The sequence below is a fragment of the Leptodactylus fuscus genome, chromosome 1, assembly GCF_031893055.1.
Source record: "Leptodactylus fuscus isolate aLepFus1 chromosome 1, aLepFus1.hap2, whole genome shotgun sequence".
NCBI classification, from domain to species: domain Eukaryota; kingdom Metazoa; phylum Chordata; class Amphibia; order Anura; family Leptodactylidae; genus Leptodactylus; species Leptodactylus fuscus.
In genome coordinates, this window is record NC_134265.1 from 4,681,557 (window position 1) to 4,969,914 (window position 288,358).

Genomic DNA, 288,358 nt, shown 5'->3' on the forward strand with positions numbered 1-288,358 from the left:
TAAATGGACATTAAATATGGCAGAAAAAATAGTCAATATAAGATCTAGAGAGTCCCTATTGGCCAAACAACACGTGACTAATAATAGCAGTAAGAAAAAGGACAAAATGATATTTACAACAGCTTATAGTCTCCAATACAGAGAAATCACTAAAATTATAAAAAAATAATCTTTCCATCTTGGAGACAGACCCACTTACAAAAAATCTACTAACAACAGGAATACAATGTGTACCTAAAAGAGGAAAGACGTTAGGGGATATTCTTTCTCCCAGTCTTCTTCTAGTTAAATCAGCAGGAATAAAACAGGTTACAGGGTTTGCAAAATGTGGATCTGATAGGTGCAATGTATGCAAATACACAAATAGAGTCTCGTCTGTTGCCAGCTATCAGTCGTATACCTCAGTGACATTGAAGTCGTTTATGAATTGCAACACGCATCATGTTATATATAATATCAAATGCACAACCTGCAAGATGGATTATATAGGATGTACTATAAGACCATTGAAAACTAGAATAGCAGAACATATTAATGACAGCAATACATTTCCTTCAGAACAAATGTCAGGTATATCAAGACATTTTTCACTAATTCACAAATCAGACCTGTCTACTATGGAATTTTATGCAATTGAAAAGGTAGAAAGACCCGTAAGAGGAGGAAATTGGCAAAAACTTCTCCTCCAACGGGAAGCCTTTTGGATTCTGCAATTTAATTGCAGAATCCCGAATAGCATGCACATAAAAGCAAACCTTACAGGGGCGCATGGTGGCTCAGTGGTTAGCACTGCAGCCTTGTAGCGCTGGAGTCCTGGTGCTCAAATCCCACGAAGGGCAAAAAAACCATCTGCCTGTAGTTTGTATGTTCTCCCCGTGTTTGCATGGATTTCCATCCCATATTCCAAAAAAGACATACTGATAGGGAAAATGTACATTGTGAGCTCTATGTATGTATGTATGTATATATATCTGTATGTGGGGCTGACAATCTACTTTTAAAAAAAAAGCAGACCTTACTTACATATATTAAATAATATTGATTACCGTCGTTTTGCTGGCTAATTTGAACTATGTAATCCACGGGGTTGAGTTAAATAGATTTCAACTCCTGCATGAATGACATAATGGTTAGCCGTGACTATCCATTGGCTAATTTAGGTCATGTGACCCGAATGCCCGAGTTAATAAAGTCTTGACATTTTTATGAATGGCCGTACGCACATTCTAGTAGGAGAAGGTTTTTATGTAGGTGTCGGCCAGAGGAGGTGTGTCCTAATGCTTATTGGCTATTTAACATCACCTGACTTGATACTCCTACGGACAAGCGCTCAGGTTTTATGAATGATCACACATACATCCTAGTAAGAAAGGGTTGCAATATGGGTGTTGGTCAGAGGAGGTGTGTCCTAATGTCTATTGGCCATTTAACATCATGTGACCCGACATTTTCATGGACTATCCTCTCTTTCCACATAATGAAATGTCACATTTATAATGTTGTTTAGAATTTGGAATTAGACAGTTAATATGTGGCCATTTTTGAACATGTGACAACCCTAAATAGATAGAAGTTTAGAATTAGCTGTTCTATTAGTGAAATTAGCGATATTATATATATATATATATATATATATATATATATATATATGGAAGAAGGAAAGAAAGGAAAGGGGAAAAAGAAAGAAAGAAAGAAAGAAAGAAAGAAAGAAAGAAAGAAAGAAAGAAAGAAAGAAAGAAAGAAAGAAAGAAAGAAAAAGAAAAAAAAATAATTATTTTTATTTTTTTTTATAGTAGGAGATTGAGAGGAAAGTAATATTGGCGGCAGTATCTTATGCTGCCGATAGGGATAGCTGTGGGTTTAACTGTTGATCATGGAGACTATGTTGTAAGAAATCTTACTAAAAACGTATGGAGAAACGCAATATGTAGTGTGAATTAATCCATACTTACCCTTTGGTTAAAGATCATGGACACCTTTGGTTAAGTCTAAGCATTTATTTTTTTTTTTTTTTTGTGATATCGATATAAGGTTGAACATTTCTATATCTCTCTACACCTTATAACAAGATTGTATAACATGTTTTAGAATTGTATAGTGGGAGAAGGTTTCTATTGACTTCTTTGAACAAGTATGCGAGCTGAAGTCCAGGTGTTTCATTAGTGACTAGGGTGGTTCCAAATCACTCTAAGAACCGGAAACCTTGACGTGTCAGTAACCTATATAGACTCAAGTCATTTCTATTCAGAATACGCACTGAGGAAGGAACGATGGTTCCGCAACGCGTCTGCGGTTTTTAGGGGGTTTATCTTTCTTTTTCTTGCATTGACATCAATTTTTATGATGTTTTTTTGATTAAAAGTTATATTTTATATTATCGGAGAGCTGCCGGAGATATCGATTTTGTTTATTGTGGACACATTACACCCTTGGAATAGAGTGTGCTGCCGTGCACCCCGAGCAATTATCAACGTGAAGCCGATGTTTGAAATCAACTAGTGGGTGAGCTGAACGTTTTTTCTTATCTTTTTTCATACATTGGGTTAATGCCTGGACAACCCCTTTAAGAGGTTAATGATTTATTTATTTATTTTACCAGCTTCCCAGTACTTCGAATGAAATTTTAGATAGGAACCAATAGGAAGTTCATCTTGTCCCAAAAAGGATTCACATGACTCTGTGAATGGAAAAATAAAAAAGTTTTGAAAAGTGGAGCGTAAAAACCAAATCTAAGTGGAGCAGAGATGCCTGTAAGGCCGGGGCTCAGTGGTTAGTCTTGATGCTTTGGAGTCCTGGGTTCGAGCCCACTTAAGGACATCTGTAAGGAGTTTGTACATTCTCCCGGCATTTCCTGTGGTTTTCTCTCGCACTCTAAAGACATCCTGAATGTAGATTGAGTCCTATATGTGACAACGTGTGTACAGCGCTGCAGAATATGATGGCGATATACAAGTAAGCTAAATAATGATAAATAACATGGCCATGTGATTGATTAAAGGTCCTTTATCTCACTAGGATTTACCGTGTCCTGAGTAGGTGAAGCTATAACAGCAGCATCTCATCATGTGACCCTTTGGCTCCTCCCATACATGATGGTGATGTCACCACAGGTCCTGTACGCACAGAACAGCCACACGGCCTCCGCATTGCTCTGCTGGACAAGGTTTGTGCATATTTATATTCATTGTCGCATCATAAAACTGAATTCTTCATGACCACGGTGGTGCGAGATGCTTGGAAAGGAGAATCCTTTATATCAGGATTGTAGCTCCGAAGCTTCCACGTAGGTCACATCCACACAGTGCGATCCGGACTAGAAAATCCAATCCATATGTCCATTAGCAGCTTCTGACAACCACAGGCGAGTCAGGAGACGGGACTTCTCCCATGACCGTGATCTATAAGGCTGGAAGTCGCTGCCTCCTTGTCACTCCACCGTCTGCACTATGTACATTATGGGACAGTGGATCCGGGAGGAGGCAGGGAGCCCCACCATCATAGATCGCCATCGTATAAGGAGTCCTAACTGTGTACAAAATGGATTTTATTGTCTGGATTGCCCAGTGTGCATGGGGCCTAATGGAGAACAACAGTGATGAGGACTAAACTGTCAGCTTGTATGCAGGTGAGCCAGAGAGAGGGCAGAAGATGGAGACAGTATGAACTGGTGTAGAGGGATGCTACCGTATTATGGTGCACTCTTGCATGGAATATGCGCTACAACCCCCATTGTGCATCTCGCTCACCAGAATGTGCTAATGTGCGCAGAACGGGTTGGGGATGTTTCAGCCGGACATATTTATTATATCTCTTGTCAGTTTCCTCTCCAAACGGCGACCGATGCAGATGTGAATGTAGCGTCAGCCTGTCAAAGTGGCTCAGAAATGTTAGCTACAAGACTTTAAGAGTTTTCTGGCCCCTGGTGGTTTTTGAAACCCATGATCTATCCAAAGGATTGATCATAACTTTCCAAGCAGTGGAGGTGGGACAACCAGAACCCGCATAGATCAGATTATCTGGCCACGTCCTGATGCCAGGACATACTGCACAGGACAGCGAAGTGTGCACCTGTCTGAGGGCGTACAAGTACTAGCAGTGTTGTCGTGAGGTTTTTTTTACTGAGCACTTGAAAGTCCTGCCTATACCTGTCTCATAATAAATTGGACACCCTACCTACTCCCCCTTTCCAATTTTTAATTTTGCCACATGACTCGCATAATCATGTCATAAATACATAGTCAGCGACTACCTGTAGCCAATCCATACAAAAACTGAGACAATAAATTATCTACACTGCAATGTCTCCAGTTATTGTATTATTCTATTTATTCCATGGGATTCCATGTAGTGATTACATTGTCTCATCTTCTCTCCATTCAGGTTCCTACAATATAGAATCCTCTCAGTATCTTCTATATAACAGAATATTCCTGATTGATCCATCAAGGATGGAAAGAGACAGAAACAAGATGGCGGAAAGTCTATTAAATCTCACCCTAGAGATCATCTACCAGCTTACTGGAGAGGTGAGAGATTCTGATGATGTCATCATGACATCATTCTTATCTATAGTAATAACAGATGATATGACTGGAGAGGTGATGGACTCTGGACATGTATGTAGTGAGATTTATTAATGTGTCTCCCCATAACCAGGATTACACAGTAGTGAAGAAGACCTGTAGTGGGCGCTGTCAGGCTCCTGTGTATGATGGATATGGAGGAACCCTGAGCCCATTCCCAGGGCCTCCACCTCACCCCCTGATACAGGAGGAGATCAATGGACAGAAGATCCTAGAACTCACCTACAAGATGCTGGAGCTGCTGACTGGAGAGGTGACACTGCTGGGAATGCTGGGACATTATACAGTAACTGGAGGGGTCGGGGTGATGACTGTATCATTGTGTTGTCAGGTTCCTATGAGGTGTCAGGATGTCGCTGTCTATTTCTCCATGGAGGAGTGGGAGTATTTAGAAGGACACAAGGATCTGTACAAGGAGGTGATGATGGAGGACCAGCAGCCCCTCACATCAGCAGGTAATAGACATGACTATATACACATGGACTTCCATTATTTGTATGTACAGAATGAATTCAGTCCCTGTCTGTGTTTCCTACAGGTAGATCCAATGAGAGGACAACACCGGAGAGATGTCCCAGTCCTCTTCTTCCACAGGATGATGATCAGGTAGATGGAGATATTCCCTATGATGTGTAGACGGCTGTGAAGTCCTTGTGGTCAGTCTTGTTGTATCCAGCAGTATTATATGGTTATATACATGGGCGGTGTCATTGAGCCGCCATCTAATATATTTATCCGGCTTCTCACAGACCTGCATCTATTTCTCACTTCTGCGATCAGGTCTGACTTTCCCATTTGTTGGTGACTTTTACAATATTTTTTTTTTCCAGATTTTCCATCAGCACAAAGATCTGGATGGTATTAATGTTATCACTGTAACAATAAAGGAAGAGCCCTATGTGAGTGGTGATGAGGAGTGTGAGGAGGACATTCCTACAGGGAACCGCCCAGGTGAGGAGTCACAAATTATTACAATGTGCTACCCATTTATGATATATTTATTGGTATCAGAGAAAAATGCTTCTTTCTCCATATATCAGGATTCTTTTCATTTCTACCCCTTCCTAAACTCTGAATTCTCAGCTAAATCCATCTTGGTTGAAACACATTAAACACTGATACTCGCTGTCCTTCACCACTCCTGAACTCTTTTCTGGGCTTCTTTGGTCATCTTCCAGTCTCCTGGATGATGTCTCAGACCCAGATGGACACTGAGAACTGTGATTGGGCTTCAGGGATCACACGAAATGTGCTAACGTCATGATGTTCGTGTTAAAGGATCGTGACATCACCACATCCCACTTGACGACTGAGGCCCAAACACAGGCCTCAGCAGTTCCCCGGGGCCTGTGGTGTCAATCAGAAGGCCAGTAGATGAACAAAGCATATTCTGAGGGAGCAGAGGAGGAGGCAAGTTGAGCATCAGTGTTTATTATGTTTCTGCACCATCCCGGGCCTCCAATTACATACTCAGAAGAGACCCCAGACCTTAATTACAGCACTTCCAGTTCGAAACAAAACCGGCATCTATACCTTGTGAATATTTGCTAAATGAATCTTATGAGTCTAATACAAACAACAGTAGAGCACTAGGACCCTGAGACCAGAATAGAATAGACCAGAATCAGATTCTACCAATAGCCTAGAAAAATACAGAGAAATGTCTTAGTTATTAATTGACTTACAATATGCATGAAAACATAGAATTTTATGGTTGGTATTTTAAGGTTATGTTATTTTAAAAAAAATAATTTCTTCTTGTCAGATGACTGTATCGGGAGCTCAGAAAGACATCTGATATCTAGAGATATTAAAACAGAAGATCCATATGAAGAACATGTCATTACCACAAATACAGCCTCATACCTGCAGAAGACACAGTTATCATGTGATTCTATCAAACAGACATTTGCTTGTTCAGAATGTGGGAAATGTTTTGCCCAGAGATCAAGTCTTTTGGACCATCAAAAAACTCACACAGGAGAGAAGCCATACTCATGTCCAGAATGCGGAAAATGTTTCACTCAGAAGTCACATATTGTGAGACATTGGAGAATTCACACAGGGGAGAAGCCATTTACATGTTCCGATTGTGGGAAGTGCTTTGCTTTAAAATCGAATCTCACAAAGCATCAAAGACATCACACAGGAGAGAAGCCATTTTCATGTTCGGAATGTGGAAAAAGTTTTAGCCAAAAATCACATCTTGTGAGACATCAGCAAATTCACACAGGGGAGAAGCCATATTCATGTAAAGAATGTGGGAAATGCTTTACCTTGAAATCACATCTTGTTAAACATCAAAGCCATAATGTGGAGGGGAAGCCATGTTCATGTTCAGAATGTGGGAAATGTTCTGGTCAGAGATCAGATGTTATTGATCCTCAAGAAAATCACTCAGGGGAGAAGCCATTTTCATGTCCAGAATGTGATAAATGTTTTAACCAGAGAGCACATCTCATTGAACATATAAGACGTCACACCGGGGAGAAACCATTTATGTGTTTAGAATGTGGCAAATGTTTTACCGTGAAATCAGATCTTGTAAAACATCAGAGAATTCACACGGGAGAGAAGCCATATTCATGTTCAGAATGTGGAAAAAGTTTCTTAAGAAAAGCACATCTTGTTCAACATCAGAATATTCACTCTGGGGAGAAGCCATATTCATGCCCAGAATGTGGGAAATCTTTCTTAAGAAAGGTAAATCTCGTAGAACATCAGAACATTCACTCCGGGGAGAAGCCATTCTCATGTAGTGAATGTGGAAAGTGTTTTAAACAAAAGTCTTCTCTAACGACACATAAAAGAACTCACCTGGGAAAAACCTTTTCATGTACAGAATGCGGGGAAAGTTTTATCATGAAGTCAGATCTTGTTAAACATCACAGAGTTCACACAGGAGAGAAGCCATTTTCATGTTCGGAATGTGGGAAATGTTTCTCAAGGAAAGCTCATCTTATTGACCATCAAAGAATTCACACAGGAGAGAAGCCATATTCATGTCAGGAATGTGGGAAGTGCTTCAAGAAGAAGTCGTCTCTCACCACCCACCAAAGAACTCACATGCAAATATTTTTTTCATGTCTAGAATGTGGGGAAAGATTTTATGTTTATTCGCATCTTCTTGAACATCAAAAAACCCACACTGAGATTGACAGCAGTAAAAGCTGAACGTAATAAACTCTACAATTGGCAAAAACCATGTTATCGAAAAACACAAAATCCAGATGCTGCACCGATATGGAGCACGGAGGAGTCACAGATACTAAGACACCTGTAGAACTAATAGTGGGATCTACAGCAAGCCAAGAATTTAAAGGCGTAGAGTTGTTAAGGACAGAGGGCTTTAATGTAGTATTCTACCTGTGCACCATATAGCCTTTCTTTAAGCATGTATATACCTGTAATCTGAAGTCTAGTCCCTTATGCACTTCCTTTGTCAATTCCTTGGCGAGCTGGGACACAGCAGAGAAATTTTTGGCCTTTTGTGTTATTTTGCTGTCTAATTTTTATATTATCCTGGATCAGAACATCCTGTAGATCAGGTCACAACAGGGATGTGTAATCTGATTAAAGGGAAAGTGTCTCCATTTGCATAAATCATGTTTCTATATTAAACCTATTTTTAAAGAATTTTGGGTGATGTCTCTCATTTTGCATGTTATTATCTATGTTTTAAAAAAAATCCAATAGCCCTGACAGTGTCATACACTATGTATTATAGATATATAGTCCTAGGAGTCCTGACAGTGTCATACACTATGTATTATAGATATATATAGTCCTAGGAGTCCTGACAGTGTCATACACTATGTATTATAGATATATAGTCCTAGGAGTCCTGACAGTGTCATACACTATGTATTATAGATATATATAGTCCTAGGAGCCCTGACAGTGTCATACACTATGTATTATAGATATATATAGTCCTAGGAGTCCTGACAGTGTCATACACTATGTATTTTTTATATATATATATATATATATATATATATATATATATATATACAGTCCTATGAAAAAGTTTGGGCACCCCTATTAATCTTAATCATTTTTAGTTCTAAATATTTTGGTGTTTGCAACAGCCATTTCAGTTTGATATATCTAATAACTGATGGACACAGTAATATTTCAGGATTGAAATGAGGTTTATTGTACTAACAGAAAATGCGCAATATGCATTAAACCTAAATTTGACCGGTGCAAAAGTATGGGCACCTCAACAGAAAAGTGACATTAATATTTAGTAGATCCTCCTTTTGCAAAGATAACAGCCTCTAGTCGCTTCCTGTAGCTTTTAATCAGTTCCTGGATCCTGGATAAAGGTATTTTGGACAAACAATTCAAGTTCAGTTAAGTTTGATGGTCGCCGAGCATGGACAGCCCGCTTCAAATCATCCCACAGATGTTCAATGATATTTAGGTCTGGGGACTGGGATGGCCATTCCAGAACATTGTAATTGTTCCTCTGCATGAATGCCTGAGGATTTGGAGCGGTGTTTTGGATCATTGTCTTGCTGAAATATCCATCCCCGGCGTAACTTCAACTTCGTCACTGATTCTTGTACAGTATTCTCAAGAATCTGCTGATACTGAGTGGAATCCATGCGACCCTCAACTTTAACAAGATTCCCGATGCCGGCATTGGCCACACAGCCCCAAAGCATGATGGAACCTCCACCAAATTTTACAGTGGGTAGCAAGTGTTTTTCTTGGAATGCTGTTTTTTTGGACGCCATGCATAACGCCTTTTTGTATGACCAAACAACTCAATCTTTGTTTCATCAGTCCACAGGACCTTCTTCCAAAATGAAGCTGCCTTGTCCAAATGTGCTTTTTCATACCTCAGGCAACTCTATTTGTGGCGTACGTGCAGAAACGGCTTCTTTCTCATCACTCTCCCATACAGCTTCTATTTGTGCAAAGTGCGCTGTATTGTTGACCGATGCACAGTGACACCATCTGCAGCAAGATGATGCTGCAGCTCTTTGGAGGTGGTCTGTGGATTGTCCTTGACTCTTCTCACCATTCTTCTTCTCTGCCTTTCTGATATTTTTCTTGGCCTGCCACTTCTGGGCTTAACAAGAACTGTCCCTGTGGTCTTCCATTTCCTTACTATGTTCCTCACAGTGGAAACTGACAGGTTAAATCTCTGAGACAACGGTTTGTATCCTTCCCCTGAACAACTATGTTGAACAATCTTTGTTTTCAGATCATTTGAGAGCGGGCTGTCCATGCTCGGCGACCATCAAACTTAACTGAATTTGAATTGTTTTGTAAAGAGGAATAGTCCAAAATACCTTCATCCAGGATCCAGGAACTGATTAAAAGCTACAGGAAGCGACTAGAGGCTGTTATCTTTGCAAAAGGAGGATCTACTAAATATTAATGTCACTTTTCTGTTGAGGTGCCCATACATTTGCACTGGTCAAATTTTGGTTTATTGCATATTGCACATTCTCTGTTAGTACAATAAACCTCATTTCAATCCTGAAATATTACTGTGTCCATCAGTTATTAGATATATCAAACTGAAATGGCTGCTGCAAACACCTAAATATTTAGAACTAAAAATGATTAAAATTAATAGGGGTGCCCAAACTTTTTCATAGGACTGTATATAGTCCTAGGAGCCCTGACAGTGTCATACACTATGTATTATAGATATATATAGTCCTAGGTGCCCTGACAGTGTCATACACTATGTATTATAGATATATATAGTCCTAGGAGCCCTGACAGTGTCATACACTATGTATTATAGATATATATAGTCCTAGGAGCCCTGACAGTGACATACACTATGTATTATAGATATATATAGTCCTAGGAGCCCTGACAGTGACATACACTATGTATTATAGATATATATAGTCCTAGGAGCCCTGACAGTGTCACACACTATGTATTATAGATATATACAGTGTTGGCCAAAGGTATTGGCCCCCCTGCATTTCTGTCAGATAATCCTCGTGTTCTTCCAGATTATGATTGCAAGCACAAATTCTTTGGTATTATCTTCATTTAATTTGTCTTCAATGGAAAACCACAAAAAGAATTGTCAAAAAGCCAAATTGGATATAATTCCACAGCAAACATAAAAAAGGGGGTGGACAAAAGTATTGGCACTGTTTGAAAAATCATGTGATGCTTCTCTAATTTGTGTCAATAACAGCACCTGTTACTTACCTGAGGCACCTAACAGGTGGTGGCAATAACTAAATCACACTTGCAGCCAGTTGAAATGGATTAAAGTTGACTCCACCTCTGTCCTGTGTCCTTGTGTGACCACATTGAGCATGGAGAAAAGAAAGAAGACCAAAGAACTGTCTGAGGACTTGAGAAGCAAAATTGTGAGGAAGCCTGAGCAATCTCAAGGCTACAAGTCCATCTCCAAAGCCCTGAATGTTCCTGTGTCTACCGTGCGCAGTGTCATCAAGAAGTGCAAAGCCCATGGCACTGTGGCTAACCTCCCTAGATGTGGACGGAGAAGAAACATTGATGAGAGATTTCACCGCAAGATTGTGCGGATGGCGGATAAAGAACCTCGACTAACATCCAAACAAGTCCAAGCTGCCCTGCAGTCCGAGGGTACAACAGTGTCACCCCGTACTATCCAGCGTCAGCGTCTGAATGAGAAGGGACTGTATGGTAGGAGACCCAGGAAGACCCCACTTCTTACCCAGAGACAGAAGCCAGGCTGGAGTTTGCCAAAACTTACCTGAGAAATCCAAAACCGTTCTGGAAGAATGTTCTCTGGTCAGATGAGACAAAAGTAGGAGAAGGCCTCAACATAGAGTTTACAGGACGGTGGCTCAGTGGTTAGCACTGCAGCCTTGCAGCGCTGGAGTCCTGGGTTCAAATCCCGCCCAGGACATCTGCAAGGAGTTTGTATGTTCTCCCCGTGTTTGCGTGGGTTTCCTCTGGGTACTCCGGTTTCCTCCCACACATCAAAGACATACTGATAGGGAATTTAGATTGTGAGCCCTATATGGGACAGTAACTGTCAATGTCTGTAAAGCGCTGCAGAATATGATGGCTCTATATAAGTAAGCATAATAAATACAGGAAAAAAAAGAGGCCTTCAAAGAGAAGAAGACGCCCCCTACAGTCAGACATGGCGGAGGTCCCTGATGGTTTGGGGTGGCTTTGCTGCCTCTGGCACTGGACTGCTTGACCGTGTGCATGGCATTATGAAGTCTGAAGACGACCAACACATTGTGCAGCATCATGTAGGGCCCAGTGTGAGAAAGCGGGGTCTCCCTCAGAGGTCAGGGCTCTTCCAGCAGGACAAGGACCCAAAACACACTTCAGGTCAGCACTAGAAAATGGTGGTGAGAGAAAGCCCTGGAGACTTGTAAAGTGGCAGCAATGAGTCCAGCCCTGAATCCCATAGAACACCTGTGGGGGAGGGGGAGAGGTCTCTTGGTGGCAGTTTGGAGAAGGCCCCCTTCACATCTCAGGGGGGACCGCGAGCAGTTTGCCAAAGAAGAAGGGTCTAAGATTCCAGCAGAGCCTTGTAAGAAACTCATTGCTGGTTAGCGGAAGCGGTTGTGCGCAGTTATTGTGTCTAAAGGTTGTGCGACCAAGTATTAGGCTGAGGGCGCCAATACTTCTGTCCGCACCAGTTTTGGAGTTTTGTGTAAAATGATCAATGATGTGACTTTTTTTTCATTCTCTTTTGTGTTTTTTCATTGCAAGGAAAATAAATGAAGATATTACCAAAGAGTTTGTGCATGTAATCATTATCTGGGGGACACCGAGGATTATCTGACAGAATTGCAGGGGGCCAATACTTTTGGCCAACACTGTATAGTCCTAGGAGCCCTGACAGTGTGGCACAAATGCAATTCAAATTCAACCCCATTCTAAATGTTTCCAGCTTCCCAGGACATCATATAGAGTATTATAAGGTAACATTACACAGTATCTCTAGGTTCACACCTGCGTTCAGGGTCTCCGTTCTGTGATTTCCATCTTCTGCATGCCAGAAGACGGAAACCACAGACTGGGTCCGGCGGTGAGCGTTTTATGCTCTCCGCCGCGAAACCGTTTTTTTTAATCCGGACACAGAGTACTGCATGTCCGACTCTGTGTCCGGATTATAAAACCCAGTTTCGCGGCGGACAGCTTTCTCACCCATTCAAATGAATGGGTGAGAAAGACTCCTGCAGGTTTCCGTCTCCTGCTCTGTTTTATGCAGGAAACGGAAACCTGCAGTACAGAGAGCACAACGCAGATGTGAACGAGCCCTATAATATATTCCAGACACAATAAGCCCTCAGGCTTCTCTGTAAATGGGAACATAAAACGGATACGGATAGATAGGGAGTAAAAATTTTAAAAAATGGTCCATGTATCGGTTGTATGCCTGGAGGTAAAACTCAGGGCAGGTCCTAACTCTGTCAGTTGTACATGTATACTACACGCAGATACAAGCACTTACATACACACGCACCCTAATCAATATACACCCCCGACACAAACCGTCAGCACATACAGCACTGAACACAACAGTGCAGCCTAATCATGTGACTTGTTGACTCCTCCCACACAGGTGACATCATCACAGGTCCTGTAACCACGGTTGCAGTACAGGAGGAGGTATATATATATATATGGTGGTCGCTCACAGTCCGGGCAGGATTATACAGTGCACTGAGCAAGTTCGGGGCGACCATCAGAGAACAACACAGAAGATTCCGGATGCCGATTCCCGGAGGATCCTCTGGATTTCTTCTCTGCTCTCGGTGACTACTGACCGGATCTATAAACCGTCGTCTCCCCTCCAAGTCATCGAATTCAGCAGAGAATCGTCTCTATGATATCTGACCGATCACCTGACAACTTGTCTGACACCTTGTGATCTCCAGGAATAGACGACCCCCGATCACATACAGACGTCCGTAACATATGGCGAACAACTAAAGGTATTTTCTGAGGAAAACAGACAAAAAATATAAATGATCATATTCTCGCCTCTGTCCTCCCGGATCCAATTCAGGAGCTGCCCGAATCCTTACCGAACTTTATTTCCTGGTTTCTCTTGACAGACAAGAAATGCCTGGAGGAGCCAAAAACTGACTGCGGCCGATCATCGATACTCCATCAATATAGTCCTCATCAAGGATGGAAAGAGACAGGAACAAGATGGCGGAAAGTCTATTAAATCTCACCCTAGAGATCATCTACCAGCTTACTGGAGAGGTGAGAGATTCTGATGATGTCATCATGACATCATTCTTATCTATAGGAATAACAGATGATATGACTGGAGAGGTGATGGACTCTGGACATGTATGTAGTGAGATTTATTAATGTGTCTCCCCATAACCAGGATTACACAGTAGTGAAGAAGACCTCTAGTGGGCGCTGTCAGGCTCCTGTGTATGATGGATATGGAGGAACCCTGAGCCCAATCCTGGGGCCTCCACCTCATCCCCTGATACAGGAGGAGATCAATGGACAGAAGATCCTAGAACTCACCCACAAGATGCTGGAGCTGCTGACTGGAGAGGTGACAGTGCTGGGAATGCTGGGACATTATACAGTAACTGGAGGGGTCGGGGTGATGACTGTATCATTGTGTTGTCAGGTTCCTATAAGGTGTCAGGATGTCGCTGTCTATTTCTCCATGGAGGAGTGGGAGTATTTAGAAGGACACAAGGATCTGTACAAGGAGGTGATGATGGAGGACCAGCAGCCCCTCACATCAGCAGGTAATAGACATGACTATATACACATGGACTTCCATTATTTGTATGTACAGAATGAATTCAGTCCCTGTCTGTGTTTCCTACAGGTAGATCCAGTAAGAGGACAACACCGGAGAGATGTCCCAGTCCTCTTCTTCCACAGGATGATGATCAGGTAGATGGAGATATTCCCTATGATGTGTAGACAGGCTGTGAAGTCCTTGTGGTCAGTCTTGGGTTCTCCAGCAGTATTAGATGTTTTATACTTGTGTAATGAGAGGTGGAAATGGAGGATAAAGCTGACCATAGACATTACATGGTGTCTGGATCTTCTCACAATCTTCTGGCTATGGAGAGTGCAGGTTGGAATAAGGAACCATCATGTTGGATTTCTACCAATCTGATCCTTAATTTCTCCTGAGACAAACAACCCCGGATGTATCTGGTAGAATCTGATCTCCTCCACTGAAATATCCTGAAGCAGGTCTAGCCAGGCCGAGTATACATGTGTATGAGGGTTGTCTTGGGGTTGCCATTCACCTGCCATCTAATATCTACGTCTAGCTTCTAAGACATCAGCATCTATTTGGCTCAGATAACTTTTGTTCGATCATTTTCTTCATACATTCTCTGTGACTTCTTTATCCTTCTGCTGATTTTTACATTATTTGCTTCCCAGATTTTCCATCAGGATCACGATCTGGATGATATAAATGCTATATCTATAACGATAAAGGAAGAGCCCTATGTGAGTGGTGATGAGGAGTGTGAGGAGGACATTCCTACAGGGACCCGCCCAGGTGAGGAGTCACCACTATATAAAGCACAGAAGGGTCACTGATTCTCCTCATTCACTGACTGCTACAAGTTTGTGTCGAATCTATTAAAGGGATTCTACCATTAAAAACTTTTTTTTTCTCCCTAACTCGTCGGAATAGCCTTAAGAAAGGCTATTCGTCTCCTACCTTTAGATGTCTTCTCCGCCCCGCCGTTCGGTTAAAGTCCTGTTTTCTACCGGTATGCAAATGAGTTCTCTCGCAGCACTGGGGGCGGGCCCCAGCGCTCAAACAGCACTGGGTGGCGTCCCAAATGCTGTGAGAGAACTTTCCAGCGCCGCCTCCATCTTGTTCTGGAACGGGGTCTTCACCGCGTCTTCTTTCGGGGGTTGGCTTCAAACTTCTAGGCCTAGGGCAAAGCCGACTAGGGCAAAGCCGACAATACTGTGTAAGCGACCATTTTCTTGTGGCTGGTGAGCATGCACAGTTGGCTTTGCCCTAGGCCTAGAATTTTGAAGCCAACCCCGGAAGAAGACACAGTGAAGACCCCGTTCCAGAAGAAGATGGAGGCGGCGCTAGAGAGTTCTCTCGCAGCATTGGGGACGCCCCCAGTGCTGCAAGAGAACTCATTTGCATACCGGAGGAAAACGGGATTTTAACCGAACGGCGAGGCGGAGTAGACATCTAAAGGTAAGAGAAGAATAGCCTTTCTTAAGGTTATTCCAACGTGTTAGGGAGAAAAAATTTTTTTTAATGGTAGAATCCCTTTAAGTGTTCACAAATCTTTCAGTAAACGTTTCATAACTCAATAGTACAAGCAAATATAAGAGACCTTGTGTTATATCTTATCACCGAGAGATCAGATCACAATTGCCCATAGGAGTCTATGAAGAGGGAAGGAGAAGAGCAATGAGAAAGACTACAAGAGAATCATGATCTACTGGTCCGCGCTCCGAGGTCTACTGTTAAATTCTCATCTATTTTACCACAAATGTCTTAGCACTGTGTTGGACGCACCGATCAGTGTATGTTCTATCCCAGCCTATTACACAGGCCAATGCAGAGGGAATACAGGTGGAATGATCGCTAAAGCAATCCCTTCCCCATCATGTACTTTCTCTCTTCGCCGATAGCACAGCACAGGTCACTCATTCGTCATATAACTGGTGGCCATATTAGACAGAGCCATATTCAGGAACAAGTCTTCCGAGGAGCGCTCGCTACCAACAATTGTACCAAATATCTGTCTGTCTAATAAGGGCTTTAGATAAGTAGAAATGTTGTTATAAAATATAGAAAAATACTAAAATCAGCTTTCTTCTTGTCAGATGACTGTGCCAGGAGCTTAGAGGGACATCTGATATCTACAGATTATAAAGCAGAGGATCATGGTATCACGCAAGATCCATATGAAGAACACGTCATTACCCCAGATATACCCTCAGCCCTTCAGAAGAAAGATCTATCATCTGATCCTATTATAAACGTCCTTTCTTCTGAGTCATCACAGACTGTGAAGCAAAGTGAAAGATACATAAGGGATGCTGCACTTCAGAGAACTCACACAAGAGAGAAGCCATTTTTCTGTTCAGATTGTGGGAAATCCTTTAACCAGAAATCATATCTTCTTAGACATCAAAGGCATGACATAAAGGGGAAGTCATGTTCATGTCCAGAATGTGAGAAGTGTTTTACTTACAGACCAGGTCTTGTTACACATCACAGAACTCACATAGGAGAGAAGCCATATTCATGCTCAGAATGTGGGAAAGGTTTTACTTACAAATCAGATCTTATTACACATCAGAGAATTCACACAGGGGAGAAGCCATTCTCATGTTCAGAATGTGACAAATGTTTTAACCAGAAATCGCATCTCTTTGAACATCAAAGACGTCACGCTGGAGAGAAGCCATATTCATGTTCCGAATGTGGGAAATGTTTTACCGTGAAGTCAGATCTTGCGAAACATCTGAGAATTCACACTGGGGTGAAGCCGTATTCCTGCTCGGAATGTGGGAAATGTTTCTCAAGGAAAGCTCATCTTGTTGAACATCACAAAATTCACACTGGGGAGAAGCCATATTCATGTTCGGAATGTGGAAAGTGTTTCAAGAAGAAGTCGTCTGTAACCGCACATCAGAGAACGCACATGGGAAAAATATTTTCATGTCTAGAATGTGGAGAAAGTTTTACCCACAATTCATATCTTACTCAGCATCAAAAAACTCACAAAGTGAAATAGACATTTCTTAGTAACTTGTAGTATTGAGAGATTGAAAAGGAAAATGTAGCCGTTACATCAAAGTAAAGTCACAAGTTGTAGAAGAGAAAGGGAAAGTAATGTAGAGAAGTAAATGACGAATATGAAATGTGTATAAATAACAAAAACATCTGTTATCCATAAAAATAAAACCCATGTACGAGGCCTACATATCAACCGCTAGCGTAAGACACTGCACACATGACTTTGGATGCAACTGTACAAATAGATTCACATGCTGGATTTTGTAGAGAATCTTTCTGCCCGCTACAGAAAGATTTCCTATGATCGGACAGGAAGCCCCAAGCAGGACGCCTGTCTGTACTTTTGTGCTAGCGGAAAATGACGCCTGACTCCCATTGAAATTAATGGGAGGTTGAACTTTTGCAGCAGATTCTATTGTAAAATTCATGTATGTGAATCTAGCCTGAAAAGGAAATATACTTTGTATTCTTTTTTACACATCTTTGCTACATTCTGCCCCCACTCATCACGACATCCACCAAAATGGCTGTGTACAAATACATAATCACAGTTCTGAAATATTACAGGTTAATGCCTAGCGCAACGACATTCAAAGCTTAAGAAATACAGGTTTCTGAATAATAAATACCTATGAATCGGGTTGAGACGATCTTGAGATTTCAGGATCGATTTTAAAATCCGATTTCTGATCATTTTTCAGCTGATCCCGATCATGAAATTTGCTCGATCTCCGATCGTGATCCGATATTTCCTGATCGCTCAACCCTAGTCAATGCTTCTCTACGGGAAAAGTCACTTTTGGGGTTGAGCCGATCTTGAGATTTCAAAATCCGATTTCAGATCATTTTTCCAGTGAAATTTGCTCGATCGCCAATCGGGATCCGATCTTTTCCGATCCCAAACGTTCAACCCTACCTATGAACAGAAGGGTAACAATGTACTTGTGACTTTCAGGCTCCAGATCTCACCATCCACTACAGTTTGGAATGTGAGACTCCCATCATTTTATAGACAATCATATTGGCTATTTCATTCATAAATTTGACTTGCACCTATTTAGCATATTATTAGTTATGCAGATTTGTGTCATGTGATTGCATTGTTACTGTTTTGCTCCTAAAGATCAAAATTTAAATTTTTATGATTTTGTAAATCCACCTTTGGCTTTCACCATCGCCTCAATCCTTCTGGGCATGTTCTCCATCAGATCCAAGCATGTCTAGACCAAAATCTGATCCCAGGTTTCTTCTACACACTCCCAATGTTGGGGCAGACTGGTCGAATCACTTGGGTAACCAATACAGCTTTTTCTTCAACTCTACCCACAAATGTTCGAATGAGTTGAGGTCTGGGAAGGGGCGACCAATCCAGCACCTTTACGTCAATGTCATTGAACCAGGTCATTGCTAATCTGGATGTATGCTTCAGGTCGTTGTTGTGATGGAACACTACGTCGTCCTTTTCATACCCATAGTACGCGAGTGTATGAAGTAACTCATCTTTTATGATGCTCACATATACTCACCGGCCACTTTATTAGGTACACCTGTCCAACTGCTCGTTAACACTTAATTCCTAATCAGCCAATCACATGGCGGCAACTCAGTGCATTTAGGCATGTAGACATGGTCAAGACAATCTCCTGCAGTTCAAACCGAGCATCAGTATGGGGGGGAAGAAAGGTGATTTGAGTGCCTTTGAACGTGGCATGGTTGTTGGTGCCAGAAGGGCTGGTCTGAGTATTTCAGAAACTGCTGATCTACTGGGATTTTCACGCACAACCATCTCTAGGGTTTACAGAGAATGGTCCGAAAAAGAAAAAACATCCAGTGAGCGGCAGTTCTGTGGGGGGCGGAAATGCGTTGTTGATGTCAGAGGTCAGAGGAGAATGGCCAGACTGGTTCGAGCTGATAGAAAGGCAACAGTGACTCAAATAGCCACCCGTTACAACCAAGGTAGCCAGAAGAGCATCTCTGAACGCCGCACAGTACGTCCAACTTTGAGGCTACAGATGGGCTACAGCAGCAGAAGACCACACCGGGTGCCACTCCTTTCAGCTAAGAACAGGAAACTGAGGCTACAATTTGCACAAGCTCATCGAAATTGGACAATTGAAGATTGGAAAAACGTTGCCTGGTCTGATGAGTCTCGATTTCTGCTGCGACATTCGGACGGTAGGGTCAGAATTTGGCGTCAACAACATGAAAGCATGGATCCATCCTGCCTTGTATCGGTAACGGTTCAGGCTGGTGGTGGTGGTGTCATGGTGTGGGGAATATTTTCTTGGCACTCTTTGGGCCCCTTGGTACCAATTGAGCATCGTTGCAAAGCCTACCTGAGTATTGTTGCTGACCATGTCCATCCCTTTATGACCACAATGTACCCAACATCTGATGGCTACTTTCAGCAGGATAATGCAATGCCATGTCATAAAGCTGGAATCATCTCAGACTGGTTTCTTGAACATGACAATGAGTTCACTGTACTCCAATGGCCTCCACAGTCACCAGATCTCAATCCAATAGAGGAGCATCTTTGGGATGTGGTGGAACGGGAGATTGGCATCATGGATGTGCAGCCGACAAATCTGCGACTGCAACTGTGTGATGCCATCATGTCAATATGGAGCAAAATCTCTGAGGAATGCTTCCAGCACCTTGTTGTATCTATGCCACGAAGAATTGAGGCAGTTCTGAAGGCAAAAGGGGGTCCAACCCGTTACTAGCATGGTGTACCTAATAAAGTGGCCGGTGAGTGTAGCTCAGCATTGAGACAACCGGGTCAAGTATCCAACACCTTAAGATGTGAAACAACCCAATATCATCTGCGATTTCACGATCATAAAACATACGAGCCACCTCCACTGCCGTGTTTGTCGCTCCAGAACAGATAGACCTTGTGATGAGCCGACTCCACTTCTTGGCTTTTGAATGGATTTAATTTTGGATTCTTCCAATTGTCAGGGCACATGATGCAGTTTTGCATTTTTCTTGGCCGAGATACCACTATCGATGAGCTGGACGATCTGGTTTCTCTTTTCTTGGGGAATCTTCATCATGACTGATCCTCGATCTGACCACGTCAGTGTAAGGGTGCATTCACACTGAGTAAACGCTAGCTTATTTTGTAGAGTAAAATTACACTTGTAAATTTTGCTATCCCATTGACTTCAATGACATTTTACAGGCGTATTTTTACAGGCGTATTTTTTACAGGCGTATTTTTTACAGGCGTATTTTTACACTTGTAAAAAAATATCATTGAAGTCAATGGGATAGCAAAATTTACAAGTGTAATTTTACTCTACAAAATAAGCTAGCGTTTACTCAGTGTGAATGCACCCTAAGGCTGCATTCACACGGAGTAAACGCTGGCGTTTTTTGTGTGTTTTTTGCACATAGCGTCGCGTTAACGCCGCGTATACGCCGCGTTAACGCCGGGCAACGCCACCGCTAAATAGCGCGGCGTATACGCGGCGTTAACGCTACGCTACGCGGCGCTATGTGCAAAAAACACACAAAAAACGCCAGCGTTTACTCCGTGTGAATGCAGCCTCATACTGTATGTTATATTGTACATCTTATATACGTGACACATGCCGCAATGTCTCATCAGTGTTCGTTATCCCCCCATCAGTCCCATCATTCAATATCTAATGAGAATGTGAAAACAAAATTTTTGCAAATTTATTAAAAAAGAAAACTATTTTTTTTTTTTTAATGGACTTAAGTATTCAGACCCTTTGCTATGACATGTGACGTTGAGCTCTGGGGACTTCCATTTCTTTTGATCATCTTTGAAATGTTTCAATGCCTTCATCAGAATGGAGATGATTGGACATAATTTGGAAACCTGTCCCCATGTCTAGGTAAGGTCTCAGCTGACAAGCTATATCAGAGAAAAAACCAGGAGGAAAGAACTGCCCATAGAGCTGAGACGGGACTGTGTGCTGGTGAAGATCTGGAGAACGGGACAAATACACTTTTCCTAGAGTTGGCCACCCCACCAGACTTAGTCGGGGGAAGAAGGGACTTGGTAAGAGAGATTCCAAGAACCCGATGGTCACTGTGGTCAGACTCCATACACATCACACACAGACGGCTCCGCTACATACACGTCACACGCAGACGGCTCCGTTACACACACGTCACACGCAGGCGGCTCCGCTACACACACGTCACACGCAGACGGCTCCGCTACACACACGTCACACGCAGACGGCTCCGCTACACACACGTCACACGCAGGCGGCTCCGCTACACACACGTCACACGCAGACGGCTCCGCTACACACACGTCACACTCAGACGGCTCCGCTACACACACGTCACACACAGACGGCTCCGCTACACACACGTCACACACAGACGGCTCCGCTACATACACGTCACACACAGACGGCTCCGCTACATACACGTCACACACAGACGGCTCCGCTACTTACACGTCACACACAGACGGCTCCGCTACTTACATGTCACACACAGACGGCTCCGCTACATAAACATCACACACAGACGGCTCTGCTACATACATGTCACAAACAGACGGCTCCCCTACATACACGTCACACACAGACGACTCCGTTACATACACCACACAGACGGCTCCACTACATACATGTCACACACAGACGGCTCCACTACATACACCACACAGACGGCTCCACTACATACACGTCACACACAGATGGCTGCACTACATACACGTCACACACAGACGACTCCGCTACATACACCACACAGACGGCTCCACTACATACACGTCACACACAGACGGCTCCGCTACATACACATCACACACAGACGGCTCCACTACATACACATCACACACAGACGGCTCCGCTACATACACATCACACACAGACATCCCTGCTACATACACCACACAGATGGCTCCACTACATACAGGTCACACACAGACAGCTCCGCTACATACACGTCACACACAGACAGCCCTGCCACATACACATCACACACAGACGGCTCCACTACATACACGTCACACCCAGACAGCTCTGCTACATACACCACACAGACGGCTCCACTACATACACGTCACACACACATGGCTCCGCTACATACACCACACAGACAGCTCCATTACATACACGTCACACACAGACAGCTCCGCTACATACACATCACACACAGACGGCTCCACTACATACACGTCACACACAGATGGCTCCACTACATACAGGTCATACACAGACAGCTCCGCTACATACACGTCACGCACAGACAGCCCTGCCACATACACATCACACACAGACGGCTCCACTACATACACGTCACACACAGACAGCTCTGCTACATACACCACACAGACGGCTCCGCTACATACACGTCACAGACAGACAGCTCCGCTATATACACGTCACACACAGACAGCCCTGCTACATACACCACACAGACGGCTCCACTACATATACATCACACACAGACGGCTCCACTACATACACGTCACACACAGACAGCTCCGCTACATACACGTCACACACAGACAGCTCTGCTACATACACGTCACACACAGACAGCTCCGCTACATACACGTCACACACAGACGGCTCCGCTACATACACGTCACACACAGACAGCTCCGCTACATACACGTCACGCACAGACAGCCCTTCTACATACACTACACAGACGGCTCCACTACATGCACGTCACACACAGATGGCTCCAGTACATACATGTCACACACAGACAGCTCTGCTACATACACCACATAGACGGTTCCACTACATACACGTCACACACAGACGGCTCCACTACATACATGTCACACACAGACGACTCCACTACTTACACAAAAGAAGAAGGAAGAGAGGCACCGAGCCGATCCTAGTGTATTAACTTTGATAATACGGAGATATATTATAGAAAGGTGACTGCTCACCTGGTGTGGTTGTGTTTGTCACAACAACCACTGAACATCAATTGTGTGTAGAGTGCAGCTGCAGGTCACCGTCACCAGGATGTCAAATCATGGAAGAAAAGGACCAGCCTCCAAAGGAAAAGCCAAAGACCAGCGCTCGCCCATATACAATAAAAGACTTTATTAAACATGATGCGTTCCGGGCCAGGATGCCATTTCTCAAGTGCAGATGAATCTTAAAACAACCACATACATTTACTTCATTAACACAAAACTCAAGGTACATACAAATATTCCAAATTAAAACATGAAGAAACTCTTTCATAGTTATTCTATTTCATTGTAAATTGATAATTATAGTCACTGAAGTAAAATGGGGGATACAAAAGGTCCATTCAGTTCCAAAGAAACTAGTAAAGTCATATGTCCAATCCACCCACTATACCGGTTAGCTTTAGAACACTCAATGGGATTTGCATGGCAGCACAACCAGGCAGGAAAGAGATTTATAAACCAAAAAAAAAACTGACCAATAGCATAAGAGCATAGCATTTTGCTGATATAAAGCCTTTTGCTGATATGAAACACTTACCTAGCTGCGGTGTATAAATAGGGCCCATATGCTAATTCAAAAGGCCGGAATCGACGTCAGGCGCCAAAAAGCTGCCTGCACGCCGCTCCGGACCTCGTGGCCGCAGCGTCCGGATGGTGAGAGTGCGTATGCGTGGAACAAACTGTACAGGCATTCGCACTAAGGGATCGCGGCTTGCCGGCGGCTGTCACAGTTTTAAATACAGCTAGGCGCCGCGAGTACGCGGAGAGTAAGGACGATGTGTCTGCAAGGCTCTAGTTAAAGGTGCAGGCACAAGGAATGATAAGGACCAACATATTGCGTGGCAACTAGAGTGGGTCAACCACTATATACAGATCTTATAATGAAAGAACCCCCATTTGATAAGGAGTGCACAATAGTTTAACCAAATAGATGAACAAGTATATAAATACATAAATATAAATTAATAGTTAAATAAATAAACACATTTGTAAAACATATATATCAAAAGTTTGTGAGTTTGTGTGTTTGTGTTTGGATGTTTGTTCCTCAATCACGCAAAACCCGCTCCACCAATTTGGCTGAAAGTTTCCACAAACATAGTTAATACACCCGATTGCGCAATAGGCTACTTTTCGTCACAATAGCGCACATACGTTTGTGCCAGGACCCCCACAAAACCCAAACTCACACCACCATCTCTGCAATCTCACACAGTTCGGACCATAGCAAGCCACAAAATTCCTATTGCCCTCTACAGCCTCGCCCCTAACCCCACACAATCATATATACATAGACTTTACCACTTTGCCCCTCACCTTAATGATACTCCAGGAGGCTCTCTTTAACGCTCTGGAGCAGCCATGTTTGCCGACCCCCACCGCTCTGACAATCCGCGACACCGCCCACCCATGTCAATACCACTAGGCGGTCTAATAAATGCAAAAACCAAAACAAAAAAAAGGAAAAAAAAAAATACAAAATAAAAAGTATTACAAATTCAAATCCCCCCCCTTTCCCTAGAACACATATAAAAGTAGTTAAATACTGTGACACACATACATGTTAGGTATCCCTGTGTCCGAAATCGCCCGCTCTACAAAGCTAGACAAATATTTTGCCTGGACGCTTAACGCCATAGCCGCAAACATACTGAAAAGTCCAAAACCGCTGTTTTTTCACTATTTTCATTATCATACAAATATCAATCAAAAGTGATCAAACCAATAGCATTTCCCGAAAATGCAACAACTAAAAACTACACCCGGACCGGCAAAAAAAGACATCCCCCGACACAGACAAATAAAAAAGTGACTGCTGTCAGAATATGGCAACTAACAAAAAAATGTCAGCACACTACTGGCAGAAAATAACAAAGCATACAATGTCGTATATTGAGGTCTATTAACTTCAAATCCCTCTGTCCCAAAGACACTATGTACAGTTTATACCAACACCGTATATATACCAGCTGAAATACAAATTAACTGCAACACAAAAGTCTCACGTATTCTCAGAATTACAGCAAAAACAAGATACAAAGTTACATTTCATATCCCATACCTTATACACAGTACGAAAACCTGTATTTACCCACTTCTACAATCACCGCAGACGAAGTCGCGGGTACCAGCTAATATATATATATATCAATGCACACTTCCTGGGTTACATGTATCATGAACTACATAGGTTACATAATAATAATAATTCATCATAATTGTGAGATAGGAAAACAATCTTAAATATGAAAAATACATAAAAGTTCATTTGAATAATTATAATGATTCATTATAACAGTTAATTAGAGGGGCAACTAAATACAGGACATTATTACTACTGGATGACCTAAAGAATTTGAGGGGTCACTGAGTAATATCTTCTAGAGCCTCATTTAGACCTTTAGGGGACAATCAGATGTATAAATCCAGTAGATTTCCCTACGCCTTAGGGCTCCAAATCTATCGGGATTTAATGGGGAAATAAAATCAATTGGGGTGATGCGAAAACCCGAAAAGTCACTGTTATGTTTCTTTGCGGCATGTCTGGAGACACTGTGTTTAAAGGGATTCTACCACTAAAACACATTCTTTTCTAGTTAACACGTCAGAATAGCCTTTAAAAAGGCTATTCGTCTCTTACCTTTGGAAGTGCTCTCCGCCGCGCCGTTCGTTCAAAATACCGGTTTGTACCGGTATGCTAATTAGTTCTCTTGCAGTGATGGGGGCGTCCCCATCACAGGAGCAGCGATGGGGGCGTCCCCATTGCAGCTCGAAAACCTACCGCAGCGCCGCCTCTCTGGTCTTCTGTATCCTCCCCTTGCTTCTTCAGCGTCTCTGTCGGACGCCTGCGCAGTACGCTCTGTTCGGCGAAGATTGCCGAACGTACTGCGCATGCGCGAAATTGCAGCGCTCGCACTATGGCTGGGACCGCAATTTCGCGCATGCGCAGTACGTTCGGCAATCTTCGCCGAACAGAGCGTACTGCGCAGGCGTCCGACAGAGACGCTGAAGAAGCAAGGGGAGGATACAGAAGACCATAGAGGCGGTGCTGCGGTCGGTTTTCGAGCTGCAATGAGGACGCCCCCATCGCTGCTCCTGCGATGGGGACGCCCCCATCGCTGCGAGAGAACTAATTAGCATACCGGTACAAACCAGTATTTTGAACGAATGGCGCGGCAGAGAGCACTTCTACAGGTAAGAGACGAATAGCCTTTTTAAAGGCTATTCTGACGTGTTAACTAGAAAAAAATGTGTTTTAGTGGTAGAATCCCTTTAAGGTAACTGTTCACCACATTAGATCTGTGCTTATTCAATCTGATACGTAAAGGCATTGTGGTCCTGCCCACATACTGAAGACCACATGGACATTCCAGTAAGTAAATCACATATGATGAAGAGCAATCCAGATGAGTAGTAATGGAAAATGTTTCCTTGGTGACATTACTTGTGACTTTATGAATATCATTTGAGATGCAGGAACAGCACTTACATCTTTTTTTTTATGACAACGGAAGCTGCCCCTTTTTTTTGTTGTTTGATGGTAGTGGAAGTTGGATGATTAGTATGTCTCAGCCTACTGGGCGCAACCAGACTTTTCAGAGTTCTTGCTCTCCTGAATGTGAAACCCGGATTCTTAGGCAAAATATCCCTCAAATGAGGGTCGTTCAGTAGTATGTTCCAGTGTCTCCTGAAAACTCCCCGTATGGATTGGTGTGCCCTGTTATAAGTGATCAAGAGATTACACTTATATTCAAAATCGGTATCCCAGGGGCGAGGTAATAAACAAGCTTGTTGTGATAACGAAGCCGCTTTCTGTTTTGCCGCCGCCACAATGGCTTTTGGGTATGGTTTATCATGAAACCTTTGTGCCAATAACTGACTTTGTTGTTCATAGTCCCTGGCATGTGTACAGTTGCGCCTGATCCTTTTAACCCCTTAGCGACCCTTGACGTAACTGTACGTCATGGGTCGCATGGGGATGTATAGAGCGAGCTCACACGCTGAGCTCGCTCCATACAGGGCAGATGCCGGCTGTATAATACAGCCAGGACCTGCCAATAACAGCAGCGGTCGGTGCCCGAGCCGATCGCTGCTGTTAACCCTTTACACACTGCGGTCAAACGTGACCGCAGTGTGTAAACGGCGCCGGCGGCATGGGCGCCGCCATGTTTTGCCGATCGCCGCCCTCCTGAACGTCACATGAGGGCGGTGATCGGTTGCTATGACAGCCGGAAGCCTATTGAAGGCTTCCAGGCTTGTCCCTGCACTAGTTCTATTAGACGATGCCAGAGGCCGCCTCTAATAGAAGTGCTGCGATTTTCCTATTCACTGCAATACTGTAGTATTGTATGAGCGATCAGACTCCCTAGGTTTCAAGGTACCTAAGGGGTCTGATCATAAATGTAACAGAAGAAAAAAAAAAGTTTTTAAAAGTATTAAAAAAATTAAAAAAATATAAAAGTTCAAATCACCCCCCTTTCCCTAGATTAGCTATAAAAGTAATTAAAGAACATTAAACATAAACATATTAGGTATCCCCGCGCTCCAAAATGCCTGAACTATTAGAATATTAAAACATTTATCCCGTACTGCAAACAACATAGCGGCAAAAAAAATAAAAACAGCCAAAAAGCGTTTTTTTCAACACTTTGCCTCCTATAAAAAATTGAATAAAAAGTGATCAAACCATCGGATCTTTCCCCAAATGGTATCAATAGAAACGTCATCTTGTCCCGCATAAAAAGACACCACAACCAGCTCCATACATGGAAATATGAAAAAGTTACAGGTGTTAGAACATGATGACACAAATTTTTTTTTCTATTTTGCAAAGTTTATCATTTTTTTTAAAAAGTATCAAAAAATTTCAAATACTATATAAATTTGGTATCACCGCATTCGTACTGACACGTAGAACACAGGTAACATGTCATTTGTACCAAACAGTGAATGCTGTAAAAATTAAACCCATAAGAAAATGGCGCAAATGCATTTTTTCTCCAATTGCGCCTCATTCTGAATTTTTTTCAGTACCCTGATGAATTCTTCATACTCCTCCACTGGGCCATCCCAAATAAACAAGAGATCGTCTATATATCTCCTATAATAGACGATACGGGAGGCCCACGGGTTTGAGCCATAGATAAAGGATTTCTCAAACTGGCCCATATATAAATTCGCGTAGCTGGGCGCAAATTTTGAACCCATGGCGGTTCCGCATTTCTGGAGATAAATCCTGCCCTGAAATTCGAAGGAGTTATGTTCAAGAATAAATTGAATGGCATTAACAATAAAATCTTGTTGTGTTTGAGGCAGGTTGGAGTCCTCCATAAGACTAGTTTCAATAGCCTCCAATCCCTTGGCGTGCGGTATGTTGGTGTACAGTGCTGTTACGTCAAGCGTAGCCCACAGATAAGTATTTTTCCAAGGTCTCCCTACCAAGTCGGATATCAGATGAGTGGAATCTTTTAGATGTGAAGGCAGCCGGATGACTAAGGGTTGAAGTTGTGTGTCCACGTATTGCGATAAATTCCTTGTAAGCGACTTGATCCCCGAAATGATTGGTCGACCAGGGGGCTCAACTAAGCTTTTATGGATCTTGGGGATGTGATAGAATAAAGAGAGTGCTGGATTGGGAATAGTGAGAAATACACCACAGAGACGGCTCCACTACATACACGTCACACACAGATGGCTCCGCTACATACACGTCACACACAGACGGCTCCGCTACATACATGTCACACACAGACAGCTCCGCTACATACACGTCACACACAGACAGCCCTGCTACATACACCACACAGACGGCTCCACTACATACACGTCACACACAGACAGCTCTGCTACATACACGTCACACACAGACAGCTCTGCTACATACACGTCACACACAGACAGCTCCGCTACATACACGTCACACACAGACGGCTCCGCTACATACACATCACACACAGACAGCTCCGCTACATACACCACACAGACAGCTCCACTACATAAACGTCACACACAGACGGCTCCACTACATAGACGTCACACACAGACGGCTCCACTACATACACGTCACACACAGATGGCTCCGCTACATACATGTCACACACAGACGGCTCCGCTACATACACGTCACACACAGACGGCTCTGCTACATACACGTCACACACAGACAGCTCTGCTACATACACGTCATACACAGACAGCTCCGCTACATACACGTCACACACAGACTGCTCCGCTACATACACATCACACACAGACAGCTCCGCTACATACACCACACAGACAGCTCCACTACATAAACGTCACACACAGACGGCTCCACTACATAGACGTCACACACAGACGGCTCCACTACATACACGTCACACACAGATGGCTCCGCTACATACATGTCACACACAGACGGCTCCGCTACATACACGTCACACACAGACAGCTCTGCTACATACACGTCACACACAGACAGCCCTGCTACATACACCACACATACGGCTTCACTACATACAAGTCACAAACAGACAAATCCACTACATACACGTCACAGACAGCTCCACTATATACAAATCACACACAGACGTCTCCGCTAAATACACGTCACACACAGCTCTGCTACATACATGTCACACACATACGGTTCCATTACATACACATCACACACAGACTGCTCCACTACATACACGTCACACAAAGACAGCTCCACTACATACACCACACAGACGGATCCACTATATACACGTCACACACAGACGGCTCTGCTACATACATGTCACAAACAGACGGCTCCCCTACATACACGTCACACACAGACGACTCCGTTACATACACCACACAGACGGCTCCACTACATACATGTCACACACAGACAGCTCCGCTACATACACCACACAGACGGCTCCACTACATACACGTCACACACAGATGGCTCCGCTACATACACCACACAGACGGCTCCACTACATACACGTCACACACAGATGGCTCCACTACATACATGTCACACACAGACGGCTCCGCTACATACACGTCACACACAGACAGCTCTGCTACATACACGTCACACACAGACAGCTCTGCTACATACACGTCACACACAGACGGCTCCACTACATACACGTCACACACAGATGGCTCCACTACATACATGTCACACACAGACGGCTCCGCTACATACACGTCACACACAGACAGCTCTGCTACATACACGTCACACACAGACAGCTCTGCTACATACACGTCACACACAGACGGCTCCACTACATACACGTCACACACAGATGGCTCCACTACATACATGTCACACACAGACGGCTCCGCTACATACACGTCACACACAGACAGCTCTGCTACATACACGTCACACACAGACAGCTCTGCTACATACACGTCACACACAGACGGCTCCACTACATACACGTCACACACAGACGGCTCCACTACATACACGTCACACACAGATGGCTCCACTACATACACGTCACACACAGACGGCTCCGCTACATACACGTCACACACAGACAGCTCTGCTACATACACGTCACACACAGACGGCTCCGCTACATACACGTCACACACAGACAGCTCTGCTACATACACGTCACACACAGACAGCTCTGCTACATACACGTCACACACAGACGGCTCCACTACATACACGTCACACACAGACGGCTCCACTACATACATGTCACACACAGACGGCTCCGCTACATACACGTCACACACAGACAGCTCCGCTACATACACGTCACACACAGACGGCTCCACTACATACACGTCACACACAGACAGCTCCGCTACATACACGTCACACACAGACGGCTCCACTACATACATGTCACACACAGACAGCTCCGCTACATACACGTCACACACAGACGGCTCCACTACATACACGTCACACACAGACGGCTCCACTACATACACGTCACACACAGACGGCTCCACTACATACACGTCACACACAGATGGCTCCACTACATACACGTCACACACAGACGGCTCCGCTACATACACGTCACACACAGACAGCTCTGCTACATACACGTCACACACAGACAGCTCTGCTACATACACGTCACACACAGACGGCTCCACTACATACACGTCACACACAGACGGCTCCACTACATACATGTCACACACAGACGGCTCCGCTACATACACGTCACACACAGACAGCTCCGCTACATACACGTCACACACAGACGGCTCCACTACATACACGTCACACACAGACAGCTCCGCTACATACACGTCACACACAGACGGCTCCACTACATACACGTCACACACAGACGGCTCCACTACATACACGTCACACACAGACGGCTCCACTACATACATGTCACACACAGACAGCTCCGCTACATACACGTCACACACAGACGGCTCCACTACATACACGTCACACACAGACAGCCCTGCTACATACACCACACATACGGCTTCACTACATACAAGTCACAAACAGACAAATCCACTACATACACGTCACAGACAGCTCCACTATATACAAATCACACACAGACGTCTCCGCTAAATACACGTCACACACAGCTCTGCTACATACATGTCACACACATACGGTTCCATTACATACACATCACACACAGACCGCTCCACTACATACACGTCACACACAGACCGCTCCACTACATACACGTCACACACAGACCGCTCCACTACATACACGTCACACAAAGACAGCTCCACTACATACACCACACAGACGGCTCCACTACATACACGTCACACACAGACAGCTCTGCTACATACACTTCACACACAGACGGCTCCGCTACATACACCACACAGATGGCTCCGCTACATACACGTCACACACAGATGGCTCCGTTACATACACGTCACACACAGACGGCTCCGCTACATACACCACAGAGATGGCTCCGCTACATACACCACACAGATGGCTCCACTACATACACGTCACACACAGACGGCTCCACTACATACACGTCACACACAGACGGCTCCACTACATACACGTCACACACAGACGGCTCCACTACATACACGTCATACATAGACGGCTCCGCTACATACATGTCACACACATAGACGGCGCGGCTACATACACGTCACACACAGATGGCTCCGCTACATACACGTCACACACAGATGGCTCCGCTACATACACGTCACACACAGATGGCTCCGCTACATACACGTCACACACAGATGGCTCCGCTACATACACGTCACACACAGATGGCTCCGCTACATACACGTCACACACAGATGGCTCCACTACATACACGTCATACATAGACGGCTCCGCTACATACACGTCACACACAGGGGGCTCCGCTACATACATATCACATACAGACGGTTCCACTACATACACATCACACACAGACAGCTTCACTACATACACGTCACACACAGCTCTGCTACATACATGTCACACACATACGGTTCCACTACATACACGTCACACACAGACCGCTCCACTAAATCCTGGTCCGGATACAGAACTTCTTATAACACCTAATCATGTGACTCACTGACCCCTCCCACACATGCCAATGATCACAAGACTATGACATCATCACAGGTCCTTTAGTCCACAAGGATTTCAAATCTTTCAAGCAGATGAAGATATCAGCAGGAACTGATCATGGGACTCGCTGACTCCTCCTACACATGAGACATTATCAGAGGTCCTGTTACCACGGTTGCAGTACAGGAGGAGGTATATATATATATATATGTATATATATATGTATGTATATATGTATATATATGTATATGTATATACACTGCTATATATACACACACACACATATGGTCGCAGTCTTGGCAAGATTATACAGACCGGTGAGGGGAACATTTCCTGGCGCCATCTTCAGGCAGAGATACCAGGGGATCAGAGCGAGGGGCGACTATCTGGTCAGTTATATCTTATTCATGTCTTAAGGATACAATTATACTCACTGGGAATCTGATTAACCCCTTACGGGCCTGTTCACACAGCATCAGATTCTGCTTTGTATTTAGTCGGAGGCAGAGCTCAGACCAGGGCGGTGAATAAATGAACGTGTGATGCAGTGGATAAATAGAAAAGGTGCCTATATATCCGCTCTGACTGCAGGGGGCGCTAATGGAAGACAATTCTAGTAAGTGTTATCCATAATACAAAAAGATTAACCGCGAAGGCAACGGCGCCTGTCAGAAGAGCAAAGTCATTACGTTGTGATGTCGGTGGGAGTGAAAGGCGCTAAAGATGGCCGTACACGACCAGGATGATTGAAAATCTCCATGTACGTTTAGCGGACATTCTACGTTCATGTCTGCGCCGGACTCCATTACAATGTCCACCAGAAAATTAGCAGAGGACGTTAGACCCCATTATAGTCAGGGGGCCCCTCCAGCTACATGTGTTGCTGCTTTTAACAGTCACTGCTCTATTGTTCTGGTCCTCTGTCACCAGTTCTTTGGTATCGGTCTCTTCACGTGGTCCTACGGCCTTACTCTCGTCACTGGTCGACCCTTACATTTTACCTGACGTTCTCTCTCCTGGTTGGAATAATTTCTTCTCTAACACAAGTAAATTGTATCCAACTCTAGATCAGTTCTGACTGAGGCCATTGTATGTAAGGTTGTTCTTACTGTTAGTAAATCCCCCCCATTGACTATAATGATGTGTCAGGTCTCCTTGTGATATATGATAGTCATATGTCATATATACTGGGGTGTGATTATCCGCAGTCGTCATGTAAAGGTGCCACATATGAATTTAACATATGTTTAATCCATACAAAGATAGACAATACATCATCTACACTGTAATATCTGCCGAGATGTCTCCAGTAATTGTATTATGTCTACATTGTCTCATCTTCTCTCCATTCAGGTTCCTACAATATAGAATCCTCTCAGTATCTTCTATATAAGAGAATATTCCTGATTGATCCATCAAGGATGGAAAGAGACAGGAACAAGATGGCGGAAAGTCTATTAAATCTCACCCTAGAGCTCATCTACCAGCTTACTGGAGAGGTGAGAGGTTCTGATGATGTCATCATGACATCATTCTTATCTATAGTAATAACAGATGATATGACTGGAGAGGTGATGGACTCTGGACATGTATATAGTGAGATTTATTAATGTGTCTCCCCATAACCAGGATTACACAGTAGTGAAGAAGACCTCTAGTGGGCGCTGTCAGGCTCCTGTGTATGATGGATATGGAGGAACCCTGAGCCCAATCCCGGGGCCTCCACCTCACCCCCTGATACAAGAGGAGATCAATGGACAGAAGATCCTAGAACTCACCCACAAGATGCTGGAGCTGCTGACTGGAGAGGTGACAGTGCTGGGAATGCTGGGACATTATACAGTAACTGGAGGGGTCGGGGTGATGACTGTATCATTGTGTTGTCAGGCTCCTATAAGGTGTCAGGATGTCGCTGTCTATTTCTCCATGGAGGAGTGGGAGTATTTAGAAGGACACAAGGATCTGTACAAGGAGGTGATGATGGAGGACCAGCAGCCCCTCACATCAGCAGGTAATAGACATGACTATATACACATGGACTTCCATTATTTGTATGTACAGAATGAATTCAGTCCCTGTCTGTGTTTCCTACAGGTAGATCCAGTAAGAGGACAACACCGGAGAGATGTCCCAGTCCTCTTCTTCCACAGGATGATGATCAGGTAGATGGAGATATTCCCTATGATGTGTAGACGGGCTGTGAAGTCCTTGTGGTCAGTCTTGTTGTATCCAGCAGTATTATATGGTTATATACATGGGCGGTGTCATTGAGCCGCCATCTAATATGTTTATCCGGCTTCTCACAGACCTGCAGCTACTGTCAGGACATCTTTCATCTTCATGCGGATTAATGATCTAGAACATTCTCTGTGACTTCCCCATTTTTCCGGTGACTTTTACATTATTTGTTTCACAGATTTTCCACCAGAACAAAGATCTGTATGATATAAATGCAATAACTATAACAATAAAGGAAGAGCCCTATGTGAGTGGTGAGGAGGAGTGTGAGGAGGACATTCCTACAGGTGAGTAGTCACCACTATATAAACCTGAAATTTCTTTTATATAAATATGAATTTCTTCAGATTCCATAGTGCAGGCAGAAGTGTCAGAAACGGAGACATGGGCCTGAATATCCGTTCTGAAAGAAGTTTCAGAACAAAGAATATTCAGACATTGGCAAAGCATCGAATAAGATACTAGACAAAGACCAGGATAGATAAGTATCGTTGTACATAGAACTCAAGTCAACCAACTCCAGATTATGAGTGAGTAACCGAGGAAGCCCCAAAATAACTTCAGGTAAAATTTCAAGAACATGGAAGAAAATAAACGATTTTCAAAATCCTTGCTCGGAAAGTAAACTGGACCCAGAGACAGAGAAGTGTCATCAACTGCGATCACATTGACTGAAGCCATATGACTAATGTCAGCTATAACCACATGGTCAAACTTATCATATGAGAGGCCTGTCAAAAAAGAGGAAAAGTTCAGAGGCAATGGTGCCCAAATATAAGCCTCAGTCTTGTGGACCCCTCTGCAAGAGGAAAATGATGAGACCTGCATGCTGCTCCAATTGAGGTGTCCGACAGAAATCCAATGAGCAATTTTCACTGAAATTACTAATAGGTTACCAATCTCCAAAAACTCACTAGGGCAGATTTATCTCTGGTTCAGTTGATGCAGTGGTTGTGATAATATCTTGGAGCTACGGCCTTATGATGTTGAACCCATTCCGTTACGTTATGAACCCACCCAGTGGCGTAACTACCGTGGTAGCAGCAGTAGCAGCTGCCACAGGGCCCGGGACATTAGGGGCCCGGTGGCAGCCGCTACCGCTGCATTTTTTTTTTTTTTTTAATAGGCCTTTACCGGCTGGAGTTACTCCAGCCGCTAACGGGCCCTATATACTTACCGATCCTGGCAGGGGCCGGGATCGGTAAGTGACACTGCGGGCCCCACAAGCACTATTATACTCGGGGGTCTTTTCGGACCCCCGAGTATAATGATCGGAAGTGCAGGAGAGGTAACTGAACATAAAAAACTGTGTTACTTACCTCTCCAGGCTCCACGCAGGCTTCGGCCTACTTGTGTGACGTCTCAGACGTCACATGATCGGGGCCTGCGTCCTTATGCGTTGCGACACAGGCTCCCGGTCACATGACGTCCCTGACGTCATTGAAGATGGCCGCCAGCAGGGAGTCAGGAGACAGGTAAGTTACAGTGTTTTTTTTTTTTTTATGTTGTTCTTTCCCCGGGTCTCCGATTATTATACTCTGGGGTCTGAAAAGACCCCAGAGTATAATAATTGTTAATGGGTGTCCACAACGGGGCATAATAGTGGGTGCAGGGGCCACAATGGGGGATAATACTGTGTGCAGGGCCACTATGGGGGATAATACTGTGTGCAGGGCCACTATGGGGGATAATACTGTGTGCAGGGGCCACTATGGGACATAATACTGTGTGCAGGGGCCACTATGGGGGATAATACTGTGTGCAGGGGCCACTATGGGACATAATACTGTGTGCAGGGGCCACTATGGGACATAATACTGTGTGCCGGGGTCACTATGGGACATAATACTGTGTGCAGGGGCCACTATGGGGGATAATACTGTGTGCAGGGGCCACTATGGTGCATAATAGTGTGTGCAGGGGCCACTATGGGGTATAATAGTGTGTTTAGGGGCCGCTATGGGGTATAATAATGTGTGCAGGGGCCGCTATGGGGTATAATAATGTGTGCAGGGGCCACTATGGGGTATAATAATGTGTGCAGGGGCCACTATGGGAGATAATACTGTGTGCAGGGGTCACTATGGGACATAATACTGTGTGCAGGGTACACTATGGGGGATAATACTGTGTGCAGGGGCCACTATGGGGTATAATAATGTGTGCAGGGGCCACTATGGGGTATAATAATGTGTGCAGGACCACTATGGGGGATAATACTGTGTGCAGGGGCCACTATGGGACATAATACTGTGTGCAGGGGCCACTATGGGACATAATACTGTGTGCAGGGGCCACTATGGGACATAATACTGTGTGCAGGGCCACTATGGGGGATAATACTGTGTGCAGGGGTCACTATGGGACATAATACTGTGTGCAGGGCCACTATGGGGGATAATACTGTATGCACTGTACCCACCAAAGTGTGCATTTGATCCACAAGGTTCTGCAACTGCTCCCTGTTGGAAAAGATCTTTCTAGGCCAGCGTTTCTGGAAGGGATTACTGCTTAAATTGTGGAATTGATATTTATTCAGTTCTCCAGTTTGCAGCCGGTAACCAATAGGATAAAAACAACGTAGGCAAATGAAGCTATGTCTAATCCTACACCGTTCTGGTTAGAAGAGTCTAAGGTTCCCCAATGTTTTCACCACAACCCGCCACAAGGTAGGACGAACTTGGCTGCTTGTCACCCAGGTTTCGTCTACGGAACATTGAGTCAGGAAATAGGTGCTACTGTAGGCGAAGGACTAGGAAATCAGCAGTTAAACAAGATGTAGCACTGGAAGTGAGTTCAGAGAGCCTAGATAGAAGAGGAAATCACAGGCAAGAAACAGTGTCAGTGTCAGGTTTTTTTGTTTTGTTTTGTTTTTTTGCAATTCAAAGTCTATTGATTTTCAAAAAGATGTATAAAAAAACTGAAATGTACTGGAGACATACAACACAGGGACAATGAGGGCTGCGGGAAGATGAAGAAGGAAGGTGGGGAAGGGGACTAGGAAGAGGGCGAGGCGAAAAAAGAAGAGGAGAGAAAAATTGGGGAATGTAGGGTTCAAATAAATGAATGTGGTCTTTGATGGGAGCACAATCATCCGCATGAACCGGGCATCCCGGTAATGGGGACAACCATCCAAGGCGCACTACATAGCAGAGGCTTGCCATGGGGGGAATAGAAAACAGGTGACGCTGGCTTCACACCAGCGTTCGGCAGTCCGTTCTCAGATTTCCGTCTTCTGCATGCAGAAGACGGAAACCTGTCATGCCGAGTCCGGCCGTGAGCACCGGTGAGCGTTTTATGCTCTCCGCATCAAAACCGTTTTTTTAAACCGGACACAGAGTACTGCATGTCCGACTCTGTGTCCGTTTACAAAAAAAAAAAAAAAAAAAAACGGTTTCGCCGCGGAGAGCATAAAACGCTCACGGGTGCTCACGGCCTGACACCTTTCAAACCCATTCAAATGCATGAGTTTGAAAGAGTCCTGCAGCTTTCCGTCTCCTGCTCTGTTTTGTGCAGGAAACGGATACCTGCAAAACGGACTCCCAGGCGCAGATGTGAACGAGCCCTGACAGATTTACAACCAGAGGGATCATGACACATTATCCTGATCCCGCAGAGGAGCTACAGAACCAAGAAGCAACCGGTACTCTCCAGATCGTTGGAACTTCAACCAATACAACCACGTTTTATTGAATGCTTTGGTTGTGTAGTACAGGAAAGTTCTGAGGTTCTCCAGGTGCATCAGTTCATTAACCTTGGGACTCCAGAGAGAGAAGAAGAGGATCAGAATTGTGGAATGCAGGCGTGGGCCTCGAGAACCAGAAAACATAGCAAGGACCATTTGTATGCATGCACCAACGACTCAAAATAATGTAGGAGGAATGAGGGGAATCACATGATGGCCAGTGTTAATAACCTGGGAATTGATTCTCTTAACTCCATCCCAGAGCAAGGAAAGGGCAAGGCAGGACCAGAAAACATGCAGCATAGATCTTTCCTCCACTCCAAATCTCCAACATACTGGAGCAACTTGAGGGATCAAGCATACAATTTCATGGGAACTCGGTTCCAACAGGACAAAAGTTTGAAGCTATTTTCTTGCCGTGCAGAATCTCCACCAGCAGTGCTGAACAGAAGGGGCAATGACTACTGGGTGAAGAAGAAAGAGTATTGATGTTCCGATTCCAAACAGTCCCCTTTATGATTCTGCACTGAGCATTTCACTACACAAGAGTCATGACCAGCACACCGCAACATGAACTGATGAAGATGCTGGCCTCACCACAGAAGTAAGAAACTGGAGGAGAACAGCCTGGTGGTCAATCATCATGATCTACTAGTCCATGTCCTGAGGTCCACTGCTAGATTGTCATCTGTTTTACCACCAATGTGTAACATTAAGTTTATATTCAGTGAGTGTATTTATATAGAAATGTTTCAATTATGTCAAATTAGTAAAACCCTTTTCTTCTTGTCAGATAACTGTACCAGGAGCTCAGAGGGACATCTGATATCTACAGATTATAAAGCAGAGGATCATGGTATCACACAAGATGCATATGAAGAGCATGTTATTAGCCCAGATATACCCTCAGCCCTAGATCTGTTATCTGATCCAGTTAAATTAGTCCTGTCCTCTTATTCATCACAAACTGTGACGCAAAATAAAAGATACAGAAGGGGTGAACATCAAAGAGCTCCCACCGGGGCGAAGAGATTCTCTTGTTCAGAATGTGGCAAATGTTTTACTCGGAAATCAAGTCTATATGACCATCAAAAAACTCACACAGGAGAGAAGCCATATTCATGTGCAGAATGTGGGAAGTGTTTTAGTCAGAAACCAAATCTCATAAAACATCAAAGACATCACACGGGGGAGAAGCCATTTTCATGTTCAGAATGTGGGAAATGCTTTAACCAAAAAGCACATCTGGTGAGACATCAGCAAATTCACACGGGAGAGAAGCCATATTCATGTCCAGAATGTGGAAGGTGTTTTTTAAGGAAGGTGAACTTTGTTGAACATTTGTACATTCACACGGGGGAGAAGCCATTTATATGTCCTGTATGTAGAAAGTGCTTTAACCACAAAACATCCCTAATAACACATCGAAGAATTCACACAGGGAAAGCATATTCATGTCCAGAATGTGGGAAGTGTCTAACTCGCAAATCTTATCTTCTAAAACATCAGAGAACTCACACCGAGAAGTAGACATCTGATATGGACTTGGTTTATTAACAAATATTAAAAGAAAAAATACAACAGTTACAGTGACATCATACAAGAGAACGAGAACGCAACATTGGGCAGTAAATGATGGGTAAGAAATAGATACAAGTACCAATAAATGTCCATTCTCCACAAAGCAACTCGACTCCAGATAAATTACCAAAACCATTCTTCAAAGTTATATGATGTATAATATGTAAATGCTTCAACAGTGGTCATGTGTCATGTATAAAATGAGATTTATAATACTATGAAGCATTAGGGTCAGACCCAGGTAAGTGTCAGGTTGGAAAACTCTGAAAGCAAATCTCAAGAAACACTTCATCCAGTTGTAGTTGGTTAGCAAAGATGGACAGATCTCTATAGATTCATTTCAGGATCGAGTGGTTTGGTCCAAAGAGTCATTTCAGGTCGAGAGTTTAAATTGCATTTTAACATAGTGTATGACACTGTCACTGGCTCCTAGGACTATATATATCTATAATACATAGTGTATGACACTGTCAGGGCTCCTAGGACTATATATATCTATAATACATAGTGTATGACACTGTCAGGGCTACTAGGACTATATATATCTATAATGCATAGTGTATGACACTGTCAGGGCTCCTAGGACTATATATATCTATAATACATAGTGTATGACACTGTCAGGGCTCCTAGGACTATATATATCTATAATACATAGTGTATGACACTGTCAGGGCTCCTAGGACTATATATATCTATAATACATAGTGTATGACACTGTCAGGGCTCCTAGGACTATATATATCTATAATGCATAGTGTATGACACTGTCAGGGCTCCTAGGACTATATATATATATCTATAATACATAGTGTATTATACACAGCCTCGCCCCTAACCCCACACAATCACATATACATATGAAGAGCTCAACGGAAAAATGGCCTAAGTCCACATTTTGTCATATTTCAAATTATTACCTAGAAAGCTTCTTTGTACCTCGTTCTATGCATTGGGTTTACAAGGTACCTAGGATTAATGACCTAAGTCCATATATTTCAATGCAGAAGAATTTACACTTAATGGAATAATGGCCTAAGTCCAATACAAACTTACTTACTTCACTCTCGTTGGTCATTTTTTCATTGAAATCGTGACTTCCGGTCTGTTGTTTATATTAGTGTAAAAACTTTGTCTTATTGTTTAAAAGGCTCTAAATCGACTTTTGCACATATTTAGCGCCGAAAAGGGAGGCAGGTAATTATTATTCTTCATCGTTTAATAATAGTAGTAATTAATTAATAATATTAAATAAATAATATTTATACATGAAGCTGCAATTTTTTTTAATAAATAATACAATTTATGATTAGGATTAACGGTGTTCATTAGCTGATTACATTGGATAGATATATTCCACAATAATGCCCGTTTGCTTTAGGCTAAAACTTTAAATTTCGTTTTTCTCACAATATTGATTTTTGGACTTAGGCCATTTTTCCGTTGAGCTCTTCATATACTTTACCACTTTGCCCCTCACCTTAATGATACTCCAAGAGGCGCTCTTTAACGCTCCGGAGCAGCCATGTTTGCCGACCCCAACGCTCTGACAATCCGCGACACCGCCCACCCATGTCAATACCCCTAGGAGGTCTAATAAATGCAAAAAAAAAAAGTTTAAAAAAAGTAAAAAAAATATATATATATATATATAAAAAAAAAAAAGGATTACAAATTCAAATCACCCCCCTTTCCCTAGAACACATATAAAAGTCGTTAAAAACTGTGAAACACATACATGTTAGGTATCCCCACGTCCAAAATCGCCCGCTCTACAAAGCTATACAAATATTTTTCCTGTTCGGTAAACGCCGTAGCGGGAAAAATGGTCAAAAGTGCCTAACTGCCATTTTTTCACTGTTTTAATTCTGATAACAATTTGAATAAAAAGTGATCAAAGCAATAACATTTCCCGAAAATGGTAGAACTACAAAGTACACCCGGTCCCGCAAAAAAAGACGCCCTATGCATCCCCGTACACGCACGTATAAAAAAGTTACGGCTGTCGGAATATGGCGACTTTTCAAAAAGTAATATTTTAACACAGTTTTGGATTTTTTTTAAGGGGTCTAAATGTAAATAAAACCATATAAATTTGGTATCCCGGTATCATAACGAAACACAGAATATAGGGGACAGGTCATTTTGGTTGCACAGTGAGCGCCGTAAAACCAAAGCCCGTAAGAAAGTCGCAGAAATGCATTTTTTCTTCAAATCCACCCCATTCTGAATTTTTTCCCTGCTTCCCAGTACATTATATAGAATAAATAATGGCGGCATCAGGAAGAAAAATTTGTCCCAGGAAAAATTAAGACCTCATATGGCTCTGGGAGCGGAGAAATAAAAAAGTTATGGGGTTTAGAAGGAGGGGAGTCAAAAACGAAAAACAAAAAATGCCATCGGCGGGAAAGGGTTAACTTCAAATACCTCTGTCCCAAAGACACTATGTAAAGTTTATACCAACACCGTATATATAGCAGCTCAAATACAAAGTAACTGCAACACAAAAGTCTCACGGATTCTCTGAATTACAGCAACAACAAGATACAAACTTACATTTCATATCCCATACCTCATACACAGTACGAAAACCTTACCCGCGCCTGTATATACCCACTGCTACAATCACCGCAGACCAAGTCGCGGGTACCAGCTAGTATATCTATAATACATAGTTTATGACACTGTCAGGGCTCCTAGGACTATATACACTCACCGGCCACTTTATTAGGTACACCTGTCCAACTGCTCGTTAACACTTAATTTCTAATCAGCCAATCACATGGCGGCAACTCAGTGCATTTAGGCATGTAGACATGGTCAAGACAATCTCCTGCAGTTCAAACCGAGCATCAGTATGGGGAAGAAAGGTGATTTGAGTGCCTTTGAACGTGGCATGGTTGTGGGTGCCAGAAAGGCTGGTCTGAGTATTTCAGAAACTGCTGATCTACTGGGATTTTCACGCACAACCATCTCTAGGGTTTACAGAGAATGGTCCGAAAAAGAAAAAACATCCAGTGAGCGGCAGTTCTGTGGGCGGAAATGCGTTGTTGATGTCAGAGGTCAGAGGAGAATGGCCAGACTGGTTCGAGCTGATAGAAAGGCAACAGTGACTCAAATAGCCACCCGTTACAACCAAGGTAGCCAGAAGAGCATCTCTGAACGCCGCACAGTACGTCCAACTTTGAGGCTACAGATGGGCTACAGCAGCAGAAGACCACACCGGGTGCCACTCCTTTCAGCTAAGAACAGGAAACTGAGGCTACAATTTGCACAAGCTCATCGAAATTGGACAATTGAAGATTGGAAAAACGTTGCCTGGTCTGATGAGTCTCGATTTCTGCTGCGACATTCGGATGGTAGGGTCAGAATTTGGCGTCAACAACATGAAAGCATGGATCCATCCTGCCTTGTATCAACGGTTCAGGCTGGTGGTGGTGGTGTCATGGTGTGGGGAATATTTTCTTGGCACTCTTTGGATGTGCAGCCGACAAATCTGCGGCAACTGTGTGATGCCATCATGTCAATATGGACCAAAATCTCTGAGGAATGCTTCCAGCACCTTGTTGTATCTATGCCACGAAGAATTGAGGCAGTTCTGAAGGCAAAAGGGGGTCCAACCCGTTACTAGCATGGTGTACCTAATAAAGTGGCCGGTGAGTATATATCTATAATACATGGTGTATGACACTGTCAGGGCTCCTAGGACTATATATATCTATAATACATAGTGTATGACACTGTCAGGGCTCCTAGGACTATATATATCTATAATACATAGTGTATGACACTGTCAGGACTCCTAGGACTATATATCTATAATACATAGTGTATGACACTGTCAGGGCTCCTAGGACTATATATATCTATAATACATAGTGTATGACACTGTCAGGGCTCCTAGGACTATATATATCTATAATACATAGTGTATGACACTGTCAGGGCTCCTAGGACTATATATATCTATAATACATAGTGTATGACACTGTCAGGGCTCCTAGGACTATATATATCTATAATACATAGTGTATGACACTGTCAGGGCTCCTAGGACTATATATATCTATAATACATAGTGTATGACACTGTCAGGGCTCCTAGGACTATATATATCTATAATACATAGTGTATGTCACTGTCAGGGCTCCTAGGACTATATATATATATCTATAATACATAGTGTATGACACTGTCAGGGCTCCTAGGACTATATATATCTATAATACATAGTGTATGACACTGTCAGGGCTCCTAGGACTATATATATCTATAATACATAGTGTATGACACTGTCAGGGCTCCTAGGACTATATAGATCTGAATGAATGAAATGTTCTGTACAGAGTTGAATGTGATGACAACAAAATCTCACAAAAATTATCAATGGAAAACAAATTTATTAACCAATGGAGGGCTGGATTTGGAGTCCCCCCCCCTCCCCCCCCAAAAAAAAAAAAAAAAAATCAAAGTGGAAAAATACACTACAGGCTGATCCAACTTTGATGTGATGTCCTTAAAACATCTCAAAATAAGGCTGAGTAGTGTGTGCGGCCTCCACGTGTCTGTATGACCTCCCTACAACACCTGGGCATGCTACTGATGAGGTTGTGGATGGTCTCCTGAGGGTTCTCCTCCCAGACCTGGACTAAAGCATCTGCCAACTCCTGGACAGTCTGTGGTGCAACGTGACATTGGTGGATGGAGCGAGACATGATGTCCCAGATGTGCTCAATCGGAGTCAGGTCTGGGGAACGGCCAGGCCAGTGCATAGCTTCAATGCCTTCATCTTGCAGGAACTGCTGACACACTCCAGCCACATGAGGTCTGGCATTGTCCTGCATTAGGAGGATTCCAGGGCCAACCGCACCAGCATATGGACTCACAAGGGGTCTGAGGATCTCATCTCGGTACCTAATGGCAGTCTGGCGAGCACATGGAGAGCTGTGCGGCCCCCAGCACCGCACCTCCCATGAGGCCACCGGAAGCGACCGCTTCAGGCGGTGCTATGCCAGGGCCCCGGGGAGGGCGGCATTTTTGCTTACCTAAGCCAGTCCAGGACAAGCTGTCCTGGACTGGCTTAGCGTCACCGAGTGGTGGATTGGGGAGGCCGCTGGAGCAGTCCTCTCTGTGCCTGTTCTCTGCCTGCTAACGCCGCTCTGCCGGCGGTGAAAAAAGCAGGTTCACCCCTGGCGGCCTCACAACATTACTGATCGGTCATGCTGAAGGATATTGCAGGCAGCAGATCACTCTCCACGGCGTCTCCAGACGTGACAGAGTAGTACAGCTGTACTCCACAAGATTTACACACACAGCTCTGCTACATGTACATAATACACTGAGCCCTGATATAAAGGCATTAAATACCATACACTGGTACAAATACAATTATATTACATGGATATCTCACATACACAGCTCTGCAGCATTCACAATGCACATATATAGTTATCCATCTGCAGATTACACAAATCCGCTCTGTACATATCACACACAGATGACTCCGCTACATAAATGTCACACCCAGACGGCTCTGCTACATAAACGGCACACACAGATGGCTCCGCTACATACATGTCACATACAGACGTTCCGCTACATACATGTCACACACAGACAGCTCCACTACATAAATGTCACACACAGACGGCTCCGCTATATACACGTCACACATATGGCTCCGCTACAAAAATGTCACACCCAGATGGCTCCGCTACATAAACGGCACACACAGACGTTCTGCTACATACATGTCACAAACAGACATTCCGCTACATACACGTCACACACAGACGTTCCGCTACATACACGTCACACATAGACGGCTCCGCTACAGAAACGTCACACACAGACAGCTCCACTACATACACGTCACACATAGACGGCTCCGCTACATACACGTCACACATAGATGTTCTGCTACATACACATCACACACAGACGTCTCCGCTACATACACGTCACGCAGACGGCTCCGCTACATAAACGTCACACATAGACGGCTCTGCTACATACATGTCACACACAGGCGGCTCCCCTATATACACGTCACACACAGACAGCTCCGCTACATAAACGTCACACACAGACGGCTCCACTACATACACGTCACACACAGACGGCTCCCCTATATACACGTCACATACAGACAGCTCCGCTCCATAAACGTCACACACAGACAGCTCCGCTACATACACGTCACACACAGACGGCTCCGCTATATACACGTCACACAGATGGCTCCGCTACATAAACGGCACACACAGATGTTCTGCTACATAAACGTCACACACAGACGTTCTGCTACATACATGTCACAAACAGACATTCCGCTACATACACGTCACACACAGACGTTCCGCTACATAAACGTCACACACAGACTGCTCCACTACATACACGTCACACACAGACAGCTCCGCTACATACACGTCACACATAGATGTTCTGCTACATACAAATCACACACAGACTGCTCCGCTACATACACGTCACACAAAGACAGCTCCGCTACATACACGTCACACACAGACGGCTCCACTACATACACATTACACACAGACGGTTCCACTACATACACATCACACACAGATGTTCTGCTACATACACGTCACACACAGATGTCTCCGCTACATACACGTCACACACACAGACTGCTCCACTACATAAATTTCACACACAGACAGCTCTGCTACATACACATCAGACACAGACGGCACCTCTGCATACACGTCACACACAGACGTCTCCACTACATACACGTCACACACAGACAGCTCCGCTACATACACGTCACACACAGACAGCTCCGCTACATACACGTCACAAACAGACAGCTCCGCTACATACAATACATGTCTGTCACCAGACCCAGCATATCACCCCAGTCCTGCAGATAGGTTACTGTCACCAGATGCAGCATATCACCCCAGCCCTGCAGATAGATAGGTTACTGTCACCAGAACCAGCATATCATCCCAGCCCTGCAGATAGATAGGTTACTGTCACCAGACCCAGCATATCACCCCAACCCTGCAGATAGATAGGTTACTGTCACCAGAACCAGTATATCACCCCAGCCCTGCAGATAGATAGGTTAGTGTCACCAGACCCAGCATATCACCCCAGCCCTGCAGATAGATAGGTTACTGTCACCAGAACCAGCATATCACCCCAGCCCTGCAGATAGATAGGTTACTGTCACCATAACCAGCATATCACCCCAGCCCTGCAGATAGATAGGTTACTGTCACCATAACCAGCATATCATCCCAGCCCTGCAGATAGATAGGTTACTGTCACCATAACCAGCATATCACCCCAGCCCTGCAGATAGATAGGTTACTGTCACCAGAACCAGCATATCACCCCAGCCCTGCAGATAGATAGGTTACTGTCACCAGAACCAGCATATCACCCCAACCCTGCAGATAGATAGGTTACTGTCACCAGACCCGGTATATCACCCCAGTCCTGCAGATAGATAGGTTACTGTCACCAGACCCGGTATATCACCCCAGTCCTGCAGATAGATAGGTTACTGTCACCAGACCCAGCATATCACCCCAGCCCTGCAGATAGATAGGTTACTGTCACCAGAACCAGCATATCACCCCAGCCCTGCAGATAGATAGGTTACTGTCACCAGAACCAGCATATCACCCCAGTCCTGCAGATAGATAGGTTACTGTCACCAGAACCCGCATATCACCCCAGCCCTGCAGATAGATAGGTTACTGTCACCAGAACCAGCATATCACCCCAGCCCTGCAGATAGATAGGTTACTGTCACCAGACCCAGCATATCACCCCAGCCCTGCAGATAGATAGGTTACTGTCACTAGAACCAGCATATCACCCCAGCCCTGCAGATAGATAGGTTACTGTCACCAGACTCAGCATATCACCACAGCCCTGCAGATAGATAGGTTACTGTCACCAGATCCAGCATATCACCACAGCCCTGCAGATAGATAGGTTACCGTCACCAGAACCAGCATATCACCCCAGCCCTGCAGATAGATAGGTTACTGTCACCAGATCCAGCATATCACCCCAGCCCTGCAGATAGATAGGTTACTGTCACCAGAACCAGCTCTGCTACATCCTGATCATGTGACTTGTTGGCTCCTCCCACACAGGTGACATCATCACAGGTCCTGTAACCACGGTTGCAGTACAGGAGGAGGTATATATATATATATGGTGGTCGCTCACAGTCCGGGCAGGATTATACAGTGCACTGAGCAAGTTCGGGGCGACCATCAGAGAACAACACAGAAGATTCCGGATGCCGATTCCCGGAGGATTCTCTGGATTTCTTCTCTGCTCTCGGTGACTACTGACCGGATCTATAAACCGTCGTCTCCCCTCCAAGTCATCGAATTCAGCAGAGAATCGTCTCTATGACATCTGACCGATCACCTGACAACTTGTCTGACACCTTGTGATCTCCAGGAATAGACGACCCCCGATCACATACAGACGTCCGTAACATATGGCGACCCTTTAACCCTTTCCTGCCGCAGCCATTTGTCATTTATGTTTTTCACTCCCCACCTTAAGGAGATTCTATCACTAGGATACGCTTTGTAAAGTAAATACACGTAAGATTTAAGAAAGACTATTCTTCTCTGACCTTTATTATTCGGATCTGTGCTGCTGTTCCTTAGATATATCTTCTCTTTTCCTTCTGTAAATGATTTCTCTCGCAGCAGTGGGGGCGTCCCCTGTACTGTCCGAAAACTCTCCAGCGACGGCCTCTGTCTTCTTCTTCTCGCGCGCCCCTGTTCTCTTCGTTCCAAAGTGCCAACTGCACATGTCCATCAGCCATTTCCGTGTGGCCGATCGGGAGAGGCAAAGACACAATAAAAGTTTCATATCTGAAAGTCAGTTGTGTGAAAACAGCCAAAATGTTATTGTCTCCATTAATTGTATTTATTACATGACATTATCTCATCTTCTTTATCTGCAGGTTCCTACAATATAGAATCCGCTCAGTTGATGTCTCCTATAGAAGAGAATGGAAAGAGACAGGAACAAGATGGCGGAAAGTCTATTAAACCTCACCCTAGAGATCATCTACCAGCTTACTGGAGAGGTGAGAGATTCTGATGATGTCATCATGACATCATTCTTATCTATAGTAATAACAGATGATATGACTGGAGAGGTGATGGACTCGGGACATGTATGTAGTGAGATTTATTAATGTGTCTCCCCATAACCAGGATTACACAGTAGTGAAGAAGACCTCTAGTGGGCGCTGTCAGGCTCCTGTGTATGATGGATATGGAGGAACCCTGAGCCTAATCCCGGGGCCTTCACCTCACCCCCTGATACAGGAGGAGATCAATGGACAGAAGATCCTAGAACTCACCAACAAGATGCTGGAGCTGCTGACTGGAGAGGTGACACTGCTGGGAATGCTGGGACATTATACAGTAACTGGAGGGGTCGGGGTGATGACTGTATCATTGTGTTGTCAGGTTCCTATAAGGTGTCAGGATGTCGCTGTCTATTTCTCCATGGAGGAGTGAGAGTATTTAGAAGGACATGAGGATCTGTACAAGGAGGTGATGATGGAGGACCAGCAGCCCCTCACATCAGCAGGTAATAGACATGACTATATACACATGGACTTCCATTATTTGTATGTACAGAATGAATTCAGTCCCTGTCTGTGTTTCCTACAGGTAGATCCAGTAAGAGGACAACACCGGAGAGATGTCCCAGTCCTCTTCTTCCACAGGATGATCAGGTAGATGGAGATATTCCCTATGATGTGTAGACGGGCTGTGAAGTCCTTGTGGTCAGTCTTGTTGTATCCAGCAGTATTATATGGTTATATACATGGGCGGTGTCATTGAGCCGCCATCTAATATGTTTATCCGGCTTCTCACAGACCTGCAGCTACTGTCAGGACATCTTTCATCTTCATGCAGATTAATGATCTAGAACATTCTCTGTGACTTCCCCATTCGTCCGGTGACTTTTACATTATTTGTTTCCCAGATTTTCCATAAGGATAAAGATGTGAGCGACATGAATGCTATATCTATGAGAATAAAGGAAGAGCCCTATGTGAGTGGTGATGAGGAGTGTGAGGAGGACATTCCTACAGGGACCCGCCCAGGTGAGGAGTCACCACTATATAAAGCACAGAAGGGTCACTGATTCTCCTCATTCACCCGGGGCCGCCATCAGGAATTTTGGGGCCCCATACAGCCTAAGTGTCCAGTCAGAATCAGCTGTCAACTTATCCCTGCACGAAGAACTGGCCATTAAAAAAAGGGGGGCCTGCAGTTCTCCGTGCAGGGATAAGTGGGGAGCTGATTGTGACTGGTTACCAACGTATCCCGGCAAGGGAGGCCAAAAACGCAACGTGAACACTCCTTTAAAGTGAAAGTCCCACCCCCAAACAGGCTGCTATGCTAGTAACATAGCCTACATCATTATTAATACAAAGCACACATACCTTTAGAGGTATTGTGTGCTTTGTAGTTCTCCAGCTAAAAACTTATATATTATTGCCCCAGTTCCCTCTCCGCAGTGCCGCACACCCGATGCCCCAACAATCCCCCCCCCCCCCCCCCCGTCCACCTTCTAACATCTTTCCTCTGCCCCCTGTACCCATACCTCCCAACTTTTGAAGAACCGAAAGAGGGACAAAATGTGCGGCGCGCTGCGGCAAATTTAGCCCCACCCTTTTTTTATGTTGACTCCGCCCATTCTCATTAATTTTTCATGTGCCCGCACACAGTATAATCCCCCTACAGTCACCCGTAAATTATATGTCCCCCCTCTATCTCTCCCCCTGCTTCATATACACTCACCGGCCACTTTATTAGGTACACCTGTCCAACTGCTCGTTAACACTTAATTTCTAATCAGCCAATCACATGGCGGTAACTCAGTGCATTTAGGCATGTAGACATGGTCAAGACAATCTCCTGCAGTTCAAACCGAGCATCAGTATGGGGAAGAAAGGTGATTTGAGTGCCTTTGAACGTGGCATGGTTGTTGGTGCCAGAAGGGCTGGTCTGAGTATTTCAGAAACTGCTGATCTACTGGGATTTTCACGCACAACCATCTCTAGGGTTTACAGAGAATGGTCCGAAAAAGAAAAAACATCCAGTGAGCGGCAGTTCTGTGGGCGGAAATGCGTTGTTGATGCCAGAGGTCAGAGGAGAATGGCCAGACTGGTTCCAGCTGATAGAAAGGCAACAGTGACTCAAATAGCCACCCGTTACAACCAAGGTAGCCAGAAGAGCATCTCTGAACGCCGCACAGTACGTCCAACTTTGAGGCTACAGATGGGCTACAGCAGCAGAAGACCACACCGGGTGCCACTCCTTTCAGCTAAGAACAGGAAACTGAGGCTACAATTTGCACAAGCTCATCGAAATTGGACAATTGAAGATTGGAAAAACGTTGCCTGGTCTGATGAGTCTCGATTTCTGCTGCGACATTCGGATGGTAGGGTCAGAATTTGGCGTCAACAACATGAAAGCATGGATCCATCCTGCCTTGTATCGGTAACGGTTCAGGCTGGTGGTGGTGGTGTCATGGTGTGGGGAATATTTTCTTGGCACTCTTTGGGCCCCTTGGTACCAATTGAGCATCGTTGCAACGCCAAAGCCTACCTGAGTATTGTTGCTGACCATGTCCATCCCTTTATGACCACAATGTACCCAACATCTGATGGCTACTTTCAGCAGGATAATGCAATGCCATGTCATAAAGCTGGAATCATCTCAGACTGGTTTCTTGAACATGACAATGAGTTCACTGTACTCCAATGGCCTCCACAGTCACCAGATCTCAATCCAATAGAGGAGCATCTTTGGGATGTGGTGGAACGGGAGATTCGCATCATGGATGTGCAGCCGACAAATCTGCGACTGCAACTGTGTGATGCCATCATGTCAATATGGACCAAAATCTCTGAGGAATGCTTCCAGCACCTTGTTGTATCTATGCCACGAAGAATTGAGGCAGTTCTGAAGGCAAAAGGGGGTCCAACCCGTTACTAGCATGGTGTACCTAATAAAGTGGCTGGTGAGTGTACACCCTTCATCTGCCCCAGTTTCATGTCTCCCCCTCCATCTCTGACCCCAGATTCATGTCTTCCCATCTCTGCCCCCAGATTCATGTCCCTTCAATCTCTGCCCCCAGATTCATGTCCTCTCCATCTCTGCCCTCAGATTCATGTACCCCCCATCTCTTCCCCCAGATTCATGTCCCCTCCATCTCTGCCCCCAGATTCATGTCCCCTCCATCTCTGCCCCCAGTGTCATGCCGTCCTCTCCATCTCTGCCCCCAGTGTCATGCCGTCCTCTCCTTCATCTGCCCCCAGTTTCACGTTCTTACCTTCTCCTCCGCTCCCTCGCCGCTCTCTGCGCACTTCTCTCGCTGACACATATATGGCTGAAGCGAGGAGCTGACCTGTGTCAGCTCCTCACTTCGCCGCTGCCGCCGGCTACTGGCTTGTAGACACGATCATCGCGTCTACAAGCCAGTAGCCGGCGGCAGCGGCGAAGCAAGGAGCTGACACAGGTCAGCGAAGCGAAGCTGTGTCAGCTCCTTGCTGTAGCCGCGTATGTGTCCAACTCAGATCTGCATCCTCTGGACGCAGATCTGAGTTGAAATCGGACACACGACTGCTGCGGGCGCCAGGGGGCCGGCACACGGCCATTTTTCAGTTTGGCCGGGCCCCTGACGCCAGTAGCAGTAATAATGGCCCTGCATTCACCGACTGCTATAAGTTTTTGCTTTATCTATTAAGTCTTCACAAACCTTTCAGTAAATGTTTTATAACTCAATAGTAGAAGGAAATATAAGACACCTCCTATTACATCCTATCACTGAGAGATCAGATTATAGTGGCCCTTAGGAGTCTATGAGGAGGGGAGGAGGAGAACAGTGAGAAAGAGTCAGGTCCATTGTTATAGACGTCCATTCCTGTTTTTTAATAGAATAGTGTGAACCTAGCCAGAGATTCTCATCTGTTTTGCCTCCAATGTCTTGCTGACAAATCGAATGGTGTTACATGCCTTATAATATCTATGGAAATATTTGTATAGAAATATTATAAATAGTATCATTTCTCAAAAATATTTTATTTCTTTACAGACTACTATAGCAGGAGCTCAGAGGGACATCTGATATCTACAGATTATAAAGCAGAAGATCATGGTATCACACAAGATCCATATGAAGAACATGTCATTACCCCAGATATACCCTCAGCCCTTCAGGAGAAAGATCTATCATCTGATCCCGTTATACCCGTCCAATCTTCGGATTCATCACTGACTGTGAAAGAAAGCAAAAAATACAGAAAAGGTGTTGAACATGGAAGATCTTACACCGGGGAGAAGAGATTTTTATGTTCAGAATGTGGGAAATGTTTTAACCAAAAAGCACATCTTTGGGGACATCACAAAACTCACACAGGAGAGAAGCCATATTCATGTCCAGAGTGTGGCAAATGTTTTAACCAAAAAGCACATCTTTGGGGACATCAAAAAACTCACACAGGAGAGAAGCCATATTCATGTTTGGAATGTGGGAAATGCTTTAAGCAAAAAGCACATCTTAATGCTCATCAGCAAATTCACACAGGAAAGAAGCCATACTCATGTCCAGAATGTGGGAGGTGTTTTTCAAGAAAGGGCAACTTTATTGAACATCAGAACATTCACACGGGGGTGAAGCCATTTATATGTCCTGTATGTACAAAATGTTTTACACGCAAATCATCCCTGGATGACCATCAGAGAATTCACACAGGAAATCTGTATTCATGTCCAGAATGTGGGAAATGTTTAACTCGCAAATCAAATCTTATTCAACATCTAAGAACTCACATAAGGGAGTAGACATTTTATAGTGACTGTTTTTATTGACACATATTAAATTGAAAAATATATTTTTGTATATAACATATAATTTGTCTATGGCAGAATTGATGTCCTACTATTACTCTAGCGATGCTCTAACTAATCATTGTTAGGGAGATCCGTTCTGTATTTGCCCTGTGTTGCCAATATATACAGACTAGCCTCTGCCCGCGAGTTCATCTGCATGTTGTTGAAGTGGATGATCTACCTATATTCAACAAATTGCTGCTGCGATGGTTTGCCTGCTCCGGCATTTCAGGAACTCTCAAGCTGTCCTGTTGCTGAAGTTGTTCCTCACGCCGAGCATCTCAGGAGCTCACTGGGACGCCGTATAATGAGCATGTTCTTGGCAGTGATGATCCCTGTCAGCTCCGCTTGAAGAGAACTCTGTGACTTCTGGATCCTTCATAGTTCTCGTTGTTTTAGAATTTTGCAACAAATTAGATTTTCTTTTTCCCGGCATGTTTAAAAGTAGCAAATTGCCAATTTGGATTAAAGATGTTTTCCCTTCCAGTGTGTCAGAACTGCCTGGAGCAGATCAGATAATATGCAAATGCATGTACACAATCCACTGAGGGTTATCTCAGTGTTTACATAGAGAGATAACAGACCTGGGACCTGAGATAAGGCTGCTGCAAGAGCAGTGTAACATAGTATGTGAACATAAATTCATATCAGTCGTGAAGCCATTTACCGGGATAAAAAAGTAGCCGATGTGTTACTCCAGGTTACAAACTATCTATACGTCAAATTTCATACAACTCCGTTCATCCGTTTTTGCGTGATTGATACAAACATCCAAACTGTTACATTTTTAATATTAGTAGGATAGGATATGGCTATTACCAAAAGGCAGGAGTAATTTTTATACCACCTTGTATAACCAGACTCCTAATTATGTATTTTACTAGTGATTTCTTCACTTCTGTGACAGGTGGAGCTGCAAGTGACACCCAAAGCACTTTTCTAGGCGGTATAAAAGTGGTGATAGGGTAACGACGCGACCCCTACCCTATTAGCAATAGCTATATCTGTACCTATTGGCAATACAAAACTTTAGAAGCTACAAAAAGAAAGTTCAATAGGTTAATATTCCAAAAATGTTCAGAAAAAAAAAGCCAAACCAAAATCAAAGGAAATGACAATTATACTTTAAGGGATTAAACATTTGTAATCCAAAAAGCAAATAAACTCCAGATAACACATCTATATATCAGCCCTGGACAGTGTATTCCAGATTTGTATTCAGATATGTTACAAACCACAGACGCACTGCCGTTCACTGCACTCGTGACCTTGGATGTGACTATAAATAGGTAATCCACTGTCAGTATAGACATCTACAAGAAATGTTTTACTCTTCAGGTTTGGGTATGCTAGAGCAGCAAGGACAAATTTATTAATTTTCAGATTGATTTTACAATATGACAGTGCTTACAAAAAGATTATGTGATGGAATAACAAAACTATACTTAGGATGCATTCACACTAAGTATACGCTGAGCTGGTTTTGAACGTAAAACACATTCAGAATCAGCGCGTACAAAGCAGATCCCATTCATTTCAATGGGAGCTGGCATACGAGCGCTCCCCATTGAAATGATTGGGCTGCTTTTTTCCCTATTGGTTTCAATGTGATACGCGTGTATGCCGGCTCCCATTGAAATGAATATACTTAGTGTGAATGCACCCTTAGAAGGCAAAACAGTTATAGAAGTAAAAGGTGGTAAAATAAAGAATAACAAACCTCTGAGAGAGACTCAGGTTGGGAGATACAGCTCGAAGTTGGCCAGCGCTATTATCCTGGCTGTATCTCTGTGTGTCTGACAAACCAGAACCATCTCTATGATATACTAATCTTATATAGTAACATAATAGAGGTTAGATGAAGAAACCAGACCGTCAAGTTCGACCTATAACCCTAGAGTGTTGATCCAGAGGAAGGCAAAAACCTCCATAAAGCTGACGCCAATTGAGGCATGAGAGGGGATAAAATTCCTTCCTGACTCCAAATCCGGCAATCAGTATAAAACCCTGGATAAACTTTGCTAAAAATCCAAAACCTGTAATATTTTTTCTGCTGCAGAAAGGTATCCAGGACTTTCTAGATCTTGCACAATGAATCCTCAATCATCACATCCTGTGGCAGAAAGTTCCATAGTAACCGGTCTAGGTGTAGAGGACGTCCCCTTGTCATTGTCACTAGTCTAGGTGTAGAGGACGTCCCCTTGTCATTGTCACTGGTCTAGGTGTAGAGGACGTCCTCTTGTCACTGTCACTGGTCTAGGTGTAGAGGACGTCTCCTTGTCACTGGTCTAGGTGTAGAGGACGTCTCCTTGTCACTGGTCTAGGTTTAGAGGACGTCCCCTTCTCACTGTCACTGGTTTAGGTGTAGAGGACATCCCCTTGTCACTGGTCTAGGTGTAGAGGACGTCTCCTTGTCACTGGTCTAGGTGTAGAGGACGTCTCCTTGTCACTGTCACTGGTCTAGCTGTAGAGGACGTCCACTTGTCACTGACCTAGGTGTAGAGGACGTCTCCTTGTCACTGTCACCGGCCTAGGTGTAGAGGACGTCTCCTTGTCACTGTCACCGGCCTAGGTGTAGAGGACGTCTCCTTGTCACTGTCACCGGCCTAGGTGTAGAGGACGTCCCCTTGTCACTGTCACCAGTCTAGGTGTAGAGGACGTCCCCTTGTCACTGTCACTGGTCTAGGTGTAGAGGACGTCCCCTTGTCACTGTCACCGGCCTAGGTGTAGAGGACGTCCCCTTGTCACTGGCTTAGGTGTAGAGGACGTCTCCTTGTCACTGTCACTGGTCTAGGTGTAGAGGACGTCCCCTTGTCACTGTCACTGTCTTAGGTGTAGAGGACGTCTCCTTGTCACTGTCACTGGTCTAGGTTTAGAGGACATCCCCTTGTCACTGTCACTGGTCTAGGTGTAGAGGACGTCCCCTTGTCACTGTCACCGGCCTAGGTGTAGAGGACGTCCCCTTGTCACTGTCACTGGCTTAGGTGTAGAGGACGTCTCCTTGTCACTGTCACTGGTCTAGGTGTAGAGGACGTCTCCTTGTCACTGTCACTGGCTTAGGTGTAGAGGACGTCTCCTTGTCACTGTCACTGGTCTAGGTGTAGAGGACGTCCCCTTGTCACTGTCACTGGTCTTGGTGTAGAGGACGTCTCCTTGTCACTGTCACCGGCCTAGGTGTAGAGGACGTCCCCTTGTCACTGTCACTGGTCTAGGTTTAGAGGACGTCCCCTTGTCACTGTCACTGGTCTTGGTGTAGAGGACGTCTCCTTGTCACTGTCACCGGCCTAGGTGTAGAGGACGTCTCCTTGTCACTGGCACCGGCCTAGGTGTAGAGGACGTCTCCTTGTCACTGTCACTGGCCTAGGTGTAGAGGACGTCCCCTTGTCACTGTCACCGGTCTAGGTGTAGAGGACGTTTCCTTGTCACTGTCACCGGCCTAGGTGTAGAGGACGTCTCCTTGTCACTGGCACCGGCCTAGGTGTAGAGGACGTCTCCTTGTCACTGTCACTGGCCTAGGTGTAGAGGATGTCTCCTTGTCACTGGCACTGGCCTAGGTGTAGAGGACGTCTCCTTGTCACTGGCACTGGCCTAGGTGTAGAGGACGTCTCCTTGTCACTGTCACCGGCCTAGGTGTAGAGGACGTCTCCTTGTCACTGTCACCGGTCTAGGTGTAGAGGACGTCTCCTTGTCATTGCCACTGGCCTAGGTGTAGAGGATTTTCCCTTGTCACTGTCACCGGTCTAGGAGTAAAAAGATCAATAGAAAGTTCTTTGTGCTGTCCCTTCATGCAGTTTTACATTGTTATTAGGCCTCCCCATTACTTTGTCCTCTGATCCTCTAATAATCTCGGTCGCCTTCTCTTCCCTCTCTTCAGTACATACACGTCACATACAGACGGCTCCGCTACATACACGTCACACACTGTTAAATATCATAATTTGCTGAACTTAACCCCTTCCCGCCGATGCCACTTTTTGACTTCCTGACCAAGCGACAATAACTTTGGAACGCTTTAACTTACCAAAGTGATTTTGAAATTGTTTTTTTCGTAACACATTGTACTTCATGTCAGTGGTAAATTTTGGTTCATATGTTTTGTGTTTAATTATGAAAAATAGGAAATTTGGTGGAAATTTTGAAAAATATGCATTTTATAAAGTTTGAAATGATGTGCATTACATACAGATAGTCGTACCGCCAAAATTATATCCTAAATCTCATGTCCCAGATCTCTGCTTTATGTCGGCATCAAACTTTAGTCGCCCTTTTATTTTCTACGGACATTATAAGGTTTACAAGTGAAACAACAATATTCAAAATTTTCAAGAAATTTCCAAAACCCATTTTTACGGGACTAATCCAATTATGAAGGGGTTTTGAAAGACCCCTGTATTAGAAACCACCATAAGTCACCCCATTTTCAAAACTGCACCCCTTAAATAAGCCAAAACAACATCTATCAAGTATTTCAACCCTATAAGTGCTTAACAGGAATTAATACAAAATGGAGGTGAAAATTTCAAATTTGATTTTATTTTACTAATATTTTCGTTTAGCCCTAGAATTTGCACATTCACAAGGGGTGAAAGGAGAAAACGCCCCCCACAATTTGTTATGCAACTTCTCCCGACGACCACAGTACCCCACTTGTGGGTGTAAACTAATATATGGACACACAGCGAGACGCAGAAGGGAAGGAGCGCCAAGGAGCTTTTAGAGGGCAGATCTGGCTGTGATCAGTTTCATGTCGCATTTACAAAGCCCTTGAGGAGTCAAAACAGCGGAAACCTCTAGAAAGTGACCCCATTGTGAAAACCGCACCCCTCAGAGAATTTATTAAGTGATGTAGTGAGCATTAGTAACCCTGAAGTGAATATGTAAGCTGTGCGGAGTAAATTGGGTACACCATATCCCATTCTATTTTCCCACTAGCTCCTATGACACGAACGGGGAAGAGGGGCATTCTGGGGGATCAGCGCTGGTGTATTCTCTCTCATAAGCTCTAAATATGGGGGGTCCCCTGAAAACGCTCGCACCGCTTACACATTTCCTTCTAGTCGCAGCCACTTATGTCCTAATGAATTGGTGACTTTTGGGGTTTTTGTCTTCACATTGTACAAGCTAGATTTTTATTTTGTGGCAATGTGGCCATATGAGGGCTTGGTGTTTGCGGTATTAGATTTACTTTTCAATGCCACCATTTTGGGGCCGATAACTTATTTACTACATTTTATTACATTTTATTAACTCTTTCTGGGTGGGATGTAAAAGGAAACATCAATTCTGACATTGCTTTTTAGCATTTTTTTTTTTCCTGTGCAGTGTACAGTATAAGTAACATGTGACCTTTATTCTGCGGGTCAGTAAGGTTACGGCGTGCAGTGTACAGCATAAGTAACACATTACCTTTATTCTCCGGGTCGGTACGGTTACGGCGTGCAGTGTACAGTATAAGTAACATGTGACCTTTATTCTGCGGGTCGGTACGGTTACGGCGTGCAGTGTACAGCATAAGTAACACATTACCTTTATTCTCCGGGTCGGTACGGTTACGGCGTGCAGTGTACAGTATAAGTAACATGTGACCTTTATTCTGCGGGTCGGTACGGTTATGGCAAACCTTGTTTGCTGTTTAATGCGTTGCTATTTGTGCAGAATAAAATGCAATTTAGGGAAACAAATCAATTATTTTTGCATCGCCATCTTCTGAAAGGCATAACATTTTTATTTTTCGCTAGACAGAGCTGGTTGAGGTCTTATTTTTTGCGGGAAGACCTCTTCTTTTTATTGGTACCATTTTGGTTTTCATCTGACCATTTGATTACTTTTTATTGAACATTTTGTAAGGGAAAGGTGGTGAATAATCATTATTTCGTGCGGTTTTCTACGGGGTTTTTTTTTACGCCGTTTGCCGTTCGGGTTAAATAATGTTTTCATTTTATTGTTCAGGTTATTACGGACGCGGTGATACCTAATATGTAATGTTTTTTTTCTCTTTTTCTTTATTTTACATAATAAAACATTTTACATGGGCAAAAATGGATTTTTGGGGCTTTATTTTTTTCTAATTTATTTTAAACTTATTTAAACTTTTTTATTTTTACTTTTTTATCACTTTTTTTTCTGTCCCCATGGGGGATTGAAGCAGTGATTGGCACCGTACTATTACGGTGGATGTCGGGAAGGGGTTAAAGAGTGTAAATGGAGAAGGTCATGGAGTAGCATTTGTGTCCAGCATGTCATCCTTGACAGATGAAGGGGTTAGTGGAATGTTGGGTGGAGGTAAAAAAAAAGTCTCGTTACCAACAACAACATGTCATTGTAGCCAAACTTAGGGCTATGGTCAAACAAGGAACGATCCGGAGTACATGGAAGGATCGTACCTACACTTCCTTATGGGGAAAAACCCTGGATGAGGGTAAAGCGTCCTCAGCCTTTATAAGCAGGCTCTGGTAACATGAGGGGAGAGCACTAACTCCACCTTCACACCTGCTCTCACTCTCTTCATTTTAACACTTGACATCTGTCATGCATATTCTATGTTATTTTAACTTTTGGACTGTAACCTGTTTGTTTGAATTAAACTTTTTTTGCTGTTTCAACTACAAATTGGATTGGACTCCAGCTGCTTCTTGGCGTCACTGAAGTACACCTCTTGTCTCATCAGTCAAGTGGTGTGAGACTATATTTACCACACACACACAGCTCCGCTACATACACGTCACACACAGACGGCTCCGCTACATAGACGTCACACACAGACGGCTCCGCTACATACACGTCACACAAAGACGGCTCTGCTACATACACGTCACAAACAGACGGCTCCACTACATACACGTCACACACAGACGTCTCTGCTACATGCACGTCACACACAGACAACTCTGCTACATACACGTCACACACAGACGTCTCTGCTACATACACGTCACACACAGACGGCTCCGCTACATACACGTCACACGGAGATGGCTCCACTACATACACGTCACACACAGACGGCTACGCTACATACATGTCACACACAGACAGCTCCGCTACATACACGTCACACACAGACAGCTCCGCTACATACACTCACCGGCCACTTTATTAGGTACACCTGTCCAACTGCTCGTTAACACTTAATTTCTAATCAGCCAATCACATGGCGGCAACTCAGTGCATTTCGGCATGTAGACATGGTCAAGACAATCTCCTGCAGTTCAAACCGAGCATCAGTATGGGGAAGAAAGGTGATTTGAGTGCCTTTGAACGTTGGCATGGTTGTTGGTGCCAGAAGGGCTGGTCTGAGTATTTCAGAAACTGCTGATCTACTGGGATTTTCACGCACAACCATCTCTAGGGTTTACAGAGAATGGTCCGAAAAAGAAAAAACATCCAGTGAGCGGCAGTTCTGTGGGCGGAAATGCGTTGTTGATGCCAGAGGTCAGAGGAGAATGGCCAGACTGGTTCGAGCTGATAGAAAGGCAACAGTGACTCAAATAGCCACCCGCTACAACCAAGGTAGCCAGAAGAGCATCTCTGAACGCACAGTACGTCGAACTTTGAGGCAGATGGGCTACAGCAGCAGAAGACCACACCGGGTGCCACTCCTTTCAGCTAAGAACAGGAAACTGAGGCTACAATTTGCACAAGCTCATCGAAATTGGACAATTGAGGATTGGAAAAACGTTGCCTGGTCTGATGAGTCTCGATTTCTGCTGCGACATTCGGACGGTAGGGTCAGAATTTGGCGTCAACAACATGAAAGCATGGATCCATCCTGCCTTGTATCGGTAACGGTTCAGGCTGGTGGTGGTGGTGTCATGGTGTGGGGAATATTTTCTTGGCACTCTTTGGGCTCCTTGGTACCAATTGAGCATCGTTGCAACGCCAAAGCCTACCTGAGTATTGTTGCTGACCATGTCCATCCCTTTATGACCACAATGTACCCAACATCTGATGGCTACTTTCAGCAGGATAATGCAATGCCATGTCATAAAGCTGGAATCATCTCAGACTGGTTTCTTGAACATGACAATGAGTTCACTGTACTCCAATGGCCTCCACAGTCACCAGATCTCAATCCAATAGAGGAGCATCTTTGGGATGTGGTGGAATGGGAGATTCGCATCATGGATGTGCAGCCGACAAATCTGCGGAAACTGTGTGATGTCATCATGTCAATATGGACCAAAATCTCTGAGGAATGCTTCCAGCACCTTGTTGTATCTATGCCACGAAGAATTGAGGCAGTTCTGAAGGCAAAAGGGGGTCCAACCCGTTACTAGCATGGTGTACCTAATAAAGTGGCCGGTGAGTGTACACGTCACACACAGACGGCTCCGCTACATACACATTACACGCAGACGGCTCCACTACATACACGTCACACACAGACGGCTCCTCTACATACACATCATAGATATATTTTCCTTTATCCAGTATAGAAACCTGTACTACCTGGTCATGTGACTCTTTGATTGATCATGTGACATCATCACAGGTCCTAGATAGCCCTAGACTGTGTAAGGAAAGGGCTGTGGACTCATTGGCTAGATTATTAAAGATATTTGGTAAATATTGGTGACGTTTTGGTCTTAGTCCATAAAAAAGAGAGCACGTAGGCGGGTACTCACCTTCTACCACGGACGTTTTGGTGAGAGGAACAGTACCTGCAGATGGCAGACTCTTTGGAGCGTTTGATTCAGGAGAGGGTGGCCAGCCAGGGCCCTGGCTGGTTGCTCAGCATCCTGCAGCAATCCTGCGACTCCGGTGTCGGCGGCTCCTCTTCCAGGAGTTCGGGCAGACCGCAGCGGGTATCTCGCCCGCCGGCGCGGTTGAGCCCCAGCCCGCCACAGCGTGGAGGTGCCGGCGCTGCCAAGCAGCGTAAGGAGTCTCGGGCTCGCGGAGGACCGGCGGCTTCTGACTGCGTCGGGACAGGTGAGCAGTCCGGCGGGGTCGCGCAGCGGTCCAGTGGGGGTGCGGGGGGGTCCCTTGCTCCCGTGGCGGCCGGCTCGCATAGGCCCAACATGGCCGCCGCCACGAGGTCCTGTGCTGGGGCTGCTGCGGTCTCGGGGGGGGGGGAGGAGCCTCTCCTCTCCTCTTCGATGACGTGCCTCGGGGCGGGTCTTCCCCCTCCAGAGCTGGTGGGACGGCCGGAAATGAAGGGGCGGAAGGGGCGGGGCCTAGCTCCGTGCTTGCCGGAGCTGAACAAGACTTAACCCCCGAAGGCCTGGTCTGCAGCGCGGCAGCAGCAGCTTTTCCTGGAGGCGGTGAGAAACCTCAGCCCCCTGCAGGGCTCTGCATTGGGGACCGAGTGCATGCGGGTGCCTCGGGCATAGTGACGTCGGGGGGGCGTGGCCTCGGGCATAGTGGTGTCGGGGGCGTGGCCTCGGGCATAGTGACGTCGGGGGGCGTGGCCTCGGGCATAGTGCCGTCGGGGGGCGTGGCTTCGGGTGTTGTCATGGGTACGGGCTCCGCTGATTTTGCGGCCGTGCGCATGGGTGGGTCGGCGCGTTCCGCCCCTTTGGGGGATTTTTCTTCGGGGGGTGGGGGGGCCAGAGGGGTCCGCCGGGTTGCTTCGGCTAGCGCTTCGCGTGGCGGCGTTCCGCGCGATACCAGGGTCAGGGAAGGGGGCCGCCGGTTTTCGCGTCATCATTCTAACGTGTCTCCTTTTTCTGAGTCCTCCTCATCAGAGGACGACAGGTACCGCCGTGGCAGTGGGCGTCACCTGGATTTTTCTGGACGGCACGGCAGCAGGAGGAGCTATCGCAGTCGCACAAGCCATACTGGACGTCGCACCCCGAGCAGTCGTTCGTCCTCCAGGTCACGTCGGAGCTATAGCCGCTCAGACCGAAGGCTGCGGGACCGGTCGCGACATTCTTCATCACGCAGAGGGAGTCGTCGGGGATCTCCAGCCGAGGCTTGTCCGGAGAGGGCTACGTCTTCTGCATCCGGTCCTAGTCGTCAAGAATCACAGCCTCTACCGACCGCTCCAGTGCCGGCTGCTCCTCTTCCGGTCCCTACAGGGCCGCAACCCGGTGAGTACGCCCGTGCCTGGGCACCTCACACTGCACCTACACTAGCTCCCGGTCAGGACCTCTCTTCTTTCCTTAGGCAGTTACTTGCAGTCTCGGAGGGATCGCAAGCTAGACAGGACGTGGTTTCCGCTACTGCACCCGGGGGGGTTGCTCCCTCACCGGCCGTAGAGTTGGTTTCCAATTGCATGCTCCGAGACACCATGTTCTGTGGGGTTGCTCCGTTAGGGACTCATGTCCCGGCGGAGCTTAGAGACAAGATAGGGAAAGGGGAATTTATAGACATTTGGTCCTTGCTGTCGGCAGACCATATTGCCGTCGACAAGGAGCGAACTTTTGAGAAGGGTTCTGAGCGTAAGCAGAAAGTGGCCAAGACCTTCGGCAACTGGCTGCAGGCTTTCGCCACTATGGCTTACATTATTTGCCAGACTTCTCCGTCAAAGGGCCCGGAGCTCTTTGTTTACCTGGACACGGTGTATAGTGCGTATAAGTTGCACGGGGGTTCGGCCTGGTGGCGGTACGACGAGGAGTATCGTCGCCGCCTGGCGCTTACCCCCTCCGTCGGTTGGGCCTCTAAGGCCACCGACGTTTGGATACAGTTGATCCTTTCCCAGCGTCCCCAGCGGCCATTTCCCTCCGGTGCCGCCGGTGCGGGGCAGCAGCCCGCAGCGGCGGCACAGCGGCAGAGTGGCACGTGTTGGCTCTACAATGAGGGCCACTGCCGTTTCCACTCTGCCTGTCGATTCAAGCACGAGTGTTCAATCTGTGGTGGGTCGCACTCGGCTTTGCGCTGCTTCCGACGCAACAGGCAGGGCGGAAAGCTGGGTGCTGCCGGCAGCGCAGAGAACACCAGTGAACGTGCGGCTGCTGGAGCAGTGGCTCGCCCTCTACCCCAGGAGGCGGGAAGCAAGCCTGCTTCTTGAGGGTTTCTCTAGTGGTTTCTATATTCCCCATGCTTCTTCTTCAGTTATGTTTCTTTCACCTAATCTGAAGTCGGTCAGGGAGAACGAGGAGATGGCTTGGGAGAAGGTAATGAAAGAGGTGATGTTGGACCGGATGGCCGGTCCTTTTGCCGATCCCCCGTTGTCGAATTTGAGAGTTTCTCCGTTGGGTTTAGTGCCCAAAAAGGAGGCTGGCAAGTTTCGGCTCATACATCACCTCTCTTACCCTCCCGGGTCGTCGGTTAATGACGGCATTTCGAAGGAGGATGCGGCGGTGTCGTACACCTCCTTCGACAGGGCCGTTTTTCTGGTTGGTAAGGCTGGTCGGGGTGCTCTGTTGGCAAAATCCGACATTGAGTCGGCGTTTCGTTTGCTGCCGGTGCACCCCGACTGTTTCCATTTGTTAGGCTGTAGGATTAGGGATAGTTTTTTCGTCGACATGTGCCTGCCTATGGGATGTTCCATTTCCTGCTACTATTTTGAGTTATTTAGCTCCTTCTTGGAGTGGTCTTTGCGCTATGAATCGGGCATCCCGTCGGTTTTGCACTATCTCGACGATTTCTTGTTTGTTGGTCCAGGGGATTCACCAGTTTGTGCTTATTTATTGGCTACCTTTCGGTCTCTGATGTCCCGGCTTGGGGTTCCCCTTTCGGCTGAGAAGACGGAGGGCCCATCTACACGGCTGTCGTTTCTCGGTATAGAGATCGATTCAGCCGAGATGGTTTTCAGGCTTCCGCCGGATAAGCTCGACCGTCTCCTCGGCATGGTCGGGGATTTCCTTTTGGCTAAAAAGGTCACGTTACACCAGATGCAGTGTCTCCTCGGCCTCTTGACATTCGCTTGCCGGGTTCTGCCCATGGGGCGCGCCTTTTGTCGCCGGCTGTCGCTGGCCACAAAGGGCGTGCTGCAGCCCGACCATTTTATTCGCATTACGCGTCCTTTAAAAGAGGATCTGCGTGTTTGGTGCGCTTTTCTCTCTCAGTTCAATGGTCGGGCGGTTTGTCAGCAGGCTGAGGTTGCCAATGCCGAGCTTTCTTTATTTACGGATGCGGCTGGTGGTGACGGTTTCGCGGCCGTTTTCGGGGATGAGTGGTGCAGGGGGTCTTGGCCACTACTGTGGTTCGAGACGGGCCTGGTTAAGAACTTGGCTTTATTGGAATTTTTCCCGATTGTGGCCGCGGTAGAGCTTTGGGGAGATAGGATGGCCAATCGTAGGATAGTGTTCTGGTGTGATAACCTTTCTGTAGTGCAGGTCATTAATAGTCAGTCTTCCTCCTCACCTCCGGTGCTGGCGCTGCTTCGGCATTTAGTTTTGCTTTGTTTACAGCGTAATATTTGGTTTAAAGCGCGCCATGTGCCTGGGGTGCGGAATGAGATTGCTGATGCCTTGTCTCGCTCACGTTTTCAGGTCTTCCGTGCCCTGCATCCGTCGGCGAGACCGGAGGGTTGGTACTGCCCCGATTCCTTGTGGAGCCTGGTAGGGAACAACTGCTAGAGCTTATTCGAGATTCGGCATCTGCGACTACTTGGAGGAGTCACTACAGTGCTTGGGTCCTTTGGTTGTCTGTGTCTGGCGGTTCTGTACCCGCGGACGCTCCGAAGCTGCTAGATGTATCTTTGGAATTTTTAGTCAAGTTGAGAGATCAGGGGCTGTCTTACTGCGCTGTAGTTAAAAAATTGGCTGGGGTGGCGTTTATGCTCAAGCTTTTTGGTAGAGTTGATGTTACAAAGCAGTTTGCTGTTAGACAAGTTTTGAAGGGTTGGCGGAAGGAGAAGCGTGGGGGGGATCGGCGCAGACCGGTTTCTTTTAGTTTGTTACGTCGTTTGTTCGGGGTTCTAGAGGTAGTGTGTCGGGATGGGTACGAAGTGGTGTTGTTGCGGGCCGCTTTCGCTTTAGCCTTTTTGCGGCCCTCCGTATTGGGGAACTGGTCAGTCCCAGTAAGTCTAGGCCCGGGGGTTTGGGGGCGGGTGATGTTGTGGCTTCTGAAGCAGAGATTAGGATCTGTCTTCGTCGCTCGAAAACGGATGTTTTCGGGCGGGGAACATGGATCACGATTGGGCGCACGGGATCGGTGTTTTGCCCCGTGTTGTTGGTGAGTGATTACATGTCTCGGCGCCCCCAAGGGGAAGCCTTTTTGTTGCATGAGGCTGGTGCTCCGCTTACTCGTTTCCAGTTTTTGTCAGTTTTTCGTGCCTGTATAGTTGCTGTAGGGCTGGAGCCTCGGGACTTTGGCACCCATTCGTTCCGTATCGGTGCCGCTACAACGGCCGATGCTTGCGGTTTGGGCGACGAGGCTGTGAAGCGCTTGGGGCGCTGGAGGTCCGACTGCTTCCGGTCCTACATTCGGCCTGACCTGATGACTCCCTGAGCCTCGGCGTCCGCTGAGCGTGATGGGGTGCTGATTTGGGCCTTTCCGTCCCCTTTTTTGTGCATGCTATCCGTTTTTTCTCTTTCCTCTCTTTGCAGATAATGGCCCGGTAATGGTGTGGCTCATCGGCCACTCTTTTTTGTTTTGGGCGGAGAAGAGAGCTGCAGTTCGGCCTGGCGGTCTCCACTTTGGGCTGACTGGAGTTGATGTTCGTTGGCGGGGTCGACGGGGATTGCAGTGGAGGCAAGTGCTACCGGAGATAGTGGCTGCGGGTCGTGTGACAGCTGGTCCTGCGGTAGTTGTTGTGCACGCCGGAGGTAATGACTTAGGCCATGTAAAATTGGCCGAACTTATTACTATGATAAAAGAAGACCTCCGCCGCGTTTATGATTTTTTCGATCGCGTGGTCCTCGTCTGGTCGGAGGTCGTGCAACGCCTTTGCTGGAGAGGGGCGCGTGATGTTGCCGCAATTGATAGGGCGCGGCGGGTTTTGAACATTAGGGTCTCCAAGTTTGTTCGATCCTTGGGGGGGGTTGCTGTTCGGCATGTGGAGTTAGAGGGTAATAATGAGAGGCTGTTGATGAAGGACGGGGTGCACCTCGGTCCCATCGGGTCTGATATTTTCCTTTCAGGGTTACAAGATGGCTTGGAACGGGCTTTGGTTCTTTTGGATGGGGGGGCCAACAGGCAGGTGTAGAGGGTGGGCGGTACACTGCCTGTTTGGGTGGCGGGGGGTCCATGCCCAAGTCTGAAGTGGTATTAGCCTACATGCTCGCTGGATCGCAGCGGAGCGTTCAGGAGAAGATGAGAAGGAAAACCGGAAGTGGGGCATGGACGGTTTACCCGTTTATTCGTTATTGGTTTTTTCTAAATAAAGCTGTGGCCTACCCCACTTATACCACACTTTAGTTTACTGTGGTTATTTACTTGCATATGCACATTTAGTAGGGATAGTCACCAAGGGGTAAAGTTATTCCTATAAAGGTATGGGTCCAATGAGTCTAGATAGCCCTAGACTGTGTAAGGAAAGGGCTGTGGACTCATTGGCTAGATTATTAAAGATATTTGGTAAATATTGGTGACGTTTTGGTCTTAGTCCATAAAAAAGAGAGCACGTAGGCGGGTACTCACCTTCTACCACGGACGTTTTGGTGAGAGGAACACCCGCCCACCCTGCCCTTCTGGTTTTGGTATCTGTGGACTGGTTTTTTCTCTTTGTTTGTTCGTTTTTTTCTTTCTTTCAGATTCGTTGTCACAGCTGGCGGGGGGTCCATGCCCAAGTCTGAAGTGGTATTAGCCTACATGCTCGCTGGATCGCAGCGGAGCGTTCAGGAGAAGATGAGAAGGAAAACCGGAAGTGGGGCATGGACGGTTTACCCGTTTATTCGTTATTGGTTTTTTCTAAATAAAGCTGTGGCCTACCCCACTTATACCACACTTTAGTTTACTGTGGTTATTTACTTGCATATGCACATTTAGTAGGGATAGTCACCAAGGGGTAAAGTTATTCCTATAAAGGTATGGGTCCAATGAGTCTTTATCCCACAGGGATATGTGAAGCTATAATGATAGCCCCTGATCATGTGACTCATTGACTCCTCCCACACCAGTGACATTTTCACAGGTCCTGTAACCACGGTTGCAGTACAGGAGGAGGTATATATATATATATATATGGTGGTCGCTCACAGTCCGGGCAGGATTATACAGTGCACTGAGCAGGTTCGGGGCGACCATCAGAGAACAACACAGAAGATTCCGGATGCCGATTCCTGGAAGATTCTCTGGATTTCTTCTCTGCTCTCGGTGACTACTGACCGGATCTATAAACCGTCGTCTCCCCTCCAAGTCATCGAATTCAGCAGAGAATCGTCTCTATGATATCTGACCGATCACCTGACAACTTGTCTGACACCTTGTGATCTCCAGGAATAGACGACCCCCGATCACATACAGACGTCTGTAACATATGGCGACCCTTTAACCCTTTCCTGCCGCAGCCATTTTTCATTTACAATTTTAAATCTCTGCCTTAAAAAATCTTGGACATTTTTATTTTTCTGCTCACAGATCTGAGGGATTATTTTTTGTTGAAAAAAAATAACAGTTTCTAATGACGATATTTAATATTCTGTGTAATGTGCTGGGAAGATGGAAAAAAATCTTTATACACTGAGCAGCTAAGAAGACGTTACCGAGAATCTGCGGTTTGGTGCAATTCTGGTAATAACAAAGTCTAATATTTTATAACATATCTCTAACTCCATTTAGGGTGCTTTGTAAGACGTGCAATATCCTAAATATCATCTACAGTAATCCTATTTATTCCATGGGATTCCATGTAGTGATTACATTGTCTCATCTTCTCCCCATTCAGGTTCCTACAATATAGAATCCTCTCAGTATCTTCTATATAAGAGAATATTCCTGATTGATCCATCAAGGATGGAAAGAGACAGGAACAAGATGGCGGAAAGTCTATTAAATCTCACCCTAGAGATCATCTACCAGCTTACTGGAGAGGTGAGAGATTCTGATGATGTCATCATGACATCATTCTTATCTATAGTAATAACAGATGATATGACTGGAGAGGTGATGGACTCTGGACATGTATGTAGTGAGATTTATTAATGTGTCTCCCCATAACCAGGATTACACAGTAGTGAAGAAGACCTCTAGTGGGCGCTGTCAGGCTCCTGTGTATGATGGATATGGAGGAACCCTGAGCCCAATCCCGGGGCCTCCACCTCACCCCCTGATACAGGAGGAGATCAATGGACAGAAGATCCTAGAACTCACCAACAAGATGCTGGAGCTGCTGACTGGAGAGGTGACACTGCTGGGAATGCTGGGACATTATACAGTAACTGGAGGGGTCGGGGTGATGACTGTATCATTGTGTTGTCAGGTTCCTATAAGGTGTCAGGATGTCGCTGTCTATTTCTCCATGGAGGAGTGGGAGTATTTAGAAGGACACAAGGATCTGTACAAGGAGGTGATGATGGAGGACCAGCAGCCCCTCACATCAGCAGGTAATAGACATGACTATATACACATGGACTTCCATTATTTGTATGTACAGAATGAATTCAGTCCCTGTCTGTGTTTCCTACAGGTAGATCCAGTAAGAGGACAACACCGGAGAGATGTCCCAGTCCTCTTCTTCCACAGGATGATGATCAGGTAGATGGAGATATTCCCTATGATGTGTAGACGGGCTGTGAAGTCCTTGTGGTCAGTCTTGTTGTATCCAGCAGTATTATATGGTTATATACATGGGCGGTGTCATTGAGCCGCCATCTAATATGTTTATCCGGCTTCTCACAGACCTGCAGCTACTGTCAGGACATCTTTCATCTTCATGCGGATTAATGATCTAGAACATTCTCTGTGACTTCCCCATTCGTCCGGTGACTTTTACATTATTTGTTTCCCAGATTTTCCATCAGGATAAAGATGTGAGCGACATTAATGCTATATCTGTCACAATAAAGGAAGAGCCCTATGTGAGTGGTGATGAGGAGTGTGAGGAGGACATTCCTACAGGGACCCGCCCAGGTGAGGAGTCACCACTATATAAAGCACAGAACGGTCACTGATGCTAAGTCTGTGCTATCTTGTGTAAATGGTCATTGACTCTGCATAAATCAATAATACAGATGAATTTATCTGATATTGTAATAAATCTTATATGATGGAAATATGTCAGGGTTGTGTATAGGTAACTCTTTTTTCCTCTTTCAGTGAATATTGTAACTCACGATATTTAATACTCTTGAGGATGAGATAATTCTATTGGAATCTTCAAGTAAACAAAGTATCATTAGACAATATTCAGTAGGAAAATCGGATCATGAGCACTGCCCTTGGAATTAATCTAAGTGTGCAGCTTTCTTCCACACTGTCTACCAATAAGTATTTGGACACCTGCGGTAGAATAGAAAAACACAATTTCTTCCTCTCCAATAGATGGTAGACCCCAGCAGATGCTTCCTTACAGATGGGATTGATGGATACAATCCTCCCGATGCCTGTTGAAACTCCTGGTGCATGTGAGCCATCGGTTGGGTGCGGTTTCTCTGGCCAGCACCCGTCGGTCTCTATCTCCCAGTTTCAGGGTCTGCTGACTCGGGGCACATTAATTCCGACAATCACCGTTCACCTTCCACTTTGTAATCACACAGGCCACTGTCAATTTTGGGAAATTCAGTTCCCTTGCTATGTCCCTTAAGGATCGAGTATTTCTGTGGTACCCCACATTACCCCTTTCTCGAAATCGGACAACTCTGCACTTCGTGGCATCTTGCATGTGACTAATGCCAATGCTTTTTCCTATTTAACGGCGGAAGGCACAACGTACATCATGACCGCAGATATCTTCATTTGCATGGGTGTCCAAATACTTATTGGTAGACAGTGTATAGTCAAGTAGTTTCCTCGAGACTTCGGTTCATTCTCTCTCACTGCTTGAGTATGTAGATATCAAAGTCTTTATCGTCACGTTGGACTTGATTAAACTCTTTTTCTTCCTTATTTCTCTTATTTTCTGATTTCTCCCACCATGTACCATATTATTATTATTATTCATTTTGTTATAATACTTATTGTGATGTATTAAATATTGATACAATATTATTACATAATTCAAAATTATTACATAATAATATTAATGGAACAATTAGTAATTTTGTAACATATTGTGACTTCATTAACTAACTTTACACTTGGCTATCTCTGGAGCTCCCATTGAGATGAGCAGCACTACACTTCTTGTAGATTTTGTCATCTTTGTTTCTAGAAGTTTATGAACCTTCACTCTGATTGACCAGGTTCCTTTTCTATGAGTTTGTACAACCCTTTGGGGATGTCTTTGCTTAGATCGGTCAGATACTTGTATAGTTTTACCTTTGCGTTGGTTTCTTTAGTTTGCAGTGTCTTTCCTTGTGATGCCCCTTTGGGGTTTGTGGACACAGGGTCACCTCCAGCTGATATTCCAGATTCCATTTGCTTTCCATCATCCTGCTGGAATTTCTCCTCCAACTTTCTAACATTATCTACAAGTAGTAATGACCTCCGCACAGACCCTGGACCTGTCTTAGGCTCTTACTCATGTGACATATGGAGTATATCAGGAGGAGTAAAAGGACTGTAGCCAAGTGTAACCTGACTTTTATTTTATTTTAAATATGATTTTTATTGAAAAGAAGAAAACTTTTACAATATAATAAAAAAGCTTTTACAAACATAAGAAGAATCGGCATAGGTCCAATCAGTAGAACAGGAATTGCAAGTTGGAACTTCGGGCTGCAACCCAAATATATGGATGACACAAACATGACCAAACAAACAAAGACCAAAGGACCAGATATACAAACGCTACAAAGACACCAATTCTACGAGAAGACAGGAAAAGAATGAAGAGGGGAACACAACCAGAAGGGAACAGGAAGGGAAAAGGAAAAAGAAAGAATAGGGGAGACGGAATAGGGACAGAAATGAACGGGAAAACCAAACAATAACATAAACAACATAACCACATACCTGAATACAATACTGAGGAAACACAAAATACATCCAAAAAAGAAAAGAAAATAAAGCCACCTGGGATAACAACATAGTAGGCAGATAGTGATCAAGGGGTCCCCATGGGAGCAGCCTGAGGCCGAGGAGAAAGAACACCCTTATTAGACTCCACATACGAAATCCAAAGAGACCACTGGGATTGAAACTTGGCGTAAGTATGGTTTTTGTTGGACAACAGACGTTCCAAGGTACATGCCAAGTTCACATGGTGAAATAATTCAGCTAAGGTCTAACAAAGAGCAGACTTCCACTGACGAGCAATCATGGCCCAAGCTGCGAGCACGATCTGACCCAGAACGACCTGCATCTCCGAGGGAAAACTACCAACATCTAAGAAACAAAGGGCGAGACCAGGAGAAGGACTGATATCAAAACCGGCTATGGTGGACATGAAATAAAATACCGCTATCCAGAAGGCACGAACCGGTGGGCAGTCCCACCACAAATGCAAGAAGGAACCTACTTGACCGCACCCCCTCCAGCAGAGTCTGGAACAAGAAGAATCAATGTGCGCCATTTGGGTCGGGGTCCTATACCACCTCAGCATAATTTTCAAGGCCGTTTCCCAATGTGCCGCCCCCTTAGATACGCGCTTAACAAATCCAGCTGCCGTATACCAGTCCGACAGAGGGATGGTTCTGGCAAGATCCGCTTCCCAACGGAGCAGGTGAAGAGGCTTGACCCTTTCCGGGGGGACAGAGAAAAAGCCGTAAAACACAGATAACCCACCTCTAACAGGCATGAACCTATTCCACAGTTTTAAGGCTAACCTGGGAAAGGTCAATCTAGAGGGCTCATAGGATTGAAAAAAATGACGCAACTGCAGATATTTAAAGAAGTCTGTTTTAGGGAGCTGGAACTCTTCCTGCAACATGGAGAACGACTTAAATCCGTCATCAGAGTATAGATGGGCCACTTTATAGAGACCCCTAGAGACCCATCCACGAAGTCGCAGCTGGGGGAGAAAAGAGGTCAAATATAATATGGGTAGCTTCGACAAAGGGACCAGGTCTTCCCTAGAGGTATATGACAAAAAGTAACGCCAAGCAGAAACTGAGGCCCTAATACTCAGCAAGGGAGAGGAAGCGATGGGTGGGCTCAAATCCTTAGGACGTAAAATACTCATAAGCGGGGCATCTAGAAGGCATTCCTCAATTTCGGCCCAACGCCATTTAGAAGTCTCATCCCACCCGGCCTTAAGTTGATCTAGGATAGACGCCATATAATATTTTCTAACATCTGGGACACCCGCACCCCCATGGGACCAAGGGCGCGTCATCACCTTAAGTCGGACCCTGGATCTCTTACCCTCCCAAATGTAGTTGGAAAGGATAGACTGAAGCTTAGTAAAATATGAGTCAGGGAGGGGGATGGCAACTGTACGGAACATATACAAAATTAGAGGTAACACCATCATTTTGACAATGGCGATTCTGCTAGCCCAAGACAACATCGGTTGTGAGAAGGAGGCAAGGAGAGAAGTGATTTTGGTCAGAAGGGGGATATAATTAGCAGAGAACAGATCAGAACTAGGGGCCGTCAGGGAGATGCCAAGGTAAGCTATACGGGAGTCATTCCATTGGTAGGGGAATTGAGAACTGAGATCCCGTCTCAACGAGGGAGAGATGATAACAGGCAATATCTGTGATTTGGAGGAATTTACCTTATAATAAGAAACTTTACCAAATCTCTTTAGAACCTCCGTAACCACGTAACCAGTTTCTAATTTGACTTTTTCCCATTGCTTTCAATGTCTTAACTTGTTATAAGTTCTCATGGTTCAGTAAGTTATCAGGTTAAAGTTGGCTAGATATGTATGTATGAAAATATTTATAAAGAAATATTATAAATATTAATACAATGAAAAAATTGTAACTTTAAATTTTTTTATTTTTTTTTTATACAGATAACACAAGAGAGAAGCCATTTTCATGTCCAGAATGTGACAAATGTTTTACTCGAAAATCAAGTCTTTATTACCATCAAAAAATTCACACAGGAGAGGCGCCATATTCATGTTCAGAATGTGGGAAAAATTTTATCATTAAATTTCAACTTGATAGACATCTGAGAACTCACACGGGAGAGAAGCCATATTCATGTCCAGAATGTGGGAAATGCTTTATATACAAATCAGATCTTGTTAAACATCAGAAAATTCACACGGGAGAGAAGCCGTATTCATGTCCAGAATGTCGGAAATGTTTTACACAAAAAACACATCTGGTTGCACATCAGCAAGTTCATACGGGTGAGAAGCCATATTCATGTCCAGAATGTGGGAAGTGTTTTACAAGGAAGGTGAACTTTATAGAACATCAGAACATTCACACGGGGGAGAAGCCATTTATATGTCCTGTATGTATGAAGTGTTTTAACCACAAATCATCTCTAATCACACATCGGAGAATTCACACAGGAACAGTATATACATGTGCGGAATGTGGGAAATGCTTAAGTCGCAGATCGAATCTTCTGAAACATCAGAGAACTCACACAGAGAAGTATACAGTAGTACAAGATACCATCATGTCGTAGAAGAGACAATGGGAGCAATGGGGATCAATAACCAATGAGTAAGAAATGGATCCAGGTACCATTAACCCCTTGAGGACACAGCGATTTCTCAATTTTTTGGTTTTCTCCGCCTTCCAAAAGCTGTATCTGTTTTTCCACTCACAATGTCGTATAAGAACTTATTTTTTGCAGGACAAACTGTACGTCATAAAGATATTTGATATTCCGTACAGGCCAGATATGAAATTAAAAAATAGGACAGAGTTGCAATAAAACAATGGGATTGCGCAACTTTCTTACAGAATTGAATTTTCACTGTATAGTAAAAATAACATGTTACCTCTATTCTGTGGGTCAGAACAAACATGGTGATATCGACTTTATATAATTTTTTTCAGGTTTTAATGCCTTTACAATAACTCAATGCTTTGAAAAATAGACTAAAATTTAGTCCGTATGCAGCGCAATTACACAATTACAAAGGGGTTTTAGGTCCCTAGTTACAACCAGAGAGGCAGGTTAGCTAGCCATTGTAAACAATCAATTAACCTATCATATAAAACTAAGGAAATAGGCAGGACACATTGTATTTTTGATGCAGCAATAGAAGTTATAATAATAAATTTTATTTATATAGCGCCAACATATTCCGCAGCGCTGTACAATTTGTAGGGTTCAAATACAGACAGATACATAACAAAGAACGTCATTTCACACAATGGGACTGAGGGCCCTGCTCGCAAGAGCTTACAATCTATGAGGTAGAGGGGGTGACACATGAGGTAGCAGAGGCGGCATTGCTTATACAGGGTCAGACACTTCTGTAATAGAGGTGACTGTCATTACACAAACATAAGACTTTATGAGCCGTCACCAGTCGTGTCCTGTAACATGTGGATGGAGCTTGGACATATAAAGTTATCCTGAGATGACATCATATCATGTGGGGTAATGTGGGGGCGGGGACAGAGAAGGGTTACATTTTGGGGATTCTAATTATAGTACGGAAGGGTTTACGTTAGAAATTGTGATAGGCTTGTCTGATAAGATGTGTATTTAGTTTGCGTTTGAAACTGTAGAAATTGGGAGTTAATCTGATTGTCCGGGGTAGAGCATTCCAGAGAAGTGGTGCAACTCGGGAGAAGTCTTGTATACGAGCGTGAGAGGTTCTGATAATAGAGGATGGAAGTGTTAGGTCATTGAGTGAATGGAGAACACGGGTTGGGCGGTAGACAGAGATGAGATGAGGGAGGCAATGTATGGAGGTGCGGCATTATGGAGAGCCTTGTGGAGGAGAAGGAGAAGGTTATATTGTATTCTGTAATGAATAGGCAGCCAATGTAGCGACCGGCACAGACCGGAGGCCTCGCTGTAGAGACCGGCACAGACCGGAGGCCTCGCTGTAGCGTCTAGCCTGATAGATGATCCTGGCCGCTGCATTCAGAATAGATTGTAGAGGGGAGAGTTTAGTGAGGGGAAGACCGATTAGTAAGGAGTTACAGTAGTCAAGGTGAGAATGAATCAGAGAGACAATAAGTGTCTTTAGTGTATCTCTGGTAAGGAAAGGGTGTATTCTGGAGATGTTTTTGAGGTGGATGTGACATGAACGTGCAAGTGATTCAATATGAGGGAACATGGGAAGAATATGCAAATCTGTCTCCCAAGATGTAAACAGGGAGACAGTGCCTCTGTTATGCTGCCCTCTATAGCAAGCACCCTGAACAACATGCCCGACTTCCCAGAAGTCTTTACTGCATGATGCGAGGTTATAACCAAATCAATTTCTCAGCTACGGACGGCACTGTTGGCAGCATAACAGAGGCACTGTCTCCCTGTTTAAATCTTGGGAGACAGATTTGCATATTCTTCCCATGTTCCTTTGCAGTGGAGCAACTATAGCTGTATAAGTCTCCACACACCTGAGAAGGTGGTCTCTCCCTAAGGATAGACATCCCCTCAATATGTGGGGTGAACCTACTGTGGCAACCCCCTTTTTAAGTGTACAAACCTCTATTTGGGCATGGAGATATTTGCTGTCACGCTTCTCTTTGGAAGATCTAGCTCCTCTGATCAATCTCCCGTTACTCTATCTGACTACATTTATTCTGCAATTGGAGGTTTGGGGATGGATATCTAAGGGTCTTTATAAAATTGCCCAACTCTATGCAGATGGCCATTTCAAAACATTCTCTATGTTGAGAGATGAATTTGATCTCTTAAAGAATGACTTCTTTAAATACTTACAGATTCGGCATCTTTTCCAGACTTATGACGTATCGAGGCTCATATTCCCTAAAGTGGCCCTACGTCAGTGGAGGCAGCTAGCCCCCACAAAAGGTGGCACCTCATCGTTATACAGTTTCCTCTCTATCCCATCCAGACAGTTCAAGCCCGAGTGTTTAATGAGATGGGAATCCGATCTTGCGAGACCTATCTCTTTACAGGAATGGTATGATGCCAGCAGTTTTGTTAAGCGAGTATCGAGGGGCCTATTGGGAGACAGCACAAAAGATCTTACTCCACTGGTATAGAACTCCTAACCAACTGGCGCATGTAGATCCCACCTATTCGAAGTTTTGCTGGAGAGGATGTGGGCAGGTAGGCTCCCTCATCCATATGTGGTGGGAATGCCCCCCAGTCCAGGCCTTCTGGGTGGCTGTTTTTCATTTCATGTCCTCTGTGGTTGGCCTCACTATTTCGCCATCACCAAGCCTTGCGCTTTATTTCCTAGAGTCTGGTACATTCCCAACTGGTTCATATACTGTCCTGGGTCAGATTATCTTGGCAGCTAGATCCATGATTGCCCGTCAATGGCGGGCTGCTCCTTGTTTGACTGTGAATGAGCTGGTCTACCATGTTAATTTAGCATATACCCTGGAAAGGATGCTAGCCACCAAAAATCACACCTTTTCCAAATTTTGCTCTAAATGGGCTCTCTGGCTCCCCCTAATGGAGAAGGGGATCCCATGATGTGGATGTGGACTGAGTGGAATGAGCTCTGACATTCTTCCAGGACTCTCAGATAGGGCTTATGAAACCAGCCGATGTTACGGCGACCAAGAAGAAAACTTTGTAGGTCAACAATTTTGTTGTAGCTTCTTGAAGAGGCTCAAATGGAGATTCCATCAGCGCATTAATGACCACTGCAGGTCCCGTAAAGGAGCTGGGTTCTTGGAGAAACTGAAGCAGCCAGTCTATAGTAGATGGCTGTAAGGAGGACTTGGAACACCAGGGTTTGTAAATGTCCCTTTTGCGCTCTAGAATGATATTTATTGCCTCAGACAGGAACCCAATTCTCTTAAGTTTTCCAAGTCAGTCGTCAGGCTGTTAGATGTAGAGGTTACGGGTTTCGGAGAAACACCCCGTTCTGAGATAGGAGACGTGATATTACCTCCCTCTCGATTGAAACCAGGCTAGTGACAACCAGGCCTGATGGAGCCAAAATGGAAGAACTGCTATGACTTTTGCTTTGTCTTTGGAATTAGTGGAAGAGGAGGGAAAACATCTGAGTCCTTCCCCCCAGTGGATGGAAAAACCACCTGTAATTCTCTGAGGTAGGATGAGAGTGCTTGTTCCTCTTGTACCCAAAGGTGCTCCAAACAAACATCCCAACCTTGGAGGCATCTGTAGGCATCTTCTGAGGTAAGGGAGCTATGGACTATGGATTTCCCCTGAAGAAGAGTGCAAAGAGCGAGCCACCAGAGAAGACCTCTATGAGTATATGCTGAGATTTTGAATATTCTGTCTAAATGATTGTAATTTTTGTCCCATGACTTTCGGATGTCTTGTTGAAGACTTCTCATGTGAGCTAACCCAAGGTATGACATCTATGGCCGAGGTCATGAGTTTTTATCTGCTTTAAGCAAAACATGACGTTTGTCCTTGTTGAAAACATAAAACTCTCCCCCTCGTGAGTCAGAGCTGGAGGAGCTTAGTGCAGGTCCCTGAGCTGAGGGAGATCTTCTGGCCTTTTTAGGGCAGCCTTTGTCTCCTGAAACACTTCAGTAACTGCTGTTTAAGCCGCTCCATAAATGCCTTAGGGTCCTGTCCTGGAGAGTAGGCCACAGGAGAGGAACAAGGCACACAGGCAGGGACTGCTCAGACCAGTCAGCCTTACAGCAGAGGACGAGTGCGCCATGGTGCCCGTTACCAGCTTCTGGTTGTTTACAATGTTGATGGATGCCAGTCCCGGAGCATCACGTGTCGTTTCCAGTGCGCCATGTCTAGTGAATTGTGAATCAAGACCAGTCCAAAGAGAAAACAATGGGTAACATCTTGGAACACTTTCGAAACTGAAGAACAGGGACTCATCCCTGTATACAGCCCGTAAGCCAAGCAACTGCCAAAAAATCCTTAACATTTTAACCCCTTTAAAAAAATCCAAAACTGGGCAAAATTTTTTTTTTTCTAAAAGTCGCCATATTCTGACACCCTTAACTTTTTTATACTTACGTGTACGGGGATGTATAGGGCGTCTTTTTTTGTGGGGCCGGCTGTATTTTTTAGTTTTACCATTTTGGGGAATTGCTATTGCTTTGATCACTTTTATTAAAATTTTTATCAGAGGCAAAACTGTGAAAAAAAACGGCAGTTTGACACTTTTCCTGCTACGGCGTTTACTGTACGAGAAAAATATTTAGATATATATAGAATTATATAGATTTGTAGAGCGGGTGATTTTGGACACAGGGAGACCTAACATGTAGGTGTTTCACAGTATTTAACTACTTTTATATGTGTTCGGGGGACGGGGGGGTGATGTGAATTTTTATTATTACATTTTTTTATCCATTCATTAGACCCCCTAGAAGTCTTGAACCCCAGGGAGTCTGATCACTAATGTGATGCAAACACTTCAGTAACTGCAATTAGTCTGCAATAGAATCCAGTGAATGACAGGTTGGAGAGCCTTCACAAGACTCCCGGCTGTCATAGCAACGTGATGCCGGGAAAATGGCGCCTTGGTCAGCTTTAACTGAGGCGCCATTTTGGCCATTAGCACTGAGTGTTTACTGTATAAAACTATTGTAATAGTACGGCAGGTGTCGTTAAGGTTGTTAAGGAAGTTCTGAAGGTTTGATCCTTTTTTGGTACATACATGTCACACGCAGACGTCTCCTCCACATACATGTCACACACAGACGACTCCGCTACATACACGTCACACACAGATGGCTCCACTACATACACGTCACACACAGACAGCTCCGCTACATACACGTCACACACAGACGGCACCACTACATACACGTCACACACAGACGGCACCACTACATACAGTACATGTCACACACAGACGGCTCTGCTACATACACGTCACACACAGACGGCTCTGCTACATACACGTCACATACAGACAGCTCTGTTACATACACGTCACACACAGACGGCTCCGCTACATACACGACACACACACACAGATGGCTCTGCTATATATGACTCTTTGACTCCTCCCACAGGTGACTGATCACATGACTATGACATCACAGGTCCTTTAGCTCACTATGATTTAGCGTTTATGAAGCTATAACAGCAGGAACTGATCATGTGACTCATTGACATCATCACAGGTCCTGTAACCACGGTTGCAGTACAGGAGGAGGTATATATATATATATATGGTGGTCGCTCACAGTCCGGGCAGGATTATACAGTGCACTGAGCAGGTTCTGGGCGACCATCAGAGAACAACACAAAAGATTCCGGATGCCGATTCCCGGAGGATTCTCTGGATTTCTTCTCTGCTCTCGGTGACTACTGACCGGATCTATAAACCGTCGTCTCCCCTCCAAGTCATCGAATTCAGCAGAGAATCGTCTCTATGACATCTGACCGATCACCTGACAACTTGTCTGACACCTTGTGATCTCCAGGAATAGACAACGATCAGATACAGATGTCAATGTCGGGTGAACCTCGAGAGATCTGTTATGTGAATATTTGTTGATTCCGTCTGCAGGTGCGATTCAGATTGTTATCATATTCTGGGGTCTCTTCAGGCCCAGGGAGGTGCCTAAGACACCGACACTCCGCTCCCCGGTCACACCGCAGGGCTCTCAGCTGTGATAAAGAAAAGAAACCTGAAAATGTCCTGTTATATTATATCACAAACCAGTCACATGGACAATGGTCGTGAGAGAAGAACCTGTGTATACAACGTGCCCTGAAACCCCGTCATATGGATAAACTATAAATGTTATTATCTCCATTAATTGTGTTTATTACATTACATTGTCTCATCTTCTTTATCTGCAGGTTCTTACAACATAGAATCCACTCAGTTGATGTCTCCTATAGAAGAGAATGGAAAGAGACAGGAACAAGATGGCGGAAAGTCTATTAAATCTCACCCTAGAGATCATCTACCAGCTTACTGGAGAGGTGAGAGATTCTGATGATGTCATCATGACATCATTCTTATCTATAGTAATAACAGATGATATGACTGGAGAGGTGATGGACTCTGGACATGTATGTAGTGAGATTTATTAATGTGTCTCCCCATAACCAGGATTACACAGTAGTGAAGAAGACCTCTAGTGGGCGCTGTCAGGCTCCTGTGTATGATGGATATGGAGGAACCCTGAGCCCATTCCCGGGGCCTCCACCTCACCCCCTGATACAGGAGGAGATCAATGGACAGAAGATCCTAGAACTCACCTACAAGATGCTGGAGCTGCTGACTGGAGAGGTGACACTGCTGGGAATGCTGGGACATTATACAGTAACTGGAGGGGTCGGGGTGATGACTGTATCATTGTGTTGTCAGGTTCCTATAAGGTGTCAGGATGTCGCTGTCTATTTCTCCATGGAGGAGTGGGAGTATTTAGAAGGACACAAGGATCTGTACAAGGAGGTGATGATGGAGCACCAGCAGCCCCTCACATCAGCAGGTAATAGACATGACTATATACACATGGACTTCCATTATTTGTATGTACAGAATGAATTCAGTCCCTGTCTGTGTTTCCTACAGGTAGATCCAGTAAGAGGACAACACCGGAGAGATGTCCCAGTCCTCTTCTTCCACAGGATGATGATCAGGTAGATGGAGATATTCCCTATGATGTGTAGACGGGCTGTGAAGTTCTTGTGCTCTTTTTTCATTGCCGAATTACAATATTTATTTCACAGCTTCAGGATGAAGATCTGGACAATGTTGTGGCTATAACAATAAAGGAAGAGCCCTATGTGAGTGGTGATGAGGAGTGTGAGGAGGACATTCCTACAGGTGAGGGGTCACCACTATATAAAACACAGAAGGGTCACTGATTCTATATTCCTTTCAATATATTCTGCATAAATTATTGATAGTATTATATATCAAAGAGGGATCAGTTACAGCAGCCCATAGAAGTCTATGAAGAGGGAAGGAGGAGAAGCAGAGAGAGATTTGGGAGGTAGAATCTCTTGTATTCAGTATGTGCAGTGTGTGGGGGACATCATAGTAGTTCGTCTCCAGCCGCCAGCTCAGGGAAAACTGAATGTCAGAGATAGAGCCTGCCGAGGGGAAACAGGTGAGAAATGTAAATACAAGTCATCTATATCCAGAAGTGATGTTACACACATATATATATATATATGTATATACATATATATATATATATATATATATATATATATATATATATATATATATATATATACGCACTGCAGCTTTTCAGGAAAAGCCACTGGAAAGTGTAGATACAATGGAGGCTCTGTGTCCGCTGAGACTGTCCATTGGCTATATACCGATACATCCGTTCAGTCAGCAGTTAGCTACTCAATGACATAGCTACATGTCCTGCAGAGATAAGTGGCTACACGGTATCGGCTGCAGGAGCAGGAGGCGGCTGACATTCCAGAGAGAGACATGCCTGATCACTCACTGAGTTCTGGGTTTGGTTATAGAAGCCGCCATGATGCAGTTTCCTCTCAGCCCAGCAGTCAAGTGATTTGCAGGGCTGGAAACTGCAGGAGCTGCTGGGTCCTAGAGAACCCATATTAGCTGTGCAGTCTATACCAGGGCGTGCACTGGGGCTAATGCACTAACCCAATAACAGTGAAAATCAGCAAAAAAAAATTTAGGTGACTATGCCCGGCAAAGGTCTATTATGTGGCACCACCAGGCCCACACCACAGCTATATGTTACCTGCACAAGAATCTCCATAATGGGGAGGGGAAACTAGAAAAAAAAATCAGTAGCACAGAAAAGATTTTCTTCCGTTTTTTTATACATTTGTCCAAAAATTACACAAAAGAAAAAAAAAAAAACATGCAAAACTAAGAATGAGATAAAAATAAATCCATAAGAATCAAGGGAAAAAAAATATTAAAAAAGTGCAAAAAATATTCATCCGAATGAAAATGAGGAAAGCACAAGGAAGTAGAACCGGACTGGGGAATCCTGCATGAGGGGATTACCGGAATAACCACACACGGCATGCGCTATCACCAGTAACACACAGCAAGAAATCCAAGAGGCAGGATGAACCTGGCCAAGGGGGACCAGTATGGGACAAAGTGTCAGAAAACAAGTGCACGTGCAGGCTAAGGAGCAAACCAGGCAGAGAAAGCAGTGGGGTCAAAACCTGGAGTATATGGGGATAGCTGGAAGAAAGCAGAGTTATAACACACGTCACGACCAGGAGATCGGCAGATACACAGGACAAGGTAACCGGAGCGAGCTCAGAGAGAACAGAGCCTGGAAACAACTCAGTCACAGGCACCACAGCAAAGGCAGGGTCAGGTCAAAATACATATCTCAGCCCGTGATCGGTGGCTGAACTAGAGTCCTTGTCCTGTGTCCCAAACCTCTGACTAGCTGTGAAGGCCGTGTGACCAATCACGTCATGTAGATTCTTCCATACAAGGGAACGATAAGTCCTCGGAGGAGAAAGGAGCGCAGAGATTTAGAATCCTGACTGTGTTGTGGGGCCAGCAAACAACGATACATCACCCAACAATCCAGCGTTGTCTTGTTGTTCTACATATATTAGTCACATGACCCTGTGCCGGCCAAATTTCTGACAGTGACTACACTTTGCAAATGGAGCTTACTACATTATCAATGAAGCTCATTATAGTGTCACTAATACCGGGACCACCCCAAGAAGTAGTGACATGGTGGTGTCCCTGCAATGGAGTCCAGATCCCTTTCTGTGCCCTGAGAGCTTCTTGTAGATCGTCATCTGCGTTACCAGCAATGTCTTGGTTACCCATTGAACGGCGCTGCATGCCTTATAATACAGACGTAGCCGAGTGTAACATGACATCACTTTCAGGTTGAAAGTGGCTGCACATGTCTCTATGGAAATATTACACACAAATGTTCTAAAGATCAATATCATTTTGAAAAATTGTAAAATAATAAGATTTTCTATAAAAAAAAAGTTTTAAATTGAAAAAATGTTTATTTTTTACAGACTACTATAGCAGGAGCTCAGAGGGACATCTGATATCTACAGATTATAAAGCAGAGGATCATGGTATCACACAAGATCCATATGAAGAACATGTCATTACCCCAGATATACCCTCAGCCCTTGACAGCAAAGATCTATCCTCTGAACCTATTAGGGGGAGTTCACACGGAGTAAAATGGAGTGTAATTTGGAGCGTTTACGGAGCGTTTACGGAGCGTATACGGAGCGTTTACGGAGCGTTTACGTAAACGCTCCGTATACGCTCCGTATACGCTCCGTAAACGCTCCGTAAACGCTCCAAATTACACTCCATTTTACTCCGTGTGAACTTACCCTTATATCCATCCAATCTTCTGATTCATCGCAGACTGTGAAGGAAAGTAAAACATACAGGGAAGGTGTTGTAAATCCCAGAACTCACACAGGAGAGAAGCCATTTTCATGTCCAGAATGTGGCAAATGTTTTACTCGCAAATCAAGTATTTATTACCATCAAAAAATTCACACAGGAGAGGCGCCCTATTCATGTTCAGAATGTGGGAAAGGTTTTATGAGTAAATTACAACTTGATAGACATCAGAGAACTCACACGGGAGAGAAGCCATATTCATGTCCAGAATGTGGGAAATCCTTTAAACAAAAAGCACATCTTTGGATTCATCAAAGACATCACACAGGGGAGAAGCCATATTCATGTTCAGAATGTGGGAAAAGTTTTACTCAAAAAACACATCTGGTTGCTCATCAGCAAATTCACACGGGGGAGAAGCCGTTTTCTTGCCCAGAATGTGGAAAATGTTTTACAAGGAAGGTGAACTTTATAGAACATCAGAACATTCACACGGGGGAGAAGCCATTTATATGTCCTGTATGTATGAAGTGTTTTAACCACAAGTCCTCTCTCATCGCACATCGGAGAATTCACACAGGAACAGTATATACATGTGTGGAATGTGGGAAATGCTTAAGTCGTAGATCGAATCTTCTTAAACATCAGAAAACTCACATCAAGAAGCAGACATTTATACAGTCGTGTGATACAAGCAGATGAGTAAGAATTGGGCATGTTTACCATTAACCCCTTAAGGATAGAGCAATTTTAAATTTTTGTGGATTTGGTTTTTCTTCCCCTCTTTCCCCTATCTTTATTTTGTCTGTTCATGGAGCTTAATTTTAGATACAAGTAAGTATAACGGTTTTTGGAGCTCACCATGTATGCTGTGGAACTCTTCGGGGTGCACGAACTTACTCCCTCGGACTCTCAGGGCTGCAACACGTACAAAGGAAAAAAAGAAAAAAGTTCTGCAACTCTCCGATGTTCTCTTTATCTTAAAACATAATTTTTATTTCATCCGTAAATAAAAAAAAAAAAAAAAAAAAAAAACATACAAAGAAAGAAAAAAGAAGAAATATAAAAAAAACGCCTACGCGTTTCAGAATCTAATGTTCCTTAGTCATGGCGTCAAACAGTCATGACTAAGGAACATTAGATTCTGAAACGCGTAGGCGTTTTTTTATATTTCTTCTTTTTTCTTTCTTTTTGTATGTTTTTTTTTTTATTTACGGATGAAATAAAAATTATATTTTAAGATAAAGAGAACATCGGAGAGTTGCGGAACTTTTTTCTTTTTTTCCTTTGTACTTAATTTTAGATGGTCAAATTATAATTTATACATATACGGTATCTTTTGATATTCCATAGAATGCAAAGCTTAAAAAAATTCTAAATGGAGATGAATTAGAGAAAAACTGCATTTGTGCCACTTTGGTTTTTGTCCACCGTGTAGCCATAGGGCCCGGTTACCTGTACTCTAAGGGTTGTTACAATTACAGCCATACCACACTTATGTATGTTATCATTATTATCATATTATTGTTGTTTTTAACTTTTGAACATTACACACAGGCCTCAGTAGTGATCCAGCAAAGGACTGCCTGATAACCTTAAAGGGATTCTACCATTAAAACATTTTTTTTGTGTGTGGATAAGACGTTGGAATAGCCTTTAGAAAGGCTATTCGTCTCTTACCTTTAGACGTGGTCTCCGCCGCGCCGGTTTTTACCGGTATGCAAATCAGTTCTTCTAACTTCTAGCAGAGCAGACTGCGCAGGTGCCCAGGTCACGGGAAAATAGCCGCTTGCACAGTATAGTTAGTGGCCATTTTACCGTGGCCTGTGCGCCTGCGCAGTCAGCTCTGCTCTGCTAGAAGTTATGAGCCTGCGCCGGAAGACATTGAACATGACGCGGCGGACGAAGAAGGAGGTGGCGCTTGGAGACACTTCTCTGGCAGCGGTGAGGACGCCCTCATCGCTGTTTCAGTGCTGGGGCCCGTCCCCATCCCTGCGACAGAACTCATTTGCATACCGGTATTTCTGAAGAACGGCGCGGCAGAGACCACATCTAAAGGTAAGAAACGAATAGCCTTCTAAAGGCTATTTCGACGTCTTATCCACAAAAAAAAAGTTTTAATGGTAGAATCCCTTTAAGGGAGCCTTCACACGTTACGCTGCGCTCATTCTGAATGTAAAAACACGTTCAGAATGAGCGCGTAAAAAGCAGCTCCCATTGACTTGAATGGGAGCCGGCATACGTGTGCTCCCCATTGAAATTTACCGTAGCCGTTATCCATGTTCATATCGTCCATATATCTATGTTGAGAGAACACGAGGGAGAAAACCCCTTGGGGAAGGGGTTGGGGTTAAATGGTGCATTGAGTACGGGCGTACGGATAGAGTCTCCCTGGCAATGCTTAGGTAGATCATTGTGAATGGGAACTTTACAGCCTGTTTTCTATTAAAAGGAGGTTAGATAGGTTAATAAAGCATATCATAAACATGCTTCCGACCCAAAAGCCAAAAAAACAAAACAACCCCTGCATCAAAAACTGTCACAAAAATGCAGGTGTGAATATAGTCTAATATTGTATTTAATTCTCGTACCAATTATCATTAAAATGAGTTAGAAAAAAAAAAAAAGTTAAATGTCTCCTGTCCTGTGTGAGTTCTCTGCTGTGTATAAGGAATATGTCCACAATTTTTAAAAAAATGTATTTATTAAAACCACAAAGTAAAATCTTTGACTTTCTTATAATCTACAAACAGATTGTAATTTCTTGATTATGAGGACGGCCATCTTGTCTGAACTTCTCTTCTGCTCTCTTAGCAATTATTATATTAATTAATTATTATTAAGTTGTATAGCACCAATAATCCCATGGTGCTCTGTACATTATTATATTAATCCCATGGTGCTGTACATTATTATATTAATCCCATGGTGCTGTACATTATTATATTAATCCCATGGTGCTCTGTACATTATTATATTAATCCCATGGTGCTCTGTACATTATTATATTAATCCCATGGTGCTCTGTACATTATTATATTAATCCCATGGTGCTCTGTACATTATTATATTATTTCCATGGTGCTGTACATTATTATATTAATCCCATGGTGCTCTGTACATTATTATATTAATCCCATGGTGTTGTACATTATTATATTAATCCCATGGTGCTCTGTACATTATTATATTAATCCCATGGTGCTCTGTACATTATTATATTAATCCCATGGTGCTCTGTACATTATTATATTATTCCCATGGTGCTGTACATTATTATATTAATCCCATGGTGCTCTGTACATTATATTATTCCCATGGTGTTGTACATTATTATATTAATCCCATGGTGTTGTACATTATTATATTAATCCCATGGTGCTCTGTACATTATTATATTAATCCCATGGTGCTCTGTACATTATTATATTAATCCCATGGTGCTCTGTACATTATTATATTAATCCCATGGTGCTCTGTACATTATTATATTAATCCCATGGTGCTCTGTACAATATATTATTCCCATGGTGCTGTACATTATTATATTAATCCCATGGTGCTGTACATTATTATATTAATCCCATGGTGCTGTACATTATTATAGTAATCCCATGGTGCTGTACATTATTATATTAATCCCATGGTGCTGTACATTATTATATTAATCCCCTGGTGCTCTGTACGTTATTATATTATTCCCATGGTGCTGTACGTTATTATATTAATCCCATGGTGCTCTGTACATTATTATATTAATCCCATGGTGTTCTGTACATTATTATATTAATCCCATGGTGCTCTGTACATTATTATATTAATACCATGGTGCTCTGTACATTATTATATTAATCCCATGGTGCTCTGTACATTATTATATTAATACCATGGTGCTCTGTACATTATTATATTAATCCCATGGTGCTCTGTACATTATTATATTAATCCCATGGTGCTCTGTACATTATATTATTCCCATGGTGCTGTACATTATTATATTAATCCCATGGTGCTCTGTACATTATTATATTAATACCATGGTGCTCTGTACATTATTATATCAATTCCCATGGTGCTCTGTACATTATTATATTAATCCCATGGTGCTCTGTACATTATTATATTAATCCCATGGTGCTGTACATTATTATATTAATCCCATGGTGCTGTACATTATTATATTAATCTCATGGTGCTCTGTACATTATTATATTAATCCCATGGTGCTGTACATTATTATATTAATCCCATGGTGCTTTGGGGGTTACATACAGTACACAAAATATACAAACAAATCTGATCCCAACAGTGTTCGCCTGGCACAGTGGGGTAGAGGGCCCTGCCCGCGAGGGCTTACAATCTATGAGGGAGAGGGATAGAGAAAGAAGGTGAGTGGAGAGACTGTACAGATGGCGGTGCGGTGATAGTGTTATTGGAGGTTGTAGGCCTTCCTGAATAGGGGAGTCTTCAGGGCCTTCTTGTGATTGTGGGGCTCAGTCTTATGTGTCTTGGTAAGGAGTTCCCGTGCATCCCCCATACTCTGGAGAAATCTCGGAGACGGTTGTGTGAGGAGTGGATGAGAGCAGAGCGGAGTAGGAGGTCATTGGAGGATCTGAGGTTACGTGTGGGCAGGTAGCGGGAGATGAGGTCATATATATATAAAATATATATATATATATATATATATATATATATATATATATATATATATGGAGGGGACAGGTGTGGATGAGGTCAGAGATATATGGAGAGGACATGTGAGGTCAGAGATATATGGAGAGGACAGGTGTGGATGAGGTCAGAGATATATGGAGAGGACAGGTGTGGATGAGGTCAGAGATATATGGAGAGGACAGGTGAGGATGAGGTCAGAGATATATGGAGAGGACAGGTGTGGATGAGGTCAGAGATATATGGAGAGGACAGGTGTGGATGAGGTCAGAGATATATGGAGAGGACAGGTGTGGATGAGGTCAGAGATATATGGAGAGGACAGGTGTGGATGAGGTCAGAGATATATGGAGAGGACAGGTGTGGATGAGGTCAGAGATATATGGAGAGGACAGGTGTGGATGAGGTCAGAGATATATGGAGAGGACAGGTGAGGATGAGGTCAGAGATATATGGAGAGGACAGGTGAGGATGAGGTCAGAGATATATGGAGAGGACAGGTGAGGATGAGGTCAGAGATATATGGAGAGGACAGGTGTGGATAAGGTCAGAGATATATGGAGGGGACAGGTGTGGATGAGGTCAGAGATATATGGAGGGGACAGGTGAGGATGAGGTCAGAGATATATGGAGGGGACAGGTGAGGATGAGGTCAGAGATATATGGAGGGGACAGGTGAGGTCAGAGATATATGGAGGGGACAGGTGTGGATGAGGTCAGATATATATGGAGAGGACAGGTGTGGATGAGGTCAGAGATATATGGAGAGGACAGGTGAGGATGAGGTCAGAGATATATGGAGAGGACAGGTGAGGATGAGGTCAGATATATGGAGAGGACAGGTGAGGATGAGGTCAGAGATATATGGAGAGGACAGGTGTGGATAAGGTCAGAGATATATAGAGAGAGGACAGGTGAGGATGAGGTCAGAGATATATGGAGGGGACAGGTATGGATGAGGTCAGAGATATATGGAGGGGACAGGTGTGGATGAGGTCAGAGATATATAGAGAGGACAGGTGAGGATGAGGTCAGAGATATATGGAGGGGACAGGTGTGGATGAGGTCAGAGATATATGGAGGGGACAGGTGTGGATGAGGTCAGAGATATATGGAGGGGACAGGTGTGGATGAGGTCAGAGATATATGGAGGGGACAGGTGTGGATGAGGTCAGAGATATATGGAGAGGACATGTGAAGTCAGAGATATATGGAGGGGACAGGTGTGGATGAGGTCAGAGATATATGGAGAGGACAGGTGAGGATGAGGTCAGAGATATATGGAGGGGACAGGTGTGGATGAGGTCAGAGATATATGGAGGGGACAGGTGAGGATGAGGTCAGAGATATATGGAGAGGACAGGTGAGGATGAGGTCAGAGATATATGGAGAGGACATGTGAAGTCAGAGATATATGGAGAGGACAGGTGTGGATGAGGTCAGAGATATATGGAGGGGACAGGTGAGGATGAGGTCAGAGATATATGGAGAGGACATGTGAAGTCAGAGATATATGGAGGGGACAGGTGGGGTCAGAGATATACGGAGGGGACAGGTGTGGATGAGGTCAGAGATATATGGAGAGGACATGTGAAGTCAGAGATATATGGAGGGGACAGGTGTGGATGAGGTCAGAGATATATGGAGAGGACAGGTGAGGATGAGGTCAGAGATATATGGAGGGGACAGGTGTGGATGAGGTCAGAGATATATGGAGGGGACAGGTGAGGATGAGGTCAGAGATATATGGAGAGGACAGGTGAGGATGAGGTCAGAGATATATGGAGAGGACAGGTGAGGATGAGGTCAGAGATATATGGAGGGGACAGGTGTGGATGAGGTCAGAGATATATGGAGAGGACAGGTGAGGATGAGGTCAGAGATATATGGAGGGGACAGGTGAGGATGAGGTCAGAGATATATGGAGGGGACAGGTGAGGATGAGGTCAGAGATATATGGAGAGGACAGGTGAGGATGAGGTCAGAGATATATGGAGAGGACAGGTGAGGATGAGGTCAGAGATATATGGAGGGGACAGGTGAGGATGAGGTCAGAGATATATGGAGAGGACAGGTGTGGATAAGGTCAGAGATATATGGAGGGGACAGGTGTGGATGAGGTCAGAGATATATGGAGAGGACAGGTGAGGATGAGGTCAGAGATATATGGAGGGGACAGGTGAGGATGAGGTCAGAGATATATGGAGAGGACAGGTGTGGATAAGGTCAGAGATATATGGAGGGGACAGGTTGTGGATGGCTTTGTATGTCAGCGTTAGTAACGAATTCTATTTGCTGGGCAACGCGTAGCAAGTGAATGGATTGGCAAAGGGGAGCAGCCGATGAAGAATGTGAGGTGAGGTGAATGAAGTGAGAAGCGTAGTTTAAGGTGGACTGGAGGGAGGCGAGAGTGTTTGCTGAGAGGCCATGGAGAAGGCAGGAGATTATGAGGAGCACCAACTAAGTATCAATGTATAAATAACACAAAAAATTCTTTTGATTTTAAATCTAAATTTATTGTTACAAAAAATTTCTTAATTGTAAAAAATATTGGTATCAGGAAAACACAAACACATAAAAACATTTAAAAACACCAGATGTCAAACAACAAGCGTGGAGGTCGCACTGGACTGAGCAGCTCCAGCAGGTGTATAATCTGCTAGTGGTGTAGGGGATGAAAACAGCCACAATAAATGTGTGTATAGAGAGGCCCAGTATTTTGTATATATAAATGTAAATAGGCTCCTATTGCCCACAATATCACAAGATCAGGGCACTAAATTGAATAGTATCTGTAGCATTGCAAAGATCATCCCCACTATATAGTAAGAGCATATAAGGTAACAGAACCAATGTAAAGTTACACACACATGCCAGTATTACATGAGCCAGCCTACATAGGACAAAATGTGAAGCATATACATAAACCACTGCTCACCAGCTGCGACCTCCACTCTGAGCCCCGACAGACCGTTTCGCCCCTGCTTCTTCAGGGGGGCTACAGAGTGGAGGCAGGAGGGGAAGCTTTTATAGGGTACACAATAGTAATTAATGGCGCCATTAATTCATTCAGGTGCAGCTCCCGCATCACAATGGTGCGAGAGCATCACATGACAATGCTTGAGCTAATCAAAACAGTAGGAGTGTCCAAAGGAGACACACATACAGCGTGTATAGAAGGGAAAACCACAGTCACCGCACATATAAACCGAGAGCAATGTCTTATATACGCCTGTGTATAGCCACCAGAGAGAAAAAGTGAACTATGGATGATGTTGATATACACAAAAGGTTTTCAAAAAGATATGAACTATTGTTACAGTACTACATATAAGATAAAACAAAAAAAAAAGAGGTAACCCAGCAAGGTTTTTTTCAAGATCAATATGATAAAGGTGCAAGAAAAAATGTGAAAAGTCAAGTGAAATATGCACTCGAATAAAACAAATGTGAAAACGTGAATTGAAGATGCCAATAAAATTTAATAAGACGATGGCAATAAAGTGAATCAAATAAGTGACAATATAATAAATAGTGAAAGTGTTCAAAAAATAAAAAGTATGTCTGTCTCAGTTAAAAACAAAATATTTAAAAAAAAAAAAAAATTTTTGAAAAAAATTTTTTTGAAAAAAAAAAAAAAATTGTTCTTTTTATTACAAATCTACAAATATGGAGTCCATACGTAGAAGGCTCCGATGGTAGAGAACGATGGCTGCAACTCTCCACATATGTGATCCCTTCCGTCTCATGGCAAAAACACTGAAAAGAATGTTTTATTTATTTACATGAGAAAAAACATAATATGTACACTCTACTGCGTCAAAATAAACTCCAAACAGACCCCAAATAAAAGGCCCCCCTCCCCAAAAGGTACGATACAAAACATCACATAAATCATTCAAAAACAATAAAAGCCAGAGAATGAATAACCTATATTAAAGGAAGCATCCAAAGCCCACCTTATCATTTAATCCCTTAGGTGATACAGTTTGCAACATTGTTATCCACTTCGTTTCCAATTGTAACAACCTCTTCTTAATGTCCCCCCCCACGTACACCCAAATGTACTTTGTCAATCGCCCTTACCTGTATGCGGACATCCCCCATGTGGTGGTCGCGGAAATGTTTTGCAACAGGTTTTATGTTCAGTTGCAAAGATACATCATTTGGATCCTGAGCCCTCCTGATGTCATGGATATGTTCCAATATTCGTACACGTAATTGGCGTGTGGTCATACCAATATAGATTTGTCCGCAGGGGCACGTCAGATGGTATACAACACCCTCACTGCGGCAATTCATACTGTGTACTATCTTATATTGGCGAGATCCTTGTGAGTCCTGAAAGGAGTCTGTTCTTATCATAAATTTGCATGCTGTACAGTGACCACACTCAGAGGAGCCCCATTTTGGACCTTTGCTAGAAAAGATAAATCTTGATGGTGGAGGGACGTAGTGGCTTCGGACAAGGTGATACCCTAGGGTTTTGCTACGTTTAGCCACCATTAGGGGTTCTGATGGCAAGATCTTTTCAAGTCTCTTGTCCTGTTTTAGAATCGGCCAAAATCTGGACATAGCATTACGTAGATCTTTCCACCTGCTATTGTAGTTGGTAATAAACCGTATCTGATTTCCTGCTCGTGGCCGTTTTTTGAAGTTGAGGAGATTACTCCTAGGTTCCTCCACTGCTCGGTTATATCCCCTTTCGATATCACTGGGTTGATAGCCCCGAGCCAAAAATCGTTGTCGCAGAAGGTTGGATTCTTCTTCAAATTTGTCAGGTAAGTCACAGATACGTTTAGCCCTGAGGAATTGTCCAGTCGGTATTGTTCTTCAATTCACGTTTTCACATTTGTTTTATTCGAGTGCATATTTCACTTGACTTTTCACATTTTTTCTTGCACCTTTATCATATTGATCTTGAAAAAAACTTTGCTGGGTTACCTCTTTTTATCTTATATGTAGTACTGTAACAATAGTTCATATCTTTTTGAAAACCTTTTGTGTATATCAACATCATCTATAGTTCACTTTTTTTTTTTTTTTTCTCTCTGGTGGCTATACACAAGCGTATATAAGATATTGCTCTTGGTTTATATGTGCGGTGACTGTGGTTTTCCCTTCTATACACGCTGTATGTGTGTCTCCTTTGGACACTCCTACTGTTTTGATTAGCTCAAGCATTGTCATGTGATGCTCTCGCACCATTGTGATGCGGGAGCCGCACCTGAATGAATTAATGGCGCCATTAATTACTATTGTGTACCCTATAAAAGCTTCCCCTCCTGCCTCCATTCTGCAGCCCCTGAAGAAGCAGGGGCGAAACGGTCCATCGAGGCTCAGAGTGGAGGTCGCAGCTGGTGAGCAGTGGTTTATGTATATGCTTCACATCTTTTGTCCTGTGTAGGTTGGCTCATGTAATACTGGAATGTGTGTGTAACTTTACATTGGTTCTGTTACCTTATATGCTCTTACTATATAGTGGGGAAGATCTTTGCAATGCTACAGATACTATTCAATTTAGTGCCCTGATCTTGTGATATTGTGGGCAATAGGAGCCTATTTACATTTATATATACAAAATACTGGGCCTCTCTATACACACATTTATTGTGGCTGTTTTCATCCCCTACACCACTAGCAGATTATACACCTGCTGGAGCTGCTCAGTCCAGTGCGACCTCCACGCTTGTTTGACATCTGGTGTTTTTAAATGTTTTTATGTGTTTGTGTTTTCCTGATACCAATATTTTTTACAATTAAATTTTTTTTTGTAACAATAAATTTAGATTTAAAATCAAAAGAATTTTTTGTGTTATTTATACATTGATACTTAGTTGGTGCTTTGAGTTTTTGCGGGTATCTTTGTTTTTTATCTAGTATTGAGATTGCTTTGGGTTTGAGATTGAGGAGATTATGAGGGCCTGGACGAGCATCTTTGCAGTTTCTGGGGTGAGGAAGGAGCAGATTCGATGGATGTTCTTGAGTTCGAGGTGTTGAGGGTTTGAACTTGCGGCATGAAAGATAGGTCAGAATCCAGGGTTATCCCAAGGCAATGGACCTGTGGGACAGGGGTAAATGTGGTTCCATTAACTTTGATAGATGGGTCAGGTGGTGGGGCCATACAGGATGGGCTGAAGATGATAAACTCTGCTTTCTCCATGTTGAGTTTGAGAAAGCGGGAGGAGAGGAAGGAGGCTACGGCCGCTAAACAATCTGGAACTCTGGCCAGCAGGGAAGTAATGTCTGGTCCAGAGATGTATATTTGGGTGTCATCGGCATAGCAATGGTACTGGAAACCATGAGATTCTATGAGTTGGCCCAGGCCAAGGGTGTAGATGGAGAACAGGAGGGGTCCTAGGACGGAGCCTTGGGGGACACCTACAAAGAGAGGGCGTGGTGAGGAGGTGGTGTGCGAGTGGGAGACACTGAATGTGCGGTCGGTGAGGTATGAGGAGATCCAGGAAAGGTCCAGGTCCGAGATACCAAGGGATGAGAGAATTTCTAACAGGAGGGAGTGGTCAACTCTGTCAAAGGCAGAGGAGAATAAAAAACAAAAGAGACACCGAGCACACTATATAGTGTAGAATGTCTGATAAATTTTGGTGGAAATAACCAGAAGATATAATTTAAAAGGACCAAATGGCCTCTCACCTGATGAGGTTGTGACAATCGCTCACAACTACATTTGGGGTTTACCGTCAAGTGGAGGAGGCAGCACGTCTGATGGACACCGGCCAAGGCCGGGGAAGATAGCGTTTTCAATTAAATGGAAAGACGGCGCTCTCAGGTCACAACAGGATTTTATTGAATAAGACAATGATGCACAACGCTAAAAAATTGCCGCGTTTCGAGCACACCTGCCCTTTCTCAAGTGCGTAACTTCACACAAAGCTCGGTCAGTCCGGAAGATGTATACAAATTGTAGGTCAGAGGAGAGGTCAAGGAGGAGGAGGACAGAGTAATGGCGCTTGGTTTTGGTGGTTAGAAGGTCATCAGTGACTTTTGTTAGGGTAGTTCCAGTGGAGTGATGGGGTCTGAAGCCTGGCTGTAGTCTGTAAAAGTACGGATGGACCGACAAGGTGTAGGAAGAAAGTGGTGGGAGTGATTCGGGTGAAGTGCGCACAAAAATGGCCGGAGCCGTAAAACTGTATCTCTTCAACACTTTATTAGCAAGCACCTCGCGTTTCGGGCTATATGCCCTTTATCAAGTGCAAATTAATCACTAAAATTAAAAATATAAGACAATATACAACTCATTGAAATTTACGTAAAAATGTGTAGGACATAATTCATAAGCACAGAAACTGATATACAATCCTGATATACAATAAACATTCATTGTATGGAAAGCAACGTTCCTTGTTCGAACCAGATATTAGAATAATTATTAAATAATATATAATAAATAATAGGTAGACTTCGCACCTGAAGCTCCCCTTCAATAATCTCATTGATGGAAGTCCCAGGCTCTTAGGGGCAGTCCTTAATCTACTTGGAGCTATAATGTTTTTCATGGCTCTCCTATGGGTGATGTTAGGTTTAGGTGGTAACATTTTGCTTAGAAAATGGACGCCACCAGTGTCACTTTGCTATGACAGCCGGGAGCCTTGTAAAGGCTCCCTGGCCTGTCATTCTATTGCAGGCTATGCTATGTAGCCTGCAATACAAGAGCCGGTTTTTTTCAATGCATTAGTGATCAGACCCCCTGGGGTTCAAGACGCCCTTAGGAGTCTAATAAATGCAAAAAAAAAAAAAAGTTTTAAAAATATTAAAAGTTAAAATCAACCCCCTTTCCCTAGAACACATATAAAAGTAGTTAAATACTGTGAAGCATCTACACATAAGGTCTCCCTGTGTTCTAAAATGCCTGCTCTACAAATCTATAAAACAGTAAACGTAGCGGGGAAAAAAGTCAAAAGTGCCAAATCGCCTTTTTTTTCACTGTTCTGCCTATGATAAAAATTTGAATAAAAAGTGATCAAAGCAATAGCAATTCCCCAAATTGGTAGAACTAAACACCCGCACTCTGCAAAAAAAGATGCCCCATACATCCCCGTATACGGAACTATAAAAAAGTTCCGGGTGTCAGAAGATGGAGACTTTTAGAAAAAAATTTTTTTAACACAGTTCTGGATTTTTGTTAAGGGGTTAAAATATAAATAGAACCACATAAATTTGGTATCCCCAGAATCGTACCGAAACATAGAATACAGGGAACAGGTAATTTTGGCTGCACAGTGAACGCCGTAAAACCGAAGCCCGTAAGAAAGTCGCGCAAATGCATTTTTTCTTCAAATCTTCCCCATTCTGATTTTTTTTCCACCTTCCCACTACATAGTCCAGAATAATTAATGGCAGCATCATGAAGAAAAAATTTTCCCGCAAACATTAAGACGTCTTACGGCTATGAGAGCGGAAAAATAAAAAAAGTTATGGGGTTTGGAAGGAACGAAAAATTTAAATTGAAATATGCCTGTGGCGGGAAGGGGTTAAAAGAAGTAACAAAATTAAATTGATGCTTATCGTCCATACCCCTCTGACCAGGTTTCGGACAGTCATTATGGGATAGTAAACTAGCTCGATGACGTGCAGCTTTGATGAGATCTTTTGGATAATGTTTCTCCTGGAATCTACGACCTAACGTCTTACTTTGTATATTATAATCACGATTACGTGTGCAGTTCCTTCTAATTCGTCGAGATTGACCATCCGGAACGTTCAACTTCCATTTTGAATAACGGAGACTTGTGAAATCCAAAAAGCTGTTGCAGTCTACAGTCTTAAAATGAGTTTTTGTTAGAATGTGATCCAGAAATTCAATCTGACCCTGTGAGGATTTGCCCGTAAGCTGTCTACCCATATTGTTTTTGATTCAAATACTCGCTAAGAGACAAAAAAAGAGGATTCACCCCGTCCCTGATAAACAATAGGTCATCTATATACCTTTTGAAATGAATAATTCGGGATCTCCATTCACGATGACTTAACATGTAATTCTGCTCAAAGGTACCCACACAGAGATTTGCGTATGCCGCCATAAACCGTGTACCCATTGCTGTGCCTCGGGTTTGAAGGTAAATTTTCGAATTGATGTTATGTTCTAGGATAAATTGTATTTCCCTCAGTAGGAAATCTTTTTGTTTTGTGGGTATAGAAGGGTCTTGGTCTAATATCGGTTTACCTGCTGCACTCCCTGAATATGTTGGATGTTACTATAGAGGGCGCTTTCATCCAATGTCGTCCCCCGATAGCTATTCTTCCATTCGATGGGCAATAAATAAAATTAAATGGGCAATTAAATAAATAAATTAATGACGTCTGCCGGATCCCTTAGATATGTCGGGAGCATATGTACGTATTTCTGTAACAGAGTATCTCTGTATTCTGATAAATTTCTGGTCAAGGAATGAACACCGGAGATCATTGGTCTACCGGGTGGTTTTAGTGGATCCTTGTGAAGTTTAGGGATATGGCAGAATAGCGCAATGGATGGGTTAGTCATAGTCAGAAACATCTTCTCTTTTTTTATTTAGAATGCCATCTTGAAAAGCCGCCTGTATGAGTCGATTATGCTCCAGAAGGTGTTGGTGTGATGGGTTAGTGGGTACCACAGAGTAATAGCTTGTATCTGACAGAATTTTAAGGGCTTCCTCCATATAGTCAGTTCTATTTTGAACCACAATTCCTCCGCCTTTGTCTGCGTTACGTACGACTATATTTGTAGTATTAGTGAGGGTCTTAATGGCCTTAATGTCAGATTTGCTTAGATTACATTTTTTAGGGGCAAAGTCACTATTAGTAAAAATCTTTTAAAAAAATCAGCTGCCACAAGGGAGTAGAAGGTCTCCAAGTTACTCCCTCGATCATGAGTGGGGTAAAAACTCGACTTCCTACCAGTTGACGTGAAGGGGGAAGCTGCTGCCACCGATTTTCGGGTTTAACCATATGCTGTTTTGAGTGCTGCGACTGTTCACAACTCTAGAAGGTAAGGGGCCACCTTTTGGCATATCTTACCTATCCAGTTATACACTATATTACCGCTCAGAGTCTCTCTCCCTTGTCTGTAGTCTGTCAAACAGCACGTTAGACGAGAGATAGGAGGATAGTTCAGAGTGGACGTGTTGCCCATACAGTGATCTGCTTTACAGTACTGACCTATCAGTGGCCTATGCGGTCTCTAGGACACATCGTAAGACAAAATAGAAAGTGACGATGGACAACAGAGAGCTGGGGACAGGTTAGTGTGATTTTTTTTTTTAGGTTACATCTGCCCCTCCAGCCTCCTCTGTGTGTTCTTCAACCTCTTCAATGATCAAAAATCAAAACGATCATTATGAGCACGAATATGTCTCCTTCCCGTGTGAGTTCTTTGATGTGGTACCAGATTTGGCTTCTAGGTAGAAGATTTCCGACATTCGGAACATATAAATGGATTTGATCCTGTGCGTGTTTTCCGATGTTTTGCACGACCTGATTTCTGGAAAGAACTTTTGCCACATTCTGAACATGAAACCGTCTTCTCACCTTTGTGAATTCTACGTGAATGTTTAACAAGTTCTTGTTTCGATATAAAACATTTGTCACAATCTGAGCATGAATATGGCTTTTCTCCTGTGTGGATTTTCTGATGTCTATCAAGATTGGCTTTCTGCAGAAAACACTTCTTACATACTGAGCATAAAAATGGCTTCTCCCCTGTGTGAATGAACTGATGCTTAACAAGAACACATTTACGATGAAAACATTTGCCACAGTATGAGCAGGCGAAGGGCTTCTCTCCTGTGTGAGTTCTCTGATGCATTACAAGATGTGTTTTCTGGGTAAAGCATTTCCCACATTCTGAGCATGAAAATGGTTTTGTCCCTGTGTGAATTCTCTCATGTCTAGCAAGGCTTGATTTATCTGTAAAACATTTTCCACATTCTGAACAAGAACAGGCCTTCCTTCTTCCATGAGTTTTTTGATGTTCGGCAAGCTTCGCTTTCCAAGTAAAACATTTCTCACAATCTGAAGATAACAATGACTTCTCCCCAATGTGAGTATTGTGACATTCATCAGCCCTTGTGTGATGTGTAGTCTGGGAGCTACAAGAAAGATCTTTCTCCTGAAGCCCTGAGGGTTTATCTGGGGTAATGACATGTTCTTCATGTGGATCTTGTGTGATACCAAGATCCTCTGCTTTATAATCTGTAGATATCAGATGTCCTTCTGAGCTCCCGGTACAGTTATCTGACAAGAAGAAAACTGATGTTACTATTTTTACATCATGTAAACCTTAAAAGATAAATTAATATTTTATAACATTCTTCGTATAATATGTCCATAATGTAAGAAATAACACAATGATAACTCTCTGAGTACAGGTAATGTAGTAGATGTCACCGGCAGTCCTATGAAAAAGTTTGGGCACCCCTATTAATCTTAATCATTTTTAGTTCTAAATATTTTGGTGTTTGCAGCAGCCATTTCAGTTTGATATATCTAATAACTGATGGACACAGTAATATTTCAGGATTGAAATGAGGTTTATTGTACTAACAGAAAATGTGCACTATGCATTAAACCAAAATTTGACTGGTGCAAAAATATGGGCACCTCAACAGAAAAGTGACATTAATATTTAGTACATCCTCCTTTTGCAAAGATAACAGCCTCTAGTCGCTTCCTGTAGCTTTTAATCAGTTCCTGGATCCTGGATGAAGGGATTTTGGACCATTTCTTTCTACAAAACAATTCAAGTTCAGTTAAGTTTGATGGTCGCCGAACATGGACAGCCCGCTCTCAAATGATCTGAAAACAAAGATTGTTCAACATAGTTGTTCAGGGGAAGGATACAAAACGTTGTCTCAGAGATTTAACCTGTCAGTTTCCACTGTGAGGAACATAGTAAGGAAATGGAAGAGCACAGGGACAGTTCTTGTTAAGCCCAGAAGTGGCAGGCCAAGAAAAATATCAGAAAGGCAGAGAAGAAGAATGGTGAGAACAGTCAAGGACAATCCACAGACACCTCCAAAGAGCTGCAGCATCATCTTGCTGCAGATGGTGTCACTGTGCATCGGTAACTATACAGCGCACTTTGCACAAATAGAAGCTGTATGGGAGAGTGATGAGAAAGAAGCCGTTTCTGCACGTACGCCACAAATAGAGTTGCCTGAGGTATGAAAAAGCACATTTGGACAAGGCAGCTTCATTTTGGAAACAAAAATTGAGTTGTTTGGTTATAAAAAAAAGGCGTTATGCATGGCGTCCAAAAAGAAACAGCATTCCAAGAAAAACACATGCTACCCACTGTAAAATTTGGTGGAGGTTCCATCATGCTTTGGGGCTGTGTGGCCAATGCCGGCACCAGGAATCTTGTTAAAGTTGAGGGTCGCATGGATTCCACTCAGTATCAGCAGATTCTTGAGAATAATGTTCAAGAATCAGTGACGAAGTTGAAGTTACGCCGGGGATGGATATTTCAGCAAGACAATGATCCAAAACACCGCTCCAAATCCTCAGGCATTCATGCAGAGGAACAATTACAATGTTCTGGAATGGCCATCCCAGTCCCCAGACCTGAATATCATTGAACATCTGTGGGATGATTTGAAGCGGGCTGTCCATGCTCGGCGACCATCTAACTTAACTGAACTTGAATTGTTTGTCCAAAATCCCTTCATCCAGGATCCAGGAACTGATTAAAAGCTACAGGAAGCGACTAGAGGCTGTTATCTGTGCAAAAGGAGGATCTACTAAATATTAATAAAAAGAGAAAGCACCGCGCTACACCTAGTGCATTATCACTTGGTAACAGAAGATTCTAATAACAAGTGTAGGGATAATCACCTTATTCAGCTGTGATATGTCACAGCCCAAATATAGCTAGAAAAATAACACAGGGTAATCTCAGCAGCAGATCCAGCCGTATAGAAACGTAACAGACCAGAAAAGTAGGACCAACTTCATATAAACTCTATTTGCCACAGTATGAGTTAAGAAGTAAAAGATCCGCGCTTACCCTCAGGATAGTTGAATAATCGCCTTTATTTAAAAATCACAAACAGGGATCTTCATCACTACGCGTTACGGGACACCCTGGTCCCTTTTTCAAGTGCAAAAATAGATCAATGTTCCACAGTTTAAAAACACTAGGTTTAAATAGATCAGTAACTGGGGAAAGCCCTTCCCTATGGGCGTTTCCACATCACATGATTCCATGTTTCTATGGTCACAAATATAAACAGACAGGATATACATATAAAAAAACTTATCCAGCTTCAAAATAGTAACGAAACATGATAGTCACCTATTAGTGTGTGGATATATATTAATAAAAAGAGGTCAAAAGCAACTGCCCCAAAAAATGAGGCACTGCAAAAATATATATATCAGAAAACACACATGCATCTCCTCATTAACCCTTAAGCGGGGGGTCTAGTAGGAGAACAAAGGGTGTGCAATACCTCTGATATATCAGGGAGTTTATCCATCGATTCTCCATCCCCGATATATTACAGACCACTCCAAACTCTTACTGTCCATCATTTACCGTGGAACGCTACTGCGCTCCACCGGAAAAGAAGAGGCCGGTACATGCATGCATCATCCACATAACAGGCGCATGCGTGCTATCATGCCCCATACAGATAGAAAAAACTGATGTGCGCATGCGTTCAAACGCTCAAGACGGCCAATAGTTGTGTATACACACCCAAACAAGCGCAACCACGCCAATATCAATACGGGTATGCGCTTGACAAAAAGGGGGGGCATCTGACCCTAGTACTAATAGAATAAATATAAATATAAAATATCAGTGATTAATTCACTAATTTCAGGAGATGCATGTGTGTTTTCTGATATATATATTTTTGCAGTGCCTCATTTTTTGGGGCAGTTGCTTTTGACCTCTTTTTATTAATATATATCCACACACTAATAGGTGACTATCATGTTTCGTTACTATTTTGAAGCTGGATAAGTTTTTTTATATGTATATCCTGTCTGTTTATATTTGTGACCATAGAAACATGGAATCATGTGATGTGGAAACGCCCATAAGGAAGGGCTTTCCCCAGTTACTGATCTATTTAAACCTAGTGTTTTTAAACTGTGGAACATTGATCTATTTTTGCACTTGAAAAAGGGACCAGGGTGTCCCGTAACGCGTAGTGATGAAGATCCCTGTTTGTGATTTTTAAATAAAGGCGATTATTCAACTATCCTGAGGGTAAGCGCGGATCTTTTACTTCTTAACTCATACTGTGGCAAATAGAGTTTATATGAAGTTGGTCCTACTTTTCTGGTCTACTAAATATTAATATCACTTTTCTGTTGAGGTGCCCATACTTTTGCATCGGTCAAATTTTGGTTTAATGCATATTGCACATTTTCTGTTAGTACAATAAACCTCATTTCAATCCTGAAATATTACTGTGTCCATCAGTTATTAGATAGATCAAACTGAAATGGCTGCTGCAAACACCAAAATATTTAGAACTAAAAATGATTAAGATTAATAGGGGTGCCCAAACTTTTTCATAGGACTGTATGTAACACCACATATAACACAGTGATAACTCTCTGAGTACAGGTAATGTAGTAGATGTCACCGGCAGTCCTATGTAACACACAGATAACACTGTGATAACTCTCTATATACAGGTAATGTACTAGATGTCACCGGCAGTCCTATGTAACACCACAGATAACACAGTGATAACTCTCTATATACAGGTAATGTAGTAGATGTCACCGGCAGTCCTATGTAACACCACAGATAACACAGTGATAACTCTCTATATACAGGTAATGTACTAGATGTCACCGGCAGTCCTATGTAACACCACATATAACACAGTGATAACTCTCTATATACAGGTAATGTACTAGATGTCACCGGCAGTCCTATGTAACACCACATATAACACTGTGATAACTCTCTATATACAGGTAATGTACTAGATGTCACCGGCAGTCCTATGTAACACCACAGATAACACAGTGATAACTCTCTATATACAGGTAATGTACTAGATGTCACCGGCAGTCCTATGTAACACCACATATAACACTGTGATAACTCTCTATATACAGGTAATGTAGTAGATGTCACCGGCAGTCCTATGTAACACCACAGATAACACAGTGATAACTCTCTATATACAGGTAATGTAGTAGATGTCACCGGCAGTCCTATGTAACACCACAGATAACACAGTGATAACTCTCTATATACAGGTAATGTAGTAGATGTCACCGGCAGTCCTATGTAACACCACAGATAACACAGTGATAACTCTCTATATACAGGTAATGTAGTAGATGTCACCGGCAGTCCTATGTAACACCACATATAACACAGTGATAACTCTCTATATACAGGTAATGTAGTAGATGTCACCGGAAGTCCTATGTAACACCACATATAACACAGTGATAACTCTCTATATACAGGTAATGTAGTAGATGTCACCGGCAGTCCTATGTAACACCACATATAACACAGTGATAACTCTCTATATACAGGTAATGTAGTAGATGTCACCGGCAGTCCTATGTAACACCACATATAACACACAAGGATACACTGCTCTGAACAGCGGGTTTCTTTAGCAATGACCTTTTGTGGATTCCTCTCCTTGTGACTGTTTTCTGCAGTCTTCCCCATGATTGTTCAGCCCACTGAACCAAACGGAGGGACCATTTACAGGTTCAGGTGTTTTGTGTTGATCTGCTGGTTAGTATCTGACATCAGAGTTTACTACATTCTAATTTTCTGAGATTGAGGCCTTTGGGTTTTCATTTGCTATAATAATAATCCACAACATTCAAAGATATAAAGGTTCGGAAGAGATTAAAGAGTATAGAGGTCTTTAATAATATGGATTACAAAGTTTCTTATATTCACCTGAACTGTTCATTTATGACAACTTGTTTTATAATTGGAGTTACACTTTAATTTGGATAAAGGCTAAATCAAGGAATATATGAAAGGAAACAGAACCTAAAATATTCTACAGTAATCTGTGACTTTTCTCTGCTTTTATTTAGTGGTTACCTGTAGGAAAGTTCTTTGTACGCTCCTCATCACACCACCGAAGAGGCAGCAGAGAGGAGAAGTCTCTGGGAATGTTCTAGATCAGGAGAAAAAAAATCATAAATTACTACAATAAAGAAAAGTGACCTGACAGGAGTTATCTGAGCCAAACATCGTCTGGTGTCCTAGAAACTGGACATATAGGTTAGATGATGGCTCAATGACAACCTTAGATGACAACTTAATGACAACCTCCAGACCCTCATACACATGTATACTCGGCCTGGCTAGACCTGCCTCAGGTTGTGTCAGTGGAGGAGATCAGATTCTACCAGATACATCCGGGGTTGTTTGTCTCAGGAGAGATAAAGGATCAGATCAGTAGAAATCCAACCTGATGGTTCCTTATTCCATCCAGCAGACTCCATAGCCAGAAGATTGTGAGAAGATCCAGACACCATGTAATGTCTATGGTCAGCTTTATCCTCCATCTCCACCTCTCATTACACAAGAATAAAACATCTAATACTGCTGGAGAACCCAAGACTGACCACAAGGACTTCACAGCCCGTCTACACATCATAGGGAATATCTCCATCTACCTGATCATCATCCTGTGGAAGAAGAGGACTGGGACATCTCTCCGGTGTTGTCCTCTTACTGGATCTACCTGTAGGAAACACAGACAGGGACTGAATTCATTCTGTACATACAAATAATGGAAGTCCATGTGTATATAGTCATGTCTATTACCTGCTGATGTGAGGGGCTGCTGGTCCTCCATCATCACCTCCTTGTACAGATCCTTGTGTCCTTCTAAATACTCCCACTCCTCCATGGAGAAATAGACAGCGACATCCTGACACCTTATAGGAACCTGACAACACAATGATACAGTCATCACCCCGACCCCTCCAGTTACTGTATAATGTCCCAGCATTCCCAGCAGTGTCACCTCTCCAGTCAGCAGCTCCAGCATCTTGTTGGTGAGTTCTAGGATCTTCTGTCCATTGATCTCCTCCAGTATCAGGGGGTGAGGCGGAGGCCCCAGGATTGGACTCAGGGTTCCTCCATATCCATCATACACAGGAGCCTGACAGCGCCCACTAGAGGTCTTCTTCACTACTGTGTAATCCTGGTTATGGGGAGACACATTAATAAATCTCACTACATACATGTCCAGAGTCCATCACCTCTCCAGTCATATCATCTGTTATTACTATAGATAAGAATGATGTCATGATGACATCATCAGAATCTCTCACCTCTCCAGTAAGCTGGTAGATGATCTCTAGGGTGAGATTTAATAGACTTTCCGCCATCTTGTTCCTGTCTCTTTCCATTCTCTTCTACAGGAGACATCAACTGAATGGATTCTATATTGTAAGAACCTGCAGATAAAGAAATGAGACAATGTAATGTAATAAATTACATAATAACATTTATAGTTTATCCACATGACAGTGTTTCAAGGCACGTTGTATATACAGGATCTTGGGGGGGGGTTCACATTTTTTATGCTATAACATTTACTGGCTTTATTGTAGATCTCTTCTCTTGAGTTTCTATCTGTTTGTCTGTTCTTTATGGGCGACTAAACCATTGGACCGATCCTCCCCAAATTTGGTACACAGGTACATCAGATGTCCAGAAAGGTTTTAGACTGGGCCTCAGCTCTGTAGGATGTACCGTTCCAGAAATACAGTATTCTCAAAACAATGAGCTACATTAGCCAATACAAGCCTGCAAGTCTTTGTCTTTCACTAATATTCCAACTGCCATACACCTGGTCACAAATCCCTTATCGGTCAATAGAAGCCTGCAGGTGCTTAGTCTCCACATGCATACAGCTGTACTCCATGTTTCCATAACAACCCTACCATTTTTCTACACTACACCCTTGGCAGAGAGGTGCATGCTGTGTATATGTAGAGATGTATCAGATCTGTGTGTATGTAGAGATGTAACCAAGCTATACATGTAGAGATGTAACAAAGTTGTGAATATAGAGATGTAACAAAACTGTGTGCTGTGATGTAGAGATGTAGGAAGGCTGTATGTGCAGTGTCTATTATTGCACTGACAATCTCTCTCCTTTCGTTTTCAGGATATGTTGCTTATGTTGGGTAGGTTTCCATAACAACCCCACCATTTTTCTTCACTGCTTTAGGTCAGCTTTAAAGGGGCAGTGGATGACACGGTTGCACAAGGTCACATACACACAGCTTTACTCCACATTTTCATACTACACAAGCTATTGATGACCGGTATTAGTCAATAGCAGTTCGCAGGTCCATAAATATTCAGTCGTATGACGTATATCAGCCAATATAAGTTCACATTTCATTTACCACGTTTCCATAACAACACAGCCACAAATACTGTACCGCCATACTAGATGTCAGCATTCATAGAAATTGAAATGCACTTAAGCTACCCATGCCTCTAATAACGAAAACTGCAGTCCGTCTCCAATCTGACAATGTCACAGACCACAGCGACAAAATAGACCAGTGCAAAACTGCCCAATTCTTATGGGGCAACTACACAAACAAAAACTGAAATATACCCGTGTGAAGACGAGTCCTCCTGCTAGTTTTAAATAAATCAGACCGTCCCTTTAATAAATATAAATTAAACATAGAAGGCCTCCTATATTATTGGTATTTTCATGTCTGATATGACCTGAGCTATAACACGGTCACATTATTTATCCCACCCCATAAAATGCAGGGAACTTTAAAGGGGACCAATGAAAACTATAAGTCATCCCTCACAATACAAGCCCTGAGAGAAGGAGAAATAACCGGGATCTGCTGCCAGAACAGAACCTACATTAGGGAGCCCCATAAATGCAACAACCTGTAGAATAAAGTGATTGTGTTATTTATACCATATGGAGAACACCATGAAAATAACAGTGAAATCCTGTCAGGGCTGAGAGCGAGCACTTACCTCCTCCTGTACTGCAACCGTGGTCACAGGACCTGTGATGTTGTCATAGCTGTGAGATGAGTCAAGGAGTCACATGATCAGGTCCTGCTGTTATCGCTTCATCTGTGCAGAAGATACTAAATCCTAGTGAGCGAAAGGACCTGTGATGATGTCACCTGTGTGGGAGGAGTCACAGAATGACCAGATAATAGAGGTCTCTGCAGAGCCGTCTGTGTGTGACGTGTATGTAGCGGAGCCGTCTGTGTGTGACGTGTATGTAGCAGAGCTGTCTGTGTGTGACGTGTATGTAGTGGAGCCGTCTGTGTGTGACGTGTATGTAGCGGAGCCGTCTGTGTGTGACGTGTATGTAGCGGAGCTGTGTGTGTGACGTGTATGTAGCGGAGCCGTCTGTGTGTGACGTATATGTAGTGGAGCCGTCTGTGTGTGACGTGTATGTAGCGGAGCCGTCTGTGTGTGACGTGTATGTAGCGGAGCCGTCTGTGTGTGACGTGTATGTAGCGGAGCCGTCTGTGTGTGACGTATATGTAGTGGAGCCGTCTGTGTGTGACGTGTATGTAGCGGAGCCGTCTGTGTGTGACGTGTATGTAGCGGAGCCGTCTGTGTGTGATGTGTATGTAGCGGAGCCGTCTGTGTGTGATGTGTATGTAGCGGAGCCGTCTGTGTGTGACGTGTATGTAGCGGAGCCGTCTGTGTGTGACGTGTATGTAGCAGAGCTGTGTGTGTGACGTGTATGTAGCGGAGCCGTCTGTGTGTGATGTGTATGTAGTGGAGCCGTCTGTGTGGTGTATGTAGCGGAGCTGTCTGTGTGTGACGTGTATGTAGCGGAGCCGTCTGTGTGTGACGTATATGTAGCGGAGCCGTCTGTGTGTGACGTGTATGTAGCGGAGCCGTCTGTGTGTGACGTGTATGTAGCGGAGCTGTGTGTGTGACGTGTATGTAGCGGAGCCGTCTGTGTGTGACGTATATGTAGTGGAGCCGTCTGTGTGTGACGTGTATGTAGCGGAGCCGTCTGTGTGTGACGTGTATGTAGCGGAGCCGTCTGTGTGTGACGTGTATGTAGCGGAGCCATCTGTGTGTGATGTGTATGTAGCGGAGCCGTCTGTGTGTGATGTGTATGTAGCGGAGCCGTCTGTGTGTGACGTGTATGTAGCGGAGCCGTCTGTGTGTGACGTGTATGTAGCAGAGCTGTGTGTGTGACGTGTATGTAGCGGAGCCGTCTGTGTGTGATGTGTATGTAGCGGAGCCGTCTGTGTGTGATGTGTATGTAGTGGAGCCGTCTGTGTGTGACGTGTATGTAGCGGAGCCGTCTGTGTGTGACGTGTATGTAGCGGAGCTGTGTGTGTGACGTGTATGTAGTGGAGCCGTCTGTGTGTGACGTGTATGTAGCGGAGCTGTGTGTGTGACGTGTATGTAGCGGAGCCGTCTGTGTGTGACGTGTATGTAGCGGAGCTGTGTGTGTGACGTGTATGTAGCGGAGCCATCTGTGTGTGATGTGTATGTAGCGGAGCCGTCTGTGTGTGACGTGTATGTAGCGGAGCCGTCTGTGTGTGACGTGTATGTAGCAGAGCTGTGTGTGTGACGTGTATGTAGCGGAGCCGTCTGTGTGTGATGTGTATGTAGCGGAGCCGTCTGTGTGTGATGTGTATGTAGCGGAGCCGTCTGTGTGTGGTGTGTATGTAGCGGAGCCGTCTGTGTGTGACGTGTATGTAGTGGAGCCGTCTGTGTGTGACGTGTATGTAGTGGAGCCGTCTGTGTGTGACGTGTATGTAGCGGAGCCGTCTGTGTGTGACGTGTATGTAGCGGAGCTGTGTGTGTGACGTGTATGTAGCGGAGCTGTGTGTGTGACGTGTATGTAGCGGAGCTGTGTGTGTGACGTGTATGTAGAAGAGCTGTCTGTGTGACATCAGTGGCATAACTACTAGCGTAGAAGCTGCCACAGGGCCCGGGACATTAGGGGCCTGGCAACAGCTGCTATCGCTGCGTTTTTGTTTTCTTAATAGACAAAACCACACTGGTGTGTCTGCACTATGGTTTTTACTGTGCAAAGTGCAGTAAAAACCATAGTGCTGCCAGGCTCCGTACCCTTATGGGGCTCAGTTGTGGAATGATGGCGTGCGTGCTCAAAGAGAGGTTTCTGACGGGCGGTCTGGTTCATAACCCCACTGATATTGCCGCGGAGTTCCGTTCGTTCTATTCGAATTTGTATGATATTCGTGGTCATTACGCGGCTCTAGATCCGTCGGCGCTCAGAGATAAAATCCGACGTTATGTCATGGACACTGCTCTCCCCTCCCTTTCTAGTTCTGGTAGAGAAGCCCTGGAGGCGCCTTTCTCATTGGAAGAGGTTGCCGCGGTGATTCAGTCGACGCCTACAGGTAAGGAGCCGGGTCCTGCCGGGTTCACTGCTCGTTTTTACAAATGCTTTAGTTCCCTGCTTTCCCCAGAGTTGGCGCGGGTGTTTAACAGTGTGGAGGCGTCGTCGCCGTTCGCTCCGCAATCCTTGTCCGCTTTGATCACTGTGCTTCCTAAGCCTGGTAAGGACCCTGTGTGCCCGGCGAGTTACTGGCCCATTTCTTTAATCAATATAGACGTGAAACTGTATGCAAAATTATTGGAGAATCGCCTTTCCCCTTTCATGCCCGCTTTGGTTCACAGTGATCAGGTTGGCTTCATCCCAGGTCGGGAGGCGCGGGATAATGTTTGCAAGACTGTTCTTGCTACTTTGGTGGCCCGCTCCACTAAAGTCCCTTTTTGCCTGCTTTTGATTGATGCCGAAAAGGCGTTTGATCGCATTCATTGGGGGTTTCTTCGAGAGACCCTTGCTCAAATTGGTATTGGCCCCGGATTTTTGGGCAAGATCTTGGCTCTCTATGGGAACGCGTCGGCACGTGTTCGGGCAAATGGGGTCATTTCGGATTCCTTCCCTGTCCATAACAGCACTCGTCAGGGTTGCCCACTTTCGCCGTTACTTTTTGCCCTGGTGATGGAGCATCTGGCGGTGGCGTTGCGTCGTTGCCCGGATGTTCACGGTCTGCAATTGGGGTCCCGTATGGTTACGGCGGCGTTGTATGCGGATGCGGACGATCTTCTACTTTATGTTTCCGAGCCGCGGGTGTCGTTCCCGGCTATCCTGCGTGAATTCTCCCATTTTGGAGCCCTTAGCAATTTTAAGGTCAGTTTATCCAAGAGTGAGGCCCTTAATGTTTCGCTTCCTCCTTCCGAGGCTGAGTTTCTAGTGCGCACTTTTCCTTTTCGGTGGCAACCCTCCTCCTTTAAGTACTTAGGGATCCGCATCTCCTCTGATCCTGCTTCCCTGTTCCAGCTTAATTACCTCCCACTTTTGGAGACTATTACGACTGACCTGCGCTCCTATGGTGCTCGTCTTCCCTCCTGGTTTGGACGCATTCATGCTCTCAAAATGGATGTCCTTCCCCGGTTTTTGTATTTGTTTCTGGCCCGTCCCATTCCTCTGCCGCGTTCTTTTTTGGCTCGGGTTCAATCGTTTGGGAGGTTTGTGTGGGGCTCCTCGCGGAGCAGACTTGGGTTTCGCACCCTTGTTAGGCGCAAGTCCAAGGGAGGCACTGGCCTTCCGGATGTGCGTCTTTACTACCGTGTTTCGGTTCTGCTTCGTCTGTTTGATTGGCAGTTCCGCCAAGGTAAGCAGTGGGTGTCCATCGAATTTGATTTGATCTCGTTCTCGCTCTCCTCTTGGCCATGGATTCCGCACTTTCACCCCAAATCCCCTGGCCTTTACGTTTTTCCTTTGCACTTCCTGAGGGTCTGGGATCTGGTATGTTCTATTGGCCGCTTGGCCCGTGTTCTGGTCCCCTTGACTCCCCTCTTTGATAATCCTATGTTCCCCCCCGTGTGCTCTGTGGATTGGTTCCTCTGCTGGGAAAGAGAGAATAATACTCGTCTTCAGGAGGTGGCGGGTAATTCCCCGCTTCTTCCTTTTGTTCAATTCTGTAACTCTCACCCTGACTTGCGCCTCTCGTGGTTGGAGCACGCCCAGCTTCATTCCTTTTTGATGCGGTTCTCTCTTGCTTCTCAACTTTCTTCACCGACCTTAGCTTTGGAATCTTTTATTGGTGGACGTTCCTCCCCCCTCGCACTCTTTCGTTGCTGTACGACATCCTCCTCATAGACGTCACGGCGGAACTCCCCTCCTATGTAGCTGCTTGGAATTCCGATCTCCCTGTACATCTGTCATCTGCGGATTGGGACAAATCCTTCCTGCTTTTCACAAAATGGCCCTTCCGTGTAGTTCTCAGGAGAGGAATTTTAAGATCCTTTCTCGATGGTATAGGTGTCCAGTGCTTCTTCATAGGATCTTTCCTGCTGTTTCTGACTTGTGTTGGCGCTGTGGCACCGCTAGGGGTACTATGCTCCATATGTGGTGGGACTGTGACGTTCTGTGGCCTTTCTGGGACGCGGTTTTTTCATTGTATTCCACGGTATGTGGGCGCTCTATAACTGCCTCTCCGCAGTTAGCGCTCCTGTCGGTCATACCTGGCAAACTGTCGGCAATTAAGAAGGACCTTCTGGGACATTTTCTTACGGCCGCCAGGGCTGTCAGTCCAAGACGTTGGCGCAGTTCCACTCCCCCCTCCCTGCTCGAGTTCCTCCAAGAGTTCCTTCTTATACAGAGGATGGAGGCTTTGGTGGCGGAGGACTCTCCCGATTACTCCAGGTTTGAGCGTCTCTAGCGACCCTGGATCCTGTTTCAGGAATCGTCTGACTTTTCCGCTGCCTTTGCTTGAGTATGGCGTGGTCGTCTGTTTTCTTCCCCTTCTTCTTACTTTCCCTCTCCTCCGCTTTCCTCTCTGGTTCCTGTCGCGGTCTCTCTGTTGTTGTCTTGTGTTTGTGTGTTTTGGTTTCTTGTCCCCTTCTTGCGCCCTTTTCCCTTCTCTGTTGAGCTGGTTCTAGTTTATGTGGCGGGAGGTCTTATTTTAGGCCCCTCGGCTTAATGACTTATATGTTTTTTCGTTGATGCTCAACTTGTTTTCTTTCTGATTGTATTTTACAATATTGAAAAATCTTTAATAAAACCCGTTTAAGCATAAAGAGAGGTTTCTGAGTGTCCCTCACGTGCCATAGGTTTGCTGCCACACATAGGGTGTTCAGAGGGGTTAATTTATTTTAACCCCCTAACATTCACATTAAAATTGCTAAATCTCATTGTAGCTTTTCCAGACCTGGTATTTTGTAAGTACATAAGATTTTTGATCAGTTTTTATGACTTTTTGTTTGTGAGATGATCAGAAAACATAAATTGTAGTCTCTGAATTGTAAAGTTTATCATTTACTAATTTGATTTTAGGGGTTGCTACGGATGTGGTGATACCATTTTTGTGTTTTTTTTTTTCATTAAAGGGGTTGTCCCACGTCGCATACTCACCAGTCTTCGTTTCTGTGAAATCTTCTGTCTTCCGGCTTTGTTGCATCATTGGTGGGCGGGGTCACATATGCAAAGCCAAGCGCGAGATGCCGCTGGCCCTGCGTGCGCGCTCATAGACCAGTCTAGCCTTCACAATGCGAATACAGACCCGACATCCGCCTCTCTCTATTACAGCGGATGCCGGGAAGTGTATTCACATTGTGAAGGCTAGACTGGTCTATGAGCGTGCACGCAGGGCTAGCGGCATCTCACCACTTGGCTTTGCATATGTGAATACAGACCGGGCATCCGCTGTAATAGAGAGGCGGATGCCGGGGAGTGTAGACGCCAGCACAGATACCAGCAACATCGCTATGCTTCTGCCCTTCATGAAGCCAGCAGTGGCAGAAGCGATACTGTTATTCTGCTCCTCCGCCCCCCCGGAATATATTTGATATGTAAAGAGAGCGGAATTTATTTTTCTATTTGAAATTTTATTTTTTCAAACCTAAAAATAAAATCCCAACATTCCCCTCCCAAGTTAGAAAACACTTTCCAAACAATGTACATAAAGATGGCTCCTCTCCTGTGTGAATTCTCTGCTTAACAAGATCTAATATGTAGATTAAACATTTACCACAAGCCATGAGTGTTTGTCCTCCCCCGTACATCACATTAAAAGTATATTCTATACAAAAATAAAAGCTTCTTTAAAAATAAACTTTTTTTTCTCCATAAAAGTCAAGATATAAAATAGGAATCAGAAATCACATATTATACAACAAAAGTAGAACCAATCTCCAAAAAAAATAAATATCTTTGTGAACATGAATAAAGCTTCTTTCCAGTGTGGATTCTTCAGGTTACATCAACACAATTGTGGGAAAAGGGACACTGAATATTGAAGAAATTCATTTTTAACAACCGCCAGAGGGACGCAGTTCCACTCCATCTATTGGTCATGTTCTATTTTTTTTTAATGGTCTTAGTCCATATCTGCACCGAAGTCTCCGTTGCAATGTCCACCTGAAATTTTCAGCCAAAAAAGTCCCACAGAAAGGTCTTTTTCCTCTGCTGGTGTAAGTTGTAGAACAATGGACTCCCAACAAATCACATTACAATATATGGGGTCAGGTGGGCTCCGTGCGTAACTGCTATTACAGCAGTCCACATATCCGTTGTTCTGGTTCTCTGACCAACCAGAACAACGGATAGGCCAATGCTAGTGTAAAATGGATTACTGGAACCATTGTTCTAAAAACTGACATGTACTGGGCAATAACAAAATGTTTTTAGAACAATGGGAGTCAATGGGGACATACACATTTTTTTCTTATGGACCATTACAAAATAAAAAAATTTCATTACACCAATTTAACATTCTGAACATGCAAATGGTTTAGCCTATATGAATTCTCTGATGATTAGCAAGTATGGATTTCCTAATAAAACATTTCCCACATTCTGAACATGAGAATGGCTTCTCTCCTGTGTGAATTCTCTGATGTTCAATAAGACTTTGTTTGGCTTTATAACATTTCCCACATTCGGGACATGGAAAGGGTCTCACCCCCGTGTGCATTCTTTGATGGGTTACAAGATCTGATTTCTTGATACAGCATTTCCCACATTCTGCACATGAGAATGGCTTCTCTCCTGTGTGAGTTCTTTTATGTAAATTAAGATTTGACTTGTTGGTGAAACATTTGTCACATTCTGAACATACAAATGGCTTCTCTCCTGTGTGTATTCTCTGATGCTGAAGAAGAGATGATTTACAGTTATAACATTTTCCACATTCTGGACATGAATATGGCCTATCCCCAATGTGAATTCGCTGATGTTCAGTAAGACTTGACTTAGAATTAAAACGTTTCCCACATTCTGGACATGAATAAGGCTTCTCTCCTGTGTGAATTCTCTGATGTATAACAAGCTTTGATTTATCAGTAAAACATTTGCCACATTCTGAACATGCAAATGGCTTCTCCCCTGTGTGAGTTCTTTTATGTCTCACAAGGTGTGATCTCTGGATAAAACATTTGCCACATTCTGGACATAAAAATGGCTTCTCCCCTGTGTGAGTTCTCTTATGATCAATAAGACTTGATTTGGCACTATAACATTTCCCACATTCTGGACATGAAAATCCCTTCTTCCCTTTGTGCCTTCTCTCATGTGTAACCCTCCTTCTGCCTTTTTTGTTTTGCTTCACAGTCAGTGATGAATCAGAAAATAAGACGTGTATAATAGGATCACAGGATAGATCTTTCTCCTGAAGGGCTGAGGGTATATCTGGGGTAATGACATGTTCTTCATATGGATCTTGTGTGATACCATGATCCTCTGCTGTATAATCTGTAGATATCAGATGTCCCTCTGAGCTCCTGCTGCAGTCATCTGGTAAGAAGAAAACACATAACACATGTAGTTTATATAATAGATGTACTGGTGTGTGTATATATATATATTATACAGATAGATAGATAGATAGATAGATAGATAGATAGATAGCTCTAGATATGAAAATCAAATTTATAGTTTTCGTTTTAGAAAAGGTGTTTGCTACAAGGGGCAGATTTGGCCTTACAAGTAGTGAATTGTCATTGCCATCATGGTTGACTCTGAAAAAATGGAAATACAATTTAGAATTTGGCGCAGCACCTTACACATGCCATGCACGTCCATCCCTGGTTCCTAACTCAAACTACATACAAAGTATAATCCGTGTAGAAAAAGTACCAGGTGAGCAGGTTGTGACCTCCGTGCTACCATACTATTTTTTCTTTGGACCATCTCTAAGCAGTCTTCCAGGTATTCTGTACAGAGGTCTGGACTACGCTGTCCGCCAGGTCCCTACTGTGGTGGTCCTAATGTTGGTAGCAGCTGACCTAGATGCCGGTGCAAAGTACCAGGGACCGATTTGTTGGTCTGCATACTGGATTTTTGAAATGCTGAAACAGTGTACTAACTATAGGCACCATTAGCAGTAGGGAAGGGAGGCGAGGACTCCAGCCTGGGAGTAGGTGGAGCCGGTCATGCCAAATAAGTAAAGACCCCCAAGTATAATGATCGGAGCCTCAGGGAGGTAAGGGAACATAAAAAACAGTGTTACTTACTTCTCTGGGCAGGCTTTGGGCCTACTTGCGTGACGTCCCTGACGTCACATGACTGGGGCCTGTGTACTGCGTCACGTGACGTTTCGGACGTAATTGAAGATGGCCGCCATCAGCGGGGAGCGCAGGGATAGGTAAGTAACAGTGTTTTTTATGTTTTTATCCCTCCTGGGTCTCCAATTATTATACTCTGGAGTCTGAAAAGACACCAGAGAATAATAATTGTTCATGCGTGTCCACACTGGGGCATTATACTGGGTGAAGGGCCACAGAATTTGGTTGATCCTTTCCACTTGACCATTAGTCAGGTAGTGATAAGCTGAGCAGAAGTATATTGTACACCATGATCCGAAAAAATAGAGTGCGGTAGGTAGACCATGTAACAAAGAAGACTGGAAAAGATCCATCTATGAGAAACAATCTACCACCAATGAGTGCCAGCAGATGACCCCGGGATTGTGTTACTGGGGGCATCTGGGATTGGCAACCTTGATCTGACAAAACTGCAACAAAAAAAAACCCAAAAAAACACATATTGAGCAGAGAAGAGCGCCCATCTAGCATGATGTGGGCTTAATGGTGCAATCTGCGGGTATGTCTATATGGACCAGCCTAGATGTGTGGCACCCACAAGGAGAAACCTCCACTTGTCAAAGGCAAGACTGATAGCCACAGCGTCTTTATACATCAGCCGTAACCTGCGCCTGTCAGGGATTGTATTTAAGACAGGGTTAAAGAACAACAGTGTTATAAATCTAACTCTTGTGTCTTCAAGTGAATCAGTAGAATCTGTGTCGGCTCTATAAAGTGGTGACCCCTCACCTGTAGGGACGTCCTCCTCACACTCCTCATCACCTCTCACATAGGCCTCTGTAGTATTCATAGTGCTCAGATCTTTATCCTGAGGCTGTGAAAGAGATAATGTAAGTCAGCGACAAAGAGAAGGAAAGAGACGCAGGAACTTCACAGCCCGTCTACACATCATAGGGAATATCTCCATCTACCTGATCATCATCCTGTGGAAGAAGAGGACTGGGACATCTCTCCGGTGTTGTCCTCTTACTGGATCTACCTGTAGGAAACACAGACAGGGACTGAATTCATTCTGTACATACAAATAATGGAAGTCCATGTGTATATAGTCATGTCTATTACCTGCTGATGTGAGGGGCTGCTGGTCCTCCATCATCACCTCCTTGTACAGATCCTTGTGTCCTTCTAAATACTCCCACTCCTCCATGGAGAAATAGACAGCGACATCCTGACACCTTATAGGAACCTGACAACACAATGATACAGTCATCACCCCGACCCCTCCAGTTACTGTATAATGTCCCAGCATTCCCAGCAGTGTCACCTCTCCAGTCAGCAGCTCCAGCATCTTGTTGGTGAGTTCTAGGATCTTCTGTCCATTGATCTCCTCCTGTATCAGGGGATGAGGTGGAGACCCCGGGATTAGGCTCAGGGTTCCTCCATATCCATCATACACAGGAGCCTGACAGCGCCCACTAGAGGTCTTCTTCACTACTGTGTAATCCTGGATATGGGGAGACACATTAATAAATCTCACTACATACATGTCCAGAGTCCATCACCTCTCCAGTCATATCATCTGTTATTACTAGAGATAAGAATGATGTCATGATGACATCATCAGAATCTCTCACCTCTCCAGTAAGCTGGTAGATGATCTCTAGGGTGAGATTTAATAGACTTTCCGCCATCTTGTTCCTGTCTCTTTCCATCCTTGATGGATCAATCCGGAATATTCTCTTGTATAGAAGATACTGAGAGGATTCTATATTGTAGGAACCTGAATGGAGAGAAGATGAGACAATGTAATCACTGCACAAGTATATATATATAGGGAGGTCTGTATATATTGTTACATATAAGGAGGTCTGTATATACTGTATATAAGGAGGTCTGTATATACTGTATATAAGGAGGTCTGTATATACTGTATATATAGGGAGATCTTCCCGGTAATTGTAAGAATGTGTAGTATAAGAGGCCGCAGGTGAATGTAGTGACAATAATATCAGATAGAATAGAGATATGGCGGCTTTATTTCCCATCACATTAGGACACTTATTCTATATATTGGGCCAGGTTCACACTAGGGTCAGTTTTCCCATTGTTTGTCACATGAGGAGCCCGACCGCCCCCGACTGACTATAATGGGGCCCGATGTTATTAAACTGAAAGGGGTGAACGTGGCCTCAGTTATATCCCAAAATACTTCCTATGAAAACTCCAGCTCCCCCCATTACAAACAAGTCCTCATGTGACCCCATGGAAGGGAAATCCCAAAACTATGTAACGGGTTACAGACCTCCTCCAGGACAGCGGCCATGATATGACAGGACCTGTGCGGGTGTGGGAGGAATCACATGACCAGGTCCTGTTGTTATAGCTTCATCTGAGCACTAAATCCTTGTGAGCTAAAGGACCTGTGATGATGTCATAGTCATGTGACCAGTGACTTAGGGGAGGAGTTAAGGAGAAGTCTTGTATATGAGCGGGGGAGGTTCTGATAATAGAGGATGTAAGTGTTAGGTCAGTGAGTGAGCGGAGAGCAGGGGATGTGTGATAGAGAAGAAGGGGGGAAGTGTAGGGAGGTGCGGCATTATGGAGAGAGGAGGGGGATAAGTATATATTGTATTCTGTAATGAATAGGCAGCCAATGTAGTGACCGGCACAGACCGGAGGCCTCGCTGTAGTGACCGGCACAGACCGGAGGCCTCGCTGTAGTGACCGGCACAGACCGGAGGCCTCGCTGTAGTGACCGGCACAGACCGGAGGCCTCGCTGTAGTGACCGGCACAGACCGGAGGCCTCGCTGTAGTGACCGGGGGATAGGTGGTTTGATAGTCCATGCGTCTCATCTTCCTCTTGTTTGGTGACAGCTGGACACGTATTGGGCAGCGATCTCCACAGTGGCCTCTTCTTCTCCCAGTAGGATGTAGAGTTTCCTCTTCTCGTCTGCAGATATGAAGTCTGGGATGTGGGCAGAGAGTCTTTGGTAGTAGACGGCCCTCACAGCTGAGTATTTGGTGCAGTGTTGCAGGAAGTGGGTCTCGTCTTCTAGGGCCCCCTGGTCACAGTGCTGGCACAGTCTCTTCTCCCGTGGCTTGTACGTCTGCCTGTATCGCCCCGTCTCTATCTCTAGGTTGTGGGCGCTCAGTCTGTACCGGCTCAGGGTCTGTCTGTGCTTGGGGTGGCGTATTCTCTCCAGGTAGGTGGCCATGGTGTAGTCCCTTTGTAGGGATTGGTACACGGTGAGTTTCTTGCAGTTATTTATTTCGTTTCTCCATTCTTCAATGTACCGCTCTCTGTTTGCCTCTGTGGTCGCCTTTATTTCGGCCTTGGTCATCATCTGTTGGTGTTTTTGGTTTGGTGGTTGGCTGTTGTTTGGTTGGGGGGTGTCTGTTTTTTTTCGAGTTATGTGGCTTAGCCATGCTTGGTGGTGGTAGGAGTTGGGCTTGCTCCCCTGAATGTGCGCCTAGAAAGCTACTGCTCTCTTCTTTATTGTGAGCCATAGGGGAAGTCTGCCTAGCTCTGCCCTGCAAGTTATGTTGGAGGTGCTGCGATGGACATGGAGCAGGTATTTGCAGAACTCCAGGTGGAAGGTCTCTGTTGGACTGGAGTCCAATTTTGACTGGTCTGGGTAGGTGGCTGGGCCCCAAACCTCACTGCCATAGAGAAGGATCGGGACAATGACTGCGTCAAATATCTTCAGCCCAACCCTCACCGGTGGTTTGAGGTGGTACAGTTGTCTTCTGATGGCGTAGAAGGTTCTGCAGGCTTTTGCTTTCAGGGTTTCTATTGCTGTTTTGAAGCTTCCTGATTGGCTGAGCTCCAGCCCCAGGTAGGTGTAGCTGCTGGTTTTCTCCAGTGTGGAGCCGTTCAGTGTGAATTGTGGCGTGGGGGCTTTGTTGTGGCCCTTCTTCTGAAATACCATGACTTTGGTCTTCTTGTGGTTGATGGGTAGGGCCCATGTGGTGCTGAATTTTTCCAGCACTGACAGGTTTTCTTGAAGGTCTTTCTCGGTGGGGGCCAGGAGTAGGAGGTCATCGGCGTATAGCAGGTGTTCAGGGTGAGGCCTGGGGTTGGTGATGCCTCTAGGGCTGCAGCCAGTTCATTGATGTAGATGTTGAAGAGCGTCATACGTTCTTCCTCCTATTCCACTCTCTAGGAGTTTTAGGAGTAGGCCTGGGTGCCATACTAAGTCGAACGCCTTCTTAAAGACTACGAAGCAGGCGAATATCTTGCCTCTTCTGGTGTTGTGGACGTGCGTCTTGATGAGGCTGTGCAGGGTGTAGATATGGTCTGTGGTGCGGTGGTTTGGCATGAACCCTGCTTGGCTCTTGCTGAGGACCCCGTGTTGTGTGAGGAAGGTGAGGATTCTGTTATTGATGATGCTGTTGAACAGTTTCCCCAGCGCGCTGCTGACGCAGATCCCTCTGTAGTTGTTGGGGTCATATTGGTCCCCATTCTTGTAAATGGGGGTTATGAGCCCTTTGTTCCAGTCTTCGGGGAAGTGTCCAGCATTGAGCACGAGGGTGAATAGCTTTGCCAGTGCCGCGTGTATTCCTGGAGGGCTGTATTTGATCATCTCTGCTAGGATGCCGTCTGGGCTGCTGGCTTTTCTACTTTTGATCTGGGCGATTCTTTCTTGTATGTCTTTTATGGTGATTGGTGAGTCCAGAGGGTTCTGGAAGTCTTTGATGACTTTCTCCATGTCCCTCAGTTTGGTGATTATCTGTCGCTGTTCTGGGGTTAGTTCTTCAGGGATGTTTTTGTAGAGACCTCTGAAATAGTTGAGCCAGATATTGCCGTTTTGGATGTGGAGAGAGTTTTTCTTGGGCTTTGTGCCCATGTGGTGCCAGGTCTCCCAGAATGAGCTGTCCTGGAGGGAGTCCTCTAGTTGCTCTATTTTGTGGGAGAGGTATCTCTGTTTCTTCTCTCTGAGGGTGCGTTTGTATCGCTTGCGCAGATTGTCGTAGGCTTCCCTCGCCTCCTTGTTGTTGGGGTCTCTGTGTTTTTGGTTGGAGGCTGTTCTTAGGGTATGGCGTAGTGCTCTGCAGTCGCTGTTGAACCATTTGTGGGACTGTTTATTGGTTTGTTTTATGGGTTTGGTTTGTTTCAGGCCTGCTAGTTCTCTTGTGGTCTGTAGGATGTACTTGAGATCCTTCACAGCTCTGGTGACTCCCTGTTGGTCTGGCTGATAGGTGTTTGTATGGAAGTTTGTAAACAGTGTCTTGATTTCGGGTCGGTTGGTTGCGTTGGTATATTCCATGGCCTGGTGGTTGGCCCATTTGAAATGTCCTGGTAGGTTGTAGAGGCTGGTCTGTTGGGGCTCCTGTGGGGATCTTTTGTTCGTGTGTCTCATGTAGAGTAGGATCTGTTTGTGGTCTGATAGGTGAGAGTCAGGGGCGATTGTGAAGTCTTCAATGTCTGACGGATCTGCATCTGTAATGGCGTAGTACACCACGCTGTGGCCCACTTGGGAGTTTAGTGTGAAGCGTCCTATGGAGTCGCCTCTGATACATCCATTCATTATGTATAGACCTAGGCTCTGGCACATGTTCAGCAGTTGTCTCCCGCTCTTGTTGACAATTCTGTCCTGGCTGTTTCTTCTTGTCTGTGTGGGTTCTGGGTGGTGGATCTCACTTCCATGGGTATGTGGGTTATCGTTGGGGGGGAGGTAGTCTATCTCTGTGCCTGTCCTTGCGTTGAGGTCTCTGCATATCAGTACTCTTCCTTTGGGTTGGAATTGGGCAGCTTTCCTTTGTAGGACCTCGTAAGTGTCGGGGTTGTGGTAGGGGCACCCTGGTGGGGGAATGTATACTGCACAGAGATAGATGTCTTGTTGGCCGCTGAGGATGTAGCTGCTTATTTTTATCCATATGTGATTGGTTCTACGTTTGGTAGCTTTTACGTGTTCTTTGAGCTCCTCCTTGTACCATATTAGTATGCCTCCTGAGTGGCGGCCTTGTTTGGTGGTCTTATTTTTCTGGGCGGGCATGGAGAACTCCTTGTAGCCCATGGGCGTTAGGGACTCATCTTCTGCTCGGGTCCATGTCTCTAGGAGGATTTGGATGTCTATATTTTTTATTCTGTCTTTGAAGTCTGGATCTTTTGGTTTAGATCCAAAGACTGAGGCGTTCAGCCCTTGTATGTTCCAACTACTGATAGTTAGTATGCTGACTCCATGTTTGTTACTATATAGGTAACGCTTATCTATGGAGAGGTGTGGGTCCAATTTTGGTTGCCATCTCTGTGTTGATCTCCCTGATGGTTTCTTTCAGAGATGTCTTCTCGTGGGAGCATGACAGGATGATACTACAGTCTGGGAACTGTTGCTGTGCCTTCTCTGCTAGTTGGACCAGTTGTGTCAGGCTCTTCTGATTTGTTGATACCTTGACCTGTGATGTGTTGTTTCCCTCCCCCTCTTAGATCTTATATCTTGTGTGGGGTGTTGTGTCTGCGGTTTCAGAACTGTTAACTCTTTCTTCAAATCTACAATTTCCTGGCGGCACTGTGTCACATTATCCCACAGTTTTGTATTCTCCTGGTGACAGGCTGTTATCTTTTCTTTCAGATTTGAATTTTCCTTGTGAAGTTTGTGAGTGGCTTCTTCTATTGTGTCTCCATTTATGCTGGTGTGATTTTACATTGTTGACCAGCTCAATTGTTGTCTACTGCTTAAATTTTAGATGATGTTCCTTTTGTCTGTATGTTATTATGTTGTACTTATTTTTAAGGTGATTTATTGCACTTGATAAAGGGCCTAAGTGCCTGAAACGTGTCGTGCCTTAATAAACATATCGTTATCCAATTGGGTGAGTGCTCCTCCTTGCCAAACCTTCTGAAGATTTTGGTCCCAGTCTGTTGATGCCTCTATGTCCCAGTGACGTTTCTTCCAGCTGCTTCCCTCTCGGTTTCTAACATCTTTTTAAATATTGGGGTTGTTGTGTCCTACACAACCCCCTAAGGTGAGCGGCTTTCCATTTGCTTACCTTTACTCATACTTGTGCTGAATTTACTACACTAGGGTCGGCTCGGTGCCGTATTTTTCTTCTTCTCTTGTTCCATTTATGCTGGGGAGTGCTATGGCTGTTTGGCTATGTGTGTTGTTGCCACTGGAATTTCTTTCATACTTGTGTTTAGGCAAAGTGAAGTCTCTCTCCAGTTGTAATACAGCCTCTGTAATGGACTCCAGTGAGAGGTGTGAGGGGGCGGGGGAGGGTTTGCTGGCTTGTGTCTGTGTGCAGGTAAATGTCTTTCCTGTATTGGGGGAGGTTGTAGAAGGAGACTCTCCTGGCTTGGAAGATGGTTCTGTGTTTGTTTCTCTTTTGTTTGTCTGAGCTAGTTTCTTGATCTTAGAGAAAATGTCTGTAAATTCCTGGAGCTTGGTTTGCTTTCCTTGGATCATTACTGTCCCGGTATCATAAAGCGTTACAGTAAGTGACACTTCACCCAACTCTTCTGTATTCTTTATTTTGATTGTTTTGCTGTTATCGGTATCTTCAGTCGTGTACTGTATGTAGAAGTCACATATAGCTTTGTGCCAGGTTTGTGTCTGATCTGTGTACCTTATTAAATTGGTCATTCTCTTAATTCGTCCATTTGAAGTGTAATCAGCAAACAGGATCCTAGTTCTATGTGTATTCCTTATTCCTTAATCTGTTGCCTGGTGAGCTGGTTGTTTTGTGTGTAGCCAGATGGATTTACCTTGCTCAGATGTTCTGTTTGTTGTGGTGGCGGCTGTAGAGATTAGTTCGGTTTCTCCATAATGTGTATTGTTTCCCCTCTTGTCTGTATTTCTTCATTGGGATATTTTAGTCCATCTATGGTTTGTTCTCCATATGGTTGATATTTTCCAGTATTTCCATGTCTTGCGGTTGGTTCATTAGAAGGTTTAGAGGTGTGAGCGCAACAGCTCATGTTCATGCTGCTGCTCTCTCTGTCTCTAGGTCCTAGATAGATGTCGAATTGCCCTTTAACTTTGATAATGTTTAGGAAAAAAAAAGTCCCGTAGCTGCTGCCCTCTCCGAAAATGCCGCCTGAAGCGGCTGCCTCATCTCACCTCAATAGAGGTGCGGCCCTGCCTGCAAGACAAGGCCCGTAGAGCACAATTCTTTAGTAAGCAGAGATTTTATGAACTGGGACACCAATCCAGCAATCTTCGAGCCCATTTGATCCATTATAATACGGCCTCCCCGACTATTCTGAAAGATAATTTGGAAGACGTTGTAGTTCTAAATGTTAGTGTAGTAATCCGAAATCAATTTCATCAATATTACTCACTTACCAATCTCAACTTCAGGCCCCTAATCAGGAACTCATCCGATATTTCAGTGATGTTCTCTTCCCTTGTAGTACAGGAGCACCACAAGGTACAGTTCTTGCCCCTTTGCTCTTCACACTGTACACTGCTGACTTTAGGTACAACTCTTCTAGTTGTTACTTACAGAAGTCCTCAGATGACTGCTATAGTAGGCCTCATCACAGATGGAGATGACAGGGAATACAGAGACTTAAATTGGGATTTTGGTGTCAGTGGAACCACCTCAGGATTAATGCTGGGAAGACCAAGGAGATGGTGGTGGACTTCCACAATCAGAGATATGCTGCAAAACCAGTGGACATCCAGGGAATGGGCATTGAGATAGTGAAGACCTATAAGTACCTGGGTGTGCTCCTCAATAATAAGCTGTACTGGGCTGATCACCTGGACGCGCTGCACAGAAAGGGTCACAGCAGGCTCTACCTGCTCAGGAGGCTGAGGGCCTTTGGAGTCCAGGGGCCACTTCTTAGGGCCTTTTCCATCTTCTTCGGAGTGACCTGCTGGGGGAGTAGCATACCAGCCATGGATAGAAATAAACTTGACAGGCGGATTAGAAGGGCCAGCTCTGTCCTGGGGAGCCCCCTGGACCTAGTACAGGTGGTGGATGACAGAAGGATACTGTCAGTGGTGAACTCCATGCAGGAGAACAACTCCAACCCCATGTATAAGACCATGATAGCACTGGGCAGTACTGTCAGTGACTGACTGCATCACCCCAAGTGTGAGAAAGAGCTATCGGAGGTCCTTCCTCCCAACTGTGATCAGGCTGTATAATCTACATCAGGCCAAGCGAAGACACTCCGCTTAGAGAACTAAATGAATCCTGAAGTCTTTTCTTTTTTTGTTATGACTCAGACTCTCTTTGTTTTTTTATCTTCTATTCTGAGCGTTGTATGTCTTTTTTTCTGGAATTATTACTGTATTATCAATGCTGCTGTAACACACTGAATTACCCTTTGGTAAGACTATTAAAGGATTATCTTATTTTACCAAATCTGACTGAGGAACAGTGAGAATTTCTAGACTCCCATCTTAAAATGGAGGAACTATTTGATGCCCTGGCTGATATGGATAACATTATATCACCAGGCCCTGATAGTATACCGGTGGAGGTCTATGCACAATACCAGGCTATCTTTCTGCATTGTTGAAATGTTATCATGCTGCTTACCTGGCCCAGACTCTACTGGATTCCTTTTATAGTACAACCATAACTATCTCTCTTCTCAATATAGGCTATAAATTACTTACAAAGATATTAGCGAATAGACAGAATACTGTCATTTTAGATTTGATTCATCCAGACTAAACAGAATTTATGCCTAGTAAGTCCACCTCAGGTTGTGTCTGAAATTGGGGCTGCTCTGAAACTAGACTGGGTGATAGCTGGATGCCACCAAAGCATTTGACTCAGTGGAATGGCCCTTCCTCCTCCAGGTTCTGCAGCAATTCTTTATCAATCCTCAGGGGTGGCACTTTCCATAAATGGTGCTCCCTTCCTCTCCTTACATAGAAGGACCCACCAGGGATGCCATTATGCCCGTTACTTTTTGCATTGGTGACAGAGCTTCTCGCCATCATTCTTGGGATAGACTCGATATATAAGGGATTAGTACCCAGGAGGAGAGGACGGCCCTATATGCAGTTGATCTTTTGTTCACGTCTGATCCTAATCAATCAACTCCCGGAACCATGGACTCTTTAATTATTACCTTTATGTGGGGGAACTCTAGGTCCAAATTACGCCTCTCCACTTTCTAATGACCAAAAGACATGGGTGGTCTCGCTCTTATTATTTAGTAGGACAATTTCGTTATTTACAGTCCTGGTTATTAACAGACCCTTTACCTGCCCCGGAGGTATACTTAGAGCATTGTTACTCATGATATGGTTAGAGAGCCCACATCTATATAAGGCTAGATTACTGCCTATTCAGAAATTAGCAGGCCAGGTCTGGCAACAGACTAAGCAATTGGCAGCTGGTACTGAAGTTCCTATTGTAACTCCGCTATGGGATAACCTAGTTTTGACTAAGATCTGACCCTCCCAGATGCCTGGTGTTCGGATCAGTTTGGTGTTGTAACCATTTCCCACAAGCCATGAGAGTCTGTTCCTGGTACATCATTAAAAGTTTATTTTATGCAAAAATAAGATTAGTTGGTATAGATAAAGCCGAAGTTTAATATTAAACAGATGTAAGCCAACAAAAACATGGTATAAACTTAGACTATAGAGTGTAAAGATACGGCATATTTATCATCTAGTGTCAGTCACTGTGATAAATCTGGTGAGGCCAAAACCCCTCGGACCATAATGAAGAATCTGCCAGATAAATGATGGTAACTTTAAGTCTCCAGCAGTGACATAACTAAACTCTTGTGGGCCCAAGTGCAAACTTTTACCAGGTTCCCCTCCCTACAGCGTTTTCTTGATAGTGACGGTTATGGGAATCTCAGATACTTGAATGAGATACAACCATAGCACCCACAACTGCGGTTATCAAGAATTTGTTTCAGTATGTGTTCTGGGAAGCAGCTGATCTAAGAGATCAGTGGGGGTCCAACACTCAGGGCTCTTTCTGATCAACTTTTTGAAGGGACCATGGTGCTTTTGCAAGCGCCCTCACCCCTTCACTATTTATAGCTCCACAATGGCCCACACACAGTATAAAATGCTCCCAAGAGTTCACCTTCAGTTACTAACCCCAAGAACCTCACGAAATTCGACCAATATTCATGAGGTTTGGTGCTATTATTATACACCGTGGTCGCCTCAGACCCCAGAGTATAATAATCGGAGGCCTAGGGGAGGTGATGAAAAATAACAAGCACATACCCTCTACTGGACATCCTAGCTCCGGCTGTCTCCAGCATCCGCCTTGGTCCTCTTCTGCCTGCAATTGATGTCATTAAGCCTGTGCACTGCACGTCACTGTTGGGGCCCAATCACAAGGCTCAGCAGCAACCCTCTGGGGCACATGACCTCAGACACAAGCCAAAAGAGCCCGAAGAGGATGCTGGGAACTGTCAGAGTCACGGGAGAGAGAAGTATTTGTTATTCTTAATCACCTCCCCCGGCCTACTGCCTCTCTATTATGTATCCTCTATTATGGTGCTACGGGGCCGATACTGAACATGAAGATGACTTCTCTCCTGTGTGAAATCTTTGATGTTCAGTAAGGGTCTGTTCACACAGTGGAAACCTTTTCCCCTGTGTGAATTCTCCATGCGGCTAGCGTGCAGTGCATCAGCATCCTGTGGTGGCAACCCGCTCCTGATTAGGCCTGAAGAAATGAACCTAATCGGGAGTGAGTCTCGAGCCATGGACGCCGATAGCAGGAAAAAAAAAAGCGATCGGCTCACATTGAAGTGAATGGAAGCCTTTTTTACAGGCAAATTTTGAGGCGTATTCCACGTCAAAATCCGCCTGTAAAAAATTCTGTGTGAACATACCCTGAAAGTTTGTTCAGCCTGATAACATTTTGCACATTCTGATTTCTTAATACAGCCTTTGCCACATTCTGAGCACGAAAACGGTTATGCTGCTGTGTGAGTTCTCTGATGTTTAAGAAGATTCGCTTTCTGAGTAAAATATTTCCCACATTCTGAACATGAATATGGCTTCTCCCCTGTGTGAGTTCTCTGATGATTAACAAGACTCGCTTTCTGAGTAAAATATTTCCCACATTCTGAACATGAATAGCTCACTGTGTGAGTTCTCTGATGTCTAACAAGATATGGTTTCAGAGTAAAACATTTCCCACATTCAGAACACGTAAATGGTTTCTCCCCTGTGTGAGTTCTTTGATGTATATTGAGATAAGTTTTATTGGAAAAACATTTCCCACATTCTGAACATGTAAATGGTTTCTCCCCTGTGTGAGATCTCTGATGTACAGTAAACTTTGTTTTATCAGTAAAACATTTACCACATTCTGTACATGAATATAGCTTCTCCCCTGTGTGAGTTCTTTGATGTATATTGAGATAAAATTTATTGGAAAAACATTTCCCACATTCTGAACATGTAAATGGTTTCTCCCCTGTGTGAGATCTCTGATGTGCAGTAAACTTTGTTTTATCAGTAAAACATTTACCACATTCTGTACATGAATATGGCTTCTTTCCTGTGTGAGTTCTCTGATGTATAAAGAGATAAGCTTTACTGGTAAAACATTTCCCGCATTCTGAACATGTAAATGGCTTCACCCCTGTGTGAGTTCTCTGATGTATAGTAAGATTTCTTTTATTAGTATAACATTTACCACATTCTGTACATAAATATGGCTTCTCCCCTGTGTGATATCTCTCATGTTCAATAAAATTTGTTTTATGAATAAAACATTTCCCACATTCAGAACATGTAAATGGATTCTCCACTGTGTGAATTCTTTGATGTCTATTGAGATAATCTTTACTGGAAAAACATTTACCACATTCTGTACATGAATATGGCTTCTCCCCTGTGTGAGATCTCTGATGTGCAGTAAGCTTTGTTTTATCAGTAAAACATTTCTCACATTCTGAACATGAATATGGCTTCTCTCCTCTATGAATTTTTTGATGTGCAAGAAGTTGTGATTTATAATCAAAACGTCTGCCACATTCTGAGCACAAAAATGGCTTCTCCCCTTTGTGTATTCTCCGATGATGAAAAAAAGTGGATTTTGACTTAAAACACTTTCCACATTCACAACATAAATATTGCTTCTCCTCTGTGTGAATTCTTTGATGTTTAGTAAGAAGTGTTTTTTTGGTAAACCTTTTACCACATTCAGAACATATAAATGATTTCTTGACAGTGTGACTTCTCCAATGTTGAAGAAGAATGGATTTCGACTTATAATGCTTCCCACATTCTGAACATGAATACGGCTTCTCACCTGTGTGAATTTTTTTATGTTGATTTAGAGATGATCTAATTCTAAAACTTTTACTGCATTCTGAACATGAATATGGTTTCTCACTTGTGTGAATTTTTTGATGTTCATTAAGATATGATTTAGAGATAAAACATTTACCACATTCTGAACATGAATATGGCTTCTCACCTGTGTGAGTTCTCTGATGTGCAAGAAGACGTGATTTAAAATCAAAACATCTGCCACATTCAGAACATGAATATGGCTTCTCAGCTGTGTGAATTTTTTGATGTTCATTAAGATGTGGTTTAGTGTTAACACTTTTACCACATTCTGAACACGAAAATGGCTTCTCCCCTGTGTGAGTATTTTGTTGTATTATAAGTCTTGTTTTGGTAGGAAAACATTTGCCACATTCCGAACATGAAAATCGCTTCTTCCCTGTGTGAGTTCTCACAGTCTGTGATGAACCAGATGATAGATCTTTCATCTGAAGGGTTGGATCTTGTGTGACACCATGATCCTCTGCTTTATAATCTGATATCAGATGTCCCTCTGAGCTCCTGGTAAAGTCATCTGTCAAGAAGAAAACTAATTTTACAAATTTTGCATCATATAAGGGAATGTCTCACCAGGGTTCAGTTCACCTACATGCAAAGGTTTTTCTCCCTAAAAAAATCTGGACTTCCATTGCTGAGATATTCTTTGATTTCATTGAGAAGCCGTGTTTCCGATTACACTGTGACGCAATCAGCCCATGCGTAGTACGCCTGCACCGACCTGGGAACCTCAGAGGGGTATTCACTGCTTATACATTACATATACCACTCAAACCAGGGAGAAGAGGAGGAGGCCAATTATACTTGGGCGTAACAGAGTGGCGCAACGGAGCCGCCCTCTGTGCTCCAGATTGCTGATTTGCATATTTTGAAATCAAACTCTGCAATGGAGGCCCGGATTTTTAGAGGGAAAAGCCAGAGAGTTCAGGTGAACTTCATGTATCTAACTGAGCTGTTGGTTTTATACACTTAACCTTGGTCAGGCACTGCCTTCAATAACTGACATTTTATAACATTTCTATAGAAAACTTTCCAAATGTATTGAAAATCCTAACAGAATTCAATTACTTCAACAGTGGTTGCAAAAGAGATGAGGATGTAACAGTAGATCTCCAAGCATGGACCAGTAGATCACCAGGCTGTTCTGTATGGTCATGTAAGGTTGGATTATCACATGTACTTTGTATATACAGTATATTTAAGTTCAGGCTACACAAAAAGAAAAAAATTATAAAAAGACTACACAAAGCATCGATAAAAGAAGCAGCCACACAACTCAACAGGCCTAAAGGTTAGGAAGGGCCAAAAAGTATCCCAAAGCTTCCAGATTTCATCAGACTTCTCCTCATCATCATGCATAAAGACTGTCAAGTTCTCAAGAGTTCTAGATTTGAGAATCCGTGAGTATAGATCCTGTAGGGATGGGGGAGAGGAGCGCCTCTAATATTTAGCAATGAGCCATCGAGTAGTCTTGAGAATATAGGAGGGACTGGATAGAGTGTTTACTAAAACGCTCAGATGGCCTATTCAATAGGAATGTCTTAGGAAAAAGAAGGTGAGCCCCAACTCCTGCCCAACCATGGTCTGCACCTGTCGCCAATAAGGCTGAAGAATTGGGCATGACCAAAACAAATGGAATATGTTAGGTGGACGGGCAGCACCTCCAGCAGCAGGCTGAGAAGAGTGGAGCAAAGCTGGGGTGTGGTGCAAATGAATCAACATTTTATAGAAATTTTCTTTAAATGTGACAGAATATAGGGATTAGTGGGTAATGTCTCGGAGATCTGGTTAGAGGGAATCTCTTATATATCCGATATAAGACCACAACTTTCCAAACAGGTGGTGATGGACACCCGGGGGTCTCTCAAAGTAGTATTCACCAAATGATGTATCTGAATATGTGAATTCACTAGAGGGCAAGGGCTAGACAGCCCTTAGCCTTCGGAGTCACTACCAATGATCAAGACAGTTGGTGTCTCCCACCGGCCCAGATGAACCACAATGTGGAGCCCTATAAGGACCGACAGTCCCTCAAGAAACAGGAATTGTTGGGTCTCAAACAAATACAGAAGCTTAGGTAAGATGGTCATTGTTACTGTGGAGATCCATCACAAGAGCGAGAGCAGGAGGGTTAAACATTTAGTAAGAGGGGCCCGAATTTGTCTAAAGAGAGGAAGGAAGTTGGTCTGATACGATGAGGGGAAAGAACCAGTGAGCCTAATACCCATGTACTTCAGGGAAGACTCCTACCAGATATACTTAAAGCTTAGGCATGACAAGTGGGTCTGCGGGATTTCAATGGGAAGAGGCTTAGATATATTCATTTTAACGTCAGAGAGGTGACCAAAGTGTAGATTAGGGAGGGTAATATGGAGATTGGTACAGGTGTGAAGTATATCATCTGCAAATAGAGATGGCTCAAACTCCATGTCCCAACATTTAATTCTTGAGATATCTGTGTTCCAACAAATGGCTGCCGCCAGGGGCTGCACACAGAGGGCAAATAAGAGAGGGGAAAGCAGACAGCCCTGTGGCCGAGGGAATCGAGTAGAGACCCTAAATCAGTCATAGAAGGCCACTCCAAGCAGTCAAAGGCCTATTCAGCATCTAAACTGAGCACCAAGAGTTCAGAACTAGACCAATAGACATCAATCAGATAAAACATTCTCCTACCAATATCACCTCCTTGGTGGCAGGAAACAAAGTCAACCTGGTCTTTATGTATCAGATGTGGAAGGCACATATTGAGTCTAGAAGAAGAAACTTAGTGAACAGCTTAAGTTCTGTACTGAGAAGAGCAATGAGGCTGAAATGTTTGCAGTCCATATGGTCTCTACTGGGCTTGGGAATAAGTGTAAGAAATGAGTGATGAGTGGAATTGGGTATAGGGGGAGGATACTCTCGTTATGGCGCCATAGACTCTAGTGCAGGCATCGCGGGTGGTAAGATCCATGACAATAGGGCCGTGGTTGGACCACGTAATAAAGTAAATAAATTATGATTAATTCACCATAAATCGGACACGGAGTATCTCCTAATTATGTATCTAAGATGTAAGGAAAGGCTTCTCTGGGGGAAGGGGGATCGTAGAGCCAAAAGGGGGAGCTGACGCCAAATATACCAGAGGAGGAGACATTAAAGTCATCACCAAAAATTATGGCAGCTGGAGGGAACTTAGTGAGGAAGTCAATTTTGGAGGAATTAGGGGCATAGAGATTACAGAGGGTAACAGTCTAGCAATTTGCCATAAAGTATAACAAAGCTGCCGAGAGGGTCCAACATAGAGGAGTCAACCTCCAAAGGGCAGAAGCTAGAAATCCGGATGACCGTTCCCACTCACTTTTTAGATTGAAAGGCAGAATAAACCTTGTGGTAATAATAAAGGGCAAAATTAAATGAGCAATAGGCATCAAAGTGAGTTTCCCTTAGAAATGCTATATCAGCCTTCAGAGTACGTAGCTCTGCAACGTCCAATCTCCGGTTAGAATAATGGCCCTTAATGTTTAAAGAGACCAATCTTAGCCTAATATAAACCTCACCCCTAGGAGAGGTTGTCCTGATGAAAGTCCATCAATGGTAGGAAAAGGGGCAACCAGAGATGGAGAGAAACCCAGGAAGAAACCATGGCTAAGTGTCTTAAGTGGTGGGAGGAGGTCAAGACATGGCAACACACCAAAGTGGAGATGGAACCAGCCACCTCCCACAAAGATGCACCCCCAATGACCTCTCCATCATGCAGCAAAATAATTGAAGAGGAAAGTCACAATCTAACAAAAGTGGTAGTTATGGGGAGAACGTGGGGCAGCAGAAGCCACCAACAAATCAACAGCATCCACCAGGTCCAAGAGAGGGCAGGAAAGACATAATAGTTCTCCAGAAGGGTCAAAGAGGAATCCAAGTGGCGATCCCTGAGGAGGAGGCCTGGAGTCAACTGAAGGCAACCTGCATTTCTTTTGCAGCACGGTCCTCCAAATCAGAGAAGGGGATGGCAGAGGAGCATGAGCCTCCCAATCCTGGAGTGGTGGTTGAGGAATACCCAAAGAGTCACAGACGTCAGGCAAGTCTGCAAAGGATCTCCAAGTGGCTGACCAACTGTTCCTCCTGGCAATAAAAGCAAAAGGGAAGCCCCAGTGAGAAGGTAGCTGATGATCTCAAAGGACAGCCAGCAGTGTAGATATCGTCTTTTTTTGAAGGGTAATCCACAAAAGATCAGGATACAGCTGTATAGAGGCACCTTCAAGTCAGAGTCTCCTTTAGAATTGGCCTGAGCCATAATCTCCTCCTTAAGTTTAAAGTCCTGAACACAACAAATAACATCTCTCAGAGTGGTAGTCGCTCCTTTTGGGCAATGCGCTCTATGCCCAGGATCCCATTAAAAATGGCTTCAATGGTGACTTTAAGGTTCTCTTCTCCAGTGGCTCCAGTAGACCGCACACTCTAATGTTATGCCCGGAGCCCTATTATCCAAAACCTACAAGAGACTGGTAGTGTCTATAAGAGCCATGATATGGGAAGAGGCAACATCTTTCAGGTGGGTGACGTAACACCTAGAATCACTCTGAGAAGATTCAAGGGTATCCACACGCTCAGATAACTTCAATCGTACCTCAGTTGTCTCAACTTTACACATTTGTTTCATGTCATTCACCTGGACCTTGTAATTTTGTTTGATGAGAAGTTGCAAGAAGAGGGGCTGCCAGTGGAAGGATCCAGAAGGGTAAATGCTGGGGGCCTGTGGGTTGGTGTCGGACTTGATATAAGTGTATTCCAGGGGGTCTCTACCACTGTGGGAGGCGGGGACTAGGATGTGTTTGTATACGCAAGTCCTGAGGAAGCTGCAGGGAGGAAGAAAGTCCTGTAAGCCCTGAATCAGTAGGGGTCCAAGTGGAGTAGTTCCTCAGAGGAGATTGTTCATTGTAGGAGGAGAGAGAAACGAGGAGGTCACCTGGCGATAGGGGCTGAGAAGCTGCGAAGATGGTGCTAGACTTGTGTCTAATGGCTGGAACTCCAAGACCGCAAGTGAGAGCAGCGTGTCTGTGGCTTGTAACTATGGTAGATCCTAGTGTCCCGATGGAGAGGGGAGCACGAAGCCCCTTACCAGTAGTAACTTTCAAAGTCTCTCTAGCAGACAAAGATGAGGGTACTCGAGCCAAACCAGCAAGGAGTGATGCTGGGTCAAGGAGGTAAGGACAGCCATGAGAGACAGGGACTGCTGTTGCAGGTAGGGCCCCACTGGAAGGTGGTTGGAAGCTCGCAGGCCTGCCGCTGAACTTGTTCCTTGCGCCATACCTGTGATTGCTCCGGCATCTCAGCAGCTCGCTGGTACACCATATAATGAGCGTGTTGTTGATGATCTGCCTGCTCCGGAGTTTCAGAGGCTCTAAGAGCTGCTTGACACCTAGCTTGCTCAATCCTCTTCAGCTCCACTTGAGAAGAAGTCGGTTGACTTATGGCTACCTTCATAACTCTCATTTTTTCATAATTTTGCGACACATTAGATTTTCATTTTCCCGGCATGTTTAAAATTGGGAAATTGCCAATTTGGATTAAAGGGGTTTTCACATCTCAGTGTCTCAGCACCCTGCCTAGATTGTCTCCCCCCTCCTCCCTCTGGCTGAACAGGACACAGAACACTAATACAAATCAGATAATACGCAGATGCTTGTATACAATGGACTCAGTGTTATCTATGTGTTTACATAGAGAGATAACAGACCAGTCTTTAATAGCAAAGTGCAATTAGCTGAATTATCCCGCAGTTCAACATAGTATATTAACAAAAATCCATAACAGTCATGAAGCCATGTCATTTACCAGGATAAAAAGTAGCCTGTGTGTTACTCCAGGTTACAGCCTATCTATGGGACAAATTTCATACAAATCCTTTCAGCTGTTTTTGCGTTATTGAGTGAGTAACAAACATCCAAACTTTCACATTTATAATATAATATTAAAAAAATATTAATATTAATAATAATAAATATTAATTAATTAATAGGATGCCAAGTGACTTTGGATCCCTAGATCTGTGATACTAGTGGGGAGAGGGATTGGGATTTTGGCTGTTTCACGTGTTCTTCAGTGTTTCTAAACCACCCACTTGAGATGCATTCCCTTTGGGGCGCACCTCGGGCCTACATAAAATAGGTGATAAGTTGATAAATTGTTGGTTGCTCATGTGCACATTAATGCCCTCCTGTGGGCCTGATCTGCCCCTTACCCTCAAACCCCCACCTTGGGTCCTACACGCTTCACCAGAGCTATCTGCTCTACCTGTACTACGCCATTTTCCCTTGCCTTGAAGAATTCCTCCATGATCTCATTTTTATATAAGCCTCTTCTACAGGAGGGACTGTCCATGGTCCATTCTTGGTATAGGGCTAGCCAGTTTAGACTGGCTGACATGGTCAACCCCTTGACCCTGGTGCTCAGGCCCATTGACTATTTTACCCCAGCAATGCACATTCCTGACACCAAGAGTCCACTTTGGGACGCCCGAACGGAATACTGACCGCATTAAAAAGCGGTTTGCTAAGAAACCACACGGACCCTTAGACTATAATGTAGGATACCTAGTGTACACCGCAGGGTCTCTAATCTCCATCCCGCTCCGCCGCTCACATCCCATTTTCCTTTGTTGGTTGTTCCTTGTCTTCTTGTCTCATTTGTTATGTAATTTTTCTCTTTGCTTTATTGAGATTTTCTTATTGTGCTGAATTGTACTTTTATTTTTTCTGTCACCCTGAAAAATTTCAATAAATCTGTGTCGGCTCTATAAAGTGGTGACCCCTCACCTGTAGGGACGTCCTCCTCACACTCCTCATCACCTCTCACATAGGCCTCTGTAGTACTCATAGTGCTCAGATCTTTATCCTGAGGCTGTGAAAGAAATAATGTAAGTCAGCGACAAAGAGAAGGAAAGAGACGCAGGAACTTCACAGCCCGTCTACACATCATAGGGAATATCTCCATCTACCTGATCATCATCCTGTGGAAGAAGAGGACTGGGACATCTCTCCGGTGTTGTCCTCTTACTGGATCTACCTGTAGGAAACACAGACAGGGACTGAATTCATTCTGTACATACAAATAATGGAAGTCCATGTGTATATAGTCATGTCTATTACCTGCTGATGTGAGGGGCTGCTGGTCCTCCATCATCACCTCCTTGTACAGGTCCTTGTGTCCTTCTAAATACTCCCACTCCTCCATGGAGAAATAGACAGCGACATCCTGACACCTTATAGGAACCTGACAACACAATGATACAGTCATCACCCCGACCCCTCCAGTTACTGTATAATGTCCCAGCATTCCCAGCAGTGTCACCTCTCCAGTCAGCAGCTCCAGCATCTTGTGGGTGAGTTCTAGGATCTTCTGTCCATTGATCTCCTCCTGTATCAGGGGGTGAGGTGGAGGCTCCAGGATTAGGCTCAGGGTTCCTCCATATCCATCATACACAGGAGCCTGACAGCGCCCACTAGAGGGCTTCTTCACTACTGTGTAATCCTGGTTATGGGGAGACACATTAATAAATCTCACTACATACATGTCCAGAGTCCATCACCTCTCCAGTCATATCATCTGTTATTACTATAGATAAGAATGATGTCATGATGACATCATCAGAATCTCTCACCTCTCCAGTAAGCTGGTAGATGATCTCTAGGGTGAGATTTAATAGACTTTCCGCCATCTTGTTCCTGTCTCTTTCCATCCTTGATGGATCAATCCGGAATATTCTCTTATATAGAAGATACTGAGAGGATTCTATATTGTAGGAACCTGAATGGAGAGAAGATGAGACAATGTAATCACTACGCAAGTATATATATATATATATATATATATATATATATGGAGGTCTGTGTATATATATATATATATATATATATATATATATATATATATACATATATATATATATATACTGTATTATGTGAAAGTTTGGATGTTTGCTCCTCAATCATGTAAAAATGGCTGAACGGATTTGAATGAAATTTGGCAAATAGATAGTTAATAACCTCACATACTATATTACACGGCACTTGCAGCAGCTGATAAACCCAGCTCTGTTATATCTCATTAGCCAATACAAAACCTACAAGTCTTTCTCTCATATTCCAACTGCCATAAACATGGTCACTCCAGGGCCTCACCTCTAATGAGGCGAGGTGAGGCAGTGGCCTCAGGCAGCACTTTAGAGGAGACGGCAGCCAGGGCAATTTGATTTTTTTTTTTCTAAACTAGCGCAGGAAAGGGCTGCCCTGAAAACAAACCAAGCGGCCCTCTCCGTGCTAGTTTAGACCTCTGCGGCTCTCCTGACTGGTCTCTGCAGTCACATCCGTATCCACCGTCTTCTCCGCCTCCTGAGGCTCACATGCTGCAGTATGATCTGGACACTTGCTTTCCTTGGATGGGACTACACTGCTGAGCCACTGCCTCATGCAACCAGGGCACGCACCTGTTAAAGAGGACCTTTCACCATTTTGCACACAGGCAGTGTTATATACTGCCGGAAAGCTGACAGTGCGCTGAGTTCAGCGCACTGTCGGCTTTCCCGATCTGGGCCCGGTGTGATGAGCTTACGGTCCGGTACCGTAGCTCTTCTATGGTCAGAAGGGCGTTTCTGACAGTTAGCCAGAGACGTCCTTCTACACAGCACAGCCAATCGTGCTGTGCTGTGAGAGCCGGGAGGAACTCCCCCCTCCATCTGCTCGCAGTACTCGTCCATAGACTAGTATTATCAGGGAGTATGTAGTAGGTACAATATTTAAACATTTGGGGCCCCACTTTGTCTAAAACCAGCCCTGCATATATGTCCCAAAGGAAGAGGAGCCACACGGCGGTCCAAAGGGAAGTGACGGGAAATGTGGGAAGACGTCCTCCTGTATGTATTACTGCACAACATATTACGGCATTGTATTCAATGTAATGTTACCACTAGCACCCCTCCGCTGTCTGAGGCGGATGATCAATAAAAGAAACCCCCTCCCGGTATTTAGTCGGGAAAGGGGGGGGGTCTTTTGATCGTCCACCTGAGCAGCAGGAAGGCTAGGTTTACCACTGGGTCACTCCATATACCGTATTTTACGGACTATAAGGCGCACTGGACTATAAGCCGCATTGCCCATGAGCGCCTTATAGTCCGTCTCGGTTCATATATAAGGCGCACCGGACTATAAGCCGCAGTCCGGTGCGCATTATATGTTATTGAAAGCGGCGGCAGGCAGACTTTGCCAGCGGCCGCTTAACCCCCCGCGTGCCAGCCGCTTCTATTGGAAGCGCTCGGCAGGCGAGGAGGGGCTCTATCAGCAAAATCATGCTGATAGAGCCCAACCGTAAAAGTTAGATTTTAAAATAAAAGCCTGAAACAGAATGTGAAACTTACCGAGCGGTGCAGGGTGGGCGGGCATTCAGGCCTCCTCTTCCTCCGATGTTCCGTCCTCCTCCTCTGCCGCTCGCAACTGATAATGGCCTGGGCGCATGCGCAGTAGTAGAAGCATTATGATATTGCGCATGCGCACAGGCCATTAGTTCGCGAGCGCCGGAGGAAGTGGTCAGGACATCGGAGGAAGAGGAGGCCTGAATGCCCGCCCGCCCGCCCGCCCTGCACCGCTCGGTAAGTTTCACGTTCTGTTTCAGGCCGGCGTGACAGCAGGGCTGCCGGACACTTCCCATTCATTTCTATGGGAGCCGGCATGCGAGCGCTCCCCATAGAAATGAATGGACTGCTTTTTTTCCATTCATTTCTATGGCGAGCGCTCGCATGCCGGCTCCCATAGAAATGAATGGGAAGTGTCCGGCAGCCCTGCTGTAACGCCGGCGTGTACGGCTGCGATACACGCCGGCGTTCCGTAGTGTGAATGCACCCTTACGGTGCCTTTTATGTATGTATGGAAGTGGCACGCAGACTTTGCCGCCGCTTCCATCCATATATAAGGCGCACCGGACTATAAGCCGCACTTACGATTTCTGAGGAAATCGTAGGTTTTTATGTGCGCCTTATAGTCCGGAAAATACGGTACACACAGCATTACTCCAGGTGTATCCAACCATTAGAGGATTAGATAAACGGTGCAGCACACAGTATCACACAACATAGAATTAGATACACGGCTCAGCACACAGTATCACACGGTGGATTAGATACAAGGCTTAGCACACAGTATCACCCAGCCATTTTTCTTCACTGCTTTAGGTCAGCTTTAAAGGGGCAGGGCGCTGTGGATGACACTGTTACATAAGGTTACATACACACAGCTTTACTCCATAACAACCGATCGCAGGTTTTTCACTGATCTCCAAACTGATATACACATGGTCACATGACACTTATGGACACACACAAACAACATAGAAAATACATCAGTGCAAAATTGGGCAATTCTTATGGGGCCGCTACACAAACAGCAAATGACATATACCCGTGCGAAGCCGCGTCCTCCTGCTAGTATATATATATAGAATTGTAAGAATGTGTAGTATAAGAGGCCGCAGGTGAATGTAGTGACAATAATATCAGATAGAATAGAGATATGGCGGCTTTATTTCCCATCACATTAGGACACTTATTCTATATATTGGGCCAGGTTCACACTAGGGTCAGTTTTCCCATTCTTTGTCAGATGAGGAGCCCGACCGCCCCCGACTGACTATAATGGGGCCCGATGTTATTAAACTGAAAGGGGTGAACGTGGCCTCAGTTATATCCCAAAATACTTCCTATGAAAACTCCAGCTCCCCCCATTACAAACAAGTCCTCACGTGACACCATGGAAGGGAAATCCCAAAACTATGTAACGGGTTACAGACCTCCTCCAGGACAGCGGCCATGATATGACAGGACCTGTGATGATGTCACAGCCATGTGATCAGTGACTCTTATGGGAGGAGTTAAGGAGTCACATGACCAGGTGATCTTACCAGTGACCAGACCTTCAGCTCTTTTGGCTCCTTATAAGTCCCGCCTCCCATAACTTTGTTATTTCTTCACTCTCACAGCCATACGAGGGTTAATGTTTGCGGGACAAATTGTTCTCCATACTGGTCCCATTTATTATTCTGTACAATGTGCCGGGAAGCTGGAAAATAATTCAGACTGGGGCGTTTGTGCGACTTTTCTTTCACACTTCGTTTTTTAGGGCGTTCAGTCTGTAGCCACAATGACCGGTCCTCTGTATTCTATGGGTCGGTGCGATTCCGGGGCTACCAAATGTATATAGTCCACCTGGCTCATCCTACCAATTTCTGGATCACTTTGCGTCTTGGCTTCGCCTTTTTGTATCCAGCTCAATTCTTACCCCTATAATGGGTGACTTTATCATCCCCATTGACCCCCCGTCTCCACAGCGGCCTCACAGATTCTCTCAATAACCACTTCTTTTGGTCTATCACAATGTTCTTCTTCCACCACGCGTGTAGATGGCAACACCATTGATCTTGTCTCTCATCGACTCCTTTACATCACCAAACAAGACTATGTCACCGCCCTCATCTCTTCTCTCTGCTGAAACCCTAAAAGGCTCTTTGAAACTTTTCACTCCTGACTCACACCCAAGGTGCAGACGCCATTCTCAGACCTCAGTGCAGATGACCTGGACACTTATTTCCATGACAAAATTGATAAGATCCGTCAGGAAATAACTGCCCAATCCCCAGGTGGCATTGATCCCCACACCTAGCATACTACTGATCCCCCCCTCACCTACCATAGTACTGAACCCTCCCCCCCTCACCTACCATAGTACTGAACCCTCCCCCCCTCACCTACCATAGTACTGAACCCTTCCCCACACACCTACCATAGTACTGAACCCCCCCCCTCACCTACCATAGTACTGAACCCTTCCCCACACACCTACCATAGTACTGAACCCCCCCTCACCTACCATAGTACTGATCCCCCCTCACCTACCATAGTACTGAACCCTCCCCCCCTCACCTACCATAGTACTGAACCCTTCCCCACACACCTACCATAGTACTCAACCCCCCCTCACCTACCATAGTACTGATCCCCCCTCACCTACCATAGTACTGATCCCCCCTCACCTACCATAGTACTGAACCCCCCTCACCTACCATAGTACTGATCCCCCCTCACCTACCATAGTACTGATCCCCCCTCACCTACCATAGTACTGATCCCCCCTCACCTACCATAGTACTGATCCCCCTCCTCACCTACCATAGTACTGAACCCCCTGCTCACCTACCATAGTACTGAACCTCCCCCTCACCTACCATAGTACTGATCCCCCCTCACCTACCATAGTACTGAACCCCCTCCTCACCTACCATAGTACTGAACCCCCTGCTCACCTACCATAGTACTGAACCTCCCCCTCACCTACCATAGTAATGATCCCAACCTCACCTACCATAGTAATGATCCCCCTCTCACCTACCATAGTACTGATCCCCCCTCACCTACCAGAGTACTGAATCCCCCTCACCTACCATAGTACTGAACCCCCTGCTCACCTACCATAGTAATGATCCCCCTTCACCTAACATAGTACTGATCCCCCTCACCTACCATAATACTGATCCCACCCTCACCTACCATAGTACTGATCCTGCTCACCTACCATAGTACTGATCCTCCCTCACCTACCATAGTACTGATCCCCACCTCACCTACCATAGTACTGATCCCCCTCACCTACCATAGTACTGATCCCCCCTCACCTACCATAGTAATGATCCCCCTCACCTACCATAGTACTGATCCCCCCTCACCTACCATAGTAATGATCCCCCCTCACCTACCATAGCACTAATCCCCTCTCACCTACCATAGTACTGATCCCCCCGCACCTACCATAGTACTGATACCCCCCTCACCTACCATAGTACTGATCCCCCTCACCTATCATAGTACTGAACCCCCCCTCACCTACCATAATACTGATTCTCCTCAACTATGAACCCCCCCCTCACCTACCATAGTACTGAACCCCACTCACCTACCATAATACTGATTCTCCTCAACTACCATAGTGCTGATCCCCCCTCACCTACCATAATACTGAACTCCCCCTCACCTACCATAGTACTGATCCCCCCTCACCTACCATAGTACTGAACCCCCTCCTCACCTACCATAGTACTGATCCCCCCTCACCTACCATAGTACTGAACCCCCTCACCTACCATAGTACTGAACCCTCTCACCTACCATAATACTGATCCCCCTCACCTACCATAGTACTGATCCCCTCTCACCTACCATAGTACTGATCCCCACCTCACCTACCATAGTACTGATCCCCCCTCACCTACCATAGTACTGATCCCCATCCCCCCTCACCTACCATAGTACTGATCCCCCCTCACCTACCATAGTACTGATCCCCCGTCACCTACCATAGTACTGATCCCCTCTCACCTACCATAGTACTGAACCCCCTCACCTACCATAGTACTGAACCCCCTCACCTACCATAATACTGATCCCCCTCACCTACCATAGTACTGATCCCCTCTCACCTACCATAGTACTGATCCCCACCTCACCTACCATAGTACTGATCCCCCCTCACCTACCATAGTACTGATCCCCACCTCACCTACCATAGTACTGATCCCCCCTCACCTACCATAGTACTGATCCCCACCTCACCTACCATAGTACTGAACCCCCTCACCTACCATAATACTGATCCCCCTCACCTACCATAGTACTGATCCCCTCTCACCTACCATAGTACTGATCCCCACCTCACCTACCATAGTACTGATCCCCCCTCACCTACCATAGTACTGATACCCACCTCACCTACCATAGTACTGATCCCCCCTCACCTACCATAGTACTGATCCCCCCTCACCTACCATAGTACTGATCCCCACCTCACCTACCATAGTACTGATCCCCCCTCACCTACCATAGTACTGATCCCCACCTCACCTACCATAGTACTGAACCCCCTCACCTACCATAATACTGATCCCCCTCACCTACCATAGTACTGATCCCCTCTCACCTACCATAGTACTGATCCCCACCTCACCTACCATAGTACTGATCCCCCCTCACCTACCATAGTACTGATACCCACCTCACCTACCATAGTACTGATCCCCCCTCACCTACCATAGTACTGATCCCCCCTCACCTACCATAGTACTGATCCCCACCTCACCTACCATAGTACTGATCCCCCCTCACCTACCATAGTACTGATACCCACCTCACCTACCATAGTACTGATCCCCCCTCACCTACCATAGTACTGATCCCCCCTCACCTACCATAGTACTGATCCCCACCTCACCTACCATAGTACTGATCCCCCCTCACCTACCATAGTACTGATCCCCACCTCACCTACCATAGTACTGATCCCCCCTCACCTACCATAGTACTGATCCCCACCTCACCTACCATAGTACTGATCCCCCCTCACCTACCATAGTACTGATACCCACCTCACCTACCATAGTACTGATCCCCCCTCACCTACCATAGTACTGATCCCCCCTCACCTACCATAGTACTGATACCCACCTCACCTACCATAGTACTGATCCCCCCTCACCTACCATAGTACTGATCCCCCCTCACCTACCATAGTACTGATCCCCACCTCACCTACCATAGTACTGATCCCCCCTCACCTACCATAGTACTGATCCCCACCTCACCTACCATAGTACTGATCCCCACCTCACCTACCATAGTACTGAACCCCCTCACCTACCATAATACTGATCCCCCTCACCTACCATAGTACTGATCCCCTCTCACCTACCATAGTACTGATCCCCACCTCACCTACCATAGTACTGATCCCCCCTCACCTACCATAGTACTGATACCCACCTCACCTACCATAGTACTGATCCCCCCTCACCTACCATAGTACTGATCTCCCCTCACCTACCATAGCACTGATCCCCTCTCACCTACCATAGTACTGATCCCCCCCTCACCTACCATAGTACTGAACCCCCTGCTCACCTACCATAGTAATGATCCCAACCTCACCTACCATAATACTGATCCCCATCACCTACCATAGTACTGATCCCCATCCCCCCTCACCTACCATAGTACTGATCCCCCTCACCTACCATAGTACTGATCCCCCGTCACCTACCATAGTACTGATCCTGCTCACCTACCATAGTATTGATCCCCCCTCACCTACCATAGTACTGATCCCCCTGCACCTACCATAGTACTGATACCCCCCTCACGTACCATAGTACTGATCCCCCCTCACCTACCATAGTAATGATCCCCCCTCACCTACCATAGTACTTATCCCACCTCACCTACCATAGTACTCATCCACCCTCACCTACCATAGTACTGATCCAGACTCACGTACCATAGTACTGATCCACCCTCACTTACCATAGTACTGATGCCCCCTCACCTACCATAGTACTGATCCCACCTCACGTAGCATAGTACTGAACCCCCCTCATGTACCATAGTACTGATGCCCCCTCACCTACCATAGTACTGATCCACCCTCATGTACCATAGTACTGATGCCCCCTCACCTACCATAGTAATGATCCCCCCTCACCTACCATAGTACTGATCCCACCTCACCTACCATAGTACTGATCCCCCCTCACCTACCATAGTACGGATCCCACCTCACCTACCATAGTACTGATCCCCCCTCACCTACCATAGTAATGATCCCCCCTCACCTACCATAGTACTGATCCCACCTCACCTACCATAGTACTGATCCCCTCTCACCTACCATAGTACTGATCCCCACCTCACCTACCATAGTACTGATCCCCATCACCTACCATAGTACTGATCCCCATCCCCCCTCACCTACCATAGTACTGATCCCCTCTCACCTACCATAGTACTGATCCCCACCTCACCTACCATAGTACTGATCCCCATCACCTACCATAGTACTGATCCCCATCCCCCCTCACCTACCATAGTACTGATCCCCTCTCACCTACCATAGTACTGATCCCCACCTCACCTACCATAGTACTGATCCCCCCTCACCTACCATAGTACTGATCCCCACCTCACCTACCATAGTACTGATCCCCACCTCACCTACCATAGTACTGATCCACCCTCACCTACCATAGTACTGATCCCCACCTCACCTACCATAGTACTGATCCCCCCTCACCTACCATAGTACTGATCCCCCCTCACCTACCATAGCACTGATCCCCTCTCACCTACCATAGTACTGAACCCCCTGCTCACCTACCATAGTAATGATCCCAACCTCACCTACCATAATACTGATCCCCATCACCTACCATAGTACTGATCCCCATCCCCCCTCACCTACCATAGTACTGATCCCCCCTCACCTACCATAGTACTGATCCCCCGTCACCTACCATAGTACTGATCCTGCTCACCTACCATAGTATTGATCCCCCCTCACCTACCATAGTACTGAACCCCCTGCTCACCTACCATAGTAATGATCCCAACCTCACCTACCATAATACTGATCCCCATCACCTACCATAGTACTGATCCCCATCCCCCCTCACCTACCATAGTACTGATCCCCATCCCCCCTCACCTACCATAGTACTGATCCCCCCCTCACCTACCATAGTACTGATCCCCCCTCACCTACCATAGTACTGAACCCCCTGCTCACCTACCATAGTAATGATCCCAACCTCACCTACCATAATACTGATCCCCATCACCTACCATAGTACTGATCCCCATCCCCCCCCACCTACCATAGTACTGATCCCCCCTCACCTACCATAGTACTGATCCCCCGTCACCTACCATAGTACTGATCCTGCTCACCTACCATAGTATTGATCCCCCCTCACCTACCATAGTACTGATCCCCCCGCACCTACCATAGTACTGATACCCCCCTCACTTACCATAGTACTGATGCCCCCTCACCTACCATAGTACTGATCCCACCTCACGTAGCATAGTACTGAACCCCCCTCATGTACCATAGTACTGATGCCCCCTCACCTACCATAGTACTGATCCACCCTCATGTACCATAGTACTGATGCCCCCTCACCTACCATAGTAATGATCCCCCCTCACCTACCATAGTACTGATCCCACCTCACCTACCATAGTACTGATCCCCCCTCACCTACCATAGTACTGATCCCACCTCACCTACCATAGTACTGATCCCCCCTCACCTACCATAGTAATGATCCCCCCTCACCTACCATAGTACTGATCCCACCTCACCTACCATAGTACTGATCCCCTCTCACCTACCATAGTACTGATCCCCACCTCACCTACCATAGTACTGATCCCCATCACCTACCATAGTACTGATCCCCATCCCCCCTCACCTACCATAGTACTGATCCCCTCTCACCTACCATAGTACTGATCCCCACCTCACCTACCATAGTACTGATCCCCATCACCTACCATAGTACTGATCCCCATCCCCCCTCACCTACCATAGTACTGATCCCCTCTCACCTACCATAGTACTGATCCCCACCTCACCTACCATAGTACTGATCCCCCCTCACCTACCATAGTACTGATCCCCACCTCACCTACCATAGTACTGATCCCCACCTCACCTACCATAGTACTGATCCACCCTCACCTACCATAGTACTGATCCCCACCTCACCTACCATAGTACTGATCCCCCCTCACCTACCATAGTACTGATCCCCCCTCACCTACCATAGCACTGATCCCCTCTCACCTACCATAGTACTGAACCCCCTGCTCACCAACCATAGTAATGATCCCAACCTCACCTACCATAATACTGATCCCCATCACCTACCATAGTACTGATCCCCATCCCCCCTCACCTACCATAGTACTGATCCCCCCTCACCTACCATAGTACTGATCCCCCGTCACCTACCATAGTACTGATCCTGCTCACCTACCATAGTATTGATCCCCCCTCACCTACCATAGTACTGAACCCCCTGCTCACCTACCATAGTAATGATCCCAACCTCACCTACCATAATACTGATCCCCATCACCTACCATAGTACTGATCCCCATCCCCCCTCACCTACCATAGTACTGATCCCCATCCCCCCTCACCTACCATAGTACTGATTCCCCCCTCACCTACCATAGTACTGATCCCCCATCACCTACCATAGTACTGATCCCCCCTCACCTACCATAGTACTGAACCCCCTGCTAACCTACCATAGTAATGATCCCAACCTCACCTACCATAATACTGATCCCCATCACCTACCATAGTACTGATCCCCATCCCCCCCCACCTACCATAGTACTGATCCCCCCTCACCTACCATAGTACTGATCCCCCGTCACCTACCATAGTACTGATCCTGCTCACCTACCATAGTATTGATCCCCCCTCACCTACCATAGTACTGATCCCCCCGCACCTACCATAGTACTGATACCCCCCTCACGTACCATAGTACTGATCCCCCCTCACCTACCATAGTAATGATCCCCCCTCACCTACCATAGTACTGATCCCACCTCACCTACCATAGTACTGATCCCACCTCACCTACCATAGTACTCATCCACCCTCACCTACCATAGTACTGATCCAGACTCACGTACCATAGTACTGATCCACCCTCACTTACCATAGTACTGATCCCCCCTCACCTACCATAGTACTGATCCCACCTCACGTACCATAGTACTGAACCCCCCTCATGTACCATAGTACTGATGCCCCCTCACCAACCATAGTACTGATCCCACCTCACCTACCATAGTACTGATCCCACCTCACCTACCATAGTACTGATCCCCCCTCACCTACCATAGTAATGATCCCCCCTCACCTACCATAGTACTGATCCCCCCTCACCTACCATAGTACTGATCCCACCTCACCTACCATAGTACTCATCCACCCTCACCTACCATAGTACTGATCCACCCTCACGTACCATAGTACTGATCCACCCTCACGTACCATAGTACTGATGCCCCCTCACCTACCATAGTACTGATCCCACCTCACGTACCATAGTACTGATCCACCCTCATGTACCATAGTACTGATGCCCCCTCACCTACCATAGTACTGATCCCATTACCTACCATAGTACTGATCCCACCTCACCTACCATAGTACTGATCCCCCCTCACCTACCATAGTACTGATCCCACCTCACCTACCATAGTACTGATCCCCCCTCACCTACCATAGTACTGATGCCCCCTCACCTACCATAGTACTGATCCCACCTCACCTACCATAGTACTGATCCCACCTCACGTACCATAGTACTCATCCACCCTCACCTACCATAGTACTGATCCCCCCCCTCACCTACCATAGTACTGATCCCCTCACCTACCATAGTATTGATCCACCCTCACTTACCATAGTACTGATCCACCCTCACGTACCATAGTACTGATCCTCCCCTCACCTACCATAGTACTGATCCCCATCACCTACCATAGTACTGATCCCCATCCCCCCTCACCTACCATAGTACTGATCTCCCCTCACCTACCATAGTACTGATCCCCATCCCCCCTCACCTACCATAGTACTGATCCCCCGTCACCTACCATAGTACTGATCCTGCTCACCTACCATAGTATTGATCCCCCCTCACCTACCATAGTACTGATCCCCCCGCACCTACCATAGTACTGATACCCCCCTCACGTACCATAGTACTGATCCCACCTCACCTACCATAGTACTGAACCCCCTGCTCACCTACCATAGTAATGATCCCAACCTCACCTACCATAGTACTGATCCCACCTCACCTACCATAGTACTCATCCACCCTCACCTACCATAGTACTGATCCCACCTCACCTACCATAGTACTGATCCCACCTCACCTACCATAGTACTGATCCCACCTCACCTACCATAGTACTGATCCCACCTCACGTACCATAGTACTGATCCTGCTCACCTACCATAGTACTGATCCCACCTCACGTACCATAGTACTCATCCACCCTCACCTACCATAGTACTGATCCAGACTCACGTACCATAGTACTGATCCACCCTCACTTACCATAGTACTGATCCCCCCTCACCTACCATAGTACTGATCCCACCTCACGTACCATAGTACTGAACCCCCCTCATGTACCATAGTACTGATGCCCCCTCACCTACCATAGTACTGATCCACCCTCATGTACCATAGTACTGATGCCCCCTCACCTACCATAGTACTGATCCCACCTCACCTACCATAGTACTGATCCCACCTCACCTACCATAGTACTGATCCCCCCTCACCTACCATAGTAATGATCCCCCCTCACCTACCATAGTAATGATCCCCCCTCACCTACCATAGTACTGATCCCACCTCACCTACCATAGTACTCATCCACCCTCACCTACCATAGTACTGATCCACCCTCACGTACCATAGTACTGATCCACCCTCACGTACCATAGTACTGATCCACCCTCATGTACCATAGTACTGATGCCCCCTCACCTACCATAGTACTGATCCCATTACCTACCATAGTACTGATCCCACCTCACCTACCATAGTACTGATCCCCCCTCACCTACCATAGTACTGATCCCACCTCACCTACCATAGTACTGATCCCCCCTCACCTACCATAGTACTGATGCCCCCTCACCTACCATAGTACTGATCCCACCTCACCTACCATAGTACTGATCCCACCTCACGTACCATAGTACTGATCCCACCTCACCTACCATAGTACTGATCCCACCTCACCTACCATAGTACTGATCCACCCTCACCTACCATAGTACTGATCCACCCTCACGTACCATAGTACTGATCCACCCTCACGTACCATAGTACTGATGCCCCCTCACCTACCATAGTACTGATCCCACCTCACCTACCATAGTACTGATCCCACCTCACGTACCATAGTACTCATCCACCCTCACCTACCATAGTACTGATCCACCCTCACGTACCATAGTACTGATCCACCCTCATGTACCATAGTACTGATGCCCCCTCACCTACCATAGTACTGATCCCATTACCTACCATAGTACTGATCCCACCTCACCTACCATAGTACTGATCCCCCCTCACCTACCATAGTACTGATCCCACCTCACCTACCATAGTACTGATCCCCCCTCACCTACCATAGTACTGATGCCCCCTCACCTACCATAGTACTGATCCCACCTCACCTACCATAGTACTGATCCCCCCTCACCTACCATAGTACTGATGCCCCCTCACCTACCATAGTACTGATCCCACCTCACCTACCATAGTACTGATCCACCCTCACCTACCATAGTACTGATCCACCCTCACGTACCATAGTACTGATACCCCCCTCACGTACCATAGTACTGATCCCCTCACCTACCATAGTATTGATCCACCCTCACTTACCATAGTACTGATCCACCCTCACGTACCATAGTACTGATCCTCCCCTCACCTACCATAGTACTGATCCCCTCACCTACCATAGTACTGATCCACCCTCACTTACCATAGTACTGATCCACCCTCACGTACCATAGTACTGATCCCACCTCACCTACCATAGTACTGATCCTACCTCACCTACCATAGTACTGATCCCACCTCACCTACCATAGTACTGATCCCACCTCACCTACCATAGTACTGATCCTCCCGCACCTACCATAGTACTGAACCCCCTCCTCACCTACCATAGTACTGATACCCCTCACCTACCATAGTACTGATAACCCTCACCTACCATAGTACTGATCCCCCCTCACCTACCATAGTACTGAACCCCCTCCTCACCTACCATAGTACTGAACCCCCTCCTCACCTACCATAGTACTGATCCTCCCGCACCTACCATAGTACTGAACCCCCTCCTCACCTACCATAGTACTGATACCCCTCACCTACCATAGTACTGATAACCCTCACCTACCATAGTACTGATAACCCTCACCTACCATAGTACTGATCCCACCTCACGTACCATAGTACTCATCCACCCTCACCTACCATAGTACTGATCCCCCCCTCACCTACCATAGTACTGATCCCCTCCTCACCTACCATAGTACTGATCCCCCCTCACCTATCATAGTACTGATCCCCTCCTCACCTACCATACTACTGATCCTGCTCACTTACCATAGTACTGATACCTGTGAAGCATGGGATTTTTCAAAAATCAATCGGAACTTGATTGATGAAAAGAATCTAAAAGTAGTTTATTTCTGGAAGTCCAGTTTTAACAAAAAAAATAATTCTTCAGAAAATTTCCATAGTGTGTACAACAAACACCTTGTACCTCAGGCTGCTGTAATCTTACAAACTATCCACCATGTGAACTTCACCAACACTCACCCAGCTTTCTGGGAATTGGAATCATTTTGTACCTTAGACATTTCCCATAATCCTCTGCAGTTTTCCCTATAAAACCCTGGAGTTGCTGCAGACTTGCCTCTTATAAGATCAGGGCAGACACCCCAGTGCAACTCCCCTACTGCAGGTAAATATGCAAAAAAACACTTTATAAATCCATGTTAATGTGAACAGTTCCTTAGTATTAGTATATTGTTCCCAGATGGTAAGGCAAGAAATAGTAGGAAAATAGAGCATTAGGTGGCCGGGCTAATGAGGAAAGAAAGGAATAAGAAGCAGGAATAGAACATTCACACAGAGATATTACCAGACCTGGGGACTCCTGCACCACCACTAAGGTTACAAAGAAGAAAGCACATGGAAACATAACACAAAACAGTTTACCTCTTCACAATACCCCCCTCACCTACCATAGTACTGATCCCCCCTCACCTATCATAGTACTGATACCCCTCTCACCTACCATAGTACTGATCCTCCCCACATCTACCATAGTACTGATCCCCCCTCACCTATCATAGTACTGATACCCCCCTCACCTACCATAGTACTGATCCTCCCCACATCTACCATAGTACTGATCCCCCCCCTCACCTAACATACTTCAGACTGTCCATTTTCATTACAGAAGAGGAAGTCTCTCAGCTACTTTCTTCATCTCACCCTACAACCTGCTGTAGTGACCCCTTCCCCTCACACCTTCTCCAGTCTCTGTTGCCTGCTGTCATGACTTACCTTACTAAAATATTTAACCTCTTTCTCCCTTCTGCAATTTTTCCCCTTGTCAGGATACGGAGTCGCCGCGGTCTCCTTGCTGTGCGGCGTCTCCCTGGGAGACGTGTTAGGAGTTCTATTGGGTGTGCTTAGGTCATTAAGGGTTAATCTTTTCCTTGCCTTCAGTCTCCATGCCGTTAGCCATCAGGTGTGTTCTCTGCTGCTATTTAAACCCCACCCAGGCATGGATCCTTGCCAGCCATTCACTTTGTGGTTCCTGGTTCCTCTGCTCAGTCTGTTTCCCTGTCTGTTTGTATTCGGTCTGTTTTCTTGGTTTATTTACCCGGCTTGTATTTTTGACTATCCCTTGTCTTTTGATTTGGTACCTTTATTATATCTCCTGGCTCGACCTCTTGCTCGTCTGACCTCGCCTTCTCTTCTGTGTCTTGCTGGGACTTGTGGTCCTCCCTGGTTCCTTGCGGTTTAGTCTTTTGTTTTGCATTGCATTGACACTGTGCTTTCTGTTTAGGTGTGACCCCGTGACTCCAGTCCCTAGGACTTTCAGGGCCTCCTCTCCCCTTATCCTAGCCGCCAGATAGAAGTGTAGGAGCCGTGGTAGGTGCACTTCAATTAGGAAGTGCATTGGTCTGCCTCATCTCAGATACTACAGCATAGTTATAGCTGCAGGGCCTGCGACCCCTTTTGTCATTAGCTGCATAGTGTTGCTTTCCGGCTGTGTCACTTTGCACTGCCTGACCCTGACTCCAATCCTTACACCCCTCCTCTTTCGTACATGCTGTCATAACCCCTGAAGAAATCCACCCTTGACCCGTCCTGTGCTGCTATCTATCGACCCGTCTCTAACCTCCCCTTCATCTTTAAAATCTTGGAACGCCTGATCTATTCCCATTTATCGGCTATCTCTCTGCTAACTCTCTGCTTGACCCCTTACAATCTGGTTTCCGCGCTCTGCACTCTACTGAAACGGCCCTCACAAAAGTCTCCAATGATCTCCTGATGGCTAAATCCAATGGTGACTTCTCCCTTCTTATTCTTTTGGATCTCTCTAGCATTTTACACTGTTGACCATCAACTCCTCCTCACTATGCTCCGCTCAGTCGGCATCAAGGACACTACGCTCAGGGAACGACAGTGTTTTACGGCGTCACAACAGAGGAACGGGCTGCGACCCAACCCTCAGGCCACATCTGCCGCACTGTCCTAACAACTACGTGCATACTTCTTCCTGCTTGCTCTATGTTAAAATCTACTGTCATTTTAGATTTGATCCATCCAGACTAAACAGATTTTATGCCCCTTTAAGTCCACCTTAGTTGGGGCTGCTCTCAAACAAGCCTGGGTGATAGCTGGATGCTACCAAAGCATTTAACTCAGTGGAATGGCCCTTCCTCCTGCAGGTTCTGCAGCGATTTACTACTACTACTACTACTACTTAATCTCTCATTGGTGTACTTAGGTTCCATTTCTTTTTTTTTTTTTTTCTTTTTTTTTAAATGTAGATTGTGAGCCCTACATAGAGCTCACAATGTACATTTTTCCCTACCAGTATGTCTTTTTTGGAATACGGGATGGAAATCCATGCACACACGGGGAGAACATACAAACTCCTTGCAGATGGTTTTATGCCCTTGGCGGGATTTGAACACCAGGACTCCAGCGCTGCAAGGCTGCAGTGCTAACCACTGAGCCACCGTGTGGCCCCCAGGTTCCATTTCTTTTGTACTATTTTCTTGTATTGCATAACTTGTTGTACAATTTTCATTAAAACCAGTTTTCCGCATAAGGTACATGAATATGGCTTCTCCCCTGTGTAAATTCTTTCCAAATAAGGTACATGAATATGGCTTCTCCCCTGTGTGAATTCTTTCCACATCAGGTACATGAATATGGCTTCTCCCCTGTGTGAATTCTTTCCACATAAGGTACATGAATATGGCTTCTCCCCTGATGCTCAACAAGAATTAATTTATCAGTTAAACATTTCCCACAAGCCATGAGAGTCTGTTCCTGGAACACCATTTTTTTTAAATAAAAAATAAGATTAGTTGGTATAGATAAAGCAGAAGTTTAATATTAAGCAGACATAAGCCAACAAAAACATGGTATAAACTTAGACTATAGAGTGTAAAGATACGGCATATTTATGATCTAGTGTCAGTCACTGTGATAAATCTGGTGAGGCCAAAACCCCTCGGTCCATGATGAAGAATCTGCCAGATAAATGATGGTAACTTTAAGTCTCCAGCAGTGACATAACTAAACTCTTGTGGGCCCAAGTGCAAACTTTTACCAGGTCCCCCTCCCTACAGCGTTCTCTTGATAGTGACGGTTATGGGAATCTCAGATACTTGAATGAGATACAACCATAGCACCCACAACTGCGGTTATCAAGAATTAATTTCAGTATGTGTTCTGAGAAGCAGCTGATCCAAGAGATCAGTGGAGGTCCAATTCTCAGGGCTCTTTCTGATCAACTTTTTGAAGGGACCATGGTGCTTTTGCAAGCGCCCTCACCCCTTCACTATTTATAGCTCCACAATGGCCCACACACAGCATAAAATGCTCCCAAGAGTTCACCTTCAGTTGCTAACCCCAAGAACCCCACGAAATTCGACCAATATTCATGAGGTTTGGTGCTATTATTATACACCGTGGTCGCCTCAGACCCCAGAGTATAATAATCAGAGGTCCAGGTTATGAAAAATATCAAGCATATACCCACAATATCTCACCTCTACTGGACATCCTCACTCCGGCTGTCTCCAGAATCCTCCTTGGTCCTCTTTTGCCTGTAACTGATGTCATTAAGCCAGCGCACCCCACATGACTGTTGTGGCCCAATCACAGGTCCCAGCAGTGACCCTTTGGGGTGCATGACCTCAGTCACAAGCCAGAAGAGCCCGAAGAGGATGCTGGGAACTGTCAGAATCACAAGAGAGATAAGTATTTGTTATTCTTAATCACCTCCCCCAGCCTACTGTCCTTTCTATTATGCATCCTCTATTATGGTGCTACGGGGCTGATACTGAACATGAAGATGACTTCTCTCCTGTGTGAGTTCTTTGATGTTCAGTAAGAGTTTTTTCAGCCTGACAACATTTTGCACATTCTGATTTCTTGATACAGCCTTTGCCACATTCTGAGCAGGAAAATGGTTATGCTCCTGTGTGACTTCTCAGATGTTCAACAAGATATGGTTTCTGATCAAAACATTTCCCACATTCTGGACATGTAAATGGCTTTTCCCCTGTGTGAGTTCTTTGATGTATAGCAAGATCTGATTTTTTTCTAAAACTTTTACCACATTCAGAGCATACAGATGGCTTCTCTCCTGTATGTTTTCTCCAATGTTCAAGAAGAATTGATTTTGTTGTATAACACTTTCCACATTCTATACATGAATATGGTTTCTCTCCTGTGTGAATTCTCTGATGTGCAAGAAGACGTGATTTAAAATCAAAACATCTGCCACATTCTGAGCACAAAAATGGCTTCTCCCCTTTGTGTATTCTCTGATGAAGAACAAGAGTGGTTTTTGACTTAAAACACTTTCCACATTCAGAACATAAATATGGCTCCTCCCCTGTGTGAATTCTTTGATGTTCAGTAAGAAGTGGTTCTTCGGTAAAACATTTACCACATTCAGAGCATACAAATGATTTCTCGACAGTGTGACTTCTCAAATGTTGAAGAAGGATGGTTTCCGACTTATACTGTTTCCCACATTCTGGACATGAATATGGCTTCTCACCTGTGTGAATTTTTTGATGTTCATTAAGATATGATTTAGTTCTAAAACTTTTACCACATTCTGAACATGAAAGTGGCTTCTCACCTGTGTGAGTTCTCACAGTCTGTGATGAACCAGATGATAGATCTTTTGTCTGAAGGGCTGGATCTTGTGTGATACCATGATCCTCTGCTTTATAATCTGTAGATATCAGATGTCCCTCTGAGCTCCTGGTACTGTCATCTGACAAAAAGAAAACTGATTTTACAAATTTTACATCATATAAAGGAATGTCTCACCAGGGTTAAGTTCACCTACATGCAATGGTTTTTCTTCTTGATAAAAAAAAATCTGAATTTCCATTGCTGAGATATTCTTTGATTTCATTGAGAAGCCGTGTTTCCGATTATACTGTGACGCAATCAGCCCATGCGCAGTACGTCTGCACCAACCTGGGAACCTCAGAGGGGTATTCACTGCTTATACATTACATATACCACTCAAACCAGGGAGAAGAGGAGGAGGCCAATTATACTTGGGCGTAACAGAGTGGCGCAACGGAGCCGCCCTCTGTGCTCCAGATTGCTGATTTGCATATATTGAAATCAAACTCTGCAATGGAGGCCCGGATTTTTAGAGGGAAAAGCCAGTGAGTGCAGGTGAACTTCATGTATCTAACTGAGCTGTTGGTTTTATACACTTAACCCTGGTCAGGCACTGCCTTCAATAACCACAATTTGGAGCCCTATAAAGACCGGTGGTCCCTCAAGGGGACAGGAATTGTTGGGGCTCAAATAAATAAAGAATCTTCGGTAAGATGGTCATTGTTACTGTGGAGATCCATCACAAGAGCGAGAGCAGGAGGGTTAAACATTTAGTAAGAGGGGCCCGAATTTGTTTATAGAGAGGAGGGAAGTTGGTCTGATACAATGAGGGGAAAGAACCAGTGAGCCTAATACCCATGTACTTCAGGGAAGACTCCTACCAGATATACTTAAAGCTTAGGCGTGACAGGTGGGTCTGCGGGATTTCAATGGGAAGGGGCTTAGATATATTCATTTTAACGTCAGAGAGGTGACCAAAGTGTAGATTAGGAAGGGTAATATGGAGATTGGTACAGGTGTGAAGTATATCATCTGCAAATAGAGATGGCTCAAACTCCATGTCCCAACATTTAATTCTTGAGATATCTGTGTTCCAACAAATGGCTGCCGCCAGGGGCTGCACACAGAGGGCAAATATGAGAGGGGAAAGCAGACAGCCCTGTGGCCGAGGGAATCGAGTAGAGACCCTAAATCAGTCATAGAAGGCCACTCCAAGCAGTCAAAGGCCTATTCAGCATCTAAACTGAGCACCAAGAGTTCAGAACTAGACCAATAGACAACATCAATCAGATAAAACATTCTCCTACCAATATCACCTCCTTGGTGGCAGGAAACAAAGTCAACCTGGTCTTTATGTATCAGATGTGGAAGGCACATATTGAGTCTAGAAGAAGAAACTTGGTGAATGGCTTAAAGGGATTCTATCATTAAAATCACATTTTTTCTCGATCACATGTAGGAACAGCCTTAAGAAAGTGTCCCCAATGCTGCGAGAGAAATCTCCAGCGATGCCTCTATCTTCTTTTGGAACACCCTCTCCCTACATCTTCTTCTGTCCTGGGTTTCAATCTACTAGGCATGCGCAGTCGGCTCTGCTATCTGGCCTCGGGCAGAGCCAACTGCGCATGCCCACAGTAAGCTGTGTAAGCGTCCATTTTCTTGTGCCCGTGGGCATGCATAGTCGGCAAAGTGCAATTAGCTGAATTATCCCGCTGTTCAACATAGTATATTAACAAAATTCCATAACAGTCTTGAAGCCATGTCATTTATTGGGATAAAAAGTAGCCTGTGTGTTACTCCAGGTTACAAACTATCTATGTGCCAAATTTCATCCAAATCCGTTCAGCTTTTTTTTGCGTGATTGAGTAACAAACATCCAAATTTTCACATATATAAAATCGATAGGATAGGATGCCAAGCGACTTTGGATCCCTAGATCTGTGATACTAGTGGGGAGAGGGGTTGGGATTTTGTCTGTTTCATGTGTTCTTCAGTGTTTCTAAACCACCCACTTGAGATGCATTCCCTTTGGGGCGCACCTCGGGCCTACATAATATAGGTGATAAGTTGATAAATTGTTGGTTGCTCATGTGCACATTAATGCCCTCCTGTGGGCCTGATCTGCCCCTTACCCTCAAACCCCCACCTTGAGTCCTGCACGCTTCATCAGAGCTATTTGATCTACCTGTACTACGCCATTTCCCCTTGCCTTGAAGAATTCCTCCATGATCTCATTTGTATATAAGCCTCTTCTACCGGAAGGACTGTCCATGGTCCATTCTTGGTATAGGGCTAGCCAGATTAGACTGGTTGACATGGTCAACCCCTTGACCCTGGAGCTCAGGCCCGTTGACTATTTAACACAGCAATGCACATTCCTGACACCAAGAGTCCGCTTTGGGCCCCCCGAACGGAATACTGAACACATTAAAAAGCAGTTCGCTAAGAAACCACATGGACCCCATAGACCAGTGGTGCCCTATACGTTGATCGCGATCTACCAGCTCGATTGCAAAGGAAGTATGGATCGATCGCATGACATTTTTTATTTATTTTTTTGGTTTGAACCAGTGCAGGAGAGCTACTGCTCTCCTTGCGCTGGTTCAGACGTTTACGGTTCAGCGTAGGCAGCGTCATCACACCGCCTACGCTGATGCACAGACGTCTGCCAGGAGAAAAACATGCGGCAGAGGGAGCAGCAGCAGCATCAAGGTCGGTAAGTATGAGAACTTTGTTTGTTATAAAAGTATTCCCAGTAGGTAGCGGCCTATTTACCAACCTCCCCGGACCTGTTCACTGCCGCCCCTGCTTCACCTTGTACTATAGGCCGCAGCGATATCGACAAGAAAAACAATCGTGAGTATGACACTTAGTATAAAAGGAATATATTACACATCCAGTCTAGGTCAATAAACTTGTCATAATTTTATTTATTACATCATACACATATATAAAAGATGGACATAAGAAGGGGAATCTTCCCTCCTCCCGAAGCTCCTCTACTTTTTTTAAACTCTTCCGGTCGCAGTCCCTCACTCTGAATTGCGCTCCCTTCAAAAATCCATCTTTAAGTTTATTTGGAATGGCAAGTGTCACCGCATACCCCGTTCGGTGATGCTGTGTGGTAGGGAGGAGGGGGGATTGGCGGTACCACACATATTGCATTGTTATTGGGCTACTCACTTGCGCTGCCTACCATTTTGGTCAGCCCCGCAGGCCTATACCAAATGGGTTGAGATAGAGAAACTCTGGATGGCTCCGATGCATCCCAATGCGTTTCTGTGGTCCCGTTCCTCTCCCCTTCTGTCCACTCCCCTCTTGGGTCCTATACGCTTCACAAGGGCCATTTGGATTACCTGCTCTAAAATCTTTCCCCTTGCCTCCCAGTGTTCGTCCATGATTTCCTTTTTGTACAACCCCCTCTTACCGGAGGGACTTATGTCAGCTTTGGTGCGACCATGGAGTAGGCTTGGCCTTTTCCGTGTCGCTGACTTAATAGACCCGCTGACGTTGGTGCTTAGGCCCTTTGAGTATTTTGTGTCAGAACTGCATCTACCCGCCACTGAATGGTTGCATTACCAGCAGATTGTCCATTTTGTTTTTGCCCAGTACGGCTCTCTCAAGGTGTCCTCACCGACTGTCTTTGAAAAACTGTGTCGTGCGGGCACCTCTACTGCAGGCCTTATCTCTGGTATTTATGGTATCCTCTCCTCCTCTGGACGGCAGGGCCCCATATTGCATAAATATATGGAGAGGTGGTCTGGGGCATTGAACAGGCAGATCTCCCCGAACCAATGGCAAATTATCTGGTCCCGTGCAGCTAAATCCTCCACCTGTGTTACTTTCCGGGAGACTCAGTACAAGCTACTTATGCTCTGGTACCATACCCCAGCCTTGCTCCACTCCCTTAATCCTAACATTTCTTCCCAGTGTTGGCGTTGCCAGGCAGGAGTGGGTACCCTGTATCATATTTTTTGGGACTGTCCAGGGATCTGTCCTTTCTGGCTGGAGGTCAAGTCCCTTACAGACGCTCTATTTATTCAAGGTGTCCCTTTAGATCCCCTCATCTATCTCCTCAATCTCCCCCTTGCTCATCTGGGTAAACAGACCTCTAAATTGTTTCTTTATCTCTGTACCGCAGCGAAAACTCTCATCGCTCTCCGATGGAAGAGTGCCTCTCCTCCCTCTGGCTCTGATCTTGTAGCCCGAGTTAAGGATGTCCATAGTATGGAGAACTTGACAGCCACACTTAACCATACTGTTGAGGTGTTCCAGGCTATATGGTCATCTTGGGACGCATACTGTATTTTGAATGGTCTCTGACTCCTTCCCCTTCCCTTCCTCCCCCACCCCCTCATTTCTACTCTCAGGTTTTTGTGATGTGTATACATTCCCAGTCTATTTGACGTTATATGCATTGCTCCACGTTCATGTTTTTTATGTTTTCAACTCTTGTGTTGTATTGTATTTTACAAAAATCCTTTCAATAAAAATTACAGGTAAAAAAAAAGAAAAAAAAGAAGGGGAATCTACAAATACAAACTGACTGGGTAAAAGTGAAGTGCAGCAGATGGTACGTGGTCCCTTTAAGTATTTACATACAATGGAATGCACATGGATTAAGCTAATGCCAGAAAGGAGCTCAGCACTGGAGTCCTTTATACACCGTGTGTGGACATTATATACACATAGCAGTAGTATCAATAGTCGCTGAGGTATATATCATGAGTGGCCACTAAGTTATACACATTGCCTCAACAGCTCAAAGAAAATGCTAGAAGTTTAAAGTTACCATGTGGTCCAATATATGTCTCCTATCCTTTAAAGTAATAGCATTGATACACACACATTGGTGACCATAACAACATAGGTTCACATGTATCCTATACCACTATATACAGGTTTAATAGCACTGTGGCTTACCCATGTTGTCAATAGGAGGTATACAAGTCAGGACAGGCACTCACTCCCCAGTACCTGACGCGCCTTTTGGCTATGCAGCCGCCGCAGCGAGCGGTAGTGAATAGGCCCAGGCCAGGCCGCGATCCCACTACCTCCATTATTATATTTGGGGGTCTTTTCAGACCCTGAGTATAATAATCAGAGCCCCAGGGGAGGTGAGGGAACATAATAAACAGTGTTACTTACCTCTCCGGGATCCGATGTCAATCTGACAATGCTGCGACCCAGGCCTCACCCACAAGTCCCGCCTACAGGCCCCACGCACAAAAAGTGGGTAGTAGATCTTTTGACTTGGTCATTTTATAAGTAGCTGGCATGCGGAAAAAGTGTGAGCACCCCTGCCATAGACTATAATGTAGGATACCTAGTGTACACCGCTTTGCTTTATTGAGATTTTCTTATTATGCTGAATTGTACTTTTATTTTTTCTGTCACCTTGAAATATTTCAATAAATCTGTGTCGGCTCTATAAAGTGGTGACCCCTCACCTGTAGGGACGTCCTCCTCACACTCCTCATCACCTCTCACATAGGCCTCTGTAGTACTCATAGTGCTCAGATCTTTATCCTGAGGCTGTGAAAGAAATAATGTAAGTCAGCGACAAAGAGAAGGAAAGAGACGCAGGAACTTCACAGCCCGTCTACACATCATAGGGAATATCTCCATCTACCTGATCATCATCCTGTGGAAGAAGAGGACTGGGACATCTCTCCGGTGTTGTCCTCTTACTGGATCTACCTGTAGGAAACACAGACAGGGACTGAATTCATTCTGTACATACAAATAATGGAAGTCCATGTGTATATAGTCATGTCTATTACCTGCTGATGTGAGGGGCTGCTGGTCCTCCATCATCACCTCCTTGTACAGATCCTTGTGTCCTTCTAAATACTCCCACTCCTCCATGGAGAAATAGACAGCGACATCCTGACACCTTATAGGAACCTGACAACACAATGATACAGTCATCACCCCGACCCCTCCAGTTACTGTATAATGTCCCAGCATTCCCAGCACTGTCACCTCTCCAGTCAGCAGCTCCAGCATCTTGTGGGTGAGTTCTAGGATCTTCTGTCCATTGATCTCCTCCTGTATCAGGGGGTGAGGTGGAGGCCTCAGGATTGGGCTCAGGGTTCCTCTATATCCATCATACACAGGAGCCTGACAGCGCCCACTAGAGGTCTTCTTCACTACTGTGTAATCCTGGTTATGGGGAGACACATTAATAAATCTCACTACATACATGTCCAGAGTCCATCACCTCTCCAGTCATATCATCTGTTATTACTATAGATAAGAATGATGTCATGATGACATCATCAGAATCTCTCACCTCTCCAGTAAGCTGGTAGATGATCTCTAGGGTGAGATTTAATAGACTTTCCGCCATCTTGTTCCTGTCTCTTTCCATCCTTGATGGGACAATCAGGAATATTCTCTTATATAGAAGATACTGAGAGGATTCTATATTGTAGGAACCTGAATGGAGAGAAGATGAGACAATGTAATCACTACACAAGTATATATATATAGGGAGGTCTGTATATACTGTTATAACGAGGTCTGTATATACTGTATATCCTACTAATAAAAGTTTGGATGTTTATGTGTTTGGATATTTGTTCCTCAATCAAGTAAAAACTAGAGATGAGTGAGTATTTTTTTTTCAATCAGATAATTTTTATTAACAAATTTTTCTTTACATAAAATCAAACAATCAACAAAACAACAGCAACACAACAACAATTCAAAGTAAATATGGAGACACAAGCCAACATATAAAGAGGGAGGGGGGGGGGGGGGAGTCCATTAGGACCCCCCACTAAATCTCCCGAACCTCCTTTGATTTCCATGTAAAGAATAGCACTCAGGGGATCAAGGAAATAGAGAAAGTTGAAGTGAGAGATCTGTTCCTAATCAGAGAGTGAGTACTATTTGACCGTTTCAAATAGCACGCACCCATAGGAATGAATGGACGCAGCCGGCACGCAGGGGGTTAAGCATATTCCAACTGCCATACACATGGTCACTCCACATGCACACAGCATTACAACCATTAGAGGATTAGATACACGGCTCAGCACACAGTATCACAAAGCGGAGCTTTACTCCAAGTTTCCATAGCAACCCAGCCATTTTACTTCACTGCTGTAAGTCAGCTTTAACCCCTTAAGGGCACAGGGTAGTTTGGGCCTTCAAGAAGATTTTGTTTTCTAGGGACCTATTTAGTTGTGAAGTGACTTTGCGGGGGCCTATATAATAGATTAATAGATTTTGAGGCCGCAAAATCACGGGCGCAAAATAACGCGGCGTATACGCTCTTAACTCTCATTGAAATGAATGGGAGCATTTTGAGCGCGTCATCTGCCGGCACGTGTATACGTGCCAGATCGCACTCCACGTTACATCGTGTGAACGCACCCTAATGGGTTACAGACCTCCGCCAGGACAGCAGCCATGATATTACAGGCCCTGTGGTGACGTCATAAGTGTGGGAGGAGTCAAGGAGTCACATGACCAGGTCCTGTTGTTATAGCTTCATCTGAGCACTAAATCCTTGGACATATGGGAAGTATATGCAAATCTGATCCCCGGGATGTCATTAGGAAGCAGGGCCTCTGCTCGCTGCCTCTTAGGACAGACCCCTTAACATCATGCGTGACTTGTATCCTTGGGGGCTAAAGGACCTTTGATGATGTCACAGTCATGTGATCAGTGATTCTTATGGGAGGAGTTAAGGAGTCACATGACCAGGTGATCAGACCTTCAGCTCCTTTGGCTCCTTATAAGTTCCTGCCATCTACGCTGTGTAGACTCCTCCGTATACCCGAATGTTATTACCTCCCCCCCCCTCCCCCGACTGATGATGTCACAGGACCGCATAACATTAGGTTAACCCATTACCCGCCGGTGACATTTATCCGTTTTTGACTCCGCCTCCCATAACTTTGTTATTTCTTCGCTCTCACAGCCATACGAGGGGTTAATGTTTGCGGTACAAATTGTTCTCCATACTGGTCCCATTTATTATTCTGTACAAAGTGCTGGGAGGCCGGAAAATAATTCAGACTGGGGCGTTTGTGCGACTTTTCTTTCACACTTCGTTTTTTAGGGCGTTCAGTCTGTAGCTACAATGACTGGTCCTCTGTATTCTATGGGTCGGTGCGATTCAGGGGCTACCAAATGTATATAGTCCACCTGGCTCACCCTACCAATTTCTGGATCACTTCAAAAGACCCCCGAATATAATAATAGTGTTTGTGGGGCCCGTGGCATCACTTACCGATCCCGGCCGGTAAAGGCCTATTAAGAAAAAAAAAAAAACCTGAAGGGGTAGCAGCTGTCGGCGGGCCCTTAACTTCCTGGGCCCTGTGGCAGCTGTTACCCGTGTAGTTATGCCACTGTCTCGGAGGGTTCGTTAAAGGACATCCGTGACTCCATCTCCCAGCTTTCAAAAATAAAAAACAACAACACCTTGATAGACACTTCCTCTCCTTACCTTTTTATTGAAGTCCTGCAGGTAGTGGACAAGACTATCTCTTCTGGAGATGAAGACTCCAGCATTTCCAGCAGACCTTTTTTTCCTGTGGACAAGGTTTTTTTGTAGGCTGCTGAAGTCCATCCGGTCGAAAGACCAGGATGTTGATGGGGAAGCCTCCTCGTCCACCACTAGGGGGCACAGGGCCTTCTATGTGGAAGATTCTCTGGCCAAGCTCGAGTGATGCACCTGGAAAAATCGCATATGGCTACCTGACGCTTCAAATCCATGTACCCAATTGTACCATCTCAGCTGGACCGATGGGATGCTCCTCTTAAAGTTGACATGGCGGTGTCTAAACTATCCCGTCATACGGTGGTTCCCGTGGATGATGGGTCGAATTTGCAGCACCCATTAGACCGGCGTGAAGATGGAACCCTGCGGTAGTGTTTCTCTGTGGCCTTAGATCAGGCCTGTGTAGCTTTTGTGTCCACAGAAGTCTCTGACAGTTGTGGGCCAACTTGCACAACTTTTGAGAGGGATATAGATTCCGGGGAGCCCAGAAATGACATCTTAGCCTCTATGAGTTTTTTTTTATTGCTGGCAGCTGACTTTCTAGGCGAAGTTTCTCACCAACAGCTGAAGCTAGCCTCCAACACTATTGCCTTCTCCACGGCGGCCAGGAGGCCCTTGTGGCTTAAACCCTGGAGGGCAGAAAACATCTACAAATTCACTTTATGCTCACTACCCCTTGAGCCTGGGAAGGTGTTTGGCAGTAGCCTTGATGAACTATTGGAGGAGCTGGAGGACAGAGGGGGTAAGTCCTTGCACCAATCCTCTAGTGGCAGACGTAGACCCTCTGGTGGGGGATGTGGGTCCCTTTCCCAGTCTAGGCCCAGCACCAAAGCCATTCAAGATTCCATTCTAGAGGGCTCTCTGAACTTAGTAGCAGATGAGTTGAGTCGAGGTTCTACCGTATGAAGAGCATGGTGCCTCAATCCAGAGGTGTTCCAAAAGATCATCTTGTGACGGGGTCTCCCAGAAGTGGACCTCATGGTGACTTGACTCATGGTGGAGTCGTTCTGCTCACTGTACCAGCAGGACAATCCCTTAGCTGTGGATGCCCTGTCCATCCCTTGGAGGTCCAGGCTGGCTTATATATCCCTCCACTTTCCATGATACCAAGGGTATTGATGAAGATCATATAGGACCAAGTCTCTCTGATAGCCATTATCCTATTCTGGTCAGAGAGGACTTGGTTTTCCCAGCTCATGATCATGAGTCAAAGGACATATTAGAGGCTCTCCCCTCCCACCCAGAACCTGGTTTCCTAAGGAGCTGAGAAGTGCCAGGATCTGAGGAGGTTCAACTTGACAGCCTGGAGATTAGCCAGTCCCTATGGAGATCTAGTGGACTGTCAGAAGCCATCCTGAAGACCATTGCCTGCGCCAGGGCAGAAACAACTAATAAAAACTCTCAGGATTGGGAATGTCTTCAAGTCCTGGTATTTGGATCATGGGATTGAGTCCTCAGATTCCCCCAGTTGGAGCTGTCCTGGATTTTCTTCAGGATGGTCTAGGCAAAGGGCTTTCCCCTGTGCCCTTAAAGGTGCATGTTGCCGCATTGTCTGCCTGTCTGGGGAGGCGTCTGTCTCAACTCTGGTGAGTAGTTTCCTCAAGGGAGCCATGAGGCTTAGGCACTCAGTCTCTGCTCCTGTACATCAGTGGAATCTGACCTTGGTCCTGTTGACCACCTGCGATCCTCCATTTGAACCCCTGGAGGAGGTGGATTTAAAGTTTCTTGCCTTTAAAATCACGTTCCTTTTGGCCATTACTCCCTCCGAAAGGATTGGCAAGCTTCAGGATTTTTCCTCTGAGGAACCCTACATTTCCTTTTTTGAGGACAGGGTCCAACCGAGGTTCCTTCCAGGGTTCAGGCCCACGTTGCCTTCCCTATCTAACGTTAACCAGTTGGTTTCTCTTCATGTCTTTTGTCCTGCTCCTTCCTCTCCGGAGGAAGTGAGACTTCATGCCTTGGACCTCGTATGGTGCTTGTGCATTTACATTGACCATATAAGGTCGTTCAGGAGATCTGAAAATCTCCTTCTGAATGTAGTTGGTACGCACAGGGGCCTTAGGGCTTCAAAGGCCTCCATTTCTAGGTGGGTTAGGGAGGCTATTAAAGTTTCTTTTTCCATTCAGAGGTTAACTCCTCCTGACTTTCTTAGGGCCCATTCTACAGCGGTCTCTCCTTCCTGGGCGGAGAATGGCCATTTTTATTGTAGCCTGTGGGCATGCGCAGACGGCTCTGCCCGTGGCCTACATGTTTCACTGCCTCCGCCAGAAGAAGATACAGGCAGATGACGTTCCTGAAGAAGATGAAGAGAGTTCTCCTGCAGCATTGGGGACGCTCCCAGTGCTGCTTGAGCGCTGGGGCCCGCCCCCAGTGCTGCAAGAGAACTCATTTGAATACTGGCGAAAACCAATACTTCTACTGAACGGCGGCCCAGAGAAGACATCTAAAGGTAGGAGACGAATAGCCTTTCTTAAGGCTATTCCGACGTGGTAGGCACAAAAAAAAGCCATCTGATTGATAGGATCCCTTTAAGTTCTGTAAGGCGAGGAAACCTAAGAGTATTACTTGCTGTATCCCCGTATTGTGCTGCTGTGGGACGAAAGGGAATCATTGATTATGTAGATAACCTGTTTTCCCTTAGCCTGGTCTTACACGACCGTACTTTTAGACCGCAAATGGTCTGCAATTGAGGGTTTTAAATTTCGTACCATTTGCGGACCCATTGTTTTCTATGCAGCCTCTTACACCACCGTAGATTTTGTCCGTGGTGTGGCGTGCCGAAACCGTGGTTCGGACAGTATACTGCATGTCCGTAACGCCTGTTCTTTTATGGCACGGACGGTCCCGTACAAGTCTATGGGCCCGTGCAGTTTTGCGGATATACACAACACATCTTCCGTGTATATCCGTAATTGCGGATGTAAACACTGCGACGCTACCGTACCTACGTCAAAACGCAGTAGAGAAAGAAAGAAGACGACTGCCGAGGAGCCATTAGCTGCCACACGTCACTCAGGAGAGGATGTCCCGACAATATGTCGAACAGCTCCTCACCATGGTGCAGATATGGTTTGATGGGTTATGGGGGGTTAGTGAATGCTTTGGGAATGACTATTGGCAAAGGGGGGTGGTTAGTAATTGCTTCCTAGGGAATGACTATTGGCAGTGGGGGGAGGTTAGTTACTGCCTACTAGGGAATGACTATTGGCAGTGGGGGGGGGGGGGGTTAGTTCTCCATCTACACCCTCAGCCTTGACCAACTCATAGAATCTCATGGCTTTCAATACCATTGCTATGCCGACGACACCCAAATATATCTCTCTGGACCAGATATGACCTCCCTGCTGGCCAGAGTTCCAGATTGTTTAGCGGCCGTAGCCTTCTTCCTCTCCTCCTGCTTTCTCAAACTCAACATGGAAAAAACAGAGCTCATCATCTTCACCCCACCCCACATGGCCCCTCTACCTGACCCATCTATCAAAGTTAACGGAACCACTCTCACCCCTGTCCCTCAGGTCCAATGTCTTGGGATAACCCTGGACTCAACCTATCCTTCAAATCGCACGTTCAAACCCTCAGCACTTCCTGCCGCCTCCAACTCAAGAACATCCATCGAATCCAAGACGCTCGTCCATGCCCTCATAATCTCTTGCTTAGATTACTGCAACACCCTCCTCCATGGACTCCCAGCATACACCCTTGCCCCCCTCCAGTCCACCCTAAACTGCACTGCTTGCTTAATTCACCTCACCCCCCCCCCCCCCCCCCCCCCCCTGTTCTTCATCGGCGGCTCCCCTCTGCCAGTCCCTTCACTGGCTACCTATAGCGAATAGAACTCAAACTACTAATGTTAACATACAAAGCCATCCACAAGCTGTCCCCTCCATATATCTCTGACCTCATCTCCCACTACCTGCCCACACGTAACCTCAGATCCTCCAACGACCTCCTACTCCGCTCTGCTCTCATCTGCTCCTCACACAACCATCTCCAAGATTTCTCCCGTGAATCCCCCATACTCTGCAACTCCTTACCAAGACACATAAGACTGACCCCCACAATCACAGGATTCAAGAAGGCCCTGAAGACTCCCCTATTCAGGAAGTCACTTGGTAACACAATACTGTAATATAACAGAAGTTTTTATTGGTCATAATCCAAAACATTTACAATATTTTATAGGAACGCCCATTGCTATGGGACAAACAGTGTGAGGTTTACTTGGAAAAATCGGTAAAGACCGAGCCTGGGAGGACACAGGCAAAGCACTTCATGCTGATGAATGGGATATTGCATCAACTGTGAAAAGAAAAAAAAATACGTATCAACTACAAAATCAGCAAACTATTTACATTTTCCAAAAAGGTGATTAGATTTAATGTTTTTTAATTTTTATTCCAGTTGATGAGATCAAGACTTGGTGGAACACATGCTGAAAACAGTTTCAGCGTGAGTTTTCTGCAAAGGGGAAGAGTGAAGCTGGTCGCTGGACTAAGAAACCGTACATGTATACCAAACTACAGATGTTTCTGAAAGAAGTAATGGAAATTGGAGAGTGAGTATATTTTTGATATACTGTACTGTGAAATTGTTTAGTTTGGCAGTAAAAAATCTAAATGTCTGTTACTTAAAAATTGTTAATGTTTTTCAGAACTGTTGACAATCTGGAAGGTGGTGTTGAGGAGTCTGAGGACCGTGGTGCACTAGAATGTTCTCAAGTTTTTTCCCCATCGCAAACCCCTTCATCGCCAAGTCTGCTAGAGCCCCAAAGTCCAACAAAAATAACTGGTCGCGGCAAGAAAAGAAAACACCCTGGAGGGTCAGGCATGGATTCACGTGGAGTGGATGGAGTGCCAATGAACACTTCGACCAAATGGTGGCAAGGCACATGGAGAAGGTGCTTCCAGAACGGCAGCTCTTGTGCCAGTCCACAATCATAAGCATTCTTAACCAGTTCCAGGGTGAGCAGGATCCTAAACATCTTGCCAGTCTAATAGTGTCCGGTCCCATGCCACCCCAACAACAGTTTAGGCCATTTGACCCTTCACAGCGCCAGGATTCCCAGGAAGGTGGGTTGTACTGAAGTCAGGGTCCGTATCAACAGCAAGGTGTACAGTACCCGCCTTCTCATCAGGGGCAAGGGCATGATAGGCAACACGTTGACGCTCGGGCATCCACTAGTCATACAACAGGCTTCTATACCCAAGAACTATTCACCTTGTAAAGTTTTATATTTTTGAAAAAAAAACTTTTATCGTTAAATATTTTATATAAGTATTATTTTATCAAAGTTATTTAAAAAAGTAAGTTAATTTACACTGTTGGGTTTTTTGTTAGTAAAACTTGATAACAGGAGTCACGAGTCCTCTATGTCTTTCACACACACGAATGTGTTTTTGCCATACAGTGCACCCTTGCAGTTTTTAAAATGTCCAAATTCGTGGAAGCCATCAGCAATCCATATCCAACCCTCAGATTTATTGGTTCAGTTCAGACTGTAGGTCACCATCCATGCCAGATGGAAGCAAGAGTGTCTCATGAACAGTGACATTGTGTAGTCTGGCAGTACAACATCAAAATGGAGAGAACCTGTTGCAAGGAATCTGAAAAAAAAAAACATAAAAAAGGGTTTCAGAAATAACTCCAGTGGTCTGAGGCAGGGGTCCCCAACCACCGGTCCGCGGGGCATGTTGCACCGGGCCGCGTACCGGCGGCGAGGAGTCTATTTCTGTCCCTGGTTGATATACTGCTCCCCCAGCAGGCCACACCAAGGAAGATGGCTGAAGCAACCACAGAGTTGAAGAAGGCCATAAGAAGTGTTCCCTGGACCCCCGGCCTCCTGAGCAGGTAGAGCCTGCTGTGGCCCTTTCTGTGCAGCGCCTCCAGGTGATCAGCCCAGTCTAGTTTATTATTGAGGAGCACGCCCAGATACTTATAGGTCCTGACTATCTCAATACATGTTCCTTGGATCTCCACCAGGGACGGAGCACCTCTCCGTTTACTAAAGTCCACCACCATCTCCTTGGTCTTCCCAGCATTAATCCTGAGCTGGTTCTGCTGGCACCATTCTACAATATCTCGGTATAAGTCTCTGTATTCCCTATCGTCGCCATCAGTGATAAGGCCGACTATAGCAGAGACATCGGAGGACTTCTGTAGGTAACAGCTGGAGGAGTTGTGCCTAAAGTCAGCAGTGTACAGTGTGAAGAGGAATGGGGCAAGAACTGTACCTTGTGGTGCCCCCGTACTACAGATCACAGTGTCAGACACACAGTCCTGGGCTCTCACATACTGAGGGCGGTTTGTCAGGTAGTCTAGGATCCAGTTGGACAGGTGATGGTCCCTCCACCAAGGTTCAGCTTCTCCCTCAGTAGCCCTGGCTGAATGGTGTTGAAAGCACTGGAGAAATCACAGGACATTATTCACAGTGTTCCGGGGTTTCTCCAGGTGAGAGAGAGGTGGATGATGGCGTCATCTACCCCAATGCCTGGCCGATAGGCAAACTGGAGGGGGTCCAGAGCGGAGCTCACTAGGGGGCGCAGGTGTGTCAGGACCAGTCTCTCTAGGACCTTCATCAGGTGGGATGTCAGTGGTACAGGATGACTGCAGGTCGGTGGGGATTGGGGGTTGGGTCTTGGTGTATAGAATAGATTAAGCTCCTTAAGCCACTTCCTGTCTCCTTCTATCTGATGAGCTGCCTTTTGTTTATGTCCAGATATAGCCTTAAGACTGTCCCACACCTTCGAGATTCTACCCTCCTCCATCTGTAGTTCCATCTTCCGCCTGTAGTTGGCTTTCCCTTCTCTGATCAGTTGTCTAACCCTAGGTTCACACCTGCATTCTGGTCTCCGTTCTGTGCTTTCCGTCTTCTGCATGCAGTTTTTTTTTTATCTGGACACAGAGTACTGCATGTCCGACTGTGTCCGGATTAAAAAACCCGGTTTCGCGGCAGAGAGCATAAAACGCTCACTACCGCTCACGGCCGGACATCTTTCTCACCCATTCAAATGAAAGACTCGCTCTGTTACATACACATCACACACAGACAGCTCTGTTACATACACGTCACACACAGACGGCTCCGCTACATACACGTCACGCACAGACGGACCCTCTACATACACGTCACACACAAACGGCTCCGCTACATACAGTGGGGCAAAAAAGTATTTAGTCAGTCACCAATAGTGCAAGTTCCACCACTTAAAAAGATGAGAGGCGTCTGTAATTTACATCATAGGTAGACCTCAACTATGAGAGACAAAATGAGAAATCCTCTACATACACGTCACACACAAACGGCTCCGCTACATACACCTCACACACAGACGGCTCCGCTACATACAGGTCACAAACTGAAGTCTCCTCTACATACACGTCACACACAGACAGCTCTGTTACATGCACGTCACACACAGACGGCTCCGCTACATACACATCACACACAGACGTCTCTGCTACATACAGGTCACACACTGATGTCTTCGCTACAAACACGTCACATACAGATGGCTCCGCTACATACACATCACACACAGACAGCTCTGTTACATACACGTCACACAAAGATGGCTCCGCTACATACACGTCACGCACAGACGGATCCTCTACATACACGTCACACACAGACGGCTCCACTACATACAGGTCACACACAGACGGCTCCGCTACATACACGTCACACACAAACGGCTCCGCTACATACACGTCACACACAGACGGCTCCGCTACATACAGGTCACACACAGACGGCTCCGCTACATACAGGTCACACACTGAAGTCTCCTCTACATACATGTCACACACAGACAGCTCCGCTACATACACGTCACACACAGACAGCTCCGCTACATACAGGTCACACACTGACGTCTCCGCTACATACACGTCATGCACAGATGGATCCTCTACATACACGTCACACAGACGTCTCCGCTACATAAACGGCACACACAGACAGCTCCGCTACATACACGTCATACACAGACGGCTCTGTTACATACACGTCACACACAGACAGCTCTGCTACATACACGTCACACACAGACGGCTCCGCTACATAGACATCATGCACAGACGGATCCTCTACATACACATCACACACAGATAGCTCTGTTACATACATGTCACACACAGACGGCTCCTCTACATACACATCACACACAGACAGCTCTGTTACATACACGTCACACACAGACGGCTCCGCTACATACACGTCACGCACAGACGGACCCTCTACATACACGTCACACACAAACGGCTCCGCTACATACAGTGGGGCAAAAAAGTATTTAGTCAGTCACCAATAGTGCAAGTTCCACCACTTAAAAAGATGAGAGGCGTCTGTAATTTACATCATAGGTAGACCTCAGCTTCATACAGGTCACACACTGACGTCTCCGCTACATACAGGTCATGCACAGACAGCTCTGTTACATACACGTCACACACAGATGGATCCTTTACATACACGTCACACACAAATGGCTCCGCTACATACACCTCACGCTCAGACGGCTCCGCTACATACACCTCACGCACAGATGGCTCCGTGACATACACGTCACACACAAATGGCTCCACGACATACACGTCACACACAAATGGCTCCGCTACATACACCTCACACACAGACGGCTCCGCTACATACAGGTCCCACACAGACGTCTCTGCTACATACAGGTCACACACTAATGTCTCCGCTACAAACACGTCACACACAGATGTCTCCACAACATACACGTCACACACAGACAGCTCTGTTACATACACGTCACACACAGACAGCTCTGCTACATACACGTAACACACAGACGGCTCTGCTACATACACGTCACGCACAGACGGATCCTCTACATACACGTCACACACGAACGGCTCCGCTACATACACCTCACACACAGACGGCTCCGCTACATACACGTCACACACAGACGGCTCCGCTACATACACGGCACGCACAGATGGCTCCGCTACATACACGTCACACACAGACGGCTCTGCTACATACACGTCACACACAGACGGCTCTACTACATACACATCACACACAGACGGATCCTCTACACACACGTCACACACAGATGGCTGCACTATATACATGTCACACACAGACGGATCCTTTACATACACGTCACACAAAAATGGCTCCGCTACATACACCTCACGCTCAGACAGCTCTGCTACATACACCTCACGCACAGACGGCTCCGTGACGTACACGTCACACACAAATGGCTCCACGACATACACGTCACACACAAATGGCTCCGCTACATACACCTCACACACAGACGGCTCCGCTACATACAGGTCCCACACAGACGTCTCTGCTACATACAGGTCACACACTAATGTTTCCGCTACAAACACGTCACACACAGATGGCTCCACAAAATACACGTCACACACAGACAGCTCTGTTACATACACGTCACACACAGACAGCTCTGCTGCATACACGTAACACACAGACGGCTCCGCTACATACACATCACACACAGACAGCTCTGTTACATACACGTCACACACAGACGGCTCCGCTACATACACGTCACACACAGACGGATCCTCTACATACACGTCACACACGAACAGCTCCGCTACATACACCTCACACACAGACGGCTCCGCTACATACACGTCACACACAGACGGCTCCGCTACATACACGGCACGCACAGACGGATCCTCTACATACACGTCACACACAAGCGGCTCCGCTACATACACGTCACACACAGACGGCTCTGCTACATACACGTCACACACAGACGGCTCTACTACATACACGTCACACACAGACGGATCCTCTACACACACGTCACACACAGATGGCTGCACTATATACATATCACACAGTCGGATCCTCTACATACATGTCACACACAGACGGCTCCGCTACATACACGTCACACACAGACGGCTCTGCTACATACACGACACACACAGACGGCTCTACTACATACACGTCACACACAGACGGATCCTCTACATACATGTCACACACAGATGGCTGCACTACATACACGTCACACACAGACGGCTCTACTACATACATGTCACACACAGTCGGATCCTCTACATACATGTCACACACAGATGGCTGCACTACATACACGTCACACACAGACGGCTCTGCTACATACACGACACACACAGACGGCTCTACTACATACACGTCACACACAGACGGATCCTCTACATACATGTCACACACAGATGGCTGCACTACATACACGTCACACACAGACGGCTCTACTACATACATGTCACACACAGTCGGATCCTCTACATAAATGTCACACACAGACGGCTCTGCTACATACACGTCACACACAGATGGCTCCACTATATACATGTCACACACACAGCTCCACTACTACATACACGTCACACACAGCTCTGCTACATACACGTCACATACAGACAGCTCTGCTACATCCTGCTCCATGCAGAACTTCTCCCCATCCAGCAGTAACACTTGATCATGTGACTCAGACTCCTCCCACATATGTGACATCATCACAGGTCCTGTAACCACGGTTGCGTTAGAGGAGGAGGTATATAGGTATATATACGGTCACCGTCCTGGCAGGATTATATTGGGGGAGGGGGAGTGTTATTGTTATCCTTTTTGGGGAGAGGGGGTGCTGCAGAATGCAATGTCGGTTTTCTTTTGTCCGCAGCAGATTTATTGTGCTTGTAATGTGTGTTAATGTGCATCTTTGATGATTTCTTTTACCTTCTTCCTTTTTTGTGAACATTTATTGTAATTTTAGGTGAAATTTTTATAGAAATATATAAAATTTTGAGGTGATCGCAAACTTTTCACCACCCTTGTGTTTTGGGGGTTACATTTTCTGCAGCGTTTTTTCGCTCTTTTTGGTACAGGACATGGTGAGCAGGCCGAGGGGCTCTGACGCTCCGAGGAGTATAGAACCCCCCATCGAAAACCACGTAGGTGTGCAGGTGACTTCTGAAAATCCATCGTTACCCCCTCGGCCTGAACACATAGTCGGGTCAATGAGGCCTTAAAGGGCTTGTATCTAAATGAATGCCTGATTTCTCACAGAATCAGCGCCACCGCTGTGCACAGGTTGTGTCTGGTATTGCAGCTTCACTCTTAGTATTTGTGCCGCCATATTCTCAGAGCCGTAACTTTATTTCTCTTCTGACAGAGCGGTGTGGAGAATTGAAGTTTATTTGGTTCCTTTTTGAGGTACGTATGACTTTTTGATTACTTTGATTAATGTTTTTAGGAGATGAGAAGGTAGATAATTCCATGAATTTTTGGTGGAATTATATGCAAAAAAATTGGGTGCTGAGAATCACCAAATTGTGACTAAGACACAGGATCAGTATACAGATGGTAAATCTAACTAATCCTCTCTATATCTGTATTCTCTGTCTGAGCCCTCTATAATATCTGTATCACAACAACATGGATGGATTTCTTGTTTTGGGTTTTCTATAGTTCTATCTGCAAATAATTCCCGGAATCCAAAACTTGGGAAATTAAGAACATATTCATATCTTCTACATAAGAGAATATTCCTGAGTGATCCATCAAGGATGGAAAGAGACAGGAACAAGATGGCGGAAAGTCTATTAAATCTCACCCTAGAGATCATCTACCAGCTTACTGGAGAGGTGAGAGATTCTGATGATGTCATCATGACATCATTCTTATCTATAGTAATAACAGATGATATGACTGGAGAGGTGATGGACTCTGGACATGTATGTAGTGAGATTTATTAATGTGTCTCCCCATAACCAGGATTACACAGTAGTGAAGAAGACCTCTAGTGGGCGCTGTCAGGCTCCTGTGTATGATGGATATGGAGGAACCCTGAGCCCATTCCCGGGGCCTCCACCTCACCCCCTGATACAGGAGGAGATCAATGGACAGAAGATCCTAGAACTCACCAACAAGATGCTGGAGCTGCTGACTGGAGAGGTGACACTGCTGGGAATGCTGGGACATTATACAGTAACTGGAGGGGTCGGGGTGATGACTGTATCATTGTGTTGTCAGGTTCCTATAAGGTGTCAGGATGTCGCTGTCTATTTCTCCATGGAGGAGTGGGAGTATTTAGAAGGACACAAGGATCTGTACAAGGAGGTGATGATGGAGGACCACCGGCCCCTCACATCAGCAAGTAATAGACATGACTATATACACATGGACTTCCATTATTTGTATGTACAGAATAAATTCAGTCCCTGTCTGTGTTTCCTACAGGTAGATCCAGTAAGAGGACAACACCGGAGAGATGTCCTAGTCCTCTTCTTCCACAGGATGATGATCAGGTAGATGGAGATATTCCCTATGATGTGTAGACGGGCTGTGAAGTCCTTGTGGTCAGTCTTGTTGTATCCAGCAGTATTATATGGTTATATACATGGGCGGTGTCATTGAGCCGCCATCTAATATGTTTATCCGGCTTCTCACAGACCTGCAGCTACTGTCAGGACATCTTTCATCTTCATGCAGATTAATGACCTAGAACTGTGATGGCGAATCTATGGCACTCAGAGACCTCTCTGGTTGCACGCATGCCATCGCCCAGATCGCTCACTAATGGGGAATCCGGTACAGGATTATCCCTTAAGTGACCGATCCCTTCTTTCAGTTGTATGTACCAATGCTCATACAGCTGAAAGCTGTCAGTGTAGGCCACGGCCTACACTAACTGCAGAGTGTGACTTCTGCCCTAATGCAGGAGTGGTGAGGTAAGTCTTCAACGCCTGTAGTCAGAAGAAGGAACATGCCTTACGGCTCTACATGGGACTTCAGATAATTATAATTCTCTGTGTGTGTATTAACTGCATGTGTGTGTGTGTGTGTGTGTGGGGGGGCTACTATGGAGCATTTAATACTGTGGGGAGAGAATAAGATAATCCTTTAATAGTCCCACCGTGTATGTTGTCTGTCAGTATGTTACACACCAGCATGATAATATAGATACAGGATAATAACAGTAATATATTACAGAAGGAGACACATAAGCTCAGAATTGCAGATAGGAGAAAAATTCTAGGAGTCATAGCAACTAAAGAAAGACTCAGGATCATTTAGTTCTCTGTGCGGAGTGATCTTCGCTTGGCCTGATGTAGATTATACAGTCTGACCGTGGTTGGGAGAAAGGATCTCCGATAGCTCCTTCTCGCACTTGGGGTGAAGCAGTCAGTTACTGACAGTGCTGCCAAGGTCTCATACATGGGGTGGGAGTTATTCTCCAACATTGAGCTCTCCACAGACAGTGTCCTTCTGTCACCCACCACCTTTACTGGGTCCAGGGGGCTCCCCAGGACAGAGCTGGCCCTTCTGATCAGCCTGTCAAGTCTATTTCAGTCCCTGGCTGGTATGCTACTCCCCCAGCAGGCCACTCTGAAGAAGATGGCTGATACTACCACAGAGTTGAAAAAGGCCTAAGAAATGGCCCTTGGACTCCAAAGGCCCTCAGCCTCCTGAGCAGGTAGAGTCTGCTGTGGCCCTTTCTGTGCAGCGCCTCCAGGTGATCAGCAATGACAATATGAACGGCAAAACATACAGGGAACAGAGTCCTTCATTATTTATATCACATATTATCTGTTGTATAGCAGGCATGTGATAAAAGTACAGGCTGTAATAACATTGACTGGTCACTATAACACAGATCTGTGCGATGTACGTTGTGAATATTAATTGTTCAAAAGTACCAAATGCATACCTCCCAACCGTCCCGATTTCCGCGGGACAGTCCCGATTTGGGTGACATGTCCCGCGGTCCCGGTTGGAGGGAGGTATGTCCCGATTTCAACTCAGATCTGCGTCCAGAGGACGCAGATCTGAGTTGAACACATATGCGGCTGAAGCAAGGAGCTGACACAGGTCAGCTCCTCGCTTCGCCGCTGCCCGCCTCTCTCCCTGACACATGCGGCTGAAGTTGCTCGCGTGCTCGCTTCGCCGCTGCGTGTCTCTCTCGCTGACACATGCGGCTGAAGCGAGGAGCTGACCTGTGTCAGCTCCTCGCTTCGCTGCTGCCGCCGGCTCCTGGCTTGTAGACGCGATGTACAAGCCAGGAGCTGGCGGGAGCGACGAAGCAAGGAGCTGACACAGGTCAGCTCCTCGCTTCAGCCGCATGTGTCAGTGAGAGAGAGACGCAGCGGCGAAGCGAGCACGCGAGCAGCTTCAGCCGCATGTGTCAGGGAGAGAGGCGGGCAGCGGCGAAGCGAGGAGCTGACCTGTGTCAGCTCCTTCCTTCAGCCGCATGTGTCAGTGAGAGAGGCGGCGAGGGAGCGGAGGAGAAGGTAAGTTTAATGTGGAGGTGGAACGTGAATCTGGGGGCAGATGAAGGAGAGGACGGCATGACACTGAGGGCAGAGATGGAGAGGACATGAATCTGGGGGCAGAGATGTGGGGACATGAATCTGGGGGCAGAGATGTGGGGACATGAATCTGGGGCAGAGATGTGGGGACATGAATCTGGGGGCAGAGATGGAGGGACATGAATCTGGGGGCAGAGATGTGGGGACATGAATCTGGGGGCAGAGATGTGGGGACATGAATCTGGGGGCAGAGATGGAGGGACATGAATCTGGGGGCAGAGATGGAAGAGGGACATGAATCTGGGGGCAGAGATGTGGGGACATGAATCTGGGGGCAGAGATGGAGAGGACATGAATCTGAGGGCAGAGATGGGGGACATGAATCTGGGGGCAGAGATGGGGGACATGAATCTGGGGGCAGAGATGGAGGGACATGAATCTGGGGGCAGAGATGTGGGACATGAATCTGGGGGCAGAGATGTGGGGACATGAATCTGGGGGCAGAGATGGAGAGGACATGAATCTGGGGCAGAGATGGAGGGACATGAATCTGGGGGCAGAGATGGAGGGACATGAATCTGGGGGCAGAGATGTGGGGACATGAATCTGGGGGCAGAGATGGAGAGGACATGAATCTGGGGGCAGAGATGGAGGGACATGAATCTGGGGGCAGAGATGGAAGAGGGACATGAAACTGGGGGCAGATGAAGGGTGTATATGAAACTGGGGGAGAGATAGAGGGGGGACATATAATTTACGGTTGACTGTAGGAGGATTATACTGTGTGCGGGCACATGAAAAATTAATGAGTGGGCGGAGTCAACACAAAAGTGGGCGTGGCTAAATTTGCCATGGCGCGCTACGCGCACCACACATTTTGTCCCTCTTTCGGTTCTTCAAAAGTTGGGAGGTATGCCAAATGTAGAGACCTTTACCTTTCAGTACAAGCTCTGTAAAACTCCATTAAGGGTTCGTTCACATCTGCGCCCGGGAGTCCGTTCTGCAGGTTTCCATTTCCTGCACAAAACAGGGCAGGAGACGGAAACCTGCAGGCATCTTTCAAGCCCATTCATTTGAATGGGTTTGAAAAGTGTCCGGCCGTGAGCGTTTTATGCTCTCTGCGGCGAAACAGTTTTTTTTAAAACCGGACACAGAGTCGGACATGCAGTACTCTGTGTCCGGTTTAAAAACGATTTTGCTGTGGAGTCATAAAACGCTCACCGGCGCTCACTGCCGGACTCTGCATTACAGGTTTCCGTCTTCTGCATGCAGAAGACGCAAACCTGAGAATGGAGTCCAGACACTGGTGTGAACCCAGCGTCACACGACTATGATTTGTGGATCTGCAGATTATTAGAGTTAAATTGCTGTGTTGGCACTTTGCAATAATTTAGTGGGTTTTGAGTTACAGTTTGAGCACTCTGTCTCTAAAAGGTTCCCCATCGCTGCTATAGAACATTCTCTGTGACTTCCCCATTTGTCCGGTGACTTTTACATTATTTGTATTGCAGATTTTCCATCAGGATAAAGATGTGAGCGACATTAAAGTTATAACTATGAGAATAAAGGAAGAGCCCGATGTGAGTGGTGATGAGGAGTGTGAGGAGGACATTCCTACAGGGACCCACCCAGGTGAGGAGTCACCACTATATAAACATAGTATATAACGCTGCTCTCTTAATACACCTCACCCCCTGTTCTTCATTGACTGCTTCCTTCTGCCAATCGTTTCACTGTCTACCTGTTGCCAAGCAAATAGAGTTCAAGTTACTAACACTGACATACAAAGCCATCCACAAGCTGTCCCCTCCATATATCTCCAACCTAATCTCCCGCTACCTGCCCACACGTAACCTCAGATCCTCCAATGATCTCCTACTCCGCTCTCATCTCATCCGCTCCTCACACAACCGTCTCCAAGATTTCTCCCGTGCATCTCCCATACTCTGGAACTCCTTACCACGACACATAAGACTGACCCCCACAATCACAGGATTCAAGAAGGCCCTGAAGACTCCCCTATTCAGGAAGGCCTACAACCTCCAAAAACACTGTCACCGCACCGCCATCTGTACAGTCTCTCCCTCTCCTTCTGTCTCTACCCCCTTCCCCCATAGATTGTAAGCCCTCGCGGGCAGGGCCCTCTACCCCACTGTGCCAGTGATTACAGTATTATCTGTTTGTATATTTTGTGTACTGTATGTAACCCCCAAATGTAAAGCGCCATGGAATTAGAGCACCATGGGATTAATATAATAATGTACAGAGCACCATGGGATTAATATAATAATGTACAGAGCACCATGGGATTAATATAATAATGTACAGCACCATGGGATTAATATAATAATGTACAGAGCACCATGGGATTAATATAATAATGTACAGAGCACCATGGGATTAATATAATAATGAACAGAGCACCATGGGATTAATATAATAATGTACAGCACCATGGGATTAATATATTAATGTACAACACCATGGGATTAATATAATAATGTACAGCACCATGGGATTAATATAATAATGTACAACACCATGGGATTAATATAATAATGTACAGAGCACTATGGGATTAATATAATAATGTACAGAACACCATGGGATTAATATAATAATGTACAGAGCACCATGGGATTAATATAATAATGTACAGAGCACCATGGGATTAATATAATAATGTACAGCACCATGGGATTAATATAATAATGTACAGAGCACCATGGGATTAATATAATAATGTACAGAGCACCATGGGATTAATATAATAATGTACAGAGCACCATGGGATTAATATAATAATGTACAGAACACCATGGGATTAATATAATAATGTACAGAGCACCATGGGATTAATATAATAATGTACAGCACCATGGGATTAATATAATAATGTACAGAGCACCATGGGATTAATATAATAATGTACAGAGCACCATGGGATTAATATAATAATGTACAGAGCACCATGGGATTAATATAATAATGTACAGCACCATGGGATTAATATAATAATGTACAGAGCACCATGGGATTAATATAATAATGTACAGAGCACCATGGGATTAATATAATAATGTACAGCACCATGGGATTAATATAATAATGTACAGAGCACCATGGGATTAATATAATAATGTACAGAGCACCATGGGATTAATATAATAATGTACAGCACCATGGGATTAATATAATAATGTACAGAGCACCATGGGATTAATATAATAATGTACAGAGCACCATGGGATTAATATAATAATGTACAGCACCATGGGATTAATATAATAATGTACAACACCATGGGATTAATATAATAATGTACAGAGCACCATGGGATTAATATAATAATGTACAGAACACCATGGGATTAATATAATAATGTACAGAGCACCATGGGATTAATATAATAATGTACAGCACCATGGGATTAATATAATAATGTACAGAGCACCATGGGATTAATATAATAATGTACAGAGCACCATGGGATTAATATAATAATGTACAGCACCATGGGATTAATATATTAATGTACAACACCATGGGATTAATATAATAATGTACAGAGCACCATGGGATTAATATAATAATGTACAGCACCATGGGATTAATATAATAATGTACAACACCATGGGATTAATATAATAATGTATAGAGCACCATGGGATTAATATAATAATGTACAGAGCACCATGGGATTAATATAATAATGTACAGAGCACCATGGGATTAATATAATAATGTACAGCACCATGGGATTAATATAATAATGTACAACACCATGGGATTAATATAATAATGTACAACACCATGGGATTAATATAATAATGTACAGAGCACCATGGGATTAATATAATAATGTACAGCACCATGGGATTAATATATTAATGTACAACACCATGGGATTAATATAATAATGTACAGAGCACCATGGGATTAATATAATAATGTACAGCACCATGGGATTAATATAATAATGTACAGAACACCATGGGATTAATATAATAATGTACAGAGCACCATGGGATTAATATAATAATGTACAGCACCATGGGATTAATATAATAATGTACAGAGCACCATGGGAATAATATAATAATGTAAAGCACCATGGGATTACTATAATAATGTACAGAACACCATGGGATTAATATAATAATGTACAGCACCATGGGATTAATATAATAATGTACAGAGCACCATGGGATTAATATAATAATGTACAGAGCACCATGGGATTAATATAATAATGTACAGCACCATGGGATTAATATAATAATGTACAGAGCACCATGGAATTAATATAATAATGTACAGCACCATGGGATTAATATAATAATGTACAGAACACCATGGGATTAATATAATAATGTACAGCACCATGGGATTAATATAATAATGTACAGAGCACCATGGGAATAATATAATAATGTACAGCACCATGGTATTAATATAATAATGTACAGCAACATTAATTAACTGTAATTGTACTATATAAATAATAATATTAAAAGTACAGCATGTAATAGACATGACTATATACACATGGACTTCTATTACTTGTATATACAGAACGTATTCAGTCCCTGCCTGTGTGTCCTACAGGTAATGAGTACAGTATGGGGCAGTATGTTGTTGAGATGCAGGCATTTCTAGTATCATACATATGTATACTGATAGATGTCCCTGTGGTGTGAATGTGCCCATACACTTCTTCTATGGCTTCTATATACTTAACCCTATTGTAGAGCCTTGTGATTTATTGGTCTGTGCTCAAAAGACAAAACAAATGACTCCATCAGTTAATAACTGAACGTTGTACATTCCATATAATATGTAGGAGAATTGTTATATTTGTTGTAAACGTCAGTATATTTTTTGAGGTTATATTGTTTAAAATAATGATATAATCTTTCTCCTTGTCAGGTGACTGGACCGGGGGCTCAGAGGGACATCTGATATCGAAAGATTATAAAACAGAGGATCCATATGAAGAATATGTCATTACCTCCGATATACTCTCAGCCCTACAGGAAAATAACATTCACAGAAGGAGGATTAAAGATGAAGAAACTGACATGGAGGAGAAGCCATTTCCATGTCCAGAATGTGGCAAGTGTTTTCTCGAAAAATCAGATCTTACGAGCCATCTAACAATACACATAAGGGAGAAGCCATATTCTTGTTCACAGTGTGACAAATGTTTCAGTGCTAGATCAACTCTAATTGAACACTGGAGAGTTCACACCGGAGAGAAGCCATACTCATGTTCAGCATGTGGCAAGTGTTTTATCCACAAATCTAATCTTGTTTTACATCAGAGAATTCACTCGGGAGCAAAACCTTTCTCATGTTCAGAATGTGGGAAATGTTATAGCGCTAAGTCAACTCTTACTGCGCATCAAAGAATTCACACAGGAGAGAAGCCTTATTCATGTTCAGAATGTGGGAAATGTTTTAGTGTAAAATCGACTATGATTTCACATCAGAAAATTCACAAAGGGGAAAAGCCATTTATATGTATAGAATGTGGCAAATGTTTTACCCAGAAATCAAATCTTGCTTTACATCAGAGAATTCACACAGGGGCAAGGCCATTTTCATGTTCAGAATGCGGCAAATGTTTTACCCAGAAAGTTCAGCTTACTAACCATCAGAGAAATCACACGGGGGAGAAGCCATTTTCATGTTCAGAATGTGGGAAATGTTATAGAGCTAAATCATCTCTTATTGAACATCGGAGAATTCACACGGGAGAGAAGCCTTATTCATGTGCAGAATGCGGCAAACGTTTTAGTGCTAAATCAACTCTTAATGAGCATCAGAAAATACACACAGGGTTGAAGCCGTATTCATGTCCAGACTGCGGAAGGTGTTTTATCCAGAAATCAAATCTTGCTTTACATCAGAGAATTCACACAGGGACTAAACCTTATTCGTGTTCAGAATGTGGCAAGTGTTTTACTCAGAAATCGCAACTTATTAACCATCAGAGAAATCACCCTGGAGAAATGTTATGGAACTAAATCAATACTTAAAGGGGTTTTCCAGGCAAAAGTTTTTTTTGTTTTTTTTTAAAAAGGTCTGTTAGTGCTATTAATAGGTTAATAAGTGACCCCATATAACCTTAGTAGTGTTTTGAGTGATTTCTAAGTTTCTCTGGGAAGGCCCAGCATCTTCTGCTTTTGCTTACATGGTATGTAGCTTCTTGCTCTAATGCATTCTGATAGTTGTAGGCTCTCACTATCTCCAGCTCACTTCTCCCCTCCCCCCCTGCCCTCTCTAACACCCCCACCCTGTCTCCCTAGCTATTCCTCCACTGCTATCCTTTCCAAGCTAACACAGACACCCCCCCCCCCCAACTCTGTTATAGTTTACCTGTCTTCTTCCGGTCTTCCTTCTGTTGGGAATGCACAGAACTGTGCCCATAGCCTTCAATACTTCTCTGTTGCATTGCCTCCCAGCTTGCGTAATAGCGATGGATTGTCGGCTTCGGCAATGTTGACTCTATTGCGCATGCGCGACTCCACGACGTAATCGGAGGAGCTGTTCCCTGGGGAAGGAAACCCAGAGAGGAAGAAGCTGGATAAGTATGATGGTGTGGATGGGGGGGAAAGTAGTATTGACGTTCCGTTTAGAAAGTAGGAAGGGGAGGGTTTTTAGATTAGTGTAGGGTTTTAGGGTTATCCCAGACAATTCCTTTAAAGCCAAAAAGTAGTCAGACAGGGAAGAAGCTGTATTCATGCTTAATAGGTGTAAAATGTTTTAAGCTTTGTACTGTCACATGAAATTTAGATTGAGTTCAGACCGGGTTTTTTTTATCAGGATTTTGACGCGAAAAACGCATCAAAATCCTGGCCAAAAAAAATCTCCCATTGAAATCAATGGGTGCTGGTAATTTCTTTTTTCCGTGTGCGGTTTGTTCCCGCTTGTGGAAAAAAAGAAGCAACATGCTCTTTCTTCAGGCAGATTCCGTGGAAGGTTCAGCCGCGGACGTCCATCAGAAGACACTTCCTCCTGAGTAGGCCCATTCATTTGGGCCTAATCTGGATCAGAGTGCCACAACTGAATGGTTTGGAATCTGAGGCAGCCTCCACGTCAAATTCCGGACCAAAAAACTCTGTCTGAACCTGGCCTAAGGGGTTAACAATGTTACCTTGCTGAGAGTCCTGGGTTCTGATCTAGCCATGGAGTTTGTATGTTCTCCTTGTTTGGCGGTTTCCTCCAGGTACTCCGCTTTCCTCCCACACTCCAAAGACATCCTGATACAGACGATAGATTGTGAGCCCTATATGGGACAAAGAGTGACATTATCTCTGTCAAGCTCTGCGGTATATGATGGCGATATATAAGTAAGCTAAGTAATAAACAATTTTTATATATAGCAAAAATAGCGAATGTCTGTTCTGTTTTTTTTACAGTCCACCCAAAAAATAGACATTCACTCTTATTGTTCTTAAAACAGCAAAGTCTCAGGCCGGACAAATGCTCATTATATGTCATTCACACCAAGAATACGTCACCGTCACCGCTCGACTGTACAAACTGGAGCTAAATCGTCTACTGATAGGTCTGGGATCAGTTTGATGTTCCAGAATATGGAGGCCTTGTGGTGAGCACTTCAATCCTGCCCCCTGTTTGTGTGATGATGTGGGGGCCATCACATAGGACAGTCAGTCACCCCTAGTAGTGATACGAGGACACAAACAGCTCAGTCATATGTACAGGACATCCTGACACTGACACACGTGTTGTGTCTCATGGCAGGATGGAAAATTGGCACCAGCAGGATAATGCTCACCCACCCCCACACACAAGGGCCCCCCAGTAAAATCTCCACCCAAATACAACACTTCTTCCTGTTGTGTCTCATCTTGTATCCAGACTACAGGTGTAACATCTGTGGTAAATGTACTGCTATATACCATACAGAGCCTGTATATACAGTGTTGGCCAAAAGTATTGGCACCCCTGCAATTCTGTCAGATAATACTCGTGTTCTTCCAGATAATGATTGCAATCACAAATTCTTTGGTATTATTATCTTCATTTAATGTCTCCAATGGAAAACCACAAAAAGATTTGTCAAAAAGCCAAATTGGATATAATTCCACAGCAAACATAAAAAAGGGGGTGGACAAAAGTATTGGCACTGTTTGAAAAATCATGTGATGCTTCTCTAATTTGTGTAATTGACAGCACCTGTTACTTACCTGAGGCACCTAACAGGTGGTGGCAATAACTAAATCACACTTGCAGCCAGTTGAAATGGATTAAAGTTGACTCCACCTCTGTCCTGTGTCCTTGTGTGACCACATTGAGCATGGAGAAAAGAAAGAAGACCAAAGAACTGTCTGAGGACTTGAGAAGCAAAATTGTGAGGAAGCCTGAGCAATCTCAAGGCTACAAGTCCATCTCCAAAGACCTGAATGTTCCTGTGTCTACCGTGCACAGTGTCATCCAGAAGTGTAAAGCCCATGGCACTGTGGCTAACCTCCCTAGATGTGGACGGAGAAGAAACATTGACCAGAGATTTCACTGTATCTGGACATGTGTAATGCAGTGAACGTGATGTATCTGGACATGAGTAATGCAGTGAACGTGGTGTATCTGGACATGAGTAATGCAGTGAACGTGGTGTATCTGGACATGGGTAATGCAGTGGACGTGGTGTATCTGGACATGGGTAATGCAGTGGACGTGGTGTATCTGGACATGGGTAATGCAGTGGACGTGGTGTATCTGGACATGGGTAATGCAGTGGACGTGGTGTATCTGGACATGGGTAATGCAGTGGACGTGGTGTATCTGGACATGGGTAATGCAGTGGACGTGGTGTATCTGGACATGGGTAATGCAGTAGACGTGGTGTATTTGGACAGGGGTAAGGCAGTGGATGTGATGTATCTGGACATGGGTAATGCAGTGGACGTGGTGTATCTGGACATGGGTAATGCAGTGGACGTGGTGTATCTGGACATGGGTAATGCAGTGGACGTGGTGTACCTGGACATGGGTAATGCAGTGGACGTGGTGTACCTGGACATGGGTAATGCAGTGAACGTGGTGTATCTGGACATGGGTAATGTAGTGGACATTGTGTATCTGGACTTTTCAAAGGCTTTTGATACTGTTCCTTTTATGATCAGCAGGATACTAAAAAAACCCCAAAAAACTAAATAATATCCTGAGTTGCAGAGCTACCCTGGTGTGAACAAGGCCTGACAGTTAATTTCACTGCCGGGCTACAACACCATCTGGGTACAAACAGAAACTAAATAGATAAGATCTCTGCAGGACAGAGCAGCCGCAAATGAATACAAAATCTTGTTACTCCACTGCAAGACAAAACACAAACTATGACCATGTGCTCCCAGTAGCTTTCTGGGCCGCAACCACCACAGCCACCTGCTGTTGCAGCACTACAGGTAGCAGCCTGACCTAGGTAGGAGTTCCCTCTAGAATATATAATTCCTGCTAAACTATATAGAAGGCAGTTAACTGCCCAAAATACATCTGTACAATTTAGAACAGTGTCATTAGGAATCCTACCTAAATAAGGCAGCTATTGCCCAAACTAATGTTTCACACTGACATGCACAATTTGGAGTTGATGCTAGAGCACCAGGCTGCCCAAACCTGCCTCCTCAAATGGAGGGAAGGCGGGATTGATCAGCCAGCCCAGGTGTCCAAGCCAGGTGCTCATAGGCTGACATCACTGTCAGTCAGGAAACCAACCCCGCCTATGGGTTGCAAGGGAATTAACCCCTGTTATGCTGGACTGAGCAGTAACAGTGAAACGAACTGCAACTCTGATCCCTTGGCAGCACCTTCCGCACAGTCCTAACAGTTCCATATAAAAGGTATGCAATTGGTATGCAAAATTGGTATGCAAAATGAGAATGTTGGGACTGGGGGAAAACATATGCTTTTGGGTTAGCAACTGGCTCACTGATAGGAAACAGAGGGGACTTGTTAATGGTAAATATTCAGCCTGGGCCACAGTCACCAGTGGGGGCCGCAAGGGTCAGTATTGGGTTCTCTCTTGTTTAATATCTTTATTAATGACCTGGTAGAGGCTTTACAGAGCAGGGGGTCCATATTACAGAGCAGGGGGTCCATATTACAGAGCAGGGGGTCCATATTACAGAGCAGGGGGTCCATATTTGCAGATGATACTAAACTTTGTAGGGTAATCAATAATGAGGAGGATAGTAGGATATTACAAGGGGATCTATGGAAACTGGAAGCATGGGGGGGCGGAGACTTGGCAAATGAAGTTTAATGTTGACAAATATAAGGTAATGCACTTTGCTCGACATAATAAAATGTCTGACTATGTACTAAATAGTAAATTACTGGGTAAGACTGCCAATGAGAGAGAATTGGGGATTGTGGTGGACAGCAAGCTTACCTCTAGTGACCAGTGTCAGGCAGCTGCTGCCAAGGCAAATAAAATTATGGGATGCATCAAAAGAGGTCTAGATTCTCATGACAAGGACATAGTTATGCCTCTATACAAATCACTGGTACGGCCACACTTAAACTATTGTGCTCAATTTTGGGCCCCGATATACAAGAAAGACATAAGTGAACTTGAAAAAGTGCAAAGACAGCAACCAAAATGATTAGGGGAATGGGTGGACTGGAGGACAACGAGAGGTTAACAAACTGAGGGTTATTCAGTTTAGAGAAAAGACGTCTACGGGGAGATCTAATAACAATGTACAAATACATGAAGGGACAATACAAAGAACTTTCTAAGGATATTTTTACTCCTAGGCCAGTGACAGTGACAAGGGGACGTCCTCTACACCTAGGTCGGTGACAAGGGGACGTCCTCTACACCTAGACCAGTGACAAGGGGACATCTTCTACGTATGAAGGAGAGAAAGTTTAACAAGCAACATAGAAGGGGATTCTTTACAGTAAGAACAGCGAGGCTATGGAGGTCTCTGCCCCAGGAAGTGGTGATGGTGGATTCATTGAACAAGTTCATAGAGGGCCTGGATGCCTTTCTTAAAGAGAACAATATTACAGGTTATGGACTCTAGATTTTAAGGGCACGTTGGTCCAGGGATTTATAATGACTGCCAGATTGGAGTTGGGAAGGGAAAGGAATTTCTTACTGTTTCCACCATCTAATAGATCTGTCCCTGATATATCCATTGCAGTCTCAGGCCTTTCTATAACTCCTAGGCAGCATGCCCGCTGTCTCGGGGTTATGTTTGACTCAGACCTTTCCTTCAACTCTCATATTGAATCACTCGCACGTTCATGTCACCTCCACCTCAAAAACATCTCCAGAATACACCCTTTCCTTACCAGAGATACACTAAAGACACATTGTCTCTCTGATTCATTCTCGCCTTGACTACTGTAACTCCTTACTAATCGGTCTTCCTCTCACTAAACTCTCCCCTCTACAATCCATTCTGAATGCAGCGGCCAGGCTCATCTATCAGGCTAGACGCTACAGCGAGGCCTCTGGTCTGTGCCAGTCACTACATTGGCTGCCTATTCATTATAGAATAAAATATAAAGTTATCCCCCTCCCCCACAAGGCTCTCCATAATGCTGCACCTCCCTACATTTCCATCCTCATCTCTGTCTACCGGCAAACCCGTGTTCTCCGTTCACTCAATGACCTAACACTTACATCCTCTATTATCAGAACCTCTCACGCTCGTATACAAGACTTCTCCCAAGCTGCACCACTTCTCTGGAATGTTCTACCCCGGACAATCAGATTAACTCCCAATTTCTACAGTTCCAAGCGCAAATTAAAGACGCATCTTATCAGACCGATCGATCACAATGTCTAACGTAAACCCTTCCGTACCGTCCTTAGAATCCCCAAATCTAACCCTCCTCTGTCCCCGCTCCCACATTACCCCACATGATATGATGTCATCTCAGGCTAACTTTATAGGTCCAAGCTCCATCCACATGTTACAGGACACGACTGGTGACGGCTCATAAAGTTTATGCTATACGCTATGTATTATATAGTCCTAGGAGCCCTGACAGTGTCATACAAATCAAATCAAATCAAAAAAGCTTTATTGGCACGTCCGAATAGGTATTTGGCATTGCCAAAGCTAGTAGAGTGGGGGGGGGGGGGCGTTGGGTTGGGTGGGTATGGGGGGTGGATATAGATATATATAGTCCTAGGAGTCCTGACAGTGTCATACACTATGTATTATAGATATATATAGTCCTAGGAGTCCTGACAGTGTCATCCACTATGTATTATAGATATATATAGTCCTAGGAGCCCTTACAGTGTCATACACTATGTATTATAGATATATATAGTCCTAGGAGCCCTGACAGTGTCATCCACTATGTATTATAGATATATATAGTCCTAGGAGCCCTTACAGTGTCATACACTATGTATTATAGATATATATAGTCCTAGGAGTCCTGACAGTGTCATCCACTATGTATTATAGATATATATAGTCCTAGGAGCCCTTACAGTGTCATACACTATGTATTATAGATATATATAGTCCTAGGAGCCCTGACAGTGACATACACTATGTATTATAGATATATATAGTCCTAGGAGCCCTGACAGTGTCATACACTATGTATTATAGATATATAGTCCTAGGAGTCCTGACAGTGTCATACACTATGTATTATAGATATATATAGTCCTAGGAGCCCTTACAGTGTCATACACTATGTATTATAGATATATATAGTCCTAGGAGCCCTGACAGTGTCATCCACTATGTATTATAGATATACACTCACCGGCCACTTTATTAGGTACACCTGTCCAACTGCTCGTTAACCCCTTAAGGACCCGGCCATTTTTTGGTTTCGCATTTTCGTTTTTCCCTCCTCACATTTCAAGAGCCATAACTTTTTCATTTTTCAGTTCACAGAGTCACATGATGGCTTATTGTTTGCGGGACAAATTGTACTTTGTAATGGCATCATTCAATATGCTGTGCAATGTACTGGGAAGCTGGAAAAAAATTCAGAATGAGGCGCAATTGGAGAAAAAATGCATTTGCGCCATTTTCTTATGGGTTTAATTTTTACAGCGTTCACTGTTTGGTACAAATGACATGTTACCTGTGTTCTACATGTCAGTACGAACGCGGTTATACCAAATTTATATAGTATTTGAAATGTTTTGATACTTTTAAAAAAATGATAAACTTTGCAAAATAGAAAAAATTTTTTGTGTCATCATGTTCTAACACCTGTAACTTTTTCATATTTCCATGTATGGAGCTGGTTGTGGTGTCTTTTTATGCGGGACAAGATGACGTTTCTATTGATACCATTTGGGGAAAGATCCGATGGTTTGATCACTTTTTATTCAATTTTTTATAGGAGGCAAAGTGTTGAAAAAAACGCTTTTTGGCTGTTTTTATTTTTTTTGCCGCTATGTTGTTTGCAGTACGGGATAAATGTTTTAATATTCTAATAGTTCAGGCATTTTGGAGCGCGGGGATACCTAATATGTTTATGTTTAATGTTCTTTAATTACTTTTATAGCTGATCTAGGGAAAGGGGGGTGATTTGAACTTTTATATTTTTTTTATTTTTTTAATACTTTTAAAAACTTTTTTTTTTCTTCTGTTACATTTATGATCAGACCCCTTAGGTACCTTGAAACCTAGGGAGTCTGATCGCTCATACTATTCACTGCAATACTACAGTACTGCAGTGAATAGCAAAATCCCAGCACTTCTATTAGAGGCTGCCTCTGGCATCGTCTAATAGATCTAGTGCAGAGACAAGCCTGGAAGCCTTCAATAGCAACCGATCACCGCCCTCATGTGACGTTCAGGAGGGCGGCGATCGGCGAAACATGGCGGCGCCCATGCCGCCAGCGCCGTTTACACACTGCGGTCACGTTTGACCGCAGTGTGTAAAGGGTTAACAGCAGCGATCGGCTCGGGCACCGACTGCTGCTGTTAGTGGCAGGTCCTGGCTGTATGATACAGCCGGCATCTGCCATGTATGGAGCGAGCTCAGCGTGTGAGCTCGCTCCATACATCCCCATGCGACCCATGACGTACAGTTACGTCAAGGGTCGCTAAGAGGTTAACACTTAATTTCTAATCAGCCAATCACATGGCGGCAACTCAGTGCATTTAGGCATGTAGACATGGTCAAGACAATCTCCTGCAGTTCAAACCGAGCATCAGTATGGGGAAGAAAGGTGATTTGAGTGCCTTTGAACGTGGCATGGTTGTTGGTGCCAGAAGGGCTGGTCTGAGTATTTCAGAAACTGCTGATCTACTGGGATTTTCACGCACAACCATCTCTAGGGTTTACAGAGAATGGTCCGAAAAAGAAAAATCATCCAGTGAGCGGCAGTTCTGTGGGCGGAAATGCGTTGTTGATGCCAGAGGTCAGAGGAGAATGGCCAGACTGGTTCCAGCTGATAGAAAGGCAACAGTGACTCAAATAGCCACCCGTTACAACCAAGGTAGCCAGAAGAGCATCTCTGAACGCCGCACAGTACGTCCAACTTTGAGGCTACAGATGGGCTACAGCAGCAGAAGACCACACCGGGGGCCACTCCTTTCAGCTAAGAACAGGAAACTGAGGCTACAATTTGCACAAGCTCATCGAAATTGGACAATTGAAGATTGGAAAAACGTTGCCTGGTCTGATGAGTCTCGATTTCTGCTGCGACATTCGGATGGTAGGGTCAGAATTTGGCGTCAACAACATGAAAGCATGGATCCATCTTGCCTTGTATCGGTAACGGTTCAGGCTGGTGGTGGTGGTGTCATGGTGTGGGGAATATTTTCTTGGCACTCTTTGGGCCCCTTGGTACCAATTGAGCATCGTTGCAACGCCAAAGCCTACCTGAGTATTGTTGCTGATCATGTCCATCCCTTTATGACCACAATGTACCCAACATCTGATGGCTACTTTCAGCAGGATAATGCAATGCCATGTCATAAAGCTGGAATCATCTCAGACTGGTTTCTTGAAGATGACAATGAGTTCACTGTACTCCAATGGCCTCCACAGTCACCAGATCTCAATCCAATAGAGGAGCATCTTTGGGATGTGGTGGAACGGGAGATTCGCATCATGGATGTGCAGCCGACAAATCTGCGACTGCAACTGTGTGATGCCATCATGTCAATATGGACCAAAATCTCTGAGGAATGCTTCCAGCACCTTGTTGTATCTATGCCACGAAGAATTGAGGCAGTTCTGAAGGCAAAAGGGGGTCCAACCCGTTACTAGCATGGTGTACCTAATAAAGTGGCCGGTGAGTGTATATCTATAATACATAGTGTACGACACTGTCAGGGCTCCTAGGACTATATATATCTATAATACATAGTGTATGACACTGTCAGGGCTCCTAGGACTATATATATCTACAATACATAGTGTATGACACGTGGACTTGCTGCTGCCAGTAGCAGAGGAAACAGAGTCTGCCATTACTCCCACCAGTGCCGCCACCACTACTCTGCGAGTTTCCCTTAGGTCTTCTTCTGCACGCAGGACTTTTCTTTCCACATTTTTTGGGCAGAAAGTGGCTGACCTCATAATATCCATGGGGTCCACAGATAACCACTTTTTAAGAAGATTGGGTTTCTATGTTTTGGTTCCCCAAGTGGACCCGAAGAATGGAAACCCAAACGCAATTGTGACCTTATCATCACTGACTGAACCTGTCCTATGTCTATACTGTCCTGCCTGTGTACATCACTGATTCTCTCCTCCTCAGTCTTCTGACTTGTGCTGCCTGTAGCCGAGCTAATAGCTATGACATAGATGTGTGCGCACGTCCACCATTACACCAACTAAAGGCTGAGATAATGACCGCAAACGTATATAGTGTATATGACATCAGCACTGTAAGCTCCACCCACCCCTGTCTGTAGACTGAGACTATCAGATGCTGCCATCACGTGATGTCACTGCACACATGACGCTGTCTGTTCGGCCAGGGCCACAATTTTCTTGCAGAGCGGCCACTTCTGTTCGTTCTGAGGAAATCTCCATTTGTTTTGTTTTGTTAAAAAAGCAACAATTTTGAATATTGGAACAAACGCGGCTTATTATCAACTGACTGCCCCATCTCTAGATGTCACCAACAATGTCTATGAAGAAGCCTACAGAGAAAATACCAATCTATACCTGCCAGGACTGCACACGGTGAGGATGATGTCATCATAGACAAACACAGTACAAATACACTTCTGAATTACGTGGACTAAACACACAGACAACTCTGCTACATACAGGTCACACACAGACAACTCTGCTACATACAAGTCACACACAGACGGCTCTGCTACATACACGTCACACACATACGGCTCTACTACATACACGTCACACACAGACATCTCCGCTACATACACGTCACACACAGACGGCTCCGCTACATACACATCACACACAGACGGCTCCTCTACATACACAATTAGAGAAAATTTCAAAGTTGAGTGCCAGAAATTTTCTCTATTTGAGTATGGTGGCGAGATGCCTTTTCTGAGCACCTAAAAGTATATCAACCGAGTGACAGATCAGTATATTCAATACACTACAAACACATCACACACAGTCGGCTCCGCTACTTACACGTCACACACAGACGGCTCCGCTACTTACACGTCACACACAGACGGCTCCGCTACATACACGTCACACACAGACGTCTCCGTTACAAACACGTCACACACAGACGGCTCCGCTACATACACGTCACACACAGACGGCTCCGCTACATACACGTCACACACACAGCTCCGCTACATACACGTCATACACAGACGGCTCCGCTACATACACGTCACGCACAGACGGCTCCGCTACATACACGTCACGCACAGACGGCTCCGCTACATACACGTCACGCACAGACGGCTCCGCTACATACACGTCACGCACAGACGGCTCCGCTACATACACGTCACGCACAGACGACTCCGCTACAAACACGTCACACACACGGCTCCGCTACAAACACATCACACACAGACGGCTCCGCTACATACATGTCACCCAGACAGACCCGCTACATACAGGTCCCACACAGGCGGCTCCGCTACATACACGTCACACACAGACGGCTCTGCTACATACACATCACACACAGATGTCTCTGCTGCATACACATCACACACAGATGTCTCTGCTACATACACATCACACACAGGCGGCTCTGCTACATATATCCACATAAGGCTAAGTTCACATAAGTGCCGGAGGGAGACTCTACTGCATAAATCGCCAGAAATGAATGGAGAGAAAAGTCCTGCACGGAGGTTTCAGTATAACAACAGACCGCATTATAGTCTATAGCAGTGATGGCGAACCTATGGCACGCGTGCCAGAGAGGGCACGCAGAGCCCTCCATGCTGGCACGCGTGCGGTCGCCCGGATCGCTCACCAACAGGGAATCCGGTACAGGATTCCCCGTTGATGAGCGATCACTGCCTTCAGTTGTATGTGCAAATGCACATACAGCTGAAAGCTGTCAGGGTAGGCCGCGGATCGCGCGACCGCGGCCTACACTGGCTGCAGAGTTTGACCTCTGCCCCGACGCGGGCGCGATGACGTCATCAGCGCCGCCAGTGACAAGAAGGTGGATGCCGGCAGCTCTTCAGGGGTGAGTATGAGAGTGGCTCACTGTGTATATGATGTTGGGGGGAGCGCTTATAATACTTGGTGGGGTGTATGATACTGGGGGGGAGTGTATAATACTGGGGGGGCTTATAATACTGGGTGGGGTGTATAATACTGGGGGGAGTGTATAATACTGGGGGGAGTGTATAATACTGAGGGGGCTTATAATACTGGGGGGAGTGTATAATACTGGGGGGGCTTATAATACTGGGTGGGGTGTATAATACTGGGGGGAGTGTATAATACTGAGGGGGCTTATAATACTGGGGGGAGTGTATAATACTGGGGGGGCTTATAATACTGGGTGGGGTGTATAATACTGGGGGGAGTGTATAATACTGAGGGGGCTTATAATACTGGGGGGAGTGTATAATACTGGGGGGGCTTATAATACTGGGTGGGGTGTATAATACTGGGGGGAGTGTATAATACTGGGGGGAGTGTATAATACTGAGGGGGCGTATAATACTGGGGGGGCTTATAATACTGGATGGGGTGTATAATACTGGGGGGGAGTGTATAATACTGGGGGGAGTGTATAATACTGGGGGGAGTGTATAATACTGAGGGGGCTTATAATACTGGGGGGAGTGTATAATACTGGGGGGGCTTATAATACTGGGTGGGGTGTATAATACTGGGGGGAGTGTATAATACTGGGGGGAGTGTATAATACTGAGGGGGCTTATAATACTGGGGGGAGTGTATAATACTGGGGGGGCTTATAATACTGGGTGGGGTGTATAATACTGGGGGGAGTGTATAATACTGGGGGGAGTGTATAATACTGAGGGGGCTTATAATACTGGGGGGAGTGTATAATACTGGGGGGGCTTATAATACTGGGTGGGGTGTATAATACTGGGGGGAGTGTATAATACTGAGGGGGCTTATAATACTGGGGGGAGTGTATAATACTGGGGGGGCTTATAATACTGAGGGGGCTTATAATACTGGGGGGGCTTATAATACTGGGGGGAGTGTATAATACTGGGGGGTGTACTAAAGAGCATATAATACTGGGGGGGGGGGCCTATTTATAAGCACACAATACTGTGTGTGGATGCCACTGTGGAGCATATAATCCTGTGGGGGGGGGGGGACACCTACTGCGGAGCATATAACACTGGGGGGCTACTGTGGTACTGTGGAGAATATAATATTGTATGGTGGGCCCACTGCAGAGCATATAATACTGTCTGGGGTCCCCTCACTATTTATATCACACAGTATCTGTTTTATAGCAGACGTGATATTAGTACAGGATGTAAGAATATTATACGGTAACTATAAAACAGATCCTGTGCGATGTAAATAGTGAAAATTAATTGTTCAAAGTCCCAAATGCCGAGACCTTTACATTTCAGTACAACGTTGTTTGTATTATTGAAAGCTCTGTAAAGCCCCACATGACTGTAATTTTTGGTCAGTAACTGTCCGCAATTGTGGATCCGCATAGTATTAAGTCTATATTGTCGTGTTGGCACTCCGCGAAAATTTTGTGGGTTTTGGGTTGCAGTTTGGGCACTCGGTCTCTAAAAGGTTCGCCATCACTGATCTATAGTGTCCACCAGTGGTTGCTGTTATCTTGGTTGGACCTTCTGTCTCCCGGGAGACCCAAACAATGGAGAGGCGTGAGTAGATGTGACCCTAGAGACCTATACTAACTGGTCATGTGACTGGTTGACTGATCACGTGACATCATCACAGGTCCTTTAACCCACAAGGATATGTGAAGCTATAATGATAGCACCTGATCATGTGACTCATTGCCTCCTCCCACACATGTGACATCATCAGAGGTCCAGTAACCACGGTTGCTGTAGGGGAGGAGGTAGGTGGATGCTCACAGTCCTGACAGGATGACGGGAAAGGTTTACTATTAACCTCTTAAGGACCAGACAGGTTTGGGACTAAAGCCCTATAGATAGATAGGTTACTGTCACCAGAACCAGCATATCACCCCAGCCCTGCAGATAGATAGGTTACTGTCACCAGACCCAGCATATCACCCCAGCCCTGCAGATAGATAGGTTACTGTAACCAGAACCAGCATATCACCCCAGCCCTGCAGATAGATAGGTTACTGTCACCAGACCCAGCATATCACCCCAGCCCTGCAGATAGATAGGTTACTGTCACCAGACCCAGCATATCACCCCAGCCCTGCAGATAGATAGGTTACTGTCACCAGACCCAGCATATCACCCCAGCCCTGCAGATAGATAGGTTACTGTCACCAGACCCAGCATATCACCCCAGCCCTGCAGATAGATAGGTTACTGTCACCAGACTCAGCATATCACCCCAGCCCTGCAGATAGATAGGTTACTGTCACCAGACCCAGCATATCACCCCAGCCCTGCAGATAGATAGGTTACTGTAACCAGAACCAGCATATCACCCCAGCCCTGCAGATAGATAGGTTACTGTCACCAGACTCAGCATATCACCCCAGCCCTGCAGATAGATAGGTTACTGTCACCAGAACCAGCATATCACCACAGCCCTGCAGATAGATAGGTTACTGTCACCAGACCCAGCATATCACCCCAGCCCTGCAGATAGATAGGTTACTGTCACCAGACTCAGCATATCACCACAGCCCTGCAGATAGATAGGTTACTGTCACCAGAACCAGCATATCACCACAGCCCTGCAGATAGATAGGTTACTGTCACCAGAACCAGCATATCACCCCAGTCCTGCAGATAGATAGGTTACTGTCACCAGAACCCATATATCACCCCAGCCTTGTAGATAGATCAAATCAAATCAAATAGGCTTTATTGCCATGTCCGAATGGATATTTGGCATTGCCAAAGCTAGTGAAGTGTGTGTGTGTGTGTGTGTGTGTGTGGGGAGTTGGAGTCGAGGGTGAGAGTATGGGGTAAGGGGGTGGGGGGCTGATTTGGGGTATAACAGTCCATGGATTCTCAACTTCCTCTTAGTTGGTGAGGGGGAGGGGGAGGTGGGGCGGGTGTATTGGGTTAAATATAACAGTCCGTGGAGTCTCATCTTCTTCTTATTTGGTGACAGCTGGACACGTATTGGGCAGCGATCTCCACAGTGGCCTCTTCTTCTCCCAGTAGGATATAGAGTTTCCTCTTCTCGTCTGCAGATATGAAGTCTGGGATGTGGGCAGAGAGTCTTTGGTAGTAGACGGCCCTCACAGCTGAGTATTTGGTGCAGTGTAGCAGGAAGTGGGTCTCGTCTTCTAGGGCCCCCTGGTCACAGTGCTGGCACAGTCTCTTCTCCCGTGGCTTGTACGTCTGCCTGTATCGCCCCGTCTCTATCTCTAGGTTGTGGGCGCTCAGTCTGTACCGGCTCAGGGTCTGTCTGTGCTTGGGGTGGCGTATTCTCTCCAGGTAGGTGGCCATGGTGTAGTCCCTTTGTAGGGATTGGTACACGGTGAGTTTCTTGGAGTTTTTTATTGCGCTTCTCCATTCCTCGATGTACCGCTCTTTGTCTCTCTCAATGACTCCTTTTATTTGAGCCTTGTTCAGGGCAGATAGATAGGTTAATGTCACCAGAACCAGCATATCACCCCAATACAGACAATTCAAAGATAGTAGCTTATCTATAGACATCTAAATCAAATGAGTGCCGTGAGTTTATGTACCCCCTGTTATCCTCCATGTATTTATACAGTGTTGACCAAAAGTATTGGCACCCCTGCAATTCTTTCAGATAATACTCATTTTCTTCCAGAAAATGATCACAATCACAAATTCTTTGGTATTATTATCTTCATTTAATTTGTCTTCAATGGAGAACCACAAAAAGAATTGTCAAAAAGCCAAATTGGATATAATTCCACAGCAAACATAAAAAAGGGGGTGGACAAAAGTATTGGCACGGTTTGAAAAATCATGTGATGTTTCTGTACTTTGTGTAATTAACAGCACCTGTTACTTACCTGAGGCACCTAACAGGTGGTGGCAATAACTAAATCACACTTGCAGCCAGTTGAAATGGATTAAAGTTGACTCCACCTCTGTCCTGTGTCCTTGTGTGACCACATTGAGCGTGGAGAAAAGAAAGAAGACCAAAGAACTGTCTGAGGACTTGAGAAGCAAAATTGTTAGGAAGCCTGAGCAATCTCAAGGCTACAAGTCCATCTCCAAAGACCTGAATGTTCCTGTGTCTACCGTGTGCAGTGTCATCAAGAAGTGTAAAGCCCATGGCACTGTGGCTAACCTCCCTAGATGTGGACGGAGAAGAAAAGTTGACGAGATTTCAACGCAAGATTGTGCGGATGGTGGATAAAGAACCTCGACTAACATCCAAACAAGTCCAAGCTGCCCTGCAGTCCGAGGGTACAACAGTGTCACCCCGTACTATCCGTCAGCGTCTGAATGAGAAGGGACTGTATGGTAGGAGACCCAGGAAGACCCCACTTCTTACCCACAGACAGAAGCCAGGCTGGAGTTTGCCAAAACTTACCTGAGAAAGCCAAAACCGTTCTGGAAGAATGTTCTCTGGTCAGATGAGACAAAAGTAGGAAAAGGCCTCAACATAGAGTTTACAGGAAAAAAAAGAGGCCTTCAAAGAGAAGAAGACGCCCCCTACAGTCAGACATGGCGGAGGTCCCTGATGGTTTGGGGTTGCTTTGCTGCCTCTGGCACTGGACTGCTTGACCGTGTGCATGGCATTATGAAGTCTGAAGACGACCAACACATTGTGCAGCATCATGTAGGGCCCAGTGTGAGAAAGCTGGGTCTCCCTCAGAGGTCAGGGCTCTTCCAGCAGGACAAGGACCCAAAACACACTTCAGGTCAGCACTAGAAAATGGTGGTGAGAGAAAGCCCTGGAGACTTGTAAAGCGGCAGCAATGAGTCCAGCCCTGAATCCCATAGAACACCTGTGGGGGAGGGGGAGAGATCTCTTGGTGGCAGTTTGGAGAAGGCCCCCTTCACATCTCAGGGGGGACCGTGAGCAGGAGCCAAAGAAGAAGGGTCTAAGATTCCAGCAGAGCCTTGTAAGAAACTCATTGCTGGTTAGCGGAAGCGGTTGTGCGCAGTTATTGTGTCTAAAGGTTGTGCTACCAAGTATTAGGCTGAGGGCGCCAATACTTCTGTCCGCACCAGTTTTGGAATTTTGTGTAAAATGATCAATGATGTGACTTTTTTTTATTATCTTTTGTGTTTTTTCATTGCAAGCAAAATAACTGAAGATATTACCAAAGAGTTTGTGCTTGTAATCATTTTCTGGGGGACACCGAGGATTATCTGACAGAATTGCAGGGGGGAAATACTTTTGGCCTACACTGTAAGCATAGATTTCTAGAAGTTAGAAGCAGTGCCTGTATCCTCCACATGTCTTATGGTCAGTGGTTTGGGATGTGATCTCTCACCCCTGTACTGGACAGTAGGACATTAGTATTACCAGGGATAATTGAAATGGAAGAACCAATCGCAAAATTATCTGTGTTCAATACTGTCTTCTTATTTTCTCCACCTATTAAAGAGGACCTTTCATGGTCCGCGGCACAGGCAGTTCTATATACTGCTGGAAAGCCGACAGTGCGCTGAATTCAGTGCACTATTGGCTTTCCTGATCTGTGCCCCAGGTGAAGAGCTAGCGGTGTCGGTACCTTAGTTCTTCATCGTCAGAAGGGCGTTCCTGACAGTCTGTCAGGAACGTCCTTCTCCACAGAAGCGCTGTAGTGTGTGAGCAGGGAGGAACGCCCCCTCTCCTCCTGATAGTACTTGTCTATGGATGAGAACTGTGAGAAGAGGGAGGGGGCATTCCTTCTCGTTCAAACACTACAGCGCTATAGGCACTTCTTTGGAGAAGGACGTTCCTGACAGAGTGTCAGGAACGGCCTTCTGACGATGAAGAGCTAAGGTACGGGCACTGCTAGCTCTTCACCCGGGGCACAGATCGTCAAAGCCGATAGCGCTGCGTCTGCTGATTCACTAGGCATCGGACGTACAGCCTTCACAATGTGATACAGACCCGGCATCCGCTGTAATAGAGAGGCGGATGCCGGGAAGTGTAGACGCCGGCACAGGTGAAGCCAGTAGCGGCAGGACCGATGCTGCTATTCCGCTCCTCCGCCCCCCCCCCCCCCTTCCTCCCCTCCGGAATAGCAGCATCGCTCCTGCCGCTGCCGGCTTCACCTGTGCCGGCATCTACACTCCCCGGCATCCGCCTCTCTATTACAGCGGATGCCGGGTCTGTATTGGTGGCCTCTTCCCTCCCCCCCAAAGTGTAAACTACCCCCCTCCAGGCTGGCTCCCGTGCACTTAGCCCCTCCTCCCTCCCCCCTCAGAGCAGCAGATACATCACTTGACTTATGACCAGATAAGTCAGGGCTGTGTAAAAAAAAAAAAATGAATAAAGTAAGATAGTGGCCAAACAAAGCAGTTTTGCTGAAGCAATGTATTTAGGAAAAGTCTTACATCCACATTAACAAGCAGTATAGATAGGATCCTTGTGATGGGACAACCCCTTTAAGTATTGTTTATCTCGAATTTTAGTTTTTTTTTCTTTTTGTTTTTTAATTTAAATCGTCTCATCCTCTATGTCTTCAGGTTCCTGTTGTATCAGGTGATATCTTCTATGTAAGAGAATATTCCTGATTGACCCATTAAGGATGGAAAGAGACAGGAACAAGATGGCGGAAAGTCTATTAAATCTCACCCTAGAGATCATCTACCAGCTTACTGGAGAGGTGAGAGAGTCTGATGATGTCATCATGACATCATTCTTATCTATAGTAATAACAGATGATATGACTGGAGAGGTGATGGACTCTGGACATGTATGTAGTGAGATTTATTAATGTGTCTCCCCATAACCAGGATTACACAGTAGTGAAGAAGCCCTCTAGTGGGCGCTGTCAGGCTCCTGTGTATGATGGATATGGAGGAACCCTGAGCCCAATCCTGGAGCCTCCACCTCATCCCCTGATACAGGAGGAGATCAATGGACAGAAGATCCTAGAACTCACCCACAAGATGCTGGAGCTGCTGACTGGAGAGGTGACACTGCTGGGAATGCTGGGACATTATACAGTAACTGGAGGGGTCGGGGTGATGACTGTATCATTGTGTTGTCAGGTTCCTATAAGGTGTCAGGATGTCGCTGTCTATTTCTCCATGGAGGAGTGGGAGTATTTAGAAGGACACAAGGATCTGTACAAGGAGGTGATGATGGAGGACCAGCAGCCCCTCACATCAGCAGGTAATAGACATGACTATATACACATGGACTTCCATTATTTGTATGTACAGAATGAATTCAGTCCCTGTCTGTGTTTCCTACAGGTAGATCCAGTAAGAGGACAACACCGGAGAGATGTCCCAGTCCTCTTCTTCCACAGGATGATGATCAGGTAGATGGAGATATTCCCTATGATGTGTAGACGGGCTGTGAAGTCCTTGTGGTCAGTCTTGGGTTCTCCAGCAGTATTAGATGTTTTATACTTGTGTAATGAGAGGTGGAGATGGAGGATAAAGCTGACCATAGACATTACATGGTGTCTGGATCTTCTCACAATCTTCTGGCTATGGAGACTGCTGGATGGAATAAGGAACCATCAGGTTGGATTTCTACTGATCCGATCCTTTATTTTCCCTGAGACAAACAACCCCGGATGTATCTGGTAGAATCTGATCTCCTCCACTGACACAACCTGAGGCAGGTCTAGCCATGCCAAGTATACATGTGTATGAAGGTCTTGAGGTTGTCATTACGTTGTCATCTAATATCTATGTCCAGTTTCCAGGAGACCAGCAGTTATTTGGCTCAGGTAACTCCTCCTGTCAGGTCACTTTGGTCTCCTCCTGTCTGTTGACCTTTATGTTTCTTTCACAGATTTTCCATCAAGATCTGGATGATATTAATGTTATATCCATAACAATAAAGGAAGAGCCCTATGTGAGTGGTGATGAGGAGTGTGAGGAGGACATTCCTACAGGTGAGTAGCCACAAGAGTCTAATGCGTAGGTCATGCAGCAGTATAGCAGTTGCTACCAGGCTCTTGTTCCTGAGGGGGCCACAAAGGTCCTTCTTCCACATACAATATACTATTATAAATGCATAAGGTAGGTGGGTACATATTTTGCACTGCGGCCTTACCAGGAGCTTTAAGTTACATCTCTTGTAGTAACCATTAAATAAGACTTCTGGAACGTCGGGCATGATGTTCAGGGTGCTTGCTATAGAGGGCAGCATAACAGAGGCACTGTCTCCCTGTTTACATCTTGGGAGACAGATTTGCATATTCTTCCCATGTTCCCTTGCAGTGGAGCAACTATGGCTGTATAAGTCTCCACACACCTGAGAAGGTGGTCTCTCCCTAAGGATAGATGTTATCCCCATAATCTAACCATTAAATAAAGCAGAGACGATTCTGCTCTATAACACTGTATGTAGAATATTCTCAGCTGTGTCTTCAGTCAGATTTTCCAGCCGTATATTCCTCCATATATTTCATTTTTAACTTTTTAGATGAAACACAATTGGAACCATTAGGTTGGATTTTGACCTCTCTGATCCATTAGAGACAAACAACACCACATGTAATAACACACTTAAAGGGAATTGTCAGACTTATATCAAAAATTCAGTATAGAAAAAGATATTGACGGTAAGTTAAAAAAAAGTTCTATATCGGTTTTTAGAAAACCTAGAACTGCAGTTCTGGTGTTGTATGAAAATTTTTGTATTCTCACAAGACAGTTGTGTAAAATAAGTTTCACCCCACATGGGCTAATCCAGCCTCACACATTCTCTAAGGCTGCTTTCACACAGAGTAATGCTCTGCTCATTCTGACACATAAACACGTGTCAGAGTGAGCGCTGTAAAACAGAATCCCATTGACTTCAATGGGTGCCATCTTGCGCGTGTATCACATTGAAAGCAATACGTAAAAAAGCCTCCCATTGACTTCAATGGGGAGCACACGTATGCCGGTACCCATTGAAGTCAATGGGATTCTGTTTTACAGCGCTCACTCTGTTTACGTGTCAGAATAAGCGGAGCGTTACTCTGTGTGAAAGCAGCCTAAAACCTTGGCTTCTTTATACATGACCGTGACGAACAGTCCGGTGATCTAATGGTCCTCTCTTGGAGAAGCTCAGCTTTCTTGTCAAACCAGAACTATTTTTCTTGGTGGTATAAAACCAGAGATATAGCCATTTGCACTGACTATCCTCGTTTTGGCAACTCCTTCAGTTCTACATACCGGTAATATAAATGTCTACAGATGTTTCTGGTAACAGCTTAGTAAGAAGATTGGTGGGGAGAATTTCACTGTTTTTTATTAAAAGAAAGTTAGATAGGATAACTAAATATGTTGCTACATTACAAAATGTTCAGCAACCCTCCTTTCCCAACTCAATAGCAACAGAAAATAAAATGAAGTTTTATTTTAAAAATTGAGTTTTGTACATGTAAATCAACTTTCTTCTTGTCATCTGACATCTACAGATTATAAAGCAGAGGATCATGGTATCACACAAGATCCATATGAAGAACATGTCATTACCCCAGATATACCCTCAGCCTTTCAGGAGAAAGATCTATCCTGTGATCCTATTATACACGTCCAATCTTTTGATTCATCACTGACTGTTAATGAAAATAAAAGTCACCGAAAGGGAGAACATCAAAGAACCCACACAGGAGAGAAGCCATATTCATGTGCTCAATGTGGGAAATCTTATAGCGCTAAATCAACTCTGACTGAACATCAGAAAACTCACACAGGGGAGAAGCCATTTGTGTGCTCACAATGTGGCAAATGTTACAGCGCTAAATCAACTCTTATTGAACATCAGAGAATCCACACAGGAGAGAGGCCATATTCATGTTCAGAATGTGGGAAATGTTTTACACAGAAATCAAATCTTGCTTTACATCAGAGAACCCACACAGGGGCAAGGCCATTTCCATGTTCAGAATGTGGCAAACGTTTTGCTCAGAAATCAACTCTTGTTGATCATCAGAGAATTCACACAGGGGAGAAGCCATATAAATGTACAGAATGTGGGAAATGTTACAGCGCTAAATCAACTCTTACTGAACATCGGAGAATTCACACCGGAGAGAAGCCATTTGTATGTACAGAATGTGGCAAGTCTTTTATCCAGAAATCAAATCTTGCTTTACATCAGCGAATTCACACAGGGGCAAAACCGTTCTCATGTTCAGAATGTGGCAAAAGTTTCACTCAGAAATCAAAGCTTGTTAACCATCGGAGAGTTCACACAGGGGAGAGGCCATTTTCATGTCCTGAATGTGGCAAATGTTACAGTGATAAGTCATCTCTTATTGACCATCAGAGAATTCACACAGGAGAGAGGCCGTTTTCGTGCTCAGATTGTGGCAAAAGTTACAGCTCTAGATCTTCTCTTATTGAACATCAGATAAGGCACGCAGGAGAGAAGCCATATCCATGTTTGGAATGTGAGAAACGCTATGTCAGAAAATCAGATCTCGTGAAACATCAGAGAATTCACACAGGGACAAAACCACTTTCATGCTCCGAATGAGACTGTTTGTTCTATATTTGCTGTACAGTACAAGTTCTTGAAAGCCTGCGTTATGTGGTTCGGTCTTGTTCTTATGTTTGTTTGTTTTTTAAAGTCGATCCTTACTTCCTCTATGGCAGACAATCACGAGTTTCTGGCTATTTAAAACTACAACCAGCACCTGGTCCCAGAATCACCCCCACCTCGTCTCTCTTCTCCCCCCCATTCAGTGCTGGTTATCTGTATTGTGGGTAATCACCCAAGTACCGATCATATCACTGGGGCTTGGAATCAGCAAAGAGTGAGATCCTCCCTGGAAAACTTCAGAGAATTCACACAGGGGAGAAGCCATATTCATGTACCGTACATGCAAAGTGTAGTTTGACATAACATAAATCACGCAGGAGGTAGGAGAGGGGATGACATTTATTTTTTTTTTTTTTAAAAAAAAGGTAAAATCAGGTTTTATTAAACAAAAAATTTAATGCAGGAGAGAAGCCATATTTATATACAGAATAAAGAGGTGAACGCCCCCTAAAAGTAGTTAAACTATACCATGACCTACCCTAAAAGGTAGTATCCCCAGGCAAATTTGTAGACGGGAAGGAATTTTTCTCCTACAATCGTGTAATGGATGGTCTGGCCTAGCTGGTCAGAGCCGTGGCTATATAAGTACAGACTCTGGACAGTCCACTACACTCCAGTACACTCCCCCTGTCCCAGGGGCCCTTCACCTATCTCTAAACTTTCAGGTACTTAGAAGAAGTCACAGCTCCCATGACATGTGCTGCCATTGACAGCCAGACAATATCTCCTTCTTTTGCAGTGGTATCGTGAATGATATACCTGGACTGTAAAAACGGCACTGTACTGTACTGTCTATACCGATGGATCCAGGATCTGTTTGGGATCTGATGATGATTGGGTTGCAGTATGGAGGGCTTGTGTTCAGCGCTTCAATCCTGCCTATACTGTGGAGCGACACAATGTCCCCTGCTGGTGCGATAATACCGGGGCCCTCACATAGGACAGTCGGTCACCACTAGTAGTGATACAAGGACACAAACAGTTCAGTGATGTGTACAAGACATCCTGACACATCCCAGCAGGATAATGCTCGCCCCCACACACAAGGATTCACTAGAACACAAAACCTCCTAATCCTGCCTGCTCACCAGATTTATCACATATCCACCATTTATAGGACCAGCTGGGATGTCACCAACCAACAAGTGTGAGAGATCTACAGGCCCGGCTGTAACATCTGTGGTAAATGTACTGCTATATACCATACAGAGCCTGTATATACCTCCATGCCCTGCCGTATCTCATCTTGTATCCAGACTACAGGTGTAACATCTGTGGTAAATATACTGCTATACACCATACAGATCCGGTATATACCTCCATGTCCTGCCGTATCTCATCTTGTATCCAGACTACAGGTGTAACATCTGTGGTAAATGTACAGCTATATACCATACAGAGCCTGTATATACCTCCATGTCCTGCCATATCTCATCTTGTATCCAGACTACAGGTGTAACATCTGTGGTAAATGTACAGCTATATACCATACAGAGCCTGTATATACCTCCATGTCCTGCCATATCTCATCTTGTATCCAGACTACAGGTGTAACATCTGTGGTAAATGTACAGCTATATACCATACACAGCCTGTATATACCTCCATGTCCTGCTGTATCTCATCTTGTATCCAGACTACAGGTGTAACATCTGTGGTAAATGTACTGCTATATACCATACAGAGCCTGTATATACCTCCATGTCCTGCTGTATCTCATCTTGTATCCAGACTACAGGTGTAACATCTGTGGTAAATGTACTGCTATATACCATACAGAGCCTGTATATACCTCCATGTCCTGCTGTATCTCATCTTGTATCCAGACTACAGGTGTAACATCTGTGGTAAATGTACAGCTATATACCATACAGATCCTGTATATACCTCCATGTCCTGCCATATCTCATCTTGTATCCAGACTACAGGTGTAACATCTGTGGTAAATGTACTGCTATATACCATACAGAGCCTGTATATACCTCCATGTGCTGCCGTATCTCATCTTGTATCCAGACTACAGACCTGGCTGTACTACAGACCACGGCAGGACATGGAGGTACAGTACAGACCAAAAGTTTGGACACACCTTCTCATTCAAAGAGTTTTATGTATTTTCATGACTATAACAATTGTATATTCACACTGAAGGCATCAAAACTCAGAAGTAACACGTGGGATTATAGACTTACCAAACAGTGTGACACAACTGACAATCTGTCTTATATTCTCAGTTCTTCAAAGTAGCCACCTTTTGCTTTGATTAATGCTTTGCACACTCTTGGCATTCTCTTGATGAGCTTCAAGAGGTAGTCACCGGAAATGGTCTTCCAGCACTCTTCTGAGGCTGGTGACTCAGATGAACTTATCCTCTGCAGCAGAGGTGACTCTTGGTCTTCCTTTCCTGGGGCGGTCCTCATGTCAGCCAGTTTCTTTGTAGCGCTTGATGGTTTTTGCAACTGCACTTGGGGACACTTTCAAAGTTTTCCCAATTTTTCGGACTGACTGACCTTCACTTCTTACAGTAATGATGGCCACTCCTCGTTTTTCTTTACTTAGCTGCTTTTTTCTTGCCATAATACAAATTCTAAGAGTCTATTCAGTAGGACTATCAGTTGCGTATCCACCTGACTTCTGCACAACACAACTGATGGTCCCAACCCCATTTATAAGGCAAGAAATCCCACTTATTAAACCTGACAGGGCACATCTGTGAAGTGAGAACCATTTCTGGTGACTACCTCATGAAGCTCATCAAGAGATTGCCAAGAGTGTGCAAAGCAGGAATCAAAGCAAAAGGAACCGAGAATAGAAGACATTGTCAGTTGTTTCACACATTTTTGTTAAGTCTATAATCCCACATGTTACTTCATAGTTTTGATGCCTTCAGTGTGAATCTACAATTTTCATAGTCATGGAAATACAGAAAACTCTGCGAATGAGAAGGTGTGTCCAAACTTTTGGTCTGTACTGTACCTCCATGTCCTGCCGTATCTCATCTTGTATCCAGACAAGACATCTGTGGTAAATGTACTGCTATATACCATACAGAGCCTGTATATACCTCCATGTCCTGCAGTATATGGACTCACTTTGGGCCTGTCTCCAGGTTGGTGTCCTAGTTAGGGTAAGTTCACACAGACGTTTTTTGCAATCTGCAGAATCTTTCTCCCATCTCTACCGTTCATTTCAGCTGGAGGAGAAACAGGAAACTTCCGGATTTATCTTCATAAGGAAAAAATCTGCTGACGACTCATATTGATATTAATGGGAGGCGTCGAAATCTGCCTGCAAAAACCTCTGTGTGAACTAACTCCAACATTCCCAGTGTTCCCCTTTCATGGTCTGATATGTGTCTGCATAGAATCTGTTTTAAATCATTGCCCCATTATATCGGGGTCCCTTGGCCTTCGCAGGTCTTCACTATTTTTGCATTCGGACAGTGAACAACTGTAGCTGCATCCTCTAGAAACACCAGATCATGTGACTCCCTGACTCCTCCCCCACATGACTATGACATCATCACAGGTCCTTGTACCCACTATCTACTCCATAGATGAAGCTATAATAACTGCACCTAATCATGTGACTCGTTGACTCCTCCCACAGTCTGACATCATCAGAGATCTTGTAACCACGGTTGCTGTACAGAAGGAGGTATATATATATATATAATGAACGGATTATGGGGGGAGGGGGCAGATGAGTTTGTGGATTCTGTATGGCAGTCACTATACGGTATAAATGATGTCATCACTTTACGCTGCAGGTCGTTACGGTGACCGCTATAGCTTTGTTATATTCTCTTTATTTCTCTTTCTAGGGCGCTGTGTCAGGAATTGTGTTGTGGCGAATGTGCGGAATGGTAGAGGTCCGCAACCGATCCTTCACTCTGTACACAAGATGTAAAGATTCAGAGTCCTCAGTAGTTGATACCTTTTTTAATGCCTAACAAAAAATGATGACAGATTGCAGAAGCTTTCGGGACTACTCGGTTCCTTCCTCAGGCCGGTATAGCACAATATCTGAAGGCTGCACATTATACAGGAATACAGTGTTTGGTGCACAATTGATGGAAAGTAGTACAAGCAAATAAAGAGAGAAGTCCAAAAAATCTGTCCGTTCACAGGAAGGTTCTTTTAGTTTTATGATTCCCTTGATCAGTGACTCAGCGTCTAGTTGTTGTATAAGTACATAAAACCATGTGACCGGTTTAACCCCCTCGGAGTATGTCAAAGGTCGTCATTACTTTGTATTCCCATTCTCTTCTGTCTTGTTTGCTTTTGAAATTTCCTCTTAAAAGCAGGATCTTCATGTCATTGAGGATATTATGATCTTGATTGCAGAAGTGTTTTGGTACAGGGAAGTCCATTCTCTGCTCTGTAATCGTGTGGCGGTGCAAGTTCATCCTCATCCTAAGTGTCTGGCCTGGTCTGGGACACTTGGTACATTATTAAATACACCACATTAGGTGTATTGTATTGTATTGTAGTCCTGATTGGAGTTTGGTATCTCTATCCTGTCAGTGGTCAGTATGTGCGGGAAGGTTTTGCACTTTTCTGTCCATACAGAAATGTTCCTGTGTTAGTTGGAGGTGACAGTGAGCTGTTAATCACCATATTCCTGAGGTTTGGTGGCTGTCTATAGCACAGGAGAGGGGGGTCTGGAAATATGGATTATAGATGGTTGTCTTTTTGTAGTAGTGGATGTAATTTGCGTGTGATTCCTCTCAGCGTCTCCAGGTCGGGGTTATATGTGACGACCAGGGGCACCCGATTGTTTTCCTGTTTGGTGTTGTATTTTAATAAATCCGATTTTGGTATTCTGGTGGCCCTGGCTATTTGGATGTTCTTGGATGGTAACCCTGCCTCAAGAATGTGTTTTTGAGGTTTCCAAGGTGTTCGTCTCTATCTGCAGGGTCTGAAAATATACGATGGTATCTGATGGCCTGGCTGTAGACAATGGAGTTCTTTATGTGTTTCGGACCCATCTTAGGTAGGTAGGGCGGTCATTCGGCTTCTGATACAGTGATTTTGTTGTCCTGTATCTTGATGACTGTGTCCAGGAAGTTTATTTCAGAGAAGGAGTGATTGAGCGTCAGGTTGATGGTGGGATGGAACTGGTTGAATTGATCATGGAAGGTTTTCAGCTGTTGTTCAGACCCAGTCCAAAGGATTAGGATATCGTCAATGAAACGGTAGTAGGCCAGAGGCCTGGTGGTGCAGGTGGATAGGAAGTCACTCTCAAGCTTGGCCATGAAGAGATTAGCGGACTGTGGCGCCGTTTTACTCCCTATTGCGGTGCCAGTTTGCTGTAAATAGATGCAGTCACCAAAGGAAAAGTAATTGTGGGTGAGGATGAATCTTGTGAGTTTCACCACTGATTCAGCGTTCATACCTCGCTTTTCTATGAATACCTGGCAGCATTTACACCGTCCTGGTGTGGGATGTTTTTTTTTAACTTATGTCTTTATTTGCTTGAACTGCTTTCCATCAATTGTGAATCAAACACTGTATTCCTGTATAATGTGCAGCCTTCAGATATTGTGTTATACCGGCCTGATGAAGGAACCGAGTAGTCCTGAAAGCTCGCAATCTGTCATCATTTTTTGTTAGCCATTAAAAAAGGTATAAACTACTGAGGACTCTGAATCTTTACTTTTCATATCCACTGGCTAATGCGGTACAAAGACTAAATTCTTCCGTACACAAAGGAATAATATCTCACCTTATTATTATCTCCAGTAATTGTATTATATTTACATGGGATGTGTTTATTACATTATGTCATCTCCCTACAATATAGAATCCGCTCAGCCCATGTCTCATATAGAAGAGAAGATTCCTGACTGACCTAGCAAGGATGGAAAGAGACAGGAACAAGATGGCGGAAAGTCTATTAAATCTCACCCTAGAGATCATCTACCAGCTTACTGGAGAGGTGAGAGATTCTGATGATGTCATCATGACATCATTCTTATCTATAGTAATAACAGATGATATGACTGGAGAGGTGATGGACTCTGGACATGTATGTAGTGAGATTTATTAATGTGTCTCCCCATAACCAGGATTACACAGTAGTGAAGAAGACCTCTAGTGGGCGCTGTCAGGCTCCTGTGTATGATGGATATGGAGGAACCCTGAGCCCAATCCTGAGGCCTCCACCTCACCCCCTGATACAGGAGGAGATCAATGGACAGAAGATCCTAGAACTCACCCACAAGATGCTGGAGCTGCTGACTGGAGAGGTGACAGTGCTGGGAATGCTGGGACATTATACAGTAACTGGAGGGGTCGGGGTGATGACTGTATCATTGTGTTGTCAGGTTCCTATAAGGTGTCAGGATGTCGCTGTCTATTTCTCCATGGAGGAGTGGGAGTATTTAGAAGGACACAAGGATCTGTACAAGGAGGTGATGATGGAGGACCAGCAGCCCCTCACATCAGCAGGTAATAGACATGACTATATACACATGGACTTCCATTATTTGTATGTACAGAATGAATTCAGTCCCTGTCTGTGTTTCCTACAGGTAGATCCAGTAAGAGGACAACATCGGAGAGATGTCCCAGTCCTCTTCTTCCACAGGATGATGATCAGGTAGATGGAGATATTCCCTATGATGTGTAGACAGGCTGTGAAGTCCTTGTGGTCAGTCTTGGGTTCTCCAGCAGTATTAGGGTGCATTCACACTACGTAACGCCGGGCGTGTATGAGAGCCGTACACGCCGGCGTTACAGCAGGGCTGCCGAACACTTCCCATTCACTTCAATGGGAGCGCTCGTAAACGCCGCTGTTACGAGCGCTCCCATTGAAGTGAATGGGAAGTGTTCGGCAGTCTGCCATAATGCCGGCGTGTACGGCTCTCATACACGCCCGGCGTTACGTAGTGTGAATTCACCCTTAGATGGTTTATACTTGTGTAATGAGAGGTGGAGATGGAGGATAAAGCTGACCATAGACATTACATGGTGTCTGGATCTTCTTACAATCTTCTGGCTATGGAGACTGCTGGATGGAATAAGGAACCATCAGGTTGGATTTCTACTGATCTGATCCTTTATTTCAAGCGACAAACAACCCCGGATGTATCTTGTAGAATCTGATCTTCTCCACTGACACAACCTGAAGCAGGTCTAGCCAGGCCGAGTATACATGTGTATGAGGGTCTTAGACAGGGTCGGACTGGGGTGTCTAGGGCCCACCAGTGGAATTGTTTCTAGGGGCCCACCACCAGGACCCTGCAGACCAGCGATGCCGAGACAGGGCAGCTAAAGGTAATACCATCTCGGGAGCCATGCTGCTCACCCGCCATACAATGTGCAACAACATACTACCTAAACCTACTGCTACACTTTGTATGGAAAGTGAACAGTGCAGCTCCTAGAAATGTTACCATTACCTATAGCTGCGCTGTCCTGGAATAGCTGATCTGTAGAGGTCCTGGCTGTTGTATCATCACAGATGTAATATTGATGGCCTATCCTAAGGACAGACCATCAATATTATAAAGATGGATAAATCCTTTAAAGATTTGTCCAGGAATTGGAGCGACCCATGTGCTGGGAGGGAGGTGTAAAATAAAAAAATAAAAAGCGCCTTCACCTGTCCCCATTGCTCCATTGTCCGCTGCCAGTGTCCATTTAGTCTTGTGCCGGCGCCTCCTTGCTGGGAGTCCTGCACCTCATGGGACCACTGACACCAATTAGATACAGGATTTCCAGAAATAAGGCCATGAGACTGAACAGACACAGGCGGGAGGATAACGGGGGATGGGGACAAAAGCTCAATGAAAAACACTGCGTCTCACTGTTCTGCCTAATCCTTATAAGGACCTTTCACCATTTGGGGCACATGAGGTTTAATACACCGCTAGAAAGTCGACAGTGCGCTGAATTCAGTGCAGCTTTCCTGTTCTGTGCCCCGGGTGAAGAGCTATCGGTGCCGGTACCGCAGCTCTTCACTGTCAGAAGGGACAGTCAGTCAGTAACGCCCTTCCTCACAGCAGCGTCCATTGCGCTGTACTGTTGTGAGGGGGCTTTGCTTACCGCCTAGTGATGACGATGAGCGGTGAGGAACGCTACCTCCCCCCAGTACACGTCTATGGACGAGCATTATCAGGAGGGGAGGGGGCGTTCCTCCCCGATCTCACAGTACAGCACAATAGGCGCTGCTGGGAAGAAGGACGTTCCTGACTGACTGTAAGACACGCCCATCTGACAGTGAAGAGCTACAGTACCGGGACCGATAGCTCTTCACCGGGGGCACAGATCAGGAAAGCTGCACTGAAATCAGCGCACTGTTGGCTTTCTAGCGGTGTATAAAACCGCATGTGCCCCAGGTGGTAAGAGCTCCTCCTTAACATCTCAATATACTATACATTATACTATAAGGATAAGACCTAACACAGCGTCCCACAGCAAAAAAGCGCTGCAGGAAAACCCCCGGCGGCAACGCATCAGTTTTCCTGCAGCGCTTTTTGCAGAAACTCCACAGAGGTTTCCTCTGAGGACTTTCTGCTTCCATTATACCTATCGGGACACTGTAGGTGTTTCCGTAGGTATAAGTGCTGCGATTTCCAAAAACTGCAACAGTTACCTACACACTCATACATATACTTACACACACACACTTATATAGATAGATAGATAGATATCTAGCATATACACATTTATATACATTCATATACCATATATACCAACATATATACATACACTCACACATTATTATAGCATACTGTATATACACACACATACCTGTATACAAACATACAGTCCTCACACAGTATACAAGACACATGCTTTAACCCTTAAGTACTATCATGGTGTCTATCATAGTGATATGTGTATGGTAATGGTGTATGATAGACACCATGATAGGACTTAAGGGTTAAACAAATGTACACATATACATATTAAACATTACATTTTACCAAAAAAAAGAAAAAAATATACTCACATTTGTGAAGCAGCAGCAGCAGCAGACTCCTCTGTCCCCACACGGGCCGATGTAAGCGATGACTCACTCTGAAGAGGAGGGGGAGGGGGGAAAGTCCCGGCTTGCAGAGAGATCCCTTCCTAAGATTGCACTGGCAGGAGGCCTCTCTGTGTAAGTGTCGGGGCCCTGGGAAACTGCAGCAGCCGTGCCTCTTTATTCATTACAGCGCTGCCAGCAGCCTGGGGCCCCGAGCTTACTGTTCCAGCCCCTGCCACTAGCAGCATCACTTAGTTTATCAATGCAAATGCACTGGACAGGGGCCCGAACCAGTCCCTGACATCCAGATCGGGCCCCTGACCAGTGCTTCTATATAGTCGGGGCCTGGGGCCCACCGGGGGATTCCCCGGTGCTCCGGCGGGCCAGTCCGACCCTGGTCTTAGAGTTGTGATTGATAGAGTTGTGATTGGATCTAATATCCTTATCTAGGTTGTAGCAGATCAGCTTGTACAGGCTCAGGTAACTCCTACTGTCAGGTTATTTTTTGTCATCATACTAATTAATTATCATTTATACTCTTGCAGAACATTTCCTTTAACTTCTCCTCCTTTCTGTTGACTTTTATGTTTGTTCACAGATTTTCCACGAGAGTAAAGATCTGGATGATGTTAATGTTATGGCTGTAACGATAAAGGAAGAGCCCTATGTGAGTGGTGATGAGGAGTGTGAGGAGGACATTCCTACAGGGACCCGCCCAGGTGAGGAGTCACCACTATATAAAGCACAGAAGGGTCACTGATTCTCCTCGTTCACTGGAAGAAACAATTGGTGTAGAATATTCTAAGTTCTGTCTTGCCGTTTTTCATCTTTGCATTACCCCGTTTTTCCATTACCCATATTAACAGTGCATGAAATGTGAACGTTCTAGGTGATAATACACATTGTGCATTTGAAGGTGATGTCAGACATATCAAAAATTTTATATACCGTATATACTCGAGTATAAGCCGACCCGAATATAAGCCGACCCCCCCTAATTTTACCACAAAAAAACTGGGAAAACTTATTGACTCAAGTATAAACCTAGGGGGGGAAATGCAGCAGCTACTGGAAAATTTCAAAAATTAAAATGGCCGGAGTTTTCGGGTGCAGTAGATGCTGGGGAAGGGGAGGGGGTGTTTTGGTTGTCTGCCTGAGCTTGAGGACTGTTTTTTCTTCCCTCACTTGGAATTCAGTCTGGCTGAATATAGGGTATCTGCAGTGCTCCTATTAACCTCTTCCTGACAGAACAGGAGCACTGCAGATCCCCTATATTCAGTAGACCGGGCACTGTCAGACACAGGGAGACCTAATGTGTTTGTGTTTCACAGTCATTTTCTACTTTTGTATGTATTCTAGGGAAAGGAGGGATTTAGAACTTTTATTTTTTTTTAATCTTTTTTTGCACTATTTTATGGGAGATTCTATACATTAATATTGAGGCTGGTCATAGACCCTCTCTCTCTCTCTATATATATATTTTATTTTTTTTTGCTGACTCGAGTATAAGCCGAGGGGGGCTTTTTCAGCACAAAAACTGGGCTGAAAAATTCAGCTTATACTTGAGTATATACGGTAAATAGAATATTGCGGGTAAGTTTGAACAGTTCTATCTCGAATATTATAAAACCTAGAACAGCGGTTCTGGTGCCGTATGAAAGTTCTACACATGTTTTTTATACATTTTCGTACGTTGTTATATATACAATAAATATAGTAAACAGACTGTCCTCAACCTATCATACCCCTAGAAAATATACAGGTAGAACTGCAGTCTGTTTTTAGTGGCCAAGTAACAGGAACACTCAGCGGCTCTGACCATACTGAACATCCTGCTGAATTACTGGTCCATGCACTGAGGTCTAATAATAGACTGTCTTGGCTAATAAGTGAAATTTTCAACATTCCTTACAATATGTATGTATGTACACTTCATATAGAAATACAGAATATAAAATATCAGTATAATTTTATCATTGTGTTAACCAAAAATAGTGAAACCAATTTTCTTCTTGTCAGATGACTGTACCAGGAGCTCAGAGGGACATCTGATATCTACAGATTATACAGCAGAGGATCATGGTATCACACAAGATCCATATGAAGAACATGTTATTACCCCCGATATACCCTCAGCCCTTCACAGCAAAGGTCTATTATGTGATCCTATTATACCCATCCTATCTTCTGAGTCATCACAGACTGTTAAGGAATATCAAAGTCACAGAAAGGAAAAACATCAAAGAGCCCGCATGAGAGAGAAGCCATTTTCATGTGCAGAATGCGGGAAATGTTATAGAGCTAAATCAGCCCTAATTGAACATCAGAGAATTCACACAGGGGAGAAGCCATTTGTGTGTTCAGAATGTGGGAAGTGTTATAGCGCTAAATCAACTCTTATTGAACATCAGAGAATTCACACAGGAGAGAAGCCTTATTCATGTTCAGAATGTGGCAAATGTTACAGCGCTAAATCAACTCTTACTGAACATCGGAGAATTCACACCGGTGAGAAGCCATTTGTATGTACCGAATGTGGCAAGTCTTTTATCCAGAAATCAAATCTTGCTTTACATCAGAGAATTCACACAGGTGCAAAACCGTTCTCATGTCCAGAATGTGGCAAAAGTTTCACTCAGAAATCAAAGCTTGTTACCCATCAGAGAGTTCACACAGGGGAGAGGCCATTTTCATGTCCTGAATGTGGCAAATGTTATAGCCATAAATCATCTCTCATGGACCATCAGAGAATTCACACAGGAGAGAGGCCGTTTTCGTGCTCAGAATGTGGGAAATGTTATAGCGCTAGATCATCTCTTATTGAACATCAGATAAGTCACGCAGGGGAGAAGCCATATCCTTGTTCGGAATGTGGGAAACGTTTTATCAGGAAAGCAGATCTTGCAAAACATCAGAGAATTCACACAGAGGCCAAACCACCTTCATGCATCGAATGAGAATGTTTTTGTAGATGAGCAGTTCTAAGGTGACCTTGCCGGGTACAGGCAGCCATGGCTTCTGGGAAATGGTTAGTCTCCCATAGACTTTCTATATCAGTCACTAATATTTCTCCACCACAATTTACTTTCTGAATGAGTTGAGGCAGAATGAGCGGGTTTTTCCGCTCGAGTGCCTGACTGCGGCATTCAAGCGATTTTGCAGATAGGGGGCTACCTCCTGGAGTCAGGTCCTCCAGGTAAGGTTTCAATCCTTACTTACCCAAGGTGCTGTTGTGGATGAGTTTGGGACTATTTACAACCAAGAGAATCCAAGGGAAGTAAAGACTGAAATCCTCCCTGGAGAACCCCTTGAAGTTAGAAACTTCAGAGAATTCACACAGGAGAGAAGCTTTATGGACCGTATATGGAAAGTGTTTTAACCAAATATTAAATTGTAATTTCATATTGTATAAATTGGCACAAAAGTAATGGGGAGGGGGCGGGTTTTAGGGGTTTTCTATGTATATTTTAAAAATATTCAATAATAAAAAAAAATAAACTAAAAAAAAACAAACGATAAATCAGGTCATACAGTTAGGACGAATGTGACATTGTCCTTGTATAGCACATGACTTTAATCTGTATAGTGGTGTAAAAGAGGAACTCCTCATGGCCAGAAAAAGCGCTGTGCATTCCAGCCATTCTTATGTCGCCAAAACACCCTGATCGATTTGCAGCACCAAAAAGGTGTTGCACTGGCTTACATGTGACGTTCCAAATTGGTGGAACTCCACCTCAAAACTGTGTGTGAGCAGCAGAAGGTGGTGAACAATTATTACATGCAGCAGACCACAGGGACTATGTGTTTTATCGAGATACGTCATTGGAGACTGACTCATGACAAAAGTGTGCTGGCCTCTCAAGCCCTTTAAAGTAGCCACCAAATTTATCAGCAGAGACAACTGCAGCATCAATGACGTGATGCTATTATATATCTTACAGGAAACCCTTACACTCATAGAATGAGGGATTGAACAGGATGAACAGTTTCCATCTCTTAGTCAACATGTAATGATGGAGCAGGATGAGAGTCAAGGTTATTATTGTAGAGGGACTGGGAGTCCTAGACTGGAAGAGGAGAAAGACTCTCCCTTAGTTACAGAGGAGGCCCTTAATATGATTACGACAACATCGCTGGTCAAGAACATCAACCATGACAGGCCACCGGGTGCACCAGCAGGTACAGTTGTACCTAGAGAGTATCTATATTCCAGCAGATAACTCTGATCGCATGGAAATCTAAGCCATTAGGTTAGAGCAGTGGAAGGAGCTAGCCCAATTTGCCATGAGTTTTACCTTGTCCGGCCTCAAGTGTTATGGCTGAGAGGGCGTTCAGTGCTGCCGGTGTTGATATAACTCTTAAGTGGATGAAACTGACCCAAGAAAGCATGGAAAAAATGAATCATGGATTGTCACATACCTCCAGCTGATGCCACTGAATAGTGATGTCACGTCTCCCTATATCATCATCATTTACTGTACTGCTGCTACTCCTGAACTCCATCCATCTGCTACTCCTGGTCCACCATCAAAATCCACTATACACGCTATTGGTAAAAAAAAAATATATATATATATATATATTTTGATTTCACATCTGCTTCATCACTGGATCATTTTTTATGTTTGTTTTTTTTCAGTGAAAAGCCAAATCTTCATAATTTTCCACGTGACTCCAATTTGTCTCCCAAATAATAATAGGCCCCTATACCACAAAATGGGCTAATTTTTCTACAAAGCCAATTCTTTTTACAATATAACTACCACGTGCCTACAGAACCACAGCCAAACACCTTATTACGCAAAAATGGCTAATATTTGGAGTGCTTTAAATGTAGAAGAGAATGCCAGTTCCGTGTAGGGTTAAACTCTCAGGTTGTTTCCTCTGCTCACCATGTCAATGTCACCACGACATAACTTCAGCTGTGTTTGAGGAGCACTTACAGCAAGCTCAGGAGAATCAGTCCCGGGTTTACAACAGGTCTGCTAGAGCAAGAAACTTCAACCCTGGTGACAGAGTCCTGGTTCTGGTTACAACGGTAGAGAACAAATTCTTGGCTAAATGGCAGGGGCCGTATGAAATTGTGGAGAAGGTGGGTGAGGTAAATTATAGGGTACATCAACCAGGTAAGTGGAAGCCCTAGCAAATTTACCATGTACATTTACTCAAACCTTGAAAGGACCGTGAGGTGTTGTTAGCGGTCAACAGCTCAGGTAAAGGGGATGATGTATCTGAGATACCAAAGGTGAACATTCCACAAGCTTTATCTGGTTCACAAATTCAGAAGGTAAAAGAGTTTGCGCAGTACAACAGAGATGTATTCTCTGAACTACCAGGCCGAACCCACTTAATCAAACGTCATCATAACAGAACCAGGGGTCAAAGTAAATCAAAAGCTGTACAGGGTACCTGAGGCGAGGCGCAAAGCTATTACAGAAGAAGTAAAAATGATGCGTAATCTCTAGAGATGAGCGAACACTAAAATGTTCGAGGTTCGAAATTCGATTCGAACAGCCGCTCACTGTTCGAGTGTTCGAATGGGTTTCGAACCCCATTATAGTCTATGGGGAACATAAACTCGTTAAGGGGGAAACCCAAATTCGTGTCTGGAGGGTCACCAAGTCCACTATGACACCCCAGGAAATGATACCAACACCCTGGAATGACACTGGGACAGCAGGGGAAGCATGTCTGGGGGCATAAAAGTCACTTTATTTCATGGAAATCCCTGTCAGTTTGCGATTTTCGCAAGCTAACTTTTCCCCATAGAAATGCATTGGCCAGTGCTGATTGGCCAGAGTACGGAACTCGACCAATCAGCGCTGGCTCTGCTGGAGGAGGCGGAGTCTAAGATCGCTCCACACCAGTCTCCATTCAGGTCCGACCTTAGACTCCGCCTCCTCCGGCAGAGCCAGCGCTGATTGGCCGAAGGCTGGCCAATGCATTCCTATGCGAATGCAGAGACTTAGCAGTGCTGAGCCAGTTCTGCTCAACTACACATCTGATGCACACTCGGCACTGCTACATCAGATGTAGCAATCTGATGTAGCAGAGCCGAGGGTGCACTAGAACCCCTGTGCAAACTCAGTTCACGCTAATAGAATGCATTGGCCAGCGCTGATTGGCCAATGCATTCTATTAGCCCGATGAAGTAGAGCTGAATGTGTGTGCTAAGCACACACATTCAGCACTGCTTCATCACGCCAATACAATGCATTAGCCAGTGCTGATTGGCCAGAGTACGGAATTCGGCCAATCAGCGCTGGCTCTGCTGGAGGAGGCGGAGTCTAAGGTCGGACCTGAATGGAGACTGGTGTGGAGCAATCTTAGACTCCGCCTCCTCCAGCAGAGCCAGCGCTGATTGGCCGAATTCCGTACTCTGGCCAATCAGCACTGGCTAATGCATTGTATTGGCGTGATGAAGCAGTGCTGAATGTGTGTGCTTAGCACACACATTCAGCTCTACTTCATCGGGCTAATAGAATGCATTGGCCAGCGCTGATTGGCCGAATTCCGTACTCTGGCCAATCAGTGCTGGCCAATGCATTCTATTAGCTTGATGAAGCAGAGTGTGCACAAGGGTTCAAGCGCACCCTCGGCTCTGATGTAGCAGAGCCGAGGCTGCACAAGGGTTCAAGCGCACCCTCGGCTCTGATGTAGGAGAGCCGAGGGTGCACTTGAACCCTTGTGCACCCTCAGCTCTGCTACATCAGAGCCGAGGGTGCGCTTGAACCCTTGTGCACACTCTGCTTCATCAAGCTAATAGAATGCATTGGCCAGCGCTGATTGGCCAGAGTACGGAACTCGACCAATCAGCGCTGGCTCTGCTGGAGGAGGCGGAGTCTAAGATCGCTCCACACCAGTCTCCATTCAGGTCCGACCTTAGACTCCGCCTCCTCCAGCAGAGCCAGCGCTGATTGGCCGAATTCCGTACTCTGGCCAATCAGCACTGGCTAATGCATTGTATTGGCGTGATGAAGCAGTGCTGAATGTGTGTGCTTAGCACACACATTCAGCTCTACTTCATCGGGCTAATAGAATGCATTGGCCAGCGCTGATTGGCCGAATTCCGTACTCTGGCCAATCAGCACTGGCTAATGCATTGTATTGGCGTGATGAAGCAGTGCTGAATGTGTGTGCTTAGCACACACATTCAGCTCTACTTCATCGGGCTAATAGAATGCATTGGCCAATCAGCGCTGGCCAATGCATTCTATTAGCCCGATGAAGTAGAGCTGAATGTGTGTGCTTAGCACACACATTCAGCTCTACTTCATCAGGCTAATAGAATACATTGGCCAATCAGCGCTGGCCAATGCATTCTATTAGCTTGATGAAGCAGAGTGTGCACAAGGGTTCAAGCGCACCCTCGGCTCTGATGTAGCAGAGCTGAGGGTGCACAAGGGTTCAAGTGCACCCTCGGCTCTCCTACATCAGAGCCGAGGGTGCGCTTGAACCCTTGTGCAGCCTCGGCTCTGCTACATCAGAGCCGAGGGTGCGCTTGAACCCTTGTGCACACTCTGCTTCATCAAGCTAATAGAATGCATTGGCCAGCACTGATTGGCCAGAGTACGGAATTCGGCCAATCAGCGCTGGCCAATGCATCCCTATGGGAAAAAGTTTATCTCACAAAAATCACAATTACACACCCGATAGAGCCCCAAAAAGTTATTTTTAATAACATTCCCCCCTAAATAAAGGTTATCCCTAGCTATCCCTGCCTGTACAGCTATCCCTGTCTCATAGTCACAAAGTTCACATTCTCATATGACCCGGATTTGAAATCCACTATTCGTCTAAAATGGAGGTCACCTGTTTTCGGCAGCCAATGACTTTTTCCAATTTTTTTCAATGCCCCCGGTGTCGTAGTTCCTGTCCCACCTCCCCTGCGCTGTTATTGGTGCAAAAAAGGCGCCAGGGAAGGTGGGAGGGGAATCGAATTTTGGCGCACTTTACCACGTGGTGTTCGATTCGATTCGAACATGGCGAACACCCTGATATCCGATCGAACATGTGTTCGATAGAACACTGTTCGCTCATCTCTAGTAATCTCGGGGTTATTGAGGAGTCCCATAGTGAATGGTCTAGTCCTTTAGTGCTAATACCAAAACTTGATGGCACTATACGATTTTGTATTAACTTTAGTAAGTTAAATACAGTGTCAAAATTTGATGGTTATCTAATGCCTCGAGTAGATGAGCTCATTTATAGATTGGGTAATGGCCGATATTTCACTACATTGCATTTGACAAAGGGCTACTGGCAGGTGTCATTGATAGCGGAGGCCAAAGAGAAAACTGCCTTTAGCACCCCTGGTGGCCATTTCCAGTATGTAGTTCTGCCCTTTGGACAAAATTTTAAAACCCCATCGAAAATATGCCGCTGCTTATTTAGATGATGTCATAATAAATAGCCCAGATTGGGAAAGTCATCTACCCAGGGTACAATCTGTCCTTAATTCTATTAGGGAAGCGGGTTTGATGGCAAATCCCAAAAAGTGTACCATTGGGCAAGAAGAGGCAAAGTACTTGGGGTACATAATTGGACGAGGCGTGATTAAGTCTCAGATAAACAAGATCGAGGCCATTCAGAACTGGCCTAAGCCAGTAAACAAAAAGCAAGTCAGGGTATTTTTGGGCCTAACGGGTTACTATAGGCGATTTATTGAAAACTTTGCCAGTATTGCTGCCCCCTTATCTGACCTTACAAAAGGTAAAGATTCAGTCATGGTCAAGTGGACTGCTGAAGCCGAGCAGGCCTTCTAAAGACTGAAGCAAGCTCTGTGCTCCCAGCCAGTGTTGATAACACCAGATTTCCAAAAAAACTTTTATTATGCAAACTGATGCCTCTGGTGTTGGCATAGGGGCGGTGTTGTCACAGGTCAGGGGTGGGGAAGAGCATCCAGTAGTTTACCTAAGTAAGAAACTGAACGAGCATGAGAAAAGCCATTGTGCCATTGTGGAAAAAGAATGTCTAGCGATCAAGTGGGCATTAGAAGCCCTCAGGTACTACCTGATCGGGAGAACATTCACACTGGTTACAGACCATGCCCCACTGAAGTGGATGTCTCAAAACCGAGAGAAAAACAGACGAGTGACCAGATGGTTTATGTCCTTGCAGGACTTTAACTTTACGGTTGAGCACCGACCAGGCTGTCAACTTGGAAATGCAGATGCCCTATACTGTTAATACTGCTTAAATACACGGAGTGTTCCGCCCCTGTGGTTGAACCGGGGGGGGGGGGGGGGGTTAGGATATGTGACAGGACCAGAGGAAAAGTGGTAGATGGAGTATACATTTCTCCCAGATTCCTGTCATACATCTTTTAAATGCAGCTGAGAAAGGCTGGAGGATTTTAACAAAACCCTGGTAGAAAGTTCTGGTTTCTGGAGTGGGGAATATTGGCTGCGGCTCTACTCCTCTAAGCCACTCCATTGTATCCAGAGAACTGTGTATAAAACGGCAGATAGCCCACAGGTATATGGCTCTCTCTGCTTCTGGGAAACAAGTGTGAGGTTATCTGCTGTATTTTGTGTTTAGGGAGCTGAGCAGAAGGCCCAGCTCTCTTCAGTTAGGATTACCTGCTGTATAAGGTAGAAGCCGGACGGCTAGGACCAGGGGCGTAACTACCATAGAGGCAGCGGAGGCGGCTGCCACAGGGCCCGGGCCATTAGGGGGCCCAGTGACAGCCGCTACCGCTGCGTTTTTATTTATTTATTTTTAAATTGGCCATTACGGGCCCTATTTACTTGCCGATCCTGGACATAATACTGTGTGCAGGGGCCACTATGGGGGATAATACTGTGTGCAGGGGCCACTAATGGACATAATACTGTGTGCAGGGCTTAATAAGGGACATAATAGAGTGCAGAGGAGGGGGTCGGTTGAGGTCTTCAGCGTCGGTTGGGGGGGCCCCATGGCAAAAGTTCGCCACGGGGCCCCGCCATTCCTAGTTATGCCACTGGCTAGGACTTTATTTTGTATTTTGCTTTTGTTTTGTCTGCACCACTTCCAATAAAACTGGTCGCGGCCATTTGCACCATATTCTGCTGGACTGGACTGTTATTTTTGTGCCAAAGGTGCTTATCTAGGAGACGACGATCCCTGTGCTAATCCTGTTACACCAGACTACAGGTGTAACATCTGTGGTAAATGTACTGCTATATACCATACAGATCCTGTATGTACCTCCATGTCCTGCCGTATCTCATCTTGTATCCAGCTATAATATTGTCATCAGGGTCGGACTGGCCCACTGGGGAACCAGTGAATCCCCCGGTGGGCCCCAAGACCTGACTATCAGTCCTCATTTTCCCAATGCAGATGCATTGGCCAGAGGCCCGATCGGGATGTCAGGGGCTGGGTCAAGCCCCTGTCCAATGCATTTGCATTGATAAAATGAGTACTGATAGTGGCAGGGGCTGACTCAGTAACCTTGGGGCCCCAGGCTGCCGGCAGCGCTGCAATGATTAAAGATGGCCGGCTGCCAGCAGTTTCCCAGGGCCCTGACACACACAGGGGCTGCCTATCAGTGGCATACTTTCCATACATCGGGAGGACTGAGGACACCGGGGCAGAAGCTATCGCTGACATCTTATGAAGAGCTCTCTGTGCAGCTCAGACTTCCTCCCCCTCCCCTTCCCAGCAGTGAGTCATCGCTTATTCCTTACATCGCACTGTGTGGGAACAGAGACAAATCTGCTGCGATGCTGCACTTTCTGCTTCAAATGTGAGTATTTTTTTTTCTTTTTTTAGTAAATGTAATACTTATTATGTATATGTATACATTTGTTTAACCCTTAAGTCTTATCATGATGTCTATCATACACCACTACCATACACATATCACTATGATAGACACCCTGATAGTACCAAAGGGTTAAAGTATGTGTCTTGTATACTGTAAGCACTGTATGGCTGTATACAGGTATGTCTGAGCATATACAGTATGCTATAATAATGTGTGAGTGTATGTGTATATATATATATATATATATATATATATATATATATATATATATAAATAAATATATATATATATATATATATATATATATATATATATATAATGTCAGGGTCTGGGGTTGCTAGGTGGGGTGGCATAGACACACAAGTCCAGTTTCTTTAGTCCAAAACAAAGGTAGAGTTTTATTTTCACTCTAAAAGGCAGTGCAGCAACAAAAGGAAACAATACAAAAATACCTCCCTGCCCGGCTCTAACTAAACATAAGAATAGATGACTTCACCTAGAATAACAGAAATCCAAAAGCCAGTTAAAGCATTCAGGACACAGCTCCAAAAATATGACCTCTCTGTTTGCTCTCCAGCCAAGCTCTGCCCAGAGTCGCTGCCGGAACATCCCCAAAGTGTGTACTGGAGGGGGGTGGAATGACAGGTCCCACTACCAACCTACCTGCCATTCCTAAAAATCCAGCCCAATACTGAGCATTTACCAAAATGCTCAGCAGACGAAAGTTGTCTGCTGAGAACAAACATTCCTGGAGTTTTCTCATCTCGCTCACCTGAGTAGTCTGGGCGAGATGTACACCCCCTCCATTACCTGACCAGCCATCGGCTTACTATATATATATATATATATATATATATATATATATATATATATATATATGTATATATATATATATATATACTGTATATATATATATATATGTATGTATATATATATATTGTGTATGCGAGTATATATGAATGTATATGTATGAGTGTGTAGGTAACTGTTGCAGTTTTTGGAAATCGCAGGGCTCATTCACATGTCAGGGCTCATTCACATCTGCGCCCCAGGTCTCCGTTTTGCAGGTTTCCGTTTCCTGCCCGAAACTGGGCAGGAGACGGAAGCCTGCAGGCATTTTTCCAACCCATTAATTGGAATGAGTTTGAATAGTGTCCGGCCGTGAGCGGCGGTGAGCGTTTTGTGCTCTCTGTGGTGAAACTGTTTTTTTTTTTTTTAATCGGACATGTAGAATTTTGTGTCCGGTTAAAAAAAAAAATGGTTTTGCCGCAGAGAGCACAAAGCGCTCACCGGCGCTCACGGCCGGACACGGTCTGCCAGGTTTCCGTCTTCTGTCGGCAGAAGACGGAAACCTAAAAACGTAGATCGGGCACTGGTGTGAACCCAGCGTCACTTATACCTACAGAATCACACACAGTGTCCCTATAGTTGTAATGGAAGCAGAAAGTCCTCAGAGGAAACCTCTGTGGAGTTTCTGCAAGAAGCATAGCAGGAAAAACTGATGTGTCGGCGCCGGGGGTTTTCCCGCAGCGCTTTTTTGCTGTGGGACGCTGTGTTAGTCCTTATTCTTATAGTGTGATGTACAGTATATTGAGATGTTAAAGAGGAGCTTTCACCTCCTGGGGCACATGCAGTTTAATACACAGCTAGAAAGCCGATAGTGTGGTGAATTCAGGGCACTATCGGCTTTCCCGTTCTGTGCCCCCGGTGAAGAGCTATCAGTGCCGGTACCGTAGCTCTTCACTGTCAGAAGGGCGTTTCTGTACATCAGTCAGGAACGCCCTTCCTCACAGTAGTGCCTATTGCGCTGTACTGTGAGATTGGGGAGGAACGCCTCCTCCCTTCTTGATAGTACTCATCCATAGACTAGTACTGGGGGATGTTCCTCACCGCTCAGCGTCATCACCGGGCAGTAAGCAACGTCCCCTCTCACAATACAGCGCTATAGACGATACAGTGAGGAAGGGCGTTACTGACTGACAGAAACGCCCTACTGACGGTGAAGAGCTACGGTACCGGCACCGATGGCTCTTCACTGGGGGCACAGAATGGGAAAGACGATAGTGCCCTGAATTCAGCACACCGTCGGCTTTCTAGCGGTGTATAAAACCGCATGTGCCCCAGATGGTGAAAGGTCCTCTTTAAGGATTAGGCACAACAGCGAAATGCAGCTAAAAAACACTGTGGAAAAAAAATAGAAGTGAATCTCAATATATTTTTTCCACAGTGTTTTTCATTGAGCGTTTGTCCCAAGCACCCCGTTACCCTCCTGCCTGTGTCTGTTCAGTCTCATGGCCTCATTTCTGACAATCCTGTACCTAAATAATCTCAGCGATCACATGAGGTGCAGGACTCCCAGCAAGGAGGCGCCGGCACAAGACTAAATGGATACTGGCGGCAGATGATGGAGCACCGGGGACAGGTGAAGGCGCTTTTTATTTATTTATTTATTTTACACCTCCTGCCAGGCACATGAGTTGCTCCAATTCCTGGACAAATCTTTAAAGGATTTATCCATCTTTATAATATTGATGGTCTGTCCTTGGGATAGGCCATCAGTATTACATCTGTGATGATACAACAGCCAGGACCTCTGCAGATCAGCCCTTCCAGGACAGTGTGGCTACAGGTAATGGTAACATTTCTAGGAGCCACGCTGTTCACTTTCCATACACAGTGTAGCAGTAGGTTTAGGTAGTATGTTGTTGCACATTGTATGGCAGGTGAGCAGCATGGCTCCCGACATGTTATTACCTTTAGCCGCCCTGTCTCGGTATCGCTGGTCTGCAGGGGTCCTGGCGCTGGGCCCCTAGATACAATTACCCTGGTGGGCCCTAGACACCCCAGTCCAACACTGATTGTCGTCACCTCCGTAGATCATTATTGGTCTCATATATAATGTTTTTTTTATAATCCAAACCCTATAAATTAAATTTATTGGACAAGTTGTCGTTCGGACAAAGGGACTGACGGGAGGTGTCGTGTGACCGCTCGCAGATCTCTCCTTTTAACCCCACAAGGTGATCTGGACTTTACTGTAGAAGGATTACGTGGTTACTACTAGAGACAACGGGATTGGTTCAGAACTGCAGTCCTCCATGTTTTAGCTTTAACCACTTCCGGACCGCCCATAGATTATATACGTCCGGATAGTGGTTGCCTAGCTCTGACAGGACATACCGGTACATCCAGTCAGAACACAGCAGCTGCACAGAGATCGTGCAAGTACTGAAGCTGGGAGCGGCTGTAACTTCAGCTGGAGCTCCCAGAGAGATGGCAGGGAAGGCTTATTCCCTTCCCTGCCATCTCGATCGCTGTGTATACAAGGCTCAATGAGTGCTGTATACACGGCTATGGGCGCCGCCAAGATGCGGCCACCCTCTGACCCGGCGGTCACGTGATCCACCGGGAGCAGTGTCTTACAAGAGCTGCTGGGTCCTACAGGACCCAGATCAGCTCTGTATACTGCGTATATAGTGTGCGGGAGGCTGTATTCCTCCTGCAACTGGGGCTAAATGTACCAGCCTCAGTTGCACCCTATAAATTGTACAGTGCTGCAGAATATGTTGGCGTTATATAAATAAAATGTATTATTATTGCAGGGGAAATCAGCCTCTGTAACAAAAAAAAGGTGATCAGATGTCCCCAAAGGTCATCACCTTATGAGGACACAATCTGAAAAAAAAAAAAAAAAAATAATAAAAAAGTTTTAAAAAAATGTAAATAAAATAATAAAAAAAAAATAACATGCTAATAAAACGCCGTTATTAAAGGTTATAGCCCCACCCCCGACGACACCATACAAAATAAAAATTACCGTAACGGAGAGTAAAAACTATATTATAAAGTTTTTCAGTGACACTTTGTGTTATTAAAAAAATAAATAAATAAAATAAATTGAAAACCAGACACAATTTCCCTCCTATTTTGTTTATATTTTCCCGGATATAAAAAAAATTAAAACACATTTGAAAATAAAGACCACATCAAAATTAAGCCCTAGGTGTCCCCGAAAAAAGACACAAAAATTAGTTGACTGAGACTGAAAATGTGTCTGGTCCTGAAGTGGTTAATGGTCAGCGAGGAGGATGAAACACCCAACAGACCCCGTTATTATAGTCCGTAGTCACAGGTGTGAACTAAGTCCAACGTTATCTCATCTGTAACCCCTGATCATGTGACTCTGTGACTCCTCCCACACCTATGACATCACCACAGGTCCTTTATCCCACTAGGATTTAGCATCTACTGAGCAGATGAAGGTGACGGCAAGACCTGATCATGTGACTCATTGGCTCCTCCCATACATGTGACATCATCAGAGGTCCTGTGACCACGGTTGCCGTAGAGAAGGAGGTAGGTGGAAGGATTATGGGGAGGGGGCAAATCTACTATTAAAGGGGTTGCGCCGTTATGGGAACTTATCTCGTACCCAGGTCAGAGGGTAAGAGTCGGGCCCCCAGCTATCGTTACAGAGGGGGACCACGGTTACCCCCTAGAGCCTCTTTGTGAATGGAGCCTGACCGACTCTCCATTCACTGCTACGGGGCTCCGGGTATGGCGGGAGGTTACAGTCCTGGCCGCCCCTCGTGTCTCCGGTAGTCGCTTTACTGTGCGGTCTTAACCCCTTGGTGACATAATTCATTAAGAGATTGTACCAGGATAAGAACCTCCTGTCGCTGTCTCCAAGGAGCAGCGCCCCCGCTGCCCACAGGTCGTGTCTGGTATTACGACTCTGCTCTGTTCTCCTTGGAGGAGATACGCGAGGACTGGTTTCTCTGGAGTTGTTATAGGAAGCTTTGTGGGGTAAAATAATGTATTAAATAACTTGTATTAATGTTTTGGGGAAGATGAAAGCAAAACAAGTAATTTCACTGTGTATTCTGTGCGGCAGTCATCGTACGGTATAAATGATGTCATCACTTTATCCTACAGGTCGCTACGATGGCGGCCATATGTCATTTACTTTACTTGCTTTGTCCTTTCTCTCTCTGAGGCGCTGTTTCGGGGCTTGTATTGTGGGGGATGACTTGTAGTTTCCATTGGTCGCCTTTAGGGGCGCCAACAGCTGTACCTCATGGTTACGTGTGCCCCGACAGCATATCAGGCCCCTCAGTTACAGTCTTCTGGCTTTTATTCTGGTTTTGAAATAACTTGGATGTTTTTAATGTGTTTTTCACATGAAAGCAAATGAATAAGAGAGAGACTAATTTGAAGTTCAGTAGAGGTCCGACTCCTTACACCAGGCATGTCCAAAGTCTGGGCTGAATGTTCATATTTACATCAATCCGTCAGCACTGTTGCTTTAGGGGGCCCCATGGGACCTCCATGGTTTTTTTCACTAGGCAGTGGATGTCCGGTAACAGCCCCTATCATCTTACCTATTCCTGCTCGTGGCCTACTCTAACCTCTTCAACCTCCATGGGGCCCCCATATGCGCCATATTTCATCATCGTGACCTTATGTGCAGCACACTGGGCCCATTGAAGGCTGAAAATGGAACGGGAGGCCTGAAGTGGTGAATGAATGCAGCCAGGTTCTCCCCGATCGTAAAAACCTGATGGGTACAAGCTGTTTCTGCTACTGGTAGAAGTTGTAGACCGCAAGCCACATTAAGCCTGTTCCCTACAAGCTAAGCACCAATACTCGCCTGTCTGCACCTCCCACGTCTTCCTGCTCTGGGTGCACATGCTGTCACAAGAGTGTTTCCGGAGCATGGAGACAGAGCGGGACCAGGGAGCAGACAGGTAAGTAATGACCTAATTCTGCAATAGGGGCACCAGTAAAGAGGTCACTGTAAGGCCCATACAGTGGCCTGTTCACTGTTGCCCCCACCCCATAGTGGCCCCTTCACTATTCCCCCATACTATATATTGCATACCTCCCAACTTTTGAAGAACCGAAAGAGGGACAAAATGTGCATAGCGCGCCGCGGCAAATTTAGCCCCGCCCACTTTTGTGTTGACTCCGCCCACTCGTTAATTTTTCATGTGCCCGCACACAGTATAATCCTCCTACAGTCACCCATAAATTATATGTCCCCCCTCTATCTCTCCCCCAGTTTCATATACACCCTTCATCTGCCCCCAGTTTCATGTCCCTCTTCCATCTCTGCCCCCAGATTCATGTCCTCTCCATCTCTGCCCCCAGATTCATGTCCTCTCCATCTCTGCCCCCAGATTCATGTCCTCTCCATCTCTGCCCCCAGATTCATGTCCCTCTTCCATCTCTGCCCCCAGATTCATGTCCTCTCCATCTCTGCCCCCAGATTCATGTCCCTCTTCCATCTCTGCCCCCAGATTCATGTCCCTCTTCCATCTCTGCCCCCAGATTCATGTCCTCTCCATCTCTGCCCCCAGATTCATGTCCCTCTTCCATCTCTGCCCCCAGATTCATGTCCCTCTTCCATCTCTGCCCCCAGATTCATGTCCTCTCCATCTCTGCCCCCAGATTCATGTCCCACATCTCTGCCCCCAGATTCATGTCCCTCCATCTCTGCCCCCAGATTCATGTCCCTCCATCTCTGCCCCCAGATTCATGTCCTCTCCATCTCTGCCCCCAGATTCATGTCCCCCATCTCTGCCCTCAGATTCATGTTCTCTCCATCTCTGCCCTCAGATTCATGTCCCCTCCATCTCTGCCCCCAGATTCATGTCCTCTCCATCTCTGCCCCCAGATTCATGTCCTCTCCATCTCTGCCCCCAGATTCATGTCCCCCATCTCTGCCCTCAGATTCATGTCCTCTCCATCTCTGCCCTCAGATTCATGTCCCCTCCATCTCTGCCTCCAGATTCATGTCCCCACATCTCTGCCCCCAGTTTCATGTCCACTCCATCTCTGCCCCCAGATTCATGTCCCCACATCTCTGCCCCCAGATTCATGTCCCTCCATCTCTGCCTCCAGATTCATGTCGCCACATCTCTGCCCCCAGTTTCATGTCCCTCCATCTCTACCCCCAGATTCATGTCCCCCATCTCTGCCCCCAGATTCATGTCCTCTCCATCTCTGCCCCCAGATTCATGTCCCTCTTCCATCTCTGCCCCCAGATTCATGTCCTCTCCATCTCTGCCCCCAGATTCATGTCCTCTCCATCTCTGCCCCCAGATTCATGTCCCTCTTCCATCTCTGCCCCCAGATTCATGTCCTCTCCATCTCTGCCCCCAGATTCATGTCCCTCTTCCATCTCTGCCCCCAGATTCATGTCCCTCTTCCATCTCTGCCCCCAGATTCATGTCCTCTCCATCTCTGCCCCCAGATTCATGTCCCACATCTCTGCCCACAGATTCATGTCCCACATCTCTGCCCCCAGATTCATGTCCCTCCATCTCTGCCCCCAGATTCATGTCCCTCCATCTCTGCCCCCAGATTCATGTCCTCTCCATCTCTGCCCCCAGATTCATGTCCCCCATCTCTGCCCTCAGATTCATGTTCTCTCCATCTCTGCCCTCAGATTCATGTCCCCTCCATCTCTGCCCCCAGATTCATGTCCTCTCCATCTCTGCCCCCAGATTCATGTCCTCTCCATCTCTGCCCTCAGATTCATGTCCCCTCCATCTCTGCCTCCAGATTCATGTCCCCACATCTCTGCCCCCAGTTTCATGTCCACTCCATCTCTGCCCCCAGATTCATGTCCCCACATCTCTGCCCCCAGATTCATGTCCCTCCATCTCTGCCTCCAGATTCATGTCGCCACATCTCTGCCCCCAGTTTCATGTCCCTCCATCTCTGCCCCCAGATTCATGTCCCCCATCTCTGCCCCCAGATTCATGTCCTCTCCATCTCTGCCCCCAGATTCATGTCCTCTCCATCTCTGCCCCCAGATTCATGTCCTCTCCATCTCTGCCCCCAGATTCATGTCCCCCATCTCTGCCCTCAGATTCATGTCCTCTCCATCTCTGCCCCCAGATTCATGTCCCCACATCTCTGCCCCCAGTTTCATGTCCACTCCATCTCTGCCCCCAGATTCATGTCCCCACATCTCTGCCCCCAGATTCATGTCCCTCCATCTCTGCCCCCAGATTCATGTCCCTCCATCTCTGCCCCCAGATTCATGTCCCTCCATCTCTGCCCCCAGATTCATGTCCCTCCATCTCTTCCCCCAGATTCATGTCCCCACATCTCTGCCCCCAGTTTCATGTCCACTCCATCTCTGCCCCCAGATTCATGTCCCCACATCTCTGCCCCCAGATTCATGTCCCTCCATCTCTGCCCCCAGATTCATGTCCCCTCCATCTCTGCCCCCAGTTTCATGTCCTCTCCATCTCTGCCCCCAGTGTCATGCCGTCCTCTCCATCTCTGCCCCCAGATTCACGTTCCACCTCCACATTAAACTTACCTTCTCCTCCGCTCCCTCGCCGCTTTCTGCCCACCTCTCTCCCTGACACACGCGGCTGAAGCTGCTCACTTCGCCGCTGCGTCTCTCGCTCGCTGACACATGCGGCTGAAGCGAGGAGCTGACCTGTGTCAGCTCCTCGCTTAGCTGCTGCCGCCGGCTCCTGGCTTGTACATCGCGTCTACAAGCCAGGAGCCGGCGGCAGCAGCGAAGCGAGGAGCTGACACAGGTCAGCTCCTCGCTTCAGCCGCATGTGTCAGCGAGAGAGAGAGAGACGCAGCGGCAAAGCGAGCACGCGAGCAGCTTCAGCCGAATGTGTCAGGGAGAGAGGCGGGCAGCGGGGAAGCGAGGAGCTGACACAGGTCAGCTCCTTGCTTCAGCCGCATATGTGTTCAACTCAGATCTGCGTCCTCTGGACGCAGATCTGAGTTGAAATCGGGACATACCTCCCTCCAACCGGGACCGCGGGACATGTCACCCAAATCGGGACTGTCCCGCGGAAATCGGGACGGTTGGGAGGTATGTATATTGTATTCTGGCACTGTTGATTTTCTAGCCGTATATAATACCGAATTATATTTCAAAAAAAAATAATGTTTTTGCTGTCACTCACCATATGAAACCAAGAAGTCTTCAGGGTGTGCAATCCGTGCCCCGGGACTCATCGGAGCTTGGTAATGTACATTGTTGCCAAAAAAGGAAATACGTATTCCACAACCCGGCTTCTTTAAAATTTAACTTTTAATCCATAGAATCAATTAAAATTAAAGTGTGCAAAAAGATGGAAAACACATACAAGAAGGGTGAAAAAAGCGAGATATTATTTTATCTCGCTTTTTTCACCCTTCTTGTATGTGTTTTCCATCTTTTTGCACACTTTAATTTTAATTGATTCTATGGATTAAAAGTTAAATTTTAAAGAAGCCGGGTTGTGGAATACGTATTTCCTTTTTTGGCAACAATGTATATAATACCGCCTTAGACCCCACTAATAAGGATAACAAGGGACTTTCATCCCCATTTCTGAAAGAGTGGTGCACTCCTCCAGTGCGAGCGCCAGAAATAACTGAGGCTAGCGCAGAAAGCCAAGGCAGGAAAGAGCTCGCTCTGCTATAGAGTCTGCACATCCAGGCGCTATGGACAAGATACTTAACATTTCACTCCATACACTAAGGAATAATATTTCTTCTTATCTCCAGTAATTGTATTATATTTACATGGGATTTATTTATTACATTGTGTCATCTCCGTACAATATAGAATCCGCTCAGCCCATGTCTCATATAGAAGAGAAGATTCCTGACTGATCCGGTAAGGATGGAAAGAGACAGGAACAAGATGGCGGAAAGTCTATTAAATCTCACCCTAGAGATCATCTACCAGCTTACTGGAGAGGTGAGAGATTCTGATGATGTCATCATGACATCATTCTTATCTATAGTAATAACAGATGATATGACTGGAGAGGTGATGGACTCTGGACATGTATGTAGTGAGATTTATTAATGTGTCTCCCCATAACCAGGATTACACAGTAGTGAAGAAGACCTGTAGTGGGCGCTGTCAGGCTCCTGTGTATGATGGATATGGAGGAACCCTGAGCCCATTCCCGGGGCCTCCACCTCATCCCCTGATACAGGAGGAGATCAATGGACAGAAGATCCTAGAACTCACCCACAAGATGCTGGAGCTGCTGACTGGAGAGGTGACACTGCTGGGAATGCTGGGACATTATACAGTAACTGGAGGGGTCGGGGTGATGACTGTATCATTGTGTTGTCAGGTTCCTATAAGGTGTCAGGATGTCGCTGTCTATTTCTCCATGGAGGAGTGGGAGTATTTAGAAGGACACAAGGATCTGTACAAGGAGGTGATGATGGAGGACCAGCAGCCCCTCACATCAGCAGGTAATAGACATGACTATATACACATGGACTTCCATTATTTGTATGTACAGAATGAATTCAGTCCCTGTCTGTGTTTCCTACAGGTAGATCCAGTAAGAGGACAACACCGGAGAGATGTCCCAGTCCTCTTCTTCCACAGGATGATGATCAGGTAGATGGAGATATTCCCTATGATGTGTAGACAGGCTGTGAAGTCCTTGTGGTCAGTCTTGGGTTCTCCAGCAGTATTAGATGGTTTATACTTTTGTAATGAGAGGTGGAAATGGAGGATAAAGCTGACCATAGACATTACATGGTGTCTGGATCTTCTCACAATCTTCTGGCTATGGAGTCTGCTGGATGGAATAAGGAACCATCAGGTTGGATTTCTACTGATCTGATCCTTTATTTCTCCTGAGACAAACAACCCCAGATGTATCTGGTAGAATCTGATCTCCTCCACTGACACAACCTGAAGCAGGTCTAGCCAGGCCGAGTATACATGTGTATGAGGGTCTCATCTAATATCTATGGCTCGGTTCTAGGAGACCGGCCATTATTTGGCTCAGATAAGCGTCAGATCATTTTTGGTTGTTACACTTCTCATGAGATCAGTCTTTGTGCTGACTTTACAATATTTGTTTCACAGCTTTCCCTTGAGGATAAAGATCTGGATGACGTAAATTTTATAACTATAACCATAAAAGAAGAGCCCTATGAGAGTGGAGATGAGGAGTGTGAGGAGGACATCCCTACAGGTAAAGTACATAACTACCTTCGCTGTTGGCCAGGCTTGTGCCGTTTTGCCACCTGGACACCCCATTGCACATGGTGGATTTTTAGGTAACCTCAGTTGACAATGAGAAAACCAGTGTTAAGAGGCACATTGGGGCTCATTGGGAGGAGAAGGGAGAGGGTTTGATGGTGTTGTCCTGGGCATCTCAACACAACAAAAATCCCATATGTTCTTTGCGAATTAAATTTGACTTAAATGATGGTAGTTGTAGGGCTAGGAGTTTAGAATAGGGTTCGAGATCGGTATTAATGAGGGATATCGAACGGACTTTATCACAGTTCTTGGGGGGGGGGGGGTCTTTGCTGAGTCTGGATAGAAGTGGCTTAGCCAACTGGCCTACAAGTATGTTATGGAATGTGGATGAGAACGCATCCGGGCTCAGGCTCTTCTCTTCCTCCTTATCATAGGACTCTTAGGACGGATAAACATCAATTATTAAGAAGTCCACTCCCTCTGGATATTATAAAGCTTTGTTCATGCTGAATATCTGTAGGAGCATATACTGTCCAATGCCCATGTGTAATTGTTGTGATGTTTTATAGTGTTTCTATATAATTTTATGGTTATATTTAGTAAAAATAATCAGTTTTCTTCTTGTCAGATGACTGTACCAGGAGCTCAGAGAGACATCTGCTATCTACAGATTATAATGCAGAGGATTATGGTATCACCCAAGATCCATATGATCAATATGTTATTACCCCCGATATACCCTCAGCCCTTCACAGCAACGATCTATCATCTGATCCTATCATACACGTCCAATCCACTGCTTCATCACAGACCGTTCGACAAAACAAAACTTACAAAAGGAAAGGCCATCAGAGAATTCACACAGGAGAGAAGCCATTCACATGTCCAGAGTGCGGCAAACGTTATAGTACTAAAACAACACTTCTCGATCATCACCGAATTCACACAGGGGAAAGACCATTTCTGTGTGCAGTGTGCGGCAAGTGTTTCATCTACAAATCAAATCTGTCTTTACATCAAAGAATTCACACAGGAGGGAAGCCATATGCATGTTCAGAATGTGGCAAATGTTATGGCCGGAAATCTGTGCTTGCTAAACATCAGAAGATTCACACGGGGGAGAGGCCATTTCTGTGTTCAGAATGTGGCAAATGTTTTATCCAGAGGACAGATCTTGTTCGACATCAGAGAATGCACACGGGGGAGAAGCCATATTCCTGTTCAGAATGTGGCAAACGTTATAGTCAGAAATTAAGGCTTATAGACCATCAGAGAACTCACACCGGGGAGAAGCCATTTTCGTGCTCTGAGTGCGGCAAATGTTTTTCAAAGAAGACGCATCTCGTTGACCATCAAAAAACTCACACAGGAGAGAAACCATTTTCATGTTCGCAATGAGAATATTTTAGAAATTAGTGATTCCAAATAGAGGTGCTGCAGCACCCTGGGGTGCCTTGGAAACTCACCAGGGGGGCCATGATACTCTGGTTGGGAAGATGAACCCTTGCCTTCATCCAATGTTAATTACGTCCTTGGAATATAATTTGGTTAACACTTTTTGGTGGGGGGGGGCCTAAGGAAAAAAATTTTTTCTAGATTGAGAAACACTATTATAGGTAACGAGTTGTAAATACACGAAGTAGGAGATTTACTAAGAAAATGCAAAAAAATCCTGACTTTATTTGCACCAAAAACTGTCTTGTGAAGTGTTTTAGACACATGTGACTTTCACAAAAAAGGGAGTATGGTGTTGTGGCAAAGGGGCGTGGCTTCATTGAAAGTGGCAACACTATGTGCCCAAAATTGGTACATTTACATTGGAGGTGTAAAGTTAGACTATACAAACTAGTAAATGCCGAGCACAATTAGACACTGATAAATCTAGTACAGTTTAAAGGGAGTCTGTCACCCAACCTCTGTAAAACACTGCCATGACACTGTACAGGCTATGAATACAAGTCTAGCTGTACCTTTGAAATGTTGCTGATCCAACTGAATGAGTGTAAAAAGCTGAGATGTAAAGGATGTTCATGGAGCATAAGGGGGTTGTCTTCAATCCCCGAGCACAGCCACATCATCACAAATCACACACATCCAATCTGTTCGGCCCCGAGCAGCAGAACATGTGCATCATCCAGCCTGACGTCTGTGAGCGCCATTGAGATAATGTGAAAGCGCAGTACGTTTCTGCAGTCCAGGACAGCTTCAACTGCATACTGCGCATGCACCGACTGCAACTTCCACCCTCACACTGAAGCCTCCTCTTCTTTTTTTTGGAACTTGAAGGGAGCACATGTGCATTAATCAGATACGGTCTGGACTACAGAAGCCTACTGCACGTGTGTGCTTTTTTTTTCTGCAACGCTCACTGACATCGGGCGGGATGACGCGGATCTTCCATCACCGAGAGGGGCAACCAAGAAGACTGGATGGGTGTGATTAGTGATGACGTGGCTGTGCTCGGGGATTGAAGACATCTTTTTCCCTGTGCTCTATGACCCTCATATACATATTAGTTAAAATGGCTTTTTATGCGGATTTCAGGGGGCTCCCTAACTTTTCAAAGGTACGTTTAGACTTGTATTCATATTCTGTACAAGACTATAGCGTTGCTTTACAGTGGCTGGGGAAGGTGATTGACTCCCTTTAAGTCTATCTGACCTTGCGCAGTCTTTTAGAAAGTAAATCGGCCCATCTGTTAGGACGTCCTATTTCAGATAATATTTTTGAGTTTGACGTTTTTGGGGAAAAAGACAAACTAATCTTGGCCTAGAAGTGGTCATTTTGGATAGATAAGACTTTTAATATAGCTTGAGCGAGGTGATCTCTCAGGGAACCAGGGACAGGCAGCCAGGGATCGGAAACCTAGAAATCCGTTCCTGTTAATGGGGTGCTCCAAGTCATTTTTATACCCACTAGAGAAGCTTAAAATAATAAACCATATACAGTACTCACCTGTTCGGCCGGGGATCCAGCGAAGAGTCGCCTTTTTGGGTTCCTGGTCTTGTTTACCTTCTGCCTGCTCATAAGCAATGAAGCCAATCAGAGGTGATAAATAAAATAATGGCTTGTAGGAGATTTACGAGGTGGTTACCTTTCTTTTGTCGGTTTGCAAGCATTGTGGAGACTCAATATATGAGATAAAGATAAGGAACCACCTACATGCCACCCCCAGCTGTCTTCTGTGCCAGCCCCCTGAGAGCAGTGACCTATTGCAGCCTAGAAAAACACAAAATGAACAATGTACCGAGCAACCCACCACTGTCACCTTCTATAGTGGTCTGGAGTTGTTACCAGTCCGGGGAACTGGAGACAATTAGCAGCAGTAGAAGCATCCAGCACCCCCAAAGGGCGAAGCAAATAGAAAGACCAGTGGATGGAAAGGAAACTGCGCTACTCCAAAAGCGTTGAATCAACACGCACTTTATTAAGGTTTCTTATACACGATGAATTGGACAGCGTTTCGGAGAATACCCCTTTATCAAGTGTAAACCAATACACACACTATTCAACGCCTTCAGAGTAGCGCAGTTTCCTTTCCATCCACTGGTCTTTCTCCTGTTGCAGCCTAGTTCATAGTCAAATTTTTGGTGACCAAACCTAAATTGCATGCACAGCAGTACCCTTCATATGTACAACGAGCCCTTCAGATGGACCCTGTAGATGCAGTGGAGCATAATAGTGGTTAAAGGGGCCACTATTATGCCTCACAGTTGCCCACCCAACTCTATTATTCTACATAGTGTCCTACCCCTGAACTATTATTATACTCGGGGGTCTTTTCAGAGCCCTGAATATAATAATTGAAGCCCCAGGGGAGGTGAGAAAACATAATAAACAGTGTTACTCACCTCTCTGGGATCTGATGTTACTCCTAGCATGGTAATGTCTCCTGTATGGTAATGTCCCAGATGTCACGTGGTCTGCCTCCACATTATAATGTTCCCCTCCAAATGTCCCACAGTATTAAGCCCCTCTCCTTGTGCCCCAGTTTAAACTAATAGAAACTAGAGGAGGTCATTAAAGTGGGGCAGCTGGAGAGGGGGGGGGGGCATTATACTGGGGCAACTAGAGGAGGACATTAAACTGCGGCAGCTGGAGGGGAACATTATACTGGGGGCAATTAGAGGCAGAAATATGTTCCCCTCCAGCTACCCCCCACGGTTTAATATCCTCCTCCAGTTGTTCCCAGGTTAACGTCACCCCTCTATATGCCTTCAGTTAAACTGCCCCCTATATCTGCCCCCAGTCCCCTCCTCTTGCTCACACATACTCACTCTTCTCTCCTCCTTTATCTTCTTTCATTCTCCATTCCTGGCAGCCCGCTCTTTCTTTGTAAGGGTGCGTTCACACGGTCTAACGTGCCGCGTGATGTGGCACGTGTACGCCGCGGGACCCTTTGCGTGACGTACATGCTCCCATTGATTTCAATGGGAGCGGGGTTCGCAAGCGCCGCGCTAGTTTGCGGCCGTGCATTTATTCACGGCCGCAAACTAGCGTGGCGCATACGATCACCGCTCCCATTGAAATCAATGGGAGCGTGTACGGCACGCAAAAGGGTCCCGCGGCGTACACGTGCCACATCACGCGGCACGTTACACCGTGTGAACGAGGCTTAATACTGCACTGTCCTGTGTGGCTTCGCCCACTAAAGAGTCTGATCATTGCCTAGTGAGTAAAAGGACCTGTGATGATGTCATCAAAGGTCCTTTAGCTGATCTGCAAATCGGCATCTATCTAGGTCCTAGATATATGCTGAATTGCAAGTTAGATAAAGGACCTTTGATGATGTTTAGGTAAAAAAAAAAATTAAAAAGTTAAAAAATTCCCATGGCCACCTGAAAGTGCCGCCTGAGGCCGCCGCCTCACCTCACCTCATTAGAGGTGCAGCCCTGCCTCTACATGGAAGCCATATAACACATAAAGGAACCAATTAGCACTTGGCACAGGGGTTGGCGTTATTGCCTTACAGCGTTGGCTTCTGGGTTTGAATTCCATCAACCTCTGCATGGAACCTTTGTATGTTCCCCCGTGTTTGTGGGTGTAAGCTCATGTCCCGACACAATGTCACACTTGATAGTACCTTCTCTCTTGGAGCAACAACACTGTGCCTGGTAGATATGCTTTAAGTGCTAATTTTGCACAGGTGCCGGAGGTTGCTGTCCCGTTTGTTTTGTGTACGCCCGCCATTCTTTCTGTACCACAGCCCCAAGAACCACATTAAGATGGCCAGGATTTGATTTGGGATCATTCTCAGATTTGTGCATTACAAAAACCCATAGGGCATTTACACCCTAAGGGTGCATTCACACTGAGTAAACGCTAGCTTATTCTGAACGTAAAACACGTTCAGAATAAGCGGCGTCTAAAGCAGCTCCATTCATTTCTATGGGAGCGGGGATACGAGCGCTCCCCATAGAAATGAATGGGCTGCTTCTTTCACTCCGTGCAGTCCCATTGAAGTGAATGGGGAGTGCCGGCGTGTACGCTCCGGCATGAGCAGAGCTTGCCGTATACGCCGGCACTCCCCATTCACTTCAATGAGTAAGGAGCTGACCTAGAGACTCCGAAACGCGTCAGCCGGACGCTGCCCGCTTTCCCTCCATGCTGGCCACACTGAGCGTTTTTTATATCTAAAATTGAATGCTTTCCAATTTTTGAATATGGATAAATAAAAGCTAAGTTTTATTTAAAACAAGGAGATGCGTGCTGGATGTTTACTTCTACTAGTTGAACTACACCCTGGGCTGAAGGGCAACAAAATCTCCGTGCATCCAACTCAAGCTTCCAGGTGAATTTCTTCAATACACGTAAGAATATATACACCCAGTGTTGGATCTTGGAACAAGAAGGTGAGCTGACTTCAAATTTTCGACAAGGATATATAACCATGTTTTGCCTTAGTTCTAACAGCAGCACAATATGGAGTATTTCTGTCCCCGTTTCCTGGTAAGAGACAGAATTTTTAAATAATTAATTGGATATTACCTACCCCATGAGAGGACCCCCCCCCCCCCCCCCCATAAAGAAGAAAATAATAATAATATATGAATGGGGGAAGTTTGTGCTGCCGTTAGGACTAAAGGAAATCAGATTAATAATATACTAAACGATTCTCTTACGTTCTACCAGCAGAAAAATATGAAGCTGTAGCAAGAAGAGCCCTAGGGAGGGTTCTTTAGCATGACTGAGCTTGTGGCCTCAGAGCTACACAATCCATTTAATAATGAGGATTAGCTCAGAACTCCAAGGGCAGCCGCGCACAGCTGGTCTGGAGGGATACAGCAGCTTTCTTCCCAGGAGGCAGAAACTACCTGAGTTGAATGGGCTGTGACAAATTATAGAGGAGTTAACCCCTGAGAAGAAAACCAGAGCCTTATAGCTTCTCATCCATCTGGGCAAGGAAACCTTCGAGGCCTTGAAACCCTTGTTTCTGCCAAAAATGTTCACTAACAAATTCTCAAATGTGCTAAAGGAGTGTATGCGCTGTAAATAAATGTATTGACATCTGGCTAGATACAGTGAATGAAGTTTCAACTCTTATTCTGAAGAAGGTGATGGAAAGTACACAGGACGAGAAACCACTTGCTTAAAGGGATCCTATCAGTCAGACACAATTTTTTGTAGGTACCACGTCGGAATAGCTTTAAGAAAGGCTATTCGTCTCCTACCTTTTGTCGACTTCTCCGTGCTGCTGTTCGCCTACAATCCCGGTTTTTCTTGGATAGTAAATTAGCTCTCTCGCAGCAGTGGGGGCGTCCCCAATGCTGCGAGAGAACTCTCTCCAGCGCCGACTTCAGCAGCATCATCTTCAGCCTCTTCTTCCGGCGGTGGCTTGTAACTTCTAAGGCCTCGGGCAGAGCAGACTGCACATGCCCACAGGCCATGAGAAAATGACAGCTTACAATACTGTGCAAGCGGCCATTTTCTCGTGGTCTGTGGGCATGCGCAGTCTGCTCTGCCAACAGGCCGCCAGAAGAAGAGGCTGAAGATGATACTGCTGAAGAAGAGGAGGCGGCGCTTGAGAGAGTTCTCTCACAGCATTGAGGACGCCTCCAGTGCTGTCTGAGCGCTGGGGCTCGCCCCCAGTGCTGCGAGAGAGCTAATTTACAAACTGAGAATTGTAGGTGAAGAGCGGCGCGGAGAAGACGACAAAAGGTAGGAGACGAATAGCCTTTGTTAAGGCTATTCCGACGTGGTAACTACAAAAAATTGTCTGATAGGATCCCTTTAATATTAGCCTGGGAAGAAACTTTAGGGTTAAATCCAAGGAGAGATCTTAGCTGGACCTGAAAAAAAGGTGTATAAGGTTGGGGCCCCACTGGTCGGAAACGCAGCGTTTTACAGTAATTGCGAAGTGGATTTGATTCATGTAAATCCCATGCTCACTTTGTGGTAAAAACCGTTGCAATTTAGGAAATCGGAGCATGTCAATTATATCTATGGAATCGCCAGCGGCTTCCCTGTAGTGATAATGGAAGCAGACAGTCCGCGGAGGAAAACTCTGTGAACTTCCTGTTTAAGGTGCTTCGGGAAGAAGCGCCATGCGTTCCCGCCGTGTTTTTTCCCACAGCACTTTAGAGCTGTGGATCTTCTTGTGGGGCCTTAGCCTAAGGCTCTTCTACTGAGAAGACGTGCAGTTCTCCCACTTTCTTTCCATAGGTAATGTCCAATAAAAATGTTGTCTTAAAAGAGAGGAACTTAAGAGCAACCTCCTTCATGGCTCAAAGGGAGGACCACATAGTAAGGACAGTACAAAGGTCTCGAATGGGAGCTGTAACTGAAGGTCTCATTCTCAAGGCCCCTTTACCCTTTCTAAGTAGGGTATCATGCGACAAACACCTATATTGGCAAGCTGAAAGGCTGCTAACTGTACCCCCAGAGTGGAAGAGTGAAGACCTTTATCCTGGCGTAACTCCTGTTGGTAGATTCAGTTCTTGAGAATAAGAAGGTCTTTGGGACAGCATCTGACAGTCCTCTAGATCTCTACTGGGACTTGTTGTCAAGTTGAATCTCCTCAGATCCTGGGAACACTGATTTACTTGTGAAACCAGGTTCTGGATTAGGGGAAACCTCCAATAAGTTCTTCGACTCATCTGAATAAGTTGGGAAATCAAGCATGGCATTGAGTCTGGTCACCATGAGATCTGCTTCCGGGAAACTCCACTTCAGGGTACTTTGATGGAAGATCACCTGATTGAGAGACCATTTTCAAGAAACAGTGAGACCCTGACTCAGCCTGTCTGCTATCATGTTAGATTTGTCTCTGCCCAGGCTAAGATCAGACCTACTTTCTTGAGAAGTGACTGGGATCAGGTGCCTCCTTGTTTGTTCAGATAAAGAATGGTTGACATGTTATAGCCTTCCCCTTCATTAGTGAGGCAAAGTGGAGGAATGCCAGGCGAACCGCTCCGAGTTCTCTTTAATTGGATGACATAGTCCTATCTCGGAAATTCCAAGTGCCCTGAACTGGCAACTCATTCAAGTAAACTCCTTATCGGGACAGAGATGTTTTAGTGGTCAACAGGGTCTAACGAGGTTGGACCATGTACATCCCATTTTTCAGATGTATCCACCATCTCAAGGAAGGATGGGTCTTGAAAGATAGGGAGAAGGTTTTGTTGAGGCCCAGTGGGTTGCAGTTCCACACCTTGAGAACCTCTTTCTGGAGGGGACAAAGGTGCCCCATGGAACCACTTCCGCAGCAGCTGCCATAAGTCCTAGGACTTTCATGGCAGTTGGGATTGACATCAGAGGTGGATGAACAAGAAACCAAGTTGCTGTGATGATCCTTTCTCTTCTGAGAGAAGGTAAGGAAATTCTCATCTATTCTGAGTCTAGGATGAAGCTTCTTCAGGGTGGATGATACAATGTCTGACTTTCCCCAATTTATTATCCAACGTAGACACTGGAGGAGGCCGACAGTCATCTGAAGGTTTTTAGAATAATGTCCTCTGACTGTGCTTTTATAGGCCAATCATCTAGATAAGGAACGATGAACTGACGTGGAGTGATCTGACGGCTGCTACAGGAACCACCACCTTTGTGAAGGAGTCGGAGGTAAGAGTAGATGCCAAAGACTATCTTGTGTGTCCAGCAATGCCAACAAATAGCTAATAGAGGACAAAAAGCAGAAAGAGGCCCTCCTTGTACGTGACCAATTACAAAAGAGAGACCACAGAAAGTCTTTAAAGCCTCTGAACATTGGATTGGATATACGCTCTACTTAAGATTTGTCCACATACGACCCTGGTCTTACCAGTCAGCCTTTTGCCAATGAATGCTGCCCTCACTCTTGAGAAATACACTTATAGCTCGACACAACTTCCACAGGTGAAGTTGTGTCGAGCTATAAGCCTATGCTAATTAGACTGGTGCACGATAGATGGTGCACACCTCTCCTATTGTTTTCTATGGGAGACTGCTGCTGCTGATGATGACTCAGCTTCCTGTTTCACACACATAGAAGATAATAGGAGAGAGGAGGCTGCTGGGAACTTCCTGAGCTGGCTGGCATATTAATAAAAACGGACTTATACAGAAACCACTGAGGCAATCTACAGACTAAAGGCAGGTGTGGAATAGACTTTCTAAAGCCTATGCAAGCATGTGATTAGTTAAAAATGACTTTTCCTAGTGATAGAGCCCCTTTAACACATCCTGTCTCCTCAGGCACCTAGAGAGAAAAAAGAACACAATTGGGCCGGACTGCTTCCTTACCTTTATAGGAGGGGTCCTTGTTAATTGTTTAATTGGTTGTTCACTATGGCTAACTAACCTGTCTCTCTGGTTGTACCTAGGGGACGAAATCCCTTGTGTAATTGTGCTGCCGTAGGACGGCCGGGAAATATACTATACTATATACACCACTATATATACTATATACACACCACTATATATACTATACTATATACACCACTATATATACACTGCTATATATACTATATACATCACTATATATACACTGCTATATATACTATATACACCACTATATATACTATACACACCACTATATATACTATACTATATACACCACTATATATATTATACTATATACACCACTATATATTCTATACTATACACACCACTATATATACTATATACACCACTATATATACTATACTATATACACCGCTATATATACTATACTATATACACCGCTATATATACTATATACACCACTATATATACTATACTAAATACACCACTATATATACTATATACACCACTATATATACTATATAGAGATGAGCGAACAGTGTTCTATCGAACTCATGTTCGATCGGATATTAGGCTGTTCGGCATGTTCGAATCGAATCGAACACCGCGTGGTAAAGTGCGCCATTACTCGATTCCCCTCCCACCTTCCCTGGCGCCTTTTTTGCTCCAATAACAGCGCAGGGTAGGTGGGACAGGAACTACGACACCGGTGACGTTGAAAAAAGTAGGCAAAACCCATTGGCTGCCGAAAACATGTGACCTCTAATTTAAAAGAACAGCGCCGCCCAGGTTCGCGTCATTCTGAGCTTGCAATTCACCGGGGACGGAGGTTTCCGTCCAGTTAGCTAGGGCTTAGATTCTGGGTAGGCAGGGACAGGCTAGGATAGGAAGGAGAAGACAACCAACAGCTCTTATAAGAGCTAAATTCCAGGGAGAAGCTTGTCAGTGTAACGTGGCACTGACGGGCTCAATCGCCGCAACCCAGCTTTCCCAGGATCCTGAATGGAATACACTGTCAGTGTATTCCCGTATACCCGATATATACCCCGATACCCGTTCCAACGGTGTGCCCCCCCACCTTCACCCCAGAAATACCCTGCAAGTCCCCTAGCAATAGAATTGGGGCTATATACACCCACAATTTTTACTACTGGTATACAGTGCCATTGTCTGACTGGGAATTCAAAGAATATATTGGGAATACAAATACCCTCATTTCTTACTACTGCCATATAGTGCCAGTGTCTGACTGGGAATTCAAAGAATATATTGGGGTTACGTGCACCCACAATTTTTACTACTGGTATACAGTGCCATTGTCTGACTGGGAATTCAAAGAATATATTGGGAATACAAATACCCTCATTTCTTGCTACTGCCATATAGTGCCAGTGTCTGACTGGTAATTCAAAGAATATATTGGGGTTACGTGCACCCACAATTTTTACTACTGGTATACAGTGCCATTGTCTGACTGGGAATTCAAAGAATATATTGGGGTTATAAATACCCTCATTTCTTGCTACTGCCATATAGTGCCAGTTTCTGACTGGGAATTCAAAGAATATATTGGGGTTACGTGCACCCACAATTTTTACTACTGGTATACAGTGCCATTGTTTGACTGGGAATTCAAAGAGTATATTGGGAATACAAATACCCTCATTTCTTGCTACTGCCATATAGTGCCAGTTTCTGACTGGGAATTCAAAGAATATATTGGGGTTACGTGCACCCACAATTTTTACTACTGGTATACAGTGCCATTGTCTGACTGGGAATTCAAAGAATATATTGGGGTTATAAATACCCTCATTTCTTGCTACTGCCATATAGTGCCAGTTTCTGACTGGTAATTCAAAGAATATATTGGGGTTACGTGCACCCACAATTTTTACTACTGGTATACAGTGCCATTGTCTGACTGGGAATTCAAAGAGTATATTGGGAATACAAATACCCTCATTTCTTGCTACTGCCATATAGTGCCAGTGTCTGACTGGGAATTCAAAGAATATATTGGGGTTACGTGCACCCACAATTTTTACTACTGGTATACAGTGCCAATTTCTAACTAGGAATTCAAAATGCGCAAGGCTCCCGGAAAGGGACGTGGACGAGGCCGTGGGCGAGGTCGGGGGAATGGTTCTGGGGAGCAAGGTAGCAGTGAAGCCACAGGGCGTCCCGTGCCTACTCCTGTGGGGCAGCAAGCATTGCGCCACTCCACAGTGCCAGGGTTGCTTGCCACATTAACTAAACTGCAGGGTACAAACCTTAGTAGGCCCGAGAACCAGGAACAGGTCTTGCAATGGCTGTCAGAGAACGCTTACAGCACATTGTCCAGCAGCCAGTCAGACTCTGCCTCCTCTCCTCCTATTACCCAACAGTCTTGTCTTCCTTCCTCCCAAAATTCCGAAGCTTTACAGAACAATAACCCAAACTGTCCCTGCTCCCCAGAGCTGTTCTCCGCTCCTTTCATTGTCCCTCAACCTGCCTCTCCACGTCACGATTCCACGAACCTAACAGAGGAGCATCTGTGTCCAGATGCTCAAACACTAGAGTCTCCTCCATCTCCGTTCGATTTGGTGGTGGATGACCAGCAACCCACCCTCATCGACGATGATGTGACGCAGTTGCCGTCAGGGCATCCAGTTGACCGGCGCATTGTGCGGGAGGAGGAGATGAGACAGGAGTTGGAAGAGGAAGTGGTGGATGATGAGGACACTGACCCGACCTGGACAGGGGGGATGTCAAGCGGGGAAAGTAGTGTGGATGTTGAGGCAGGTGCAGCACCAAAAAGGGTAGCTAGAGGCAGAGGCAGAGGTCAGCAGCTTAGGCGAAGCCAGGCCACATCCGGAATCTCCCAAGATGTTCCAGTTCGTACCCAGCCCCGAAAAACTCCCACCTCGAGGGCACGTTTCTCGAAGGTGTGGAGTTTTTTCAAGGAATGCGCCGAGGACAGATATAGTGTTGTCTGCACAATTTGCCTCTCGAAATTGATTAGGGGCTCTGAGAAGAGCAACCTGTCCACCACTTCAATGCGCCGTCATTTGGAATCCAAGCACTGGAATCAGTGGCAGGCAGCAACGGCAGGACAAAGGCCGCCTGCCGTTCACGCCACTGCCACTGCCTCTGCCACTGCCTCTGCCACTGCCACTGCTGACTGTGCTGGCGATGCACTCCAGAGGACGAGCCAGGACACCACTTCATCTGCCTCCGCCACTTTGTTGACTTCTACCTCATCCTCCCCTGGTCCTGTCTTATCTCCTTCTCCTGCACCATCAAAGGCACCATCAGGCGTTTCTTTACAACAACCCACCATCTCTCAGACATTGGAGCGGCGGCAGAAATACACTGCTAACCACCCACACGCGCAAGCCTTGAACGCCAACATCGCTAAACTGCTGGCCCAGGAGATGTTGGCGTTCCGGCTTGTTGAAACTCCCGCCTTCCTGGACCTGATGGCAACTGCGGCACCTCGCTATGCCGTCCCTAGCCGTCACTACTTCTCCCGGTGTGCCGTCCCCGCCTTGCACCAGCACGTGTCACTCAACATCAGGCGGGCCCTTAGTTCCGCGCTTTGCACAAAGGTCCACTTGACCACCGACGCGTGGACAAGTGCATGCGGACAGGGACGCTACATTTCACTGACGGCACACTGGGTGAATGTAGTTGAGGCTGGGACTGCTTCCCAAACTGGCCCGGTGTACCTCGTCTCCCCGCCTAACATTCCTGGCAGGGACACGAGAAGAACACCCCCCTCCTCCTCCTCCTCTACCGCCTCCTCCTCCGCCACCGCCTCCTCCTCCGCCACCGCCTCCTCCTCCGCTGTTAGATTGACCCCAGCTACGAGTTGGAAACGTTGCAGCACTGGCGTTGGTAGACGTCAGCAGGCTGTGCTGAAGCTGATCAGCTTGGGGGACAGACAGCACACTGCCTCCGAGGTGAGGGATGCCCTCCTCGATGAGACGGCAATATGGTTTGAGCCGCTGCACCTGGGCCCAGGCATGGTCGTTTGTGATAACGGCCGGAACCTGGTAGCAGCTCTGGAGCTTGCCGGACTCCAACATGTTCCATGCCTGGCCCACGTCTTCAACCTAGTGGTGCAACGTTTCCTAAAGAGCTACCCCAATGTTCCAGAGCTACTGGTGAAAGTGCGGCGCATGTGCGCCCACTTTCGCAAGTCGACAGTAGCCGCTGCTAGCTTAAAATCTCTCCAGCAACGCCTGCATGTGCCACAACACCGGCTTTTGTGCGACGTCCCCACACGCTGGAACTCAACGTTTCAGATGTTGAATAGAGTGGTTGAGCAGCAGAGACCTTTGATGGAATACCAGCTACAAAACCCTAGGGTGCCACAAAGTCAGCTGCCTCAGTTTCACATCCATGAGTGGCCATGGATGAGAGACCTTTGTGACATCCTACGGGTCTTTGAGGAGTCCACAAGGAGGGTGAGCTCTGAGGATGCGATGGTGAGCCTTACAATCCCGCTCTTGTGTGTTCTGAGAGAATCCCTGATTGACATCAGGGATAACTCAGATCACACAGAGGAGTTAGGGATAGCATCCGATCCGTCACAGCTGGAGAGTAGGTCCACACATCTGTCCGCTTCACTGCGTTTAATGGAGGAGGAGGAGGAGGAGGAGGAGGAAGAAGAGTTGTCCGATGATGTGATGGTGATACAGGAGGCTTCCGGGCAACTTCGAATCGTCCCATTGTTGCAGCGCGGATGGGTAGACATGGAGGATGAGGAGGAAATGGAGATTGAACTTTCCGGTGGGGCCAGAGGAGTCATGCCAACTAACACTGTGGCAGACATGGCTGAGTTCATGTTGGGGTGCTTTACAACCGACAAGCGTATTGTCAAAATCATGGAGGACAACCAGTACTGGATCTTTGCTATCCTTGACCCCCGGTATAAAAACAACATCTCGTCTTTTATTCCGGTAGAGGGGAGGGCCAATCGCATCAATGCTTGCCACAGGCAATTGGTGCAGAATATGATGGAGATGTTTCCAGCATGTGACGTTGGCGGCAGGGAGGGCAGTTCCTCCAGTAGGCAACCAAGTTCTCACCGGTCCACACAAACGAGGGGCACACTGTCTAAGGTCTGGGACACCTTGATGGCACCCCCTCGCCAAAGTGCCGCCACGGAGGGTCCTAGTGTCACCAGGCGTGAGAAGTATAGGCGCATGTTGCGGGAATACCTTTCCGACCACAGCCCTGTCCTCTCCGACCCCTCTGCGCCCTACACGTATTGGGTGTCGAAGTTGGACCTGTGGCTTGAACTTGCCCTATATGCCTTGGAGGTGCTGTCCTGTCCTGCCGCCAGCGTCCTATCTGAGAGGGTGTTCAGTGCAGCCGGTGGCATCATCACTGACAAGCGCACCCGTCTGTCAGCTGAGAGTGCCGACCGGCTCACTTTGATAAAAATGAACCACCACTGGATAGAGCCTTCATTTTTGTGCCCACCTGTGTAAAGTACCCCAACATGAAACTCCATGTCTGTACTCAACCTCTCCAATTCCTCCGCATCCTCATCCACCATAAGCGTTGCACAATTCTGCTAATACTAGGCTCCCTCCAACATGATTTCCCCCAACTCTGCTGGTTAGAGGCTCCCTCCACCCTGATTTCCACCAACTCTGCTGGTTAGAGGCTCCCTCCACCCTGCTTTCCCACAACTCTGCTGGTTAGAGGCTCCTTCCACCATGAATTTGCCAAAACTGGGCTGTTTAGAGGCTCCCTCCACCATGAATTGGTCCAAACTGGGCTGGTTAGAGGCTCCCTCCACCATTAATTGGTCCAAACTGGGCTGGTTAGAGGCTCCCTCCACCATGAATTTGCCCAAACTGGGCTGTTTAGAGGCTCCCTCCACCATGAATTTGCCCAAACTGGGCTGTTTAGAGGCTCCCTCCACCATGAATTGGTCCAAACTGGGTTTTTTAGAGGCTCCCTCCACCATGAATTGGTCCAAACTGGGCTGGTTAGAGGCTCCCTCCACCATGAATTGGTCCAAACTGGGGTGGTTAGAGGCTCCCTCCACCATTAATTGGTCCAAACTGGGCTGGTTAGAGGCTCCCTCCACCATTAATTGGTCCAAACTGGGCTGGTTAGAGGCTCCCTCCACCATGAATTTGCCCAAACTGGGCTGTTTAGAGGCTCCCTCCACCATGAATTGGTCCAAACTGGGTTTTTTAGAGGCTCCCTCCACCATGAATTGGTCCAAACTGGGCTGGTTAGAGGCTCCCTCCACCATGAATTGGTCCAAACTGGGGTGGTTAGAGGCTCCCTCCACCATGAATTGGTCCAAACTGGGTTTTTTAGAGGCTCCCTCCACCATGAATTTGCCCAAACTGGGCTGTTTAGAGGCTCCCTCCACCATGAATTGGTCCAAACTGGGCTGGTTAGAGGCTCCCTCCACCATGAATTTCCCAAAACTTGGCTGTTTAGAGGCTCCCTCCACCATTAATTGGTCCAAACTGGGCTGGTTAGAGGCTCCCTCCACCATGAATTGGTCCAAACTGGGGTTTTTAGAGGCTCCCTCCACCATGAATTGGTCCAAACTGGGCTGGTTAGAGGCTCCCTCCACCATGAATTGGTCCAAACTGGGCTGTTTAGAGGCTCCCTCCACCATTAATTGGTCCAAACTGGGCTGGTTAGAGGCTCCCTCCACCATGAATTGGTCCAAACTGGGGTTTTTAGAGGCTCCCTCCACCATGAATTGGTCCAAACTTGGCTGTTTAGAGGCTCCCTCCACCATGAATTGGTCCAAACTGGGGTGGTTAGAGGCTCCCTCCACCATTAATTGGTCCAAACTGGGCTGGTTAGAGGTTCCCTCCACCATTAATTGGTCCAAACTGGGCTGGTTAGAGGCTCCCTCCACCATGAATTTGCCCAAACTGGGCTGGTTAGAGGCTCCCTCCACCATGAATTTGCCCAAACTGGGCTGTTTAGAGGCTCCCTCCACCATGAATTTGCCCAAACTGGGCTGGTTAGAGGCTCCCTCCACCATGAATTGGTCCAAACGGGTTTTTAGAGGCTCCCTTCACCATGAATTGGTCCAAACTTGGCTGTTTAGAGGCTCCCTCCACCATGAATTGGTCCAAACTGGGTTTTTTAGAGGCTCCCTCCACCATGAATTTGCCCAAACTGGGCTGTTTAGAGGCTCCCTCCACCATGAATTTGCCCAAACTGGGCTGGTTAGAGGCTCCCTCCACCATGAATTGGTCCAAACTGGGGTTTTTAGAGGCTCCCTCCACCATGAATTGGTCCAAACTGGGGTGGTTAGAGGCTCCCTCCACCATTAATTGGTCCAAACTGGGCTGGTTAGAGGTTCCCTCCACCATTAATTGGTCCAAACTGGGCTGGTTAGAGGCTCCCTCCACCATGAATTTGCCCAAACTGGGCTGGTTAGAGGCTCCCTCCACCATGAATTTGCCCAAACTGGGCTGTTTAGAGGCTCCCTCCACCATGAATTTGCCCAAACTGGGCTGGTTAGAGGCTCCCTCCACCATGAATTGGTCCAAACGGGTTTTTAGAGGCTCCCTTCACCATGAATTGGTCCAAACTTGGCTGTTTAGAGGCTCCCTCCACCATGAATTGGTCCAAACTGGGTTTTTTAGAGGCTCCCTCCACCATGAATTTGCCCAAACTGGGCTGGTTAGAGGCTCCCTCCATCATGAATTGGTCCAAACTGGGGTTTTTAGAGGCTCCCTCCACCATGAATTGGTCCAAACTTGGCTGTTTAGAGGCTCCTTCCACCATTAATTGGTCCAAACTGGGCTGGTTAGAGGCTCCCTCCACCATGAATTGGTCCAAACTGGGTTTTTTAGAGGCTCCCTCCACCATGAATTTGCCCAAACTGGGCTGTTTAGAGGCTCCCTCCACCATGAATTGGTCCAAACTGGGGTGGTTAGAGGCTCCCTCCACCATTAATTGGTCCAAACTGGGCTGGTTAGAGGCTCCCTCCACCATTAATTGGTCCAAACTGGGCTGGTTAGAGGCTCCCTCCACCATGAATTTGCCCAAACTGGGCTGGTTAGAGGCTCCCTCCACCATGAATTGGTCCAAACTGGGTTTTTTAGAGGCTCCCTCCACCATGAATTTGCCCAAACTGGGCTGGTTAGAGGTTCCCTCCACCATGAATTGGTCCAAACTGGGGTTTTTAGAGGCTCCCTCCACCATGAATTTGCCCAAACTCTGCTGGTTAGAGGCTCAATCCACCCTGATTTTCAAAACAAATGTTGGTGCCAACCTCAACTTACTACAAGGGCCAAATTCACTGCTGGTGACAAGCTCTCCTCACTGCAAGTGCCAAATACACATGTTTCAAGGTGTTTTCCTACTGTCAGAGAGGTGGTATTGAGTGTGTAAAGTGTGTAGTTGTTAGGCTGTGATGTTGGGGTAATAGAGGGTCTTTGGTGTGTTAGATGCCCCCAGACATGCTTCCCCTGCTGTCCCAGTGTCATTCCAGAGGTGTTGGCATCATTTCCTGGGGTGTCATAGTGGACTTGGTGACCCTCCAGACACGGATTTGGGTTTCCCCCTTAACGAGTATCTGTTCCCCATAGACTATAATGGGGTTCGAAACCCGTTCGAACACACGAACATTGAGCGGCTGTTCGAATCGAATTTCGAACCTCGAACATTTTAGTGTTCGCTCATCTCTAATACTATACTATATACACCGCTATATATACTATATACACCACTATATATACTATATACACCACTATATATACTATACTAAATACACCACTATATATACTATATACACCACTATATATACTATACTAAATACACCGCTATATATACACCACTGTATATACTATATACACTGCTATATATACTATATACAAGCTCTCTGCAGCACAGAAGGAAATAGATGGTTCTTAATGTGATTTGCCGCAAATTAATTTGGAGCGAATCAAATCTTTTTGGGAAATTTGGCGAAGTGGCCGAATAGAATTTTTTAAAAATTCTCTCATCTCTAGTTATAACATCATATAAAACAAAAAATTTGGTAGGCCCGGAATCGCACCGACCCACAGAATACAGAGGACCGATCATTGTGGCTACAGACTGAACGCCCTAAAAAACAAAACCTGAAAAAAAAGTTGCACAAACGCTCTCGTATGGCCGTGAGAATGGAAACACAACAAAGCTAAGGGAGGCGGAGTCAAAAACGGATAAATATCACCAGTGGGTAAGGGGTTAACCTAATGTTTTGCGGTCCTCCCATAAGAGTCACTGATCACATGGCTGTGACATCATCACAGGTCCTGTCATATCATGGCCGCTGTCCTGGAGGAGGTCTGTAACCCTTTACATAGTTTTGGGATTTCCCTTCCATGGGGTCACATGAGGACTTGTTTGTAATGGGGGGAACTGGAGTTTTCATAGGAAGTATTTTGGGATATAACTGAGGCCACGTTCACCCCTTTCAGTTTAATAACATCGGGCCCCATTATAGTCAGTCGGGGCGGTCGGGCTCCTCATGTGACAAACAATGGGAAAACTGACCCTAGTGTGAACCTGGCCCAATATATAGAATAAGTGTCCTAATGTCATGGGAAATAAAGCCGCCATATCTCTATTCTATCTGATATTATTGTCACTACATTCACCTGCGGCCTCTTATACTACACATTCTTACAATTACTGGGAAGATCTCCCTATATATACAGTATATACAGACCTCCTTATATACAGTATATACAGACCTCCTTATATACAGTATATACAGACCTCCCTATATATATACTTGTGTAGTGATTACATTGTCTCATCTTCTCTCCATTCAGGTTCCTACAATATAGAATCCTCTCAGTATCTTCTATATAAGAGAATATTCCTGATTGATCCATCAAGGATGGAAAGAGACAGGAACAAGATGGCGGAAAGTCTATTAAATCTCACCCTAGAGATCATCTACCAGCTTACTGGAGAGGTGAGAGATTCTGATGATGTCATCATGACATCATTCTTATCTCTAGTAATAACAGATGATATGACTGGAGAGGTGATGGACTCTGGACATGTATGTAGTGAGATTTATTAATGTGTCTCCCCATAACCAGGATTACACAGTAGTGAAGAAGACCTCTAGTGGGCGCTGTCAGGCTCCTGCGTATGATGGATATGGAGGAACCCTGAGTCCAATCTCGGGGCCTCCACCTCACCCCCTGATACAGGAGGAGATCAATGGACAGAAGATCCTAGAACTCACCCACAAGATGCTGGAGCTGCTGACTGGAGAGGTGACACTGCTGGGAATGCTGGGACATTATACAGTAACTGGAGGGGTCGGGGTGATGACTGTATCATTGTGTTGTCAGGTTCCTATAAGGTGTCAGGATGTCGCTGTCTATTTCTCCATGGAGGAGTGGGAGTATTTAGAAGGACACAAGGATCTGTACAAGGAGGTGATGATGGAGGACCAGCAGCCCCTCACATCAGCAGGTAATAGACATGACTATATACACATGGACTTCCATTATTTGTATGTACAGAATGAATTCAGTCCCTGTCTGTGTTTCCTACAGGTAGATCCAGTAAGAGGACAACACCGGAGAGATGTCCCAGTCCTCTTCTTCCACAGGATGATGATCAGGTAGATGGAGATATTCCCTATGATGTGTAGACGGGCTGTGAAGTTCCTGCGTCTCTTTCCTTCTCTTTGTCGCTGACTTACATTATCTCTTTCACAGCCTCAGGATAAAGATCTGAGCACTATGAGTACTACAGAGGCCTATGTGAGAGGTGATGAGGAGTGTGAGGAGGACGTCCCTACAGGTGAGGGGTCACCACTTTATAGAGCCGACACAGATTTATTGAAATTTTTCAGGGTGACAGAAAAAATAAAAGAATAATTCCGCACAATAAGAAAATCTCAATAAAGCAAAGAGAAAAATTACATAACAAATGAGACAAGAAGACAAGGAACAACCAACAAAGGAAAATGGGAAGAGAGCGGCGGGGAAGGAGATTAGAGACCCTGCGGTGTACACTAGGTATCCTACGGGGACCAAATCGAGTCAAAGGCTTTCACCATATTGTTTGAACTAGCTTTCAAGTATTGCAGGTTTCGAACATCCATGACATGGACAAGGAGGTCCACACTGGACGGAGGGGCAAGACATGGAGAGTTTTAGCTGCTGTGCAGAGATAGCGAAACAGTTTGGATGATTTCTTTCCCTTTCACCTCGGAGACAAATTAAGCAAATGGATGAGAGGATCTAGGGGTTCATCTGCAGAAAATCAGGGGACAGTCCCAGAATGTGTGATGGAGATGTTACTCTGCTGTAGATACTCTAACAACCAAGGAGATCGTAGGATTCAGGGAATGTAGGAGGCCGGGGTGTGGTACCAGTGCATTAAGGGGTTATATTGCACCTCCTTACTTGTCAAACACGTTTAAGATTTGGATGCACGTGATCAAATAATCTGCCATTGAGTGAAGGAGATTGAACGTCCCAGGGCTTCCTCCCATCTGGTCATAGATCTATGAACAGGAGGTGCCCGAACCTCGGCAGAAGATTGGAAATGATAAATCGTAGTGATCGGGTCTATTGTAGAGGGACCCATTGGCATAGCTTCTCAAAGGCGATGGGGGTAGTAGCCCTCAAAGATCCAAATAAGGTAACTGTGAAGTGGGCAGTTTGTCGGTAGTGAAAGAACTTGGTGTCAGGAATGTGCAGTGCTGTGATAAAATAGTCAGAGCCTGAGCTTCAGGGTCAAGGAGTAGACCATGTCAGCCAGTCTAAACAGGCCAGCCCTAGACCAAGGATGGACCATGGAAGCCGACAGTCCCACCGACTTTTGCAAAAAAAAAAAAAAAAGATATACTGTATATACAAAAGTACATGTGATAATCCGGCCTTACATGACCATACAGAACATCCTAGTGATCTACTGGTCCATGCACGGAGATCTACTGTTACATGCTCATCTATTTTGCAACCACTGTCGAAATAATTGAATTTTGTTTGGAAATTTTTCTATAGAAATGTTATAAAATGTCATAGTTATTGAAGGCAGTGCCTGACCAGGGTTAAGTGTATAAACCCAACAGCTCAGTTAGACACATGAAGTTCACCTGAACTCACTGGTTTTTCCCTCTAAAAATCCGGGCCTCCATTGCCGAGATGTTGTTTGATTTCAGTATATGCAAATCAGCAATCTGGGGCACAGAGGGCGGCTCCGTTGCTCCACTCTGTTACGCCCAAGTATAATTGGCCTCCTCCTCTTCTCCCTGCTTTGAGTGGTATACGTAAGGTATAAGCAGTGAATACCCCTCTGAGGTTCCCAGGCTGGTGCAGGCGTACTACGCATGGGTATAATCACAGTACGTCACAGTATAATCGGAAACACGGCTTCTCAATGAAATCAAAGAATATTTCAGCAATGGAAATTCAGATTTTATAAGGGAGAAAAACCTTTGCATGTAGGTGAACTGAACCCTGGTGAGACATTCCTTTATATGATGCAAAAATAGTAATATCAGTTTTCCTCTTGTCAGATGACTGTACCAGGAGCTCAGAGGGACATCTGATATCTACAGATTATAACAGAGAGGACCATGGTATCACACAAGATCCAGCCCTTCAGACGAAAGATCTATCATCTGGTTCATCACAGACTGTGAGAACTCACACAAGGAAGAAGCCATTTTCGTGTTCAGAATGTGGTAAAAGTTTTACAGCTAAATCATCTCTTAATGAACATCAAAAATTTCACACAGAAGTTAGACCATATTCATGTTCAGAATGTGGCAAATGCTTTACTGATAAATCAAAGCTTATTGGACATCAGAAAACTCACACAGGGGGGAAACCGCATTCATGTTCAGAATGTGGTAAACGTTTTACCACTAACACGCGTCTTACTGAACATCAAAGAACTCACACAGGAGAGAAGCCATATTCATGTTCAGAATGTGGCAAATGTTTTACTTATAAATCAAAGCTTATTGGACATCAGAGAACTCACACAGGGGAGAAGCCATATTCATGTACAGAATGTCCGAAATGTTTTTGCACTCAAGCACATCTTACTGAACATCAAAGAACTCACATAGAAGAGAATCCGTTTTCATGTTCAGAATGTGGAAAGTGTTATAAATCGAAATCAATTCTTCTTCAACATTGGAGAAGACACACAGGGGAGAAGCCATGTGTATGCTCTGAATGTGGTAAAAGTTTTATCAAAAAATCAGCTCTTACTGAACATCAAAGAATTCACACAGGGGAGAAGCCATATTCATGTTCTGAATGTGGAAAGTGTTTTAAGTCGAAATCCACTCTTTTTCATCATCGGAGAATACACACAGGTGAGAAGCCATATTCATGTTCTGAATGTGGAAAGTGTTTTAAGTCGCAATCCACTCTTTCTCATCATCGGAGAATTCACACAGGGGAGAAGCCATTTTCATGCTTAGAATGCGGCAAATGTTTTAATTATAAATCACGTCTTCTTGCACATCAGAAAATTCACACAGGAGAGAAGCCATATTCATGTTCAGAATGTGGGAAATGTTTTACTCGGAAATTGAATCTTGTTAAACATCAGAGAAGTCACACAGGAGCATAACCATTTTCCTGCTCAGAATGGGGCAAAGGCTGTATCAAGAAATCAGAATGTGCAAAATGTTGTTAGGTTGAACAAACTGTTACTGAGCATCAAAGATTTCACACAGGAGAGGAGTCATATTCATGTTCAGTATGGGCTCTGTAGCACCACGAGAGGATACATAATAGAAAGGGCAGCAAGCGGGGGATGTGATTAAAAATAAATTACTTCGGGGCTCTTTAGGTTGTGACTGAGGTCATGTGCCCCAGAGGGTCACTTCTGGGACCTGTGATTGGGCCCCAACAGTCATGTGGGGTGCGCTGGCTTAATGACATCAGTTACAGGCAGAAGAGGACCAAGGAGGATGCCAGAGCGAGGATGTCCAGTAGAGGTGAGATAATGTGGGTATGTGCTTGTTATTTTCCACCACCTCCCCTTGGCTTTCATTTATTATACTATGGGGTCTGAGGCGACCACAATGTTTAATAATAGCACTGTACCTCATGAATATTGGTCAAATTTCGTGGGGTTAGCTTGAAGCGACTCAAGGTGAACGCTTGAGAGCTTTTTATACTGTGTGTGGGCCACTGTGGAGTATATTATACTGTGTGGAGGATATTATACTTTGTGTGGGCCACTTTGGACCATATAATATCATGTGGTGACACTGAAGGGCCACTGTGGAGCATATGATATGGTGTGAGGTTCACTGTGGAGCATATTATATGGTGTGGGGGCCACTGTGTACCATATTATATTGTGTCAGGCCCTTCAATATTTACATGACATGCCACCTGTTGTTATATAACAGACATGTTATTACATGCTCTAATAACCTTGCCCAATCATTATAAAATGATCCTGAGCTATAAATAGTGAAGGGGTGAGGGCGCTTTCAAAAGCACCATGGTCCCTTCAAACAGTTTATCAGCAGGAGCCCTGAGAATTGGACCTCCACTGATCTCTTGGATCAGCTGCTTCCCAGAACACATACTGAAACAAATTCTTGATAACCGCAATTGCAGGTGCTATGGTTGTATCTAATTCAAGTATCTGAGATTCCCATAATTGTCACTATCAAGAGAACGCTGTAGGGAGGGGGACCTGGTAAAAGTTTGCACTTGGGCCCACAAGAGTTTAGTTATGTCACTGCTGGAGACTTAAAGTTACCATCATTTATCTGGCAGATTCTTCATCATGGACCGAGGGGTTTTGGCCTCACCAGATTTATCACAGTGACTGACACTAGATGATAAATATGCCGTATCTTTACACTCTATAGTCTAAGTTTATACCATGTTTTTGTTGGCTTATGTCTGCTTAATATTAAACTTCTGCTTTATCTATACCAACTAATCTTATTTTTGTATAAAATAAACTTTTAATGATGTACCAGGAACAGACTCTCATGGCTTGTGGGAAATGTGTAACCGATAAATTAATTGTTGTTGAACATCAGGGGAGAAGCCATATTCATGTACCTATGTGGAAAAAAATTCACACAGGGGAGAAGCCATATTCATGTACCTTATTTGGAAAACTGGTTTTAATGAAAGCTGTACAACGTTATGCAATACAAGAAAATAGTACAAAAGAAATGGGACCCAAGTACACCGATGAGTGTTTAGGTAGAAATTTGAACATTGGATGGGAGGAACTATGTAGACATAGCATGCCTGAATTGAAGAAACCTAAAAAATTGTAGATGGGGAATACTGAACTGTGTGCTTAGGGAGTCCCTGATCATAAACATCACCAAACAGAACACCAAACTGATCCCAACACCAGGCATCTGGGAGAGTCAGATCTTAGTTAAACCTGGGTTATCCCATAGCGAAGTTACAATAGGAACTTCAGTACCAGCTGCCACTTGCTTCTCCTTTTGCCAGACCTGGCCTGCTAATTTCTGAATAGGCAGTAATCTAGCCTTATATAGATGTGGGCTCTCTAACCATATCATGAGTAATAATGAGCTAAGTATACCTCCTGTCCTGCTAAATAATATAAAAAGAGGTCAGGAAGAGCCAGACCACCCATGTCTTTTGGTCATTAGAAAGTGGAGAGGCGTAATTTGGACCTGGAGCTCCCCCAAATAAAGGGAATAATTAAAGAGTCCAGCTGCCTGAAAAACATATGTGATACGGGCACAGCTGCCTGTTCTAGAATATTAAACATTTAGAGAGAACCCCCATCTTAATAAGATTTATTCGCCCATCAACCTGTTAGTGCATAAGCCAGAGGAGATACTGAATCTATCAATAAGGGCCATGGCTCCGGGAAGAGATTGATTAGGATCAGACATGAGCAAAAGAAGATCAACCGCATATAGGGCCGTCTGCTCCCCCCGGATACCAATAGTCACTCCCAAGAATGATGACAAGAGGTTCTATTGCCAATACAAAAAGTACCGCTCATAATGGACATCCCTGGCGAGTCCTCCTATGTAAGGAGAATAGCAGCATCAGTCCTGCCGCTGCTGGCTTCACCTGTGCCGGCGTCTACACTCTCTATTACAGCAGATGCCGGCTCTGTATTACATTGTGAAGGCTGTACGCCCGATGCCTAGTGCATCGGCAGCGCACACGCAGGGCCAGCAGCATAGAAGCGACGACTTCTCGCCGCTGGCTTTGCATATGTAACCCCGCCCACCAATGACGCAACAAAGCCGGAAGACAGAAGAATTTACTGCAGCGAAGACTAGCGAGTATGCGACGTGGGACAACCCCTTTAACTCAGAATTGTGCACTTCAGTGCAAACATTAGTTTGGCAGTGAGCTGCCTTAGTTAGGTAGGTCTTTAGATAGAATTGTTCCATAGTTAGAATTGTTCCCAGCGCCACACCTCCCATGAGGCGACCTGAAGCGACCGCTTCAGGCGGCGCTATGCTAGGGCCCCAGAGAGGGCGGCATTTTTGCTTACCTAAACCAGTCCAGGACAAGCAGCCTCCCCTCACGCTTAGGCAAAGAGCAGGTCCTCTCCCTGCCTGCGAACGACGCTAAGCCTTTGATTCGCCCCATCCCCTAAGTTCCACCACGCCTCCTCCGCTATGCCCCCTCCTCCCGGGGGGGGGGTCGGCTTTCTGTCGGCCACCTTGGGCGGCGAAAAAGGAAGGTTCACCCCTGATTGTTCCTTAGTAATTACCCAGGGACCACCTACCTTAGCTACTCTGCTACCTGTAGTGCTTCCTCAGGTGGCTGTGGTGGGTGCAGCCCAGGAGGTTACTGAGAGCACACGGTCTAAGTTTGTTTATGTTTATCTTGCAGTGGAGTAACTGCAAGACTTAGTATTCATTAGCAGCTGCTCTGAACTTATGAATGTCCACAGTATAAGGCAGTGCAGCCAGGAGGTGTTATCAGAGGGTCAACACCAAAAGCAACCAGTAGGTGATATCAGAGAGTCAGCGTCAAGTTACGTGTGCAGTGCAGGATGCTACAGCTAGGAGGCGTTACTACTTGGTCAGTACAGATAATTGTCCACAGTGTATAACAGAACAGCCAGTATGTGTTAGCAGAGAATAAGTATTCAGAGACCCACAATGCAAAGTAATAGAGCCAGGAGGTGTTACCAGAAGGCCATCATACAGCAATATCCACAGTACAGAGCAGCGCTGCCAGTAGGTGTTATCAGGTGGAAAGCCACAGTGGTTAGAGTCACACAGGGAACTCTGCCCAGATGGTGGAGATATAGGATATCCAAGGCTTACTAGGTAGATATAAGGAAAATGTTTGTTTTGGTACCGTGTTAGCCAGTGGTTATGAAATATAAAAAAAAAACAAAAAACTTTGCAAGTCTTCAGTAGGTGATACCTTTTTTAATGGCTAACTCATAATGATGACAGAATATGACGTTTTGAAGCTTCCTCTGAGCTCCTTCTTCAGATATAACTAAAAATGCAGCCTCTAGAAAGTGTTTTTAGATATATCTGAAGAAGAAGCTCAGAGGAAGCTTCGAAACGTCATATTCTGTCATCATTATGAGTTAGCCATTAAAAAAGGTATCACCTACTGAAGACTTGCAAAGTTTTTTGTTTTTTTTTTAATATTAGGTAGATATAGGCCATGTGGAAAAATGCTACCTGAAGCCAAATCTGGTGATGGTTTGTCCAATGGGGGCTGTGTAGAAAGAGAAGAGCAGGGGGCCTAGGACCGAGCCCTGAGGAACCCCAACAGCAAGGGAAAGAGGGGAAGAAACAGAGCCCGCGAATGATAGACTGAAAGTGCGGTCTGAGAGATAAGAGGAGAACCAGGAGAGTGCAGTGTCCGTGAGGCCGACTGAGCGGAGCATAGTGAGGAGGAGATGATGGTCAACAGTGTCAAATGTTACAGAGAGGTCCAGAAGAATAAGAAGAGAGAAGTCACCATTAGATTTAGCCATTAGGAGATCATTGGAGACTTATGTGAGAGCCGTTTCAGTAAAGTGCAGAGCGCGGAAACCAGATTGTAAGGGGTCAAGCAGAGAGTTAGCAGATTAAACGAGAATAGACGAGAATAGACCAGGCGTTCCAAGATCTTAGAGATGAAGGGGAGGTTAGAGACGGGTCGATAGTTAGCAGCACAGGATGGGTTCAGGGAGGGATTTTTCAATAGCGGGTGTGGGGAATCACTCAGGTAGATGTTTGTAGCAGTGCAGGAAACAGGGACACAGACACTGGGTTGCACACAAGTTCAGGCTTTATTCACTTGTAGTGCATTCACTGCCTATGTAAAGGCACAAATAACCAAAACAAAACCTTCTTGGCTGAGAACTAAACTAAACATAAGGAAACTTTTCCCTGATTATACAGGAGACTGCCTATCAGTCTCCCACCTTGGCAACAACAATGGGTGGCACAGTACCTGATCTGTAGGTTTGGTCTGGACAGGTCAGCTCTGTCAGTGTGGTGCCACAGTCCTAGTCCTCACATACAGACTATTATCAGGCCTTGATTACTGCGCTGACCTCCCTGGTGTGGGCCTTTACCAAGCACCCTTTAGCTGCCTGGCTGGGACTTATCTGTCTTCCCAGACCACACCCTTCACTCTCTCACTCGGGGTTATGACAGCGTATATGAAAGAGGAGCGAAAAAATTTCAGAAGGGAGAAAGAGGTTAAATTTTTTTGTAAGGTAAGTCGTGACAGCAGGCGACAGAGATTGGAGAAGGTGTGAGGGAAAGGGATCACTACTGCAGTTTGTAGGGCGAGATGAGGAAAGTAGCTGAGAGACTTCCTCTTCTGTAATGAAAATGGACAGTCTGAAGTGCAGTTGGTGAGGGGATCAATACTATGGTAGGTGAGGGGGATCAGTACTATGGTAGGTGAGGCGGATCAGTACCATGGTAGGTGAGGGGGGTAGTGATACTATGGTAGGTGAGGGGGGATCAGTACTATGGTAGTTGAGGGGGATCAGTACTATGATAGGTGAGGGGGTAGTAATACTATGGTAGGTGAGGGGGGATCAGTACTATGGTAGTTGAGGGGGATCAGTACTATGATAGGTGAGGGGGGTAGTAATACTATGGTAGGTGAGGGGATCAGTACTATGGTAGGTGAGGAGGGAATCAGTACTATGGTAGGTGAGGAGGGGGTTCAGTACTATGGTAGGTGAGGGGGGTTCAGTACTATGGTAGGTGAGGGGGGGTTCAGTACTATGGTAGGTGAGGAGGGGTTCAGTACTATGGTAGGTGAGGAGGGGGTTCAGTACTATGGTAGGTGAGGGGGGTTCAGTACTATGGTAGGTGAGGGGGGGTTCAGTACTATGGTAGGTGAGGGGGGATCAGTACTATGGTAGGTGAGGGGGGATGAGTACTATGGTAGGTGAGGTGGGATCAGTACTATGGTAGGTGAGGAGGGGGTTCAGTACTATGGTAGGTGAGGGGGGGTTCAGTACTATGGTAGGTGAGGAGGGGTTCAGTACTATGGTAGGTGAGGGGGGGTTCAGTACTATGGTAGGTGAGGGGGGATCAGTACTATGGTAGGTGAGGAGGGGTTCAGTACTATGGTAGGTGAGGGGGGATCAGTACTATGGTAGGTGAGGGGGGGTTCAGTACTATGGTAGGTGAGGGGGGATCAGTACTATGGTAGGTGAGGGGGGGTTCAGTACTATGGTAGGTGAGGGGGGGGTTCAGTACTATGGTAGGTGAGGGGGGGTTCAGTACTATGGTAGGTGAGGGGATCAGTACTATGGTAGGTGAGGGGGGGATCAGTAGTATGCTAGGTGTGGGGATCAATGCCACCTGGGGATTGGGCAGTTATTTCCTGACGGATCTTATCAATTTTGTCATGGAAATAAGTGTCCAGGTCATCTGCACTGAGGTCTGAGAATGGCGTCTGCACCTTGGGTGTGAGTCAGGAGTGAAAAGTTTCAAAGAGCCTTTTAGGGTTTCAGCAGAGAGAAGAGATGAGGGCGGTGAGATTGTCTTGTTTGGTGATGTAAAGGAGTCGATGAGAGACAAGATCAATGGTGTTGCCATCTACACGCGTGGTGGAAGAAGAACATTGTGATAGACCAAAAGAAGTGGTTATTGAGAGAATCTGTGAGGCCGCTGTGGAGACGGGGGGTCAATGGGGATGATAAAGTCACCCATTATAGGGGTAAGAATTTAGCTGGATACAAAGAGGCGAAGCCAAGACGCAAAGTGATCCAGAAATTGGTAGGATGAGCCAGGTGGACTATATACATTTGGTAGCCCCTGAATCGCACCGACCCATAGAATACAGAGGACCAGTCATTGTGGCTACAGACTGAACGCCCTAAAAAACGAAGTGTGAAAGAAAAGTCGCACAAACGCCCCAGTCTGAATTATTTTCCAGCTTCCCGGCACATTGTACAGAATAATAAATGGGACCATTATGGAGAACAATTTGTCCCGCAAACATTAACCCTCGTATGGCTGTGAGAGGGAAGAAATAACAAAGTTAAGGGAGGCGGAGTCAAAAACAGATAAATGTCACAGGCGGGTAATGGGTTAACCTAATGTTATGCGGTCCTGTGACATCATCAGCCGGGGGTAATAACATTCGGGTATACGGAGGCGTCTACACAGCGTAGATGGCGGGAACTTATAAGGAGCCAAAGGAGCTGAAGGTCTGATGACTGGTAAGATCACCTGGTCATGTGACTCCTTAACTCCTCCCACAAGAGTCACTGATCACATGGCTGTGACATCATCACAGGTCCTTTAGCCCACAAGGATACAAATCACGCATGATGTTAAGGGGTTTGTCCTAAGAGGCAGCGAGCAGAGGCCCTGCTTCCTAATGACATCCCGGGGATCAGATTGGCATATACTTCCCATATGTCCAAGGATTTAGTGCCTAGAGGACCTGGTCATGTGACTCCTTAACTCCTCCCATAAGAGTCACTGATCACATGGCTGTGACATCATCACAGGTCCTGTCATATCATGGCCGCTGTCCTGGAGGAGGTCTGTAACCCGTTACATAGTTTTGGGATTTCCCTTCCATGGGGTCACATGAGGACTTGTTTGTAATGGGGGGAGCTGGAGTTTTCATAGGAAGTATTTTGGGATATAACTGAGACCACGTTCACCCCTTTCAGTTTAATAACATCGGGCCCCATTATAGTCAGTCGGGGGCGGTCGGGCTCCTCATGTGACAAAGAATGGGAAAACTGACCCTAGTGTGAACCTGGCCCAATATATAGAATAAGTGTCCTAATGTGATGGGAAATAAAGCCGCCATATCTCTATTCTATCTGATATTATTGTCACTACATTCACCTGCGGCCTCTTATACTACACATTCTTACAATTCTATATATATATACTAGCAGGAGGACGTGGCTTCGCACGGGTATATGTCATTTGCTGTTTGTGTAGCGGCCCCATAAGAATTGCCCAATTTTGCACTGATGTATTTTCTATGTTGTTTGTGTGTGTCCATAAGCGTCATGTGATCATGTGTATATCAGTTTGGATATCAGTGAAAAACCTGCGATCAGTTGTTATGGAGAATTGGAGTAAAGCTGTGTGTATGTGACCTTATGTAACAGTGTCATCCACAGCGCCCTGCCCCTTTAACCTCTTAATGCTCAGCTCAGTAATAGTACGTGGTTGCAAGTATTACGTTAACGCTCAGGTCCGTAATATTACTGACCGGCTTCCCCTCACCCTCCTGCCTCCCTTTCACTGAAAATAGTTGTGATGGCGGCTGTTCCCTACAGCAGACCATCACAGGCAAGTAAAAAAGACAAATGGTGGCGGTTCCACATTAGAGATCACTGCCATTAGTCACTGACTGATAGAATACTAATGGCGGCAATCGCCGAAGTGGGATCGCGGCTATTTTTTTTTCATTCTGCGTACAAGTTGGGATGGCCTGCTGTCTGAGACTGCAGACCATCCCAGCTAACTGCCGGATGACAAATGGCAGCAGTCAGGGTCGGACTGGGGTGTCTAGGGCCCACCAGGGTAATTGTATCTAGGGGCCCACCACCAGGACCCTGCAGACCAGCGATACCGAGACAGGGCATCTAAAGGTAATAACATGTCGGGAGCCATGCTGCTCACCTGCCATACAATGTGCAACAACATACTACCTAAACCTACTGCTACACTCTGTATGGAAAGTGATCAGCATGGCTCCTAGAAATGTTACCATTACCTATAGCCGCGCTGTCCTGGAATAGCTGATCTGCAGAGGTCCTGGCTGTTGTATCATCACAGATGTAATATTGACGGCCTATCCTAAGGACAGACCATCAATATTATAAAGATGGATAAATCCTTTAAAGATTTGTCCAGAAATTGGAGCAACCCATGTGCCTGGCAGGAGGTGTAAAATAAAAAAAATAAAAAGTGCCTTCACCTGTCCCCATTGCTCCATTGTCCGCCGCCAGTGTCCATTTAGTCTCGTGCCGGCGCCTCCTTGCTGGGAGTCCTGCACCTCATGGGACCACTGACACCAATTAGATACAGGATTTCCAGAAATTAGGCCATGAGACTGAACAGACACAGGCGGGAGGATAACGGGGGATGGGGACAAAAGCTCAATGAAAAACACTGCGTCTCACTGTTGTGCCTAATCCTTAAAGAGGACCTTTCACCATTTGGGGCACATGCGGATTAATACACCGCTAGAAAGCCAACAGTGCGCTGAATTCAGTGCAGCTTTCACGTTCTGTGCCCCCAGTGAAGAGCTATCAGTGCCGGTACCGTGGCTCTTCACTGTCAGAAGGGCGTTTCTAACAGTCAATCAGTAACGCCCTTCCTCACAGTAGCGTCTATTGCGCTGTACTGTGTGAGGGGGCTTTGCTTACCGCCTAGTGATGATGCTGAGCAGTGAGGAACGCTACCTCCCCCCAGTACACGTCTATGGACGAGCATTATCAGGAGGGGAGGGAGCGTCCCGCTCTTCACTGGGGGCACAGAATGGGAAAGCTGCACTGAATTCAGCGCACTGTTGGCTTTCTAGCGGTATATAAAACCGCATGTGCCCCAGGAGGTGAAAGGTCCTCTTAACATCTCAATATACTGTACATCACACTATAAGGATAAGACCTAACACAGCGTCCCGCAGCAAAAAAGCGCTACAGGAAAACCCCCGGCAGCAACACATCAGTTTTTTCCTGCAGCGCTTTTTGCAGAAACTCCACAGAGGTTTCCTCTGAGGACTTTCTGCTTCCATTATACCTATAGGGACACTGTAGGTTTTTCCGTAGGTATAAGTGCTGCGATTTCCAAAAACTGCAACAGTTACCTACACACTCATACATATATATTCATATACTAGCAGTACCCGCGACTTCGTCCATGGAACCCTGACCCCCTGTGTGACCCACCTGTAGCACTAGGCAGGCTTCTTCCTTTGCCTTGTGTCCACAGCGGCTCCCTTTTCCTCATCTCCCCCCTGGCACCCGCCAACCCCCTTTTTTCCTACCCACTCCCTCATGTGCTCGCTTCTTTCTCCTACCCCGTGTCCCCTTCCCCCAACCCCATGCCCCCTTCCCCCGTGTTACCTACCCCGTGCCCCCTTTTTCCCACCACCCCATGCCCCCTTCCCTGTCTTACCTCCCCAGTGACCCCTTCCCCCCCCCCCCAGACCCTGTGTCACCTTTCCCCCCACCAACCTGTGCCCACGGCCTCACCAAACCCCGGGCTCCCCGTGCACCGATGTTACAGGGGTGCCTAGGAGGGCCCCCCTCCCGTGGCAAGCCATGTGCCCCCATTCCATCTGTGGACGCTGTGGCGGCCCTGTCCCCATCCCCCTTCCAGGGGCCCCCGGGTTTACCTACCCAGGCCCCCCCATTCCTGCGTTCCCCACTGGACCGGCAACCTCCTCACTCCCAACACCCCACCCCTCTCCCTTCGCAAAGTCCCCTAACTCGCCTGTCGTCACAACCCTTCTCCTGCGGCCGAATGACACTGTAGATAGCCCTGAGCAGACATCTGCGACATCCCTGACGGACGTGCAGAGTCCAGAGGTCGCAGCTGCCACGGGACAACAGGCCGAACCGGCATTCCAGACCACGGCACAGGTGACCCCCTGTCCGGCTGCGGCAGAGCACTGCGGTCCTGTGGTAAGCCCACACAGGTGGGGCAGCGTACGCACTTCTCGCTGCCCCAGAGTACGGGCGCTGGTTCAGGACGCTCTGGACCTCTGAGAGCCGCCATGTTCTTGTGGACGCCAGCCGATAGCTCCGCCCACATAGAGAAGCGGCACCCATCCAGGTGAGCTCCTGATGGGGCTGGGATGACGTCATCCCAGGTCCTACAGCGTCCCATATCCTGCAGCGAATTCAAAAGTGAGAAGCACCGGTCACGGGAATGAATTGCGGTGATGTACGGGAATTCCATGTAGCCTATCATTCAATCCGGGAGCCAAGGTATGTATGTGCGCAATTTCAGCCAAATCCATTCGCCTGTCTAGGTGTCATTGCGGCCCCCTTCCAACCCCCCTCCCCCCCCGACCCCTTTGCACCCACCCCCGCAACCCCAGCCTCGGCCTCCTCCCCTGCCTGGGGTTAGGAACTAGGCCCGAGAGGGCAATAGGAAGTTTGTGGCTTGCTATGCTAAAAAGTGTGTGGGATTGCAGAGCTGGTGGTATGAGTTGTGGTTTTGTGGGGGTCCTGGCAAAAACGTATGTCTGCGATGGTGACGAAAAGTAGCCTATTGTTCAATACTGCCTAGGAACGATGTTTGTTGAAAATTTGAGCCAAATCAGTTGAGCGGTTTTTGCGTGATTGAGGAACAAACATCTAAACATCCACTGTCATGGTGTCTATCATAATGATATGTGTATGGTGGTGGTGTATGATAGACACCATGATAGGACTTAAGGGTTAAACAAATGTACACAAATACATATTAAATATTACATTTTACCAAAAAAAGAAAAAAATATACGCACATTTGTGGATCATTGCATCCTCTGTCCCCACACGGTCCGATGTAAGCGATGACTGCTGGGAGGGGGAGGGGGGAAGTCCGGGCTTGCATAGAGAGCGCTTCTAAAGATTGCAGGGGTAGCTGCTGCCCCTGGTGTGCTCCCGAGTCCCGATGTATTCTTTCCCTATATTAATAGGGAAAGTATACCACTGGCAGGAGGAGCCTCTGTGTCGGGGCCGTGGGAAACTGCCGGCAGCCGGGCATCTTTAGTAATTACAGCACTCCCGGCAGCCTGGGGCTCCGAGCTTACTGACAGTCAAGGCTCGGGGCCAACCGGGGTATTCCTCGGTTCCCTGGAGGGCCAGTCCAACCCTGGCAGCGGTCACTTACGTTAGTCACATGGATAATGGCGACCGCTGCCATGTGAGTTCTCATCGTTCTCATCTCATCAATTATATTCCTGCTGTAATGGCTGCTGTAAGGGACAGAAGACCATCACAGCATTCAACAAGAGGCCCCAGTATGAGGCGTCAGAGAAATGGAGGCGGTCACCGTTAGGATCGTGAACATATTGGCGATCACCGCCATTTCTGACATGTGAACAATGGCGGCAATGGCGGCGATTGACAATATGCAATTGCTATTTGCATGTTTACCCTGCTGTAAGTAACAGGAGGCCCCAGTGAGTGAAGAACGCCATTGCATATGTGAGTGCTATTTGCATTTCTCCATCTATCCAGATGTGGGATTGGCACCATTTGCTGTGCTGTGATTGGCTACTGTAGTAGTAGTCCTGCCCCCTGATCGCCGCTATTGGTTAGTCACTGACTACTGACCAATAGGAGCGATCAGTGATGTCACAGAACTGCTACTACTCCTTGCAACCGCCCTCTACTCCTCTGTTGGGTTTAGTGAGTAGTTGCTAGTGGTTGCTGTGCTGTATTTTGCTATATATCCAGAACTCTGTCCCTGTGTGTCTGTGCCCACTTCTTCGTACCACCTGAATTCCCCCGTCTGTCCACCTCCTTATTGTACCTGTGTCTCATCTTAGTTGTATTGCTTGCGTCTTGTCTGTTTGTCCTTTTTTTTATATAGTTTAGTGTCAGGAAACCGTCACCTTTAGTGATAGGGACTAGTTTAGTGCAGCGTAGTTTAGTGTTAGGTGCGTCCCGTCTGTCTACCCTCTTTGTGCGTCTTGTCTGTCTTTTTTTTTTTTATATATAGTCAGTGTTAGTAATTAGTGTCAGGGAATTTGCAAAAATTTAGTTAGAAATGCAATGTATTTTGAGGGATATACCCTCAAAATGGAGGAACTGGTTGCGCGCTCATTTTGGTGGAATGAAATGCTGGTACGCTGATGTAAAAACAATGTGATTTCTTTAAGATAATGCGTTTCGGGGTCGTTTGGTATTCCACAGGCACCGCCCCTTCATCAGATCTTTAGTGTTCGGCGTTCAGAAGTGTATACCGTATACACTTCTGAACACCGACCACTAAAGATCTGATGAAGGGGTGGTGCCTGTGGATTGCCACAGCCAGCAGAACAACTGCCACATGTAGGGTATTGCCACATCCAGCAGAACCTACGTTACATTTTATGGGGTCAGTGTCTCCTGTGGCATGTGCTGGGCACAATATATCGGGCACTGAAATGGCATATATGACTTGAAAATTGCAATTCTCACTCTGCACCGCCTGCTATGCAGTAACATTTGGAAAAGCCTGTGGGGGTCAATATGCTCTCTATACCCCTAGATGAATACCTAAAGGGGTTATGCTTTTAAAATGGGGTCACTTCTTGGGGGTCTCAACTGTACTGGTACCTCAGGGGCCTTATGTACATGCCTTAGCTGATATATTTTTCTGCTACCAAATCCATGGTCCTTTCCCATTCTGAGCCCTGCCATGTCGTCCGTCATTATACAACTGTCAGTGTCTCCTGTGGCATGTGCTGGGCACAATATATCGGGCACTGAAATGGCATATATGGTTTGAAAATTGCAATTCTCATTCTGTATCATCTGCTGTGACATACCATTTAGAAAAGCCTGTAGTGTCACTGTATCCCTATACAAATATAAGGGGTCTAGTTTCCAAAATGGGGTCACTTTTTGGGGTTTTCCACTGTTGTGGTACCTCTAGGGCTCTGTAAATGCAACATGGTGTCTAAAAACTATTCTAATGAAATTGCTGCACCAAAATCCTCAGAGGTGCTTTTTCATTTCTGAGGACTGTTTTTGAGTCACCTTACACGTTAGGGCCACCTATGGGATATTTCTACAAACTTCAGAGTCAGAGTAATAAATATTAGGGTAGGTTTTGCTATTAACCCTTTGTTACTGGAAAATTTGGTTTGAAATGGAAAATGGGCATAAAAAAGTGGCTTTTGGAAATTTCACCTCCATTTTGCATTAATTCCTGTGGAACACCTAAAGGGTTAATAAAGTTCCTATATACTGTTTTGAATAGTTTGAAGGCTATACTTTCTAAAATGGGGTCATTTATGGGTCTTTTCTATTATATAGGCCCCTCAAAGTCACTTCACAACTAAATAGGTCCCTAGAAAACAAAATCTTGAAATTTTCTTGAAAATTTGACAATTTGCTACTAAAGTTATAGGCCTTCAAACATTCTAGAAAAGTAAAAGGACATTGAAGAAACAGCCGGTATAAAGTAGACATATGGGAAATGTTAATTTAGAAGAATTTTGTGTGATAAAGCTCTGCCGTGTGATACTGTGTGCTGAGCTGTGTATCTAATCCCCCGACGTGTGATACTGTGTGCTGATCCGTGTATCTAATCCCCCGACGTGTGATACTGTGTGCTGAGCCATGAATCTAATCCCCCGATATGTGATACTGTTTGCTGAGCCATGTATCTAATGCCCCGACGTGTGTTACTGTGTTCTGAGCCATGTATCTAATCCTCTAATGGCTGGATACACCTGGGGTAATGCTGTGTGTATGTGGAGTGACCATGTGTATGGCAGTTGGAATATGAAAGAAAGACTTGCAGGTTTGTATTGGCTAATGCAGGTCATTGTATCTCAGGAACTGTACGTCTGAGAGAGTTGAGGCCTGGTCTAAACCCTTCCCGGACACCTGATGTATCTGTATGCCAAATTTGGTGAAGATCAGTCCAGTTGTTTGGTCGCGTATAAAAAATAGACAGAGAGAAACTCATTTTTATATATATATATATATATATATATATATATATATATATATATATATATATATTTATTAGCAGGAGGACGCAGCTTTGCACGGGTATATGTCATTTTTTTTTTGTGTAGTGGCCATAAGAATTGACAGTTTTGCAGTGGTGTATTTTGTTTGTGTGTGTTTCCATAAGCGTCATTTGATCATGTGTATATCAGTGAAAAACCTGCAACTGGTTGTTATAAATACCTGGGGTAAAGCTGTGTGAATGTGACCTTGTGTAATAATGTCATCCACAGCGCCCTGCCCCTTTAAAGCTGAAATACAGCAGTGAAGAAAAATAGCTGGCTTGCCATGGAAATCTGGAATAAAATTCTAATGTGTGGTGCTCTGTCCAGAGCCGCGTATATAATCCTCCAGTGTGTGTCACTGTGTGCCGAGGCACGTATCTAATCCTCCTTCGTGTGGTATTGTGTGCTGTGCCGCATATCTAGTCCTCCGGCATGTGTAATTGTGTGCAGACGCGCATATCTAATCCTCCGGTGTATGGCACTGTGTGCAGACGCACGTATCTAATCCCCTGGCGTGTGATACTGTGTGCTGATGCACGTATCTAATCCTATGAGGCCTGTATCTCAGTTTGAATATCAGTGTAGGATTTTTCATGTGGAGTGGCGATGTGTATGGCAGTTGGAATATGAGTGAAAGACTTGCATGTCTGCATTGACTAATGGGGAGGGGGGGAGTAATTGTTTTGGGAATGCTGTATCTCAGCAATGGTATGTCCGATCGAGTTGAGGACTCATCTTAAACCTTCCAGGACACCTGAAGTATCTGTATACCAAATTTGATGAAGATCGGTCCAGTCATTTGGTCGTGCATAAAGAACAGACAGACAGACAAATTCATTTTCTATAAAAGAGAGAGCTCTCCTACTATTATAAATGTGAAAGTTTGTGTGTTTGGATGCTTGTTCCTAAATCACGCAAAAATGACTAGCAACTGCCAATTTGGATTAAAGGTGTTTTCCCATCCAATGTGTCAGCACTGCCTGGAGCAGATCAGATAATATGCAAATGCATGTACTGAATAGAATGAGGGTTAGCTGAGTGTTTACACATAGAGATAACAGTCCTGGGACCTGAGATAAGCTGCTGCAAGTGCAGTGTAATGTAGTATGTGAGGTTACAAATCCGTTCAGCTGTTTTTACGTGATTGAGGAAGAAACATCCAAACTTTCACATTTGTAAGATTAGTAGGATATACAGTATATACAGACCTCCCTATATATATATCTTGTGTAGTAATTACATTGTTTCATCTTCTCTCCATTCAGGTTCCTACAATATAGAATCCTCTCAGTATCTTCTATATAAGAGAATATTCCTGATTGATCCATCAAGGATGGAAAGAGACAGGAACAAGATGGCGGAAAGTCTATTAAATCTCACCCTAGAGATCATCTACCAGCTTACTGGAGAGGTGAGAGATTCTGATGATGTCATCATGACATCATTCTTATCTATAGTAATAACAGATGATATGACTGGAGAGGTGATGGACTCTGGACATGTATGTAGTGAGATTTATTAATGTGTCTCCCCATAACCAGGATTACACAGTAGTGAAGAAGACCTCTAGTGGGCGCTGTCAGGCTCCTGTGTATGATGGATATGGAGGAACCCTGAGCCCATTCCCGGGGCCTCCACCTCACCCCCTGATACAGGAGGAGATCAATGGACAGAAGATCCTAGAACTCACCAACAAGATGCTGGAGCTGCTGACTGGAGAGGTGACACTGCTGGGAATGCTGGGACATTATACAGTAACTGGAGGGGTCGGGGTGATGACTGTATCATTGTGTTGTCAGGTTCCTATAAGGTGTCAGGATGTCGCTGTCTATTTCTCCATGGAGGAGTGGGAGTATTTAGAAGGACACAAGGATCTGTACAAGGAGGTGATGATGGAGGACCAGCAGCCCCTCACATCAGCAGGTAATAGACATGACTATATACACATGGACTTCCATTATTTGTATGTACAGAATTAATTCAGTCCCTGTCTGTGTTTCCTACAGGTAGATCTATGTGGAAAACACACAGACCCCATTATAGTCCTATGGGCGTAGCTCCCAACCATCCTAGCGGGACTTTCCCAATTTTAAGCTCCTGTCCCGCAGTCACGCACAGCTCACTGTTTGTCCTGCTCTGCTCCTGAAGTGTTTCACTTATTAACAAACTTTCCCCCGATCACCATCCACTCCTATAACTGTTAAAAGGATGTATCTGGGATAGGAGCGGGGGGTGATCGTGGGAAAGCTTGTACTCCTGTACACAGAAGGACCTGTGTGACATCACACAGTCACGTGACTAGGTAGACGTGTCTTAGTATGCCAGCAGTGCAGGAAGTTGGAGAGATGTGTAGTCTAAGGTACTGAGAGGGGAGGAGGGATGTGAGCTGCAGGGTGGAGTGAGAGAGTGTGTGGTTCACTGTGTGTGTTGTACTGTGTGTGGTGTGATGTACTAGGTGTGTGTGTGGTGCATACGTCCCAACCATCCCGGATTCTGCGGGACATTCCCGGATTCAGAGTCATGTCCCGGTCAGTGGGATGTATGACCCGGTTTCAAGTTGAATACAGTGTCGGTGGAAGCAGGAGATGTCTACACAGCCCCTGCTTCACTGCTGTGCTCCGGCTATTGGCGCGATGTGATGACGTCACTCACATTGCACCCGCATCTTTCCATAATAGACTGAGACTGCAGACAGGGGATCGAGGAAAGGTGAGTATCAGTGTTTTTATGTTGGATTTTGATGACAAATTGAGGAAGAACAATAACCTAGGGGCACAGATGGAGGGGTAACATTATACTGGGGGCAGAGATGGAGGGGGGACATGAAACTGGGGGCAGAGATGGAGGGGAGGCTTGAAACTGGGGGAGAGATGAAGGGGGAATATGAAACTGGGGAGAAATGGAGGGTGAGAAGAAATGGGGCACAGATGAAGGGGGGACATGAAACTGGGGGTAGATGAAGGGGGGCACTTAAACTGGGGGGACATTAAGGGGGACATTAAACTGTGAGAGTAGCTGTAGGGGGACCTGTCTGCCTCTGGTTGCCCCCAGTTTAATGTCACCCTCCAGCTACCACTACGGTCTAATGTCTGCTTCTCGCTGCCCGAGTTTAATGTCCCCCTCTACTTGCCCCCAGTTTAATGTCCCACTTCTACTGCCATTAATTTATTGTCCTCCTCCAACTACCCCCACTGTTAATGTCCCCCTCCAGCTGCTCCAGTTTCATGTCCCCTCTAGTTTTCCCCAGGGCACCAGGAGAGGGACTTAATACTGTGGGGCAGTTGGAAGGGAACATTATAATGTATGGGTGACTGTAGGAGGATTATACCATGTGGGGGCACATGAAAAATGAATGAGAATGAGTGGAGCTAAATTTGCAGTAGCGCGCTATGCACGCCACACATTTTATCCCTCTTTCTATTCTTCAAACATTGGGAGCTATGCTATGCGGTCCAGACCTAAGCAGCCAAAAGAGCTGAAGGTCTGGTCACTGGTAAGATCAGCTGGTCATGTGACTCCTTAACTCCTCCCATAAGTCACTGATCACAGGTCCTGATCATGTGACTCATTGACTCCTCCCACACCTATGACATCATCAGACATCCAGTGATATCATGGCTGCTGAACAGCTTACTACCAGCCACATGAATCAACCCAAACAGTAGCACAATATCATCTCACCAGACTCTCAGGGTTTCAAGACCCAGCCAGTTCCTCTCCTCCCAGGCCAGTAATGAGCCCAGGACCCACAGCCTGGAGATCAAGCGTATTCAAGACCCGGACACTAGATCACACATTATTATTGTTATTTATTTATATAGCACCATTAATTCCATGGTGCTTTACATATGTCAGGGATATACAGACCTTATATACAGTATATACAATATATACAAAATATACAGACCTCCTTAGATACAGTATACACAGTATATACAAACCTCCTTATGTACAGTATATACAGACCTCCCTATATATATACTTGTGCAGTGATTACATTGTCTCATCTTCTCTCCATTCAGGTTCCTACAATATAGAATCCTCTCAGTATCTTCTATACAAGAGAATATTCCGGATTGTCCCATCAAGGATGGAAAGAGACAGGAACAAGATGGCGGAAAGTCTATTAAATCTCACCCTAGAGATCATCTACCAGCTTACTGGAGAGGTGAGAGATTCTGATGATGTCATCATGACATCATTCTTATCTATAGTAATAACAGATGATATGACTGGAGAGGTGATGGACTCTGGACATGTATGTAGTGACATTTATTAATGTGTCTCCCCATAACCAGGATTACACAGTAGTGAAGAAGACCTCTAGTGGGCGCTGTCAGGCTCCTGTGTATGATGGATATGGAGGAACCCTGAGCCCAATCCCAGGGCCTCCACCTCACCCCCTGATACAGGAGGAGATCAATGGACAGAAGATCCTAGAACTCACCAACAAGATGCTGGAGCTGCTGACTGGAGAGGTGACACTGCTGGGAATGCTGGGACATTATACAGTAACTGGAGGGGTCGGGGTGATGACTGTATCATTGTGTTGTCAGGTTCCTATAAGGTGTCAGGATGTCGCTGTCTATTTCTCCATGGAGGAGTGGGAGTATTTAGAAGGACACAAGGATCTGTACAAGGAGGTGATGATGGAGGACCAGCAGCCCCTCACATCAGCAGGTAATAGACATGACTATATACACATGGACTTCCATTATTTGTATGTACAGAATGAATTCAGTCCCTGTCTGTGTTTCCTACAGGTAGATCCAATAAGAGGACAACACCGGAGAGATGTCCCAGTCCTCTTCTTCCACAGGATGATGATCAGGTAGATGGAGATATTCCCTATGATGTGTAGACGGGCTGTGAAGTTCCTGCGTCTCTTTCCTCCTCTTTGTCGCTGACTTACATTATCTCTTTCACAGCCTCAGGATAAAGATCTGAGCACTATGAATACTACAGAGGCCTATGTGAGAGGTGATGAGGAGTGTGAGGAGGACGTCCCTACAGGTGAGGGGTCACCACTTTATAGAGCCGACACAGATTTATTGAAATTTTTCAGGGTGACAGAAAAAATAAAAGTACAATTCAGCATAATAAGAAAATCTCAATAAAGCAAAGAGAAAAATTACATAACAAATGAGACAAGAAGACAAGGAACAACCAACAAAGGAAAATGGGAAGAGAGCGGCGGGGAAGGAGATTAGAGACCCTGCGGTGTACACTAGGTATCCTACATTATAGTCTAAGGGTCCGTGTGGTTTCTTAGCAAACCGCTTTTTAATGCGGTCAGTATTCCGTTCGGGAGTCCCAAAGTGGACTCTTGGTGTCAGGAATGTGCATTGCTGGGGTAAAATAGTCAATGGGCCTGAGCACCAGGGTCAAGGGGTTGACCATGTCAACCAGTCTAATCTGGCTAGCCCTATACCAAGAATGGACCATGAACAGTCCCTCCCGTAGAAGAGGCTTATATAAAAATGAGATCATGGAGGAATTCTGTGAGGCAAGGGGAAATGGCGTAGTACAGGTAGAGCAGATAGCTCTGGTGAAGCTTGTAGGACCCAAGGTGGGGGTTTGAGGGTAAGGGGCAGATCAGGCCTACAGGAGGGCATTAATGTGGACATGAGCAACCAACAATTTATCAACTTATCACCTATTTTATGTAGGCCCGAGGTGCGCCCCAAAGGGAATGCATCTCAAGTGGGTGGCTTAGAAACACTGAAGAACACGTGAAACAGCCAAAATCCCAATCCCTCTCCCCACTAGTATCACAGATCTATGGATACAAAGTTGCTTGGCATCCTATTAATATTATAAATGTGAAAATTTGGATGTTTGTTACTCAATCACGCAAAAAAAGCTGAACGGATTTGGATGAAATTTGTCACATAGGCTACTTTTTATCCTGGTAAATGATATGGCTTCACGACTGTTATGAATTTTTGTTAATATACTTTTGAAAAAATAGAATAAAACTTGGCACTCACACTGTGTGTTATAAAGTCCAAACTTTATTGTAGATGTCCATTGAGCGTGCCTCCTCCCATGTATATTTTTAATTGAACATCTACAATAAAGTTTGGACTTTATAACGCACAGGGTGAGTGCCAAGTTTTATTCTATTTTTTCAATACTATTGTGAATTTTCTTCACTTAGAGCACCTCTCTTATATAGCGTTTCTCATCACCCCATCCAGGCTATTGCTCATCCAAGTAGTGCCACCTTGCTCCATATATGCTTTTGTTAATATACTATGTTGAACTGCGGGATAATTCAGCTAATTGCACTTTGCTATTAAAGCCTGGTCTGTTATCTCTCTATGTAAACACACAGATAACACTGAGTGCATTCTGTACAAGCATCTGCATATTATCTGATCTGCATAAGTGTTCTGTGTCCTGTTCAGCCAGAGGGAGGAGGGGGGGAGACAATCTAGGCAGGGTGCTGAGACACTGAGATGTGAAAACCTCTTTAATAGAGATGAGCGAACAGTGTTCTATCGAACTCATGTTCGATCGGATATTAGGCCGTTCGGCATGTTCGAATCGAATCGAACACCGCGTGGTAAAGTGCGCCATTACTCGATTCCCCTCCCACCTTCCCTGGTGCCTTTTTTGCTCCAATAACAGCGCAGGGTAGGTGGGACAGGAACTATGACTCCGGTGACGTTGAAAAAAGTAGGAAAAACCCATTGGCTGCCGAAAACATGTGACCTCTGATTTAAAAGAACAGCGACACCCAGCTTCGCGTCATTCTGAGCTTGCAATTCACCGAGGACGGAGGTTTCCGTCCATTTAACTAGGGCTTAGATTCTGGGTAGGCAGGGACAGGCTAGGATAGGAAGGAGAAGACAACCAACAGCTCTTATAAGAGCTAAATTCCAGGGAGAAGCTTGTCAGTGTAACGTGGCACTGACGGGCTCAATTGCCGCAACCCAGCTTTCCCAGGATCCTGAATGGAATACACTGACAGTGTATTCCCGTATACCCTATATATACACCCCCGATCCCCGTTCCAACGGTGTGCCCCCCCACCTTCACCCCAGAAATACACTGCAAGTCCCCTAGCAATAGAATTGGGGCTATATACACCCACTATTTTTGCTACTGCCATATAGTGCCATTGTCTGACTGGGAATTCAAAGAATATATTGGTGTTACAAATACCTTCAAGTCCTGCCACTGCCATATAGTGCCAGTTTCTGACTGGGAATTCAAAATGCGCAAGGCTCCCGGAAAGGGACGTGGACGAGGCCGTGGGCGAGGTCGGGGGAATGGTTCTGGGGAGCAAGGTAGCGGTGAAGCCACAGGGCGTCCCGTGCCTACTCCTGTGGAGCAGCAAGCATTGCGCCACTCCACAGTGCCAGGGTTGCTTGCCACATTAACTAAACTGCAGGGTACAAACCTTAGTAGGCCCGAGAACCAGGAACAGGTCTTGCAATGGCTGTCGGATAACGCTTACAGCACATTGTCCAGCAGCCAGTCAGCCTCTGCCTCCTCTCCTCCTATTACCCAACAGTCTTGTCCTCCTTCCTCCCAAAATTCCCAATCTTCACAGAACAATAACCCCAACTGTCCCTTCTCCCCAGAGCTGTTCTCCGCTCCTTTCATTGTCCCTCAACCTGCCCCTCCATTTCGCGATTCCACGGACCTAACAGACGAGCATCTGTGTCCAGATGCTCAAACACTAGAGTCTCCTCCATCTCCGTTCGATTTGGTGGTGAATGACCAGCAATCCACCCTCATCGACGACGATGTGACGCAGTTGCCGTCAGGGCATCCAGTTGACATGCGCATTGTGCGGGAGGAGGAGATGAGACAGGAGTTGGAAGAGGAAGTGGTGGATGATGAGGACACTGACCCGACCTGGACAGGGAGGATGTCAAGCGGGGAAAGTAGTGTGGATGTTGAGGCAGGTGCAGCACCAAAAAGAGTAGCTAGAGGCAGAGGCAGAGGTCAGCAGCTTAGGCGAAGCCAGGCCACACCCGGAATCTCCCAAGATGTTCCAGTTCGTACCCAGCCCCGAAAAACTCCCACCTCGAGGGCACGTTTCTCGAAGGTGTGGAGTTTTTTCAAGGAATACGCCGAGGACAGATATAGTGTTGTCTGCACAATTTGCCTCTCGAAATTGATTAGGGGCTCTGAGAAGAGCAACCTGTCCACCACTTCAATGCGCCGTCATTTGGAATCCAAGCACTGGAATCAGTGGCAGGCAGCAACGGCAGGACAAAGGCCGCCCGCCGTTCACGCCACTGCCACTGCTCACAGTGCTGGCGATGCACTCCAGAGGACGAGCCAGGACACCACTTCATTTGCCTCCGCCACTTTGTTGACTTCTTCCTCATCCTCCCCTGTTCCTGTCTTATCTCCTTCTCCTGCACCATCAAAGGCACCATCAGGCGCTTCTTTACAACAACCCACCATCTCTCAGACATTGGAGTGGCGGCAGAAATACACCGCTAACCACCCACACACGCAAGCCTTGAACGCCAACATCGCTAAATTGCTGGCCCAGGAGATGTTGGCGTTCCGGCTTGTTGAAACTCCCGCCTTCCTGGACCTGATGGCAACTGCGGCACCTCGCTATGCCGTCCCTAGCCGTCACTACTTCTCCCGGTGTTCCGTCCCCGCCTTACACCAGCACGTGTCACTCAACATCAGGCGGGCCCTTAGTTCCGCGCTTTGCACAAAGGTCCACTTGACCACCGACGCGTGGACAAGTGCATGCGGACAGGGACGCTACATTTCACTGATGGCACACTGGGTGAATGTAGTTGAGGCTGGGACTGCTTCGCAAACTGGCCCGGTGTACCTCGTCTCCCCGCCTAACATTCCTGGCAGGGACACGAGAAGAACACCCCCCTCCTCCTCGACTGCCTCCTCCTCCTCCACCGCCTCCTCCTCCGCTACCGCCTCCTCCTCTGCTGTTAGATTGACCCCAGCTATGAGTTGGAAACGTTGCAGCACTGGCGTTGGTAGACGTCAGCAGGCCGTGCTGAAGCTGATCAGCTTGGGGGACAGACAGCACACTGCCTCCGAGGTGAGGGATGCCCTCCTCGATGAGACGGCAATATGGTTTGAGCTGCTGCACCTGGGCCCAGGCATGGTCGTTTGTGATAACGGCCGGAACCTGGTAGCAGCTCTGGAGCTTGCCGGACTCCAACATATTCCATGCCTGGCCCACGTCTTCAACCTAGTGGTGCAACGTTTCCTAAAGAGCTACCCCAATGTTCCAGAGCTACTGGTGAAAGTGCGGCGCATGTGCGCCCACTTTCGCAAGTCGACAGTAGCCGCTGCTAGCTTAAAATCTCTCCAGCAACGCCTGCATGTGCCACAACACCGGCTTTTGTGCGACGTCCCCACACGCTGGAACTCAACGTTTCAGATGTTGAATAGAGTGGTTGAGCAGCAGAGACCTTTGATGGAATACCAGCTACAAAACCCTAGGGTGCCACAAAGTCAGCTGCCTCAGTTTCTCATCCATGAGTGGCCATGGATGAGAGACCTTTGTGACATCCTACGGGTGTTTGAGGAGTCCACAAGGAGGGTGAGCTCTGAGGATGCGATGGTGAGCCTTACAATCCCGCTCTTGTGTGTTCTGAGAGAATCCCTGATTGACATCAGGGATAACTCAGATCACACAGAGGAGTCAGGGATAGCATCCGATCCGTCACAGATGGAGAGTAGGTCCACACATCTGTCCGCTTCACTGCGTTTAATGGAGGAGGAGGAGGAGGAGGAGGAAGAAGAGCTGTCCGATGATGTGATGGTGATACAGGAGGCTTCCGGGCAACTTCGAATCGTCCCATTGTTGCAGCGTGGATGGGTAGACATGGAGGATGAGGAGGAAATGGAGATTGAACTTTCCGGTGGGGCCAGAGGAGTCATGCCAACTAACACTGTGGCAGACATGGCTGAGTTCATGTTGGGGTGCTTTACAACCGACAAGCGTATTGTCAAAATCATGGAGGACATCCTATCCTTGACCCCCGGTATAAAAACAACATCTCCTCTTTTATTCCGGTAGAGGGGAGGGCCAATCGCATCAATGCTTGCCACAAGCAATTGGTGTAGAATATGATGGAGATGTTTCCAGCATGTGACGTTGGCGGCAGGGAGGGCAGTTCCTCCAGTAGGCGACCAAGTTCTCACCGGTCCACACAAACAAGGGGCACACTGTCTAAGGTCTGGGACACCTTGATGGCACCCCCTCGCCAAAGTGCCGCCACGGAGGGTCCTAGTGTCACCAGGCGTGAGAAGTATAGGCGCATGTTGCGGGAATACCTTTCTGACCACAGCCCTGTCCTCTCCGATCCCTCTGCGCCCTACACGTATTGGGTGTCGAAGTTGGACCTGTGGCTTGAACTTGCCCTATATGCCTTGGAGGTGCTGTCCTGTCCTGCCGCCAGCGTCCTATCTGAGAGGGTGTTCAGTGCAGCCGGTGGCATCATCACTGACAAGCGCACCCGTCTGTCAGCTGAGAGTGCCGACCGGCTCACTTTGATAAAAATGAACCACCACTGGATAGAGCCTTCATTTTCGTGCCCACCTGTGTAAAGTACCCCAACATGAAACTCCATTTCTGTGCTCAACCTCTCCAATTCCTCCGCATCCTCATACTCATCCACCATAAGCGTTGCACAATTCTGCTAATACTAGGCCCCCTCCACCCTGATTTCCCCCAACTCTGCTGGTTAGAGGCTCCCTCCACCCTGATTTCCCACAACTCTGCTGGTTAGAGGCTCCCTCCACCCTGATTTCCCCCAACTCTGCTGGTTAGAGGCTCCCTCCACCCTGATTTCCCCCAACTCTGCTGGTTAGAGGCTCCCTCCACCCTGATTTCCCCCAACTCTGCTGGTTAGAGGCTCCCTCCACCCTGATTTCCCACAACTCTGCTGGTTAGAGGCTCTCTGCACCCTGATTTCCCACAACTCTGCTGGTTAGAGGCTCCCTCCACCCTGATTTCCCACAACTCTGCTGGTTAGAGGCTCTCTGCACCCTGATTTCCCACAACTCTGCTGGTTAGAGGCTCTCTGCACCCTGATTTCCCACAACTCTG

At 45.4% G+C, this 288,358-nt stretch overlaps 8 protein-coding genes, 1 long non-coding RNA gene and 2 pseudogenes across 9 annotated transcripts; 7 read left to right on the forward strand and 4 right to left on the reverse strand.

The window, feature by feature from the left end:
• Nucleotides 1-4,400: 4,400 nt before the first annotated feature.
• On the forward strand, nt 4,401-8,143 carry LOC142190064 (uncharacterized). The gene is made up of 6 exons (XM_075262269.1): nt 4,401-4,526; nt 4,657-4,836; nt 4,926-5,038; nt 5,122-5,189; nt 5,414-5,534; nt 6,349-8,143. Exons 3-6 carry the CDS (start codon nt 4,954-4,956, stop codon nt 7,755-7,757), a joined length of 1,683 nt encoding a protein of 560 aa, XP_075118370.1. The 5' UTR covers nt 4,401-4,526; nt 4,657-4,836; nt 4,926-4,953; the 3' UTR covers nt 7,758-8,143.
• Nucleotides 8,144-13,153: 5,010 nt separating this feature from the next.
• LOC142192512 (uncharacterized) lies at nt 13,154-220,872 on the forward strand. The gene is made up of 27 exons (XM_075262424.1): nt 13,154-13,519; nt 13,643-13,796; nt 13,927-14,106; nt 14,185-14,308; nt 34,119-34,264; nt 34,395-34,574; nt 34,653-34,776; nt 49,965-50,029; nt 50,284-50,404; nt 69,913-70,058; nt 70,189-70,368; nt 70,447-70,570; nt 70,654-70,721; nt 70,976-71,096; nt 185,451-186,548; nt 187,990-188,094; nt 196,558-196,688; nt 204,704-204,733; nt 205,004-205,153; nt 205,232-205,355; nt 205,439-205,506; nt 205,989-206,091; nt 207,607-208,668; nt 208,945-209,012; nt 218,163-218,192; nt 218,311-218,383; nt 219,732-220,872. Exons 2-27 carry the CDS (start codon nt 13,719-13,721, stop codon nt 220,667-220,669), a joined length of 5,637 nt encoding a protein of 1,878 aa, XP_075118525.1. The 5' UTR covers nt 13,154-13,519; nt 13,643-13,718; the 3' UTR covers nt 220,670-220,872.
• On the forward strand, nt 81,210-85,294 carry LOC142196818 (uncharacterized). Its single transcript, XM_075266801.1, has 6 exons — nt 81,210-81,597; nt 81,894-82,019; nt 82,150-82,531; nt 82,615-82,682; nt 82,773-82,869; nt 85,047-85,294. The coding sequence occupies exons 2-6, from the start codon at nt 81,942-81,944 to the stop codon at nt 85,292-85,294; spliced, it is 873 nt and encodes a 290-aa protein (XP_075122902.1). The 5' UTR covers nt 81,210-81,597; nt 81,894-81,941.
• LOC142196829 (uncharacterized) lies at nt 85,357-86,324 on the forward strand (the record flags this gene model as incomplete). The annotated part of the gene is made up of 1 exon (XM_075266812.1): nt 85,357-86,324. A coding segment is annotated over one exon (741 nt), but the record flags the coding sequence as incomplete, so codon positions are not given.
• On the reverse strand, nt 100,425-107,428 carry LOC142196841 (uncharacterized). The gene is made up of 6 exons (XM_075266824.1): nt 107,356-107,428; nt 107,046-107,225; nt 106,844-106,967; nt 106,693-106,760; nt 106,112-106,187; nt 100,425-101,343 (listed from the first exon to the last, which is right to left on the reverse strand). The coding sequence occupies exons 1-6, from the start codon at nt 107,410-107,412 to the stop codon at nt 100,463-100,465; spliced, it is 1,386 nt and encodes a 461-aa protein (XP_075122925.1). The 5' UTR covers nt 107,413-107,428; the 3' UTR covers nt 100,425-100,462.
• LOC142190942 (uncharacterized) lies at nt 115,797-141,667 on the reverse strand. Its single transcript, XM_075262324.1, is given in 8 exon segments — nt 115,797-115,824; nt 115,826-116,600; nt 129,456-131,330; nt 137,608-137,692; nt 137,790-137,857; nt 137,941-138,322; nt 138,453-138,598; nt 141,629-141,667. Coding segments are annotated over 7 exon segments (3,291 nt in total). The 5' UTR covers nt 138,531-138,598; nt 141,629-141,667.
• On the reverse strand, nt 128,103-163,593 carry LOC142190267 (uncharacterized; annotated as a pseudogene).
• On the reverse strand, nt 163,680-165,135 carry LOC142191216 (uncharacterized). The gene is made up of 3 exons (XR_012714829.1): nt 165,091-165,135; nt 163,986-164,131; nt 163,680-163,855 (listed from the first exon to the last, which is right to left on the reverse strand). It is a non-coding gene; the product is annotated as an uncharacterized LOC142191216 (long non-coding RNA).
• On the forward strand, nt 177,384-178,456 carry LOC142196850 (gastrula zinc finger protein XlCGF66.1-like). Its single transcript, XM_075266836.1, has 5 exons — nt 177,384-177,426; nt 177,682-177,857; nt 177,988-178,167; nt 178,246-178,409; nt 178,453-178,456. Exons 2-5 carry the CDS (start codon nt 177,780-177,782, stop codon nt 178,454-178,456), a joined length of 426 nt encoding a protein of 141 aa, XP_075122937.1. The 5' UTR covers nt 177,384-177,426; nt 177,682-177,779.
• On the forward strand, nt 214,459-218,336 carry LOC142190814 (oocyte zinc finger protein XlCOF29-like). Its single transcript, XM_075262317.1, has 5 exons — nt 214,459-214,676; nt 214,807-214,986; nt 215,076-215,188; nt 215,272-215,339; nt 218,311-218,336. The coding sequence occupies exons 1-4, from the start codon at nt 214,599-214,601 to the stop codon at nt 215,273-215,275; spliced, it is 375 nt and encodes a 124-aa protein (XP_075118418.1). The 5' UTR covers nt 214,459-214,598; the 3' UTR covers nt 215,276-215,339; nt 218,311-218,336.
• A 17,498-nt stretch (nt 220,873-238,370) lies between the features above and the next one.
• LOC142192670 (uncharacterized) overlaps nt 238,371-288,358 on the forward strand; it is a 68,050-nt pseudogene continuing 18,062 nt past the window's right edge.

Coding starts and splice junctions, on each gene's coding strand:
- LOC142196818 (XM_075266801.1), top strand. CDS start 81,942: ATGGAAAGAGACAGGAACAAGATGGCGGAAAGTCTATTAAATCTCACC. Junction 82,532..82,614: donor GCAGCCCCTCACATCAGCAG/GTAATAGACATG, acceptor TGTTTCCTACAG/GTAGATCCAGTAAGAGGACA. Junction 82,870..85,046: donor TGAGGAGGACATTCCTACAG/GTGAGGGGTCAC, acceptor TATTTTTTACAG/ACTACTATAGCAGGAGCTCA.
- LOC142196841 (XM_075266824.1), bottom strand. CDS start 107,412: ATGGCGGAAAGTCTATTAAATCTCACCCTAGAGATCATCTACCAGCTT. Junction 106,761..106,843: donor GCAGCCCCTCACATCAGCAG/GTAATAGACATG, acceptor TGTTTCCTACAG/GTAGATCCAGTAAGAGGACA. Junction 101,344..106,111: donor TACAAAGAACTTTCCTACAG/GTAACCACTAAA, acceptor TTATCTTTTAAG/GTTTACATGATGTAAAAATA.
- LOC142190814 (XM_075262317.1), top strand. CDS start 214,599: ATGGAAAGAGACAGGAACAAGATGGCGGAAAGTCTATTAAATCTCACC. Junction 214,677..214,806: donor TCTACCAGCTTACTGGAGAG/GTGAGAGATTCT, acceptor CCCCATAACCAG/GATTACACAGTAGTGAAGAA. Junction 214,987..215,075: donor TGGAGCTGCTGACTGGAGAG/GTGACAGTGCTG, acceptor GGTTCCTATAAG/GTGTCAGGATGTCGCTGTCT.
- LOC142190064 (XM_075262269.1), top strand. CDS start 4,954: ATGGAGGAGTGGGAGTATTTAGAAGGACACAAGGATCTGTACAAGGAG. Junction 5,039..5,121: donor GCAGCCCCTCACATCAGCAG/GTAATAGACATG, acceptor TGTTTCCTACAG/GTAGATCCAATGAGAGGACA. Junction 5,535..6,348: donor TCCTACAGGGAACCGCCCAG/GTGAGGAGTCAC, acceptor TCTTCTTGTCAG/ATGACTGTATCGGGAGCTCA.
- LOC142196850 (XM_075266836.1), top strand. CDS start 177,780: ATGGAAAGAGACAGGAACAAGATGGCGGAAAGTCTATTAAATCTCACC. Junction 177,858..177,987: donor TCTACCAGCTTACTGGAGAG/GTGAGAGATTCT, acceptor CCCCATAACCAG/GATTACACAGTAGTGAAGAA. Junction 178,168..178,245: donor TGGAGCTGCTGACTGGAGAG/GTGACACTGCTG, acceptor TTGTGTTGTCAG/GTTCCTATAAGGTGTCAGGA.
- LOC142192512 (XM_075262424.1), top strand. CDS start 13,719: ATGGAAAGAGACAGGAACAAGATGGCGGAAAGTCTATTAAATCTCACC. Junction 70,059..70,188: donor TCTACCAGCTTACTGGAGAG/GTGAGAGATTCT, acceptor CCCCATAACCAG/GATTACACAGTAGTGAAGAA. Junction 205,356..205,438: donor GCAGCCCCTCACATCAGCAG/GTAATAGACATG, acceptor TGTTTCCTACAG/GTAGATCCAGTAAGAGGACA.